This window comes from Hemiscyllium ocellatum, chromosome 45, assembly GCF_020745735.1.
Source record: "Hemiscyllium ocellatum isolate sHemOce1 chromosome 45, sHemOce1.pat.X.cur, whole genome shotgun sequence".
NCBI classification, from domain to species: domain Eukaryota; kingdom Metazoa; phylum Chordata; class Chondrichthyes; order Orectolobiformes; family Hemiscylliidae; genus Hemiscyllium; species Hemiscyllium ocellatum.
Window position 1 is genome coordinate 8,822,702 of NC_083445.1, and position 288,358 is coordinate 9,111,059.

Here is a 288,358-nt window from a genome sequence, read left to right on the forward strand (position 1 = left end):
CTTCCTTAGACAATGGAGCAAAAGATGTTCAAGGTTCCACCAGGGATCGTTTAACCAATGTCTTGTATAATTTTAGCAAGACTTCCCTTATTTTTATCTTCCAACCCATTTGAAATAAAGGCCATCATTCCATTTGCCTCCCTTAGTAGCTGCTGAACTTGAATGCTAGCTTTAGTAATTCATAAATGAGGACTCTTAAATTCCTATAGCTTTCTGCAGTCTTTCTCCATTTAAATAAAGGTTGTGTTATTTTATTCTTTCCCACATTATATTCCATCTGCCAAGTTTATATCTCTTCACTTAATTTGGTTTACATCCCACTGTAGACTCTTTGAGTCATTCTTAGTGATGCCACCCATGTATGGCAACACTGTACCTTTTCACCGTGCTCTTGTACCCCATATGTGAGTACAAGTGACAATAAAATCTAAATCTAAATGTAATCTAAAATTCTCACCATTTGCATTTCTCCCTATTTTTGTGCCATTCCCAAACTTCACAATGATAAATTCATTCTCCTCACGTCTTCATTCACTCCCTCATATGTTGTAAATAATGCTGCCCCAGCACTGATCCCTGAGGCACTCCACCAGTTACAGTCTGGATCAAGGTTAAAAATCACACAACACCAGGTTATAGTCCAACAGGTTTAATTGGAAGCACTAGCTTTCGGAGTGATGCTCCTTCATCAGGTGGGAGTGGCCACCTACCACCTGATGAAGGAGCGACGCTCCGAAAGCTAATGTGCTTCCAATTAAACCTGTTAGACTATAGCCTGGTGTGATTTTTAACTTTCTACACCCCAGGCCAACACCAGCATCTCCAAATCATTCTGAATCAATGTAGCACCCAACAATGAAAGGATGCTACCATTCCAGTTCCTGTAGTACCCTGTTCCGAGATCTTGTTATAATTATTTGAGCCACAGCCAGTCATCCTAGCAATGGTTAAAAAAAACTTCTCTTTTACTCTGATAACTGGTCAGTAACCATGATCTGAGACGCATTATGACAAGTGCAAGTATTTCTGTGACAACTTCATTTGAGATGCCTTCTGACTGATGCTCAGTAAATTTCCATTGGTTTCTGTGATGAAACATCTCGGTTAATTAGAATTGAAGAAGCAACCACAGACAATGATCTCACCGAGTCTCCCCTTTTAGAGACTGGGATCCACAACATAGTCCTGGGCAGCGGCTTCTTCACCAGAATCCAGAGAATTCAGTTCGACCTGTAATTAAAAATGGATAGACACACGCACACACACATACACAAACCCTCACACATGCACACTCTCTTTCTCACACATATGTATACTGACATACAAACAGACACTCACTCACAAAACACACACAGTCTGACATACATACAAACTCACAGGTTTTCTTTCACACATCCATTCACACAAACATGCACACGTACAAACTCTGACACACATATACGCATGCACACACACTCTGACAGACACACACACAAACTCACACATGCACACTCTCTTTCTCTCACACACAAATAACACACACACTCACTCACACACATAAATACACACAGTCTAACATACACACAAACTCACACATTCACACAAACATATGCACACATTCAATCACACACGCACACACGCACACATACATACTCTCACACTCAAATACACATGCACACACACACTCTGACACACACATTGACAGACACACATACTCTGACACACATGCACACACTCATACTTACACACATGCACACACATACGCATACACGTACTCTGACATACACACATAAACATGCACACACACACACTCTGACACACGCACATATACACACATACACTCTAACACACACACACATTGTGACACACACTCTGACACACGCACACAGAAATATTTGCCAAATACAAGGATGCGAGTAGAGGACTGCTTTTGGATTTGATAAACACGCCTTGGTCATGTATTTGGCAACTGAGGTCGTGGATGTACAAGTGAATCTGTCTTTGGAATCTTGGTGCCACATTTGACTCTGAACTGAATTTCCAGACACATAATCCGACCATACTAAGACCGCCTGCTTCCCCCTCCCAGATTATTGACCCAATCTCATCTGCAGCTTAAATCTTCATTCATGCCTTTGTTACCCTCCAGCCCCGTGTAATCCTGCAGCTCTCCTCCCTCGCCATTCTACTCCAGTCAGCTAACACTCATGTGTGAACGTTGATTTTTCTGAACAGTCAATTCTCTGTGGCGAATTTAACAATCACTGACTTGAAGTCCTAATCCAGGTTGGACCATTTCAGTGCAGTTGTGAGGGCAGGCTCAGAGGAGATGTAAAACTGAGTGCAATAATTGTGAATATTAAATATGCTGAGGCACCATTTGAAGCATCTATACTTCAACTGAAATTGTCAGGAAATACAGACAAGTTGGTCACTTATCCCATTGCCGTTTGTGGGATCTTGCTGTGTATAAAATGGCTGCTGCATATATCTCCATAACAACAGCAGCTGTTTTCAAAATAATTTGTACCCATGAGGATGTAAACGGTGCGATATAAATACATTATGACAACACATTATGATATAAATAAACTTTCTCATTGTTGAATTTGTTTACAATTATAAAAGTATGGTTCCTTTAAGGACTCTCAATTTGTTTTGCCTTATGTTTTGCCATTTTATTCTCATCCTTATTATTATTTTGGCCCGACCGTGTATTTTAAAATGTTTTTCAAATCTCATTTCCTTCCTGTTCCCTTAGGATCATTTTGTGTGTTTTCTACATTCCCTGTTTAATTAGTCTCGGTCAGTCTATTATTCCTGACCGCTGTAATGTTGTTTACCTCACGTTTACTATAAACCGACTGACTCCCACAGCTACCTAGACTACACCTCCTCCCACCCTGCCCCCTGTAAAAACACCATCCCATATTCCCAATTCCTTCGTCCCCACCACATCTGCTCCCAGGAGGACCAGTTCCAATACCGAACAACCCAGATGGCCTCCTTCTTCAAAGACCGCAATTTCCCCCCCATACATGATCGACGATGCTCTCCACCACATCTCCTCCACTTCCCCCTCTTCCGCCCTTGAGCCCCGCCCCTCAATCGCCACCAAGACAGAACCCCACTGGTCCTCACCTACCACCCCACCAACCTCCATATACATCATATCATCTGTCGTCATTTCCGCCACCTCCAAACGGACCCCACCACCAGGGATATACTTCCCTCCCCTCCCCAATCAGCGTTCTGAAAAGACCACTCCCTCCGTGACTCCCTTGTCAGGTCCACACCCCCCACTAACCCAACCTCCACTCCCGGCACCTTCCCCTGCAACCGCAAGAAATGCAAAACTTGCGTCCACACCTCCCCCCTTACTTCCCTCCAAGGCCCCAAGGGTTCCTTCCATATCTGCCACAAATTCACCTGCACCTCCACACACATCATCTATTGCATCTGCTGCACCCGATGTGGCTTCCTCTATATTGGGGAGACAGGCCACCTATTTGCGGAACGCTTCAGGGAACACCTTTAGGACACCCGGACCAACCAACCCAACCACCCCGTGGCTCAACACTTTAACTCCCCCTCCCACTCCACCAAGGACATGCAGGTCCTTGGACTCCTCCATCGCCAGACCATAGCAACACGACGGCTGGAGGAAGAGCGCCTCATCTTCCGCCTAGGAGCCCTCCAACCACAAGGGATGAACTCAGATTTCTCCGGTTTCCTCATTTCCCCTCCCCCCACCTTGTCTCAGTCCCAACCTTCGAACTCAGCATCACCTTCCTAACCTGCAATCTTCTTCCTGACCTCTCCGCCCCCACCCCACTCCGGCCTATCACCCTCACCTTAATCTCCTTCCACCTATCGCATTTCCAACGCCCCTCGCCCAAGTCCTTCCTCCCTACCTTTTATCTTAGCCTGCTTGGCACACTCTCCTCATTCCTGAAGAAGGGCTCATACCAGAAACGTCGATTCTCCTGCCCTTTGGATGCTGCCTGACCTGCTGAGTTTTTCCAGCAACACATTTTCAGCTGTTTACCTCACATCCAACCTCTCAACTATATCATTCCAAACATACCATGTTTGTGTGGTATCCTAGCAATTATATTTCTCAAATTGTTCTCACACTCACTGCCAACATTCCCTTAAAGTCCAGCTGTACTGAATTTATGGAGCACCAGTTTCATTTTTGCGTGCCTCCAATGGCTTTACAATCTTTGCTGATCAGAATTGCAAATTACCCTTCATGAAATTAAAGGTGGGATTGTTCAGTGATAATAATATTTGGCGTTTGTCTATTCTGTCCACTTTAGGGATGTGCCTGGGAGCGGGTTATCGGATGGGCTGTTTCAGATGCATACAGACACATGTAGAGCAAGGCAAAGATACCAGGGTGTGTGGCTCTTAACAGATGGTAGTGGTAGCAGCGGGGTGAGGGGATCAGAGGAGAATACAGAGGGGGTGTGTTTATAAAAGTAGCCCAACAACAGAAGCTCCTTTCTGGCTAGAGTGATTGAATCCATTAGGGAGGGGGATGGGAATGATGGGAGTGGTGGCAAATGGGATAGAGGTTTGGGGATAGCATGGGTTGGGAATGGCATGGGAGGGATGAGAATGGGAGACAGTAATAGGGTTGACATGATTTGGGCATGGGTGAGTTGGGAATGGGAGAGAGTAATTGAGTTGGCATGGATTGAGAATGTCGTTGGAGAAATGGGAATGGGAGAGAGTAATGAGGTTGGCATAGATTGGGAATCACATAGGAATGGGAGAGAGAGCATGGATTGGGAATTACATGGAAATGAGGTATAGTGATGGCACAGATTGAGAATTACATGGGTGGGATGGGAATGGGAGAGCAGGAAGGGGAGACATGGATTGGGAATAATGAGAGGGATACATGGGAATGGGAAGAGACGGATGGATAGATCATGAGAGCATTGGTATCCAAGAGATGGGGCTGGCACGGGAGAGGTGGGTGAGATGATGGAATTGCTTAAGTGTGGCAAAATGGTTGGGGCAATCAGACATACAATTTATTACATGCAAGCTAGTCGTTGTGTTAAGTATGAAAATCTTGAGAATTAAATGAGAGAAAGTTTTAGAAAAGCTTATCAGACGATTTATAAGAATAAATCAGACGGTGATTATACTCTCTATCCCCCAGAGCTTCTACAGAGTTTAATTCCAATGCTTGTGCACCACACAATTCTAGATTCAAAAAAGGAGCAGTTATAATATTCCGACATGGACATTAGAATGAGATTGATAGGAATTGATCAATGATCGATGCTGAAATTATAACAGGAGCTCTCAGAGAAACAGAGTGTTTTATTTCTCAATAAAGGAAGCCTATCAGATGTAAACCTGCTTTTTCAATTCAGTAGAAATCAGTTCCTCAAGTTGGCTTTCATGTTCCACCACTTTAAACAAGTCACAAGACTTGATTCTTGATAAAATCTGCACTCCATAGTAAGGATATTCCTAAGCCAGAGAGGGTTGAGAAGAGATTTACCAGGATGTTGCCAAGCGTGGAAGGTTTAAATTATAAAGAAAGGCTGGATAGGCTGGGACTTTTCTCACTGGAGTGTAGGAGATTGAAGAGTGACCTTATAGAAGTTTATCAAATAATCAGGGGTATAGGTAGGGTTCATGGTAAATGTTTTTTTTCCTTAGGATGGGGGATTTCAAGATTAGGGGATATAGTTTTAAGGTGAGAGAAAAGAGATTTACGAAAGACATGGGGACAATATTTTTATACAGAGGGTGGTTTGCATGTGGAATGAACTTCATGAGGAATGGTGGACGTGAACACAGTTACAATGTTTAAAAGACATTTGGATAAGTACATGTCTAGGAAAGGTTTGGAGGGATATGGGACAGGAACAAGCAGGTGGGACCAGTTTAGTTTGGGATTAGGGTCAGCATGGACTGGTTGAACAAAAGGATCTGTTTCCATTCTGGATAACTCTATGACTATGAGAGATGCTTCTCTTTAAAAAGGACGGGGACACTTCACCTGTGAACAGGTGTTCTACAGATGCACACAGCTGGACCTAGTGTATTTTAACTCTATCACAAAAAGTAACGCCCCATGCTATGGGTAACGCACATTTCTGACAGTGAAGATTGAGGTGACATCCTGAAATGAAAGACTCAACCCTGACGAAGCCTAAAAATGAACTTGAGCCCAGGATACTGGTGTAATGTTAAAGAAATTTACCAGTAGGAATTCCAAGAACATATATGGAATAGTCTGGAAAACAATTTTCATTTATATAGCAATTTGCAGGATGACCCCTCCCACCCACACCAAATCATGTTGGGACTCGTTATTACTCAAATTGTAATATTATTACTGCTGTGTACAATTCAATTTGCACTTTCATTAAATTAAATTAGGCACTGTAACATTAGTAACATTAATTCAAACATTACTTAAGATTAAAATCAACTTAAATTGCTTGTTTTTGAATCGCAGTGGTTGATGTAGCAAGATTTCACTAACAGTCATTTAAGCTGAATGACGAGCTAGGCTATTTTATTTGTGGTGTTAGCTGAGGAACACCAGCTTACCTGTATCTAAGTTTCTTAAATGGTATCACGGATATCTGTTGCCCCTCTGGAGAGATGGTACCTCCATCAGAGCAGCATTCCCTCAGCGCTGCACTGAGGTGTCATTCTGGGCTCAGACCCTGACTAAGGAGAATAGGAGGAGGATATGTGATAAGGGTGGCAAAAGTCAATTGGGCATTGTAGAATGGTGCACAGATTTTCGGCATCCCCCTCGCTTTCCCTTGCCACAGTTATGTAGCATCATTTCTGCCCAAGCTGTTGAACTGGGTTCAAGCTCTTCTGCTGCCAATTAGGATGTGCTCACATGAGGGTGTACGGTTAATGGGATAGTTCCTGCTGGCCCCTGTACTGTTTTGCACAACATTCTGACTAGTCAAGTTAGCAATTGTTCTTGGATGCATGAGATGAAAGAGTTCAGGGACTGGAAAGGGGGAGGGTTAAAGAGACAGAGTCCACTTGTTCTTGAATCGACTCCCTGAGACAGTTTGATACTATCTTGTGAGCTGCTCGTGTGTCGAGCAGACTGGCCTGTTTTCAGTGGGGCCCCTAAGACGCTGGTGCAGGTACCAACTACTCCAGGCACTTGTCAATGCATCATGACACCCACCAGGCTGGTGCTTTGATGAGACAGCATCACAGCTTGAGGAAATTAGTTTGCGCAGTTTATTCTTTTTCTTTTATTTTTCCAATGGTCGATTAGCTAGGAGGAGAAACCAGTAAAACTTGCAAATGGCTCGTGCTGATCTGATTTGTTTTGTATACCTCAGAGCTGTGCTGTAGCAACAGCCACTCTGTTCATTTCCAAGCCTTATCCATTGATTTACTGTTTGTTCCTGGATGAACACAGCAAGCCAGGCAGCATCAGGAGTGGAGAAGTCAACATTGTGAGACCTGAAGAAAGATTACACCTGAAACGGTGACATCTCCACCTCCTGATGCTGCCTGGCTTGCTGTGTTCATCCAGCCTCCTGCTTGTCTACCTTGGATTCCAGCCTCTGCAGTATTTCTTTGTCCCCTACTGGTTGTTTCCCACCAGGGTTATTCCTGGTAAGACCCCGGTCAGGAGTCCCTGCCTTGGAACTGCAGTGGAACAAGGACAGAAAGTGCTGGAAAAGCTCATCAGGTCTGGCAGCATCTGTGGAGAGAAATCAGAGTTAACGTTTTAGGTCCAGCGACCCTTCCTCAGAATGTGGACTCTTTTATTAAGGTGTAGGAGCTGGTTGTGAGGAGCTGGCTGACTAGGAAACTTTCCCGCTCTGTCTGCCATCCCGGTATATCAGCAGAGTTTACAGGTCGATAACCAACCTGTCTGGATATTTCCACTCTCATACCATGACTATAAAGTTCTGAGTTAAGACTAGAACCCAGACCTTCTAGCCCAGAGGTGGGGTCAATACCCACTGCACCAGAAGACCTCCTATTCTCAAGCACGTCAAAGTCTTGGAGAGGCTGCAGACTTGAGTGAATAGCAGGTGAGGGGAGGCTTTGTTGGAGAGACAAGGGGACTGACCTCCTGTACAGCACAGAAGATGTAATGGTGTTCAAGGTTATGAAGGGTTTTCACAGAGAAATGGTTTTCATTGGCAGGATGGTAGGTGAGCAGATAATTGGGAGAACAGGTAGGTGATAGAATATCCGACACAACGAGGCAGAGTTGATAAGTTGCGTTACTCTTACCTCTAGTAAAAAGTGAGGTCTGCAGATGCTGGAGATCAGAGCTGAAAACCATCAGGAATGGTGAAGGGCTTTTGCCTGAACCATCGAATTTCCTGTTCCTTGGATGCTGCCTGACCTGCTACGCTTTTCCAGCAACACATTTTCAGCTCTTACTCTTACCTCTAAGTTTCTAAAGGATCTGCACTTCAGTCATTGGGATAAGCAAAACCTATTTAGTTGCTTGAATGCAGACCGGTTAGCAGCTAACTCTCAAGATATTTTCTAATCAATTAAAGGTTAAATTTCCACAGTCCTGTTAGACCACAGGGCTGATCTCTCATTAGACTGCTGGTGAGTCTCAGGTTGAGGGGAGAGGTTGAGAAGGTGAGTCCTGCTATGTAATATTTAAGTGTAATTTGTTTATCTGATTGTAATGTGTATCCTTTTAATTTTAACTCTGATTTTCTGATGTACACTTTGAATCATTGTAAGGTAATGTAACTTTTTTATTCTTGATTTCGTATCTGAGTTTTGTACCTAGGTTGGGACTGTGAGGGGCAACATTGTAAACCTTTCACTGTACTCCTGTATTTGAGTACACATGACAGTAAACCTAATTCTAATTCAAGTTCTTATTTGTGGTAACCTTAGCTGGTGTGGGAATTGAACCCACTCTGTTGGCATCACTCCACATTGCAAACCAGCCATCGGTTAGCACTGCTGCCTCACAGCACCAAGGTCTCAGGTTCATTTCCAGCCTTGGGCAACTGTCGGTGTGGAGTTTACACATTCTCCCCGTGTCTGAGTGGGTTTCCTCTGGCTGCTCTGGTTTCCTCCCACAGTCTAAAGATGTGCAGGTCAGGTGAATTGGCCATGCTAAATTGTCCATAGTGTTAGGTGCATAAGTCAGAGGGGGCTGGGTTACTCTTTGGAGGGTCGGTGTGGACTTGTTGGGCCGAAGGGCCTGTTTCCACACTGTAGGGAAGCTAATCTAATCCCCCTATTTCCTAACCAACCGGTTCAGATATTAATATACAATGAGCTCAGGTCACCTGCATCAGAGGTAGGGAACACTAAGGCTGTGCCACTGGAACCCCGGCAGTTAACTCACCAGGATTCCGGCGGCTTCACTTCCAATGTATCATGCCAATCCACAAGCTTTACATATGAACCTCAACAGTTCACTCTTATGGCAAGCTAATCGACTGCAGTGAGCATCAAAACTGAGCCAATCCAGTTGCTAGCCATGTCTATCCCTAGTAGTGGTGGCTGGGTGATAGCAGTGAGTGGGCTATCCATGAGCAATAGAATGGATGTGGTGTGCAGACCAGCACCAAAAGGGTTAACTTTCGAGGATTTGTCGCCTTGACTGGGTTAGTGTCTTTTCAAGTACAGAAAATTAAAGGGACTGGCTAATTGAAGGTTTCTAATTAAAGGATTTGATCAGGTAGATGGAGGTGACAACTTCTTCTGCTGGGCATAGCCAGAACAAAAGGGGGATTGGGGGTGGGGAGGGGGTATCCTTAACATTAGAGCAGCCCTTTAAGAGAAAGCACTTCCTCATGCAGCAGGTAATGCTAATTTGGACCTCTCTTACCCCTTCCCAAAACTGGATTAGTGCATTGAGTATAGGAGTTGGGACGTCGTGTTGCAGCTATACAGGATATTGGTTAGGCCATTTTTGGAATATTGCATTTAATTCTGGTCTCCCTGCTGTAGGAAAGATGTTGTTAAACTTGAAAGGATGCAGAAAAGACTGACAAGGATGTTACCAGGGTTGGAGGTTGGAGCTGTAGAGTAAGGCTGAAGAGGCTGGGACTGTTTTCCCTGGAACGTCAGAGGCTGAGGGGTGACCTTATAGAGGTTTGTCAAATCATGAGGGGCATGGATAGAGTGAATGGGTTTTTTCCCCAGTGTAGCAGAGTCCAAAACTAGAGGGCATAGGTTTAAGGTGCGAGGGAAAAGTTTTAAAAGGGACCTCAGGAGCAAACTCTTCAGGCAAATGGTGTTGTGCGTATGGAATGAGCTGCCAGAGGAAGTGGTGGAGGCTGGTACAATTACAACATTTAAAAGGTTGGATACTTGAATAGAAAGGGGTTAGAAGAATATGGGTCAAATACTGGCAAATGGGACGAGATTAACTTAGGCTATCTGGTCGGCATGGACGAGTTGGACCCGAAGGGTATGTTTCCATGCTGTACATCTATAAGACTCAAGGCATTTCAAAAATTGGATCAATAGATTTTGGTGAAGTTGCAGCACCAAGGGATTGGGACAATGGTAGGTATGTGGCATTAAGATAACAATCGGACGGGATCGAACTGAATAACACAACAGGCTGGAGGGGTTGCTCCCACTCCTATAGTGTTTCTCACCACTAGAACTTAATTTGGTGTGAGACAAAGACCAAAGAATGCTCTTTGTTTACAGAGTGCCATCACCAATGCCACAACCCCCATCCTCTCAGAAATGCCCCAAGGCCTTTCACACACGCCAACTTGCTGTGAAGTGTAGAGACTGTTGTTATGTAAGCAAAGATAATTGACACTGTGACTTGGAGGCTGGCTTAGATCAGCAAACCCGACTTAGGCCGAGAGGTCGCACCTGGTACTTCCTGGGCCGCTTGGGTTAACAGCCCAGTGTGTGGTGGAAAACAAAACTTAAAAGAGGAAAGCTCAGGGCAGCTCACCACCCTTCCATTACTCCCAAACACATACTCAGCCAACGAGGCAAACCTGTAATTTAGGGGAAGCAATGATCGAAGATTTACAGGCAGCTGGTGTCGTCATAGAAACCATCGTTGCTTTACTCATCTAACAGAAGAAGGTTTTTCCCAGTTTTGGAAATCTTCAAGAGATCTTGTCGAGGTTGGATACGTAGAAGCTTTTATTCTTGGCTAGAAAACAGGGGAACGTTGTCAGGATAAGGGGTTGTCCATTTGGATGAGAGATGAGGAGAAATTTCTTCATTGTGAATCTTTGAAATTCTGTACCCCAGAGGTTGATACATTTTTGAACACTAAGGGAACAAAGGATTATGGGGCGGGAAAGTGAGGCTAAGATACAAGTTCAATGTTAAGTTATTGAATAGCAGAGTAGGCCCTTAGGCCTACTCTTACTCTCATGCAGAGTATCAGAAACAGCCTGACTGACACCAAAACCGTGCTTCAAACTGAAACCATATCTGAGGCAAAACATCCCATCACACACATTCATAGATGTGTTCCTGGAGTCCAACTCCCAACCAACATTATGCAATACAGATGATTTGGCCATTGTCCCATTGATGTTTGTGGGAACTTGCTGATTGTAAATTGGCTGCTGCATTTCCTACTTTGATTACAGTTCACAAGTACCTTTTTGGCTTTGAAACACTTTGAAAAGGACTCAGGTCTTGAAAGGTACTATATAAATGTACATTGAATGAAGTTGAGGGGGAGACTAGCTGTAGAATGTTCTACAAACAGTTGGACAAAGGCCTGGTTAAAATACTTAGTGAGCAGCTCTGGACACCACACCATTAGAAGGATAATTTGGTCTTAGGAATACAACCAAGATTCATCTGGACTCCAAAGATTAAACCATGAGGAGAGCATACACAAACCAGGGATGTGAGAAAGTGAGGACTGGCAGATGCTGGAGATCAGAGTCGAAAAGTGTGGTGCTGGAAAAACACAACAGGTCAGGCAGCAGTTGAGGAGCAAGAGAGTTGACATTTCGATCATAAGCCCATTTACCCAAAATGTTGAATCTCCTGCTCCTTGGATGCTGCTTGACCTGCTGTGTTTTTCCAGCACCACACTTTTTGACACAAACTAGGCCTGTACTCATTGCCCTTCAGACGGTTAAGGGCTGATTTGATGAACATTTTCAAGATTTCAAGTGAACAACTTATAGCCAATGGTTGCGGAGTAGGGGTGGTTATCAGAGGTAGGAACTAAATTAAAACCATGTGTATTAGAAGCGCAATTAGGAAATATCTTTTACACATAAAGAATGGTATAAATTTGCAACTTTCCTCCACAAATTGCAAATGAGGTAAAATCAAAAATCAATTGACTTTTTAAACCAAAATTAAATGGAGCAAAAATGTGTATGTGGAGATCATCCAAGTCCTCATTGTTTGGGAACAGGGCTGGAGGGGCCGAATGGCCACTGCCTTTGTTTATAAAATGCCACATTCCCTCAATATTGTGTGGTGTTTCAGTGTAAACTGCATGCTCAGGAATAAAAGTGAGCCAAGCTGATACTGCCTTGGGTTCCAGGCTCCAAGCAATTTCTGATCTGCAGGTACAACAATTAAACTCTGAATGACCCAAGGTTGCATTCATGTAAAAACTGCATTCAATTTTCACACATGCTGTTATGCAAGGTGGGAAATTCTCTTTAAAAAAACATCATATCATGCAACACATCATGAGCCACACACATCAGTCGATATACGACAATCTGCAAGGCATCTTTTGATAAACCATGTTTACAGAACTTCCACCTGCATTTTCAAGAAACACACAATAACAGAGCTGATCACCACTTCAACATATACATTAGCCCAAAGTAATAGTTTGTGAACCCAGTTATTCCCTATTGAGCCAACACTTCATTAGTAACTTAAGCTGCTGGTTGCTGATGTAAGTGAAATCCACATCAGTGAGTTGGTTTCCAATATTAGTTTGCAGCTGAGGGTAATGGACAGTTTCAATTTCTTGTAAATTGTGCTGAACTGGGCAATAATTATAGTCATTGCTGAGATATTGTCGGGCTACCCTGCCTACTGCGGTACCAGCTCACACAAATAGAAATCTTGGCAGGGAAACAGACCATGCAGCTCATTATGATATCGGCCAATAAAGAGACATTTCAGTCTCTTTGTGCCCAGCCATGTGGGACATTTCTGGAGAAAGGTCTCTGGCCATAAGACTATGAGATCATTGTATGTGGGAAGAGCAAAAGGTGACCATTCTGCCCATCTTCTCTGCTATTCCACTCAATGAAATCATGACTCATCTGATAATCCTTCAACTCCCCTTCCCTCAGCCCAGGATTCCCTTCCTGTTTAAAAATACCTCTCTCTCAGCCTTGAATCTGTCAAAAACACTGCTTTTACTGCTCTCTGTGGTAAAACATTCATTACCCTCTGTGATACTCCCATTTTCAACTCTGGATTATTGAATATTTTCAGAATGCTAGTTGTGTCTTGTATGGTGAAGATTGATGCAAGGTATTTACTCAACTTCTCTTCTGGTTCCCCATTATCATTTCCCCCACCTCATTCGCTCTTCCCTTTGGCATCTCACTTCTTTTCTGTATAGTTAAAGGTTTTTTTTTAAATACTACTTGTTGGTTTCCCCTCCAAGTTTATTTTCTGCCTTTTTATTTCTTGTTTTGATCATTTTTTGTTGGTTCTAACACTTGCTCAGACCCCTTGGCTTACCATTAATCTTTGACACATTGTTTGTTATTTCTTTCAATGTGATGCTATTCTTACATCCCCTGGTTAAACATGGTTGGTTCCTAAAACCCTTCTTCCTCGCTGGGATGGATCTTTCTTATGAGTCACAAACTATTTTCTTAAATGCCCATCACTGGGCTTGGACTGTCTTTTCTGCTAAACTCCTTTCCCTGATCCCTGCCATGATTCCATTACCCTTATTTAAGTTTGGGAAAATTGTTTCCAATCCCCGTTTCTCACTCTCAAACTGAATCGTGGAATGGCCTGCCTGCAAACAGTAGTAGACTCATCAACTTTAAGGGCATTTAAATGGTCATTGGATAGGCATGTGGATGAGAATGGAATGGTGTACGTTAGATGGGCTTTAAACTGGTTTCAAAGGTTGGTGCAACATTGAGGGCTGAAGGGCCTGTACTGTGCTGTAATGTTCTATATTCTATGAATCCTAAGTTCTACCATGTTATGGTTACTGTTTCCTAGGGGCTCTTTTGCTCCAACATCATCTGTTAACCCTGCCTCATTACATATTACCAGATCCAAAATAGTCTGATCTCTTGGTTGGACCCATATTATATCTTTTAGGAAACTGTCCCAAATGCACCAATGAGCTCTTCTTTGTGGCTACCTCTGCCAATGTGATTTTTCCAATCGAAAAGAGACATATGGGGCAACTTTTTCACACAGAGGGTGGTGCGTGTATGGATTGAGCTGCCAGAGGAAGTGGTGGAGGCTGGTACAATTACAACATTTAAGAGGCATTGGGATGGGTATATGAATAGGAAGGGTTTGGAGGGATATGGGCTGGTTGGCATGGACGGGTTGGACCGAAGGGTCTGTTTCCATACTGTACATCTCTATGATTCTATAACATGATGTTAGAGTCACTCATGATAAATGTGCTATCTTTTCACCCGTCCTCATGACCTCCTGATTTATTCTCTATCCTGAAGTTATTGCCACTGTAAGGAGGCCTATAGAAGTCTCCCATTAATGTCTCCTACCCCTTGTTAATTCTTACCTCCACCCATGTGGTTTGTATATCTTCCCATCCAAAATCATTTCTTGCTGTTGTACTTATTCCATCTCTTACTAACAGAGCTATCCCACCACCTTTTCCTTCCTTTCTGTACTTTCCAAAAGATACAGGGGACACTGGATTATAGTCCAACCGGTTTATTCAAAATCACAAGCTCCTGGAGCGCTGCTCCTTCGTCAGGTGAAATTGACTGTTAGACTATAACCTGGTGTTATGTGACTTCTGACTTTGTCCACCCCAGTCAACATTGGCACCTCACAGAGTCATAGAGTCATAGAGATATACAGTACGGAAACAGATCCTTCGGTCCAACTCATCCATGCTGACCAGATATCCCAACCCAATCTAGTCCCACCTGCCAGAACACGGCCCGCATCCCTCTTAACCCTTCCTATTCATATGCCCATCCAAATGCCTCTTAAATGTTGCAATCGTACTAGCCTCCACCACTTCCTCTGGCAGCTCATTCCATACACGCACCACCCTCTGTGTGAAAACGTTGCCCCTTGATTTCTAACCATAATTGGTTGTATAGAGGACAGTGAAGAAGGTTATCTAAGAGTACAACGGTATCTTGATGAGTTGGGCCAATGGGCTGAGAAGTGGCAGGTGGAGTTTAATTTAGATAAATATAAGGTCTCTTTTATACGTTTCCCCTCTCACCCTAAACCTATACCCTCTAGTTCTGGACTCCCCCAACCCAGGGAAGAGACATTGTCTATTTATCCTATCCATGCCTCTCATGATTTTATAAACCTCTATAAGGTCACCCCTCAACCTCCAATGCTCCAGGGAAAACAACTCTCACCTATCAACCTCTCCCTATAGCTCAAATCCTCCAACCTTGGCAGCATCCTTGTAAATCTTTTCTGAACCCTTTCAAGTTTCACAACATCTTTCCGATAGGAAGAAGACCAGAATTGCACGCAATATTCCAACAGTGGCCTAACCAATGTCCTGTACAGCCGCAACATGACCTCCCAACTCCTGTACTCAATACTCTGCTCATGTTCCAGAATATTAAGTCCTCAGCTTTGATTTCCTTGTAAGAATGTTGCTATGATGGCTATAAGATCGTACCTACTGACCTCTTCTAATTCATTTATTTTGTTTCAAACATTACAGTATGTACATTTATGTAAAGAAACATTAATTTTTTACCATTTCCCCCTTGACTATATTGCTGCTGTGAACATTAACTCTGCAGGTGCTCCATTGCGTTAGCATACCCCGCTTTGATAAGTATAAGAAAATGATATATGATCTCTAATGTACAATCATGGTTAATGACAACAGCTCGCTCTTTTGAAGTGTTTTTGCCTTGTGACTCAAAAGTAGCCTATATGTTAAACAATGTTTACTTGATGCTGTTCCACTAGCTCATTTTAAGCCACTTTGGTGTCCCATGGACACTGATACTTAGGAGGAAATGGTTGTATCATGGTAATGTCACTGGACTAATAATTTGGAAACTGCACAGGCTAAAGCTCTGGAAATGTGGCTTCAAATCCCTCCCATGGCATCTAAATTTCAATAATTGGCTCAACAGTAGAAGACAGAGGGTGGTGGTAGAGAATTGTGTTTGGGCTGGAGGCCTGTGCCCAGCAGTATTCTACATGGATCTGTGCTGAGTCCACTGTTGTTTTTCATTCATATAAACAATTTGGATGAGAATATAGGAAGCATGGTTTGTAAGTTTGCAAATGACGGCATAATTGGTAGCAATGACCTCGGGGTGCCAGTGTTGGACTGGGGTGGACAAAGTTAGAAATCACACAACACCAGGTTATATTCCAACAGGTTTATTTAGAAACACTAGCTTTCAGAGCGATGCTCCTTCATCAGGTGGTTGTGGAATATTCTCCACAACTGCCCGATGAAGGAGCCGTGCTTCAAAAGCTAGTGTTTCCAAATAAACCTGTTGGACTATAACCTGGTGTTGTGTGATTTCTAACCAAATTGGTTGGATAGAGGACAGTGAAGAAGATTATCTAAGAGTACAACGGTATCTTGATGAGTTGGGCCAATGGGCTAAGAAGTGGCAGGTGGAGTTTAATTTAGATAAATATAAGGTGTTGCATTTTGGTAAGACAAACCAGGGCAGGACTTACATAGTTAATGGTAGACCACTGGGGTGTGTTGTCAAACAGAGAGATTTAGAGGTTTTTTGAAAGCGGCATTACATAGACAGAGTGGAGAAGAACGCATTTGGCATGTTTGCTTTCATTGGTCAGAGCATCGAGTATAAGGGTTGGTACATCATGTTGTAGCTATGCAGGACACTGGAGAGGCAACATTTGGAGTACTGCATACAGGGCTGGTCACTCTGCTGTAAGTAAAAAGTGAGGTCTGCAGATGCTGGAGATCAGAGCTGAAAATGTGTTGCTAGTTAAAGCACAGCAGGTCAGGCAGCATCCCAGGATGAAGGGCTCTGGCCCGAAACGTCGAATTTCCTGTTCCTTGGATGCTGCCTGACCTGCTGTGCTTTAACCAGCAACACATTTTCAGCTCACTCTGCTGTCAGAAAGGTGTTATTAAATTGGAAAGGCGACGGAAAGCTTTACAAGGATGTTACCAGGACTGGAGAATTTGAGTTATAAGGAGAGACAGGATAGGCTGGGACTTTTTCCCTGGCGTTTAGAAGGTTGAGGGGTGACCTTATGGAGGTTTATAAAATCATGAGGGGCATAGATAAGGTAAACGTCTTTACTGCTGGGTAGGGCAGTTCAAACCTAGAGGACATAGGTTAAGATGAGAAGGGAAAGATTTAAAGGGTGAATGGTAGGTGTCTTTTCCCTAGGAAGGGGGATTTCCAGATGAGGGGACACATTTTTAAGGAGAGAGAGATTTTTAAAAAAATGAGGGGCAATGTTTTTACACAGAGGGTGGTTCATGTTTGTAATGAACTCCTGTGGGAGTCACGGAAGTGGGTACAATTACAATATTTAAAAGCCATCCAGACGAGTACATGAATAGGAAAAGTTTGCAGGGATATGCCCGGAGCAGGCAGCTGGGACTAGTTTAGTTTGGGATTACGGTCAGCATGGACTGGTTGGACCGAAGGCTCTGTTTCTGTGCTGTATGACTCTAAAAGAGACCTGAGGGGCAATGTTTTCACACAGAGGCTGGTGCATATACAGAATGAACTTCCAGAGAAAGTGATAGATGCAGGTACAGTTACAACATTTCATAGATATTTGGACAGGTACATGGACAGGAAAGGTTTATAGAGAAATGGGCCAAATGCCGGCAAGAGGAATTAGTTCAGTTTGGGAACCCTGGTTAGCATGGATATGTTGGACTGACAGATATGTTTCTGTGCTGTATGATTCTATAAATAAAACAAAGTTGTCCATTGAAAGCTAACCTCAGGAATGGGCTTTCCCCATGGTAGAGACAAGGCGATTAACACTGTAGGCTCCATGCATTCTTTTTCTGAAAGGTTTGTCACCTAAGATCAGGATTCATGGCCCTACCTGACACCCAGATCAAACCTGGGGACTTGCTGGTCCCAGGGCCATGCTGCAAAAGTTACACACCACGATGTTTCCAAAAGCACGATAAATGAGCATGAACTGAAAGCCAACTGAGACGGCATGGTGGCTCAATGGTTAGCACTGCTGCCTCCCAGTGTCTGGGACCCGGGTTCGATTCCACCCTCAGGCAATTGTCTGTGTGGAGTTTGCACATTCTCCCCGTGTCTGCGTGGGTTTCTTCTGGGTGCTCTGATTTCGTTCCACAGTCCAAAGATATGCAGGTCAGGGTGAATTGGCCATGCTAAATTGCCCACAGTGTTCAGGGATGTGTAATCGAAATGCATTAGTCAGGGGTAAATGCAGGGGAAGGGGTCTGGGTGGTTTACTCTTAGGAGCATCAGTGTGGACTTGTTTGGCCAAATGGCCTGTTCCACGCTGAAGTAATACCACGGTTCTAATAATACAAAAATTCCCATCTCTCTGCTTCAGGTTGTCAGTTCTGAGTCACCTGCTTTCAGTCAGCGGTATCCCTCATTTTGACAAGCTGCTGTCAACACAGTTCATCTTGTACTGACTGAGCACCGCTCCAGGGCTTGAGAGGAGAAAAAGAAATGTAAGGTTGACACTCCAGTGAGGTACCAAGAATGTGAGCTGTATCGTTCTTGGATATACTGTCAACCTGGAAAATCTTGTGACACAATTCACACGAAGAGTTAGGGTGTTATCCCTGGGGTCCCGGTCTATATTTATCCCTCAATCAATCTCACCAAAAAAAAGACAGATTATCTGGTCATTATTGTCATCATGTTTGAGGGAGCTTATTGTGTATAAATTGAGCGCAATGTTTCCAATGTGACAGTGTATTTCGGTACCTGTAAAGTCTGGAAGATGATTGTGAAAGGTCCCATATTCAGTCAGTGTAAGATTTCCCTCACTTATGTCTGTATGTGTGCAAGTACATGACAGATATTCTAACCATTTCTAACCTTAAAGCCAGTACAATTGTCATTTGTGGATCTTGGATTATGAACTCCAAGACGTACAGGTCTAAATACAGCCTTTTTTGGGGGTCTATTAAATAAATATGTATGAATTATTTTGCAAGTATGTCTTGAAGGGCTTGTCACGTGTGATAAGAGACTCTTTTATTTCCTTTCAAAATCACTTCAAAGGATTAGAGTCGCTTTGCACCTAAGAATTTAGTTACATAACGTCAATTTGCCAAGTGCCAAAGTGTACCTGATTTTTCTAATTTGGTCTGCTGGACTGAATCTGTCACAACGCTGAGCAGATTTTGTGTTTTGAGCTTCCAGAGACTGCAGGAGGCACAGGTTGCTAATGAGAGTTTGTTTTTGCTTTTCTTGTCGATACAGACAATCATTGTTAAACGTCTCCCCTGTCCTCCTCCGGCAAATGAAGTGCTTACAGAGTCACAGAGCTGTACAGCATGGAAACACACCCTTCAATCCTACTCATCCATGCTGATCAGATATTCTCAATTCATCTAGTTCCATTTGACAGTATTTGGCCCATATCCCTCTCGGCGAAAGTGAGGACTGCAGATGGTGGGGATCAGAGTCGAGAGTGTGGTGCTGGAAAAGCACAGCAGGTCAGGCAGCATCCGAGGAGCAGGAGAATCGACGTTTCGGACAAAAGCCCTTCACCATTCCTGATGAAGGGCTTTTGCCCGAAATGTTGATTCTCCTGCTCTTCGGATGTTGCCTGACCTGCTGTGCTTTTCCAGCACCACACTCTTGACCAATATCCCTCTAAACCCTCATATACCCATCCAGATGCCTTTTAGATGTTGTAATTGTATCAACCTCCATCACTTCCTCAGGCAGCTCATTCCATACCTGCACCATCTTCTGTGTGAAAAGTTGCCCCTTAAGTCCCTTTTGAATCTTGTCCGTCTCACCTTAAACCTATGCCCTCTAGGTTTGGACTGCCCTACCCTGGGTAAAAGATCTTGACTATTCACCCTATCTATGATGATTTTATAAACCTCTGTCAGGTCACCCCTCAGCCTCCGACATTCCAGTGAAAACAGCCCCAGCCTATTCAGCCTCTCCCTATAGCTCAAGCCCTCTAACCCTAGCAACATCCTTGTTACTCTGTTCTACACCATTTCAAGTTTAACAATATCGTTCCTGTTGAAGAGAGACCACAACTGTATGCAGTATTCCAAAAGGGTCCTAACCAATGTCCTGTACAGATGCAACATGACCTCCTAACTTCTGCACTGACTTTCTCAAGTGAGGGTTCTGCAATGGGCTCTCTTTCAATGAGAGCTAGACATATTTGCTAACCTAGGCAAAACTGAGGACTGCAGATACTGGAGATTAGAGTCGAGAGCTGGAAAAGCACAGCAGATCAGGCAGCATCGAAGAGCAGGAGAATCAACGTTTTGGGCAAAAGCCCTTCATCAGGAAATCATTTTCGGGTCAAAAGCCCTTCATCAGATATTTGCTAACCCATTAAGCACAATTCTCCCTGGCTGCAATAAAGCTAATCGGGAAATGCCCCTTTGCAAAGTAGCAGTGGAGCGATGTGCTGTGAGGGTTTATTGATGGGGTTTATCCTAAGCAGCCCTGTGACACAGGACTCTGTATTCCATTGGCTGTTCCAAAGGAGTGCACAATAAGACAAACATCAATTGCATCAGGAAGACCACCTGGTGTGAAAGATACTTGTTAGTCTGCACACATTCCTGATGAAGGGCTTATGCCAGAAACATCGACTCTCCTGCCCCTCAGATGCTGCCTGACCTGCTGTGCTTTTCCAGTGTCACAATTTTGACTCTAACTCACCAGCAACTTACTTTCTCCACAATGTATTAGTCTTCTAGTGCAGTTGTCCACAGGTGGGTGTTGCAGACTGACACATACCAAGGTCCAGGACAATGTCAAGAACGACAGACTAAAGTTTGGGTAAGATGGCATAGAGGTGCAATGGGGAAAGGTCACTACCTAAATACACCGAAAGGCTGGAAACATTCTTGAACAATATAGAACTATTTAGGCTCTGTGTCTGTCATGGAACGTACATTGTGAAGATCAAGAGCACAGGATTTGCAGTGAGGAGCCACAGAATGGAAGATGCAGTAAGGGGGTAAGTGAATTCAATCGCATTTCCAGTAACGCTCAATTTGAAATGTTTTGGTATGTACTTTTGCAAATTTTATGAAATATGTATTTTTTGGAACCAAGTAAAATAAACTAAGGCCTTTCAGCTACAGTAAACAAGGGAGACTGGGTGAAACCTCTTGAGTTATGTGTTGGCCATGTACTAAATCTTATAGCTAATTGTAAATGGACAGCATTAGCAGAAATTGATTGGGATTACACTTTACACTTTTGAGTGGTCGTGTGAATTTTATGAAGAAAGTGTGAAGTTTATTGAAAGGAAAAGCTAATAGGAAGAAGAAAAACGGAGGAAGGCCAGACCAGAATGGAGGAAGAAACGAGGGAAGTCAAGAAGAACTGAAGGGAAGAATGGGGGAGATTGGAACAGCTGAAAGAAGGAAAGCAAAAAGAGGAATGACAAAAGGGAAGACCGAAGAAAAATTTGCAGTCACACCACACAGTAGCTCAGTGGTGAGCACAGCTGCCTGTGCCAGGGACCCAGGTTTGATTCCAGCCTTGGGCGACTGTCTGTGTGGAGATTGCATGCTCTCCCTGTGTCTGCATGGGTTTCCTTGGATGCTCCAGTTTCCTCCCACAATCCAAAGATGTGCAGGTTAGGTGAATTGGCCATGCTAAATTGCCCATAGTGCTTAGGGATGTGTAGGTTAGGTGCATTAGTGAGGGGCAAATGTAGAGTAATAGGGTAGGGGTTTGGGTCTGGGTGGGTTATTCATCGGAGGCTCGGAGTGGACTTATTGGGCCAAATGGCCTGTTTCCACACTGTAGGGATTCTATGATTCTGTGAAAGAAGTTTTCACTAGTATTGGGAGACTCAAAACATTTTACAGTCAATGAAGTACTTATCAAAGTGTAGTCACAATAATGTAGGAAAGGCCAGTAAGTGGACAACAAATTCTCCATTGACAGCCATTGGTTAATAATCATAGAATGTGCTTTTGTCATATTGATTGAGGGATAGACATCAGCCTGGACCCTGCCTCATGCTTCTTCATAACAGAACCAATATGATCTATAGAACATAGAACATTACAGCGCAGTACAGGCCCTTCAGCCCTTGATGTTGCGCCGACCTGTCATACCAATCTGAAGCCCATCTAACCTACACTATTCCATGTACGTCCATATGCTTCTCCAATGGCGACTTAAATGTACTTAAAGTACTTACATTCTTTTCAATCAAATTAAGAAATTATAACTGTTGTTCTACATGAGATACAATGAATTTAAGAGACAATTTTTATGATCTTCATGGAAGAAATATTGTTTTCATTTATATAAGTAAGAATAACAGAGCCAGTTAATCCTGGAATACTTCATCTGCTCATTATTTCATCTCATTCTGCCTTTGATGTTCTGATTAATTGGATTTCAGTCATCAATTACAGCTACTAACCTCTTGTACTGAAGTACATAGAGTCTATAGAACACAAAGAAACCATTTAATTCAACTGGTCTGAGTGCTGTTTAAACTCCACACAAACAGCTTCCCTCACAATATAAAATCAAAACATTAGTGTTACAGAATTGATGTTCCAAGTCAAATATGACTCTTCTTCTGAATTATTTCTTGTTAATATAGCTGGTTGTTAAGTACCTGACTGGGGTTAAATTATTAAACAATTGACATTTTAGATATAAGGGCGAACAAGGGTGTTCTTGTGGCACAGTGGTAGTTACCTCTGCATCAGAAAACCCAGATTCAAGTTCCATCTATTCCAGAGGTGTATCTAGACAGACTTGCTTAAAACAAAATGAGGGAGAGCAGTTGCGACTGGTCTGTGGACTAACTGTAAGACTAAGTTGTTAATAAACGATCCTTGGTTTCTGCTCGCTGACTTGTTTGCAGCTGGTTTGATACTCACATTGACGTTATCTCACCCTATTTGCAAATCTTTCTACTCTTTTCTCCCTCATGTTTATCCAGCTTCCCCATACATGAATCTGTACTATTCACCTCAAATATTCCTTGTGGCAGAAAGTTTCCCATTCTCACCACTCTCTGGGTAGAGAGGTCTCTCCTGAATTCCTTGTTGGATGTACTAGGAGTAAGTGTACCTTTGCAGATGGCAGCACGGTGGCTCAGTGGTTAGCACGGCTGCCTTACAGCGCCGGGAGCCTAGGTTCAATTCGGACGACTGCCCGTGTGGAGTTTACATATTCTCCTTGTGTCTGCGTGGATTTCCTCCCGTTGCTCTGGTTTCCTCCCACAGTACAGAGATGTCCAGGTTAGGGAGGATTGGACATGCTAAATTGTTCAAAGATGTGCAGGTGAGGTGGATTAGCCATAGGAAATGCAGGGTGACCGGGTTGGGTCTGGGTAGGATGCTCTTTGGAGAGTCAGTGGGGACTGAATGACCCACTGCAGTGATTCGAGATAGTGCACTTGAATTTTCAAAGGACAAAGTACTCCCTCACAGTTAAGAACATACAGTGTAGGGGGATGACATATCTGCATGAAAAAGGATCAGTTCCCTAACAGGAAGCTGAGAATCAGGATACTTGGGTCCTTTTTGAGTTGACTAGCTTTAATGAGTGGAATCAGGGATGGATGCTGGAACTGTAACTATTTACAATCGATTATCAATGAATAGGATGAAGGAAACAAATGTCTGGTGACAACATTCGTGGACGACACCAAGTTAAGTCAGAAAGTAACTAGTCAAGAGAAGGTATAGAGATGGCAAAGAGATATTGACAGGTTAAAAGATTGAGCAAATATTTGGGCAGGTAGATTATACCATGGGGAAAATGTGAACTTTGGTAGGATGAGCAGAAAATGTAAATTGGGAGAGAGTCCAAAACACAGTGGGATAGATGGATATGGGTATCCTCACCCTCTTAAAGATGAAGGTTATGAGAATTTATCTGTCCAAGGCTTTTCAAAAGTAATGGAGCCTGGGTCATTTAATTTATTCAAAACTGATGTTTGATAGACACGGGAGTTAAAGGTTATGAACAGGCAGGTAGGAAAGTCGAATTGAGAACACAAACAGATCAGTCATGTCCTTATTCAATGTTGGAGCAGGCTTGAAGGAACAAATAGAGTCATAGAGATGTACAGCACGGAAACAGACCCTTTGGTCCAACTCATCCATGCCAACCAGATATCCTAACCCAATCTAGTTCCACCTACCATCATCCAGCCCATATCCCTCCAAACTCTTCCTATTCATATTCATATACCCATCCAGATAATCCATTCTTATTCCTGTGTCCTATGTTCTTATTTATAACCTCTAGTTCTGATCTGCCCCCCTCAAAAATAAGCATCAAACCATTCAAAGCCCAAGCATTTACACATGGACCAACCCTCTCTACCTTTACTCTGTCAAAACTGTTCAGAATCCAAATTATTTCCATCATGTCACCATCCTCATGGGAAGCTAAAAATTCTCAACGGCAGCAAAATTCCAAATCTCATTGCTTCGGAACCGAGCACGTGGTTTTACTTGGATGCAGTAGCTGTTCTAAGGTAAAAGTGTCTGTTTGATCCCAATCAGAAAACAATACAAAGTTGCCTTAATCAAGTTGTCTCATTTGACACAGAGGATGTGAGCCCCTCTGCTTCTCAGTATGAACGCAACACTGAGCTAATGCTCAGAAAAATAGAAAGGAGAAACTCAGCAGGTCTGGCAGCATCGTGGTGAGAGAGAAATAATGTCTTGGATCCAGTGACCCTTCTTCAGAACGGGGTTTTGAAACGTTAACTCTGTTTCTCTCTTCACAGATGCTGCCAGACCTGCTGAATTCCTCTAACAATTACTGTTTTCGTTTCAGATTTCCAGCATCTGCTGTTCTTTGCTTTACTTTGATGAAGGAGAAAGTGAGGTCTGCAGATGCTGGAGTATCAGAGCTGAAAATGTGGTGCTGGAAAAGCTCAGCAGGTCAGGCAGCATCCAAGGAACAGGAAATTCGACGTTTCGGGCATAAGCCCTTCATCAGGAATGCATTCCTGATGAAGGGCTTATGCCCGAAACGTCAAATTCCTTGTTCCTTGGATGCTGCCTGACCTGCTGCGCTTTACTTTAGTGAACTAATACTGTTGTTCTCAGTAAAGGGGTAAAGTGACTTGTGTCTAATGGGTATTTTGACTAAACATCCAGTTTGTTTCCATAATTCTTCGCTCCACGCCTAGCCCAAATCTACACTGATTGCTTGTACACAGGTCTGTTTAGCAATTGTAAGCATGACCGATGTGGGTCTTTTATGTTCTTTCCCCATCTCTCTGTCAAAGCAACAGGGACAGGTTCTTGTGACTCTAGAACTGCAACAGGAGACCATTTGTTCAAAGCACAACTGCAAAACATCCAGCAACGCAAGAACACGGCTGATGAATTTCATTGCATGAACAGTCAAATAATGCAAAGATGTGGAAAGGTAATCAGAGAAAACAAACTGCAGTCAAATAGAGAGGGGAAGAAGATGGCGTTCTTTGGTATAATCTTATAACAAGGACAAGGAGGTCTCAATCATTTTCAGATGCACATGACAACTCAGGGATGGGGGAGGGGGTTAGAAGAAAGTTTTTTTCTGGTGTTTGCCACAGGAAACAACGGAAGGGTGTTGTGTCCCTCGCCGTTAATTCTGAGCAAAAAAAACGCTGCAACGTTTTTAAGTTGTCTTTCTTCATCATCTGAATGTATTAGTAAATCCTGAGTACATGTTGTAATATCGTACAGGCATGGGCTTACTGGGTACAGGTAATAAATCTCATTGGGTACAGTTGAACATAGCTATCGGGCAAGGGGTAGAATTCTCCCGCTGCACTCTGCTTAATAAACAACAGTTGCGGATCAACTCCCTTCTTCACAATGACCACATTATAATAATTTACAAAGGCACCGGTTCTGAGCATGTAAAAAACAAAATGACCAGCACAATATAATACCAATAACTTTTTGAAAGATATCTTGCAATTCAAGATTTGAGTTGTTATATTGATGAGGAAATTCTAAAGAACCTGGAACACTTGTCTCTGGAAAAGACAAGACTGAGGGATAACCTGATCATAGGTTTATAAAATTATGGAAGGGGTTTGACAGGGGATAGGGGGGGATTCCAAAACTCAAGTCACTACCACAAGGTAGTTACTCATAAATCTGATGAGGAATTCAGGGAAAGCTATCTTTTCTCAGAGAGTGGTGAGGATGTGTTGTTGAAATGAATAATGTTGATGCATTTAAGGGAAAGCTAAATAAACTCATGAAGGGAGGAAAGAATAGATGCTGACAGGCTGAGGCAGAGTAAGTGGGGACCCACCTTCTTTGGCCTCAAGATGGTGGTGGTGAGCCGCCATCTTGAACCGTTGCAGTCCATGTGCTATAGGTAGACCCACAATGCCGGTAGGGAGGGAATTCTGGGATTTTGACCCAACAACTGTGAAGGAGTTGTGATATGTTTCCAATTGGGACGGAGGGGAGCTTGCAGGAGGCGGTTCTCCCATGTATCTTCTGCCCCTTGTCCTTCAAGATGGACGTCCTCCTGATTCAAGATGGTGGCTCACCATCACTTTCTCAAGGGAAATAATGTCTGGCCCACGGTGCTCATATTTCATATGAATAAATAATTTAAAAATGCAAATATTTCATTCTATTTAGCAAAGGGTTGGGGTCTAAGTAAGAAGATAGAAAAAGAGTAAAAGGAAGATAATAGAGACCCTATCCAAAATGAAAATGCATGTGTTTGAGTGTTGATATTGATACAGGTCTCTTCATATCTTTCTAAGGCAACAATAACTGATGGGGACAATTGATTTCTCTGCCCAGTGACTGTGAGTCCAATGAGTTTCAGCACAAAGGCAGTATGGAAGAAAAAGTGTTCTTCATCCTATCAAACCTATCCTTGCTTTAAACCAAATAAAAGTACTCCAAAATTTATAATTTCCCATCCTAACTTCACTTTTGACCTTCAGCCTGGTAACCAGAGGCTGGCATAAAGTGGAGATGTGTACAGTAATCAGACTGAGTTGTGTTGAATACAAATAAAAGGCAAAATAGGTTTGACCAAAGGAAAGAATGAGTTGACTTTGTTTATGTGTTTTGTAACCACTTAACAACAGAGTTCCCAAAATACTGAGTGTTGATCTGGGATTGTTACTCAGCAGTTTCAAATCAACATAATACTCCCACACAACACAAAGAATATCTCTGCATTACCTCATTTACAGAGTTTATGGAGAATTGTTGGAATTGAGAACTAGTGACACGGTGAAGAGGATCACAGATGCAAATCTTTAGTGAATTTGATTCGTTCCAGGTTATGACATCAAATGGCTGGATACACCAATGGCTATGTGTCATGATAACATCCCAGCTCTGAATACTCACCTTTGAGAGATCACTGTGCTTCTAGCCAATCTGTTACAAACCACAGCAACACTGCTAGCTACCTGACACTGTGGGAAAATACCTCAAATCCGAACCAGTGCCTATCAATCTACTCGCGATGATTAGCAAAGCATTGAAAGGGTCATCAACAGCGTTGTCAATGATTCAATTACACATAAGGATTATTGAGAATACTTACTTAACATTTATTGGATATCTGAGAAATTGAAAGAATTGGTACAGTTGCTGGATTGAAACTGGTCTTGCCTCACCTTGTGGCTTCTTGGAAAATAAAGTCAAAGTTTAATAGGGATTGTGTTTACCTGCTGTTAATAAAATGTCAAATTACTTTGAAGAAAAATACAAGCAAAGTTTCTTAGGAGATAACAGATGGGGTGTATGGTCATTAATTGTTGAAAACTCTGTCTTTGGAAAAGACTACAGGTGATCCTTTGCTGGCAGTGGCCTAGCAACTTTTTCTGGACCTGATAAAGTTTCCAAATATCAGTACTTTCAACTACCTTACAAACCCTGAGAAGCCAAATTACGAGCACTTTCCAAAGACCAGCTTGATCTCAATCTGAACTAAAGGTCTTCCATCGGTCTACGGCTGTCAACAATTAGAAATTGGAGAAAGTGAGGACTGCAGATGCTGGAGACCAGAGTCGATGAATAGCTTATGCCTGAAACGTCGACTCTCCTGCCTGACCTGCTGTGCTTTACCAGCACCACATTTTTTGAACAATTCAAATTCATCAACAAGAAAGTGGGTGGACCATGAGAAGTTATCACATTCTCTCCATTGCTTTCATTGTTTCTGTGTCTGTTGAAATTAAGAGGATGTAACTCCAATACCTTAAAGCTTAGATGTTAGCCAGTGCTTGCTATTTGTTTTAAGAATAATTTTTGTGTTATAATACATTCCAAGTGAAAATTCTGGATAATGGTTTAAAAAAAGGAATCAGCTGGTAATTTTAGTGATTGAATTGACACATTATACTAATGGTGTGACTGGTGGAGAAATGGGACTTGATGAACAGTAAAATTCTCCTGTCACAACAAGTCCACACCAAACCTCCAAAGTGTAACCCACCCAGACCCATTCCCCTACCCTCTTGCTCTACATTTCCTCTGACTAATGCACCTAGCCTACACATCCCTGAACACTATGGGCAACTTAGCTTGGCTAATTCACCCTAACCTGCACAGCATTTGGACTGTGAGAGGAAATTGGAGCACCCGGAGGAAACACACGCATACAAGGGGAGAATGTGCACACTCCACACAGGCTGTCACCTGAGGTTGGAATTGAACATAGGTCCCTGGCGCTGTGCGGCAGCAGTGCTAACCACTGAACCACCATGCCATTTTTAAAAAATATAGTTAGAGGAGGACAAATGTTTGGGAGGTGTGATTGATAAACAGTTAACCATGTCCAGCAAGCTCAAAGTTTCAATTCTGTTGGGTGCTGGGTTAACAGACCATTTGAAAGAGAAGTGGTGAAATAGTCCAATGGTGGACTAGCAATCCAAGCTAAAACCCTGGGAACACTGGGAGCTCCTCCTCCCCTCCATACTATAGCCCTGCAAATACGATCACATGAATCTGGAGCAGGAGTAATCTATTCAACCGTTCAAGACTTTCTACCCTTCAGTAAGATCATGGGCAATCTGATTATAAGCTTAAATCTGAATCCCTGATGGATGTTCAACTCCTTTCAGCTCCTCGGGAAAGCAACCAACATAATCAAAGAACCCTCCCACACCAGTTATTCTCTCTTTCACCCTCTTCTATTGGGCAGAACATACAAAAGTTTGAAAACACATACCAGAACTGCTTCTTCCCTGCTGTTATTCAGACCTTTCAATGGACCTCTCATATATTAGAGTTGCTCTTTCTCTGCATCTCTCTGTAGTTGTCACACTATGTCCTGCATTTTGTTCTATTACCCTGGTGTACTTATGTGAGATGGGAAAGCACACAATATAATACTTTCCACTGTATCTCGATACATGTGACAGCAATAAATCAAACCAAATCAAATCAATGCTAACCACTGTGCCACCCTAAACCTTCTCTGAACTGTCTCCCACAAATGTTCATTCTTTGTTAAATAAGGTGACTAATACTGTGTTTGTTGCTATGCTGGGGGGATGAAGTGGGCATCATGTTTCATTTCACAGCACTGACATTCCTAAACTGATGGACAGGACAATCTTAAGCAGTTCACAAATCCTACATAGATCTGCGGCTTTGCTCAATACGTGAATCCAGTTGTATCACCTTTCATTGGAAATCAGAACTCTATGTGCCTTATACAATCACACAATACAGGAGGCCCTCAACACTATCATGATTGTGCTAACTTTTTCCAAGAGCTATCCAAATAATTCTCACTTTCCACTTCTTTTTATCTGTAGCCCTAATTTTGTTCCCTCAAGTATTTATCTAATTTCCTGTTTCATTGTATGTATGGAGTCTAATTAATTTTATTCTCCCAACTATTACTTCTAGAGTCTAAGGTGCTTTCCTTAAAATGCTTTACTTGCAATGTAGTAGATACACAGATTGTCTTAGACCCTAGTGGAACAGTGGTCTCTTTCTGGGTGAGATGGTGGCATAGTGGCTACCTCACAATGCTAGGGACCCTCCAACACATAGAATGAACGTGCGTTGGAGGCAGTTCAAAGAAGGTTTAGGGTGGCACAGTGGTTAGCATTGATTTGATTTGGTTTGATGCCAGCCTTATGCGACTGCCTGTGTGGAGTTTGCACATTCCCCCCCGTATCTGTGTGGGTTTCTTCCTCCAGTACAAAGATGTGCAGGTTAGGTGGATTGGCCATGCTAAACCTCCCCATTGTGTCAAGGATGTGTAGAATAGGTGGAATAGCCAAATGCAGGGGTAGGAGGTTGGATCTGAGTGGGATGCTTTTTGCAGGGTTGGTGTGGGCTGAATGGCCTGCTTCCACCATATAGGGATTCTGGGTCATTTTTCCATAAACATGTGACATTTGTGATATTATTACACTTCATCAGCAGTGAACATTCTCATGCATCTACACTTTCCTTTTCACACTTACTGCGGAAGCTGCCTCCAATTTGGTATAGAGACAGATTCAATCATAACTTTGCAGAAGGAAATTGGATGGTTGTCTGAAAAGAAAAATAAAACTTGCAATCTTAAGGGGAAAAATGTGGGACGCGCTGAGTTGCTTGTAGAGAGTTGGCACAGACAATAGGGCTGAATGGCCTCCTTCTGTGTTGTAACCATTCTATCGTTTTGTGACTCATCTCCCTTGCGTGCAACGTGTGTCTCTGGCCACTGCCAGCCTTGTCCACCACACCTACAAAATCACCTGGGGCCGCATACGAACGCTAAGTCAAAACTAAAATCACTGTGAATTTTCTTTTTTAACTCTCCAAAAAGTAATCAGAGTTATAGAGTCATAGAGATGTACAGCACGGAAACAGATCCTTCGGTCCAACTCATCCATACCGACCAGATAGCCCAAGCCAATCTAGTCCCCACCTGCCAGCCCATATCCCTCCAAACCTTTCCTGTTCATATACCCATCCAGACACCTTTTAAATGTTGCAATTGTACCAGCCTCCACCACTTCGTCTGGCAGCTCATTCCATACACACACCACTCTCTAAGTCCTCGGCAACTTGGAGATCGTACTGGCCTTAGCTGCGATGTTTGGTACTCCATTCATCATTCTGACAATTTTTTATCGTTGGAGATAAAAATATGATTTTCCTGTTCCCTATTGGTGTTGTTCAGCTCTTCATAACACATGAATTTCCTTTCTATCAACTGTTTCCCCATTCTCTCTTGAAGATGTTGGGATAAAATTCCAGAGATAATAGTAGGACGAGTGATCGAAGTGTTAATCCTGGATCTTCTCACTTCCCATTACTGCAAGGAGGTGAATGCTTTCAGATCCATTTAACATTTCCACTGTTGCACAAGCAGAGATTTTGAACTGGAGCTGTGCGATTCTTTCATTTATGAGACTGAGATAGGCATGTATATTTAATCAGGGTTAAAATTGTTAATCAAAGCAGGAAAATTCCATTAGATCAATGACATAAATACAGGCATTTTAAATACTGCACACTGCCCCCATTAGGCTTAGACATCATACTGCAGCATGAATGCAGGAACATCATTCTATAATTCTTAATTTTAATGATAAGACTTTGTTTCCATTTTTATCTAGAAATGTTAACTGAAAATTTATTTATAGAATAGTTATAGACTCATGCAGCGTGGAAACAGACCCTTCGGTCAAACCAGCCCATGCCAAACATAACAATTGAAGTTTTTTCTTTCATTTGGTTAATTTCCCAAGACAGCTACTATTACCCTTCAGTTGTTACCTTACACATCCTCTCCCAAGTGCTTCCTGTTGACATCAGAGCTTGTTCTAACAACACCAAGTACCAGAGAACAAGTGCTAAAATAAAACCAAGAACTGTGGATGCTGGAAATGTGAAACAAGAAAGAAATTGCTGGAGAAACTCAGCAGGTGTGGTAGTCTCCGTGGAGAGAAAGCGATGTTTTGAGTCCAAACACCCTTCTTCAGGACTGTTCTAATGAAGGGTCACCGGACCAGAAACATTGACTCTGTTTTCTTTCCACAGATGCTGCCAGACCTGCTGAGTTTCTCCAGCAATTTCTGTTTTTACAACAGGAGAACAAGCATCAGGAGGCAGTGGTGTAGGATAATGTCAATCGGCTAATAATCAAGGACCCCAAACTAATGTCTGGCAACATGGTTTCAGATCTGTCACAGCAGATGCTATAATTTGAATTCAACATGAACCTGGAATAAAAGGAGCTTTAATACCAGGCAATAAATGCTACTGTTGCCAGCAATTTGCAAATTCAAAAACCTATCCATAGCCCAGCATCACTGGCCTCCAGGTAGTACTACTGAGTAATGATTGAAATAAAAAGTAAACTCTATTTATACAGATAAAGAGAATGTTGGAAGTAAATTCATAAGTCTGTCAGCATCCTTGGAGAAGGGAATAGAGTTATCCTTGCATTTATGTTGTGATCCATCACCATTAATTCTTTCTTTCTTCACAGGTGCTGCCAGACTTGCTGAGCTTTTCAATTTTTCTTTTACATTTCAGATTTGCAACACCTGCAGTATTTTGCTTTCGTCCAGGATGATTCAGGACATTCCATTATCCATGCAGCCAATGAAAGCATTTTTGAACTGTAATTGTAATATAGGAAATAAGGCAGCGTTATGAAGGTGTACAATTGTACTGTACCTTTAAGGGAGTGGGGGACTTGGCAAGCACACTGACTGCTGGAGAATTTACAAAGTAACATTTGAAAAAAAACAAATTTGAATTCAGCCAATCAGTTTAAATTATATCCCGAAAAGTACCAAATTCCAATCAAGTTTAAATTGAGTATATTGACAATCTTAAAAGCCCATGACACAACCCAATGCTTTGGGGGTATAAGACCTGGGAAAATTGAACAGTTGGGAGAAGAACTGCCAACCTACCAGCACGTAAAGACTGCCTGAAAAAATAGGCCTCTTAAGGTACTTTTATCAATCAGTAACCTGTGATGCAGAATCCCCAAGAAGGAGAAAAGAAGACAGGAATACAGAGAAGAACCAAAAGCTGTCTGGCTTTGAGATAAGAAGTTTTGTTTTGTAAATCTTAAGCGGGAGTTTTATCGGATTAGTATTATAGAAAGGAAGGTAAAAGAAAGGTTAGAGGTTGGAGTTACAAATAATTGTTAGTTAATCATTCTCTGTTATACTTTAAGAAATAATGTTGTTAATTTTCACTTTAAATAGTTCTTGGCCCCTTGAATTTTCACAGATTACTGCATGGGATAACTCTTTTCTGTGCTGCTGGTTTGAATTAAGCAACAGTGTTTACCCCGTGTAGTAACAGTTTAGGGGCTCGTCCAGGATTTGAACTGGTTTACACAGTTTGAATAGATTTGGGGGTATGAAAAATCCCAACAGATTTAAACACTTGCAGGTTAGTGTTCTAGATCTTTAAATAAAATACAGGTGAGACAATTTGTTTAATTTTGGTGACTTGTGGTTGATTAAATTTAAAGTGAGAGATATGGCTCTTAAAACAGCTAAAGAGGTTCTGGGATTTGAAGATGATTCACAAATTTGCCAAGAAAGTTTAGAAGGAAAGAAAAAGGCCATACTTTTAGAATTAGCAAGTCAGTTGGATGTGGGTTTAACCAAGGACAAAAGTAAAGCTGAAATTGTAAGGGAGTTACTCAAGCACTCAGGTGTGTCAGAGAAACAGATAACTGCTGTAGAGGTAGAAAATTTTAAATTACAATTGGGGAAAATGGAGTTAGAAGATAAACAAAGGGAGAGAGAAAGAGAAACAGAGAGAGGGAGAAAGAGAGAGAAATTTTTTACCTAAGCGAAGAGAGAGAAGGGAGAAAGAAAGAAAAGAAAAAGAGAGAATTTGAACTTGAGAAGTTGCAACTTCGTCAGCAAAGTCAAGTTAACAGGATGCAGATTAAAAGAGAAGGTCTGCCGCATTTTGATGAGAAAGATATTGAGGCCTTCTTTATTTCATTTGAAAAATTGGCTAGGCAGTTGGAGTGGTCTGAGGATTTATGGGTAATGCTAGTTCAGACAAAACTGGTAGGCAGAGCTAGTGATGAATGTGCCGCACTTTCAGATGAGGTATCAAGAGATTATGAAGAGGTTAAACAGGCTTTTTTAAGTGCTTATGAATTGGTGCCAGAAGCATATAGACAGCAGTTCAGAAACACAAAGAAGGAACCAGGTCAGACTTATGTTGAGTTTGAAACAATTAAACATAGTCATTTTGATCAATGAGTATGTGCTTTGAAAATAGATAAGACCTTTGAGGCGCTAAGATTATTCTGTTGGAGGAGTTTTAAAAACTCACTTCTTGAGATGGTAATGAAAATCACATGGAGGAACAGAAAGTTCAGGAACTGGGAAGGGCAGCAGAATTAGCAGATGAATTCATGTTGGTGCATAAGACAAATTCCGGCCAGAATTTCATCCTGTGAAGATTGAAGTTGGGAGAAGGGGGGGATCCTACACTACTAAACTAAGAGTGGAGAGCACTGGTAAGAATTTACCACAGGATAAAAAAGGGTGGAAAGAAAGTGAAAGGCCTCCGGTGTTTCCACTGTGGTAAAGTGGAACATGTAAAGTCACAGTGCTGTTCGTTAAAGAAAGGCATTGTGGGAAAAGATGTGGTAAAAATAGTTAAGCCAGTGACATTAGTGAAGATAGTAAAGGAGACCCCAAGAAGAGCAGAGGAGCTGCAGTAGAGTGCACAGCCTAAGCAGGGGCTGGGTATGGAGTTAGTACCTGATTTCTACAAAGAATTTGCCTCTGGTAAAGTTTACTCAGAACGAACAGAGGAGAAGGACAAGGAGTTTTAATTTTGAGAGCTACAGGATCTAACCAGTCACTGATAGTAAGGATTGAGCAAGTATGCACTCTTTCTGATCTGTTACCCAAGACTGTGGTAATCTGTGGGATAGATGGACAGGAATTTAGCTTTCCTCTATGTAAGATCAGGTTGGAGCGCCAATTCAAGACTGGGGAAGTTACAGTGGGAGTGATTGGCAGAGTGTCTTTTCCAGGAATTCAGTTTGTTCTTGGGAATGATTTGGCAGGATCCAAGGTGGGAGTGACACCCTATGTTGTGGAGAAGCCCAAGAAAGACCAAGAAATGAGAGGTTAAAACAGAAATATCCTGTTTTTTTCCCAGACTGTGTGGTAACCAGATCTCACGGTCATAAGTCACTGCATGAAGTGAAAAGAAGAAAAGGATGAAGGAGTTAGGATTTGGTTAGCGGACTCACTGTTTGACGTGATGGTGCAGGAAAAAAGCTGAACAGGCTGAGGGTCACAGAAGTGTTTAGTCCTGAAAAGCTAAGGTACTTGCAACAGCAAGACAAGACGATAAAAGATATATGCTGGAAAATCTCAGCAGGTCAGGCAGCATCTGTAAGGAGAGAAAAGAGCTGATGTTTCGAGTCTAACTGACCCTTTGACAAAGATATAATCCCAAGATGGAAATGGAGACCACGGCAGGTTAGTGCAGAGGAGAAATGGGCCAAAGTGCACCGGATTGTGTCGCCGGTACTATACAGGCAGGTGGTGTTATGGGTAGCGCATGAACTACCTGTAGGAGGTCACCTAGGGTACCAAAGACTCAGGCTAAGATCCAAAAACATTTTTATTGGCCTGGAATGCACAAGGATATGGTTAACTTTTCCCAAACATGTCATATATGCCAAATGGTAGGTAAGCCACAAGCCACAAGCCAATTCCCACATTTGAAGAACCTTCCACATGGATTACAATTGATTTTGTAGGGTCCCCTCTAGAGAACTAAAAGTGGGCACCAGTACTTGTTAACCAGAATGGATGCATCTACCAGATTTCCGGAGACAAAGGGTAGTAGATGAGTTTGGAGCTTTCTTCACACACTATGGGCTACCCAGAGAGATTCAGTCGGAATTTCAAATGTTACTGCTGGGCTGTTTAAGGAGGTTATGGATAGCTTAGGTATACAGCAATTTAAATCCAGTGCGTATCATCCTGAATTCCAGGGAGCTTTAGAAAAGGTGTCATCAGACTTGAAGACCACGTTGACAGCATATGGTCAGGATTACCTGAATGATTAGGATTAAGGTATCCATTTGTATTGTTTGCCACTAAAGATGCCCCAAACGCATCTACTCAGTTCACTTCTTTCGCGTTAATATTCGGTCATGAAGCGAGAGGCCCTTTGAAATTAATTAAAGAAAAATTGACAAGACCAAAGTCGGAGAGCTCACATTTAGATTATGTATCAGAGGTGAGGGAAGAGACTAAATTGAGTAGGTGAGTTAAAGAGGGACCTAAAGAGGGCACAGTGTAGAATGAAGCAGGTGGCAGATTAAAGCTTGAGACTCAGATGTTTTCCAAGGAGATGGCGTGTTAGTACTGTTACCAGTGATAACAGATCCCTTCAAAGCCAGGTTTAGTGGTCCCTATCAAATTGAGAAAACGGTGAGTCAGGTGAACTATCTAGTAAAGATGTCAGATAGGAAAAGGTATCGAGTATGTCATATGAACATTTTGAAACCGTCTTTTACTCAAGAGAAAGAACTGGAGAAACAGGTGTTAGTTACTGCCCGCAGAGTGAGGATTCAAATCCAAATGATATGGATTTTGGTGGGCCTCAAAATAGATTAAAAAATAAAGTCGCCCTTGAGGAGTGGGATAGGTTAGTAAGCTGTCTGTCTCAGGAGCATAAAACACAATTGAAAGATTTGTTACTGGAAAAGTGCAGCAGGTCAGGCAGCATCCAAGGAGCAGGAGAGTCGATGTTTTGGGCATAAGCCCTTCTTCAGGAATGAGGAAAGTGTGTCCAGCAGGCTAAGATAAAAAGTAGGGAGGAGGGACTTGGGGGAGGGGCGTCAGAAATGCGATAGGTGGAAGGAGGTCAAGGTGAGGGTGATAGGCCCGAGTGGGGGTGGGGTGGAGATGTCAGGAAGAAGATTGCAGGTTAGGAAGGCGGTGCTGAGTTCAAGGGATTTGACTGAGACAAGGTGGGGGGAGGGGAAATGAGGAAACTGGAGAAATCTGAGTTCATCCCTTGGGTTAGAGGGTTGGTTGGTCCGAGTGTCCCAGAGGTGTTCTCTAAAATGTTCCGCAAATAGGCGGCCTGTTTCCCCAATATAGAGGAGGCCACATCGGGTGCAGCAGTTGCAATAGATGATGTGTGTGGAGGTGCAGGTGAATTTGTGGCGGATATGGAAGAATCCCATGGGGCCTTGGAGAGAAATAAGGGAGGAGGTGTGGGCGCAAGTTTTGCATTTCTTGCGGTTGCAGGGGAAGGTGCCGAGAGTGGAGGTTGGGTTGGGGTGTGGACCTGACAAGGGAGTCACAGAGGGAGTGGTCTTTTCGGAATGCTGATAGGGGAGGGGAGGGAAATATATCCCTGGTGGTGGGGTCCGTTTGGAGGTGAATTTGAGGTCGGGGTGGAAAGTGTTGGTAAAGTGGATGAACTGTTCGGTGGGGCAGGAGCAGGAGCAGGCTGAGTTCAGGCAGCACCGAACTCATCTCTGCATACCTCATCACGGTCCTGTCCCCCTTAGTCCAAGAACTCCCCACCTAAGTTCGGGACACCACCCATGCCCTCCACCTCCCCCATGATATTCGCTTCCCCTGTCCCCAACGCCTTATCTTCACCATGGACATCCAGTCCCTGTACACCTCCATCCCCCATCACGAAGGACTCAAGGCCCTCCGCTTCTTCCTTTCCCGCCGCACCAACCAGTACCCTTCCACTGACACCCTCCTTCGACTGACTGAACTGGTCTTCACCCTGAACAACTTCTCTTTCCAATCCTCCCACTTCCTCCAAACCAAAGGAGTTGCCATGGGCACCCGCATGGGCCCCAGCTATGCCTGCCTCTTCGTAGGATATGTGGAACAGTCCATCTTCCGCAACTACACTGGCACCACCCCCTACCTTTTCCTCCGCCACATCGATGACTGTATCGGCGCTGCCTCGTGTTCCCACGAGGAGGTTGAACAGTTCATCAACTTTACCAACACCTTCCACCCCAACCTCAAATTCACCTGGACGTCTCAGACTCCTCCCTCCCCTTCCTAGACCTTTCCATTTCCATCTCAGGCGACCGAATCAACACGGACATTTACTATAAACCGACTGACTCCCACAGCTACCTATACTACACCTCCTCCCACCCTGCCCCTTGTGAAAACGCCATCCCATTTTTCCAATTCCTTCGTCTCTGCCGCATCTGCTCCCAGGAGGACCAGTTCCAACACCGCACAGCCCAGATGGCCTCCTTCAAGGACCGCAGTTTCCCTCCAGACGTGATCGACGATGCCCTCCACCGCATCTCCTCCACTTCCCGCTCCTCCGCCCTTGAGTCCCGCCCCTCCAACCGCCATCAGGACAGAACCCCACTGGTTCTCACCTACCACCCCACCAACCTCCATATACAGCTTATCATCCGCCGTCATTTCCGCCACCTCCAAACAGACCCCACCACCAGGGATATATTTCCCTCCCCTCCCCTATCACAGTTCCAAAAAGACCACTCCCTCTGTGACTCCCTCGTCAGTTCCACACCCCCCCACCAACCCAACCTCCACTCCTGGCACCTTCCCCTGCAACCGCAAGAAATGCAAAACTTGCACCTACACCTCCTCCCTTACTTCTCTCCAAGGCCCCAAGGGATCCTTCCATATCCGCCACAAATTCACCTGCACTTCCACACACATCATCCATTCCATCCGCCGCACCCGATGTGGCCTCCTCTATATTGGGGAGACAGGCCGCCTATTTGCGGAACGTTTCAGAGAACACCTCTGGGACACCCGGACCAACCAACCCAACCACCCCGTGGCTCAACACTTTAACTCCCCCTCCCACTCCACTGAGGACATGCAGGTCCTTGGACTCCTCCATCGCCAGACCATAACAACACGATGGTTGGAGGAAGAGCACCTCATCCTCCGCCTAGGAACCCTCCAACCACAAGGGATGAACTGAGATTTCTCCAGTTTCCTCATTTCCCCTCCCCCCTCCTTGTCTCAGTCAAATCCCTCGAACTCAGCACCACCTTCCTAACCTGCAATCTTCTTACTGACCTCTCCACCCCCACCCCACTCCGGCCTATCACCCTCACCTTGACTCCTTCCACCTATCGCATCTCCAACGCCCCTCCCCCAAGTTCCTCCTCCCTACCTTTTATCTTAGCCTGCTGGACACACTTTCCTCATTCCTGAAGAAGGGCTTATGCCCAAAACATAGAATCTCCTGTTTCTTGGATGCTGACTGACCTGCTGCACTTTTCCAGCGACACATTTTCAGTGCTGATCTTCAGCATATGCAGACCTCACTTTCTCCTCGTAGGTTAGTAAGCTATCTGTCTCAGGAGCATAAAACACAATTGAAAGATTTGTTACTCAGTATAAGGACATATGTAAGAAACAGAGGGGGATGACTAATGTTATTGTACATGAAGTAGACTTAGGGAATACTGCTCCAATAAAAACAACACCCCAATCAGCTTAGCCCTTTCAAAACCAGACAGGTCCAGATGGAGGTAGAGGCCTTGCCCAACAAAGACATTATCGAACCAAGCCAAAGCGAGTGGAGTTTGCCGATCATCTTAGTTCCCAAACTGGATGGGACTCAATGATTCTGCGTGGACTATCGTAAGGTCAACGCCATTACAAAATCGGACTCCTATCCAATTCCTAGACTGGAGGGCTGTATTGAGAAGGTCAGACAAGCCAGTTACATCACCAAGTTGGACTTAATGCGTAGTTACTGGCAGTTACCTTTATCAGAGACAGCAAAAGAAATTTCTGCATTTGTAACCCCAAATGGGCTATGTCAGTTTAAAGTGATGCCCTTTGGAACGAAGAACACACCCGTCACATTCCAAAGACTCTCAAAAAGAGTTGTGGCTGGGTTAACAAACTGTGCAGTCTGTTTGGACGATGTAGTGATCTTTAAGTCCTGGAATGATCACATGGTACAGTTGGCAGAGCTCTTTGAATGACTACAAGAAGCAAAACTGGTGATAAATAAAAGTGAATTCGCAAAAGCAGAGGGGACGTTCTTGGGACATAACACCAGTCGTGGAAGGTTGACCCCTAAAAACGCAAAGACAGAGGCCATCAACGAATTTCCACGAGCAACCTTGAAGAAAGAGGTGTTTTGATTTTTAGGATTCGGCAGATTCTATCAAACGTTTCCTCCAAACCCCAGCAGTGTAGTGGTGCCGTTAACCAATTAGCTGAAGAAGCACACTAAGTTTCGGTGGACAGAGCCAGGCCAGGAGGCATTCGACCATGTGAAATCAATATTAACCACCAAAACTGTTTTAGCTATAGCAGACTTTTCAAGACCTTTTAAAGTCACCATCGATGCTAGTGACATTGGAGTTGGAGCTGTACTCCTACAGGAAAATGAGGATGGGATTCGAACTGCCAGTTGGTTACTTTTCGAAGATCAATATCCACCAGAGGAAATACTTGCTGTTCGAAAAAAATGATCGAGTTTGGTACTGGTCTTACAATATTTTAATGTGTATGTCACAATGTGTCAGAGACAGTTGTGTACATGGACTACAATCCTCTTACATTCTTAGAATGCTTTAAAGGAGAAGAACATAAGACTATTTCGTTCGAGTCTTATCTTATAGATTTTTAATTTAAAAATTATCATGTTGCAGGTCTTAAGAACATAATTGCGGATTTAACTGAAATTTTAGATGAGCTTTGTATTTAATTTTTTATATATATATATATATATACACACACACACACACAGGTATATGGGAAGAAATTAAGTTGAACTTATTAAAGTTATCTGTATCTTAATGTGTTTAAAGAATAGAATGAAAATTGAAGCCATCTTTTCATTATGATGGCTTTTTTTTTCTTAAGGGGTTGGTGTTATGAAGATGTAGAAGTGTACTGCACTTTTAAGAGAGTGAAGGACATGACAAGTGCACACAGTGTTGGAGAATTCACAAAGTAACATTTGGTTCAGAACAGATAGCACTGGCTGAGTTGCTAGGAGACAAAAACAAAACAAATTTGAATTTGGCCAATTAGTTTAAACTATACCAGGAAAATTACCAAATTCCAGTCAAGTTTGAATGAAATATATTGGCAATCTTAAAAGCCCATATGCTTTGGGGGTATAAGACCAGAGAAAATTGAACAGTTGGGAGGAGAGCTGCCAAGCCAGCATCTACAAACTACCCAGAGAATAGCTCTTTTAAAGTTACCTCTATTGATCAGTAACCTATGAAGCAGAACCCCCAAGAAGAAAAGACTACAAAAATACAGAGAAGAACCGAAAGCCAATTGGTTTTGAGATAAGTAGTTTTGTTGTGTAAATCTTATCAGGAGTTTTATTGGACTAGTATTGTCGAGGGTGAAGGTGAAAAGTAGGTTAGAGGAAAGAATTGCAATTGTTGTTAGTTAACCTCTGTTATACTTTACGAAATAAAGTTGTTAATTTTTACTCTAAATAGTTCTTGGCCTCTCAAATTTTCACAGATCACAGCATGGGATAACTCGTGTTGCTGGGTTGAATTAAGCAGGAGAATTTACCCAGTGTCGTAACAGCAGCCAATTTGCCAACAGCAGGCTCTCACAAGCAGCTACGTGGTAAATATTGGCTGACGATTGCACTATGTTCAGTACCATTCACAAAAGATGCCAAAGCAGCCTATCTCCAAATGCAACAAGACCTGGTCAATACCCAGGCTTTGGCTCTCAAGGGACAAGTAACATTTGCACCACACAAATACCTGGCAATGACCATCTTTCTGGACAGAATCTAACCATCTCCCCTTTATATTAAACAGTATTACTGTCACGGATTCTCCCACTATTGCCTGGAAATGGAACGACAAGTCATATAAATATTATATGGCCACAAAAGCAGGACAGAGTTGTGTGTCAGAAATGTTCCTGTAGGGGGATTTTGGTTTTAAACTTGAGGGTGGTGGTTTTTGGTACTCCAGTTACCATTGTTAAAAGGTTTTGAGATTTTTTTTGCTTCCTCGGGTTTGTTGTGAAGCGTGCAATATAACTAAGCTCTGTCAGAAACTCATCACAAACAAGAGAACAAATGAACAAATTTAGTGTTAAAGGCTTTACTGAATACACCTTGCAAGAAGTGTTAATTGCTGTTTCTTTTTAATTCCAACATTCGGACAATTAAAAAGCAAACTTGAAAGCAAAAAAGACATTTTTTGGATAAATTTTGACTGTTATGGGATATTTTGTTTTGAAAGGAAGTGCCTGAGGTAGTGACTGCTCAGCACTCACTGAACGCCCTGCATTCTACTGAAATTTCAACTTCATAATGGCAACTGTGACAAGATTACTTATTATTAAAATGTTAAGACTTCTGTGGATTCTTTTGGGAATAGTCAGTGATCAGAAGCTAGAGTTTATTTTAATCACAGCAGAGAAAGTGTGAATTTGTGTTTGTGAAGAGGAAAGGTTGGACCAATCAAAAGGTTTTGGGTTCAAGCCTCACCCACAGAATTGAGCACATCTAATACTTCCAGCATAGTTCTGAATTATCAAAAATGTGGGTGGGTGGACAGGAGGTCTAAACTGTGGCCCTGTTGTTTTCTAATTTATTCATGGGATGTGGGTGTCACTGGCAGAGTCAGCATTTATTGCTCATCTTTAGTTGCCTTAGTTGAAGTGTATGATGATGGAACGAGGAGGAATAAGGAAGTTAGAATCAGAAACCCTACAGTGTGGAGAGAGGCCATTTGCCCCACAGTGTGCACTGACCCTCTGAAGAGCATCCCATTCAGACAAAAACCCCTACACTATCCCCATAAACCGGCATGGACCATGGCCAATCCACCTAGCCTGCACACCTTTGGTAGGTGGGAGAAAACCAGAGCTCCCCAAGGAAACCTGCACAAACTCCGTACAGTCACCCAAAGTTGGGATTTAACCCAGATCTCGGATGCTGCAAGGCAACGGTGCCACCCACTCCACATCTCCAGCTGTCTTGTGTAATATGTTAGAGAATACCAATTATCACTACTAAAAAGAGATTACCACACCAGGGACAATCAATACTTTTTCAGTAAGTGAGTGATTCAAGTCTGAAATTAACTACCTGAAAATATGATGGAGGCAAGTTCAGTTGAGATATTCAGGTGGGAATTGGGATTACTATCCGAAAAGGAAGAATGCCAAGTTGTATGGGGAGAAAATGGGCATGGCACTGTGTGAGCTATCCTTTCTGAGCCAGCAGAGACACTACTGGCCTCCAATTAGACATTAAAATCGGAATCTGTAACTTATGCAGTACCTATGATGGCTGCAATTATTGGGTGCGATTCATCTCAGTCCATCATTTCTGCAAGAGCTCCTCAGGATAGTGTCCCTCGGTCCAACCATCTTCAGCTGCTTCACGAATAAACTTTCCTCCATGAAAAAGGTTTGAAGTGGGGATGCTCATTATGCAATCATTATTGTTCTGCACCATTCGTGACTCCTCAGATATTAAAGCCATCCGTCAATCTATATAGCAAGACGTGGACAGTATTCAGGTGGTAAGTGGCAAGTAACATGCACACAAACGTCAGGCAATGACCATCTCCATTAACAGAAAAACTAATTATTTTTCCACAACCTTCAATGGCACTATGTCACTAATTACCCCACGATCAACATCCTAGAGATTACTATTGAGCAGAAACTGAAATGGACCAGCCATGTAAACACTGTAGCTACAAATGTAGCTCACAGGCTAAAAGGTTCTGTGGTACTTCTAACTCCCGAGAGATTGTCCACTATTTGCAAGGCACAAGTCAGGAGCATGATAAAATAATTGCCTTGACGTGTGCAACTTCAACAACACATGAGTACAAAACCATCCAGTACAAAGTAGCCTATTTTACTGGCATCCCATCCAACATGATCATTATCCATTCCTATCATCACCAATGCAGAGGGCAGCAGTGTATCTGTAGTAACTCACCAACGCTTCAATGACAGCATCTTCCAAATCCATGACGTCTACCATCTGGAGGGTCAAGGGCATCACCACCTGCAAGTTCCCCTCTAAGTCATACAACATCCCGACTTGGATCTAAATCTTTGTTCCTTCTCTGTTGCTGGGTCAAAGTTGTGGAAATAGACTGCAGCATTTCAAGGAAGCAGCTCACCAATACATTCTCCACAGCAATTAAGGATTGCACAGAAATGCCGATTTACCCAGCATGTAATGCAGGAATTAACAACAGGATCCCAACTATTCAGGGGCAATAATTACTTTGGGGTTTCAGCAATTATATTCACATTAGATCTGAGCATGGTGGGTCCCAATCTATGACCTGCACTAAATTGTTTATTTGTTCATTGGACACAGGTGTCACTGACTAGGTTAACATTTAGTGCAATTCCTTAATTATCCTAGAGAAAGTGGTGGTGAGCCACTGTCTTGAAATGATACCATTCTGGAGATGTAGGTATACACACACAGTGCTGTAAATCCATTTGCAATGGACAGTGGATTAGCATTCAACAGAAACTTAATTGTTGAAGCAGAATTGATTTAAAAGCTTGGTAAAAAATGGAACACCCTACTAAAACTAGGAGGTGGAAGCACAATCTGAGGATTATGAAACAAATAATGTTTTAGATTTAGAAATTTGGAAGGCCACAGTCAGGGATGGAGAAAGAGAGCTAAGATGGAAATCAAATTTGATCATTTTCAAGGGATTAATAATAGGTGTCTTTAACCAAACTGTTGTCTTCCATGCTGTAAAATTCTGTAACGCTGCTTATGTCTAGCATAATATCCAGTCACTACCTTTGATTGAGATTTGTAGCTCAGGTAAGTTAGCTTGCTGAGCTTGAATGGAGAGGCACGATATACCACCAGCACTTCACCAAAGACTCTCACTGAGGTAACCTAGTATGGTGACGAAACATCTGAAAACAAGTTCAGCGAGCTAACTTACATATTTACCTTTGATTGAGTTTGTAAGACTTCCCACAGAGGCAGATGCAAATGGAAAATGTGGTGATCCTTTCTTTCAGGAGACAGGCTTGGTCCAATAATGGAAGATTCTGATTTACAACTGCTATGTTTGGCCTATGTCAGTAAAGGTGAGCAACTTCAAAACATTAGAAACCAAGGAATCATCACTGCTCCCACATTCTTCTGTGAAGTGGAATGGTTGCTCTCAGAAGCGTCTCTGTAACACAATATAACAAGCCAAGTTGCTAGCTCCAAGTGCCCTTCTTGCATTTTTATTTTTAAAAACACAGTAGCCTGAAATAATTATATATTTCAAGAGTTTTAATTCATTTAGTCGCCATCTCCATCCCAGAAATTATTGTAAACAATACAATAAAGTTTGCCCTTGTACAATTTAAACTGAACTCAAACAATATTAATAACAATTAGTGTTACTACTTTAAAAAGATAGCTTTTCTCTATAATTTTCTTTCTTCTGCTGATAGTTAGGGTCTGGTCATACAGTTGGTAACTTCCAGTATCTCGCCCTTATCACTGCTTTTTGCAGGGTCACAAGCTATCAATTCATTGAAGTACATTCTGCTCACTCGTCACCCACAAATGTGTATCTTCCAACCATGCTCAGACACCCTACAAACAGTTCAGGAGTAGGAATCCCAGGTAAATTTCTCTTTACCAGACCTACCTTCAGATACTAAATATTGGACCACCTCCCTTAAATGGGATGGATTCTGTCAAGTCAATATAGATTGGGAACCACTGACATATACTACTCAACCACATGGCATACATTTGGAATCAAATGAGCTATTGGAGGCGACCAAAAGGTCACTCTGCAGAAAAGCACTTTGGGGGATGGGCTTTAAATTAAAATATAGGATTAATTTCAAATCCATGAGTTGTGTTTGTTGTTTGTGAGCAGGTTGTTTTTCTTATCTAAAAAAAGCATTCTGGGTTATGTATTCTTCCCTCCATCTCTCTGCCCATCTTTCTTTAATGAGAGTTGGTTAGTTAAAACTCGAGGAACTGTCTGTTTAGTTAATGGGAAGTGTCTGTTGCAGAGTAGATAATTGTCTAAAGTGAACAGAAAGCAGGTGATGATTGCCCTAGTCCTTTTAAATAAGCTTGTCTTTCCCACCAGAGTTTCCGGAACATTAAAACACAAACTCGATCTATTGTACCATTTTCAGATCACTGACTGGAGCAAAGTGGATCTGTCATTCAACATGCAGTCCTCGATATGGGAGGGAAATAAAACACACAATTTGCAGTCACCGAGTAGTGTATGGCATCTGTAGTATTTAGTCTGCATTTTGACTTCAACGACAGTCTCAGAATTATGCATTCAAGACAACTCATCACAGTCTTCACAAACTATTAAAAAACAATTTCAGTACTTGTGTGTGGTGAAACCACCATGAATAATTAGGTATTTATTGAATTTGTTCCCCCACATTAAAAATGCCCCCATTCAAATAAAAGGTGTTGATTGTCAGGTGGACACCATGCACAGTTTAGACAGCATTCTGTACTAAGTGGTCACTTTCAGGTGTCAGGCCAACAAGCAATTTCCAAATACTCATCAGCCCAGGAGAATACAGACAAGGACAAGCAGCAGGAACCATAGCTAGTCTTGTCCACTCCTGCCCTGGCAAACATCACCACTTTGACCTCTGTACTTTGCCCACCATTTGATCTTCCTGCTCCATAATGGCTCATTATGGTAAACTAGGTGAGCCATTTCACAGATGCAAAGGTTCAGTCAGAAAGTATAAACAGTCCAATCCCACCCCTCACCCCAAATTCAGGGAAGAGGCTCCAGACCAACTCCCATCTGGCCCAGAGTCGAACCATGAACAGTGTTAAAGAAAACAACGGCTACAAGGGAATCTGCAAACAGACCCAATGCAACAAAAGGGACAGGTTTCAAAAATACCAAGTGTGCATAGGCTCTTCATAGCCCATTCTCTTCATTAAGATCCTTTCCAAGTTGGAGAAGATCCCATAAAGCACGGAGAGCATTCAAAGCAGCATATCAACACAGGTAAAATCTTAGGTAAGTGTTAAATCAAATCTGATGCCTGACAACACCAGAACAAGCAATGCCAGATAAGTTTTTAAACCTAATGCACCGTTTTAAGTATTTTGTCAGTGGTCAGGATGCGAGTAGCTTTCTCATATAACCCACGTTCTGAAAAAGACAGAAGATGTATTTGGTGTGCTCACCTCATGGATAGGTGAGTGAAATAAGGAAGACTCTAATGAAATACTTGTAAGATATATGAAATGTTGAATTGGTCTCAAAAATGTGAACTTATTGCCTAATATTGGGCAGCTGGCTCACATTCACATAAATAATGAACAACTTCAATTGCTGCAGAGATGAAACCTGGAGTTATATGAGAGTAGCTTGCTTGTGTCTAAGTGTTTAATGAGCCAGTTTCATAACACTATTTTTAGATAGCAGCATCTGTGGAAAGGAATGAGGCAGGGGTGGGGAGTAGGAAAGGGGTCACTGTTGCTTCCTAATATAATTGTTGCTCCTATAGTAAACCAATCACTTCATTTTGAGGTGTTCAACTGGAGAAGCAGCAACCGCAACTGAACCACTACTGGAAGGAGGATTACAGAAAATGCATTGGGTCCTCAAGACATCGGGTCACTTGAGAGGGGACAGAAAATCATTAACAGGAGGGGAAGAGTTTGAAGCTCAAAAGCCATTTTCTTTTTAAGTGGTTAATCACAGAATAAAGCTGTAGATACATAATGCTCTATTCTACAACTTTGACATAACGTCTTGAGATCACATATAGGCAATGCAAAATCACCTCCTTAAAAGTTACAATAACCAGAAATCAAAAATTGATCAAAAACAATAAATAACATCCAGGCATCCCCTCCCCAACTCCTTCCTACAAACATAGTGTTAATAAATTACAAATCTTGGATCTCTTTGCCTCAGTTTTGAAACGGAATGAGGGAAGTCTGTTCATTTACTAGGTGGCTTGTAAGGCTCAAGCAGGAGTTTAGAGAAAGTATTGACTTTGTCAGTGCCCCTGACTTCATGAGGTAACAATGGGAGCTTCACAATGTGGAAATCTTCATACAAATCTTCCATCTGAAAGAAAAACAGACAGAGACAAACTAAAGTAATCTTATTGACAAAAAGAACATGAGGTGCAAATGATGAACTACCCCTTAGTGGGAAAATTGGATATGCACTCGACACACTAAAGTGCCAGTCGAGCAATAGTTACTGAGAAACTATTAAAAATTCATAACAAGAGGACACAATTACTGTTCCCTCTAAGCTGTGCAGCCGCTCAGAAATCAGAAAGCCTCCATGCAGACCGCAAACATGTCGGTGCCTTTAAGTTACCTTACACATAGAGCCATGCAAAAAGATTTAAAGAGACCACATTCTGACGCAAATCACCCACAATCTTAAAACAAGTTTGAGGAACCACCTTCAAAGGTCTTGGGGCATTTGTTTGCAACAGATGGGTGGGGTAATTTGAAACTCCTCCTGAGTTATTTGAAATTTTCAAAAGGGATTTTGAAAGCAAGGACATCAAGAGAATAGGTCAAAGAGGGGGTTAGAGTTTAACTACAAAACAGCTACAATCTGACTAAATGATCAAACACACTGAAGAAACTGAACAGCCAAGTCCTTTTTCTAGAAAGTATTTGATGTGGGTAGTGTTGGCTAGCCCAGGATTTATTGCTCATCCCTGATGGCCTTTATCTGAATTCAAGGAAGAGCCATCTACATTTCTGCATCTCAAGGCACATGTAGACCAAACCAGATAAGAATACCAGATTTCCTTAAGTGAACAAGGTGCTTTTTTAAAAACTCTGATAACTTTCATGATCACCATTACAGACACCAGCTTTCTATTCCAAATTTATTAATGAATCAATTTGTTAATCTCACCAGCTACAGCGGTGGGATCTGAACCCATGGCATCAAAACATTCAAATAAGAGGGTCACAGAACACAAAACATGAACTTTGCTTTGGTCTCCATACATGCTATCAGACCTGTTGAGCTTCTCCAGCAATTTCTGTTTATGTCCTCAGACATAAGCCTGAACCTGTGAATTACTGCTAACATGACCATGAATGGTTCCTTGAAGCTGTGTGCCTGGACAGCTACTCAGAGTCTGGCACACATCCATCAGTGTGAGGACTCAATGACTTTCAGTTCCAGAAATCACTGGCATACACTGACCTTGGAGGTGCAGACAGCAGCAGTGAAAATTAGAAAGGAACATAGGGAGATGCTGGCATAGCGGTAAGCTAACATTAATGTTCCTATCTCTTAATTGCACCTCATTTCAAATGAATAATCCAAAATGAGCTCAAACCCAGAATGCATTAAACAAATACCTGATCCAATTCAAGCATGAGGCTAATATTGCTGGTCATATGGTGGCTGGTCACATTTGCTGTGCAAAATACAAACAAAATAGAAAGTTCATGCCATTATAACATTACCTGGTCTAGATATTTGGATTGGATTTTGTGTCGAGCCTCACACATCTTACACGGTTTCTCCCCAGGGTCTGGAAATACTAGTTGGTTTACTATTATGTTGTGGCTGTCAATCTTACACTTGGCCAACTCTTGAATTAGTCGTTCAGTCTCATATAAGGACAGAAACTCAGCAATGCAAACACAGATGAAGGTGGTCTGCTCCTGTGAAAAGGCCAGAAAACAGATTAAGTAGATAACGGTCATCTTGGAGTTCATCCAACAGTGGCAATTGCAGTAAAAGCATCAGCTTTGGTTTCACACTTCCTTTCACTTTGTCCTAACTTTCTCCAGTATTCCTCTCATTGTCTCATTCAATAGCAAAAATATCCATGACTCAAGGCAGCTATGACTCCACACCAGGATTTCAGAACAGGTTCTGGGCCTTTGCTTCTGTGCAGTACTAGGAGACTGTTGCAGTATCGGAAGTGATTGCCTCCCAGAATGATAAATTTAAAGCACAAATTAACAATTCATTCAATTTGTCCAGGTAATGCCAATTATTAGAGCATCGCTGCTAAGGAGGTATACAGGGGAACCTCGATTATCTGAACATGATGGCGGGCACTATTTCGCTCAGATAATAAATTATTCAGTTAATTGATTAAATGCCTTTCCTCTGGGGTACGGAGTTTTTAAAAGTCTGCTCCCCGTTCATGAGACTGCAAAAGCACAAAAAGCCCCGCTCCTCCCTCCCCCCCCAAATTGCATGCGCGCGCGCACACACCTTTTTTGACAGGTTCCACTTTTGCCCTGTACAGGACAATGTTGAAGAGATTATCTGGGGAAGGGAGCATGCGAGAGGGGGCACGAGAGGGCAGTCAGTCATTTGGAGACGATGCCTGCGTAATCACTGGAAACAAAAGACGCGATGACTGTTGGAAACGCGTCATTAATGTAATGTTTCCATCAGGACCTCTAGATCTCCTTCGGATAATCCAATTTTTGAATAATTGGTATTCAGATAATCAAAGTTCCTCTGTAGTACTGGACCAGCAAACCAGAGTTCACAAATTCCAGAATCAGTGGACTAGCATGAGATTTATTGAAAAGAAAAAAGGGTTCAGTGACTGCTATGATCTTTCACACTGCAGTTTAATCTCAATACTACCAAGTCAATGACAACTTCAGTTAAACCATTAGTCCTCATGTCAGTACTGGTCTTCAAACAAAGGAGAACAAAAAAAGTGATAATTACCGGGTCTTTAAACTGTTCACTGACTGAACGAATGACAGGTAAGGTTTCTTCTAGCTTTGAAGCAAGTTGATCTGCATTCATGTCACCAAGTCCAAGCATACTGCACATCTGAAATGTTAGCAATGATTAAATAAATAGTTTGACTGCACAACCAGTAGAAAGATGACACAGACCGACCAACAATTCAAGTACTAATTATTTGAAGTTAAATGTTTGCGGAACATCTCAGAGATTTTTTAAAATTTAAAAGGTCAATGCACTTACACAGAAAGTACCTTAGTTCATTCTATTCCAAAACTACATGCTTTAACATTAAAATGCTAATAATCCAAATGCACACTAAGTATGGAAAACCTGTGAACAATATGAAGATTTATCACACCAGTGATTCACCAACATGCATATCAAGACTTTCCATATGTAGCAGCTGCTCAGCTTAACTGGAATAGACTGGCTGTTTGTCAACTGGGAGAAGACCTAGTCCACCTGCTGTATAATGGAGTATTCCCTGTTTAGGTTGTGCAATTTAGAAGAGTAATATACAACTTGATTGAAGCAGATAGTAACCAGAGGGGTATTGACAGGATTGATTTGGAAGAGATGTTTGCTCTTGTGGGGGAATCTAGAGCTTGGGGTCACCATTTAAAAATAAGCGACTCCCAATTTAAAACAGACACAGGAGAAACTCTCAGAGGACCATGAATCTTTGGTTCACTCGCCCTCAAAAGGGGGTGAAAGCAGGGTCTTCGAATATCTTTAAGGCAGATCTAAATAGATTCTTGAAAAGCATGGGACTGACAGGTTAGGCAGGAATGTGGAGCAACCAGATCTAGGTTAGCTTATTGAATTGCAGAGCTGGCTCAAAGGGCCAAAATGTCTATTCCTGCTCCTAATTCCTATGCTCATTTGTCAAATATATGCAGATTTCAAAGCAATGGCCACGCTTTACAACATGAACACATACAACTTAAAAACAAACTTTTGGGCGACCCCATAATCAAACAGTGCCTCAGGGACTGAATTGAAATTATGCTTAAAATACATAAACAATGAATAAATGTTGCTCTATTTCCTTCCTTCTGATCTTATTCCTTTCTTTGTGCTTCACCATTTCCACTTGTGCAGTAACCTCCTATTATTTTGAAGTGGCAGTTCCCGACATGTAAACATGAAGTAATTGTTGGTAGGCTATTTGATCATAGGAAAAATATTCTACACTTGCAAGCATTACAAAGTTGCCAACACTGGATAGCACAAGGAGCAGAAATGCTGTCCAATTTCACTTTCAATCTCTTCTTAGTCCATTGGCATCAAAAATACTACAAAAGGTGCATTTTGCACCAATGACAGAGCAATTAGAATCCCAATCTTAGCACCAATTTACTGTCAATATATTGTCTAAACTTTTCCAGAGCAAATTAAGTAATTGGCTTATGCTACCTGGGAAATGAAAGGGCTGATCTGGTTTTTAATTTGCATCAGTCGCCCAAGTCCCCTCTCAACGATAGTCGGAAAGTTCAGAAGTCGTAACGTATGCCCTGTTGGTGCTGTGTCAAACACTACCACTGAGAAATTCATGCCTTTCACCAACCTGTAAAAACACAAAATTATTTAACAAAAGGATATTAAAAACTACCTACAGCAAATGCATTCTTGGAACCTTGTTCCCCTGCGAACCAGTGCCCACCAATTTTATATGCTTGAACAACTTAATTTGACAGAGGTTTGGGAACCTTACCAATGTTAGAATTCCATAAAAGCATGTTTTTAAAGTGGATCAAAACGTGAAGACTCAATGTTGCAATGCTTAAGTTTGTATCAAGCATTTTACATAAATTACATGTGAACCAGACAAATGGGATTAGTTTAGTTTGGGAAACTTGGTTGGCATGGACGAGTTGGACCGAAGGGTCTGTTACCATGCTGTATGACTATTAGTATAGATCAACAAGCAAGTAAAGCCACAATAATTCACTGTGTCACTGATAGGCAAGAACATTGAGAATGGGATCTTAATTAATCTTATATTACATTATGATTATACATCTTTTAAATTTTTCAGAGGCTGTGACCTGGATCTACTAAAATAAATAGTGGGTCGGGGATTCAGTGCGCAATAGGATTTACTTTCTACTGTTTCACTTTGTAATCAGATCAGCAAGTACCTCAGTATTAAAACCCCTACTCCAAACAATGCATTTTCAAATTAGATTTGGGTTAATTCAGATCCTCTAAATATAAAAATGATTAAAAAGGTAACATTTTCAAATCCAAAGTATAGATTTCACAACTGGTAAGAGTTTGAAATATTACATAAATTTACTGTGCAGAAACAGGTTATTCATCCAAAGTGGTATTTATATTCAACACGAATCCCCTCCCAACATCTAACACTTTCAGCATAACCCTTTTTTCCCCTGTCTCGCAAGCTTCTATTCCTTAAAGCTTTCCCAAAAATCACAACTGCTCCATGAGATAATGAGTCCAGGTTGTAACTACTCTCTAGGTAAGGATATTATCTTAGCTATGTCATAGTTATCTCATACAGTCTCCCAACCACTCCCATGAGCCATCTTAAACAGTTCCAAGGTTTTCTTCTCCATTACTTGATTAGGAAATGCATTTCAATCATTAATCACTCCCGAAGGCCTTCTTGACAACAGCTTCTGCTAATGTGTTCCCAATACACATCAAGGGGCAAAGTGCATGGGAACCTTTTAAATTCCCAAAGATATTACCATATCCAAATGAGATTATTCCATAATTATTGCAGTTCATCAGGCTCAAAAGCATTCACAAGGGACAAAAGATAAATGTAGCAGTTCCACCTCAGTTCTGCTTGAAAGCCAGGATGCAGGTTCTCCATGCTGGGTCCAATCAAAGCTACATGGGGAAGTCGTGTACACTAATCAACTTCAACTTTCAAAAATAAAAACACTAAAACATATCATATGGATTATATGTTACAGATTTAAACAAAACTAGAGAACCTGATTAAATCAGACCACAGAATTAAAGAATAGGTGCAGCAGAGGAGGCAGCAATTCAGCCTATCATGTCTGTACTGGCTTTCTGAAATGATGCACCTATTGCCATTTCCAATCTTTCTCCCCTATACACTCTTTTCAGATAACAAGCAATTGCATCTTAAAGCCTCGACTCAACAAGCTTCCACTCTGCTCTCAGGCTGTGCATTAATCCCAACCACTCAACCCCAATCGCTTTAAATCTATGCCTGCCTGTTCGTGCAACACTGCTCTGAGAAAACCAGACAAAGCAACTTTATGGAAATTGTATAGTTTTATTGCCATTGAACACAGTGATTAATCGTAGGCATATTAGAAATTAGTAAACAAAGTTGTTTGGCTGAAAACCAAGAATCATCCAATCAGACAAAGTGTCCGTTGGCTTTCCCATTGGTGTGGCATTTCACAAAGAATACCTTTTGATTAAAATAATGCTGTACAACTTTACTTTTGGGTGCAAGTAATTCCTTGAATTTTGATTAAGGGGTGATTTGATGAAAGTACTAAATATAAAATAAATCGAATAGCAGAAAGAACTGAACTGCCTGATTTGGAGAGTACAGAATGAGGGGGCACAGTTTTATAACTAGAGCCAGACATTTCAGAAATAAAACCATACATACAAAAATGATAGAACACCCTTCTGGAAATAGTAATCAATGCTAGATTAAGTGCTTGTTTAAAAAACAAGATTGATAGACATTTTGCTGAAGTGAAAGCATTAAGGGATATGAGGCAAAGGTGCATAAATAACGCTAGGTCACCGAATAGTCACCAAATGGCAGGTCAGGCTGGAGGGGCTAAATGATGCTCTTCTGTCGAAAACATCAAGTTCCTAGGAGTTACAATAATCAACAAACTGTCCTGGTCCTCCACAGCAACACCTCTTCTTCCTCAGGAGACTAAGGAGATTCGGAATTTCCACAAGGAACCTCACCAACATTTACAGATGCGCCATAGAAAGCATTCTGTCCAGATGCATCAGAGCTTGTGACAGCAAATAATCTGCTGAGGACCGTAAGAACTACAAAAAGTTGTGAACATACCCCAGACCATCATGAAAGCCAAACTCCCATCCTCGGACTCCATCTACACTTCTCGTTGCTGCAGAAAGGTGGCCAACATCAAAGATGCCTACCACACCAGTTATACTCTCTTCCAACCTCTTCTATCAAAGAGTCTCAAACAGAAGATTAAACACACATCCTAATAGGTTCAACAACAGCTTCTTCCCCACTGTTATTAGACTGCTGAATGGATCTCTCTAATTTCAAATTTAAATGATGATCTTACTTCCACGCACCTCCTGTGCAGTCATAACCTTGTATGCCCCACTCTAAATACCCTTTGATCAATATGTCCTTGCATATTATAATCTGCCTGTACTGCACGCAAAACAGAACTTTACACAGTACTTAGGCATATGCGACAACAATAAATTCTGTTCCCTCCCACATTACCTCATTACTTCAGCATAGCTCATAGCTTCATCGATGCCAGGGAATGCGCTCATTGCTTCCTGCATCATCTTCTTACCCATGCTTAGCATATTATCTTCCTCAAAAAATTCATCAGGTAATTCCGCCACTCCCAGGCTTGGGTCAATTTCCTGCATGAGGAAAGGAAGAAGCCGCAAAGTTTCTGCATGTTTATTCTTAAAATCCATGCTCCTGCAGGATTTGAAACTACTGAATTTGGCCCTTGTTCATACAGCGGGTAAATGAAAATGTTTTATTCCCAGAATTCTAACCTTGTTTTCTCATTCCATTAGCAAGCTACCCCTTTGACAGTTGCAATAACTTCCTTTCATTGTTGCATGAAGCAGGAGTAGTTTGAACATAAGGCAATGATCTGAACTTCTTCACCACTTTTAAACATCAAGAAATACACCAAGGCACTTTATAAACTAAGATAAGAAAGCAGATTTTGACTTGAAAGATAGATTGGGGTAACTGCCATCGTCAATAATCTTGTAACTTGCTCACTAACAAGCATCGTGAATTTACCTACGCCTGAATTTTAACAGTTCAAGGCAGCAGCTCACCACCACTTTCTGCAGGATAATTAGGGATGGGTAATAAGTTATACTTACATCCCCTAATTAACATATAGAAATATAAATTCTGTTCGGTTTCTTGACTGCAGTTTGCAGGCCCTCTCCAAAATAGTATACTTTGTCTAGCCACATATGTCTAACTGGATCTTGAACATAATTTAATAAAATAAAGCACTGCAGACGTTGGAGATCTGACACAAGCAAAACCAGAAACTGTTGGAGAAATTAGCAGGTCTGACAGCATATTTGGAGAGAAAACAGAGTTAACATTTCGAGTTCTGCCAAGATTTGAAATATTAACTAGGTTTTCTTGGCAAAGGCTATAACAACTGGAAATGGCTTATAAGATGAGCAGAACTATTAATGACAAGCAAATACATAGAAATAAGGCCAACACCCCTCAAATGGGAAATTGTAGTCACTGTTTAAAACTTAAAGAGAAAATCAGAAAAAAATGTCTACGTTAAAAGTTCTTATTTTTAAACTCCTCCCAACCCGAAACATCATGCTTATAGGTTTGATGGCTGCAATGTTAAGGATTGCTTCATCAGGCTCATCTCAGCACAGAGCACAAAATGTACCAATCTAAACTTCTGTAACAGATTTAACTGCACTCTCATTAGAAAATCGCTGCAGAACCTTTTACCATTCCTGACTGTTACATATGGGATTCCCAATTCCACCAACATTTGTATTATCAGTTATTGACACACCTCACTGTGAGAAGCAAATTATTAGAGCCACACACACAAACATTTAATTTGCATATTTATGTTCTCCACAGCTTGTATTTCTACTCACCATAGCAAACAGATTATCATAGCCTTTCACTTTGGTTGGAACTTTTGAGAATTTCTGATCAAATGCATCAGAGATGTTATGAGCTGGGTCTGTGGAAATTATCAGCACACTTTCCCGAACATCTGCCAACTGCACAGCCAAACTACAGCTATTTGGAAAAAAAATTTACAAATTAGATGCCACCTTCTGAAACATTACAAGTGGTCAGTAGGGCAAAAATTTGAAAGAGACATTCCCACCTAGACCTTTCTTCTGCCCCCACCCATGGCAGATGTAGTTTGCAGTTTGGGACAACATTCAACACTCAGTGATGTGGAAAACAAAATGGAACATGAGAACAGTACAAGTTGCAACTGTCACAAATGTATTTGAGATGGAGAGATTTTCCTTAACTCCACTGCTGATATTTCTCGAAACTGTACTGTCTTGAACTCTAATTCTCAGCCAATGGGCTGAGAAGTGGCAGATGGAGTTTAATTCAAATAAATGCGAGTTGCTGCATTTTGGGAAAGCAAATCTTAGCAGGACTTATACACTTAATGGAAAGGTCCTAGGGAGTGTTGCCGAACAAAGAGACCTTGGAGTGCAGGTTCATAGCTCCTTGAAAGTGGAGTCGCAAGTAGATAGGATAGTGAAGAAGGCGTTTGGTATGCTTTCCTTAATTGGGCAAAGCATTGAGTATAGGAGTTAGGAGGTCATGTCGTGGCTGTACAGGACATTGGTTAGGCCGCTGTTGGAATACTGCGTGCAATTCTGGTCTCCTTCCTATCGAAAGATGTTGTGAAACTTGTAAATCTTTTTTCTGAACCCTTTCAAGGATGTTGCCAGGTTCAGAGGATCTGAGCTACAGCGAGAGGATGAACAGGCTGGGGCTGTTTTCGCTGGAGTGTCGGAGGCTGAGGGGTGACCGTACAGAGGTTTACAAAATTATGAGGGGCATGGATAAGATAGGATAAATAGACAAAGCCTTTTTCCAGAACTAGAGGGCATAGGTTTAGGGTGAGAGGGGAAAGACATAAAAGAGACCTAAGGGGCAACCTTTTCAAGCAGAGGGTGGTACGTGTATGTAATGAGCTGCCAGAGGATGTGGAGGAGGCTGGTACAATTGCAACATTTAAGAGGCATTTGGATGTACATGAATAGGAAGGGTTTGGAGGGATATGGGCCAAGTGCTGGCAAATGGAACTAGATTGGGTTGGGATATCTGGTCGGCATGGACAGGTTGGACCGAAGGGTCTATTTCCATGCTGTACATTTCTATGACTCTATATGGGCAACCTTGAAAAATGACTATAGTGCCCTTTTATTGTCAAATCACCACACAAAAGATGAAACCGGTATTCCTCAAAGCTGGTCACATCCTTCTGTAGGACGAACACTAAAGTCTACTTTTACACAATCCATAAATTTCCTTCAGAAGTATACTATTAATAAAAGAAAGACAAAAATTTTCCAATCCAGATTTGACAGAAACCCCTCTGATAGCAAAATCTGAAAAAGGATAAAAGTTTTTTTCCCAGTAATATACCCGATTGAATGACATTAAAAAATAACCAATTAAATTTGGTCACAAGTTTCAGCAATTTGGAAGGCACATAGAATATTAAGCGCAAGGCTGTACAAGGAAAAGGAATGCAAAAACAGAAAATACTGAAGAAACACAGATCGGACAGAATCTCTGGTGAGAGAAACTGTTAACATTTGCAACCCAATCTGACTCTTCCGCGGAAGAAGGAATTGATCTCAAAACATTGACACCATTCCTTACACCACAAATGTTACCAGACCTGAACTTCTCCAGCACTTCATTTTTCAGAACGCCAACATCCACTGCATTTTACTTTTACAAAAGTGTTTTACAGAAGTGAAACTAAGGCTCAACAAACTGATTGCTGAAATTTAGGCTGCCCCAACTGAATGATTTGAGTAGAACAAGCCAGTATTGCTTTGGCATTTAGTGATATGATTTCATTAAAATAGAAAAGTTTACTCACAGGACTCAATGCATTGGATACTGAAGTTGTGCCTCATTAATAGTGAGTGACAAGTATTTACAATGTACTGTCTTAATATGGTGACGAGAGGTTCAATTAAGACATACAAAAAGGTAATTGGTTACCTAAAAAAAAAAGAATGCGCAGGGCTAAAGGACAAAAGGTGGGGGTGGAAGAGGGACACTAACTCAACTAGTGCTTCAAAGAACTCATGTAACCATGATGTGGGAACGATGTCCTTCTATGCTGTGAACATTCTACAATCCTTGGTTGGAAAGTCAAAAACTAGGTAGCATAACCTCACAATAAGGAGGCAACCACTTTAAACAGAGAAATCTCTCACTTGTGGGGATCTTGACTTATGGAATTCAACATGCCTTCAACATAAATATAGTCAGCTTGACTATATTCAAAACTGAAATTGACAGATTGTCACACAGTTGAATCAGCATAGAAGATCAGCCACATTCACTTTGAAAGATTGAGAAAGCACAAAAAAAAGTGAATGATCTAAACCTGTTCCCTTTGCTTCATTTTCAATCCATGAGGCTAATGCAAGAAAGTGAGACTGAAGCAGAAGATAAACTGTAACCTGGTTGAATGGTGGAGTAGGTCTGAGGGGGGATAGTCTTCTCTAGTTCCTTTTGCTTATGTGAAATGAAAGTTATGCATAGACAGATGTGATGTAGGCAAGTATATTAGAGTCAGAGAGATGTATAGCATGGAAACAGATCCTTCCATCCAAGCTGACCCAGATATCCCGACTAATCTAGTCCCACCTGCCAGCACCCGACCCATAATCCGCCAAACTCTTCCTATTCATATACCCATCCAAACGCCTCTTAAAATGTTGCAATTGTACCACTTCCTCTGGCAACTTATTCCATACCTGTACCACCCTCTGTGTGAAAAGGTTGCCCCTTAGGTCTCTTAAAAAAAACCTGAAAAACTAAATATTCCAGAGCAGCACATTAAGCCCAAGTGTCCAAAGCTCCAATTTAACTATACACACCACAATGTGCTTGCTGAAGGAGGGTCACTAGCTTCGAACCTTTAACTCTACTTCTCTGCACAACTTAACTCGGACACCGTGCTGAGGAACACCTGCCGATTTTAAACGTAGCCATTGACTGCACTCATCAGCAGAAAAGAAGGAGACCTTCGTAAACACAGTAACAAGTATAATTCATTGGAGTTGGGACACTCATGGCACAGTGGCAGTATCCCTGCTTACTGAGCCAGGACCCGTGTTCATTTCCCACCTTCTCCAGAGGCAGCTCTTTTTAGGTTAATACAGGCAAGATCTAACATGCTGAAGTTAGTGGGTAAAGGTGGTCTCTCCTCGCTTATTACCTGCACGTGGTTTTGCCCACGCCTCCTTTCCCACCCACAAAGATCCACTTGAGGGACTTCTGCTCGATAATATTGGACAGGGTCGGTTCCAGGGGCTCCACGTCTATGGCATCCTCGAACTCCTCGTCCATCGCCGCCGCCGCCGCCATCTCGGGAGGTACCACGTGACCGAGAATTGATAGAGAGAAAGAATCACCCTACTGGGAACGTCTCAATTTATTTGTAGCTAATAATTAAAAACACGATCATCTCACGAGCGGGCTATTTTAACGCCATCGAAAGCAGAGTTAAGGCAGGGGTATTTTTCCTCACATTCGAGATATTCCGCACCTCGAAACTCCACGTATTGCCCCCTTCCCACCGCCTTCCATCTTCGACACTGATTGGTCCAGCGCCGTTTTAGTAAAACGCGTTCCGATTGGTTCGGTTGCACATTTCAATCGATATCCTCTTTTAGAACGGGCACCTGCACGCTCCCTGATCATTAAATTTGAAATGTTACGATTCGTTGTCATTGAAATTTGTTTTTGTTTCGGCTGAGGTGGGGTGAGGAAAGGGAAATATTTGGGGCGGTTTAAAGTTCAGTCATGCGCAGTTGTCGCCTATTCCAAAATATCTGGGGGGGGGGTGTTCCTCGACACCACCTTCTTTGGAGAGGAAAATGAGGCGGCTGGCCCCGTTTTCTTGTTGATGCAGTGATTTGTTTAAGTTTGAGGGTGTAGATTTGTTCAGGCGGTTGTTTTTTAACCTCTCCACTCCTATTTCCACACACATACACACCACTCCCCCCCCCCCCCCCCCGACCCAGGCCCACTCCGCCCCCAGAAGCCTTGGCGGTCTCGCCTCTCCTCCCCCCCTCCTCCCCCCCTCCCAAGATGGCGGAGAGGCGGAGGAACCGCGAAGTTTCTGGAAGCTCCGAGCCGAGCGAAGCGGACGGTGGCTCGGAGAGCAAAGGGGTGAACGCCTTCGCCAACGATGGCAGCTTCATGGCACTTTTCAAGAAGAAGATGGAGGAGGAGAGGCTGAGGAGCGAAGGGGGAGCCGCGCCGAGCGGCGGGGACATAGACAATGGAGGCAAGAGGAGTGTGGCCGCTGGCCAGGAGCAAAGTGCTGAGGCCCAGAGCGACAGGAAGAAAAGCGTGCTGAATATTGTAAGAGCGAGAGATTTTGCTCTCAATTTGCCTCCTGGTTAACGAGCAGGGCTGGGGAATTGGTGAAAGATGCCGTTAGTTCATTGCCCTCCCCTCCCGTCACCACAAAAAAGAAATGTTATCCACTATCTTGACATAAATTAGATTGTTTCCTTCGTTCGACAGTATTAGCAGCAATATGTACAGTCATAACTCTCACAAAGCAATGCCCCCTGTTCTGTTGCCTGGGTTTATACACTTATTCCATCCTTCCTTCAACAATGTCAGGAGAAATGCCTACAGTCTTACAAAATAATGCTACCTGCTCTTTTGCCTAAGTTTACAGATTTGATTATTTCATTCATTCAACAGTGTTAGAGGCAATGCATTATTTTGCACTTTTTAAAAAAATCATACTGCTACCACCCCTCCCACTCTTGCCTGAATTTACAGATTGGTTCCTTGCATCATTATTATGTTATATGTACATCCCTTTAATTTTACAAAACAATACTTGTTCTTTTGCTTGAATTTGCTGATTGACTCCTTCCATCATTCATCAGTGTTAGGGACAATATATATAGTTTTATTTTACATAAAAGTATGCTGCCCCTGTCTTGTCTGAATTTATAGATTGATTCATTCATTTACTGGCTATAAGAGTGATCATAGAGATGTACAGCATGGAAACAGACTCTTCAGTCCAACCTGTCCATGCTGACCAGATATCCCAACCCAATCTAGTCCCACCTGCCAGCACTCGGCCCATATCCCTCCAAACCCTTCCTATTCATATACCAATCCAAATGCCTCTTAAATGTTGCAATTGTACCAGCCTCCACCACTTCCTCTGGCAGCTCACTCCATACGCGTATCACCTTCTGCATGAAAAAGTTGTCCCTTAGGTCTCTTTCATATCTTTCCCCTCTCAAACTAAACCTATGCCTTCTAGTTCTGGACTCCCTGACCCCAGGGAAAAGACTTTGTCTATTTATTCTATCCTATCCATGCCCCTCATAATTTTGTAAAGCTCTATAAGGTCGCCCCTCAGCCTCCAACAGTGATGTAGGACTTTTTTTAAAACAAAAGAAACAAAGTATAATTTTTGTCATTAAATCCTGAGCCCTGAATTTTTGCTTTTAGAGAAAACTCAGCTAAGTATTGTTTATCTGAAAATACAGGGCCCTGTCATCATCTGAAAAGGCAAAGTTTCTTGATTTGCAGATGTGACTCCCTGAGAGCGAGGATTAATGGATTGGCATCTTGTGCCACTGATATTCCAGTGGGTAGTGTTTCCCCTGTTGGGTCGGGCATTCAAGACTTTGAGCCTCATTATAGTAAATTTATGTATTCTAACATAATGTTTCAATTTTGAGATTAAATGTTCAACCTTACTGAATAAGCAGAGACGCTGTAAATTAATGGCCTTTAATTACGGGAGCTTGGGAAAAGTAAAATTTTGGGATTTGCACATTCAAATCTCTGAAAATGGGAGGACAGATTGATGAAATTTAATGTAACCCTGGACTTTCTAATTGGACACTGGAATCATTGGTTCACTACTGACTTTGTATGTTGCCTCCAATTCCTGAATATACACCATCGCAAAGATATCAAAATCAAAGATATTTTGAAACATAATACATACACATTTTTCTTCTGAAATATTGGCTGACCTGTACATTTCCAGAATTGTTTGAATTTAAACATAAAGCATTATTTACATTAAATCTTTGCTTACTCTCATTCAATCATAAGAATTTTAAAGCAATTCTCATATGTTTGCAAATGTTGTGTCTCTGGCAGACTTAATTTAGGGACAATTGGTCATTTTCCGTATGACCTTGTGTTCTTAAGAACCTTTTTTTATTGCTAAGGATGCTAAATCTCTTAAAATGCATCCATTAAATTTAAATTAATGATACTAAATATAAAGTTAATGAGGTTGAAGAACATAAGTAGTGATAGTAAAGGAATAAGTCATATACTCCTTTTAAAAATCCCGAAAATTAACGAAGTTCGAGCAGCCGAAAATTTTTTTAAAAACGTAAATTCACAAATCTCGGGAGATCAATTTTGTCTTACTTCAGAGATCAACGAAGCTCGGGAGATAGAAGTTTTTTTTAAACCCAGACACTAACAAAGCTTGGGAATTCAGATTTCAACCCTCCCCTCAGAATTCAGCAACTTTTCGAAGACTACCGTCTGCACTCTGCCTGTATTCCTGATGAAGGGCTTTTGCCCGAAACCTCAATTTTCCTACTCCTCGGATGCTGCCTGAACTGCTGTGCTTTCCCAGCATCACTCTAATCCAAACTCCTTTAAGTCTGCTTTATAATTCTAAATGATTACAACTGACCTTTTCAGTGTCCTAGTAGTTCTTAATTCCTATTCAAAACTCCATTGATCTGTCATAAATGAACTTGATAACTGAGCAACCACAGCCATATGGCAAAAAGAATTGTGTCCACTTGGCCTGGATGTGTCTAATAGAAACAATTGTTCATATATGTTTATTGAATCTCATGTTAAAACACTTAGATTATAAGTCAGTCTTCAAAATAAAGAAGCCAAGTTTGGTCTACCCTCAGTACCTTCACTTCTGAATTCGGAATAATGTAAAGGCAAACACTATTGTTATTTCCATTTCCTCTTTTGTAATTGTACACCAACCTTGTGGTTCCTGTATATGAACATTTAAATGCCATTTTCCCATTGCTTCTCTCACCATTAAGAAACAGAGTGAAATTCCATACTACAAGTTGTCGTTCCAATGTAAAGACTGCAACACTAGTGCTTTGTCAGATTACCTTAAATATTTACTGCAGAGGGGCCTCTGACAGCATCCTCAATACCTATCATCCACAACCTGGTAAAGCTTCCTAAATTTTTAAATAAAATAATTATAGTTGCTGATCGAGGAGCTCGTAACCACTTTTTTCTCAGAACTGCTTCTATTACCTTTGTTGTCATGATGATATTGAGAACGTTACACCATTCCACATGGATTTTGTTAGTTGCAAATCTGAAAGTTCCCTTTTGTGCTCTTTGAGAGACTTCTCAGTTTATTTTACTTAATGAAAAAAAAATCTTCTGGTTGTAAAAGTGCGTGTTTGATATCCTGGTTTACGTGGTCCAGTGACATTCTGATATTTTATATTAGAAATGTAAGTACTTGGACAAGACATTTATTTCTACTGCAAAAAGAATGTGTTGGGCTTTTTGGGGTCTAGCCCATACTGTTGAGGCAAAAATATCTTTTTCCCACTGGATATGGTCAGAATCATATGAGAAATGCGTCAGGCAGTCTCAACCAGTTCCAAATGATACTAATTCTGTGGATACCTGATGAAGGGCTCTGGCCCGAAACGTCGAATTTCCTGTTCCTTGGATGCTGCCTGACCTGCTGTGCTTTAACCAGCAACACATTTTCAGCTCTGATCTCCAGCATCTGCAGACTTCACTTTTTACTCAAATGATACTAATTGGCAACATGACTAATGTTTGACCTGCGATAGATTAATCCAGGCTGGAAAGAGACCTTTTTGGTCAAACTTCTCCAGCACTGGATCTGGGAGCATTTAATGCTGACAGTAAATTCCTGAAACATAGTTCCATTCTCCAGCACTAATACATCATGTAATAACTCAAAAGCACTTGCAAAAATAATAAAGAATGTATGTTCTGCCACTCCATTCTTGTTAGTGTGATGCTGGGATGGGTGAGGAAGAGAATAGTAACATCAGAATGTTAGTGCTACAATTAAGAGTGCATCTACTCTCTTGTTTTTGAAGTCCAAATTCAGTGCCCAATTGACCCAGCACAGTTTCCTTTCAGCTTGGCAGTCACAACCAATTCATACTGAAGTGTGAGTGCAGCGTTCATTTTTGTTTTCACAGAAGCACATGCTGTATGACTCTAAGAGCAGTGTCAGACTCGGCGACTTTATCAATTTGAGAATAAACAACAGTACCACAGTTGATTGAGGAACAAATGAGAAGAGAAATTAGTTTCTGTAGCAGATGACCTCTCATTAGTTGAAGGTTAAAGACATGTCTCTGAAAATCTTGTACAGGAAGACTGCTTGATCCCAATTCTGATTTCATTGAGGGAACTGATGTATGTGAGGGAATGAGTTTTGTATTCTCAGTTCTTCAGGTCGCCCTTTTCGTAGCTTGTATAATGCGTTTCTCTTAATATTTTATTAAAGTAGATTCCCGCATAGGTTCATTTCCAGAAATTTTGGTTTAAATTACATTCCTGAACAATTATATCTTCAGAGCTTAAACGTCCTTTTCACATTGACAGAGAAATTCTCTTGTGGAGTAAACATTCAATTTCTAGTTAGTGCTTGATAGTAATATTAGCTCAGTGTTAGCATAATTATATCTGACTATCTTATCCCAACAAGTTGTACAACTACAAGAAGACTTTTCAGACCAAAGCTAGTTTGAAAATTACTATTGGTGCTGTCTTAGATAACAATATTCAGATGCTCAGTTTTAAAAACTACATCTTCAAGGATTTCTGTTGTACCCTGATATGAAATTATTTTGGTGTTTGTTAGATAAGCCAAGTCATATTGTATAATATTATACTTTGGTCATTTTATTTCCCAGTTTAGTTGGATTTCAGTTTACAAATGTATCTATAAACAGACCATGGGTCTAATTTTGAACACCTAGAAGTGATTGTTAGAAATGGCACTGGTGCTGTAAGTGATGTTGAATCAGTAACTCAAAGTTGCATTAGATCTGTGTTTATTGATACTTGATTTTCAGCAGACTGCACAATGTGTCATGTCCCTTTTAATGAGTGTGGTTTCACATAGTTTGCCATAAATGTTATTTTCCAAATGTTCCTGTTTCACTTGAGTAAAGTGTAATCATGGAAGAAAGTAACTGAAAATCTGAAATAAATATTAGGGACAGCCAGCAGTTCAATTCGCATTAGAATAAGCTTTTATTATTTTATTCAGGGTGTATCTGTCTTCTGACCAAGTTGGTGCTTTCTAACTTTTTTGCCTCTTTTATTCTCTCTTTGACATGAAAGTTTAGCTGTAATAACTAATGGGTCCATCCTTCTGCTTACTATGAGCTTTGTAATATATTTGATCGTATTTATAAATTAGCAATTTAAATATTATTTCACTATCCTACCATGTTGGCAAATCAAAGGTTTCTCTCTGTTAGTTTTACTTCTGCCTTAATTTCAAAACTAAAAAATGGTGAGTAGCTGGAATATATTGCGACGAACCAGGCCAGACGCCCTCAAAATATTTCAACAAGGTAGTCTAGACCCTAATGTTTTCTTTTAATAGTAGATTGGAAGTGGGTATTCCAGGTGTGATTCAACTGGTCAAACCACTTTGCTTTAAGCAAAACAGATTTTATGTAAACCCTATACTTGAAACATGAACAAAAGAAAGCAGAATTTAGAATAACTTAACTATTGGAAAACGTAACTTACCCAATATAGCAACTGAACTAATGAACTGTTCCAGTTTAGTTACATCCCATAAACACATCCCTTGGCAAAAAGCTAAATTCAAACACAGATTCTTACAGACAGGAAGAAACAACATCCAGAGAGATTTCAGAGAAAGTCAGTTAGGAATCATTGCTGAAGCTTGCAACCCTTCTGGCCTCCTGCATCTTGTGACTGCTGCACCTTCAAAACGATAGAAAACTGGGAGAACTGGCCACTCTCCTTCTATTGTTAAGCTGTTTTAGCTTTCCAGCACCCTAGACTTTTTGGTACTTCTGCCTTTACAATCTTTCTTTTCAAAGAAAAGGACAAAATAATCTTTTTTAAAGTGACAGTATCGTCACAATATATAGCGGCAGAGCAGACCTGTCCTGATACTATATTCTGTCAATTTAAATACAGAACTGCTTGGGCAATGCTTCTCTCATAATTTTTGAGTGTAGATTTGAACTTCTGTAACTTTGAAAGCATTTGGGATTATTTTGTATTGAAGTTTCCAAGATCACACTTAAAGTAGAGTGGGGAAGCAGAAACATCAGTCAGCTAACTGAGATGTTCTTTGATCAGTTTTGTTAAATGTTGCAGTTATCCATATGTTATTTGTTGAGCAGCCAGTTTGATCATTTGACTGTATTTGCAATTTTAGATTTTTAATGTGGGTACTTTAATCAAGAAAGCAAAGCAGAATTAATGCAGTAAAGAAGAGATATTGGTTTGCAAACTAACCCAGTAAGCCAAAGTCCATGAAATAATTAAATGCAAATATTTTGGACCAGCTTGTCAATTAGGAATTGCATTCATAAGCTCCAAAGCAATGGCCACACCGCAGAACAACATAATTTTTTTTTTAAATACTGCACTGGCGAATTCAGTTCCACTTGCACTGTCAGAAGACACATGCAAGGTAATTATATGCTTCTGTGCTAAAACAAACTTATGATTTGTTTTTCTAAAGTTGAAATAACTCATCCAATGGAAAAGGCTTTCAAGGAGGTATAATGTTGTCAAATGGGGGTTTAATCCCAAAATTTTAGGTTTAGATTTTACTTGTCGTTATGAATAAGCAATGCCACATAACTGGCTAACACTTGTATCTGAAAAATATTTTATATTTCAGCAGTGAATTAGATTTACAGTGTGTTGATGTAAGAAACCTGCTAAGGATCTGTTGATGGGTTTGCAAGATCTCATTTTAGATGTCTGGCTAATTCAGGGCTGAAAAGATTTAAGTAACTATTGCTGGTTTATAAATTGGTAACACCCGCACAGTCGCTTTTGCCTTATAGGGAAGTATAAGGAATTGCCTACTTCCGCTGACAGTAGCTTGTGTACTGTATGTTAGAAATGCTTTGAGATGTTGACGTGGGAGATGCATTCTGTTGTGGAATGAGATCTAATTTCAGGATCCCTGTTTTATTACATAGTGGGCAGCATTGACATTGCAGCTCCAAGCGCTCGTGTAATGGTTGCAGTCTTCTGTCCCTTACCCCAGGTGGGAAAGCGGCGAGGTGGGGCAAAGCTAGCCCTCAAGACGGGAATGGTAGCCAAGAAACACAAGACTGAAGAGGAGGTAAGATTCAGTAGCCCTTTGACTATAATCCTCTCTGCAGTCTGTCCTGAATTGTCTAAACTTCTGTGCATATGTACTGCTCATATCCATAAAGCATTTGAATGTATTCACTTCATTTTGAACCAGCCAATCTTCTCATTGGGATTATTACTTAAAAGAACACACATCCTCTGCAACCTTTGCGACTGCCCTTTATGTAAATTTAATGGTCATTAGGCTCTTCACAACCCTGTACTGACCAAATCAAACTCTTATACTCCATAGAATTGTACAGTACAGTGACAGTATTTGTCTATTTTGCCTGTGCTGGCTCTTTGATAATGTTAACCAACTAAACTCAGCACTTTTCTGTTTCCCCATAGCAAACTTTTACCCTTAACTAGTTAACCAATTCCATTTGAATCTGTTTCTACCAGCTTTTCAAGTAATGTATTGTAAATCATAGCAATTCACTTTTTTCAAAAGTTCTGATGTCACCATAATTCTTTTGCTAATGTCAAATATTTTTCCTCTGCTTGCTGATTATTACAGTGGAAACAGTTTCTCCTTATTTACTATATCCAGACTTATAATTTGAGCACGTGTACTGTTCTCTTACCTCCTGTATTCTAAGAACAATGCAAGTTTCTTCCCTCTATGCATATAATTGAAGTCCCACAGCCCTTTTACTTTCTGTCCATTTCCTACTGAGTTTTCCGATCTCAGCCAAGGATTACTGCAGTTAACCTGGGCAACTCTGGATGTGGACAGATCAACAATTGATGTTCCATTATTAAATCCCTTTCAATGTTGCAAGATAAAAGGTAAGAACATAAAAAGTGCCATCTTGGATGTGGTATCTGAAATAACTTCACAGAGACTGATATCCCATTACCAAGTCACCCTTTATTTACATGTGTGTAGTACTTGACACTGGCCTGGCTTCCTCAGAGCCAGCTCTGAGTGAGCAGAACCTCTGTCAGTCCTGTTTATATCTGTCATCCAGGGCTCCCAGATTGGACCAGGTTAACAGCTTCAGTCAGGGAACTCATTCTACGAGGTTCACCTGGCTGACATTGTTACAATCACTACATTCTCCTCCCACTGATTCCGGGGGCGTAGGCTCTCTTGGGGCATTTTCACACCGGGTCCAGTTCCTCTAACTTAGCCTCGGGTACAGGTGCTATGTACCGGAACGTAGCCCACTTCTTGCGTTTGGAACATCTCTGAAGAAATTCACCCTTTTCGGGTGGTATAGCTGTCAAGGTTGTGACACCCACTGTGTCCATCTCCAACTTCGAGGTTTCGTCGATGCTAGACAGAGTGGAGAACCCACGGATTCTAATAGCCTTTCTGGCTGTTCTGGGGGGCTGGGTATGTTTTCCTCCTGCCCCGTTTGTGAGTTTGCCACTTTCTTATGGTCTACATGCTTGTTCAGGACTGGCTCACCCACCCAAACTTAGTATTTTATGGCACCTGACCTCACATAGAACATGCCCCTCACTCGTGGGGCCATTTCCATGGTTTCGGCACCAGTCTTCATCCCCTGAAGTAAACTGTCTTTGTCACTTAGAGGTGTCCTGTGTCTGGCATTGGCGTTCCTGATGCCATGTGTGTCTCCCCCCCCCCCCCCCCCCCCCCCCCATTGTCTAGGAAGACCTGATTTAACCTGGTGCAGAAGCCTTGTATTAGCAACTTTGCTGGAGCTATCCCGTAGTTGCATGATGAGTAGGCCAATAATCAAATAGGAGCCAGGAAAGGTCGGTATCAAGTGAAGCTGTAGGCTGTTTCTTTAAGCCTGGCTTCAAAGCTTGAACTGTTCTTTCCACATGCTCGCAATGTTTGAATTTCCTGCTGGTAAATATTGGTCTGTTGTCTGTGACCAACTCTCTCAACAGCCCGTATTGCAAAAGATGCTCACAGCTTTTCTGTTGTCGTCCCTGTGTTTAACAAATCAACACTAGGCATATCCAACCAGTTTGAGTGGGCATTCACAATGGCTAAGAATGTTGAGCCCATGAAAAGGCCTGGCATAATCAACATGTAACCGAGTTCAGGGTTTACCCAGCCAGTATGGGGGAGCTACTAGTGGTAATTTTTGTCCTTGTTCACATTCTGGGCATTGACCCACCAATGCGGCAATGTCTGCATCCAATTCTCGCCATCAGACATAACTTCTCACCAACATCTTCATTTTTGACAATCCTGCATGTACCTGGTGGAGTTTAGCCAAGTATCTGGATCCAACCTTTGCTTGGGACAATCATTCTTGCTCCCTATAATAAAATGCCAACCTCTATGGTGATCTGACTTTGCCAAGTCCAGGAAAGGTTCAGTTCTGGTTGTGATGGCCCTTTTGTTTCTCCCAACACCACCAGTTGTTTTAGTTTTGGCAAGATGGGATCTTTTTGTGCCCACAGCCTGATGTCAGCAGTGACCAGAAGCATCCAGAAAGTTTAAAACCAGAACACACACTTCCAGTGGCAGCACCACTAGTGATGTATCTGCCAACAGGAGGCAGCTCAAGGCATCTGCCTTTGCTACTTGGCCTCCCAGACAGTGTTCCAACTGGTAATTGTATGCACTTAGAAAGAGATCCCACTACTGAATGCAACCTGAAACTATGGGCGGCACGGTCTTGTCCTCTTTGAGTAGCCCAGGGGTTTGTGGTCCGTTACTATTATGAATTTACATTTGTATTGGTAATGATGGGACTACCTCACACCAAGGATGACCTCCAAACCTTTCTTCTCTATCTGGGTGTATTTGCACTCTGCATCAGCCAAAATCCAGGAAACATATGCTATTAGTCATTCCTGTCTATTGGGCCATCACCTGATACCATACAGGGAGGCATCTCATTTCAGCACCAGATCTGACTTGGGATCATAGTGTACCAACATCTTAGATGGTAGCTGCTTCTTCACTTCACGACAGCAACTTGGTGCATTCAAGAAAGGGAAGACAAAAATAAGTACAATTTGGCTTATTAAGTAGCCAGTGAATCCCTTCTGGCAACTAAACTGATTTTGAATCCAGAGCTTTTGTCAGTAATAGTGAAAGTTCAATCCTGTAGTTGCCACAATGCAATTTGTTGTTTCATGTTATATGAAATGCCCAATTCAACCTCTCATTCTTTTCTCCATTTTATCTTCAGGCTGAAGCACGAGGTGGAGATGCATGGGCCAAATACATGGCAGAAGTGAAGAAATACAAAGCACATCAGTGCAGTGATGATGACAAAACCCGGCCTCTTGTTAAATAGCCAGATTTGCAAGCTTATGCAGCCAAGAACTGTATTATATTTTACAACCGTTAAGATCAAGTCCTCCACCCAATGCCCTCACTGTACAGCCAGTATAAGATTTTTTCTTTTGACTGCCTGGAATATGTATTTATTTGGATTTGTGGTTTGAAGACAACACTTGCAAACAAAACTCCAACGCAATGTTTAATTTTCAACATTGAAATCCTGTCCGCTTTCAAAGTGTGATTGATAGTGTACAGTTTCCATATAGTTATGTCTCACACCCTGTTTCAATATAGAACATAGTTTCCAGACACTTTTAATCTTTATTTTTTATAAAATGCACGATAAAGCTTCAGTTGTCAGTAAAAAAGAGTCCATGCATATTTACTCTTATGTGCCTGCAGTTATTAATTACAAAACTGTAGCAAGTTTTTGAAACTTGTACACAATATTGTACATCTAACTGGCCCTTGTTGCTAAGTTGGCTCGAATTGTAGGGCTGGTTTGATCAATGACTGGTCAGGCACCTCCATACATCTGTGTTGGAAGGAGCCCATTGCCTGATTGGTGCTGGTGAGGTATTCACATTTATGATCAGAATTATGACATTACTAGCATTAAGAGCTGAACTGTAAGAGGCAGTAGTGGGACTTGTTTCTCATAGTCTGTTTGCTACAGCATTTGCATTGCTGAAGACCAATGATTTCCTGTGTTTCTTCATGAGAATGAGCTTATCCAGAAGGACAAAAGTTGCAGTTGTGACCACTGCTGTGCCTCAAATGAGTATTTGGATGGGGCAGCCAATGTGTGGGATTCCCCATAAAGAACTTAAAGTGGGAGCGGGCAATGAGGATTCAATCAGTGAGCCCAGAAACTGGGATGGGATGAGAAAATGTTTCTCAAGTTCACAAAACTACCTCAGATGTATCAGTGAAACATTATTACAAAGCTCTTGTTACAATCTACCCAGTTGAGTTTTCACTTTGTTTGTAATGTTTCTCTTTCGGCAGTGCTAGTGAGATGTCGCTTCTTGTCTGCTGTTTGAATTTCCCTTTCCTATTAGTGAGCAGTGAAGAGATCATTTCTTCCTCCATGAGCAGAATAAGAAGGTCAGATTGGAAAGCAGAAGATTTGATAAAATAGAACCTCTGGGCCACAGTGGTGGCTGCTGTCTGCTGACAACAGCAGGAGCAGAATTAGAAGCTCAACGCAGCCTGCATCTTAAATGTTGCAAAAAAAGGTCTGCTATATGGTCCCTGTCTTTCCTTCAGAGTAATGCAGAGCTCTCACTTCGCCTGAAGCACAAATCTCTGCTGGATTTCCATAGGACTGTTACTGCAAACGTCTGATTTGTATAGGATTTATCTGTCATATCAATTACACTTTCTAGAAATGGAATGAGATGGAAGTTAAATGGGACAAAGGTAGATGAAGTAAAGTAGAACTAGATCATAGAATATTTGATGGCATTGCCTTTAACAAATTAATAATTTTGATATTTAAATTTCCCTTTTGAGTAATGCCTCTTGTTCCTCAGTCTCTCTGGATGTGCCTTTTGTTATTTCCAGATTTCACCACCCTTTATGGCTGGTCGTTATTTAGTGAGAGAGATTCCCAGGCGCATTGTAACCCAACTTGATATTTTCCAAATCTTATAGGCTCACTTATTGAAATAGTTTGTATTATGGATTGTGGGGGCAACAAAGACTGACTGATTTGGAGATTTGAGTTGTCATTCATCTTTTCTGTGCAATGTGCTGCTAGTTTAAATATCTGACACTAAAAGCAGAAGTTCCCTGATGACTTGGATGGGGATTCAGCGACCCAAGCCAGGAAGTTCATCCTGGACTTTGCTGCGTTAGCTTCTTTCAGGTGTATTGGTGAGTATGTGGAGCTGGGAAATTCATCTGCGGGTTCCTGCTCCTGGTCACTGTCTTAGCTGCCTCCACTGAAAGATTTGGATGTTGCCAAGAATGTTAGCAATTCATTTCATCGTCAAGTAGCCAGAACTGCTGTGTACACTTATGAAACATGGATGATATATTGGAGGTCTCACTAGTGTTTATAGAAAGTTGCCACTTACTGGAGGAAGGGCAAATAGACTAACACGAGCACTTTTGTTTGAAGGATTTTGAGATTTTTGTTTTTCAAACTTACTTGAGGTATAGGGACCAAGATGCACTTAAGATCAAATTAAACCGTAGTCATTCACCCTGTAAATAGCGCAGCAATTGAAGAGTTGAGCAATCTTATGGCTTTGCTGGCCATGATAGAGTTGTCTTCAGCTCTTCCTGAGTTACAGAGAATGAAATCTGGTATAGTTCCCACTTCCATTACATGTGCGGAGGTTGAGATTTAACTGATGCTCTGCTAGTTGAATGGCCTGCTGCTATCAGACTGATTTTGTGAAGTTATTTGGGTTCGTTACTAGAGTGTGCCAAACCCAATGGAATCGTAACCAATCTTGAGTGTCAGTCCTAACTCCGTGAGACACTTGCACTACTGAGTTAGGGTCTAGCTCAAAGCCTCACTCCAGAGATTTGAGCGAACAGAACTGTACATACATACTTGACTGTTTAGATTGAGGAATTGCTGCACTGTCAGAGATGCTGTCTTTTGGATGAGATTTAAACCAAGGCCCTGCTGTGTTGGGTGACCACTTTTTGGAAAGAAGAGCAATGAAGCTCTGGTGTTTTGACTAACATTCACCCAAACCAATAGAAGAAACTGACTATTTGGTTGTTTATCTTATTAGAGAACCTTGCAGTTTGCAAATTGGCTGTGAACTGAGTTAGCACATACTGAGCTGTAAGTCCCAATGTAAATGTATAGGAAAAGAAAATAGTTCTTTCAAAGTCAAATTTAGGGTAAGGGGATTGAATCTTAACTTCCTCATTATGTATAAATATCTGTGATTAATTGAATCAATAAGGGGTTCTGGAAGTTCATTGGAGTTAAATAGTCACAGTTACTCCATTAAATGGTATTGGTCATGCCAGACTGGGTGTAAGAGTTGGAGTGGAGAAAGGGTGTATTCTCGACCGCTAGTTTGGTTTGACTAGAAGGAAAAATAAAACCGCAGTAGCCAGCTCATTAGTTTGACCAATGGTTTTTTTTTACTGATGTTTTAAGTATTTGCTTTCTAAAGTCAAATAGCATATGATGATATATAAAGCAAGTTAACGGTGGTTGTGTCTGATAACCATTGGTGTACGTGTCTAATATCTAATGTATTGGTGACACTTCTCAGTGCCATGCTATGTTTTGCATGCAAAGTAGCCTTTCAAAATAAAAGGAAAAGCCAGTCACTTCACACTGGACTCTTCTGCCTGAAAACCTGATATCACAAGCATTTTCCCAATCTGCAATGTCCCCTCACCAATGTACAAACGTTGACCTCTAGATACTTATAACCATGAATTGTCACTTTGTGCCTACACCCTGTGTTATTTGACTCCTGGTACCGTTCTGCATTAGCATTAACTCATTTTGGATCTGATAAACTCATTGCTGACATTTCTCATAATTTTTGTACAGCACCGTTTTTGTGCATTAGGACTGATCAGAAATTGATGGAAGATTGACTTCTTCCCAACTAATTGTGGTGAATTGAACATGGCAGCGAGTCAGCAGGTCATGCAGCATCCGAGCAGCAGGAATGAGAGGCTGATGAAGACTGCCCGAAACGTCGATTCTCCTGCCCCTCGGATGCTGCATGACCCGCTGTGCTTTTCCAGCACCACACACTCTCGACTCTGATCTCCAGCATCTGCAGTCCTCGCTTTCTCCATGGCAGCAAGTCAACCAGGTGTTTAGCTGTTGAGCGTTCTCCACCGACTCTTGTACATTCATCGCAGTTGACAAGCCTTTAGATGTTACATGTATAAGTAACAACTAAGGTGAGCAGATTTTTTTTTATAGTAAGGAGCTTTTCACTTTGGTATCATCTGCTGTCCAAGCAGCTCCACTTTCCAACAAGAATTCGCTGGGATATCATCAGTGGAATTTCCTGTTGAGAAGTTAGATGGTGTAAACCTGGTAACTAGCAGCGGTTGGGAGACATATGTTCAGTTACACTGGTTGGGTTAGTGGCGTCTAGCCTCTATACCAGTGCTTCCGAAACTTGTATTTTCCGCTGTGACCCCATATTGAGGTTTCAGCCTCTGAGAATGAGGGTCTGTAAGAGCGGGAGCATGGCTGTGATAATTCCTTTAGTTGTGCCCAATGTGGGGTCCAGTCTCCTATGTATTTTTTGAGGCGGGGAGGACCTGCCCTTATACTTTTCAATTTTATTTTGACCTTTTGATAATCCAGAATCCACCCAACCCAGTCTCCACTACTGTGTAAGGAAGATAATTCCATAGACCCAACACAGAGAGAAGGAAACAGCAACTGATTATGGCCTCTCTACCATCCCCGAGTGATGGGAACAAGATCCAGCAATGGCACAGCTCATCAATTCAGACTTACTAATCACTTTTGTTGAACTATTGTTTATTCCTACAGCGACAAAATATAACATTAAAATTGTACAGTGGTCAAAAACTGAATGGAAGGCAATAACTCAACCAGATTGAGGTTACCTTGAACTTAAACTGGTCATTTCCACTCGACATCGTTTCATTGTGCAGTCTACAGCCGCAATTTAGTCATTTTTCAGGTACTGAACATAAATCAAGTTTTTTTGCAGTTCACTGAATAAAGTATCATAAAGAGCTTTCGAGTGTTACTATTATCACTTTCCAATGCATCCGGATCCTACACCAGGGCAAGACTCCTCTTGATAGTATTGTAGGCAAGTAACTCCTGGCTCGAATGTAGTTAGGGATGTTGGGTATCAAAATCAGACTGGAATGATCCTTAACCATAAGTTTTTCAGTAGAATCTTCGTTGTTAACTATTGAAATCCCAGTAAGGGTCTGAGAAACTTGCAGCATCTATCAAGGCCCCGAATTAGGCGGTAAAATACGAGTTATCTTTGAGATAAACCAGTTGTCATTCGTTCTGTTCCGTTTGCATGCAGAAATTGTGAACTTTATCAAGAACTAGACTAGTTTCGTGCACTGAAACCAATCACCACTACCACTCCAGTAGAGTGAGAAAAGAGCTGCAGAATTTAACATTGACTTTGAACCTTTTCGGAATAATGTATGAAAAGTAACTGAAACTAATTCACAGTTTAGAGACGTGATGTGAGAGGATAACAGGACAAATTATAGTTTAGTTACATTGAGCTCTACTGGCTTTGGTATCAACTGATTAAGATGGGACACTCAGGCAGGTAATCATATGTTGAAGCGCCCATTCTGAATAATTAAGAATCAAAACAGAAATTGAATTAAATCTCAGCACGTTTGATAGCATCTGTGGAGAGAAAATATAGTTGATATTGCGGGTACAGTGACCCATCTTCAGAACTGATTGAAGCTAGAGAAAGGTAGGCATTCGTGCTGAAGGTGGGTAGGGGAAGGAATAAATGATAGAGATCGAGTAGTTGGAGAGAGAACAGCGATTAGGCAAAGTAATAGGTAATGATCAGCCTGGGAGAATCAATAGCTGTTAATGGGGACCATTAATTGCTGATAACGGGTTATTTGTGATAGCAGGGAGAAAGTGAGCAGTGGTGGTGCTGGAAAAGCACAGCAGGTCAGGCCGCACCCGAGGAGCAGGAGAATCGACATTTCAGGCATAAGCTGATGAAGGGCTTACGCCCGTAACATCGATTCTCCTCCTCGGATGACCTGCTGTGCTTTTCCAACACCACACTCTCAACACGATTTGTGACAGCAAGCTGCGTCATGACAAGGTCTGCTGTGTAGGGGTCGGGGTAAGGATATGGAAGACGGTGGCCAGACCCTAAAATTATTGACCTAGAAATTGAGTCCAGCAATTTCTGCTTTTGTTTCTGATGTCTAGCATCGGCAGTCTTTGGTTTATCTAAATAATTAAGAGCAATGCAAATCTCGCCAGAATTATACTGGGGCCAGCTCATTATAATTACATTGAAGCAAAATGCTGGAGATCACTAAATCTGTCGAGAGAAAAATAGTTAACGTTTCGAGTCTGATATGACTTTTCCTCGCCATGATTATAGTGTGTTCCAGAGTGCAAGACAGAACAAGATGGAAATGGAAAGTTACTCACAAGGAAATTCTAAAGGTGTCTTGCTAGTAAATGGACATTGGCAATGGAGGAGACAGAAGTCCTCATGGTTTGCTTGAAGGATATGTTATTAGCGTGGTTAAGTTACTAGACTGGTACCCAGAGGTTTGGATTAATGAATTGAAATGTATTTCAATCCCAGTTTACAGCAGCCAGTGAATTTACATTCAATTAATTAAATTTGAAATAAAAGGTATTGTCACTGTGACCATAAAACTACTAGATTGCCATTAGAAACTCATCTGATTAGTTATGGAAGAGTTGTCTCCAATTCATTTAAGTAGGTAAAAACAATGACTGCAAATGCTGGAAACCAGATTCTGGATTAGTGGTGCTACTTGACCTCTGGATTGCTCAACCCAGTAACATGACTACTGTATTACTGTTCAATGTGCACAAACTTACTGCAGCAAGTTGCCACTATGTCTGACTTCCATGTTAATGAGACCAGAACAGCTCTAACATAGCTCTAGCTCCAGAAAATGAGGTCTACCCCATCGGCAGTACTAATCCTGATGGTAAAAGGAGATGTCATAAAGGGAAACAAGCCACACCTATGCAATGCTAATAGTTGACTCCTTGAGACATCATTCTGATGAACTCACACTGTTCCAAAGCCTCATTCTTGAGAGATCAAACGTTCAGCACTTAATGCAGTACCCCAGATAGGTTCAATAGGCCATATCCAGAAGGCACTGTTTAAAATAAAGTATTGCTCATTTAAAACCGAGCTAAGGAGACATTTCTCACACAGGTTCCTGAGTGTCTGGAACATTCATCCTAAAACGGTGGTGGAAATAGAGTTCTTAAGTATCTTTAAGGCAGACTAGATGGATTACTGATAAGCAATAGTGTGAAAACGTATCAAGTGTAGACAGGAATGTGAAGTAGTCAAATCAGGCATAGTCTTACTGAATGATACAGCACCCTCAAGGGACTGAGTAGCCTAATCCTAATTTGTATGTCCAACCGGAACATCATTTCCTCACTTATAACCCTAAACAAATTCACTCAGGGTATGTGGGCATAACTGGCTGGCTTACATTTATTGCCCATCTCTATTTGCCCTTGAAGGGGGTGGTGAGTTGCCTTTTTGAACTGCTGCAGTCCGCTTGGTGATGGTATGTCACCAAAGTCGTTGCAGAGGGTGTTCCAGGATTTTGATCCAGCAACAGGAAGGAAGAATGATATATTTCCATATCTGGCTTGTGGATACCTTGGCACTTGAAGGTGGTGTTCCTATATAGCTGTTGTCCTCGTCCTTCCAGGTGGAAGTGTTCCTAAGTTTGAAATGTGCCATTAAAGAAGCTTTGCTGCATCTCTGCAATGCTTTTTGTGGATAGAACACACTAAACAGCAATAGTGAAGGGAGTGTGTGAACCAAGTAGACTGCTATATTCTGGATGGTATCAAGCTTCTTATGCCTTATCAATAATTAACAGACATTGGGAAAGCAAGAGATGAGTTGCTTACTGCAAAACGCTTAGCTTCTATCCTTTTATACCTACAGTATTTGTCTGACTAGTCTAATATTCTGTTAGCCTTTTTGGTTACCTTTTTATCCGTTCACTAACTTCATTGACTGGTTTACTTTGGAACCCTAAACTCCTCCACAGCTCCCTAGACCCTCATCAGTAAACAAATACAATTTCACTTGGTCTTTCCTAGATTTTAGTGGAGATCAGTTACCCATGTCATTTCCATTTCTCATAATTTAATCAATGCCCCTTTCTAATTTATTTATCCTCCCATCTGTCCAATTTTAATGCATCTACATAACCTTTTCTTCATTTTTTAAAAATATTTGTTAGTCTTGCACCTTTTTATTACCTTTCTGCTTCTTACTGATTTCTTAGTCTGAACATCCATTTTTGTTGGCATTTGTGTAACTTCTCCTTTAGATTGAAACTCTCTTACCTTGTTTGTTGAACATGCTTCTGAAACTATTTCCTCAAAACTGCACTGAAGTGCTAACCAAAACATGTTTTGCTTTCTAGAGTTTAGCTATTTTTCTTGGGTGCATCATAAGGGTTCAACAACAGCATGTCATCACAATTTTTGAGTGGTCATCCTCTCTGATCCAACACTGTTCTACTGGATACAGACAGCAAGATGCTAAACATGAGCTGTAAGTGTTTTGTGCTGACAATTGGTACCTGAAATCCAACATGCTCAATCATGGAATACAAGGGAAGCTCTATTTTTGATATTTTAATTAACTTGTTCAGCTATGTTACACAATGAGAAGCAAGTGGGACTTGAACACAGGCCTTTCACCCCATAGTCAAGAGTGTGGTGCTGGAAAAGCACAGCAGTTCAATCAGCATCTGAAGAGCAGGAGAATCGATGTTTTGGGCAAACGCTCTTCATCAGGAATGACGTTTGTGAGCCAAGAGGGTGGAGAGATAAATGGTAGGGTGGTGGGGCTGGGGGGAGAAGGCAGCTGAGAGTGTGAAAGGTGGATGGAGGTGGGATAATGGTGATAAGGTGGAGAGGAGGGTGGAGGGGGTAGGTGGGAAGGAAGATGGTCAGGTAGGACAGGTCATGAGGGCAGTGCTGAGTTGGAACTGGGATAAGATGGGCCGGTGGGGTGAAATCCACATTGATGCCATCTGGTTGGAGGGTCCCAAGGCAAAAAATGAGGTGTTCTTCCTCCAGGTGTTGGATGGTTAGAATGTGGCGATGGAGGTGGCCCAGGACCTGCATGTCCTTGGTGCAGTTGTGGGGGGATGGGGTTGAAGTTGAGTGTTTGACCACAGGTTGGTTGGTGCAGGTGTCCTGGAGATATTCTCTGAAGTGCTCTGCAAACAGGCATCCTATCTCTCCAATGTATACAGATGGCCTCCTCCTTCAAAGACTGCAACGTGGTCGATGGTGCCCTCCAGTGCATCTCAAACACTTCCCGCACCTTCGCCCTTGAACCCCACCCCCTGGTCTTCACCTTCCACCCCACCAACCTCCATACACATGCACCATTTCTGCCACCTACAAACGGTCCCTACCACGAGATATATTTCCCTCCACACCCCTATTCGCTTTCTGCTAAGACCACTCTCCATGACTCTCTTGTCAGGTTCACGCCCCCTACCAACCCACCACCTCCTCCTAGCACCTTCTCCTGCCACTGCAGGAATTGCAAAACCTGTCCCCACGCTTAACCCCTCACCTCCGTCCAAGGCCCCAAAAGGAGCCTTCCACATCCATCAAAGTTTTACCTGCACTTCCATAAGACATAGGAGTGGAAGTAAGGCCATTCAGCTTCCATACATGTCATCTACTGTATCCAGTTTCCTCATTTCCCCTCCCCCAACCTTACAACTCACCACCACCCTCCTGACCTGTCCATCTTCCTTCCCACCTATTCACTCCACCCTATCACCATTACCCCCACCTCCATCTACCTATTGCACTCTCAGCTAACTTCCCTCCACCCCCTCAGCTCACAAGCATCATCCTTGATGAAGGGGTCTTGCCCAAAACATCGATTCTCCTGCTCTTCGGATGCTGCCTGACATGCTGTGCTTTTCCAGCACCATAGTCTTGACTCTGATCTCCAGCATCTGCAATCCTCACTTTCTCCTTTCACCCCAGAGATAGACACACTATGCTTGAATTATAAACATAAAATCAATATTATTCACATTAGAATTTCCTAACTTGGGTCTCATTTCAGCATCGATTTCATCACTTCATTCCGAGGAGTTTGTATGCAAAGATACAAAGAAAAAGCTAGGGGTTTAAAAGAAAAAGTCCTGGGACAATGATGTTGCTCATGAGGCCAGCGCATGTAGTTCATTTCAAATGCCCTTGAAATAGTTGTGGTAGGCTGCCTTCTTGAATCATGTCAACCCAAACAATCTAAATACTTCTTTGATGCTTATAAGGTTTTAGGATTTTGACCCATTAATACCACAGCAATAACTATACATATCTGAGTCAGAGTAATGCGCAACTTAAGAGGGAAAGTTTAGACAATGTTTTGAAATCCACAGTTCTTCTAGGTGGTAGAAATTTCTGTTTGGAACATGCTATTAAAGGAGCAACAGTGAGCTACTGCAAGGCATCTTGTAGATGGTACACACCTCAGTAATGCAGTCAACCATAAGATATATGGGCAGAAATAGTCAACATTTCAGATATAACCCTTCTTCAGGACTACATCTCCTCCAATCCTGAAGGGTTATACCTGAAATGTTGATTTCTCTGCCTCCTGATGCTGCATGCCTTGCTGTGTCCTACCAGCCTTCCTGTTTGTCTACTTTGGATTCCAGCATCTGCAGTTTTTTTTGGTCTCTGACCCATCACTCTGAGGCTGTGTCTTTGATTCCTATTAGTGGCAACATCTTCTCCACATCCACACTCACTATTCAATTAAGTTTCAACAAAATCCTTCTAAATTCCATCAAGTACAGTCTGCTCCAATATATGCGAAAGTTCCAATCTCACGCAGACTCACGTTCTAAGAAAATCTTGTGATAACTACACCATTTACACTAATGTGGCTGGAATTGCATTATAGCCAATATGGGTAATGGAAGTTCATGTTTTACAAATAAAGGTCTAAATTCTTCAATCATGTTAAAGCTAATTTGCACTGAAGAAACGTGCATAATAGCAGAACCAACTGTACAGGTCCAGAGCCCTCAACCACTCTTCATGACAACCCCTTCCTCCCCTGGCATCATCCTAGTAAACCCCCTCCAAGGCCAGCATATCTTTAGATACAGTCTAAAACTGCTCTCAAATATTCCACATCGTCTGACTAGAGCCTTATACAGCCTCATCAGTACATCCCTGCTCTTGCATTTTATCCCTTCATAAATGAACGCTAACCTTGCATTTCCCTATCAATGGAACCTGTATGTTAACCCTAGGAGTCCTATTTAAGTATTCACTTAAGTCCTTTATGCTTTAGATTTCTGAAGCCTTTCCCCATTTACAAAATAGAATATGTCTCTATTCATCTGAGCAAGTACATAACCTTACTTTCCCACATTGTATTCCACCTATCACTTCTTTGCCCAGTCTCCCAACTTGTCCAAGTCCTTCTGCAGCCTCCCAATTTGTTCAACATCTGTCCTTCCATGTTTGCGTCATCTGCAAACTTAACAATGCCCTCAGTTCCTTTGCAGGATGGGGAATGAACATGAAAGGCGATGAATGGAGTAACAAATAAGTGAGCTGCTTTGTCCTGGAATGTGATGAGCTACTTGGGTTTTGTCTGAGCCGAACTTATCAAGATCCGTACTGATCCAGAAGGCAGGGGAAGGAACTTGCTTATTTTGGGGCATACTTCATATCCAATAATACCACTGATGCCATAGAAAACAAATCTGTGGAGTTGATTGTTTATTTTTTCAAAAAATATACATACTTTTACATAATTTGTTATCAGCAGCTAGTATAAACCAACAAAAGATATCATTTGTACTCAAAATCACTGGAGTATTGGGCAGCTCTGGTTTCCAACATTTTTGACTGACGTGTTCAGGTAGATCTGGGTTACAAAAATGAATTAACAATAATATCCATTATTATGGTCTGAGCTGGAAGTCTCTGAAAGCGGCAGTCAGTGGGATTGCTTCTCAGTATTGAGAGATTTTATGTCCATACTTCTCTGCAGTCACTGGCAAAAAACAGATACCTTTACACTCAAATACAGATCCAGGATATCACTGCCCAAGCTGAAGCAGATGATGCTTGTGCAAGATTGAATAGAAGAAAACTTGAAGATTTTAAGGCATCGTTAACATAGAAAGTTGTGTGTGTAAACTAAACTGCCATTGTAACACTAGGAATACACAGTGACTGCAACTGGAAGAATAACCTCTTATAAAGGAAGAGGGATTCTGAGAAAGTGCATCCAACCACAAATGGAAGCTGCGTTTATGCACTTACCCACTTTTATCAATATTTTTTTCTATCATCTCTGTGGCCAGTTACTTGTGGAAACTGCAATTCTTGGGCTAACACTGAAACAATCTTGAACCTCTGACACTCAGGATTAATTCTGTGTCCCATATGAGAATATCAGGAAAATGTTGTTAATTACAATGCCAAAAAGTGCAGCTAACATGTATATGCTCAAACAAGTTAGTTTTCTATTGGTCTGATACTTCCTCCCTCTAACTCAGGTACAGCAACATTTGTCAACCATGATAACCTTTTCTTCAATGGTCAATTCTGTAAAAACAAAGGACGTGCTCTATTAGTAGAAACAAGGAGTATACTGGCTGCTTCAATGTACTTCTCTTAACCTAACAGCACAATCAGCAACCCACTCACCCAGAGTGAGATCACAGTCCCCAAAGGCTTCTGAAATATGTTATTTTTCAGGGGGCACAATATATTATAGAAATATCTTAAAATGTTTACACCTTATTACTGCCAGTTCCCAGGAAAATGTGATAAATGGCTTCCATGACTAGAGACTCTTTGCCTATGATTTGTATAACAAAGCAAACTCCTGTGACATTACCCAATACAGGTAAAGGGACATTATTGGAGAGAGTCACTGGATTGCAGGACAGAACCATCATTCCTTTCCCATTTCAAAATCATGCTTCGCATTCATATTTTTAGATTTCTCTGATAAATTTTACATCTACATTTGTGAGGGTTTAACACATTTCCACATGAAAACATAATTTCTAACACTAACCAGCTATTATAGTTCTCAAGTATCGCATCTGACCCACATAGAGTTCAGTCACAGTCTGAAAGGTTAATTCCATGTCATTCTGCCCCTCTCCAAACAGCAAGCCAGGCATCATTTTTCCTGACCAACAGACAAGTCAATCCAGCATTCCTTCCTCCCAAATTAAGAGGACTAAAATTAGTAAACACTAAAAGCAAAAATGATGCTCAAAAACCAATAAACTGCCAACACTCCACATGTATGTCTAAACCCCAAATCAAACAGCCACAAACCTCTAAAGTTAGTGCAATTTGGGAGACGAGTTAGTCTGCAACAAGACTTGTGGCAGCATATGGATTGAAGAACACTTCTGAGACTCCCCCCAGGTAAAGGCATAATACGTATCATACAGAGCTCAGAACGTCACAGGTTTCATTACTGGTTGGTATTGAATCAGTTCAGAGACGTGCTGGGGTGAAATGATTAACCAAACGGCGACAAGTTCCTGAGACTGCACTTACATTTACACCCCTGTACTTACTTGGGAGGTGCCCTGAGATCACTGACATATCTCAGCAGCTTGTACTTTTCCAAATGTCTTCACAGCTACTGCCTCTCTTGGGCTCCAAAAGCAGCCAATTTTAGGAACTGGCCCCACCGCTGGTACATGATGGTTTCAAGCCTACCTTTCAATCCCATTTGTTGGGTCCTAAAGCCTGCAGTAAAGCTCAGATCCTCTATTTCTCTATCTCACACAATGGAGACGCCCAGTGAAACTGGACATGGCTGTGAGGATTCATCTTGGAGCTTATGCAATACTTCAAAAGTTGCAGTATCAGCACATATCTCTATGAGAAGAGTGTGCAGCCAACATCAGTGCAATTGCAACCCAGTCTGAGTCAGCTTCAGGAGCGAGGAGGAGACTGCCGGCTTTCCAAAACTGAAATCAACTCCAACCAACGTTGATGTGTGACTTCTGAATGCTAACCAATAGCTCTGAGAATTTACAACTTTCAACATTTGAGCTTTTTGGAAGTAAATGGTACCATGTGATAACAGTCTGCAGTTTTAAGTTTTAACTCAACACTTGCCTTAAAAAATAAAAAAAATTAAATAAACATCTTGTATAGTACAATTTGAATCCAGACAGATTTTGCTCAGTCCCACTCTTATCCAGGTAATGCAGGAACAGGAGGTGTCCGTCCAGCCTTATGAGTCTGTTCCAACAACCTACAGGATCACAGGTGAATGATGAGCAAACTCCACCTACCTGTGTAAGGCTTGTACTGCTCAATACCTCTGGCAAATAAACATCCATCAATCTCAGATTTAAAACTAACAAACTGAGTTTGCATCAATCATCATTCATGGGAGAGAGTTCCAAACTCTCACCACCCTGTGTGTGAAGGAGTGTTGCCCAATTTCACTCCTGAATGGTCTGACAATCATGTTCATAAAAGATCCCCAAACTGTCGGGCAACTTGGAGGCATTACCTGAGCTAGTGACTCAGGCTAAAGTTTTGTAAACAAATAAGGCTGCTCCAGAGTACGGAGCCAGGTAGACCAAGCTGATTTTGGTTTTAATCCCTAGTTTATACAGGGTCAATGATAATAAAAGGGTAGAGCAGCAGCAGCAATGGGGAAGCACACTCACAGGTGGCACCAAGTTCAATGGAGTTGCCAGAGGATTGTCTTTAAACTGTTCAAAAGGTGTGTCAAAACAATCCTCCTAATACCTGTATGGGATATAAGGAAGTCCTTGCTCTTTTCCCAAGCTAACTGAAGTGTACAAAGCCAGCACAAACAAGGGACTGAATGGCCTCCATCAGTGCTCTATCATTTGATTATTCTACTCTTTTGCTATTTCTCAGTTTTTTTGGGTCATTAGATTTCACTAAATCTCCTAAATTGATACTTGAGCAAGCTCTGTATAGTAAATATTAAAGTGCTGACAGATTGCTACAAAAATAAAACTCTTGCAGGCTAGTCGCTCTCAAATCCCCATTTCACACATCACTGTTGTTGGCAAAAGGACTTAACCAGGTCTCTGGCATTCAGAAGTCTGCCACCGGGAAATGACATGGTTCTTCTCAAAGGACAGCCTCTCCCCATATCCTCTGCCCCTCTCACACGGGCTCCACATAGTACTTGCAGCTGGCCAGTATCAGGATTCCAATATCGCAGAAGATGGGAGCAACCTTGGATACTGACACTCAATCTCACTGATTCCACACTGAACCCAGCGGATTCTGAACATTCCAAACAGTTTAAGAAAAATATCAAATCAGGGACATTGCCACGCTGCTGTCCTGCTTATTCAATATAGCAAGTTACAATATCAGACTAAATTGTGTCAAAACCTCAGTTGTCCTTGTTCAGCGTTGAGCTAGCTGACCTCAGAAGGGGACTTCAATCATAGTGGGCTGCTTCAAACTCCCTCAGTACCACAGGAAGTTTAGTCAGGATTCCCGTTAGCCCAACAACTGCCAAACAGGGGGGCACTCAGCGGAAGGACAAAGCAAGCAGATGCACAGAAACAATCACCAGTTTGAAGCTTTTTCTCCAAGTGACACACCATCCCAAACTGGAAATCTATTGGCATTTTCTTCAATGGGTCCAATCCTGCAACCCCTTCTTAAACGATGCTGCGGGTACATCTAAAACACAGAAAAGCAGCGGCTTAAATCACAACTCACCACAACCTTCTCAAGGGCAATGAGGGATTGGCTATAAATGCTGGCCTTACCAGTGATGCCGCACTGGCCATGAATGAATTTAACTAAATAAGCTGCAGCTTCATCTCCCCCACGGGTGAATAACTTTCCAGTTTCGGGGTACTGCAGAGTTTCAGGAGAAATTCCATTCCAGCTGTTTATCTCCACAGGCAAATCATTCCACTGTCTTCTGTCTATACAGGTTGCCTCTTCCAAGCACTGCTCTGACCTACTCTGTCTTCAGCTCCAAAGCTGTACTCTGTTACATTAGCACAGCAGGCGAGTAAAAAGCATAACCACTGTGGTGAGGTGTAAGTGAGCTATGATCATCTAGAACTCAGCACGAGGGAGTGTCCTCATGCAGTGAGCAATGCAAAAGTAAAATCCAAAGCTTTTGCTCTGGTCCTCTAGTAAAGAGCACACTGCATATGTCACTATCTGGAAGAAGACTAAGACTGCGCAGATACAGAAAGGCAAACCCAAAACGGCTTTCTTGCTGTTAGAGTGGGACTACTGCCCCCACTTTGGTTTTAATCACTTCCCTTTTAGCCAGTTAGTGTTAAGTAGAAGATTTGGCCAATCGATTGTTTTCCCAGCTGAACAAAAAATGCACCGTCTGGTACCCACCTAAAAGCTATGGTGAGACAATAGGATACTTCTTTGGTCTGCGTGAGTGCATGATTCTTTTCCCCGCTCCCTCCCCACCTTACTTTTCCCTCCCTTTGGCAGCAAGACACTCGAAAGTGCAACTGGACTTGAAGCCCAGTTAAGTCAGTTGGTCTCGTAGGATGAAAGCAGAGCCGCGTCTACAGGTTCCATACATGAAGGGCACGTGAAGGACCTCATGAGCCACTCGTCAATACAATCCACGTGGTATATGTGCATGCATGGCAGAAACCGAATTGGGTCACCATATACAAAGTCCATCATACAGATCACACACCTAGGAGTGGAGACAAAACAAAAAAAAAATTAATTAAAAAGCATAATTTTACAAAGGTGGGAGAGGCAAGAACATTTGTGAAGATGGTAAAAATGGTAAGGATGCCATTTTAAAATTAAAAAGCACAGGGGATACAGAAGCTGAGCTTTATAAATAGAGTCACAGTGGCAAGATATGCTAAAACTTTATAAATTACTGATTAGGCCTCAGCTGGAGTAAAGCATTTTATTCATTTTAGGAAGGATGTCCAACCCTTGCAGAAGTTGCAAAGCAGACTTACTAAAATGGGACCAGTTATGAATGACTTAGGTTGTGCAGGAGACTAGAGATGCTACGATTGTTCACCTTGGAGCACTTAAGATTGAGAGGTTTTCAAAATCATGAGGTGTTTTGAGAGGGCAGATAGGGACAAATTGTTTCTAGTGGGAGGACAGTAGGTAACCAATGGAGACAAATTCAAGATAACAAAGGAAAAATTGGGAGGGAGGGGATCCATGTAGGTATCAATGTCATGGGCAGGACCAGGAAAGAGATTAGTAGAGTCAGTATGAGGAGCTAAGCACCAAATTAAGCAGAACTACTGAGTCTCATTCAAATTGGGCCAGGGTAAATAAAACTAGAGAAATAAGCATAAAGCTCAAAGACTGGTGCAGCAGAACCGAGGCCTGCTTCATGAAGAACCAGCACCAAAACTGGGGAAAATGGGAGGTGCACCATAACGATAAACTCCAGATGAAGTGCACTAACGAGTTGCATAACTAGGGAGGACAAGAAACCAAATGTGGAAAGTTTGGTAAATCAACGCGAAAGAGGTATTAACATGAGAAACGATAAACAGATTATGGTAGAAAGGGATACAGAGTCCAATAAATCAGGATAGGGAAAGGTGAGAGGAACAAGAAAACTACATTGACCAGACACTGAGCACATAGTCAAAGCTGGGAGCTGACAAGTCCCCAGGCCCTGATGTACTCCATCCTAGGGTGTTGGAAGAATTAGCTAGAAAGTTAGTTGACGTTTTGGTTTTAACTTTAGTTCCAAAGATTCAGGGAAGGTTCCATTAGAATTGAAAATAGGGAGACAGGAAACAGTAATATACAGCCAGTTAGTGTAACATCTTTCATAGGGAAGATGTTAGAAGATACTATTAAGCACAGCACTTAGGAAATTTCAAGGTAATTTGGCAGAGTGAATACAGGCTTCTATTAAATAAATGCTGTCAATAAAAGGGAACTGTGGATCTACTGTCTCCTGGAAATCAATGTACTTTGTTAAGGGCTATGTTGATGTTACTGTGTCAGCTCGTGTTGTAAGGAGTAACATATTGACATGGCTAGCTAACAGGAAACAGCAGACAAATGTATTATTTTCTGGTTGGCAAGATGAAATGCATTAGGATGATATTAGGTGGCTACAAAGGAAGGTTAAGTGAATTGGAATTTGGCAACTGTAATATAATGTGGGAAAATGTGTAAATGTCCATGTCATCGGGAAATAGTCAGAAATTGTAAAATAGTCAGATGTTGTAAAGCTCAAAAATAGAGGGTTTTTGGCTTCCCCATGCACAAATCACAAGATGAGAATGTAACTACAGCAAGTAATTAAAAGTATTGTTTATTGGAGGGAGTTAAATTACAACAGCAGAGACCTTATGTTTCAGTTATACAGAGTGTTTTTAAGACTTTATCTAGAGAGCTGTGCAGAGTATCAGTTACCTTGTTCAAGGAAGGATGAAAAAACATTTCAGACCTACACCTGGAAAAAATGGGTCAGCTTATGAGAAAAGGTTGGACAGGCTATATTCCTACTCTCTGGAGTTTACAAGAGTAAGAGGCAACTTGACTGAAACAAAAGATCCTGAGGGGTCTTGATAGGATAGGTGTGGAGAGAATGTTTCCTATTATGGAAAAATCTAGAACTAGGGAGTCAATTTTTCAAAGCAACAATTAGCCTCATGTAAAACACATTACTTTTGTTTTCTTACAAAGGTTTGAGAATCTTCGTAATTGTCTTCTGCAGAAGCAGTAGGAGGAGAGTTTTTAAATAGTTTTAAGGCAGAGGTGGAGACGTTAGTCATAACAAGGGGGTGAAAGTTTATCGGAGTAGTCGGGAACAAGGCATGATCAGATCAGCCATGATCTTAATGAATGCTGGAGGAGGCTTGAATGGTCTACTACTAAGTCACACAGTCAGATTCAATTTAATTTCCAAAAGAGAAGTAGATAAATACTTAAAGGAGAAAGAGATAATTCAGGAAACTATAGAGCAGTGAGTCTGACATCAGTGGTTGGGAAGCTATTGGAGAGAATTCTTAGGGATAGGATTTATGCGCATTCGGAAAAGCATGGCCTAATTAGAACAGCCAGCATGGCTTTATGCAGGGCAGGATGTGTCTTAACTTGATTGCATTTTTTGAGAAGGTGACAAAGGTGATTGATGAGGGTACAGCAATGGATGTTGCCTATATGGATTTTAGTAAGGCTTTCGACAAGGTCCCTCATGGGAGAAGATTAAAATGCATGGAATTCAGGGTGTCTTCGCTGCGTGGATTCAGAATTGGCTTGCCTATAAAAGGCAGAGGGTAGCGACAGAAGGAACACGCTGCCAGGGGGACGCAGATACGATATGGGCATTTAAGAGAATGTTAGATAAGCTCATGAATATGCAAGGATGGAGGGATATGGACCAAGGGCAGGCAGAAGGATTTAAGTTTAATTTGGACAATATCGTGGGCCAGAGGGCCTGTTCCTGTGCTTTATAGTACAATGTTCTAAAAAAAAGTGCAGTGTTACAGAGAAAATTTGACCGAGCATGGTTAATTGTATAACCCTCTGATAAGAATTATAAGCTTCATAGTCTCCTTCTGTACTAGATGACTGTGTTGAATTTATTTTGGAAAGGAGTTTCTTGTAATGATTGCCCACCAGACCAAAGATTTAGCAGCCAAAGGAAATATCTGTGCTGTCTTGTGAAAAGTTAGTTAGATAACATTACGGAAAGCAGCTACTCAGAATGGAGACCAAGACAACACTGCTAGGCTCGATCAAACCTCCTCTGTTTTCATGCAATGCTAGTTACAGTATAGAGCAGAAATGTAGTAAACCTCACTGAGTGGTTAACATACACATGAATAGTTATCAGCGGGGCATAGTACCAAGGAACAGAGCATCCATGGAAAAATCCACCCTCCTCAACAGTTTAAAAAAAAGGGAGTGGAGATTATTAGTAAGTAAATAAAATCTTTATTTACTGCACCAAGCTTCCTGACAGGCTTTTGATTTTATCCATTCTGCACACTTGAGAATATTACTGATGCTACACAACTGCAGTAAGCCTGCCATAAACAGCAGTAACAACTACACAGAGCATAGACTTACGTAACTGATTGTTTCCCATTCTTGACAATAAGCAGAGACCTCACCCAAGTCAATGCTCAATATAAAACATACCCAGACTATGTGGCCATGAAGGATATTGCATCTAAGATCTGATCCTTTCTTCACTCGACACTGTGGATTACCTTGGTAGAATGTTCTCTTCCTGTCATGGGGTCAGACTGAAGAACTCCTCCCCACTCCTGAAAGCTAGCCCTCTTCAAATCAGATACAAAGAGAATATCGAACCTGGGATCCACCGAATCTATGTTGGTTACTGTCACACTGGGAAGAGACCCTCCCACATCCCAAAGAAGCTATTAATACCAGCTGAAGAAGGTCCTAACTTGAACCACGGAATGGGGTAGCACAGAAGGCCATTCTGTCTACTGTGCTCCTACTAGCTCTCTGGAAGTGCTAACTAGTTAATCCCACTCTCCTTCTCCAGCCTTACAAATTTCTCCTTTTTAAATATAAATATGTGGAGCCAGACAGACGATGGTAAGGTTAGGGTTGGATATGCTGATATTCTCGGGCATATTGATATTATGGAGTCGTAAGTGTTGTGTGTCTTGAAAAGGATGATGGCAGATAAGTCCCTTAGGATTGATGGGATTTCTCTCCGGATACTCAGAGGCATGGAGGAAATTACTAGGATCTTAACAGAGATCTTTGTATCCTCTTTAGCCTCAGGTGAGTTCTCAGAAAACTGGAGAATAGCCAACGTTGTTCTGTTGTTTAAGGGCAACATGGATAATGCAGGAAATTACCTCAGTGGTAGGGAAACTATTGGAGAAGATTCTTAGGGACAGGATTTACTTACGACTGGGATAGAATGGACTTCTAGGGTTAATCAAGCATGGCTTTGGGCAGGGAAAGTCTTGTCTCACAAATCTGATGAGGTTTTTGAGGAAGTGAATTGGTGAAGGCAGGGGAGTGGACATAGTCTACATCGGCTTTACTAAAGCACTTGACAAGGTTCCTCTCATAGGCTAGTCCAGAAGATTAAATCACATGGGATCTATGGTGAGTTAATAAATCGGATTCAAAATTGGCTTCAGCATAACTGACAGAGTAGTTGAGGAGGGAAATTTTTCTGACTGAGGTCCATGGCTAGTAGTGTTCTGCTAGGCTCAGTATTGGGACCTTTATATATATATATATATATGATTTGGATGACAACGTGGGTGGTGATGACACAAAAATTGGAATTATGTATAATGAGGAAGGTTGGCAAAGGATACAGCAGGATATAGATCAGTTAGACAGAGAAATGACAGATGGAGTTTAATCTGGGCAAGTGTGCGGTGATGTTTTTTGGAAGGTCAAATGCAAGAGGAAAGTATACAGTAAATGGCAGGACCCAGAGTTAAATTGATGGAGAGGGATCTTGGCCTGCAAGTCTTTATCTCCCTGAAAGGGGCTACACAAGTGGATAAGGTGGTAAAGGCAGCACACATCATGCTTGCCTTCATCGTTTAGGGCACTAAGTACACAAGTTGGCAAGTCAATTTAAGGCTTTATAAAACTTTTAGTTAGGTCACATTTGGAATGTTGTATGCAGTTTTGGTTACCACACTATAGGAAGTTCGTAGCAACTTTGGAGCCGGAGCAAACTTTTTTTTTTTACAAACTTGCCAGGATGTTGCCTGGTTTGGAGTATATCAGCTATAAGCAGAGATTGAACAAACTTGATTGTTTTCACTAGAGTGTCAGTGACTGAAGGGAGACCCGACACAAAAATGATGAGAGGTGCGGATAGGGTAGATAGTCAAGGGCCTTTTTCTCAGGCTGAAAATGTCAAATATTAGGGGGGAATAGGTGAGGTGAGGTGAGAGGAGGAGGTTTAAAGGAGATGAATAGGAAAGGTTTGGAGGGATATGGGCCAGGTGCTGACAGGTGGGACTAGACTGGGTTGGGATATCTGGTTGGCATGGACAGGTTGGACCGAAGGGTCTGATTCCATGCTGTACATCTCTATGACTCTATGTGAAAGGCAGAGAGGGTGGTAGATACCTGGAACATGCTGCCAGCCAGGTGGTAGAGCTGAAAATGTGTTGTTGGAAAAGCGCAGCAGGTCAGGCAGCATCCAAGGAGCAGGAGAATTGGCGTTTCGGCCACGAGCCCTTCTTCAGGAGGGCTCATGCCCGAAACGTCGATTCTCCTGCTCCTTGGATGCTGCCTGACCTGCTGCGCTTTTCCAGCAACACATTTTCAGCTCTGATCTCCAGCATCTGCAGTCCTCACTTTCTCCTAGCCAGGTGGTAGAGGGAATGATTAAAAAGTATGATTCAGCAATGTCTAAGAGGCATTTAGACAAACACATGAAATTGCAAGTAATAGAGGGATATGATCATGTACAGGCAGATGAGATTAGTTTAGAATGGCATCATAGTTGTTGCAGACATGGTGGGTTGAAGGGCCGGTTTCTGGGCTGGGCTGGGCTGTTCTATGTTTGGGAGGTGAATCTGCTTCCACAGCCCTTACAGCCAATGCACGAAAACTTGCTGCATACAGAAAATTCCACAAACCTCTCTGCTGGAAATGTTGTCAATTATTTAAAACTGGGCTTTCTCCTCAATAAGAAGCCTGAGGAGAGGATAACTAGAGTACATCAACTTCCTGCTACCAACAGTCCAATTTCCAATGTACTCATACTCACTCCTTGATTTTCTTGTTGTGGGTTTCCTTGCCAAAGTCAAAGCTGCCTTTGGGAAGGTGCTGGATTAGGCCAAGCCTCTGTGCTATTCGAATCTGTTCTTCCTCTGTCAGCTGAGTTGCCAGGCGGGTCTGACTGGGTGTTGGGTGATAAACTGGAATTTGCACTTGTTCCTGAAATGCATGCAATTCATTTGTTAAGGAACAGTATGCAACAAGATTCCCAACATTTACTTCCTCCATCACTAATGCATAGTACCAGCACGGTGGGTATCATTTACAAGATGGACTGCAGCAACGAACCAAGTTTCTTGACAGTACCTTCCAAACCCTTGACCTTCACCACCTGAAAGGACACGAGTAGAAGACACATAGGAACATCACCACTTGCAAGACCGTTCCAAGCCCCACACCAACCTACTACCCCTTCAGTGTCACTAGGTCAAAGTCCCAGAACTTCTTTCCTAACAGAGGTGTAAATACCCCTCATTGACAGTGTCTGATCAGTAAAGATTAAATATTTTCCATTGGAAACAGGATATGGATGAAATTTACAGATTAGAAGTTGTCAGGAACAAGTGATTTGAGCTGTAGAGAGAATTGGAATTAGGTGAACATTTTAAAAGGGGCTTGGGCAGGTATTGGAGAATAAGGAACTTATAGGATTATGAAAATAAAAGCTTGAAAATAAGCTCCAAACGGTAATACCCCTCCAAAGGGTTAGTACAGGGACAATAGGCAGAATGGCCTCCTTCAGTAATGTGAGTGAGTATCATTCCATTGTTTAGGGCAGCAACCCACTGCCTCTTTCCCAAAGATAATTAGCGATAGACAATATATTATGGCCTTACCATCAGTACTCTCATCCCAAAACTACCTATAGAAAAATATGGGGGTGGGGAAAGAAACTAAGCCTCTCTTAGCCCACCCATCCAGTTTCTGAGGTTATTCACCTCTTTCGGGTCAAGAAGGGTCAATACCCAGAGTACATGGATTTAGGGTACAAGAAAACTTATTTTACTTAAAAAAAACAGTGAATGCACTATCCCAGAAGGTTATGCAAGTAGATTTATTATAACTTTTAATAGGGGAATGATTGCAGGCCTGTAGAGCTGTGGGACTGATTTGATAGCCTGTGTCAAGGCACTGGTACTGGTTCACTGGACTGAATAAACTCCCTTTGCGCTGAACTGTTCCATAATTCTACGGTAAAGTCTTCCAGAAAGCACCTGTCAGACAGAAAATACATCGCTGCTAAGATACCAGTTACACGGACCAAGAAAACCGGGAGGTTCAATTCTTGGTCACATCCGAGAGCTCAAGGGTTAGGAACTGGAGAGAGGGATTGAACAGAGGGGTTGGAAGGGGATGAGAAAAATGACGTCTAGACCTGGCCCTCTTCGCTCTCCAGTGCTTTTTTTTTTGTTTAAGGAGGGCCAATACACTCTTACAGAAGGGGCAATCTCCTGGTGTTCAATGTGCAGTGTATACGAATACTAGACATCTACCAATAACAAAACATTCTCAGACCATCCAAGAAAAAAAGGGTATGAAATATCACAGGAACACCAATCGAGTAAGCCCACCAACGTTTCCCCAAATAACTCAGAATTCTCAGCTCCAAATTAGGTTGTAAATGCAGCAATGTGACTGAAAGTAGTTTCAATAGATTATTGAATTACTCAGGTGTTACCCAAAGCCACTCCTTTAAATAAAGTGCTTGTCAGCAAAGAGGATAGGCATTTAATTAAATGAAAGGAACCTCAAGTAATTGCACAGAAATCATTGCTTTCCTTATACTGCTCCACCCTATATTGTGCGTGTCTCTCAGCTGTTTAATGTTCGGATTACAGCACTTGGAGTGTGTGTTGTTAAGCAACTGGATTGTGACATCTTCATCCTGTGCAATGCTTTAGGCAAGCTGTGTTTTAATGAGCCTATCGTTGCGTAACACTCTGCTTTCATCCGTGCCCAGTTACTGTACTCACATGAACTGCTTGTTTTTTTTTACAAGGCTTTAACATTGGTAGAGTGGAAGCTGTGGTACAGAGGCAGCACTCTCACCTCTGAACCAAAGAGTTCATACAAGCCTCGAGTAGGTGTAGGCACCCTGCCCCTCAAGCCTGCACCGCCGTCTGCCAGAATTGTGGCTAAGCTGATTGCAGCCTTAACTCACTTTTCAATCTAATCTCGATGGCATCTGAATGGGTATATGAATAGGAAGGGTTTGGAGGGATATGGGCCGGGTGCTGGCAGGTGAGACTAGATTGGGTTGAGATATCTGGCCAGCATGGACTAGTTGGACCGAAGGGTCTGTTTCCATGCTGTACATCTCTATGAGTCTATGACTCTATAACCTTGTGTAAAAATAATCCAATGTTCTTGCCCTCACCACTCTAAGAAAAAAAATTCTACAGACCTGCAATCAGACAGAAAAATATTTCTCCTCGCCTTTATCATGAGAACTCCTTAACTTCTTTTAAACTGTCACCTAGTCCTAGTCTCTTCCACAAGTGGGGACATTGTTTCAGCATTCACTCTTCCAAGTCCCCTCAAGATCTTAACTCTTTTAATAAGATGACCTTTCATTCTTCTAAACTCGAATGGTTACCGGCCCATACTTTCCTCAACCTCTTCATAGCAGTTTACGTTAGGCTGAAGAAACCTCAATACGTAATCCTGACTGACATACCAGTCTTGAACTTAGTGTGTGCTGTCATGCCAGATAAGACATTAAACTGATACCTCTATTATTTTCTCCAATGATCGGGAACGATTCTGTAATCATTATTTGAAGAGAACATCTGAATTGGGAGGGAAAAGCAAAGGAGTGGAGGATGCAAATGATTGAATCGCAAAAGCCTGCTCATCAGCTACAGCAATCAGTGCTTATTATGTAATACACTTAGACCCAAGGTCTGCAGTGAAACTATCAGAACGTTACAGCAGAATATGTAACTTGGTTTAAGAACTAATGTTCTTAAACTAAAAGATTGCACCACCTGATTCTGTCAAGCTCATACCCAGTGTATGCCTGTAAAGCAGACCCAGAGTACAGACACGACCAACAAACCAAAAGCTTACTGAAGTCGCTTTCCAGTATTTAATTAATATTCTGCCAACTTAACATACAAGCATTTGGCCTCTTGGGTTTGGTCTGTCATTCACCAGATTATGCTGACCTTCTATCTCAAAGCCGCCTGAGGTTAAATCAGTTCCCCCTGATCTATCCCAGATATCTAGAAATCTACTGATCTCTGTTGTGAACATACCCAATGACGAAGTCTCCACAATCCACTGGTAAGAAAACTCCAAAGATTCACCAGCCTCTGAGTGAAGAAATTCCTCCTCCTCTCAATCTTAAAGTGCCTGCCCTTTATTCAGAGAATGCTTTGCTTGTTTCAAGACCTACGCCGCAACACCCTTGGGATGATTTGGAGATGCCGGTGTTGGACTGGGGTGTACAAAGTTAAAAATCACACAACACCAGGTTATAGTCCAACAGGTTTAATTGGAAGCACACTAGCTTTCAGAGTGACGCTCCTTCATCAGGTGATCACCCTTTGTACACCCTTGGGAAGTATCCTCCTGTATCTACCCAGTTGAGCCTCAAGAATTTTGCACGATTCAAATGGATCACCTTTCATTCTTCTAAACTCAAGAGAATACAGCTCAGTCTCCTCAATGTCACCTTGTAGAGCCGTCCTGCCAAATCAGAAATCAATCTGCAAAATCTCTGTTGCACTCCCTCAATGGCAAGCACATCCTTCCTTCAGTGAGGAGTCCAAAACTGTACAGAGAACTCGTAATAACAACTCCATCAAGCTATTTCATCTACTTAGAATACAAGCAATGTGAAATACTGAATGTGCAAAAACTAACTACAAAACTTCCAGAATAACTCAATCTTTGGCTGCATTGGAACAAATAGCATCAGCACCAAGCACATTTGGAGACAAGTCAGGAGCACTAGGCCTCCAATTAAACTTAGGATCCTTGGGAAAGCCCACCGGTGGTGCACTATCCCACATGTACCTGCTCTTATTGCATCGGAATTATTGGAGAGCACAGAACAGCAGACCATTTGGCCCACTGAACAGCCATCCAGTTAGTCCTCCTCCATTCTTTGTTTCCCTGAAATCTTTCTTCCAATTTATCCAATATTTATCCAAGTCCTTTTGAAGACACTGAACGTGCGCCTGCTTCCCTTTCAGGTAAGTATTCCTAATCCTGATCTCTTGTTGCATAAAATAAATTTTCCTTCAGTAACCTTTCGGTTTTATTTTCTTCCATGTGACACAGTCATCACTAACAGATTGCGCATTTGCTACTCATGCTTCAACTGAGTAGTCCAGACCACAGGAAAGGACAACAGATTTCCTTCCCTAAAAGGACATTAGTGAATCAGAGTAGTCTTTATGATCATTCATGACATTTGGTGTGGTCACCATCACTGAGGCTAGTTTCACGACCATGACTGGCTAACTAAATTTAAGACTTCGCCAGGATTTGGAAACACGCCCCCGGAACATTAGCCTGGCCTTCTGATTAGTCCATGATATTACCACTATGCCACCCCTATTCAGGGCCTCAAACAAAACGCCAGGTAATAGTGCTACTCAGTACACAGCAAGCATTAACACAGTCCTTGGTGAACAATCTATCTTACCAAATTAATATCAAGGTAAAACTTTAGTGCAATGAGTAACAGTTGAGAGGATGAAACTTGTTTAGTGCTTAATAAAAAGCTAGCCTCCTGAACAAGTACTACAACTGTGAAAATGCCACTGTGAAAGCACCTTCAGTAATTTCACCAGCCTGTCAGTCAACCTGTCTGCTTCTCACTTACTGCGCTCTGTTCTCTGTGAGCTCTTTTCCCTTTGTGCTCCTCCCGAATTCTGATCCTCTCTTTTTTACTCTCAGCCATGTTGCACTGTTTCACATTCTCACTACACCCGTGGCTGTCTCCCTCTCTCTTCTCTTTTGTGTGTTGCTCACTCTTTGGTCTCCTCTGGCTTTACTGCCTCGATTTTGTTCTTCTATAAGCCTGCTGTTATCTGTTATTGTAGCAATCCTGTCTGCAAAAGAAAAGCCACATGGTGATCAGTATTGTGAGCCCGTGTGTTTTGTTGTAAAGTGCAGAAACAACATTCTCTGCACAGTAAACTTGGCTTTAATTTTTCTTTAAACACTTTTTGGACAGTGTTACAGCAAGGGTACTTATCACCACAAGCTCCAAGTACAGTGAATTGCTACACGAGATCCAAAGTCTATTCGTATCCATCATCACCTTAGCTTGGCACCCATTTTACAGATCTCATCTCCACATGTGGCTCTTGAAAACACTGAACATTTCACAACAGCAACAGTCAGACCTCTCATGTCCATTAGGCCACACCATTAGAAAACAAAACACAATGCAAGGATGTAAAGGTCATCATTGCTATTAGCATTCAGTCCACATTCCATAGCAGTCATTGCTGCCCTGGTGTTTGCGACATAAAAATCTCATGTGCCTCTGGAAGTTCAGGAATTTCTGTCAAATTACTTCCCAAAATATCAAAAACAGAACCAGAAACTCAGTAACACCCTTTATATGAGGAAGGATTTAGAATTACTTCGGCAAAAAGTGCACACAGTGGTATCTTTGAAACCAGTGTTTGGTATGTGGTGAATCAGGTAGAACCCTTATCACGTTACTCAGTAAAGCATCATTCCCTGGAGTATTCCTCAACCATGGTACCATTCGGGATTGACCACAGCAAGTATGCTAGTTAACAGTGCCACTCAGTATTCAGTAAGTATTAACTCAGCATTTGGGAAAAGTTGGATATTCACCAATGAAAGAGTGATGCATTACTAGACAGTTGAAAGGATGTCGACAGTTTCAATGCCCAAGAAAAAGGTAATAGTTACACCTCAAAAGAATACTGAGTAAATGAAGCTGTTTTCATACAGGATCCTATCATTACTGGCAATTAGAGTTACATAACCAAGGGAAGTGGATGCAGTTAATCACTTGTGATCTATTCAAAATACAGAACAAGCACAAGTAGCTGAATGGGCTACTCCTGTTCTTACACTGTCCTCTTTCAACTTTCTAATCTTTTTATATTGAGAATGTTTCAAACAGTACCAAAATAGCTCAATAAAAAGTTCCAAATATACTCGATTTTTGTTCACTGCTCAAGTGCCTTTCTGCAAAATCCAACATTTGGAAAAAAAATTTAAAATGCCATGTCTCACCACTTCACAAATGCAGACCAAAGGAGTCCCAGATACTGCAGTAGCTGGGTCAGATCCAGCATAATGTTCTTCTACTCAGACCCAACAACACTGCTTACCTCCACTCTCACAAATGCACCTTACAACAATGTCATTGTCTTTACACAAACACATGCATTTAAAGGCACAACTGAGGAAGGAAGGAACAGAAGTTTGATGATGATGGAGTTAGAGGAAGTTGGGCAACAGCATGTTTTGGTGGAGATTAGACGTTTTGATAATCACATGAATGGCCAGATGATCCAATGTACCACACCATCAGAAATAGCTTGTCTACAACTACTTCACTGACTCAGATAAACAGGTTGATTATCATCACCCACAACCGTAGAAACATAGGCAAACGCCATTCAATCTCTCAAGCTAGCTCCAACATTGAAATGGATCATTGCTATCTTCGACCTCGATGCCATTCTTGTGCTATAAGCACATTCATTGACGTCATAGGATCTCTAGAAACCTTTCAATTTCTGTCTTGAACATATTCAATGATGAAGCTTATAAAGCCCTCAGGGTTGGACAGAATTCGAAAGATTCACTACCTTCTGTGTTAAGATATTCTATGGGCGGCGTAGTGACTAGCACTGTTGCCTCACAGCACCAGGGTCCCAGGTTCAATTCCTGCCTTGGGTGACTGTCTATGTGGAGTTTGCACATTCTCCCCGTGTCTGCGTAGGTTTCCTCCCACAGTCCAAAGATGTGCAAGTCAGATGAACTGGCCATGCTAAACTGGCCATAGTGCTAGGTGCATTAGTCAGAGGGAAGTGGGTCTGGGTGGGTTACTCTTTGGAGGGTTGGTGTGCACTGGTTGGACCGAATGGCCTGTTTCCACACTGTAGGGAATCTAATCAAACCCAAAATATTCCACTTTGTCCTAAAATGGCCTTATTCTAAAACTGCTCGCCCGTAGTGAGACCCATCCCTAGGGGTAACATTCCTTCTACATCTGCCGGGTTGAATACTGCAAGGATCTTGTATGCTTCCACGAAAACAATATTCTATTCTTGAGGGACAACATGAAGTGGAAGTGGGTAGGAAAAAAGGAGGGATTATTTAAAACCTCCTTACAAACCACCCGAGGAATGCATAATTATTTTGTGAGCAAGGACATATCAAAATTGGTCTAACATACGAGGAACGGCTGAGGATCCTGGGATTGTATTCATTGGAGTTTAGAAGATTAAGGGGAGACTTAATAGAAACTTACAAGATAATACATGGCTTGGAAAGGGTGGACGCTAGGAAATTGTTTCCGTTAGGCGAGGAGACTAGGACCCGTAGACACAGCCTTAGAATTAGAGGGGGTCAATTCAGAATAGAAATGCGGAGACATTTCTTCAGCCAGAGAGTGGTGGGCCTGTGGAGTTCATTGCCACAGAGTGCAGTGAAGGCCGGGACGCTAAATGTCTTCAAGGCAGAGATTGAGAGATTCTTGATGTCACAAGGAATTAAGGGCTACGGGGAAAATGCGGGTAAGTGGAGTTGAAATACCCATCAGCCATGATTGAATGGCGGAGTGGACTCGATGGGCTGAATGGCCTTACTTCCACTCCTATGTCTTATGGTCTTAAATTAATAAAACTCTTCAGAGTATTTGAATCCTTTATGGGTTTATACACAAATTTAGGCTTGAGAACAATAATGAAGATAATTGGCCTGATCGAGAATAGAATTAGAAAAATATGTGGCTTGTATTGCTCTGAATGGAAATTGGCGAAGTTGATGAAACAAAAACAGTAACTGATATGGAATGAACTCCTTTAGAGCAGAACAATTATTCACAAATATGGGCAGCACAGCAGCTCAATGGCTAGCACTCCTGCCTCATAACGGTGGGGCTGAAAGTTTGCATGCTCTCTGTGGCTGCATAGATTTCCTCCAGGCGCTCCAGTTTCCTCCCACAGTCCAAAGATGTGCAGGTTAGGTAGATAGGTTGGTTCTGCTTGAAATACTCTTCAGAGGGTCAGTGTGGACTGATGGGCTGAATGATTACTTCCACAATATAGGGATTCTATGGTACAAATGAACTGTTAAAATTATCAGACTTGGTAGCCTGCTTTCTTCTCCAAGAGCAGCACGGTGGCACAGTGGTTAGCACTGCTGCCTCACAGCGCCAAAGACCTGGGTTCAATTCCCGCCTCAGGCGACTCACTGTGTAGAGTTTGCACATTCTCCCCGTGGATTTCCTCCAGATGCTCCGGTTTCCTCCCACAGTCCAAAAATGTGCAGGTTAGGTGAACTGGCCATGCTAAATTGCCGGTAGTGTTAGGTGAAGGGGTAAATGTCAGGGGAAAATGTAGGGGAATGAGTCTGGGTGGGTTGCTCTTCAGAGGGTCAGTGTGGACTTGTTGGGCCGAAGGGCCTGTTTTCACATTGTAAGTAAACTAATCTAATATGGTTTCAAGCCTTTGATCACTTACTGGGAAAGTTCTGTTGAATCCACAGGCTCCTGTTGAGACACAGCTCCAAGAGAACTGATGACTCTTTCAAGTCTTGGCAAGCTAATGGACTGTGAAGTGCTTCACACACAAACCCCATTCCATTCCTCTTTGAAACAAGGGTCAGAAGTAATGAACAGAAGCAGGAATCCTGCCTGTTTCTGCACAAATTTCACCCAAGAGAACCACATCCAATACAAAAGCTGTCCAAGTTAGCTAGGAATCAAATATGGATCACCTATCCTCTTGGAATCACACCAACTGTCAAGTAAGCCTAAGGATGGAATGACCCTTGGAATTTGTGATAGCATAAAACCCAATCTGATGCTCCAGTACAGTACTGAGTGTGCTGTATGCCAGCATGCCATCTCAAGAAAAGCTGTCAGATTAAAGCCTTGTGTACCCCCTCTGTGGACTCTAAATATCCTCTGGCATGATTCAAAGAGTAGGAGTGTTTGACCAATGTTGAACCTTAGAAACAAAGATGATCTTATCAAGGTATTTATAGAAGCTTGCTGTGCTCAACCCTGTTCTCCTAAAATATAACAATCCCTACAAAAGCATGTAAACAGCTGTCTAGTACTTTGAAACCTGCATTACAGAAATGCAATCTTTTAATATGCTTTATTATTATTAAAGTTTTAAACAAAACTGTTTAGAACTACTTATACTAAACAAGTAATTCATTTTTGCATTCTAGTTCAGCGTTTCCAAACTTTGAACTTTTTCCCCTACTCCGAACCCATTTTGAGGCTTTAAAATTGTAATGATGGCCTCTGTGAGGACTATGACAACGAGGGCATGTTTGAAGCAGAAACTTTATAACTTTGGAAGAGCTCCAATGCTGGCTCAGAGCTTGCATCCCCAAACTGCAACCCATCTGGCAAAGGCACTGTATTTCAACTGCCACACTGGGAAGCCCAACTCCTGTTACTGTCAGTGAGCCTCCGAAGCACTATCATTGCAATGAGAAATTTATAGCAACCCATTAACTCGTGTTTTCAAATACTGGATTGAGGGGTTACCAGCTAACGACAGCATACCTCCACAGTCAGTTGTGGTTCAGTGGAGTGTACTCTTACTGCTCAGTTAGAAAATTCGAGGTTCAAGTCTCACTGCAGTGAGATCAGCACAATAACTAAGGATGACTCTGCTACCATAGAGACAATAAGACAATGAAGTATCTTGCAGCATTCAAAGGAGGTCGTGAAAGGTGCTATGCAAATGCAACAAAAAAAAACTTTAATAAAATATTTTGGGGGTGCAAGGGGAGAGTGGAAACAAACTATATGAAGTTTTATTTAGTTACAAATCTGGTCGGTATGGACGAGTTGGACCGAAAGGTCTGTTTCCATGCTGTATATCTCTATGACTCCATAAATGTATTTATGAAGAATTCCACGCGGTACTAAAGCATGTTGTGAAAGGAGTTACATAAATACAAACACTTAAGTATTTTAACATTTCGGGGTGCAAAGGTTTCTAATTTAGTTAAAAATGCTTGCACTAAGTGTCATGAGGTGCAAAGGGGGCTGTGAAAGGCGCTAATATTAATGCAAATACTCCTTGTCCACTTGGTAGTTGGGTAGCACAGATGTTGAGTACATGAAAGGTTCTATATAAGGCAATCAAAGGGGGCAAAACAGGCGCTACATGAGTGCACAAAATTACTTTCACTGGGATGCGGTCCCCAATTGTATTTAAATGCTTTTTTCCTTCTTCTGGCGGCTGCTATTGCCCCTTGTCCCTACACACCGACCTGGTAAAGCGGTGAAGGCGGCAGTACGAGCAGCAAGCCCGGGGCCCGGGGCTCTGCATCCTGCGCTCCCTCCGCCGAGGCTTCCCCGCCGGCGGCCGCTCCGGCGTAGCTCGCCGAGTCATTCAGCAGAGAAATGTCATCGCCCGACTGCGACTTGAAGCAATTACCCATTTTTGTTTTTTGACCTTGAGAGCTCGACTCATTCGAAATACAAGAGGTTTTAATTCCCACCCCCCTCCCAAAAAGAAAACATCAACCGAGCACCGATCTCGCGTCACCTTCCACTACATCAGCCGCCATTTTACTTCCAAGCCTTCTCCCTCCCCACCTTTTCTCACACGAACCTGATAGATGCGGATTTGATTGACGTTCGTCTTCACCCAATCGCCGGCAAGGTTCGACAGGAGGGAACCAATCACAATCGAGAACAGGGCGCGGTGCGTCGGCGGGAGGGCAGTCTCTGGTCGCTTCAGCCGAACTTGCTCGCTGGTTTGAATGGACGCCTGGGGCTTTGCAAATTGGGGACGGCTCCACCCCTCCGAGGACGGGAGGAGGCGGGGCGAGATGGGCGGGGCACACGTCAAATTGACAGCGACAACCGCCATTCACGGGCTAGCCCCCTGACCAGCCAATCAGCACCGACAAAAGGCGGGACCTGTCACTGTTGGGGGTGAAATGATGCTTGGACATTGTCTTGAATGGACAACGTCAGAGGTAATGCTTGCCTGATTTTCACCATTACAGGTTCAACACCTAGCAGTGTTCAGACTTCATTCGTACTTGCAATCTCTCATTCCCCCCACCCCTTTCTGAAACTAAATTTTAAACTGTAAACACTTAGATGTGAAATGACAGTACACACAACAAAATTCAATTCACCATACATTGCACTTTTGGGCACTTCAATACATCATAAATGTTTCCAACATATCATAAGGGAGTTGGTTAACTCAGTTGGCTGAACAGCTCATCTGCAATACACAGAAAAGCCTGTTGGACTATTTTATCCCGGTGTTGTGTGATTTTTAACTTTGTTCACCCCAGTCCAACACCGGCATCTCCAAATCAGAAAAGCCAGCAGTGTTGATTCAATTTCTGCAGTGGCCGGGATTACCATGAAGGACCAATTCCAATACTGAACAACCTAGATGGCCCCCTTCTTCAAAGACCGCAATTTCCCCTCAGACATGGTTGACGATGCTCTCCACCGCATCTCCTCCACTTCCCGCTCCTCCGCCCTTGAACCCCGCCCCTCCAATCGGCACCAGGACAGAACCCCACTGGTCCTCACCACCACCCCACCAACCTCCAGCTACATCATATCATCCTTCTTCATTTCCGCCACTCCAAACAGACCCCACCACCAAGGATATATTTCCCTCCCCACCCCTATCAGCGTTCCGGAAAGACCACTCCCTCCACGACTCCCTCGTCAGATCCATACCCCCCACTAACCCAACCTCCATTCCCGGCACCTTCCCCTGCAACCGCAAGAAATGCAAAACTTGCGCCCTCACCTCCCCCTCACTTCCCTCCAAGGCACCAAGGGATCTTTCCATATCCGTCAGAAATTCACCTGCACCTCCACCTCCACACACATCATTTACTGCATCCACTGCACCCGATGTGGCCTCCTATACATTGGGGAGACAGGCCGCCTACTTGCAGAACATTTCAGAGAACACCTCTGGGACACCCGCACTAACCAACCCAATCGGCCTGTGGCTGAACACTTTAACTCCCCCTCCCACTCCATGTCCTTGGCCTCCTCCATCGCCAGACCATGGCAACACGACGCCTGGAGGAAGAGCACCTCATCTTCCGCCTAGAAACCCTCTAACCTCAAGGGATGAATGCAGATTTCTCCAACTTTGTCATTTCCCCTCCCCCCATCTTTTCTCAGTCCTAACCCTCAGACTCAGCACCGCTTTCTTGTCCTGCAATCTTCTTCCCAACATCTCCACCCCCAACCCCTCTCCGGCCTATCACCCTCACCTTAACCTCCTTCCACCTATCATATTCCCAACGCCCCTCCCCCAAGTCCCTCCTCCCTACCTTTTATCTTAGCCTGCTTGGCACACCCTCCTCATTCCTAAAGAAGGGCTTATGCCCGAAACGTCGATTCTCCTGTTCCTTTGATGCTGCCTGACCTGCTGCGCTTTTCCAGCAACACAATTTTAAGCTCTGATCTCCAGCATCTGCAGTCCTCACTTTCTCTTAGTTACCATTAAGTGCTCTACTTAGCTTCTTCTCTCTGCATGCATGTGATGACCCTCAGGTTAAACCATCACCAGTCATCGCTGTCTTTCTAAGAGAGCAACCCTATTGTTTACTAGGACTATTGTAATATTTGCAGTTTATTATAAAGGATCCTCACCAACTTTAACAAATACAGCATAGAAAGCATTCTATTCAGATGCATTTTTGCCCAAGACCATAAGAAACTACAGAGGGTGTGCGCACAACCTAGACTATCATGGAAGCCAAACTTCCATCCATGGACTCTATTTATACTTCTTGCTGCAGTGGAAAGGCTGCCAACATAAAAGAAAACTTCTCCCACTCCTGTATCTTCTGCCTGGCGGGAGAGGTTGTAGGAGAGCATTACTGAAGTTTTAACACACACATCAACAGGTTGAAGAACAGCTTCTTCTCTGTTGTTACTAGACTGATGAATGGAGACTCTAACTTCAAATAATGTTGATTTTGTTAATAATGATCTTGCTTCGCACACCTATTTGCGTAGTGTAACATTTATTCCTCAACCTGTCTAAGCACCCTATGATCCTTGCCTACTCTGATCTGTCTGTACTACTCACAAAGCTTTTCACTGTACTTAGGTACACATGACCACAATAAATCAAATCAAGTATTCAGCAAGAACACACTGTTGGAGAAATTCAACAGGTCGAGCCGCATCTGTGAAGAGAAAAAAAAAGTTATTTCAAGTTCAGTGATCCTTATTCACCGGACTCCAAATGTTAACTTCTTTCTCAGACCTGCAAAGTTTTTTCAGCAATTTGTTTTTGTTTCACTTCTCCAGCAGCTGCAGTTTTATACAGCATGCATAAATAATCAGTAAATTAAAATTCTCATGCCAAAGATTCAAAACATATTATTCTTTTCTCCACAGATGCTGAGTTTCTCCAACATTTTCTACACTTATTTCCTGCAGCCACCACATTTTTCTTTTGAGATTCAAAGGTGTTTGGAGGAAAGCAGACTTATTCACTTCTTCTCTGCTGTTATCAGACTTCTGAATGGACCCCTCATAAATTAGAGTTGATTTTTCACTGCACCTTCTCTCTCGCTGCAACACTATATTCTGCATTCTGCTCTATTACCCTGATGTACTTGTCTACGATATCATTTGTCTGGTTCGCACACAAAACAATACTTTCATTGTATCTCAGTACACATCACATTAACCAAATTTTGATAGAATACTACTTTTTAAACATGGTTTGAAACCTGAAAGGACAGGGAAGCAGATAAAACATTAAAAAGGAAAACATTTACAGTGGTAAATGGAAGGAGCAATGGAATAGGCCAAAGTAAATACTTTGAATGCTGGAAATCTGAAGATAAAAAAAACAGGAAGGGTTGGAGAAACACATTAGGTCTGGTAGCAAGAGAAAAAGAGTTGCTGTTTCAAATCCTATGGAGAGAGAGGTGAAGACATGATAATTTTCATACTCTAGTAAAAGTTGGGAAGGATCAGGTATAATTAAAAGGAAAGGTTAGATGGTAAGGGAGATTATCACAGGTATCACAAAAGGGAGTGATAATGGTTGTAGGTATGTGAGATTGGCAGCTGTTCTGGACTCATCAGTTCCATGCAATTAAGAGGTAAAAACTATAAAAGAGGTGGAACAGGCTGAATGGCCTCCTCCTCCTCCTGTGCTGAATCAATCATTCTATAATTGCCCATGTTGTGAATATACATGCAAGAGATTTTCTATAAAATTTAGTGCATGGAAATTCTGAGAATTGAAAAGGGACTAAAACAGTTATGCAGTTAAAACTACCTGAGCAGCACCTTGGCTTTATCCAGTCGATCAGTTACACCACTCTTAATAATCTTGTCAATTAATAATTAGATTTGAAGACATTTGAAACTGATGACTCAGGGAATAATAAATTATGTAGTTTATATTCTTTCTTCTGAGGATCTCTACATTGTAAGATGGCACAATGAGTCTCAGGTTGCACAGAGTGAGGATACAAGGAGTAGAAAGAACACGGAACTGTGCTTTTTTTTTAAAAAACAACAGTTTCAGTGAATGGAATGAAAGTTCAAAGAAACAGTAACCTTATAATAGCAATGCACAGGAGGACAAGAGAAAGATAGAATTAATTGTGCAACACTTTAACTGCGAAATTATGAAGCATTACATTTCAAAAGTAATTTGTAATACTGCATTGTTTCAAAATGCAGAACAAAATGAGTGACAAGATACCTGAAGATGGTCCCTGCCTGAAATACCATTTAATATACTTCCAGATAATGCCAAGATATGTCCTGCCTAACTACAGCAAAGCTTTCACAACAATCAAATTCAAAGTGGCATTCATTGACTATTCCCTTTAATCAAGACTTCTGTTGGGAGGATGCATTGAATCCAAATCCTGCAATCAAAGCCAAATTTTGGAAGAAGTGCTGACCAAAGCACATGCCTACCAATAAGCTTGACATCCCTTATTCCATTCAACATGAAGTTAGCTTCCTATGCAAGTTCTTTGAGAGAATGAGCAGCTTTCAAAATTTCCATTGTCCTCATAATACAGGACTTTGCTGAGGCTTAGTCCCTGCTTATCAGCCGAATGATCGCGGATTGTTGCATTGAGCTATTTTCTCATACAATTGTGATGTTTTTGGAGTTTAAGTACGCTTTCGTTTAAACAGCTTGATGAAGAACTTATCTCCATTCTGCCTGCAACTGCAAAGAATGGTACCACTGCATGCAACTTCTCAAATCTTATTCAACAATACCATCCAAACACACAGCCTCTGATACCTAGAAAGAGAAGGGCAAATAAAATTTGCAAACTACCACATATGTTCCCTACAAACCACATACCATCCTGGTGGTGAACTATATTGCTTTATTGTCAGTGGGTCAAATACTGGAGCTCTTTTTAACAGCACAAATATTCTATTCCCTTATGGAGAGCAATAGTTCAAGGTGACAGCTCACCGGCATCTTATCAAATGCAATTAAGAGAGGGCAATGGATGTTGGCCTACCCAATAGCACTTAAATCTTATGAATTAATTAAAAGCACCAAGCCAGTACTTTAATCATTTATTTGATATGCCACGTGGGTTCTAGCTATGCTAAAATTGGCTGCTACATTCACTTCATCAACACCGATTGCACATTTAGATCACAGGCAATTATACTTACTGAAACTATTCATCCGAGGACTGGAAAATTGTGTAACTTTGTAGAGGATATTACGCAGTGAGGAAGTTGCATTACCATTGTTCTTGGTCAAAAAGAGCTCTTACACAATGAGGTAATGTTGGAACAGATATTAGCCATTTGGTCTAATTTAGTGCTGCCCTTGGCTAGCAAGGCAGCTCACTTAAGTTCAGCACCAACTGAGTGTAGAAAAATAGGATTTAGGAACAGGAGTCAGCCATTCGAACCTGCTCTGCCATATGATTGTGACTTGATTCAATTGTGGTCTTAGCTCAACTCTCTTGCAGACTCTCATGTGCAACATCTTTGATTTTGATGAGACAAGAACATGCTTAAATTAGCTTAAAGAGTAAAATCAGTCAGGGTTCCTATTCCAGATCCATGCTGGAAATTATATGATGTGCTTGAGATAACTTAATAAAGAACACATGCACTCTCTTCTCACATACAGAACATGTGGCAGCCTTTCACCTCATAGGACATTGGTTCAGAACATGATGGTCAATTAATTGCTGGTGTGGCTCAAGGGCTTCACTCTGGCACTGGCAAGCAGGAAGATTGTGGTGGTTCTGTTCGCCGAGCTGGGAGTTTTTGTTGCAAACGTTTCGTCCCCTTTCTAGGTGACATCCTCAGTGCTTGGGAGCCTCCTGTGAAGCGCTTCTGTACTGATTCTTCCAGCATTTATAGTGGTTTGTCTCTGCTGCTTCCGGTTGTCAGTTGCTGTCTGCTGCAGTGGCCGGTATATTGGGTCTAGGTCGATGTGTTTGTTGGTAGAATCTGTGGATGAGTGCCATGCCTCTAGGAATTCCCTGGCTGTTCTCTGTTTGGCTTGCCCTATAATAGTGGTGTTATCCCAATCAAATTCATGTTGTTTGTCATCTGAGTGTGTGGCTAAGGATAGCTGGTCGTGTTGTTTCGTGGCCAGTTGGTGTTCATGGATGCGGGTTGTTAGCTGTCTTTCTGTTTGTCCTATGTAGTGTTTTGTGCAGTCCTTGCATGGGATTTTGTACATTACGTTGGTTTTGCTCATGCTGGATATCGGGTCCTTTGTCCTGGTGAGTTGTTGTCTGAGCGTGGCTGTTGGTTTGTGTGCTGTTATGGTCGTAGTAGTCTGGCTGTCAGACTATAAATGCCAGAGGAATCAGCACAGAAGCGCTTCACAGGAGGCTCCGAAGCACTGAGGATGTCACCCAGAAAGGGGACGAAACGTTTGCAACAAAAACTCCCAGCTCGGCGAACAGAACCACAACAAGAAGCACCCGAGCTACAAATCTTCTCCCAAACTTTGAAGCAGGAAGATTGTTTGCTGGCCTCAACTTGCAGACATTGACTTCTGTTCCCTTTCACTGGCAGCCAACTATGCTCTCAAGGCCAGCCTTCAATCTCTCAGGAAGCAAAGCTGGTTTGTCAGTGGCTTTGCGACACTGTTCTCCAGCAGCTGGCATGTTCCTTTGAGAGAGGGAGCTTTTTCCTGGATTACAAACCACGAATTGCAGAGTCACCAGATTTCAGCAAGTTACACAAGTGAAGCTTAGCACATTGAAGCTTTTTGAAATAACAGAGATTGTTGATGAAGAGAGAACAATGAATGTTGCTTATATGGATTTTAAGAATGCATTTGACCAAGTTCCACATTATTGACTGGTTAATAAATTTGAGGCTTTTGGAATAGGAGGATAACATTTGGATAAAAACAGTCAACTTTGGGACAGAAACAACTTGTGATAAATGGTTATTTTTCAGACTGGAGGCTGGTAGACAGTGGTTCTAGCACCACTGCATTTTTTAATGTATAGATTAAAATGTCAAAATAAATGAAGAGCTGGTTAAAGAAAACATGTTCCCAATGGTTTTAGTACAAGAACCACAGGGCAACGTGTGTGTGTGTGTGTGTGTGTGTGTGTGTGTGTGTGTGTGTGCGCGCATGCGTGCCCATGCGAAGAGAGATCCATTTTATTGCTTCACAGGGAGTCAGTTTGGACTCAAATGGGCAAAATGGCCTCCTTCTATGTTGTATATGTTTGCATCAATCAAAATGTCCATCATGAAAGTTGGAATTCAGTGGGCCCTGTTTCCTGATTCCTTCCCTGTTACCCAAATACAAAAATAAACGTTTCAATTCTAGGAGATAATTAATAATGCCACATTAATGAACCATCTGTGATAGCAAATATGTTTATTTTTCACAACACCATATAAAATAATCTTACTCAGCAGAAAAATCAATCTCTGGTCGGTTTATTTTTCTCTTTCTTCTTCTTTTCTCTGAATATTTGTTTAAATTTCAGTTTACGTGTGTTTATCCCATAGGCTTGTAGTCTCTGGTCACTGAACAAATGCCCACCGAACTGCACTTGAGAAGTGAGGAGCATGTTTTTCTTTGTAACTTTCTTCCTTTTCTTGACTGCACCCTTGGATTGTTTTTGATGTGCAATGGGAGGACCTGGAGATTTTTCTTCATCCTTTTCTCTGCTGGGATCCACTTCCTCTGGGGTCGCCGCATTCATACTCTCCTTTGACTTGGGAACCAAGATATCTTCATCTTCATCATTATCCAGGCCAAAGACTTGTTCGTTCTCAGCAGACAACCTAATTTTCTTCGCACTTAGTTCGGCAGCTGACTTTTCAACTCCTTCCCCTTCCGGCAACTGCGACTTTCTCAGCTTATCCCTTTTCTTCTTCCCAAGCTTTGTTTTGGCAGTTGCCTCATTCCTCTGTGATTCGTCTTCCCTATAAAACAGCAATATTTATTTCGGTTACTACAGGTAAACAATTAATCTTTACTCAAATACCTACAAAAAAAATCTCAGCAGTACTGGAATTTAAAAATTATCAAAATCTGAACTTAAAACATAAAGTTAAAGTTAATCTCTGTATTGATGACTATGAAACTAACAGCAAGTGTTGCAGAAACTTATCTGTTTCATTCATGCCCTTTCGGGAAAGAAATTGTTATCCTAACCTACGTGAATCCAAAAGATTGACTCTTAACTGCCCTCTCACATGGCATAGCAACCCACTGAGGCTAAGGGCCATTTGGGATAGGGAACACCACTACCCGTCGGAGGGAAGACGAGGATGAGGACGAGGACGAGAAGGGTCTGGGTGAGATTCTCTTTGGAGGGTCAATGTGAACTCGATGAGCCGAATAGCCTGCTTCCACAAAAAGACATAACCCTCTCTCAAGAAATAACATCAACCCAAACACAAATAGAAAGCAGGAATTGTCAGCTTCGCCTGAGGCCCACTGAAGATGTTACCTTGTAGGGTGACGAAACGTCTGGAAGTGAACCTTCCAGCTCAGCGAGCAAACCTACATCCAAAACCTCAACCTGAGCTAGAAATTTTCTCAAAACCCGCTAGGATTTGATGATTCTAATAATGTTGACCATTAGTCTATTATAAGTGGATGTCCATGCCAATAAACAGTTTAATACAGCAAAGGTATTCCATATACCAAATTGCGAGTTATCAAAATGCACTTCTATGGAAGTACAAAATGCAATATTAGGTACATTCCGTTTCTTTGTTCTAAATGATGTGCAGAGTTGTTGTCAAAATACAGTAAACACCACACATACACTTACTCATTACATTACACTTGTTACCACTTCCTTCCTATGATCAAGTTGCTGCAATTATGAAGAATACAGACAATATTTGGTAGAGTCAGCAGATTATACTTACTGCAAAGCAAAAGACTTAAAGATCTGCTGCTTTTTCCACTGATTCTGAGCTTTCTGCTTGTAAATCTTCAGGTCATGAAGTTCTTCCTTTTCAGTCCTGTTAAAGCAATGTTTTGAAAGAAAATAGGTTCCTTGCGCATCTTCACAAATACACATTTATGCAGTTATATTACACACACTGACTCATCCACACTAATTTTATGAGTCTTTGAATACTTTTATAGTCATTATTTGTATAGGTCAGCATATACAGTAAACTGAGCGACATAAAGGGGTCAAAGTTTAGATCATCTTATCCTGCATACAACCCCCTCCCCGCAACTCCAGTAACTTTCAAAATCTTAATTACAACAATTATGGATGTTCCTATAAATGAGTCCATGACTAGAATATAAAGGTCACTTTTGGGAATTTATATCTGTGCAAAGGAATATACTTGGGAGTGATAAAGTTTTAAAGCTCTGCAGACTTGAGACTATGGACTTGGCATTATTTCATTTGAATCCAAGCTTGCCCTTTCGTATATTTCACAATCTGCAAGTTCTGAGTATGTGCGTCACAGGTCCTGGTTTCAGTTTTACTCACTGACCTGAACTGGCAGGTTTTCTTTAGTGAACACCAAGCATTAAGTTCTTTATCGTCTGCTGCCAAAATCTGCAAACAATTGCAAAAATGTTATCAATTCACCTCTGGGATATCAAGCTAAAGGCACAACTGAGCACAAAGTTCGTTGCAGATCTGCTTGTGAAGATACTGAATTGAAACCAAGTTGAAATCATGACAGGTTCTCTTGAGGAAGTCTTCCCAAATATGTCAACAAGCATAGCAACTGCAGACACCTGGTCACTTGTTCTTGCAATGTGGGTGCCACTTACAGGAACCCATTTCTTGGCAGCTGACTGAGGGCTAGTACTTGCCTCATAGCAATGGTTGCACAATTGAGTAGTTAGCATGCCCTTAGAATGTATTAAATATCAATCATAATGCAGGACTGGAATCAAATACAGTCAAACCAGAAAAGGTGACATGTCTCCTTACAGTCCAGCAATTTTCATGATAATTGTTCTTTTCAAACCCTCGTGTTCGTTGGTTTTTAATGATTTCACAATTTTGTGAGTTATATCTCGCTGAAATTCTAGAGCAGTAGCATTGACACTCCAATCTAATCGCATTGGTTCAAGCAAACTTAAAAGTGGACTCTTACACAAAATAAACAGTTCAACCTTAATCCAATCACTGGATCAATCTAACTTAAGGCTTATGCATGTGAATGTGAAGACCATCTCAGTGTTCTGTACTACCCATTGCAGAGAAGAAAACAGACACAGTTCCGAGGTCTTCACTAGTGTTTCCCTATAATCAATTTCTTGCTCACAGACACTACACCAACTTTCAATTACAAGGAGCCTTCAATATCGTACAATGCCCACAGGGACATTCACCGACAAAATATGACACTTGAGCCGTATAAAGATATACTAAGGCAGTTTGGTCAGGGCTGGGTTTTAAGGAGCTTTAAAAGTCAAAGGTGGTGGCGATTGGAGAGGAAACTTCAAACGATTAGGCCTGGATTGCTGGAGGTATGGCTATGAACGAAGGGGCAAAGTTAACCTGTAAAATGCCATCCTACCAATTCACTATCACTTGGACTTATTTTCAGTCAATACACACTTGTTTTTTTTAAATGAAATAATTCTCATCTGCCTCCAAACATGGTGCCACTGTTTAAGAAGGATGGTAAAGACAAGCCAGGGAACTATAGACCGGTGAGCCTGACCTCAGTGGTGGACAAGTTGTTGGAGAGAATCCTGAGGGACCGGATGAATATGTATTCGGAAAGGACAGGACTGATTAGGGATAGGCAACATGGCTTTGTGCGTGGGAAATCATGTCTCATAAATTTGATTGAGTTTTCTGAAGAAGTAACAAAGAAGATTGATGATGGCAGAGCAGTAGATGTGATCTATATGGACTTCAGTAAGGTGTTTGAGTAGGTTCCCATGGGAGACTGATTGGCTAGGTTAGATCTCATGGAATAAAGGAAGAACTAGCCATTTGGATACAGAACTGGCTCAAAGGTAGAAGACAGAGGGTCGTGGAGGAGGGTTGTTTTTCAGTCTGGAGGCCCGTGACCAGTGGAGTGCCATGAGGATCGGTGCTGGGACCTCTACTTTTTGTCATTTACATAAATGATTTGGATGCAAGCATAAAAGGTAGAGTTAGTAAGTTTGCAGATGACACCAAAATTTGAGGTGCAGTGGACAGCGAAGAGGGTTACAACAGGATCTGGACCAGATGGGCCAAGGGGCTGAAGTGGCAGATGGAGTTTAATTCAGATAAATGTGAGATGCTGCATTTTGGGAAAGTAAATCTTAGCAGGACTTATACACTTAATGGTAAGGTCCTAGGGAATGTTGCCGAACAAAGACACCTTGGAGTGCAGGTTCATAGCTCCTTGAAGGTGGAGTCACAGGTAGATAGGATAGTGAAGGCAATGTTTGGTATGCTTTCCTTTATTGTATTGAGTACAGGGGTTGGGAGGTCATGTTGCGGCTGTACAGGACATTGGTTGGGCCAGTGTTGGAATATTGCGTGCAATTCTGGTCTCCTTCCTCTCGGAAAGATGTTGTGAAATTTGAAAGGGCTCAGAAAAGATTTACAAGGATGTTGCCAGAGTTGGAGGATTTGAGCTATAGAGAGAGGCTGAGAACTGGCTGGGGCGGTTTTCCCTGGATCGTCGGAGGCTGAAGGGTGACCTTATAGAGATTTAAAAATTATGAGGGGCATGGATAGGATAAATAGACAAAGTCTTTTCCCTGGAGTCTAGAACTAAAGGGCATAGGTGTAGGGTGAGAGGGGAAAGATATAAAAGAGACCTAAGGGGCAACTTTTTCACAGAGAGGGTGGGACGTGTATGGAAGTAGTGGAGGCTGGTTCAAATGCAACATTTAAGAGGCATTTGGATGGGTATATGAATAGGAAGGGTTTGGAGGGATATGGGCCGGGTGCTGGCAGGTGGGACTAGATTGGGTTGGGATATCTGGTTGGTGTGGACAGGTTGGACCGAAGGGTCTGTTTCCGTGCTGTACATCTCTAATGACTCCCCAAATTTTATTTCATTACCATCCACTTGTGCTTTTGATGTCTTTCAAGATGTGTATATTCTTAACTGCCTAGATCACTAACCCCATATAAACTCCAGACTACATGACTAAAGTCTTACTGCCACCCAGGCTTGTGATGTAAATAGTTTAGAGCATGTGCAGTATCCAGGGGGCTCCAGGTTTATCTGCAATTACAAACATACCTCGTCTGTGCTGAGCCCAAAGTCATTGGGCAACACCTGCCTGTACCTGAACCTACAGGGCAAATCATCAATGATATCTTCGTAATCCAACTTGTAGTACTCATCCAAGTACTGTTCAAAGGTCTTGTCCTCTGTAATATAAAAACGTTACGTTGAAAGCATTCGATTAGATAAAGGCTCAATGTGACTTGTCATCAAAAAAAAACTTTTGAAATGAGCCCTTCAACCAGATTGGTCATGTGAAACACACACAAAAAAAACTTTTAAAGTCCAAATAGTTGATCCCAGAGCTTACATTGTGTGGTCTCTTCCCAGTGGTCACTGTTTCCTATCCTGCCCTATATTGCTCTGCTCCCTTTTTCCTCATATACATGAAATCTGTTGAGTCGGAACACTTCACATCGAATGGAGTTCTATTTAATTAAAAAGGCTGTGGAGAAATATGCTCCAACTTATGAGACACTATGGGCAAAGAAATGTAAGCTTGCAACAGACATGTGCTGAAGAACAGAATTGGCAGGAATGGGTTAACTCTGAAGCTTTGAAATAGTTCCAACCACTAAAGATACCAATGACTGTCTCGTGCAATTGCTTGTCCATTTGTTGTTAGATTTTGGTCAATTCTGCTGTCTACAGATGTAGCATAGACCTAGTTACTTCTCAGATCTCCCTTAGCTTTAGACTGGCTAACTAAAGAAACAGGCTTTCTTACACATATGTAATAAACTACTGGGAGAGGGCACACAACGTAAGTGCTGGGATCAATGTTTAGGCTTTAAATGTTGTTCTTTTATGTGTATTTCATATGAACAAGTGGGATCCTCTTCTGATGACGATTCCATTGGTTACACCTTTATCATTAATACCAGTGAGCCTTGTAGACTTCTTCTGTAAGAAAGCTGGTGGCAGGAAATCTACCCAAAGATTTGCTCACAAAATCTGGTGCCAGCTGCACAAGTTTCTTACAACACATTGACATTAAAAACAATACACATACATGGAGAGGAGTAGGAAAATCAACTGTGGAGCTCAGCTCTCAGCACGGTATGGGATTGGCTTTATTGTTCACCTGTGAGATTCATGTAGCATAAATAAAATCTTGGATAAAAGTATGCTTGGTTGTTGACACCACATCAAGCAAGGGAATGGAAAGCTGAGAAACAGAACTTGATGCATTTCAGACACTCGAGTCAGCATTAAGTACTCCTAGCTGAGGGGTGGCAAAGCCAGAAATTCCCTCCTAAAATTCTATCCCATGCTACACCATCATGAGCAATGCTCACCACCTCTAGGTGAGGAGGGCCTTCTTCCATCAATCCAGAACCCCACACGCAAACCATTTTGTGAATTCCATTAGTGAGTCCAACAATTAGGAGTAAAACGTTTCTGCCTCAAAGTTTACCCAGCGAGTATAGGGTTTAAACTATCTACTCAATTTTATGATGCAGGAGAGATCAGCTACCATAACTAGTGGGTGAGTGGACATACCCAATTCAAAAGCTGACAGGACTGACAGGACACTTACTGGGATCAAATGCTGGCTTTGCCTTGCTAACTGCCTCAGCAAATTTAGACTTCCTCCTTTTCTTCTCCATGAAAGGAGCATTTTGTTTCTTTTTCTTCTTAGAGGAGATTGCTTGTTGGCTGGGATCATAATCTGCATCCATCTGTTCAGAGAAGTATTGATATTTCAGTGTTATTTAGTGGTCAGATTGCAGAGTTCTTGTGCAGGAGAGGAAAAATTAAACTTGACAGCACCCTGTCTCCCAGAGTCTTCCAAGCCTCTCCCTTAAAGAGAAATTCCTACAAAGTAAACTCAATTTTACAACAGCATTGATCAAACATATAGAAATTAAAATAAAGTGCAGCTTACAATAAAATCAGGATCCTCACAGTGTGGCTCAAAACTTTCTTGCTGCGACTGTTCCTCTTCCTCTCCCTCAGCACAGCCATCTTCTGCTCCTGTCCACGTGTCCCAGTTCCATTCATCTGGTATAAACATAAATAGGAATTGCAACTAAATCCAGTTATCCTTTCTAAAAAGGGTACAAATAATGCTTTTGGTGATGAAGTCCCACCTTACATGCCATCTTTTGCCAACAAGATTAATTAAACACTGGCTTTTGGGATTTGGTAACTAATTAGACCATTCTTTTTCTTATTTCATGGCATGTGCTTGTCACGAGCAATACCAGTTTTTGTTGCATAACCACAATCGCCTTTGAACGGATTCACTTGTTCGAGGGCAGGTAAAAGTAAACTACGACACTGTGGATCCCCAATCATTTTCTGGTGAGACCAGGAAAGGTTGGCAGATTTTCTTCCTGTAAGGACTGGATAGTTTCATGGCCACCATTACAGAGACTAGCTTTCACTTCCAAATTTAATGAATTGAAATTAAATTTCAGTAGCTCAAGGTAGGATGTCACCCTGCACTTTCCAAAGCATCAGAGTCGAGAGTGTGATGCTGGAAAAGCACAGCAGGTCAGACAGCATCCGAGCAACAGGAAAATCGATGTTCTGGGCAAAAGCCCTTCATCAGGAATTAGGCTTGTGAGCTGAGGGGATGGGAGGGATAAAAGGTAACTGCAATTGCGATAGGGTAGATGGAAGTGGGGATAATGGCGATAAGTCAGAGAGGAGGGTGGAGTGGATAGGTGGGAAGGAAGATGGACAGGTCAGACAGGTCATGAGGATGGTGCTGAGTTGGAACTGGGATAAGGTGGGGGGAGGGGAAATGAGGAAACTGGTGAAATCCACATTGATGCCATGGGGTTGGAGGGTGCCAACGCAGAAGATGAGCAGTTCTCCTTTCAGGCGTCGGATGCTTACAGAGTGGCAATGGACGATGACCAGGACCTGCATGTTCTTGGCGGAGCGAGAGGGGGAGTTGAAGTGTTTGGCCCAGTGCGATGGGGTTGGTTGGTGCAGGTATCCTGGAGATGTTATCTGAAGCGCTCTGCGAGTATGGGTCCTGTCTCCCCAGTGTAAAGGAGACCGCAACTGGAGCAACGGATACAGTAAATGACATGTGTGGAAGTGCAGGTGAAGCTTTGATGGATGTGGAAGGCTCTTTTGGGTCCTTGGATGGGGGTGAGGGGGAGGTGTGGGTGCAGGTTTTGCAATTCACGCGATGGCAGGTGTGTGTGTGCGCGCGCACAGTGGCAGGTCTAGCAGTCACGGAAGGAATGGTCTTTACAGAAAGCAGATAGGGGTGAGCAGGGAATATATGTCTCTGGTGGTGGGTCTGTTTGTAGGTGGCAGAAATGTCGGAGAATGTTGCAATTTATTCAGGAGATTGGTGGGGTGGCAGGTGAGGACCGGAGGGGGTGGGGGTTCTGTCACTGTTGCAGGTGGAGGTGTGGGAAGTGGGCTCTGATCTCCAATGATCAGGAATGGGAATCTTTGCCACACTGCTGCCCAATTTGAGATCAGCAGAACTCAGAAGAGGGCAGAGGTCAATTCATGGAATCGCTTGCCTGTGTAAAGAGATTTGCCTCGCCATAAGGAATGAGGGAATGTTCTTACTGTGGGGACCTGCCATCTCCATGTCACAATATGTTGGGAGCATTACAGTGGTCACACCAATTGCAGTCTTCAATCAGAAAATACACAAGTGAAAATGTTCATAGCATAATGCAAAGGAGGTCAAGGTTACAGTCACACGCAAGAAGAAAATCTTACTGTAAGGGGCCATTTTCAAAGTTAAACTTTTGACGATTTGACATGACACCCTTTACACGCACGCAAAAATTTAAAATGAAACGCACTCATTCTGGGTAATGCATCAAGTTATCATGGCAGCAAAGAGGAAAAACCTGGCTCCAATGTGTACTGAGAACTTGATCAAGTATCCAGGCAAATCAAGCACATTTCTTCTGAATGCAATTTAACATATTACATGGCATTTGTCCCAGTCATATAACAATGATTAGCATTAGGTCTGGTTAGCATTCCATTTCCAGATCACAGACTCGCCACCTGTCCTACTGAATCCATTAGGCATACACATTGGGTGACATTATGAATATGTGGTTCAGCCCCCAGAAGTTCAAAGAGTGAGAGATTTTACTGCGGCTGTATTTAACTCATTTATCTCAAGTATATTTCCAAAGGTGATGTTACCACCAAGTTCCTCGTTGTCCTCAAACTGTGGTTTGTGCTCATCTCCCACTCCATAATAGTCATCGTTAAAGAATTGCTGCAGGGAGAATAATAAAGAAAAAAAAATTTCCTGGTCAGGAAAGCTTGCTTTCTTTTTGTAAAGCAGTAAAACTGGCTCTGCTTATTTTGCCTCTCGCGTCAAACCTGCATCAACTGGTCATGCTTGACTGGATCAAAGTCCTCCTCCAGATGTTGCTCATCGAAGCCAACAGTTTCATTCCCAGTTATCTCCTTTAACCGGTTCAGCTTGTTGGTAATCTCCATCCTCTTTAGCTTCTTAAGCTGTTTTATCTCTTCCTGCTTCTTTTCCTTTTCCTAAAGGAACCATTCATAAAGATTGAAACAAAAGTAAGAAGGTTGTTGAAGGAGCTTTGCTTGGCTGACCAAAGCTTTGAAATTTTCCTACACCCACAGGAAGTGTTTGAATGGTACTTGGGAGATTTCTGAGGCACAGCGTAACTGGGGAACTCAGTGCACAGACCGTTCAGCTCTCTGTGGTGCAAAGTGCTAGTCTAACCAAGCACTCATCACAAAGCACAGTCCTTTGCTGCGAGTGTGCAGAACTGATCTATTTACATGGGGTGGTGGATGGCTGCTGGCTGCATTTTATGTTGTGTAGAGAGGTCAATACCACTCCTGTGTTCATGTGCACTGTACATAAATTGAGGAAAAACTGGAGGGTGCCTGTCTGATACAATCACAGAGAAATATTCCAAAACTTTACACAGGTGCTGTTCAGCTTTAATAGTAATTTTTAATCAAATGAAAATAACTGAAACTTACTTTTCGCTTCCTTTCCTTAATTTCTTCTCTTTTGCGCTTTCTTCTATCATCTTTTGCTCTGACTGAGGTCGCAATCGTTCTCGGGTATGATTTTATCTTTAAAAGAGAAAACGATACATCAATGTTTTGGAAGGCCCCAAAAGCCAATGATTATAAAACAAACAAAAACATCAAAAAGATCCTTTAGTTACTTCAAAGAATGCAGCTAGATACATGCATACACAACAATATCTTTTCACTACTGCTTTGCCACATGTCTGTGCAAGCAAGGATCAGACTTACTGGTTAGATTTTTACCCTCAACATCACTTCACAGGAAGATGACTGAAAATACCACTAATTAAAAGCAGAGCTCTTACTGTACAGGACAAATAACCAATAAAGTTAAAGGAAATCCACAATTTTGCTTCAAATCTGGGTCTTTGTTGTAAAATGTATAGAACAATTAACATGCCCATGCTTATTACTATTAATTGATGTGTCAAAGAGAAACATCAACATTTTTGTATTAACAGTTGCAAAATATAGGGTAAATTTTCATTCTCTGGATACAGGTATCGGTGGTGAGACTGGCATTTATTCCCACTCCCAATTTCCCTTGAGAATGTGAGTCACATTCTTGAAATACTGCATTCTGTAGAGTGCAGGTACAAGCACAGTGCTTTAAATGGAGTGAGTTCCAAGATTTTGACCCAGCAACAGAGGAGGAGCAAGAATATAATTTCAAGTCAAGAGGGTTTGTGACTTGGAGAGGTACGTGCAAGTGTTTTCATGCATTCAGTGTCCTTCAAGTGGTGGAGGTCATGTGTTTGGAAGGTGCTATCAAAGCACCCTGGATGAGTTGCTACATTCTGTTAAATGCTGCCATGATATCAAGGGCAGTCACTCACACCTCATCTCTGGAGTTCAGCTCTTTTGTCCATGTTTGGACCATAGCTGTAATGACGTCAGGAGTTCACTAGCCCAATGGAATCCAGAGTGAGTGACAGTGAGCAGTTACTGGTGAGCAAGACACATTTATGGAACTTTTCACAATATGTTTCATACTGACTGGTTGGATTATTCCTGCTTTCTGTGGACTCGATGTGTTACTTTTGGGCTGAATCATTCTATGATTTGATCACTGTGGCTTCAGGTTCTTTTCAACAGGAAGTTCTGAGGTGCAAGCTTCAGAAATCTATTTCTATTTTTGAATTATCTACATTCCTGCTCTATTTTCAAATCTAACATTGATATTTATGACTACTCTGCACCCCCCACCCTCCTTGCCACTGCTCCTTGCCCCCTTTCCCCCCCCCAAGTCATGTAATATCACAAGGACAAACATAGCACCCAATCTCCATTGTCTGACAGTGGCACTGACACTTTTTTCTGTGGGTCACATATATAAATTTAAGTATTTTGTCCCACTCCCCACCCCCACCTGCCAGTGATTTCCTGAAGGCATTCAAACATTCCATGTGTGTAACATGTCAGAAGGCATCTGGTCTGTGATCTCTGGATAGCTGAGGGTATTGTATGCTGGCTGATAATTTGACAGCTAAACCTGAACCTGTCCTGACCAAACGTTGCTCTTGGGTGGAGTGACTGGACAGTAAACAGAGACAGGGACACATGTCAATCCTCCCTCCGAGTATATCCCCATCGGCTCCCCTCTACCAGAGGGTGCTAAACCCAACTTTGTAGCCCCTTCCACTACCTGGGAGTGGTTTGGGTTTAAACAGTGAACTCAGCAGAACCAAGTGTGAAGGTGGGGCTTTAATCTATAAATAAAAGAACAGCTGTTCATAACCGAGACTAATGAGTCGAAAGACAAAATGCTATCTTTAGACAAACAGTAATATGCTCACAAATTCTGCATCAGGTTCTTCAAATCTGAAGTTATATTTTCTTTCAAAGTCTTCCTGTTTCCTCAGAAATAGTTCCCCATCATCTTCGGAGTCATCCACTTCATCCTGGACAATCTCATCATAAGTTGGAATTCTTCAGGACCGTGACAAGGAAACAATAAAGCAGCTATGAGCTTGCATCAACGTGTCTAAAATGGCAAGGAATGTCTACAAATGTCTGTAGGATTACGACGACAGAAATCCGATTATTACACGCACGAATGCCATGTGCAATCATATCAGCAAACAAGCAAGGGCATCTTACTCTTCCTCTCCTTCAGGCTGCTAACAACCGTTAAGGCAAAAAAAAATGAGCTGCACTTTTTTTTTAAAAACTCATCCACGGAATGAGGTGCTGCTGGCTGGTCAGCATTTATTACCCACCCTTAATTTCAGAATCAACCCCATTGCTGTGGGTCTGGAGTCACATGTAGGCCAGACCAGGTAAGGGTCTCAGTTTCCTTCTCTAAAAGGACATTAATGAACTAGATGAGTTTTTCTGACAATCAACAATGGATTCATGGTCACCATCAGATATTTAATTCCAGATTCTTTGTTACTGAATTCAAATTCTGCCAACTGCCATGACAGGATTCAAACCCAGAACATTTTCTGGGTTTCTGGATCAACACAGAGAAAGTGACGACTGCAGATGCTGCAGAGTCGGAGACGAAAAGTGTGGAGCTGGAGAAGGAAAGGTCAGGCAGCATCCGAGGAACAGGAGCATCGATGTTTCGGGCATAAGCCCATCATGATTCCTAATGAAGGGCTTATGCCCAAAATGTCAACTCTCCTGCTCCTTGGATGCTGCCTGACCTGCTGTGCTTTTCCAGCACCACACATTTTGTTTCTGGATCAACAATCCAGCGATAATACCCCGAGGCCACTGCATCCCAATTGCATTGCAGTGGACCCTAGCAGTGCACCTAGGAAGGGGAGGAAGAAAGAGCCCATATTTGCAGTGGCAGATTACACAAACACTCTGGGTTGAAACCTATACCAGGAGGATGAGTTGACCCTTTCCCTCTGTTGTCATAAGCACTCTAGAGGAGGTGAGCTTGGACAGCCTCAAAGCAATTCCTATTGAAAATAACATGTCAACGTCGCTCAATCGCTAATGAGTAGTTAGAATTTTCTCCTTGTTTTAATTGCCAATACTAATTCAATGCAGAGTTGTTTGACAATTTCTCCATTCTCAAAGCTGATCCCTCTCTGTTGGGATACAACTGTACATGTGCAAACATCCTCTGTTGTAGACCTACTTTGTTTATTGGCAAGCTGCCCGATTGCTTTGTGAGGCATTTACAGAACTCCATATGAATATGACTTAACAAGGAGACCAAAAAACATCACCACGGCTTTTTGCAATTATCCCATTCCTCTAATCTCACTCAAACCGAAGACAACTTAGGCTTGACTCAGTAGGTAAAATATTACCATACTTTCCTTTTAAATTCAATTTTTCTGCATCCGTCTTGAATACACCTACTTTTAACTGCACTGACAATCAACTGGTAACTCATCCAAATGACTACAGGAGTGTTGAGCAAATAAGTGACCACTGAATCCTGGAGGACACATGTCAAGTCCAGCCTTGTTCTCACTGTCAGTTTGTGAGATGGCAATGAACAGAAATCGTGAAAATTCCATGCAAAATTAAAATTATTTTTTACCTCAAAAAAGTTTCCTTGAGCTGTTCTTGACTTAGGATAAGGTGACATGACCTGAAGATGCCCCATTCAAGTCTCTGCTATCAAAAAATAAATCTATAAATCTTGTTGATGCAAGGGAAGGAAAATAAAAGTGAGGGGAAAAATAAAAACTGGAGACCATCAATAAAGTACAGTCACCAGGAAATCGAACAGGGACTTTGGGAATAATCAGAGCATGGCAAGAATGTGGAATTCACTACCACCCAGAAGTGACTGAGGCAACTAGTACTTACACATTTAAGGGGAGGCTGGATACTCATGAGGGAGTAGGGAATAGAAGGGTATACTGTTAGATAAGCAAAGATCAGGAAAACGCTTGAGTGGAGCATAGAGTAAATCATGGATAGGCTGGACGTAAATAAACTGTTTATATTTGGCATAATCACCCATGTAACATTTAATGAACAGCATGCAGCCAGCACTAACATCTTGAAATTGTCAGTTATCAAAAGCTTCCATTTTGAGATAGTCAAGAACTGGAAACTTAACAGGTCATTTCCTCTGCAAATCAAATTGACACAGATTGTTCTGTCTTGAATACTGCCCAAATAAGATTAGCTAACTCATTGTGGAGTGCAGTGGATAGCATCCCCAGCTCTGGGCCAATGTTCCAGGTTTCAGTCTCCACCAGAACTCACTGGCCACAGAAGGAGCATTTACGAACGAGTTAGGTGAGCCAATAGCCAGCATGTGAATCCTTCCATCACCCTCCCCACTGATCCCCAAAGGGGAAAAAAGTGTGTGAAGATACAATAAGAACAATGTATAATGAATTGAATGAGGCACACTGTTAGTCTATGCAGGGAGTAACACAACAGCTAGTGAACATATCGATCAAACCGAAGACTTATACATTGGCTTGGCGGATTGGTGTTGATAACGTACATTTATATAGCACCTTTAATACAGGCATTTCACAAGGGTATTTATCAGATGAAATCTGACACAGACTCACATTAGGATGGTTAATCAAAAGTTCAAACTGAAGATTATCAAAAGGCGAGTGGGGTTTAGGGAGGGGATGCCAATGCTTAGCAGGTGAAGACATGGCCACCAGTGATGGAGTGGTAAAAACTGGGAAAGCGCATCAGGCTAGAACTGGAGGATTAGAAAAGTGCAAGAACCAATGCCATTCACCTGCAGCAGCAGGGAATGTGGGAGGGACATCAAAAGAAGTTTGCACAGGTTGTTTTAGACCCAATCTAGAGGTAGCCTGGAGGGGTGAAAAAAGTTTTTCACATATATATTTTATATTTTTTAAAAAAATAACAACTTCATAATTCCACTTCATTGCCATTTTATAGGTCACATTCTCATGACATACATGACTGGAATTAGCCAATGGGACTTTTACACCAGCAGCCTTATGTGTCCAGACCCTCCCCTTGCCCTGGGTTAAGGGAATTCTGCTTTTTGAGGGAAATTGTAATATTTTAATTTTTAGAACAACTGTTTCAAAATTCCTGCTGGTCATTAGCTCACATTTCATTGATCAAAGCTTCTAAAGACAAATCTTTGGAAATGGCCAATCAGCTCACAGCAGAATAGTTTTCTAACCCTCCCCCTGACCTGGGGCAACAAGGCGACACTTTGAGGGGGGGGAAAAAAAGCAATTTAGTTAACATTTTCACAAAAAAAAAGACAACTGGTTTCATAATTCCTGCTCATCCTTCAGTTGCACTTAATGGGCTGAGACAACTGACATTCTACCTGAGGGATTAGCCAATCAGGTTTCGATAGCAAAGGCAACTTATTATAACACACGTCAAAGCAGCCAATCAACGCTTGAAAAGAAAGTTGAAAGCTGGGTTCATTAAACGGTCGTTACTCTGTCAGGCAACACTGTATCAGGGGTTAAACACATCACTTATCAGCAGATGGCTGACCCACCAGTGCCCTGACCCTGACATATAACAGTTCACCTAGAGTTACACTCAGAGCTGCTGGAATCCTACTTCTAAGTTACAACCATGGTGACAGGGAGGCAGCCACTCGACCATTTCCCTCCAATTTGAAGTGAACCATGTATCTGAAATCAATCCACCCAACCTTGCTTGCACCACCCTCAATGCCACTGGCCTAACAAATACCTATCTAATTCAATTTTGAAAATGTTCATTTGATCCCCATCCTCCACAGCTTTCTGAGGGAGATGTACAGATTTCTTCCTGACTTGGTGCACCCTGGGCATCATCCCTGAATGGACAAGCTCAAAATTCAAGGCTTTTCCTCTTGATTTTCCATTTTAAATCATGCTTACATTTTAGCTTGTAAAGGTGAGGAGCAAAAGGCAGGTTTTCTTTGTACGGGGGGAATGAAAAAAAGTGAGGAAATTGTGGTAATACAGGAAATGCATTGGGAACTATTCAAATAAAAATAAAAAAGTCTACTTCCTCCTTTTCAACTCCACCCTGTCTCCCTTAACGTCAAATATTACTGGCACAGTTGCACAGGGTAATACTTCAATCAAATGGCCATTCTCATGTACGAGGCCTGTGAATTTCAACATACTATTCAGCTGTTAGAGGCATCAAGTTCACAGACAAGGGGTTTTGTACATAGTGACTGACAGCAGGAACCGTGGCTAGCAGGTTTAGCCTCCCTGAGCCAGAGTTCAATTTTACTGTAACATTTCTTCACAAGATCACTTGAAAGTTATAAAAATATTTCAATCACAGAGAAGCACATATGAATACTTATGTGCTCCCAGGACACCCCACAATCACATGCATGCTGAGACCCCCAAAAGTCACATGCAGACACTCCCAGAGTATCCTACATTCACTCACTTCCTTCCCTGAGAACACCTCCTACAATCGCTGTCTCTCACACACTACAATCATAATTTAATACTGGCCACTTTTATTTCATAAAGCTTTATTATGTCTCATCATGCCTAAAAGCATTCCATATGTTGACAGTCACTAAAGGTCAATGACTCTGTTAGAGACAAACATGCAATCATTTAGCTGTCACCTCACCAGGCTACTCAAAGTAGGATTAGAGTGATGGCCTTTTGTGTACACAACGGCATATTTCAGTTACTTTCTAAAAAAAAAATGAATCTATGCTTGAGTTTACATTATAAAGTGAGAAACCTCCACACTGCAGGAAAGACCAGATCTCTTTTCTCTCTATGTAGTGAAGAAACCAAAGCCTACAAGAAATAAAGATTAGATTAGATTAGATTAGACTTACAGTGTGGAAACAGGCCCTTCGGCCCAACAAGTCCACACCGACCCGCCGAAGCGCAACCCACCCATACCCCTACATTTACCCCTTACCTAACACTACGGGCAATTTTAGCTTGGCCAATTCACCTGACCCGCACATCTTTGGACTGTGGGAGGAAACCGGAGCACCCGGAGGAAACCCACGCAGACACGGGGAGAACGTGCAAACTCCACACAGTCAGTAGCCTGAGTCGGGAATTGAACCCGGGTCTACAGGCGCTGTGAGGCAGCAGTGCTGACCACTGTGCCACCGTGCCGCCCTAAAGAGATATTCTCTTCTACCCAGTTATTGTAAGTTGTTGCTCCTAATCAGTAAATGAAATACTTTAGAATTGGAGTACAAACTGCCTCGAGCCCTCTGGAAAGAAATGAAACAATCTAGAAAGAAAAACGTCTGACAACAGAAAGCCTTGGGGGGACAAATAGAATAGCTCATCAACTCCTGTGGACTGGGGCTACTGAACAGTGTTTCTTCAGTATTTTTTCCTCTATCCATAACACGCTTTCTTTGCTTGTGTAGAAGAGTTTATAATTCATATTTTTCTTTTCCTAGGTTAAGATTGAATTATTAGTAATAAATCCTTCTCAAGTGCAGAAACCCAGTCAGTATTTTTCGTTAAACAGAGTCCATGAGGCAGGTAAACTGGGGACTTTGACTACTTCAATTAAATCTTTATCTTTTGTGACTACCCAGGGAGTACTGAGGCTCAACTATCAGGATACGTTACTAAAGTGGGTCATGACACTTACCTCATCCCCATTGTCAAGACCATTCAGGATCTTATATACTGCAATCAAGTCACCCCTCACTCTTCTAAACTTCAATGGAAGCAAGCCTAGCCTGTCCAAACTTTCATTAAGGTGACACCCTCCTCATTCTAGGCAGAAGTCTAATAAATCCCTTAGAATCGTATCAAACACATTTACACACTTCCTGAAATAAGGAGTCCAAAACTGCATACAGTATTTGAAGTGTGGTCTCAGTAATGTCCTGCTTACCAAACACATAACATCCTTATTTTTATGTTCATATTAAAATAGAGCATTCCATTCACTTCATTAATTACTTGATGTACCTGCACAATAACTTTTTGTGACTCATGAACAAGATCATCTAGATCCCTTTGCATCTCAGAATTCTGCAGACTTTCACCATTTAAGTAAAAATTCTTCTTTTTTAGTCTTGCTGCCAACTTCACATTTTATTACACTGCATTCCGTGTGCCTGAATTTTGCCCGCTCACTCATGAAGGACTTATGCCCAAAACGTTGATTCTCCTGCTCTTTGGATGCTGCCTGACCTGCTGTGCTTTTCCAGCACCATTATCTCGACTCTCACTCAACCTATCTTTATATGCCTTCATTCCCTTTTTGTCCTCTTCATAACAATACATGCATGCCTTAATTTGTGCCGTCTGCAAATTTAGCTCCTGAGTTTTTGCACATTACCCAAGTTATTGATGTGCATTGTAAAAAAAAAATTAGAGACCACTGCAGGACTCAATTCCTCAGCCTCAGCTCCTGCAATTGTGACTTCTTTGGCAATTTTCAATTTTAATTGCACCACCATTGGAGGCCAAGCTTTCAGTTGTCTTGGCTCCAAACTCTAGACGTCCCTTCTCTGCATCTTTTTCCAGTCATTTTCCAACTATAAGACTCTTCTTAAAATCTATCGCTTGGACCAGACTTCGAGTCATCTGACCCAATGTTTAGACGTCTCAAATTTGTTTTATAACATTTCTATGAAATGGCTTAAAACAGTTCATTGTGCTTTGGGGCAGCACGCTGACTCAGTGGTTAGCACTGTTGCCTCACACCAGGGACCCAGGTTCAATTCTAGCCTCAGGCGACTGTTTGTGAGGAGTTTGCACATTTTCCCTGTCTGCGTGGGTTTCCTTCGTGCTCTGGTTTCCTCCCACAGTCCAAAGATGAGCAGATAAGATGAATTGGCCATGCTAAATTGCCCATAGTGTGAGGTGCATTAGTCAGAGGGAAATGGGTCTAGGTGGGTTACTCTTCGGAGGGTCAGTGCGGACTTGTTGGGCCGAAGGGCCTGTTTCCACACTGTCGGGAATTTAATCTAATCTAAAAAAGGTGCTACATAAATACAAGTTATCATTATACAAATGCAAGGTTCATTTTTGAAGCATTACGAGTAATCTTTGCCAAATTTCGAACTGCGCTCATCATCTTTTTGGTGAAAGCAACCCCCAAATAAGCATTCGAGTTTTACTTTGCAAACACTGTACAACATTCAGTAACAAAAACGGCCACTGCTGATATTCAAATTTTAAATGGACTGAAATAGGATAGTGCAATAAAAACAGTTGATTGCGTCCAAAGTTCTTCTTTTAAACTACACTAAGGAAGCCATTAAACCATTCCAATAAACACCTTGGCTGCAACATAAACACAGTCACGCACTATTGCTACATGGCACAATTATACCCCCAAGGGGGACTGGGCGTCAAGAGGAGGAATTTTTTCATTTTTATAGTAATAAAATAAATCCAGTTAAATAATTAAAGCAGATTGATAGGCAATAGATGCTGGTACAGACAGTGAAGTTCACGTCCCATGTTTGAATCACAACAATTATTTGAACACGGCTACTTAAAAATGCATCTTACCTCTCTTCGTCCTCCTCCTCTTCCTCAAGATATCTTTTATTGAGAATATAGTCCCGGAGAAATCTCTCCCCTTCTTCCAACTGAGGATCATTCCAATAATCCCGCAGATATTGCTGCATCACACAAAAAAAACGATAATCTGTGATGGAAATATTGACAAGCAGCACTCAAACAGTTAAAAATATATAATAGGAGTGCCAGAGCTAGGAAACAGATTTAAAATATCATCACTCTGGATTCTGCTATATGGGTTAGGGAAAGGGAAGCAATACAGACAGGACACCTCTCTCAAAAAGGTATGAAAATGTCAGAAAAGTTGTTGCACAATTCCTACTACAGGCCATTAAATCCTCACATCACAGTATTGCATTTCAGCAGCCTTATCATTCAGTGACCAACAGGACTATAGCTGTCTGAACACAACCTGGTGCTGCCTAGAATAAATGCAGAATTCTGTCTCAAGGTACTATTTTTGCTGATAGACTCTTAAAAATCAAATGTGCTTATAGTTGAAAGTGATTGTTTTTAAATTAAGGAAGTAGTTTAAAAGCATAATATCTCCTCAACAGCCATGGTGCACTAGCCATTGACTTAGGTTAAGGTAACTCAAAGGACAGGTTACTAGTTAATGAGAGGGTGATCAGAGAAGACTCCAAACCCACACTGGAGACATAAAACTTCATTCAGAACTTATGCAACAGAGCACATTGGAGTTAAGGAATACATTAAGTGAAACGCAAAGAAATCACTTCACTGAAACCAAGTCTGCGGAATAATACGTGGTGCAACATTTACAATCAATGCTGAATGTCTGCACACTAATTACATTGTGTGCAGTGTGATAGGCTATTCAAGTACTATAGCCTGGAATTAAAAGGTTCACAAATGTGGTTTTCAATTGGACCTAGGTAGCACCTTTCCCTGTGCCCCATGTGCTATTATGTGCTTAATAGAGAAAACTCAAGAGACAGACTGCTTTATATTTCTGATCTAGCCAATTTACAAGGATTTTGTTTTTATAAATTATAAAATAGTTTACATCAAATTAAAATGAGGAAATATATTACAAATATTACTGATAGTAGTCACCATATGCTGATTCATACATTTTATAGTGCTTTTAACACAGAAAAATATCCCAAGCTGCTTGTCAGACGTACGAGCTAAGGAATTATTTTGGACTACCTGATAGGTCAGCGGAGCTCAAGACTACCATCCCAACAGCATCCACATCCAGAGGATCATTAGGCACTATTTCCAGCACATCCAGGGAGATGCCACCATAAGACAATATCCCCCTACCCTTCCCTGTCCGCCTTCCTCAGGGACTGTTCCCTCCAGGCCACCTGGTCCACTCTTCCTTCACTCCCAACAGCCTCACAGCACTTGCCGCTGCAACAAGGTGTAATACCAGCATTTCACCTGCACTTCACACAATCTACTCTATTGCATTTGCTGCTCACAATGTGGTCTCATCTAAATTGGGGAAATGAAGCGTAGACTGGGTGACCACTTGGGTACAGAATGCTTGCATTCTGTCCACAAAACTGACCCTGAACTTCCAGTTGCCTGCTGCTTCACCACCCCACCCTGTTCCCTGGCCAACATCTGTGTCTCAGGCTTGCTACAGTGCTCCGCAGAAGCTCAGCACAAGCTGGAAGAACAGTACCTCATTTTCCACTTGGGGACCCTGCAGCCTTCTGGATTCAATATGGAGTTCAACAACTTTAGGGCTTGAGCTCTCCCATATCCTTACCCTAATCCCCACAAATGTGGCCTTGTTATCACATAGTCTGCTTTTACACACCAACCACTGTTAGCCATTAACAGTTCCCATTAATAGCTATTCACCCTCCTAGCTAGATCATTATCCACTGCTTCGTCTGTCCAACTGTTCTTCTTTCTCTTCGGGCTCTATCCTTATTCCTTATCCTCTCCCCCACCCCATCCCCAACACCCTAACTTTCAAACCCGCTGTGCTTTTCCAGCAATTTCCATTTTTGGAGCTCAATATTAGTTCATGTAAAGTAAGCTGTTCACTCAAAGATTTCATGTGGTCCATGGCCTACACTTAAAAAAGTTAGTTGTTTCATCAAAAACCTTAAAAAAAATTCCTACTCTTCTATATCACCCAGTGAAGAAATATTTAAATGGAAATGGCTTATTTTAAAAATTAGCTAATTCTGAGGATCACTCGTTTTCAGACAGAATTATATCGGAGCCTCATTACAAGCTTAACATTTGGCCTGATCATTGACAAAACCCTCCATCAGCTGGTAATATGCTCAGAGGTGGTAAGCCAATAATACTTGCTGACATCAAGAAATCTCTTGTTTCTGAATAACAGCCAATCTAACCAGTCATTAAAGCATAAGGAAATGCAAACTCTGGCAATGTTAACAAATGCAGAGTCAAGAAATGGAACACTCTCACAAGACTGAAACTTCCATGCAAAGCACCTAAGCCCTGCAAATTGTGGCAAAACTCACTGATATTATTTCAGTTTTATACACAGAGTAATTTCAGAGAGCTTTGGGCTATGACTAGCTACGCACAACTTCATACAAAATGTTGCTATATTGCTACATTAAAAACTGTACTTTTCAATACCAACTTCCTCCATTCCTAGAAACCTCGACTTTGGCCATTGTGACTGCTAGTACTCAATAGTGTCTTTCTTTGCATGAAAATCCATATCAGATACCTACATGTGCTCACTTTATAGCAGGGGTCACTGATATTGAACCAAAGTTGGTATCATAGAATCTGTGCAGTGTGGAAGCAGGCCATTTGGCCATTGAGCCCACATGGACCCCCCACAGAGCAGCCCATCCAGAGCCACCCCACTGCTTTATCCCAATATCCTTGCATTTCCCATGGCTCATCCACCTAGCCTGCAAATTCCTGGACACCATGGGCAATTTAGCATGGCCAAACCAGACAACCTGGTATGCTGGCTGCTTTCTTCCCCAGTTACAGCTGAGATACTATGATTAGTTAAACACTGTCTCAGTCAGCATCACCTAACAAGGCACTAAATTTGAAATATTTGCTTGGTTATGCACTACACCAGTTAATGTGTTTGTTCGTTGACACAGTCATACCACTAAAGCGCCAGGTAATGACTATCCCCCAAGGAAAAAAGAACCTAATCAGCTCTTCTTACATTCAATGGCAAAAATAGTCCTGAAACCATTCCGGAGGAAGGCCTCATGCCCAAAACATCGATTCTCCTGCTCCTTGGATGCTGGCTGACCTGCTGCGCTTTTCCAGCAACACATTTTCAGCTCTGAAACCATCAACCCCACCTTGAACATCTGGTGGTAAATGTTGTCTACAAACTTAACTGAACCAGACACATGAACACTGTGGTTACAAGAATGGATCAGAGGCTGGGTAGTCTGCATCAGATAAATAATCTCTTAACTCTCTCAAAATGTAAAGACATAAGTGAGCACTGAGACAACATGCATTCCGCCAAACCAGTTTAAATATTGTAAAATGTAATGTAAATAAGTCAAATTATGTACATGCAAGTCTACTTACACCAAGTTGATGGTAACTGAATAGAAGGTACCTACTATATCTCGCAATTCCTCCTTTCCGTGTAAATCATTTTGCCCTTTCAGCCAGTTAATGTAGGACTCCTCCTCCTTTTCCTTTGAGAGCAGAAGAGTGATAGATCTTAATCATTGGCTACATTAATAGTCACAGTTCACAAACTTTCCAACTGCATTGCCATGAAAAGGAAATGAAATGTGGAGAGGAGGAAATTAAACAAGGGAGCTGGAGCTTGCGATGTTTCTGAAGCAATAGACCCAACTAATATTGAGCTTTAAGTAACAGAAGGTGTGTTTTCTCTCTTGAAAAGTTTGTCACCCGACCCATCATCAGTTATATCTTATAAATTGAGAAAGCCTGATTTTTAAAAGCATGGTTGGAAACAGTCCATGTTGCTAAGCAACCAATGTTAATAATGAATATTCAAATCGCATGGGTTTTGGAGTCAAAGTTGAGAGTATTATAGAGTCATACAGCACGGAAACATTTACAAATAGAAAAGATTGCTGGGTTTCTTCTCATTTCAGTGTTTCTCCCTTTGTTGCAATGTTACATGGACAACATGTAATGATAATGTACCTCATGTATTTTGACATAATACATGCAAAAATGTGGAATCACTGCAATTTGTAGGGATACTGCAACAATAAAAAATTTAGAAAGAAGAGTGTTAGAAATACTCAGCAGGTCAGGCAGCATTTGTGGAGACAGAAACAGAGTTAATGTTTTGAATCCAACATGAAGGAAAGTCACACTTTTGACATTTCTCCTTCATATTGGACTCAAAACGTTAATGTTGCTTCTCTCCCTATAGATGCCACCAGACTTGCTGAGTACATTTAATGCTTTTTGTTTTTGTCTCAGATTTTGAGCATACACAGTATGGTGCTTTTATAATAAAATGTGGAACTGAGCAATAAAGTCAGTCTCTTGCCACACAATAAGATCTACTCATGCAATGACATGCAACACCCAAGCTTATCATCGTTCCTATACAATGGATCCAGCACAGACACCAGGAAAGGAGAATAAAAACGTTAAGTCACCTTCTCTTCTACAGATTTTACTCGTGGTTTCAACAAACTAAAGCCACCGTCACTTCCACTGTCACCATCTTCATCGCTGTCTTCAACAAACTTACGAAAACTAGAGAAAAGTACAGTACAGTCAAGAAAAAGCTAGGCAAAAGAAAAAACAAGTGTAATTTCAAGGTAAATTAGTGACATGACAAGGGGCCACACAATCTTTTCTCTCTGATCTCTTCCAGAATGCTGCTGGAAGGGTTACGGTCCCTGGCATCTCAAAGAGTCATAACTGGGTCATATCAACTCCCTTTCCACATCACTGCTTAAGGAGTCAATCAGCTTTCTCTGCTGTAGTTCGACAGCCCCTGGAGTACTGTACAGTCAGCAGACTCAGTTTAACATCTCATCTGAAAGTCAACAACTTTGTCAGTATTAATAGTCCCTCAGCACTGCACTGAGTGTCATTCTAGAGTTTTGGGGTCAGGCTTCTATAATGGGGCTTGAATCCACAACTTTCTGACTCATGATGTGAAAATGCTATCAACTGAGCCACAGCTGAAACGGAGGCAGAAACAATGCAGGTTCAGAACATAATTTCTCAAAATTGATGCCAAAGTTCTCGGCAGTGGCAGATATAACTCCTGTCGACAACAAGAGATGATGTGCTAGGGAAGAAGTCTTGGGAAAATCAGTCATACATCAACAGTTAGTTAACTTCAAGTCTACCACATGAAATAGAATTATTTGGTGTTTGGGGAAAACAGGGGATAATCATGGTCAGATTTCTAAAGTGGTCTTGACAAACTTTATATCATAGTTTGAAGAAATATCACAGAGGTCAGATTAAGAAAATGACACCAAATTGTGCTTATATAAGTATCCAATAAAGTATCAAACAGATGACCTCTTTCAGGAAAATGGCATTTGGTACTTGGAATTAAGAGTTATGTAGCCACATGGACAGGACAATGGTCAGACCAACAAGTAGGGATAAAAGTATGTACTTGGACTGGAAAATGCAATTGGGTGGACACGGAGGGGTTGGACCAAGGGATTTGTTTCTGTGTTATATGACTGCTTGAACTAGAAAAATTCAATACTGAATTAAAAAGCAGTGCTTATCCCACGAACCAGATCCCATAAACTTACTTTTCTCTCAGTTGTTTCTGTTCCTCCATATAAGTCGGGGATGTCGCTCTCTGAAACAAGACCAAACAACACCTGTTACTTTCCAAGAAGTCTTATTTGCAGACATCTTTAGAAAAATGGTTCTCAGAGACTCCTTCAGATGCCTGGAACAATGAAGGCTGAGGGAAACATTACTGGCATGCTCACTGGAACATATTCCAGCTTTACAAGATATTAGAACTTGCTTTACCAAACTAATCAGCTTCCATGTTGGCCTGGAGGGTAAAAGTATAACTATGTAAAACGGCAGTGACTAAGTGAACACAGGCTTGAATGCAAGTCAGTCTGTGCTTAATTAATTGACTTCAGTGGGAAAAATGCAAGTGACTTTGACTGTGTAACAGAAAAATAAATCAGACAGTCTCTCATTTCTATCAACCAGCAAATCTTGCTGACAAAGAATACATGTACAGGCAATTTATGAAAATAAGATCTACTTCAGACCGGATCACCCTCTATTTATGAACAGATGAGAAGCAAGTAGTTATATGAGCAAAGAGTATGAGGTGGTATTGTGGTATTGCCAGTGGACTCCTTTCTGCACAGTGTGATATGCAACTGTTTGACAAAGTCATGGAAATATCGGACAGATTTACCGGCTCAACTAGAATTCTCACTCCTGGATAACTATCCCAGATAGCCGGCTAATTTATATACAGAGTTATTAACTCTTTGAAAGTCACTGATAATATCAAACTGGTAGCCAGCATCTCTCATCCTTCCACCATGGTCACATCATATCAGAGGGGTAAACTAACCATAATGGGGAAAGGAATGTACAAAAACAACTCGTAAAAAGAATGCACACTATCTCCTGCCTCTCAAAGCTGACCACTCCTACCAACAGTAATTTGACTCAATTACACATGGCAATATAATAACTTATGATATTCCTACCTCAATATTAACGCTTAACCCCTCTTCATCACTCTCTTCATCTTCATATTTCCTTTGTAATAAAGATAAACCCATTTAGAGAGGAGAAAGGAATGTGCTTGTTATCCATGTCTTACTCAAATATAATGTTGAAACCTGACATCCACTGAAACTTGTGTGAACTGAACTTTCAATCCTCCTTCAATGAAGCAGTTCGTCCCAGGTTTGAATACCATAACCAGAGAGGGGGTGATGTAATGGTAATGACACAGGAATGCTTCACCAGACCTTGTTCCTGAGATAGTGGGACTGTCCTATGAAAATAGATTGGGCAAACTGGATTTGTACTTTCTAGAGTTTCAAAGAGGGACAGACAATCTCATTGAAACTTAGAAAATATTAAAAGGGATAGACGGGGTTGATGCAATCTAATATTCCCCCTGGTTGGGGGAGCCTAGAACCAGGGGTATATTTTAAAAATAAGGGGAATGCCACTTTGGTTCGAGTTGAGGATAAATATTTTAAAAATCTGAAATTAAAAAAAGCTAGCCATCAATGACAGTGAGGTGAAGCCATAATAAACTGTTGTAAAATTCCATCCTGTTCACAAATGATTTTTAGGGAAAGAAATCTACCATCCTTACTTAGTATGGCATATCAGTGACTCCAGACCAACAGTGGTTTAGTTGACATGTTTAACTACCCTCTGAAATGGCCCAGCAAGCCAGTCAAATACAGCGTTTGACTTCGCTATCGATGTCATCATTCCACAAGAGAATGAACAAGGAAGTAAAACAGCAGATGGACAAAAGGTGGATGAAATTCCACAAATAACATAAAAACAAGAGAACCACCTGTTTCTTTCCCTTAAACTGACAGGAATGCAAGTGTTTGCAACATTTTTAAAAACATTTCATAATGTCCATGTAAAAGAAGGACACTCCACCCCCCCCAACAAATGGACTCAAGCATCAGCCATGGCTTGGAATGAAATAGCTGCAATCTTGCAGCTAGAACAAAACAGGCTTTAATACAGAAAATCCTGTTATAGATCCTACATTTCTTGACATGTTCACCAAATATTACATACCCCTCCTTCTCAAGAATGACCTTCCTTTCATAATCCTTCAGGTACATCGGTTTCTCCTTTTTCTTTGCAGCACTCTCATCATCGTTTTGGCTGGATTCTGATAATAGAAGATTTGAGAGGCTTCCTTTAGTGATTGCACATCCTTGCCCAGTTTTCCCTCGTCTTCACCTACTTCTGCCCCAATTGATGCCAAATATTCCTAAAATGAAACCATACCGGAAATCTAAAGTGGAAAAACAATGTCTGACATGCACAACCAGTTTGCCTATGGTTAAAAAGAGAGAAACAGGGTAATAATTTGGGGTGAGATGTTATCAGAACAAAGCATCTCATGTCGCTGGAAGCACACTTACCACTCTGTTTTAGATGTATACAAACCTGTTTAATGCCTGTGGCACTTTCCATTGTTAGATAAATGCAACCAGGTGCACAGCTCAACCAAATTCTTGGCACTTGGTTGCCAACAATACTTCATTATTTTGGGATCCACATGCAGGTGTAGTGAAAACATGTTACTGGTTCTTAAATTGATATTCAGGCGACTGGATAACCAACCATCGGTTTAGTCAGATTTGGTGCAGTGTTAGCACTCTCTCAGAGAGTCATGGGCTCAAGTCCCACTCCAGGATTTGAGCACATAATCAGAGCTGACACTGCTGTATTGTGTTGAAGAAGTGCTCAATGGGCAAGGATGTCATCTTTTGGATGAGAAGTTACTCCAAAGCCCAATCTCAAATGAATAAAAGAACCTATAAATGAAAGGTTTACATCCTCAGCACTATGATGCTGACACAGCTTAAAGGATAGCCAAAAATGGTGGAACAAAGGATGCAGAGAGACTAGGACTCAAGGATCTTTAGGAGGATTGCGAGACAGGAGGAAATAACAAAAATAGGGAAGGAAAAAGCCACAGCATGATTAATATATTAAAATTAATGTTCCAATTTGCCTGGAAACCAATGTACATTAGGATGCACAAGTGCAATAGTACAACAGCAGATAAAGAGCTGTGCCATAAATTGACTTAAACTCAGAGGACAAGGGAGGCAAGGGTCAGAAAACATTGCTACCACCAAACAATCCGATATTCACCATCATTATGGCACTCAAGGCTGTCCAACACAAATAGCCATCCCGGTACTAGTCAAATCACACTAATTCATACCTTCCACCGAGTAAAACTGAGCATCTTTTTGATAGATTTTGGGATCCTTCTTCTTCAATAAAGATAACGTCTTGTAGAATTCCATGTCCAATTTGGGGTCAGTTTCCTTTTAAAGAAACACAAAGAAATCTAAGCATCAATGATGTATGAGGAAAGAAAACCAGTGGTCTGACATATTGATTTGACCTGGCTTCCAAAAATCAGTAATCGCTTCACAGATGTGGAAAGAAATCCTGCTGGTAGAACAACATGGATTAGAAACTGGCAATTTGAGAATTTTGTTTGTAGGTCATTTATTTGGCAAAAACAAAACTCTCCCAATTTTAGTTACTTTCCCAACCTTTTCTCTTTCATGCCTAATTTTAGACATCAAGATGAGCCCTTGCTGGGAAAGGCCCTGTGGAATAAACTGAATTGGAAACTGGCAATTGGCACATAATCTGCTAGTTTTGCAAAGCTAAGGCATAAGGAAGTTTTGAAGTTTCGTGCTATCTCCAGCCAGCATAGTTATTCTGACTAGCCAACTTGTTCAATCGCCAAAAATAAGGTTAGATGTTTAGCCTTTCTTGGATAGTTACCTCAAAGCTACCTGACAGATCCATCACCACTTGAATTTACAAAGATTATTTACAGTTCTGACACCCTTTTGTTTAATGGAGAATGTGATTTAGAGGAGAAAACAAAAACTCACATTTATATTTGATATTTAATATTGTAAAACATCCCAAGATGTTTCATTGGAGCATCGGCAAACAAGAATCTGGAATTAAGGGTCTAATGGTAACCATGAAACCATTGCCAATTGTCAAAAGAAACCCATCTGGTCCTTCCCTAGTCAGGCCTTCATATCACCTCAGACCCATAGCAACATGGTTGACTCATAACTACTCCCTGAGCAATTAAGAATGGGCAATAAATGTCAGCTTAGCCAGAGACACCTACATCTCACGAGTAAATAAAAAATATTTAACATTCAACCATACAAGCACGCGATTTGGTGGATAATCAAACACCTGGTCAAAAAGGTAGGTTTTAAGGAATGTGTTAAAGGAATGAGAGGGGTGGAGAGGCAGAAAGGGTTGGCAGAAAGAAGGGAATAATGAAAAGTATGGCTAAGCAACAGGGAAGAATTGGAGAAAGACAGAGCTCAGAGAGAGTTGTAGGACCAGAGAAAGTTAGAAATTGGGACAGCTAATATCAATGGAAGATTTGAAAAGAAAGGTGAGAATTTTTAAATCAAACTATCATACTGGAGGTCAATGCCCATCTGCGAGCACAGAGGTGATACGTGATCAGGATTCGTTGCCATGTCTTTGTCTGTCCTGACAGATACTAAAGCATTCCATGGTACTAATTGATGATGACCAGGCAATTTCCTTTCCTTCATCTCGTAACAACTCCCGCCAATTCTAAATTGGTGGTCAGCGTAATTTATCACACACACTGGAATATTTAGCAAATGCAGTCTAGCTGCCAAATCATGTCTATTGTTAAACACTGTGTTGGGAGTTTTGCAAATGCAGGCTGGTTGGATACAATCAGTACCTCACTGATTGTAGAAAATAGAAAAAGGAGTATGCTGTTTGATATAATCCGTCAGTCTCTGGGACACACATTTCCATCTCTATCATTACACTGACATGGAGTTTCATATACCACATTACTTATGTGAGAGGTCATTTTTTTTTGGCTTGGCAGCAAATCCTGTTAATTGTTAACACTATTTGTGTTGCTACTGCACAGTGGCAGTGTAAAACAGCTAGTTTCACCTGTTAGAGAGTCAGAGTCACACAGCATCGAAACAGACGCTTTAGTCCAAACCATAATCACAAATTAAACTAGTCCCACCTACCCATGCTTGGCCTATATCTCTCCAACATTTACTATTCATGTACTTACCTTAAACGCTTTTTAAACGTTCTAACTGCAGTCACGTCTATCAGCTCCGCTGGAAGTTCAAACCGCTTTTTAAGAAAATTGTCTTGCATGCCTTTTTAAAATCTCCCTCCTCTCACCTTAAAAATATGCCCCTAGTTTTCAAATCCCCCAATCTAGGGAAAAGACACTTGCCATTCATTCAATCTATTTATACTGCTCATGATTTTATAAAACTCTATAACATCACCTTTCAACCTTCTATGCTCCAGTGAAAAGAGACCCCACTTATTGGTGGGACTAGATTGGGTTGGGATATCTGGTTGGCATGGACGAGTTGGACCGAAGGGTCTGTTTTCATGTTGTACATCTCTATGACTATCAGTGTCTCCTTATAACTCAAACTCTTCAGTCCCAGCAACATCCTGCTAAATCTCTTCTGAAACTTCTCCAGCTTAATAATATCCTCTTATAACAAGGTGACCAGAACTGGACATAGTACTCCAGAAGACGTCTCTCCAGCATCCTGTACAACCTTAACATAACATCTCAACTCCCATAGTCAAAAGGTCTGAACAATGGAGGCAAGCTAAATGTCTTCTTAACCACCTTACCTATGCATGATGCATACTTCAAAGAATTATGTACCTAAACCCTTGGTCTCTCTCTCTCTCTATTCTACAACACTGCCCAAGGCCTCACTTTTAAATGTATAAGTCTTGACTTTGTTTGTTTTACCAAAATGTAATATCTCACATTTATTCGAATTAAATTCCATTTGCCATCTTCAACTCATTAACCCAATTGATCAAGATCTCTTTGCAATCTTGGATAACTTCTTCACTATCCACTATACCACTAATCCTCATGTCATCAGCAAACTTACTAACCATGTTTTCTATATTCACATCTAAATCATTTATATAAATGACAAACAAATGTGGACCCAGCATGATCCCTGTGGAATATCGCAGGCCTCAGGTCTCCAGTCCAAAAAAAAACAACCGTCCATCATTCTTTGTCTCCTGTTGTTCAGCCGATTTTGTATCCAATTGGCAAGCTCACCTTGAATTCCATGTTGCTCAAATTTATTTTTGCAAGGTAATCTGAGATGACAGCTTTAAGCTCATTTTTAGATTTGATATGATAGCAATACACAGCACCAAATGGTCTGATTAGGATAGCCATCATCTTTGATGCAACCCTACCTCAGTGAAAGTGCAGCATACTCACCACTTCATCATCAGATTCAGAGCTGGAACTCTCTTCTTCATCTGCCCTATCCCCATAGCGATCCTTCACTGGAAATCAAAGAAAAGTTCCACGACACTTTGTTTTTGCAATGACCATGACTAAAATTCTGATAGCATAAAGTACCTTCCACTTATCCTACACCTTTACTCTCAGCATTTCCAAGGTATAAATCATATGTACATATAAAAGAGAAAGAAATATGTTCATATGAACTCAAAATATAATTAACATACAAGTAAAAACTATATATAACACAACATATTTTGAATACACATAAATGCATTTTGAATCCGCATCAAAACATCTTAGTAAAATATTATAAATTATTTTCTAAGTATTTGACAGACATATTTCTACTATTACATGATTACTTATCTCTATTATCAAGATTAGTTTTATATAAACCCAATTTTTTGCACGCGTGGGTAAAATAAGTAGGTTAAAAAAAATCTAACATTCTCACTGCTAATTTACCTCGACTTCAGAGATAGGCCACACACTTAGTTTTATAATTTTCATCGATATTTTACGGCTTGATGTTGAATATTTTCAATGATTAATGGGTGAGGCCTAGTCCAACAGGCTTCATGCTGCCACCAGCCTCTAAGTAAAAGGCAAACATGCGCGCACAGATCAGATCAAATCAAACCGCTTCCTCCCTCGCCCTTTGGTGTACTCACGCCGTTGCAGCTCTTCCTTCTGTCGGTACTTCTCGTACTTGCCGGCGAAACGCCGGTTGATTTGCAGCTGCGAGCCGCCCTCCATCACCGTTGCCATGCACAACCGGCCGACCCCTGCCGGGCATAACCGGTCAAAGGTCAGAGGCCATGCTCAGTCTCCCACCAATCACCGGCCCCGGAGAGGTCACGTGACTGAGACCCCCCTTTCCCTCAACGACAAGAATAGAGCCAGTTCTTCACTGTGGACATAGCAAGGGTAAGTTAGTTCAGAACATAAATTCTCGGCTAAGTTCTTAAGTTTTACCTTATCCATGTAAAGCTCGGCTTTGCAAACTGATGCCATATCTTTTTCCCCCCCTCTAAGATGTTCCATCCCAAGGATTCATGTGGTAGTGTCCCTGCCTCTGAGCCAGGAGGTCTGGGGTTCAGGTCCCACCTGCTGCACAAAGTATGTACTGTGGGACCATCTTAGTTTCTGTACCAAACTGCAACAATCAAGATGTTCACTCTTAGGGCTTCTGTGATGCAGTGGCAGTGCCCCTACCTTTGGACCAGGAAGCCTGGATTCAAGTCCCTGCACTGCTCAGAGATGTGTAATGATAGAGATGTGATTTGAAAATATCCTTCAGGGCTCTTGTGGCACGGTGGTATATTGGTAGTGCCCTGCCTCTGACCTTAAAGGCCTGAATTCAAGCCCTACTTGCTTCAGCTGTGTATCTTAACATGTTTTGAATTTTGATTATTTTAAAAATGTTGATTCAGAAGGTTCTTGTGGTGCAGTGGTAGTGTCCTTACCTTTGAGCCTAGAGACCTGGTTCAAGTTCCACCTGTTCCGGAGAGTAATGCCATCTCTGAAAGGGTTGTTTATTCTTTAAAATCATGTTCATCCTTAAAAGTTTCCCTGCCACAAGCAAGCAGTACCTTGCATTTATGGTCCTATTGACTTTTTATTCATTCTTGGGATATGTGTTGCTGACAAACATTGTATTATTAATATTACATATGTTAATGTTATATTGTGAATGGTATATAAAAGTAAAAGGCAAACATTATTGATATTTTTAGATAGCCTTATCAGACATGTTGTGGCTCTTCTCTGAGGCAGGAGGAAGTTGAAGCCAGACCATCTGGCTTAAAGATAGGGTCATACCAATGCACTGCAAGAACCCTCTAAGTACCAGAGGTTTTATCCGAAATGAGCTTAGGTCAAATGCGCTGACCAATTGCACAAAGCCTACTGTTTGCAGGCAGTCTCCCATCCAAGTACTAACTGGTCCTGAATGTGCTCAACTTTCGCAATCAGACAAGATCAGACAATAGACTTGCATTTATATAGTCGCTTGCATAATCATCAGATGCCCCAAACCACTTTATGGCCAATTAATTTTGAAGAGTTGGCCTGTTGTGATGTAGAACATGTGACAGCTAATGATATTTATGCAATACTTGTTGTCGTTTGTAATAACTTATTGGACCACTTCAGAGAGCAGTTAAAATGTGACGAGTAAAAAGTGAGGTCTGCAGATGCTGGAGATCAGAGCTGAAAATGTGTTGCTGGTTAAAGCACAGCAGGTTAGGCAGCATCCAAGGAACAGGAAATTCGACGTTTCGGGCCAGAGCCCTTCATCAGGAATGAGGAGAGGGTGCCAGGCAGGCTAAGATAAAAGGTAGGGAGGAGGGACTTGGGAGAGGGGCGATGGAGATGTGATAGGTGGAAGGAGGTCAAGGTGAGGGTGATAGGCCGGAGTGGGGTGGGGGCGGAGAGGTCAGGAAGAGGATTGCAGGTTAGGAGGGCGGTGCTGAGTTCAAGGGAATTGACTGAGACAAGGTGGGGGGGAGGGGAAATGAGGAAACTGGAGAAATCCGAGTTCATCCCTTGTGGCTGGAGGGTTCCCAGGCGGAAGATGAGGTGCTCTTCCTCCAACCGTCGTGTTGTTATGTTCTGGCGATGGAGGAGTCCAAGGACCTGCATGTCCTCGGTGGAGTGGGAGGGAGAGTTAAAGTGTTGAGCCACGGGGTGGTTGGGTTGGTTGGTTCGGGCGTCCCAGAGGTGTTCCCTGAAGCGTTCTGCAAGTAGGCGGCCTGTCTCCCCAATATAGAGGAGGCCACATCGGGTGCAGCGGATGCAATGGATGATGTGTGTGGAGGTGCAGGTGAATTTGTGGCGGATATGGAAGGATCCCTTGGGGCCTTGGAGAGAAGTAAGGGAGGAGGTGTGGGCGCAAGTTTTGCATTTCCTGCGGTTGCAGGGGAAGGTGCCGGGAGTGGAGGTTGGGTTGATGGGGGGGGTGTGGACCTGACGAGGGAGTCACGAAGGGAGTGGTCTTTGCGGAACGCTGATGGGGGAGGGGAGGGAAATATATCCCTGGTGGTGGGATTGAGGTGTTGTAGTCCCTCTTCAATGATAGCGTGCAATCATTGCATAACATAGAAAAAAAAAGTCTTGCATTTAGGTAATGCTTTTCACGACTACCAAATGTCTCAGTGCTTTTCAGCCATTGAAATACGTAGAAAACAGGAGGAGCAGTGGGACATTCAACCTTTGAGCCTACTTTGCCATTCATTATGGCAGACTTTTGAAGAGTAGATACTGTTAAAATGTAGAAATTATAGCAGCTAATGTGTATACAATAAGCTCCCTATACAATGTGTATGATAATGTGTATACAATGTGTATGCTAATATGTATACAATAAGCTCCCCAAAACAGCAATGCAATAACAGCTGGATAATTTGTTTTTAGTGATATTGGTTGTGGGATAAATATCAACCAGGTTAGTGTGAAGTCTTCTGCTATTCTTTGAAATAGAACCATGGGATGTTTTGCATCCTCCTGTGAGAGCAAGTATCATTTCAGATTAATAGCATTCAAAAGATGGATCTTTTGATTATAAATGAACATAGAACAGTACAGCACAGTACATGCCTTTAGCCCATGATGCTGTGCTGAGCATTTATCTTAATCTAAATCAACCTAACCTACACACCCCTCAATTTACTGCCGTGTACGTGCTTGTCTAGCAGTCGCTTAAATGTCCCTAATGTCTCTGACTCTACCACCACCGCTGGCAGTGCATTTCACACACCCACCACTGTTGGCGTAAAGAACCTACCTCTGACATCTCCCCTATATACCTTCCTCCAATCACCTTAAAATTATGACCTCTCATGACAGCCATTGTTGCCCTGGGGGAAAGTCTCTAAGCTATCTGATATATCTATGCCTCTCATCACCTTGTACACCTCAGTCAAGTCACCTCTCTTCCTCCTGCTCTTCAGTGTGAAAAGCGGGAGCTCACGCAACTTCTATTCATAAGAACATGTAAAGGTGAAAATTTATGATTGAACAAGCTTATTTACGCAATAAGTTGACAACCAGAAATTGAACTGCAAGCAAGGAATGAGTAGATTCAATCTGTGTTTTGTTTTAATTAAAGTTAAACTTAATAGCTCAAAGTGGAGTAAGACTTTTTTCAGTTTTTATTTAAGAACACCATTCTGTTTTAATGTTAGGCTCAACTTTGAAAATAAACATCCCTGCGTGGAGTATATGTCGGTGCTGATGTAATGTAGTTCACTCCATCCGAATTGCTTTGGCAACGTATACATTTACATGCATGTTGTAGTCTGGAGCTATGAATAATGATGGTTGAGACTCCAATGCTCATTCCATCACAAGGCTGACCAGCAGTCTCTCTTACTCTTACTCCTTGCCATTGACGTGTGTTGGACGGATTTAAAAATTGTTATTCAAATGTTTGGCTGTGTCATGAAACCACGTTCCTTCCCCAACAACAAAATATTGGGAACATAATCACTGAATGCTTCCTGTTGTTATAGCCATTCCTTGTTTGAATCCTCAATTGAAGGTTCTATAATAACCCACCAGAAAGCAGAGAAGTAACTTACCTCAGTATTTTCTGTGGAGATGGTGCCCTGTTTCTGCTGAGGGCCTTGAGCCCCATTGACATCAAGGAATCCATTGCATTTTTTTATTCTTCACCCTTGTCTCACTAGATTGAGTTTTTTGAAGAAGTAGTGAAGAGGATTGATGAGGGCACAACAGTGGATATGATCCATATGGACATCAGTGAGGAGTTTGATAAGGTTTCTCATGGTAGACTGGTTAGCAAGGTTAGAGCGTATGGAATAGAGGGAGAACTAGTTTTTGGATACAGAGCTGGCTCAAAGGTAGAGGTTGCTTTTCAGACTAGAGGCCAGTGACCAGCGGTGTGCCAATATGGTTGGTCCTGGATTTACTGTTTTTTGTCATGTAAATAAATGATATGGATGTGAACATAGGCATTATGGTTAATATGTTTGTAGATAACACCAACATTGGAGGTGTAGTGGACGGCCAAGAAGGTTACATCAGAGTACAACAAAGATCTTGACCAAATGGGCAAATGGGCCAGTGGCAGATGGAGTTTAATTTAGATAAATGTGAGATGCTGTATTTTGGGAAAGCAAATCAGGGCAAGACTTGTATACTTAACGATAAGGTCCTGAGGAGTGTTGCTGAACAAAGAGACCTCGGAATGCAGGTTTATTGTTCCTTGAGTGGACTCTTAGGTAGTTAGGATAATGAAGAAGGTGTTTGGTATGCTTGCCTTTATTGGTCAGTGGATTGAGTGTAAGAGTTGGGAGGTCATGTTGCAGCTGAATAGGACATTGGTTAGGCCACTGTTGGAATACAGCTTGCAACTCTGGTCTCCTTGCTTTAGGATGTTGTGAAACTTGAAAGGGTTCAGAAAAGATTTACAAGGATGTTGCCAGGGTTGGAGGGTTTGAACCAAACGGATAAGCTGAATAGATTGGAGCTATTTTCCCTGGAGTATCAGAGGCTGAGGGGGTGACCTTGTAGAGATTTATAAGATCATGACTGGCATGGACAGGGTAAATAGATCAAGTCTTTTCCCCAGGTGGTGAAGTCCAAAACTAGAGGGCATAGGTTTAAGGTGAGAGGGTAAAGATTTAAAAGGAACCTAAGTGGCGGCTTTTTGTTTGTAAAGATTTGTGAGAATTCTTTAATTTTCTTCTTTGTTGTTTGTTGTCTGGCTATCTCCAGCTCTTCTCCGAGAGTGTGGTTCTTATACATGCTGGGTCTGCCTGCATTATCTACTCTGCCTCCCAACAATCCACACCATCTGAGAATTAGCCCTGAATGGCTGCTCATCACGTGTGAGCCAACGTAGTAGATGCTGGCAAGCTACCCAACTGCAGAAGGCATCACAATTAAGTCAGACTCTATTCTCACTGAGGTAGGCCACACTGTTGCAGTAAGATGTGGTAAACATTAAGAACAGTGGCTGATGATAGTTTCTTCTCTAACTTTACCACCTATCCCCATCCTGAACTCAGTGACGAGACCATAATTGTAGCACTCACACAGCCCATCCCAATATGTTCCCTCACCTTCGATCACACAGTAAACCTTGGACATCATCTGTGTACCCCATGTAGAACAAATAAATAAAATCACACAGTCATCCACAGTAAAACTTTCCGAAAAAGTGATATAATTTATTTGCAGATTTTTAAAAAAGTATAACGTCCACCAAACAAATTCAACATTATAAATATAATTATGTGCAACATGAACCAATTTACAATATAGCAACCTATAAAGTCTTCAAACATTCCCCTCCCCCCCCCCTTCCCAAAGTTGTGTTTTGTCCTCAACTCACTTCCACTTTCCCCGAGGCCCTGAATCCAACTGGGAGAGACTTCCAAATTTGTCAGCCAGTACCAAGCCCCAGTGACCATTCTTGATGTAATGGCCTTTTTTTTTCTGCAAACCCCAAACAGTTTAAAACAGCAAACTCTCTCAACAATAACATGCATCTAAGTGGCACTTCAATGTAAAAACAATTCAATGCGCATCACAAAATGGGCACAAATGTAAATGTCTGTTGAGACAGAAAGGGAAAGATTAGGATGGGTAGAGTTAGGCTAGTTTGAAGACAGACGTTGAGGAAAGCTTAAGAGAAAGAGAAGTGTGAAGACACAGAGGTCTGAAGGACAAGGTCAGGGTGATTTCTAGCCTGCCCTGCTGATAGTGGACTGAAAGGAGAAGGTACAATACGCTGAAGATTCAGGTGAGCAAGTGAGAAGGCATTTGAGGTCGAACAATCTGGTTCTCATGGTGAGATAAGTTTGGAAAGGGCAAAGGACAATCAAGAATGGGATCAGCAAAAGAGAAATGGACCAGAATTTGCAGTCTCCTCTTATCTGGTCTCTCTATTATTGCATCACTGTTAGAAAAGGAAAAATCTCAAATTGAAATTAAATATTTGGGACTGAAAGCAAGAATAAATATACATTTTTTTTTGTTATTCCATAACGTGCCTCATTTCTGAGGGACCTATACCGGACCCATTTAACTTCTGTCTCCAACCAAGGGACAGTGAGTCAATTTGTAATGACTGCCTTACCACCGAACTTGGCTGAGATCACATGACGGGTTTGAGTAGTCTGCTGCTGTGCTGTAATGATTCTGAGTGACCTGGACTTAAAAACTAAAAACAAATGGTTCTAGGTCTATATCATTCCTGTAATACCAAAATCCTACTAAAGGCAGCATGTTCAACCAGCAAGAAGTTGCTGGTTGGCAAGTCATCCTGTGTGCAGGAGCTGAAAAGAGAAGTAACTTTTTTTTTAAAGAAAAATCTGTTAAATCAACTTTTGTACTTCCCATGCATCATGTTAGAGTCTGTGCAAAAGACACATTTCTACCATTTAGGTAAAGCTTCATAAGCTACAAAATCCTATATCTGTAGCACTACTTCAAACAAAAGATCATCAACTTAAAATATTAACTCTGTTTTTCTCCTCACAGGCACTGCCTGATCATCTGAGTATTTCCAGCAATTTTTGTTATCACTTAATTTAATCGTTCTTGAAGGAAACTTAATTACAATTTTGCATTGTGTAAAAGGAACATAAATGTCCCAAAGTGCTTCATAGGAGCATTATGAAACAAAATTTGATGTTGAGCCATAAAAAAAACGATATTAGAGAAGATGGCCAAAAGCTTGCTGAAAGAGCAAGGAGTATTTTAAAGGAAGAAAGCGAAATAGAGTGGTTTATGAATTCCAACTGAATGCAGATTACCGTTGGCAGAACAATTAAAATCAGGAATGCTGAAAAAGCTAGAATTGGGACAGTGCAAATGACAGAGCAACTTCGGGCTGTCAGAACTTAGAAAGGGACATGGTCATGAAGGGATTTGAAAGTTCGGATGAGCATTTTAATATCAAAGTGTTGCTTTTCCAGGAACCATTGTGAAAGCATAGTTTGATGACTGGACTGGACCTTGTTTGAGTGAAATGGGCAGCAAAAGCTAATTAGAACTGTACTAGAATAATCAACTGTAGAGGGAATAAGGTATGAGGAAGGATTTCAGTAACGCAAGATCTGGGAGGGACAGAATTGGGTGGTACTGCAAAGGTGGAAATCAGTAGTAGTAGATATGTGACTGCTCGTCAGTTTTCAAAGCAAAAAGAAGTTGAAATGCCAAACTTTCACCAAAGCATTCACTGGCTGAACTATTTTATCCATTTATTTGCATTCAGCAACCACACCTAAGTGACACTAACACAATGTACCGACTCAATGTTTAAAAATCTTGTTCAATCCTCTAATGCACAGAGTAGTCTATAACCAACTCACAGCTGCTGAGAAACAAAAGGCCTCTCATAGGACTGTTGCTCACTCAATAGAACATTTACTATAACAATGTCATTATGGCAGTGTATTGTTGGGTAGGGCATTACCATCAGCACCTGTTTAACACAAACAGGGTTGCCTCTTTATGCTGCCTTTGTGGTAAAATTCAATTTCATTCACTGGGATTCAGGAATTTGTGTTCTGTACACTTTGGTCTACAGTTGTGTTTGCTTATCCCACAAGAACTGCAAACCAGTGGTCTTACAATTGAACATTCAAATTGAGAACTTAAAGTATTTCACATTTTAAAAAAAATTGTGTGTTCCCATTTTGTAAAAAAAAAATCACTTTAAAGTCATGCTTTCAGGATAAAGGATAATTAATTTTCAAATATAAATAAGCTTGATAATGCATTCCTTACATATATACATAATTATTAAAGCACCAATGATTCAAATTCACTGCTACATTAGCTGCTGTCTGTTTCCTTGTAAAAGTAGAGAGAAAATACAAAGCCACTTTGATGTGTACATACAACTCATTTTGCTTTGCTTTTTTTACAGTACTTTAAAATCATTGTAAACACACAGCACTTAAAATAAAAAGACACAGATTTTCAACTCCATAGTTCACAAGATTTTCTCCCATTTGTAGATGCTGTTTTCTATGCTCCTGTGCTTTTGTGTAGATGCTGCTCCTAGGCAGAAGATCAGCCTCCGTTCTGCTTTGGAGACGATCAGTGCAGACCTTCGCATTCAGTTGACAGCTCCTGAGTGTCCTAGCTACAGCTCTTCTGTTAAAAGGATGATCCCTTAGACTTCCTCACAAAATGCAGTAGTTTCTAGAACTGCATTGATGTGCGTGTCTTGGAGCTTTCTTGTACAGCACACTGTACAATGCTTTGGGCTTTTGAGGCAAAGTATGCACAACACGTGACTCAATTGATACTGTCTGATTCCACGCACCTCTTTTTAAAATGTTCAATGGTTGGGAGATGTAAACAGTAAATGAGTGGCATTATCTTGAAGGTATTTTTTGCCAACCTTTTTTGCAAGATGGCCAGCACATGTTTCTGGAGGAGTTGCCACAATGGCTCAAAATCTTATTTGTGGGGGGAGGGGGGAGGAGAAGGGAGGTGATTCAAATTAACAACAATAACCAAGGAACATATACAATGGGTCCACAATTAGCAGTGCAAAGTAGGAGTCCAATATGGTGGAAAGGAAGGATTCACAGCATAGTCAAGACCACACAGTGAGAGAGGTAAGGTATAAGCAACGTCAGCATTTCTTAATAGGCTCTGAATCAGTGTTGAGTTTGTGTCTGCATAGCTTGCAACTGTTGCTCTAACCAGGCAACTACTTCAGTTCTATTGGAGGCCCTTGCTAGATCCAGTGGTGTTTGCCCACTGATGTTCTTCTGCAAAATGCTTGATCTTGGAGTCAGGTATTGGACAAGGTCCAAGTAGCCCTCTTGGGCAGCCATGTGTATTGGCAGGCACCATGCAGCATCCTTGATGTTCACGTTTGCCTTGTATTTTATCAGGACCTTCATGGTATCCAAGAAACCACTCCGGGCCACATCGTGTGCCGGAGTAAAGCCCCATCTATCCTGGACATTTGGCTGTGCCCCGTTCTTCAACAGTTCCTCTGCAACCATTGTACTGCCCAGCATCATCACCTGGAAAGAGAAGCACAAAAACAGAGATTTAGGCTCTGAGTGTAACCAAAGGAGCTAGCCCTTTGTGGTGTGACAATTAAATCAGTCTGTGTATAGGAGGCACTGAAACAATTCACCAAGGCTTCTTCAATATTATCTCCCAAGCTTCTGATCTGCAACTCCCAGAAGGACGAGTAGCAGATGCACACAAACACCATCACCTCCATGACAGATACCATCCCAACTTATAGATGGATCTCTGTACACCTGCACTTTCATTCTTACTGGATCGAAATTCTTTTCCTCATTGGTGAACACTGCCTTCATTGTCTCAATTACAGCTAGAGATGAGCAATGTCCAAATCCCAAAGATCAATACTTCAAAATTAATGTTTGTATTGAATAGCATTTTGGGGATTTATGGCTGAAATTTTTGGGACTGAACTCCACAACGCTCTCTATTTTTCTGTATAAATTATAATTTACCATGGATTGAATCCCTTGCCATTTGAGTGAGCGAAGAATACACACTGAAGAATTGGAATAGGTGATTCAACCTCTCAAGCATGTTTAGAGTCCCTACAGTGTAGAAACAGGCCCTTCAGCCCAACTATTCAGTTACGGTTCAGCTGTACTGCAGCAAGATGGCAAACAATAAAGATTCACCAATTGTACATATTTCCTACTTAATGGCTCTGGGGAATGGAAATTAGGCCGAACTGTATTTTTAGGGGTAACTGTGGGCTTTGGTAATATTGGAGAGATGATTCTTGGGTTTTGGAGAGGAGCGACAACAGCATAGGGTTTATTTTTGATATTGCTGCTTGTAGAGAAGGAACCTACAATTAGACACAATTATGGTTTCGATCATTGGTGGAATCTTGCCCGAGTAATTCAGGCAGCAGTGTGGAAAACAGGCACTAACAGATCATGTTTGGTTCCTATTGAAATTAATGGTGAGAGGGGAAAATAGAGGGGTGCAAGGTTTTAGGAAAATAAAGGGGGTGGGCATGTTAGTGGTGCACTTTAGCAACCTAAGTTTGTTACTTTGTAAGGCATCTTGCACACATCGAATTTGATTTTGTTTGAAATCAGTTTCTGGGCATGTTTGTGTGTGCCCGGCGATCTGTGTCTGTCTCCCTTTCTGTCTCACAGCTGCAGAACAATGTAAACATTCTAATCATGCATCTCTCTGACTCTCCCACAGCTGCAAGAAGATGTAGACATATGTAGACATCGCAATTACTACCTTCCCCTGTGATTGTTATGAATTTGTCTCTGTAACAGCCCCGGGGCGCAGGGCTAGTGTGAAGTCTACCATGGGAACTCAGACATTATGGTGTCAGAAAAACCTCTGCAGAAGATGAAAGCAGTCTCTTTTACGCAGCAGTGATGGATTTTCAGAATCCAACGCCTTGCAACATTCAGTCATCCTTCCACATGACAACGTACTAACCTCAACCAAGGATTTTTGGTCAGAGGAAAGAGGAGGAAATTTGGGCACAGGGCATTACAAATCCAAAGTTTGACCTTTCCAGGAATGAAATTGGGGGATAATGCTATGCCACGAGTGATAGAAGGTTGGCAGTGATAATTGCTCAGTCGATTAATCATTTTTAAGCTGAGGTCAAAGGATTGTTCTATTTTGCAAACTAAAAGTACTAAGGATACTGGACAAAGACAGAAATATGGAGATACCAGACAGTCGTAGATCTACAATTCCACTGAATTTAGGGTGATCGCGTGTGGTCTAATTTTGGTTCACACTGCTACTTTATGCCGTTGGTGAGAGCTGCGGGTGAGACAGAGTCCACTGTTAAATATTACTTAACACGAATGCCTAGCAACATCTTGTGAACAGCTTGGTAGGTAATATACACAACCTGCAATAATTATTCTAACCCCACCCATATTTAAAGTGTTTTTAAATATGAAACGTATCTTTACCGCTTTCGATTTTAATTTGCAGAGGAGGAACAGTGTAAATTTAGAACAGCGATCGACAACGCGGACTGAAACCGCCCTTTTGTACACATTCCCCACTGTAAGACTCCGCCCTTCGTAGTAAAGTAACGTAAGAGTTACTGACATATTTGTCAAAGATTGTTCCTTTTCAGGGCTTTTTCTAAATTAAATCAACAATCGGATTATTTAGCTCCGTTTCCATCTCTCCAAAATTCCATCCCGCCAACTGCAGGCAAAAAATAGTTATCGGATAGAGTTTGGAGTCAGATGTCAAATTATTTCAAATCGGCTTTTCAACGTCAGCCGAAGGGGAAGGGGTCGGGGAGGCGGGGGAGGGAGCCCCTTGGCTTCATTCATAAATTGTGACGACCCCAGTAGCTCACAACCCCAAACTGCGCCTGAACATTTTATTTTGCGTTTCAATACATCTCTGGGCGCAGTCTGGGAACGGGTTAATCTTCCGCAGCAGGTTTAACCGGCTGACATCTCCGTCACAAGCGGCATCGCAACAGTCGTTTACAAATCCCAATGTCACGCACATCCCCAACTCTGAATCTGCTGCGTTCGACAGCAACGCAGATTCCGCTAGGACTTGCAAATTTTTACAGAATTTTTGTTACTGAAGGAGGTGAATGTAATCCTGAAAAGGGTTTCTGCCGGCTCAAACGAGTGTGATTTTAACTGGGAGGGGGGGGGGATTAAAAACAACATGCTGCTGTCTTTATCACTATTTCGAGTCGAGAGCTATTACCAACCTGCAGTGCGGTTTGTCCGAATTTATTCACCGCGTTGGCGTTCACCTTTTCATCGGTCAGCAGACGCTTCACCTCTTGCCAGTCTCCCCGTACGGCAGCCTGCGACAACTTATCCCCGTCCAGTATGGTTTTGCCCATATTTATGTGTGTGATTCCCAACGTTAAATATTTGCTTTGCTTTAAGCCCTCCGCGACTGGAGGCGAAGGCAAAAGCCTACTGTTGTTGCTGCTGTAATCTCTCTCCGCTTGCCGGGCAAGTGAGTTAGCCCCCACTCTAGGGAGGAGTGAAGCAGGATATGATTGACAGACGCAGCCGCCAATCAGAGTGGCGGTGTCTGCTGCCGCACCGGGCAACATTCTAAATCGCGACTCAACGTTCGGAGGCCGGGCCAGCCGACCAATCAGGGACGAGATGGCCCGAAAGGTGCAATAACATACTGACGTTGGGTCTTTGTGACGTTATCTGTTTTGTTACTTTCACGCTGTGGACGCACGCGCGGCTCCAGAGGAGCTGACAGCTCCCCCGGGGCGACAATCGTTGCAAATTTGTGTTGCACTGAGTGGCCGAAGCAGCGGCTAGCCTTACATTACCCCCTTCCCAGCTAAAACGGAACCTCAGGAAGAGTCACTGGACTCGAAACGTTGACTCTGTTTATCTCTCCACAGATGCTGCCAGAGCAGCTGAGTTTCTCAAGCAATTTCTGTTTTTTTTAGATTTCATTTGGGCTCATGTGGCACAGTGGGAATGTCTTTGCCTCTGAGGCAGGAGGCCCCATATTTAAGTCTGTCCTTCAGGGGCATGCCATAAAACATTTCTTTACAGGTTGATTATATCTAATTTCCTCAGGTCAGACAGCACAAGAAGAGTCTGGTCCCACAGTCACTAAGTATTTAGCCAACCTGCTAATAATTCCATCCTTTTTCTTTCTTTAAAAAGTCAAATCTGTTCATACATATCTTGGGCATGTGAGATTTAAATCCAGGCCGAGAGGTAAGGACTCTACTACTGTACTATAAGATGCTTTAGTCCATTTTTAGTCTTGAATTTTCACAGGAAATTCAAGAAAGCCTGGAGGCCCGTGAACAGTGTTGTGTCACAAGGATTGAGTCATAGAGATGTACAGCATGGAAGCAGACCCTTCGGTCCAACCCGTCCATGCCGACCAGATATCCCAACCCAATCTAGTCCCACCTGCCAGCACCTGGCCCATATCCCTCCAAACCCTTCCTGTTCATATACCCATCCAAATGCCTCTTAAATGTTGCATTCTACCAGTCTCCACCCCTTCCTCTGGCAGCTCATTCCATACATGTCCCACCCTCTGAGTGAAAAAGTTGTCCCTTAGGTCTCTTTTATCTTTCCCCTCTCACCCTAACTATGCCCTCTATTTCTGGACTCCCCAACCCCAGGGAAAAGACTTTACCTATTTACGCTATCCATGCCCCTCATAATTTTGTAAACCTCTATAAGGTCACTTCTTAGCCTCCGACGCTCCAGGGAAAACAACCCCAGCCTGTTCAGCCTCTCCCCATAGGTCAAATCCTCCAACTCTGGTAATATCTTTGTAAATCTTTTCTAAACCCTTTCAAGTTTCACAACATCTTTCTGATAGGAAGGAGACCAGAATTGCATGCAATATTCCAACAGTGGCCTTGACCAGCAACACATTTGCAGCTGTGATCTCCAGCATCTGCAGACCTCATTTTTTACTACAACAGTGGCCTAACCAATGTCCTGTACAGCTGCAACATGACCTCCCAACTCCTGTACTCAGTACTCTGACCAATAAAAGAAAGCATAACAAACACCATCTTCACTATCCTATCTACCTGTGACTCCATTTTCAAGGAGCTATGAACCTGCACTCCAAGGTCTCTTTGTTCAGCATGACTCGCTAGGACCTTACCATTAAGTATGTACGTCCTGTTAAGATTTACTTTCCCAAAATGCAGCACCTCACATTTATCTGAATTAAACTCCATCTGCCACTTCTCAGCCCATTGTCCCATCTGGTCCAGATCCTGTTGTAATCTGAGGTAACCCTCTTCGCTGTCCACTACACCTCCAGGCTAAGATAAAAGGTAGGGAGGCTTGGCTACTCTCTCTCATTCCTGATGAAGGGCTTATGCTCGAAACGTCGAATTCCCTATTCCTGAGATGCTGCCTGGCCTGCTGTGCTTTGACCAGCAACACATTTTCAGCTGTGATCTCCAGCATCTGCAGACCTCATTTTTTCCTGCGTACAGGACCTTGAGATTGGTTGAGGAATGGTAGATCAAATTTAATTACATATGAGGTGTTGCATTTTGGAAAGACAAATCAGGGCAGAACTTATACGCTTAATGGTAAGTTCCCAGGAAGTGTTGCCAAACACAGAGACCTGAGAGTGCAGGTTCATAGTTCCTTGAAAGTGGAATCACAGGTGGACCATGTAGTAAAGAAGGCATTTGGTATGTTTACTTGTATTGGGAAGTGCATTGAGTATAGGAGTTGCGTTGTCATATTGCAGCTGTACAGGACATTGATTCAGCCATATTAGAATACTGTGGTCTCCTTGCTACAAGATAGATGTTATGAAACTTGAAAGGATTCAGAAAAGATTTACAAGAATGTTACCAGGATTAGAGGCTTTGAACTTTCAGGAGAGGCTGAATAGTGGCTACTTTCCCTGGAATGTCGGAGGCTGAGGGGTGACCTTATAGAGGTATATAAAATCATAAGGGACATGGATAGCATAAATAGCCTAAGGTCTTTTCCCAGGGAATGGGAGTCCAAAACTAGAGGGTATAGGTATAACATCAGAGGGGAAAGATTTAAAAGGGATCTAAGAGGCAATTTTTTTACACAGAGGGTGTTGGAATGAGCTGCCAGAGGACGTGGTAGGGGCTGGTACAATTTACAACATTTTAAAAGGCATTTGGATGGTTATATGAAGAGGAAGGGTTTAGAGGGATTTGGGTCAACTGGTTGCAAATGGGACTAGGGGTAAAAAATGAGGTCTGCAGATGCTGGAGATCACAGTTGAAAATGTGTTGCTGCAAATGGGACTAGATTAATTTAGGATAGCTGGTTGGCATGAAGGAGATGGACCTAAGGGTCTGTTTCTGTGCTGTACATCTCTGTGACTCTGGCTGGCCCAGGCTTATCCACGCCCATAGCAATGTGATTGGTTTTCACCTGCCTTCTCAAATGACCAGCAAGCCACTCAGTTGTATCAATCGTTAGGAAATTACAAAATAAGAAACGAACAGGACATGGACTGCAGCTGTTCAATAAGGCAGCTGACCACCACTTTCTCAAGGACAACTGACAGCAGGCAATAAATGCTGCCCCCACGAGTAAATAAAAAAAATCCAGTGGTCTCGCCTATTGTTATTCACACTCGTCCCCTTGTGTTGAATTCGCCAGTTTTAACAATGGTTATAGTGACTGGCACTGCCTCTTCGACCGACCAGCATCTTGTCGCGTTCGGGTGTTAATGTAATTACCTGAGTTTTAAAATTTTATTTTTATATCCCTGAGCCTCAATCGTTGAAATAGCTGCAAGGTTTTCCAGACGCAGTGTGTTAATTGGAATAACAACCCGTAATGGTTTGGAGGACAAACAGGAATTGCTGAAGAAACTCGGCAAGTCTGGCAGCGTTTGTGGGGAGAGCGAGAAAAAACAGTGTGTTTATGGTCCCGTATCACTTCTGTCGAAGCAGCTGCCAGCCCTGCTGAGTTTCTCCAGGGCTTCTTGTCTGTATTTCAGACCTCGAGCATCCCCGGGCTTTTGGTTACATAAACATGGAGTCTATACCCTTGCCGACTTCGGGAAAGTTGTGTCAAAAGGAGCGCCTTTCATTTCTCTCTCACGCACACTCGGTATAATTTATATGGTGTAACTCGGGTGTACAGACTCCCAGATAACTCTGAAATGATGTCCTGTGTTCTGGGGTGTCTCCGGTACGCTCTGTTACCAAGAAGACCAAACTGCAGAATTCATCTGAACTTAGCCAAAACCGTAGGATGACTAAACGAACTTTAGTCTGCAGTTTGTGATGTACCTACATAATTGCAAACGGACATCATTCGGTCACAATATAAAGAAATATCTCCTCACTTTAAGCTCTGTATTGCGACTGGGTTACAGGTTCAATTCTTTCGAAATGTGGAGTTTCAGTCATCAAACTTTCAGCTTTTCATGAAGATGTGTACTCAAACTCCACCCAGCCAAGGCTTGAGCCCAAAACAAAGACACTGAGTGGCTCGCCAGCATTGATTGTTAACTGTGTCATTGCGCCCACAATGGCAAAATCGTCTCAAGGTAATAAGGGAGGGATTTCCAAAGAAGCCGAGGGAGGAAGTTGGAGATTGATCATTGGCGCGCATCCTTGTTCTCAAGAAGTGTGACATTATTTGGAAGTTCTAGTTTTTTTTTGTGATTTTGATTTTTTTTTAAAATCCCAGTCCCATCTGATGACTCTTCGCCTAAAATTCGACAAAGAAGAGTTTGTTGTCTTGACTACACCCCGCTTCAACCCACAGGACTGGAAATGCACGAATTGCTGATTCATTTCATGACTGTTTACAAGCTAAGGAGCCCAGGGTGACCGCAGCGCAGCCGCTAATGTTTACCATACGGACTGAGGCCATTCAGCCCGCCTTGTCCGTGTGCCGGCCGATCGCTGCAGCAATCTAAATAGAAACAAATGCATCTTCCCCGGGCACCAAATATCCCACCTCCTCACCACGACTCCCTTCAAAAACGACAGTTGCTCCCTTGCAGTAAGTTGCAGGTTCAACAGCCCGCGCCGTGCAAAACGAGTATTCTCCTGCTTAACTCACAGATCACCCATTACTTCACCTCTCCCTCTCTCTCTCTCTCTGCCGCCATCCCTTCCCCCAGCCAGTCCGGGGGAACTAGATCTCCCTTCATTATTATTCCAAACATTTCAATTTGAGAAGATGGCAGTAATAGATTAGATAAGGGAATCGAGAGAGCTGGGGTTAATGCTTTGGGAATGCGGGTTCGGACTTTGAAATTAGTGAATTGGCAACCGGAATTTGAAAATTAGCCTTCGTCAGGCGATCATGAAATTGCCATGTATTAAAAACCTACCTGGTTTAATTAAGGGAGGAAATCTGCTAACTATCCTTGGTGTGGCCGCCATGTGACTCCAGTCTCATTCTTAACCTCCCTCTGCAATGGGCAGTGAAGGATTGTCAACACAGGATGGCCTTTTCACATCCAATGAACCAACACATATTTTTAAAAACGCTCTATCATATCTATTCTCTATTTTCACGAGTGGGTACGCTCCCGATTCCCTCTTCAAATCAGACCCGGCACAAATCCTTGGCCCTTTTCTCGTAAACTGCGAAGTTGTACTTTCAGTCAATAAAAGCCGAAAGAACCGCGGATGCTGTAATTCGAAAACAAAAACAGAAATTGCTGAAAAAAAGATCACCTGCGGAGAAAAGTCAGAGTTAACGTTAAGGGTCGAGTGGCCCTTCCTCAGAACACTGATTTCTCTCCTCAGATGCTGAGCTTTTCCAGCAATTTCTGTTTTCATTTGTGCTCTCAGTCAACAATGTCCCAATGTCTGGAACACCCTCCAACTTCACCGCCCTTCCCCCATTCCCATCAACTTATTCTGTCCTCCCCGCTCATGCGCTTAGAATTGTCCAACTGCTTATGTCGGTCCTTGCAAAATCCATGGTTCCGGCGTTTCCAGACATTGTTTGTTGTGGAAACCTAAAGATGCAAAGTTCCCTTTCGACAAAACTCGGCGCTTCGCAATATTCAACATCATCACTGTTTCTTTCCACCTGTGACATGACCTCTCTGTGGTCAGCGCCCTATTTACCAAACCCACAATGATTATTTACCTCAGATATTTTCAAAAGTAATTGTGTGTGTGAAGGTGAGATGTGAGAAAAAAAAACGCACTTTACAAATGCAATTGTAATTATGGAGGCTTTTAAAAATAAACAAACTGGAAACGTGTAACAAAAAAAATTACTCTGAAACCTATGAGGTAAACCTTGTTGGACTTATTCCATACTGTTTGGAGCCACTTTGCTCTGTTGAATCCACGTTTAAGCACACTGATTTATGAGTGTAAACTATATAAGCAAAGCTTGCTTATACCAGGAGGTGTCAGCTCCTTTATGAATGGCGTTGTCTGGTTTGCCATTCAGTTTTTAAGGCTTTTTCTGCACCTCCTCCTCTTCCTGTTATTGTTGCTACGGACGCTTCTCAACCCGGTGAACCATCTTGGCGGTCGTTTATATATATTTTTAAAAAATCATACTTCTCATTGCATTTAATCATAGGCGAGTCGGCCTTCCGAGTAAGTACAATGTGCAGTGTAATCCACGTAGTGACAATGAAATTCTGTTTAAACAGCACAATCTCATTTCTTCCCAGATTAGTTTCCAATCAGTTCCCGGAAAACCCCATGCAAAAGGCAACTATTCAGAATTCCAGGTTAAAACGGATATCAGCACACAGTCTTTTTACAGTTACTCCAAATCCCACAGAGGTAAGATTAGATTCGATTACCTACAATGGAAACAGACTCTTGGCCCAACAAGTCCACACCAAGCCTCCAAAGGAGTAACCCACCCAAACCTATTTCTCTCTGACTAATGCACCTAACACTATGGGCAATTTAGCGTGGTTAAATCACCTGCCTGCACATCTTTGGACTGTGGGAGGAAACCGGAGCACCCACGCAGACATGGGGAGAATGTGCAAACTCCATACAGATACTTGCCTGAGGCTGGAATCGAACCTGGGTCCCTGGCCCTGTGAGGCAGCAGTACTAACCACTTGAGCCACCATGTAGCCAAATAAGTTCAAATTCGTCCAAATGGGTTGGTCCCATTCAGAGCACTATAAATCAGAGCCTCATTTCTGTCCGTAAACTTACAGTATAAACAGTGTCAGGGGTGCTGAGATTTATTCATTTTTTTTCACAGGATGACCCATCAGTAATTGCCCTTGAGAAGGTGTTGAGGGCCATTAAATAGGCTGCTGGGCTATTTCAGAGTCAACCACTTTGTGATGGGTCTGGAGTCATCTATGGGCAAGGGGGGGGGGAGCAGATTTCCTTAAAGAAAATCAATGACCCAGATCAGAAGTCTCATGATTGCTGCAGTTTGCAAGGTATTCCCAGTTAACATCCAATGACCCCTGTATGTGTGACCCCATCTTGTAAGGATAGGGCTGGATCAAAGAGCAGTATTGGGCATGCCATAGAATTATTAAGCTGCTTTTGCATTCCAACTATAGCATGCACCTGTTAAACTGACAGAACATTAGCACAACAGCATTGACTAGCTTCTGCTGACCTAATAATATTAATATTCAGCCCAAAAAAAACACCTCCACAAACCACTGAAACTCTCCCTTTGCATGTTCACACTGAAAAGTAATTCTCACTGCGTTGGCGGGACCTGTTTCTGCAAACTCCAGTGTGGTCGATGACTGATTTATCTGATATTTCATGATGTTTTTCTGCTCAAAGTGTCAAATGTGGTCTGGAGTGTAAGACAGGAAAATGGTGAAGAAGTTTCATCACTAATTGTGGGAGCTTGCTGTACACATTGTTTCTTCAGTTACAGCCATGATTACACTGGACAAAAACTCTGATGGCTGAATGAGACTCATTGAGACATTCTGGAATTGTGCAAGGTGCATATTGGATATATAATATTGCAAGAAGAGTCATAGATCAGGGCACTTTAGTTTATTGTGGCTGTGACAGTCAGCAGCTAATTATTCTCTTGTATGCAATGGCAATTCAAGTTCTCATCTAAACAGTTCTCAAATGTTTTGAGGGTTGCTACTTCTACCAGGCTTTTATGCACTGAGTTCCAAATACCCACCACCCATTGGGTATAAATGAAATCCTAAAATTGCCTTTAAACCTCATGGTCCTTACCTACAAGCTGTGCCCCTAGTTATTTACCCATCTTCGAAGCGGAATTGTTTATCTCCATCTATGCCTCTCATACTTTTGTGCACTTTTCCAGTTGTGAACACAGTCTGTCTTACCTTTGACAGTGAAACTCACTATGACTGAGATCTTAAAAGCTACAGGTAACCAATCCAACACAGACTTGGAAAGTGGTTCTAGGCTTATGTACAGCCCAATGGGAGAGGCTGCGTACCGATAAGGAGAGACTTTGGCATTGGGCTATCTTTTAGGAATAAAAAGTGAGGTCTGCAGATGCTGGAGATCAGAGCTGAAAATGTGTTGCTGGTTAAAGCACAGCAGGTTAGGCAGCATCCTAGGAACTGGAAATTCGACGTTTCGGGCCAGAGCCCTTCATCAGGTAGCAGGGTATTGTACAAAAATAGATAGTATATTAAACCCCCTTCACCCACACACTAGAATCATCACAGCAATTTGTTGGATACACAGCTGTGTGTCAGAGATCTATGGACAGCACTGGACACTTCCTCTACCAGGATACCCGCAAGAGAGATATAAAGATTGTGGGTGACAGCTGGAGGGCAGTCACTGAGAGCAGCGATCTCTGGAGGTTGACTGTTTGGAAGGTAGTGAGCAGAAACAGAAATCGCAGCTGGCTGAGAAGAGAGTCCAATGAAAACAGAGTCCAGAGAATCATGCACCTTCTCAGCCCATTATCTTCCTCTGCTGATTGGGGCTCCTGAGTCACACCAGCCAATGCCTAACATGGGGGTGACTAACTGTATTATGAGATTGAAGACAACAGGAATGTACAGCCCAGTATTTTTCTGCAGGAATGGAAAATTGTGCTTTCAAAACAAAACTGACCCACTTCTCAGATAGTTGATTTGTTGCAACAGTAATAGAAATCTGGGTACAAAATTGGCTAAATAGGAAGCAGACAGTAATGCTCAATGGATATTTTTAAGGCTAGAGGAAAGTTTGCACTGGAGTTCCCCACAGGTCCGTTGCTCTACCCGATATGTATTAATGATTAAGATCCTGGTGTGCAGGGGATGGTTTCAAAGTTTGCAGATGTCTCTAAATTTGGACAATTGTCAGCTGTGAGGAAGACAGTATGGAACTTAAAAAGACATTTGACAGTTTGGTAGAGTGGGAAGGTGGGTGGCTGATGAGGTTCCATGCAGAGAAATATGAGGTGATGCACTTCGGTTGGAAGAAGATTGAAAAACAACTTAAAATGGATGGTTAAAAAACTAAAGTGGTGTGGAAGCAGAAGAAGCTGGGTGTATATATGCACAGATCATTAAAGGTGGCAGGACAGGTGAAGAGACCAGTTAAGAAGATATACACTGTTCTCAAATTTTTAAATAGGGTATAGAGTACAGGAGCAAGGAGATGATATTGAACTTGTAAAAAGGCACTTATTAGACTTCAGTTGGTGTACTGTGTCCACTTATGGGCACCACATTATAGGAAAGCTATGAATGCATTGAAGACAGTGCAGAAGTGATTTACAAGAATGGTTCCAGGAATGAGAGACTTCAGTTGTGAAGATAAATTGAAGAAGTTGGGACTGTTCTCCTTGGAGAGAAGCAGGCTGCGAGGAGGTCTGACAGAGGTTTTCAAAATCATGAGCAGGATGGATAGAGTAGATAGGAAGAACCTGTTCCTGTTTGTAAGATAGAAGAGAGAGGGCATAGATTTAAAGTGATGTGCAAATGAAGCAAGGGTGATGTCAGGAAAAACATTTTATGAATGAATGTTAGGGTATGAAATGCACTGCCTGGCAATGTAGTGGAGGAAGGTTCAATTGTGGCATTCACAAGGGTATTGGATGACTATTTGGAGAGTAACTGTGTGCAGAGATTGGCACTGAGTAAGAGAACCAGTGTAGGTACGATGGGTCAAATGGCCTCTTTCTGTCCCATAATAATTCTATGATTACTTCTAAGTCAAACTACGACTTGTAGAGCAGAATATTCCTATGTTTGTGGATTCATTTGACGTTCCAATCTCAATTTCACAATAAAATTCCTTAACATTGCAGTGCTATAATTATGAAGACACTGGGAACATTTGTGACACAGCACCACCTAGAGTCTCTGTTCTTAACTTCACCTGCATTCATTTATTTTGCAGTCTAAATACAGTGCAGATTTATTAAGTTCTGAGGCAGAGTCACCGGACCCGAGACTTTAACTTTGATTCCTCTGCAGAGGTGCTGCCAGACCTGCTGAGCTTTTCCAGCATCTTCGGTTTTTGTTACCGATTTATTAGTGCTGAGTGCGTGATGAATGCAGGAAATGCTGAACAGGTCAGGCCGGTATCTGTATATAGAGAGAAACAGAATTAATTGTTGCAGGTCTGTGACTTTTCGCCTGAGCTATTGGTTACTACTTTGAAACTGACAGTTACTTCCGGACTCATGCAGAAAAGTTTCAAAATCAGAAGTGACTATCAATGTGTCTAGGCTTTTCATAGGTTACAAAGTAGAGGTTTAAATGGTTGCTATCTCCCCTGCAATCAATGAAAGAAAGTATCCCTCTCCATAATGAGGTCTTGCTGTGAAATAAACCTTTTAAAACTTGAAAATCACACAACACCAGGTTAGAGTCCAATATGTTTAATTGGAAGCACTAGCTTTGGGAGCACCGCTCCTTCATCAACTCCACAACCACCTGATGAAGGAGCGGCGCTCCCAAAGCTAGTGCTTCCAATTAAATTTATTGGATTATAACCTGGTGTTGTGTGATTTTTAACTTTGTACAGCCCAGTCCAACACCGGCATCTCCAAATCATCTTTGAAAAGTTGGTTCTGTTTCTTGCTTGCAGATGCCGTCTGACTTGCTGAGAATTTCAAGCATTTTCTGATTTAACCTGAAAAAAAATGGCTACACTTTGTTGAACAAGGTGTAACTGGGTTTATGACAGTGCTCAAAGTTCCAGAATTACTGCCGAACCTCCTCACTGGTCTGAAAAGCTACTCCTATATTTGTCGATTGTTAAGCGTCTTTGTAACAATAAAGGCAAATGTGCACTTTTTAAAACGTACAGGTCTGCCACTCACAATTGTCTATATGATTTCCTGAAAATTTAAATTACAAGCAAAGCAAAATTTAAACTTAAAGTGAAGGATACTAAGTGCCATTAAGTCATAGTTTGCTGTAAATGTTTGGCCCTTTACCCACTTGCTGTTATTGCTGTCGCAGCAAGCCGCACCCTTGACTTTGTACCAGGTTTAAATTGTCATCGGGAAGAGAAGTTCAGAGATCATCAGGTCATTGTGGGTGGCTTTCTTTGAGATACTTGCAAGCACCTTTGACAAGACTGCCATATCCAGGACATTATAGTGGGAACACAATGTAGGTTAAAGGGGCTTATTATTGCTATTCAAAGATCCTCAATCTATTTTCTACAATCCACGGGGAATGCCTTTTCAGCCTGAGAAAGTGTATTTTAACACACTGAAAGACTTAATGGAGCTTGTCTGCATTAATTTTGACTGCATTTTTGTCTCCTCCTCCCCTGAAGGTGATGGAAGAAATCAAGATGATAAGCAGAGGGTAGGGGAGTCCTGCACGAAGGGGTACAATCTCAAGATCAGAGCCACATCAATGACATGCATTACAATTTTGTTAAGGCACCTGTAATACATCACCCCAGTCTTGTAGTAATGTTGGACTCTCCCACAAGTGGAAACATCAATAAATTAGTTACCCAAGATTTTTGGACTTACTGAATGGAATGACTGGCAATGGGGGAGTGAAGTTTATGGGTTGAAAGGAGTGGTGAGGAGGAGTGGAGAACAGAAATGAGTTTAAAACAATGTAAATAGGTGTTTAGGAAACTTGTTATCAGCAAATAAATAATCAAATCTCCAACCCATTGGAGAAGTGCACTTCAGTGATGAAATGCAATACCAAATTCCTGAGAGCTAAATGCCGTTGAAACAGGGAGTAGCATGGCATGAGGGCCACAGACTAGACAGAGAGCTCCAATGAGAACCTTTGAACATATCTAGTTCACAAACGAATACCAGACTTTTGTTCTATTGAAGACAGAGAAGCCGAGAGAGTGAATCAACACCAGACAGGTCCAAGTCCTGGGTTGCCAGAGTTAAGAGTTATTGGGAGGACACCAAAACAGCTGTTTGAAATGATGAACACTTCAAAATAAGCTGACAATAAATGTGCTTGACCATCTTCCCCGACTGGTGAAATGAACGATTTTTGGTGTAAGGTATATTAGACAGCACTTGGTGCATCTCCGACAGATCCTGGCAAAGTATATTTTCACGAGATTCTTTTGTTCATTTAAAGAAGCCTTTCTGTTTTTAACCAGTCCTCTGTATAATTCTGCAATTGTAAATTGAAAGATGGCCTGTACTTGTAATATGGAGACTCTATAATGATTGTAGGATGGTATCCCAGCAAAAATATGTTTTTATTTTATGCGGGCAAGCATAATTGATAAAAGAGGTGCTCAAAATATTTTCTTTTTTAAATGTTTCATCATAGGAAATGTCAGAACAAATGCTCATGAGGCCCAAAGCCCCTCAGTCCAGTGACTTGAATTTAGCTCGAAGACTAAACAAGCTTTGGAAATACATTGATGCAACGGGCCTTCAGAAAAGCATGGAGGACCTGTGTGCCCAGCTGCTGAACAGGACAGAGCTGCCATGCAACCCATACCTGGGGTTTGTCCATCGACTGCACCAGCAGGCAGAACGGTAAGTGGCAACAACAATTTGCATTTATACATCAGCTGTGATGCAGGGCATTCACAGGGGCAGTTTAGGAAACAAAATTTGACACCAAACCACAAAAGGAGGCATTCAGATTGACCGCCAAATGCTTGATAAAAGAGACCAGTTTTAAATGGTGATGGAAAGGAGAAGAGAGAGGAAGGAGGAAGGGCTTAGAGGCAGACTTCCAAGGCTGGGGTCTGGTCAGCTAAAGACACAGCCACCAATTTTGAAGTGATAAAATTGAGCATGTGTCAAAAACCCAAACTGGAGGAGTTCAGAGATTTCTGAGGTTTAACGGGCGAGAGCAATAGAGAGAGGTATAGCCATGAAGTGATTTCAAAATAAGGAGGAAGATCTTCAAATTGAGGTATAGCTGGATTTTCATTGCAGTGAACAGGCTTATTGACTATAAAGTAAAGTCACCACAGTCCCAGAGGGCTGCTCTTTCATTGGAGAGAGACAACTAGCAGTGAGTTTAACCTGCGATCGGGTCACCGCGCTTCAGGTGAAGGATGAGGTTGAGAAGGATGGACCTTCATGGTAATGTCAGCTGATGTGGACATTGAATCTGTGCTGTTGGCATCACTCTTCATGGCAAACCACACATCCAGCCAACTAAGCTAATGACTCCCATTGACTATAAATGGGGCACCTCGGTACAGTTTTCATGGGTCAATAAAGTCTGGTGATGGAAAAGGCACAGTAGGTCAGGCAGCATCTGAGGAGCAAGACAGTCGACATTTCAGGCTTAACCCTTCATCAGGAGCAGGGAGGGAGAAGGGGCCTAAGAAATAAGACCTCTTCCCCTCTCCCATCCTGATGGAAGTTCCTGCCCTTGCTCCTCAGCTGCTGCCTGACCTGCTGTGCCTTTTCCAGTGCCAAACTTTTTCAACTCTGTACAAGCAATGACTACCACAGCATATCATGGAGTTGAATTTGACCTTTTGTTGATGGGTACTTTAAAGTCTGCTGTATACCAGAATCTTGTAAAAACTCAATTGTTTTACTCATGTCCATGGCTTCCAGGTTATTAGACTGATATAGTAACAAGGCAAAACTGAGGACTGCAGATGCTGCAAATCAGAGTCTAGGTTAGAGTGGTGCTGGAAAAGCACAGAATGTCGGGGAGCATCCGAGGAGCAGGAAAATCCACGTTTTGGGCAAAAGCCCTTCATCAGGAATTTCTGATGAAGGGCTTTTGCCCGAAACGTCGATTTTCCTGCTCCTCGGATGCTCCCTGACCTGCTGTGCTTTTCCAGCACCACTCTAATCTAGACTCTTATATAATAACAACTTTGCTACCATAAACGAGTGTTACGTGGTGGTCCCCTCTGCACTTCACATCAGCTCTGATGCAGAGTCATCTAGATTCAAAATGTTAGCTTGGCTTTTTCTCCATGGGTGCTGCCTGACCCGTTGTGATTTCCAGCATTTTTTTTGGTTTTCAGTACAAATTCCAACATCTGCAGTAATTTGCTCCTATCTATGCTATTACATGGTGTACTTGTGTTCCTTAGATTTCGCTTAAACAACACCTTGTCGATTGAAAGAATCCTTTCTGATTTGAACTTCCCAACATTTTCCACAGCCGTTGGATACATATCAGGTACAGTGACCAGAAATTGCTAACCCTGATGGGATTGTGTTCACTGTGACATGTATGAACAGCTGACATAAACTGGTGGGTGGCACGGTGGGACAGTGCTTAGCACTGCTGCCTCACAGCGCCTGAGACCCGGGTTCAATTCTGTGTGGAGTTTGCACGTTCTCCCCGTGTCTGCGTGGGTTTCCTCCGGGTGCTCTGGTTTCCTCCCATAGTCCAAAGATGTGCGGGTCAGGCGAATTGGCCAAGCTAAATTGCCCATAGTGTTAGGTAAGGGGTAAATGTAGGGGTATGGGTGGGTTGCGCTTCGGCGGGTCGGTGTGGACTTGTTGGGCCGAAGGGACTGTTTCCACACTGTAAGTAATCTAATCTAATCCACTGGCTAACCTCACACAGATAGACTGCAGTGGACACTCAAGCAAGATAGCAGAGCTTTCTGTTAACCATGAAGTAATGGCATTGTCAGTGGATGAGTGATCTGAGGCTCATTCTGGGGCCAAGAGTTTAAATCTGACTCGTTGGTTTTCTAAAGCAATGAATAATCCCAAAATATGAAACTACTCTCAGCCATGGCAACCCTGGGCCACGTTGGCTGTTGTAAAAGTCCACCTGGTTCACTAATGTCCTCCATGGATGGAAATCCACCATGCTTTCATTCTGCAACCAGGTAGATACACAGCAGTGTGGTTGGCTCTTAAAGGATAAGCAAGGGCTATAAGGGACAGTCAATGAAGGTTGGCCTTGCCAATAATGCCCACATCCCATGAAAGAATTAAAAACACTCACTAGATTTCCTCCTCTATTGATGTCCATATAATGGAATACAGTGGATGGTTTGTAGATTACCTACAGTGTGGAAACAGGCCCTTCAGCCCAACAAGTCCACATCGACCCGCCGAAGCGCACCCACCCAGACCCATTCCCCTACACCTAACACTACGGGCAATTTAGCATGGCCAATTCACCTAACCTGCACATTTTTGGACTGTGGGAGGAAACCAGAGCACCTGTTGGAAACCCACGCAGACACAGGGAGAATGTGCAAACTCCACACAGAGAGTCACCTGAGGCGGGAAGTGGTGTAGTGGTGTATAAGAACCAGGAGCAGAAGTAGGCTGTCTGGCTCTTTGAGCCTGCTTCGCCATTCAATAAGATCATGGCTGATCTTTTCATGGACTCAGCTCCACTTACCCACCCTCTCACCATAACCCTTAGTTCCATTATTGTTAAAAAAAACTACCTTAACTTTAAAATGTTTATTGAAGTAGCACCAACTACATCACTGGGCAAGGAATTCCATAGATTTACAACCCTCTGGGTGAATAACCAATTCAGTCCTAAATCGGTTAATTCAATATTGCCTGTTTTGGATCATCAGACCTTAGCTAAGTTGAATTCTAGGTCTCTGTTGGTGGGGGAACTATGATATAGTTCCATGTCAGGATGGTTCTTCCAGCTTCCTACGTTAATATTGTACCTCTGGTCACAATAGACAGGCCAAGTTACTAAAAATATATATTTTTTCTTCTCATTTTATGTTGGAGGTTCCAGGAATTCTACCCATGTATGGGGCCTGCCCAGCTTGTTACGCTGTGTCTCTCCAGCTCATATTAAACAATACAGCTGGTTAGTGGATGATGTTACACCTCCCCTGGCTACCCTGCATCATACAAGTACTTGCACCGTGAGTCTTTTATTTCTTAAATAGTTATACGGCTTAATTCCAACAAAATTCACAACTTTGAACGTAGAATTTTAACAGATGGTAACATACCATGTGTTAGATGGTAGATGCAGAAATGCTGCATAAGAACCGTTCACTTTGTGATATGTCAGCTGCTGAGCATAACTTGAAACAAATCAAATTAAAAATCAAAAATCAACTAACTCTGGAAATCCAAATCAAACGGATAAAGAAAACAGTGATTTGGTTTGAACAATAGTGAACCAAAAGTGTTTTGCCCAACATTCATTTCATGGTCATCGTTAGTCTCTCTTATTTCTAAATTTGTATTGAATTAAAATTCCACCATCTGTTGTGGTGGGATTCAGAGCTAGGTTCCTGGAGATTACCTGGGTCTCTCGAGTAATAGTCTAGTGATAATGCCACTAGGCTGTCACATCCTTCATATTTAGAGTCATAGAGATGTACAGTACAGAAACAGATTCTTCAGTCCAACACATCTATGCTGACCAGATATCCTAAATTAATATAGTCCCATTTGCAAGCATTTGGCTATATTCTCTCTCAATCACCTATCCAGATGCCTATTAAACGTTGTTTTATTTAATGTAGTAAGATATCCCAAGGACATTGGCAGAAATGCGGTGACAGAAACTGACAATGAGTCAAAGATGGCCACATTTGGACAGGTCATTGTTTCTTACTCACTCATGGGGTGAGGCCAGTATTTCCTGACCATTCCTAATCGCTCTGGAGAAGGTGAGTAAAAAGCTTGGTCAATAAGCAGGACTATGAGCTGGGGGAAGAGAGAGGCACAGTGGTAGAAATCAAGGAGGAGGGATTTCCAGAGCTTATACCCACCTGCCAATGGTGGGGTGATGGAAGTCAGAGACATGCAAGAGGATAGAATGAGAAGTGATCTGGGAGATGTGCAAGGCTGGAGAAGGTTACGCAGAAGTCGATGCAGAAGGGAGGAGGGACTGGCACACAAGGTCATGGAGGGGTTCAAACACCAGGAAGAGAACTCTGATGGATCTTCATTTCAATCAACTATTCACTGGAGCAAGGTGAGACTTGCACCTGGGCCTTCTGGCTCTGAGGTTGGAACAGTACCACTGTGCCGCAAGAGCCACGGAACCTTGGGGAAAGATTGACAAGTCAACTTGGAGAGACTTTTGTTAAACATTTATATTCTTTCTCCTGGGAACATCACAAAGGGTCTGCCAAAAACGATCAGATGCGAAGATCAATAACTTTAAAAGGCAATAAGTTTTATTTTGAAACATCTGTTCATGGAATGCAGCTGTTATTGGTTAAGCCACCATTTATTGCTGAGTTCTTATTGGTCGTTTAGTGAGACGCTTGTTAGGCCATTTCAGAGGGCAGTTCAGAGCCAACCAACATCTCATGCTATACGTTCAGGGAGTGTAGGCCACAGTGTAGTCCCATCTCTGGCTATCATTACCTTAATGTTAAGCTTAGAATCATACCATATAGAATGTCATCTGGGTTTTAGGCCCATTTTGCAGACTATTAAGATTGCTAAATATTTTTAAATGTAAACAAAGCTGTCTTTGATACTTTTGCTGTGCTGTTCTTAGGTCCAGGTGCTGTGTGCACTCACAGGATCGAGCATATTTACAGGAACTTTCTATGACCTCCCCACTTCTGTCGATATCCTCATAATTTTTGTTGTCATTGGTCCAAGCTACCAGAAGGCCATATCCCTCTATGCAGAGTGCCTCCGGAATGATATCATCAGAATGGTCCAAGAGCAGAAGCACATTGTCTTCAGGTAACGTCCCAGAAAAGGTAATAGGAGGGGTTTGGAGTTTGTGAGGGACTGAAGGAGTTGATTATAAAGTCAAAAGTACATTTCCATGAGCTGTATCATTCTGTCTTTCTTCTATCAAGTGGAGTCTATAGGGATACAGGAATTATAGAAAGTAGATGCTTTGAATAGACTTCTCCTTACAATGTATGCCCTAAACATAAGGCCTGGAATTCTTCTTTTTCAGGTTAATTGTTCCAATTGACAAAAATGGACAAAGTAAAGACTTCTCCAAAGTAAGTAACATCTATGTCAGCTATATAACAATTTGCCTGTAGAATCAGTGTCACTGGATGGGTTAGATTCGACTCTCAAATTGATTTGCAAGCTGTGCCTTTGCAAGAGCTGGCTGGTGCTGACCAGAGAGCAGTCAAGTTCCCTATCCAGAATGGGAGAACTGAATTGCCACCTCATCGCCTTGCAGTCAGTAACTTTGACGTTACCGTCTCAAGATGACAACAGTGGTTCTGGTGAGGGACACTCCCATCTCTGCTTTGAAAGTTGCGTCTCACTACAGACAACTGAGCATAAAATCCTGATTGATTCTGACAGTGCTGCTCTGAAGGAGTATTAGAGATGTAACCTGCAAGATGTTAAAGCAGGGTCCCATCTGCCATCTGAGGTAGGCATAAGAGATGAAAATGTGTTGCTGGAAAAGCGCAGCAGGTCAGGCAGCATCCAAAGAGCAGGAGAATCGACATTTCGGGCATAAGCCCTTCTTCAGGAATCCTGAAGAAGGGCTTATGCCTGAAACATCGATTCCCCTACTCTTTGGATGCTGCCTGACCTGCTGTGCTTTTCCAGCAACACATTTTCAGCTCTGATCTCCAGCATCTGCGGTCCTCACTTCTGTTCCTAGGCATAAGAGATGCCAAGATCATTTCCCAGTGTCCTGGCCTGTATTTATTCTTGTTAATTAACATCACTGAAAAAGAAGGAACATTATCACATTGCTGTTCTGGGTGTTTGCTCTGCACAGATTTCACTTTCTACACGGTTAAAGCAGCTTGATTGGCTGTGAAGTGCTTTGGGGTGTCCGGATGAGTGGTGCTATATTGTTACAAGTCTTTCCTTTTTTTCCTCTCGATGATGGACTGGCAATAAATATTAGAGCTCTTGTGATGCAGCTGGTTGTGTCTTTGCCTCCATTCTGGAAGCACAAGGACTTATGAAGGGCATGGATAGGGTGAATAGCCAAGGTCTTTTTCCCGGGGTATGGGAGTCCAAAATCTAGAAGGCTTGGGTTTAAGGTGAGAGGGGAAATATTTAAAAGGGACTTAAGGGGCAACTTTTTCACGCAGAGTGTGGTTGCTTGTATGGAATGAGCTTCCAGAAGAAATTATACAATTGCAGTATTTAAAAGGCATCTGGATGGGTAAATGAATAGGAAGGGTTTAGAGAAATAAGGGCCAAGTGCTGACAAATGGGACTAGATTGACTTCGAATATCTGGTCGACATGGACAAGTTGGACCAAAGACTATGTTTGTATGCTGTATGACTCAATGACTGAGTCCCACTCCAGTACTGGTCAATGGAGGTGTATCCATAATAAATAAGACTCCACACAGACGGAGCATCAACCTGCAAATCTTTCCAGCACACTATGGCAGCTGGTAAGAGCTGGAGAGTCTCCTGACCAGCGGTGTTTGATGTGAAATGGCACCCCTTCAAGTTATAGCATCTGGCTTCAAGCTTGTGACTTGTTCCAGGAAAAGTAAACTAAGGAAAGCAGAAGTAAGCACATGCTTTGTCTGCCTCTGTCTCCAGGTACAAGAAATCTGCCAAGCCCAAGAAATGCTACCTTGCACTGCAACACCAATAGGGTAGCTTTGGCTCAGTTTGTTTCAGGGTTTACTCATTCCTTTGAACCATTTCTCTTTCCAGGATGAGTTATTGAACCACAATGAGACTTTCTACACCAACGTCCTGGCTGCTGTCTCAGAAAAGCAGCTCATCCGACTCGAGTGTCTCTGGCAACTGAATGCCACTGGCGATGACTTTCACAGGGGCTTGAAACTCTACGGCCTGAGTGTGGTTCAGTCCTCTGAGGTGCTTGGAAATGAGAGGTACTGGGCAAGGCATGGGCTGCAGCACAGGATTTAGGAGCAAACCATAGAGCTGTGACCAAGGAGATGGAAAGGTCAACTTGAAGAAATGGATGTGCTTTTGATTGGTCAATTAGTGGACCCTTAAAACTAAAGGAGAAAGTGAGGTCTGCAAATGCTGGAGATCAGAGCTGAAAATGTGTTGCTGGAAAAGCGCAGCAGGTCAGGCAGCATCCAAGGAACAGGAGATTCGACGTTTCGGGCATAAGCCTGATTTCTGAAGAAGGGCTTATGCCCGAAACGTCGAATCTCCTGCTCCTTGGATGCTGCCTGACCTGCTGCGCTTTTCCAGCAACACATTTTCAGCCTTAAAACTAAAGCTCAACCACCCCTTTCCACTGCAATTACCCTCATCTCCACATTACTCCCCTTTGAAAGCCACAATAATGTTTACCTACATGATATGTTATACATGCTACAATATGGTTTAATTTGCCCCTGGACAGGGACCATTTTCTCTACAGCATTACACCTGCAATAAAAATCAATATGTAGGTTAGCAGGCCATTCGGTAATGACCCTATCTGATCACATTTGATCACAAGGAAAATCCTTGGTCAAATCTTCCACAACCCCAGGGTCACTGAGTCTCACTGTACTAGCCCTACTGATGAGGTATTGACAATGCAGTTCACCACTATCCCCTCAAAGTCAGTTAGGATGGACAATAAATACTGACTTAACCAGCTTCCTCTGAATGAACCTACAGTACAAACTAAACCTCAGATTCACACAGCCCCCCGGTAAATGAGCTATAGGATTTTTTCACATCCGTCTGAGACAGGAAAAGGTGCCTCTGTTTGACATCTTATTCAAAAAACAGCATCTCTATCAATTAAGCAGTCCCCCAGTCTCTGTTTTGGGACTGTCAACCTGGACTTTTAGCTTAATGTCCCTGGAGGTGGACACATGTTGACTTGGAAGGGAGGGTAACACCCACTGGGCTATGAATACCATGGGATGCATGAGACTCCTGCCTCTTTGCAGGAAAGACCTGGTCACCAGTAGGAAAATGGCAAATAGTGTCAACCCCAGGAAGATTAAATCTGCAAATCCCTCAACACAGTCGAGACAGCTTCATGCAAACCGAGCTGTGAAGTAAAATAAGTGAAAACCTTTTGAATCAAAAGCAAATGGAAATTTATGCAATTGTATACAGTAATATCCTCCCCACCTAACAAAATATCACATTCTCATTCCTTTTCCACCTTCTACAGGAGTTTTGATTTCTCGGAGCAACCTCTCATCCACATGTACACCAGTGTCTTCCTCCAACGGACCCATGCTGAAGCCTATCATGGGTTATTTGTCCTGAGAGAACAGGCGACAGATAAAGACTTGCAACAACCACAGACTAAAGCTTCATATAAGAGTGAGTATTATGCAGGATGAAAACAGCTTTCTATCGTATAAATCTCCCCACGCTCAGTGCTAAACCTAGCTCTCTGCCAATGCTATTTAATCTAATCCCTACTTCCCATACCATTGAATACTTTCAGTTCTTGATATCTGGAAGCTACTGTTGGCAGTATTGGGATACAACAATCTTAATGTATCCAGATGACATTGAAATTGCATATTGGGTGGTACAACAGCTCAGGGGTTAGCACTGCTGCCGCAGAGTGCCAAGGACCCTGGTTCAATTCCAGCCTCAAGTGACTGTCTGTGTGGAGTTTGCACATTCTTGCTGTCTGAGTGCTCCAGTTTCCTCCCACAATCCAACGATGTGCAGGTTAGGTGAATTGGCCATGCTAAATTACTCAGTTGGGTGCATTAGTCAGAGGTAAATGTAGGGGAATGGGTCTGGGTGGATTACTCTTGGGTTGGTGTGGACTTCTTTTGAATAAAGGTAGGATTTACACAATTGAAAGTAAGGCCTTGGATAGTGTTGTAGAACAGAGAGACCTAGGGGTTCAGATATGTAATTCTTTGTAGCTTGCATCAAATATAGACAGGGTAGTTAAGAAGGCATTTAGCATGCATGCCTTCATTGCTCAGACCTTTGAGTATAGAAGTTGGGAAGTCATGTTGAGGTTGTACGTGACCATAGTGAGGTCTCTTCTGGAATACTGCGTCCAGTTCTGGTCTCCCTGTTATGGGAAAGATATTATGAAATTGGAGAGGGTTCAGAAAACATTTACTGGGATGTTTCCAGGAATGGAGGGTTTGAGTTATAGGGAGAGGCTGGATAGGCTAGCACCTTTTTTACTGGAACTTAGGAGGTTAAGGGGTGACCTTATAGAGGTTTAAACAAGGTAAAAACAATGACTGCAGATGCTGGAAACCAGATTCTGGATCAGTGGTGCTGGAAGAACACAGCAGTTCAGGCAGCATCCAACGGTTATAGAGGTTTATACAATCATAAGGGGTATAAATAAGGTGGATGACAGGTGTCTTTTCCCAACAGTAAGGTATTTCAAATCAAGGGACATATTTTTAAGGCGAGAGGAGAAAGATTTTAAAAAAGACACAAAGGGCTTTTTTTTTTAAACAGAGAGAGTGGTTTGTGTGTGGAATGAACTTCCAGGGGAAGTGGATGTGGGTACAGTTACAATGTTTAAAATATATTTGGATCAGTACATGAATAGGAAAGATTTGGAGGAATATGGGCCAAGCACAGGCAGGTGGGACTAGTTTAGTTTGGGATTATGATCAGCATGGACTGGTTGGACTGAAGGGTTTCTGTGCTGGATGGCTCCATGACCTTAATAGAAGTCATGTGCATGAGCAATAGAAGCCATCCTTCAAGCCTGCTCCACCATTTATTAAGATCTACCTCAACTCTGCTTGCTTGCACTCTTCACAGTTTCCTAAATCTCAGCGACTGAACAGCTACAGTTACCTGTGGGAGAGAATTCCAAGTCTGTGACAAAAGAAATTTCTATTCATTGTGGAGAGTTCTGAATCTTTTGAATTCTTAACCTCAGAGGGTTTCATCAACATTTGTGAACAGGGAGATTTGGACACCCTTGTACAGGAAACGCAGAAAATTCACAGGAAAAGTATAAGAAGAAATTAGGAAAACAAATAGTACATTTGCTTTTATTCAGTTAGAATTCGACAGGAAGGAAATCTTGCTGCAATTGTACAGCAAGACTACACCTGGAACATTGTACTAAGGAAGGACTTGCTTTGGGGACAAGGCAACAACATTTCACAGGATTGATTCCTGGGATGCAAGGGTGTTCTATCATTGAGTAGAGTGGTTATATATTTTCTCCTTGCCTTATAAGAAGGAGTGATCTAATTGAAATGGGTGCAATCCTTATTGGCTGAAAGGGTCGTTTCCCTTCCAGGAGAACCTAGAATTGGGGTCATAGTTTCAAAATAAGCATTTTATTTCGGAGGATTATGAATCTTTGGAATTCTCTATCCCAGAAAGATGTGGATGCACGAGATAATGTTAAAATGAATCAAGACTGAGATCAATAGATTTTTTTTAGACAATTTAGGGCGGCACGGTGGCACAGTGGTTAGCACTGTTGCCTCACAGCGCCAGAGACCCGGGTTCAATTCCCGCCTCAGACAACTGACTGTGTGGTGTTTGCACACTCCCCGTGTCTGCGTGGGTTTCCTCCGGGTGCTCCGGTTTCCTCCCACAGTCCAAAGATGTGCGGGTCAGGTGAATTGGCCATGCTAAATTGCCCGTAGTGTTAGGTAAGGAGTATATGTAGGGGTATGGGTGGGTTGCGCTTCGGCGGGTCGGTGTGGACTTGTTGGGCCGAAGGGCCTGTTTCCACACTGTAAGTAATCTAATCTAATCTAATCTAATAACAGATATTCTAGGGATATATGGAAAGGAGAGAGGGTTAAGGAGGTGATCCACTGTGAATGGTGTGGCAGATTCCTATTATTTCTTACGCTGGGGATCATTCCCATTCTTTGCTTTTGTACTTTGTCAATTATTTCATGTTATAGTTAAAAATCCGACTAGGGCTGTATGGTCACTTCCCCTTCAATCCAACCCTGGGGAATCCAAGCACATTGGCTGAAACAGCAGTGTCAGTATCCACTTTGTTTGTCGTGTTTTGTGCACTAACAGCTCCAGGTGATGAACAGGCAAAGCCTGCCCTGAATCGCATTTCAACCCCTTCCAAGGTGCCACTTCATGGGTTTCAGTACACACACGAATCAGACTCCAGCAGCATCCTGGAACCTATCAGAAAGAGTATGATGCGGAGAATTGCCTCCACTCCTATGATCACAGGAGCCTTCGACATCGCTCACCTCTCCATACTGATCATTCTCATGGAATTGGGGAATGTTGGAAATCAGGAACATGGACCTCAGATGACAGACGAGGATCAAGGTCTGCAGGAGGTAAGATGTAGACTGTGGCTCTTCCATGTACTTATATATAATTTTTAAAAACTTTATATAATACCCTTCCTGGTCTCAGAACATACCAAAGATATTTCATTTAAAAAATTAAGTATTTTTTGAATTGTAGGAATTGTTTTTAACGAAGAATGTGGACAGCCAATTTTGCACATACAAAGGCAGCAGCTCATTTTTTTAGGTGATGTTTGGCCACATAGTTATGAGAGGAATAGATAGAGTCAATAGCCAGAGACTTTTCCCCAGGGCAGGATTGACTGGCACGAGGGGTCATAGTTGTAAGATATTAGAAGAAAGGTATAGAGCAGATGTCAGAGGTAGGTTCTTTACGCAGAGAGTTGTGAATGCATGGAATGCATTACCAGCTGTGTTGGTGGAAGCAAAGGTTTTAGGAACGCTTAAGCGACTGTTGGACATGCACGTGGATGGCAGTGAGTTGAGGGGTGCATAGGTTAAGTTATTATATTTTACATTAGGATTAAACTTCGGCACAACATCGTGGGCCAAAGGGCCTGTTCTGTGCTGCACTTTTCTATGTTCTATGTTCTATCACAGGTGACAATGCCCTTTACTTACTTGCAGTACCATGAGATCTTTCGCAAATTAAGAATGATTTCTAAAATGGTCACATTCGCTTGACAATGAACTGGAGAGGTGTGAGGTTGGCTGCTGCAAAAGATGCAAACCTTTGTGTTCTTGTAGCCAGGGTCACTTTGGAAGGGAAGAGGCAGATTCTTTCTACATTACCTCTGATATGAGTCATAGAGTCATACAGCACAGAAACAGACTCTTCGGTCCAACTCATCTCTGCCAAGCAAGTTTCCCAAACTAAACTAGTCCCACTTGTCTGTACTCAGCCCAAGTTCCTCTTAAACCTTTCCTTTTCATGTACCTGTCCAAATATCTTCTAAATGTTGTAACTGTACCGGTGGCACAGTGGTTAGCACTGCTGCCTCACAGCGCCAGAGACCTGGGTTCAATTCCCAACTCAGGCAATTGACTGTGTGGAGTTTGCACGTTCTCCCCGTGTCTGCGTGAGTTTCCTCCGGGTGCTCCGGTTTCCTCCCACAATCCAAAGATGTGCAGGTCAGGTGGATTGGCCATGCTAAATTGCCCATAGTGTTAGGTAAGAGGTAAATGTAGGGGTATGGGTGGGTTGCGCTTCGGCGGGTCGGTGTAGACTTGTTGGGCTGAAGGGCCTGTTTCCACACTGTAAGTAATCTAATCCACCACTTCCCCTGGCAGTTCATTCTGCATATGAAGTCTCAACCAGAATGGATAGACTTTTGGATTTCCAAAAGTCATTCAACAAGGTACCTCACAGAAGGTTAATTCATGAGATAAGAGCCCATGATGTTGGAGATAGTGTATTGGCATGGATAGAGAATTGGCGCATAGGCAGGAAATAGCAAGAGGGGCTAAGTGGTTCTGTTTCAGCTTGGTGACCTATGACTGGTGGGATTCCACATGGATCAGTGTTGGGGGTCACAACTGTATACAATATGCATATAAGGAAGGAAGTGAATGTCCTATAGCCAGTTTTGCAGATGACACAAAAATATGTGGAAAGCTGAATTATGAGACAGATACAAACAGTTTATAGAGAGATATTGATAGGTTAAATGAGTGGGCAAGAAGTTGGAAAATGGAATATAAAGTGGGAAAATATTTAGTTGCTTATTTTGGAAGGGAGGACATAAAAAAATGTTATTTAAAAGGAGAAAAACTGCAGAAAGCTGCAATGTAGGGGACTCGAGGATGTTTGTATATGAAACACAGAAAGGTAGCACATAGGTGCAGTTGGTCATCAGGAAGGTAAATGGAATATTGGCCCTTATTTCAAGGGGGTTGCATGATAAGAGGAGGGAATTCTTACTGCAACAGTACAAGATGCTGGAGAGACCACATCTGGAGCACTGCGAGCAGTTTTGTTCCCCTTATTTGAGAAAAGATATAATTTCATTCAAGGCAGTTCAGGGAAAGTTCAATGGGCTGACCCCTAATATAGAAAGATTGTCTTATGAGCAAAGGCTAAATGGTTTGGGACTCTACTCACTGGAGTTTAGAAGAATGAGAGGTAATCTCATTGAAACATATCAGATTCTTAAGGAGCTTAACAGGGTCAGTGCTGAGACAATATTTCCCTCATGGGAGAGTCTAGCACCAGACAGAATTGTCTCAGGATAAAAAGGTGCCAATTTAAGATTGAGATAGGAAGTGATTTCTTCTCAGAGGGTTGAGTGTCTTTGGAACTCCTTGCCACAGAGAGCGGTGGGAGCAGAGTCTCTGTGTATATTTGAGGCTGAGATAGACTCTCGAACAGTAGGGGAACCAAGGACTGTGGAGAAAATGCAGAGAATGAATGTGAGGAACTTTGGGTCGGTTGAATTGCGGACAATCATGTCCAACTGTAGAGTCAAGATTAGAGTGGTGCTGGAAAAGCACACCAGGTCAGGCAGCATCTGAGGAGCAGGAAAATCAATATTTCAGGCAAAAGCCCTTCATCCTGCTCCTCGTATACTGCCTGCTCTGCTGTGATTTTCCAGCACCACTCTAATCTTGACTCTAATCTTCAGCATCTGCAGTACCCACTTCTGCCATGTCCAACTGTAGCCTAATCAATATTTTACATAGTTGTAACAAGTCTTTCTTGCTCTAATGTTTTATGCCCTGACTAACAAAAGCATCCTGTAAGCCTTCTTTACCACTGTGTCAACTTGTACTGACACCTCGGGGATCTATAGACTTATACACCTTTGTTCCTCTGTACTCCCTAGGGGCTTACCATTCATTGCACTTGTCCTTCCATTATTAGACCTCCCAAAATGCATCACCTCACACTTATCAGGATTAAATTCCATCTGCCACTGCTCTGCCCAATTTATCAGCTGGTCAATATCAGACTGTAGCTGAAAATGTGTTGCTGGTTAAAACACATCAGGTCAGGCAGCATCCAAGGAACAGGAAATTCGACGTTTCGGGCCAGAGTCCTTCATCAGGAATGAGGAGAGTGTGCCAGGCAGGCTAAGATAAAAGGTAGGGAGGAGGGACTTGGGGGAGGGGCGATGGAGATGTGATAGGTGGAAGGAGGTCAAGGTGAGGGTGATAGGCTGGAGTGGGGTGGGGACAGAGAGGTCAGGAAGAAGATTGCAGGTTAGGAGGGCGGTGCTGAGTTCAAGGGAATCGACTGAGACAAGGTGGGGGGAGGGGAAATGAGGAAACTGGAGAAATCTGAGTTCATCCCTTGTGGTTGGAGGGTTCCCAGGCGGAAGATGAGGGGCTCTTCCTCCAACCGTCGTGTTGTTACGTTCTGGTGATGGAGGAGTCCAAGGACCTGCATGTCCTCGGTGGAGTGGGAGGGAGAGTTAAAGTGTTGAGCCACGGGGTGGTTGGGTTGGTTGGTCCGGGCGTCCCAGAGGTGTTCCCTGAAGCATTCCGCAAGTAGGCAGCACGTCTCCCCAATATAGAGGAGGCCACATCGGGTGCAGCGGATGCAGTAAATGATGTGTGTGGAGGTGCAGGTGAATTTGTAGCGGATATGGAAGGATCCCTTGGGGCCTTGGAGAGAAGTAAGGGAGGAGGTGTGGGCGCAAGTTTTGCATTTCCTGCGGTTGCAGGGGAAGGTGCCGGGAGTGGAGGTTGGGTTGGTGGGGGTTGTGGACCTGACGAGGGAGTCACGAAGGGTGTGGTCTTTGCGGAACACTGATAGGGGAGGGGAGGGAAATATATCCCTGGTGGTGGGGTCCGTTTGGAGGTGGCGGAAATGACGGTGGATGATACGCTGTATACGGAGGTTGGTGGGGTGGTAGGTGAGAACCAGTGGGGTTCTGTCTTGGTGGCGGTTAGAGGGGCGGGGCTCAAGGGCGGAGGAGCGGGAAGTGGAGGAGATGCGGTGGAGGGCATCGTCGATCACGTCTGGGGGGAATCTGCGGTCCTTGAAGAAGGAGGCCATCTGGGCTGTACGGTATTGGAACTGGTCCTCCTGGGAGCAGATGCGGCGGAGACGAAGGAATTGGGAATATGGGACTGTATCAGACTGTAGCCTGAGACCATCCTCTTCACTATTAACAACATCACTAATTTTTGTGTCATTCTCAAACTTACTAATTATACCTCCTACAGGCACATCAAAGTCATTAATATGCATGAACAGCAAGGGTCCCAGCGTCGATCTCTGTGATACACTGCTGGTCACAGACTTTCAATCACAAAAACAACACTCCACCATCACCCTTTGCCTCCTATTTGTAAGGCAGTTTTGGATCCAATTTACCAACCTTCCTTGGATCCCATGTGTTCATTACCTTTTGGACCAGGCTTCCATGTCGAACCTTGTCAAAAGATTTACTGAAGTGCATATAAACCACATCAACTGCACTATCATCCTCAACATACTTTGTCACCTTCTAAAAAAAAACTCAGCGGAATTACTCAGTCAGAATCTCCCCCCCAAAAATCCGTGCTGACTATCCCTGATCAATTCCTATCTTTCCAAGTATTAATTACCTGTCTTGGGAATGTTCGATAGGGACAGTGTAGAGAAAGCAATACTCTATGAGAAAGTAAGGACTGCAGATGCTGGAGATCAGGGTCGATCCAGCGCCACACTTTTTGGAAGCATTACTTTATATCTAACACAGTGTTGCACATGTCCTGGGAGTTTTTGATGGGTACAGTGTCGAAGGAGCTTTACTTTTAGTTTAAACGAGTGAGGGGACTTTTACTCTGTATCTCACCCCCTGGTGACCCTATCCTGGAAGTATTTGATAAGCACAGTATCAAGGAGACTTTACTCTCAGTTCAGGAGCCTAGAGAGAGCTTGATTCTGCATCTAACCAGTGTTGTTCCTATCTTGGTAGTATCTGATGGAGAGCTTATGCTCAAAATGTCGACCCTCCTGCTCTTTGGATGCTGCCCGACTGACGGTGCTTTTCCAGCACCACACTTTTTTGACTCTGATAGTGACAGTGTTGAGGGCATATACTTCCTGTTTAAAAGAATAGAAAAACTTTACTTTCTTTTCAAAGAAGTAAAGGAAGTGTTACTTTCAGTTCAAAGGAGAGGAAGCTTTGTTTTGTATCTGTCAGCAAATTGTACCTGCCCTGTGAGTGTATGATAGCAACAGTGCAGTGAGAGTTTTACTTTCAATTTAAACAAGTAGAGGGAGTTTTATTTTCTGGTTAAAAGAGTAGAGAGAGTTTTACATTCAGTTTAGAAGAGTAGAAGGAGATTTAGAGTCAGAGAGATGTACAGCATTGAAACAGACCCTTCGGTCCAACCCGTCCATGCCAACCAGATGTCCCAACCCAGTCTAGTCCCACCTGCCAGCACCCAACCCATATCCCTCCAAACCCTTCCTATTCATATACCTATCCAAATGCCTCTTAAATGTTGCAATTGTACCAGCCTCCACCACTTCCTCTGGCAGCTCATTCCATACACGTACCACCCTCTGTGTGAAAAAGTTGCCCCGTAGGTCTCTTTTATATCTTTCCCCTCTCACCCTAAACCTATGCCCTCTAGTTCTGGACTCCCTGACCCCAGGGAAAAGACTTTGCCTATTTACCCTATCCATGGCCCTCATAGTTTTGTAAACCTCGATAAGGTCACACCTCAGCCCCCGACGTTCCAGGGAAAACAGCCCTAGCCTGTTCAGTCTCTCCCTGTAGCTCAAATCCTCCAACCCTGGCAACATCCTTGTGAATCTTTTCTGATCCAACTCTGTGCTATTCCTGGGAGTCCTCTTTGGCATACTGTGGAAGGACCGTTAATTCTAGTTCAAAAGAGAAGATGGAGCTCTTCTTTCAGTTTCAAAGAGTAGAGGGAGCTTTGATTTCAGTTTAAGGGAATAGAGGGAGCTTTACTCTGTATGTAAACCTGTGCTTTATTTGCTCTGGGAGTATGATAGGGACATATACTGTCTGGGCTAATTAACTTTTTAAGCTTCCTCCAACATCCACCCCCTCCAAAAGAAATAGCAAAAAAAAAGCCTTGCATTTTTACTGGAAAGAGTTATACACCAGATTGAACCAGTTAATGTGGATATCACCTTTCCTATATTCTCCAGGCATTGATACAGCTTGACAGGTTCTTACATGGTTCAGCCTCTCAGATGTGGACCATCCTGAATCTAATCCAGACCATCTGCATCCTACTAGAATCGGACAATGTGGAGGTAAAGGCACTTTAAATATTCCTTTAACAGAACTTCAGGAAACATATCAAAAATTGTACATTTGCACTGATGGAATTGGTATAATGCAATTGGTTTTGGCTCCTCCTCAGACTTATCCCCTCTTTAAAGCATTGGTTGTTGCTGTGTTGCAGTTGCTGAATGCCTTACAACTCCCTGCCTGTGCTTCAGAAAATGTAAACATATGAATTAGGAACAGAAACATCCCAACTCACCCTTCGGTCCTACTTCAGCATTCAAGAAGACTATAGCTGTTCTGATTGCAGCCTCAACTCCATTTTCTCACCTGTCCTTGATACCCATTGACTAAAGTATTAGTCAAGACTTTATCTTTTATAACGACTATGATGGGGAGGGGGGGGCGCGGATGTTATAGTAATCAAGCCCCACTATTGCACTATTGGTGTCAATGGTTTGATTCCATCTCTAAAATGGCCAATTGTTTCCAGCTTGCACTGCTATCCAGAATAAAAGAGACTTTCACCAGGCTTCTTTTCCTAATTCAAAAATAGTCTGTTTATTTTGAAACAAAATTAATTTCCATGCTATCTCCACCTCTTTTCCGCTCACTCCTTCCTTAAGAAGCTTTTTAAAAACTTACCTCTTTGACTAAACATTTGGTCATCTGTCCTAATATCTCTTCAAGGGGTTCAGTGTTGATGTTTCTCTGGCATTGCTCCTGAGAATCACCTTGGTATGTTTTATTGTGTTAAGGACATTATATATGTGCATGTGGTCGGTGTTCAGAGAACAGAAAACAGAATTAATTTCATGCCAGGCCAAGCTACTTTCTCATTATGCTAAGACTGGATAACATCTAAACCATAATCAGTAAATAGAACCTTATTCTCTTTTAATCCCAAAATAGACACACTGTCATGACTCAAAAGACAACATAAACTCTACAGAGATGGTATTTTACAAAGGACAAAAGATAAGCACTCATGTCGGTCTGAAAACAAAGGATAGAATTTGAGACGCTATCACAGTGCACCGGGTTTCTTGCAGACAAAGTCGAATTGCTGACAGCTGTAGACCAATGGGAGATCTTTAAAACAAGGTTTCAGTATAAATGCAAAGCAAGCTAGATCAAAGTCTTTTGGATTGTAGTCACATTTCAGCTTTTCAGAGTTTATTAAATAGTCAAGCTACTGAGGTTTGGAAACTTTATCAGGTTCCCAAATACTTGAACCAAGAAAGGGAGAGAGATAGTTTTGCAGCAGTACTGCTGCTTTAGAAGTTTATTTTCCCTCTTCTGCTAAAACCATCCAGGTTCATAAACCAAAAGCCAAGTTCAGAAAGGTTACTAGGCAACCATTAGCACAACATCCTCCCTCCCCCTTCCAAAGCCAGGTTTTCCAGCAATTAATGCTTATTACCCCAATATCTTATCTCCCCAAAAGCTTTATTTGGCTTTTTCTGCAAAGTCACTTGACTCCCTGTAGTCAGCAGCTCATTCCTGATGAAGGGCTTTTGCCCGAAACATCAATTTTCCTGCTCCTCAGATGCTGCCTGACCTGATGTGCTTGTTGTGGATCTGTTCGCCGAGCTGGGAATTTGCTGAGAAGCGCTTCACAGAAGGCTCCCAAGCACTGAGGATGTCACCTAGACAGGGGACGAACCATCTGCAACACAAATTCCCAACTCGGCGAACAGAACCACAACAACGAGCACCCGAGCGACAAATCTTCTCACAAACTTTGAACACCTATTGATATGCTTTTCTAGCACCACGCTCTTCAGCATCTGCAGTCCTCACTTTCACCTAGGTGAATCACAGCCCACATTTCCAACAGATTAATTGGTTTCCATTAAAACCTTGGTTTACGCATCTTTTTAATCAATAAAGTATCCAAATAGCTCAATATCTTAAAGTTTTCACCATTATCCATAAAATAGCTAAGTCTTCCTAACATTACAGCCTTAAAAATATTCAGTGATCCATCCTCCACCACTCTCTAAGGAAAAGGGTTCTGCAAACTCAGGACCCTCCAAGAGAAAAATATTCCCATCATTTCCATCTTGAATAGGAGACCCTATATTTTAAAATTCTGTACCTTAGTTCTGGTCTCCCCCACAAGGAGAAACATCCTTTCAGTATCCATAAGAGTGTGATTACTATTTCACTCATATTTCCATTTGGAACTTTGACATTGGGTGTTGCCAAGTACAAGGGAACATCAAGCGTCAATTATGGCTAATTTTTACCAGAAATCCACCCACAGTTCTGCAGAACTGTCCTGCAGCCAATGCCTCAGAAGTCAGGGAGAAAATTAGAACAAGGAAAGAATGAATAAACTCATTAAATCCTTAAGTATCAGTTGAAAAGCTGACTTAGGCTGAATATTCTAAAAATAGAGTGTAGAATTCTCCTGGCTGGCTTCCCACCATGAATTTCAATAGAGTTGGTCTCATCTGAATTCTGCAAACTGTATCCTAACTCACACCAAATCTCTTTCACACGTTATTTCTGCAATCACTGAACAAGCATTTTGATTTAAAATTCTTGCCCTTGTTTTCAAACGCCTCCATTACACAGTCCCTCCCTACCTCCTCTAGCTCTCCATGATGTCTGTATTCCTCCAGTTCTCAGGCATTCCCAATTTTCATCATTTTAACATTTGCAGCCATGCCTTCAGAAACTTGGTCCTTAAGCTCTGGAATTCTTTCCTTAAATCCCTCCCTCTCTTTCCCACTCACTCCTTCTTTAAGAGGTTTTCATAAGCCTCTCTCATTGATCAAACACAGAGTCACCTGTTCTAATATCTTTTTATGTGGGTCAGTGTTGATGTTTCTCTCGCATTGCTCCTGTGAATCACCTTGGGATGTTTTATTGTGTTAAGGACATTATACATGCGCAATGATCTGTGTTGAGTGACAGAAAACACAATTAATTTCATGGCAGACAAAACTGCCTTATTGTAGCTTGATACTGCTTTAAGCATTTTTTCCAAACACAGTGTGTAATCCACCCTTTACACTGTTCCAGGTCAAACGTGGGAAGATCTACTCAAGCTTGGCAGGGAAAATTAGAAAACTGCTCTTGGACTTCCTGAGATTTGATTACCGAAGTGTCTCGTCCAATTTCAAAATTCTCAGTAAAGCTTTGAAGAAGGGATTGGAGTCAGCTTTGGACAGTTTATCTGAAACACCCCACAGCAAACTGCTGGACAGCTTCAAAATGGTAGGCAGTGCTAAACAATCCTTGTCTATGATGGCAGTTCAACTCAGGCCACAGGACATCAACCGCTTGTCATCACCATAGGCCCCATTTAAATAATATTAAGCACGGAGGCTTCTAAATGCAATTTCATCACTCTCTGATTTAAATTATTCACTGACTTCAGGTATAGGCATGTCTTCAAGCATCTTTAATCAGATGTTCATATGTAAGCAATGATAAGAGTTTTTATTTGCTGTTAGGATATTACTGTTCACCATGAGAAGCAAAAAACAGACATCTCTGTTATATGTTTAGTGGGGAGAATATAGGGACTTCCTGAAAGTTACAGCCGGCAAGGAGAGGCAGTGGTGTATTGATAATATCACTGGGCTGGTAATTAAGTTCATGTTCACAATCCCACCATGGCAGATGGTGACATTTGAATTTAACAATTAAAAAAAAGCCAACACAATGGTTATAATATATACACTATCAATTGTCATTTAAGAAAATATCTGGTTCACGAATGTCCTTTAGGGAGAGCAATCTGCAGTGTTTATCTGGTCTGGCCTACAGCAATGTGGCTGACTCTTAAATGCCCTCTGGACAATTAGGGATAGATAATAAATACTGGCCCAGCCTCACAGCCTGTAATGGAAACTAAATAAAATCTTATATTCTTGTAATTTGGTTCACATCAATCCAGTCTTCCTTTCTCTAATCAATCTTGTAAAGTGGGGCACTTCAGGTCCACTTCAAAAAAAGAGTCCATAAACCAAGATTGACATTATTCTTTAATGGGGCATGGGCACCATTGGTAAGGCTGGCATTTGTTTACCATCCCTAATTGCCCTTAAACTGACAGCTTCCCAAGCCAAGTCAACCATGTTACAGTGGATATGGAGTCATGTCTAGGCCAGACTGGGTGAGGATGCCTGGTCTCCTTCCACGAAGGAACAAGATGAGTTTTTACAAGGATCCATGATAGGTTCATGGTCACCATTAGTAAGACTAGTTTTCAATTGCATATTTTATTACTGTAATTGATTTGAAGTCCATTAGCTACAGTAGTTGGGTTTTAACCTTATGTCTCCAAAACATTCAGCAGAGCCTCTGGGTGACTAGTCCAAAGCATGATGACCACCATCTCCCCCCAAACTGCTCACAAAATAACTCTGGCTGCGGGTTGGCATTTCACTAAAGTACTGAGGGAGTGCCACATTGTCAAAGCTGTTGTCTCTTTGATATGCTATTAAAATGGCAATACTCTGGCTTCCTGTATCTAGCTTGAGAGTGAATATTGAGACACTTTGGTCAGTATGTGTGGTCAGCATAAAATGGGAGCAATCCCAAACTGGATTTGTGGATTGTTTCCCCCGGTGGAAAAGAATTGTCTGAATAGAGAGACTTTGCATAATGGTAAATAGTGAGGGTAAGTGGTGAGAAGCAGTTTCCACTGGTTAAAGAATTAGTAATAGTGTCAAGTTATTCAGTGGAACAAATGGGGAAGTTAAGATAAATGTTTGTGCGCAATGAGTTATTTGGACAGGAAACCCTTCACCACAACCGACTATTGAGTGAGACACTTTCACTTAAAGGAGAATTGGATAAGTGCTTGAGAAGTGAGCATATATCAAAGACATGAGAAAATGGAATTAACACAGTCAGATCTGGTTGAAGAGCTACCTGCAGCATTTATGCAGTGAACTGAATGGTCGCTTGCCATGCTGAACTTCTGCAATTCAGAATCTACCCTGCTTACTTGTCGGCAACATTTTGTAGTAGTAAATGTGTGCAGTAGGGAGCAATTGGCAACCTCTCAGGATTTCTCCTTCTATATGATTGTTTCTCAGCCCAGGTAACCTGGCAGTCTAAAGCGCTGGATTGGGGCTCAAGTCTATATGGAGGTGTGGTTTTGAATCCCATCGCTACTACTTGTGCTGGTACTTTGTCAAGCTGAGCCTTAGTGAGGGTGAATTCTGTTCAAGGTGCATGCATGAAAATGTGTCCTGTTTTAAAAAAAAGTCTTCTCACATGTCTCCCTTTCAGGTGTTGTGGTATGGAATGGTGTCACTCATTCAATCAGTGGAGGACTCACTACCCTGGGTTCCAGTGCTAACTGATATGAAGAGACAAGCAGATACTACCTTCCCCACAACAAGCCCAGAGAACAATCAGGTAAGGAAGCTAACTTCTGATAGGTGACAAGTAACATTCATACCACAAGCGTCAGGCAATGACATCTCCAACAAGAGAGTATCTAACCATCACTCCATGATATTGAATGGCACTACCATGACTGAAACCCTCTTTATCAACATCCTGGGGGGTTACCATTGACCAGGAACCTACCTGGACTAGCCATATAAACCCTGTGGCTAATTTACTAGGCCAGAAGCAACGTATTCTGCGGAAATTGACTCACTTCTTGACTCCTCAAAGCTGTTCAGTATCTACATGGCACAAGTCAGAAAAATGAAGCAATGCTCCCCACTTGCCTGGAAGAGGTTTCATATCATCCAGGACAAAGTAGCCCAGTTGGTTTGGAAGCCCATGTGAGCTCTTCATCATCAATACACAGTGGCACAGTGTGTGTACCATGTACAAAATGCATTGTAACAACTCACCAAGTGTCCTTCAATAGCAGCTTAAAAACTACAATCTCCACTACCTAGAGGGACATGGACAGAATGACAACAGACCACTTGCACATTTCCCTCCAAGCTACACACCATCCTGGTTTAGAAATGTAGAATCATATAACATGGAAACAGATCTTTCAGTCCAACCAGTCCACGTTAACCATGTCCCCGGATCCAAGATGGCGGCGACTCAGCAAGTCTGAGTTTACAGTGCTCTTCCCAAAACCTGGGTAAAGTGAGTTACTCACCCCCACCACACTTACCAAACCACCCAAAAAAATTTTCTAACCTTAATTAGCTGTTTACTATTATATTTAAGCAGTTTAATATTAAGTGGATAATGAGTAAACCAAAGGGATCCCGCAGCTCTCAGAAAACAAAGACCCCTCCCCCACCCTCCTCTCCTCCTCCTGCTGCAGCTGATGTAAAAACAGGCCTTGAAGAGATGATTGCCAGGCTGGAAACGACACTCGTCAATTTCATCGCAGAATCCAGACAGAGATGGAACTCATTCCAAGAAAAGCTACAAAAGTACAGCCAGGCTATTGAGGAATTACAGGGCCGAGTGAAGGGGGCGGAGCTAAAGGCCACGACCTCCGAGGCTGCAGCACAAACAGCTGCAGAACAGGTGCCAGCTCTGGAGCAGAGAGTCCGGGCCTTTGAAATCTACATGGATGACCTGGATAATAGAAATCGGAGAAAGAATATCCGTCTTCTGGGCCTCCCTGAACAAGAAGAGAAGGGACAGTTAGCAGTATTTCTGGAGCGATGGCTGCCCCAGCTTTTAAACCTGGGGGCTGAATCGGACCAGGTAAGGGTGGAGTGGGCCTACCGGGTCGCAGCACGCGGATCTGGCCCAAACCAGCGCCCACGCCCGGTCCTGTTCCGGCTGCAGAGTTATAGGGAGAGGCAGATACTCCTGGACACCTCCAGAAAGCTTGGAAAGGATCCTAAAGCTATGATTCATGAAGGATCCAAGATTATGTTATTTCAGGACTTCTCCCCGGCTTTGGCACGAAGGAGGAAGGCGTTTGATGAGGTGAAGAAATGTCTAAGGAACTTAAATATTCAATACACCTTACGCTACCCAGCGACGTTATGCTTTAACCACAAAGGATCCGAGTATAATTTTAGATCACCAGAAGAGGCTAAGGAACTTTTAGACTCGTTTAAATAAATCGTAAGAGACAATTTATGTTGGCTTGCCTCTTCCACACTCCGTGGGGAGAAATGGATACTTTACTCTACTTTACTTTTGCTTCTGGGAGCAGGGTTGTCTTCCCTTGCTATTTTATGTTATTATACTTAACTGTAATTTGTTGGAGTTGTAATTTTATAGTTATGTGTGTTTGTACGTGGCATTGATGCTATCAGATATACTCAGGTATGGGTGGGGAGGGGTGGGGGTGGGGCGCTCACTGTTAACTCTAGCTCGGTATTATATCTAAATCCTATTAAGGAGCGCCCGGGTCAAGGGTGGGACACTGTTTGGGAGAGGATATGGTGGACCTTTAGAAAGGAAGTAAGGCCCCCTGAGAATAAGGGGGAGGATCTCCATTCAAACATGTTTTTTTTTGTTCTTATTGTTTGGAAATAGTTTCCTTTTTATTATACTGTTATGAGTGTATTAGAGAACATTTTTTCTTGTTTGAAGGATGTAAGTGACTCAACTATACACTCTGGATAATTGTGGATTAGATTAGTAGTTAACTGAGTTTCATTGTTTTTCTTTCTTCTTTAGTATCATTCCTTTGAATTTTGATGATTATATATTTAAGATCTATTTTTATATTAATGTTTGTGCTTGAAAGTTCTGTTTATTTTTGTAAATCTGTCAAAATATTAAATTTCTAATAAAAATATCTTTAAAAAAAAACCATGTCCCCAATCTGAACTAGTCCCACCTGCCTCCACTTAGCCCACACCCCCCCCCCAAACTACTACTATTCATGAAGCTATCCAAATGTCTTTTAAATATTGTAACTGTACTTGCATTCACCACTTTCTTTGGAAGTTCATTCCACACAAGAATTAGTCTCTATGTGAAAAAGTTGCTCCTCATGTCCTTTTAAAATCTTACCCCTCTGAGCTTAAAAAATACGCCACCTAGTTTTGAACTCCCCCAGTCTTGGGAAAAGACCCTTGTCATTCACCTTATCTATGCCCCTCATGATTTTGTAAACCTCAAGATCACCCCTCAACCTCCTATTCTCCAGTGAAGAGTCCCAGTCCTTCCAGGCTAGTTTTATATCTAAAACCGTACATTCCTGGCAACATGCTGGTAAATCTTTTCTGAACTCTCTCCAGTTTAATAATGTCCTTCCTATGACTGGCTGACCAGAGCTGTGCACAGTACTCCAGAAGAAACCTCACCAACATCCTGTACAACCTCAACATGATGTCCCAACTCCTCTACTCAAACATCTGAGTATTGAAGGCAAGCATGCCAAACACCTTCTTAACCACCCCTGTCTACCTGTGATGCAAATTTCAAAGAACTATGCAACTGGACTGCTAGGTCTCTCTGTTCGACAAACCACCCCCCTACCATTGACTGTATAAGTCCTGTCCTTGTTTGTTTTACCAAAATACAATACCTCATATTTATCCAAATTAAATGCCATCTGCCACTCTTCACCTCATTGACCCAATTGATTAAGATCTTTTTGTAATGTTAGATAGCCTTTTTCACTGTCCTCTACATCACCAGTTTTAGTGGCATCTACAAATTACTAACCATGCCTCATTCAAATCATTTATATAAATGACAAATGAAAGTGGACCCAGTACCGATCCCTATGGAACACTGCTGGACTAGGCCTCCAGTCCGAAAAACAACCCTCCACCATCACTCTCCTGCCATAAAGTCAATAAGCTCACCCATGTGATCTAACTTTACTAATTAGTCTAGCCTGCAGAACTTTTTTTTTAGATTAGATTAGACTTACAGTGTGGAAACAGGCCCTTCGGCCCAACAAATCCACACCGACCCGCCGAAGCGCAACCCACCCATACCCCTACATTTACCCCTACCTGACACGACGGGCAATTTAGCTTGGCCAATTCACCTGACCTGCACATCTTTGTGACTGTGGGAGGAAACTGGAGCACCCGGAGGAAACCCAAGCAGACACGGGGAGAACGTGCAAACTCCACACAGTCAGTCACCTTAGTCGGGAATTGAACCCGGGTCTCAGGCACTGTGAGGCAGCAGTGCTAACCACTGTGCCACCGTGCCATCCACAACTTGTCAAAGGCTTTACAAAAGTCCAATCAAACAATGTCTACTGTTCTGCCCTTATCAATCTTTTTGATTGCTTCATTAAAAAACTTCAATCAAGTTTGTGAGACATGACTTTCCTCACACAAAACCATGCTGACCATCCCCAATCCAATATATTGCCATTCCCTCATTGTTGCTGGGTTAAAATCCTAGACCTCCTTTTCCAACACCAAAGTGGGAGTGCCTACTCGCATGGGCTGCGGTGGTTCAAGAAGGCAGCACACTATCACCTTCTCAAGGGAAATTAGGGATGGGAGTAAACGTTGGCCCAGTCACCAACACTGCATCCTGAGAATATTAAAAAAAATTGTACAAGGGACTCATGTGAAAGTGGACAATTTCCCAGATGATTTACTGCCCATTTTGTTGAGAGTGGTGCCAAAAGAGATAGTGGGTAATCATTTTTCAAAAGTCTGTAGATTCTGGAACATTGTCTACAGATTGAAGCATTGTAAATGTAACGCCTTTGTTTCAGAGAACAATATGGGTGCTCGAGATCTGTGAGCCTGCCAACCGTAGTAGAGAAAATACCACAGTTTATTAGAAAGGATGTGAAACTGGACAGCAGGAAATAAAGGTCTGATTAGGCAAAGTCAACATGATTCATGAAGGGGAAATCACATTTTACTAAAATGTAGGAGTTTTGTTTTGAAGATGTTGCTTCATGTTATTCTAACAGAGTAGATAAAGTGAAAATAATGTTTGTGGTGTATTTGGACTTTCAAGTGGCTTTCCAATAGGTCACTTAGAGGAGGTCTGTAAACAAAGTTACAATACAAGGGAGAGGGGGTAATGACTGGCTGGGATTAGAGAATAGTTAACAGAAAGGAAACAGTGCAGGAATAAATAGTCAATCCCAGATTGACAGGCTGTAACCAGCAGGGGTCTGTAAAAGGGCCATATATCAATGTTTTGGATATGAGGACCAAATGTAATATTTCCAAGTTTGCCAAGAATATGAGACTAGGTAGTGATGTGAGTTGTGAGGAGTCTACAAACTGGCTTCAAAGGGATTGAGATAAGCTGACTGAGTGGGCAAGAACATGGCAAACGGAATATAATGTGGACAAGTGTGAGATTATCCACCTTGATCAGAAGAATGGAGGTAGACAGTATTTCTTAATTGTGAGAGATTGGGAAGTATTTAAGTGCAGACAGACAGGTGCGTCCTTGTATGTAAGTCACTGATAGCTAACACAGGAACAGGAAGCAATCAGGACAATTATTGAATTGAATTAGTTTTATTGTCACATACACTGAATGAAAAGTTTATACATCCAAACTTATAACACCAACTAAAGCACAGCTTCTTTAGTTACAAGATCTTAAAAAAACAGAGAAATAAAATGTCCAGCGTTACAGACATAAAAGTCCAGAACAGCAGGTCTTCCAACCCAGAACACACTGGCACCCAGCCTCCAGTTGCCCTGGCTCCAATTAGGAAGGCAAATAGTACATCACCATTATCACCAGAGAATTTGAGTTCAGGAGTAAAGATGTGATGCTTCAATCTTGCTCCTGAAGAATCCCATGCAGCTTTTGTTCTTTTACCTGAGAAAGGATATCTGCGCATGGTGCAGGTATGAAGGAGCTTCACCAGACTAATCCTGGGGTTAGATAGACTGACTTTTGCGGATACATTGAAGAAACTTCGATGCAGAAAGGATATTTCTCGAGAGCTAGGAGACAAAGTCTCAGACTAGTTACAGCAGAATTGAGGAGGAATTTCTTCTCTTAGAGGGTGGTAAAATTTGAAATTCTTTACCACAGAGGGCCTTGGAAACCTATTCATTCAGTATTTCCAAGACAGAGATTTGTAGATACTAATAACATTAAGGAATATGGCTTTGATGTAGATGGTCAGCCATGATCTGAGTAGCAGAGCTAATTCAAGGGGCTGAATGGCCTAATCCTATGCTTGTATACATTCTACTTCATTTGTTAAATGTTCACATAAAGTTAACCATAACACCTCCTGTTTTTCCAGTGTTGATAGCTATTTAATAGCACTATTATGGCCACTACAGCAAGACTGGTCCTTTCTGTTTTAAACTGCAGGTGACTGGCAACAGTAAATGTTCTCCCCATGACACAGCAGGGCTTCTATACAATAAGGACTGCTACATTAATGTGTCTGAAAGTGCTTCGAATGTAAAAGCTCCTGGACTCAGTCATCTGGATGCTGTCCTCACAAAGGTAGGTGACCCCTCCAGCACTGTATACAAGATGTTTCAATGATGCATCTGTCAGAGTCATATAGCACAGAAACAGACCCTTCAGCCCAACCAGTCCATGCCAAATAGAATCCCAAACGAAACTAGCCCCACCTGCCTGCTCCTAGCCCATGTCCCTCTAACCTTTTCCTATTCATGTACATATCCAAAAGTCTTTTAAACCTTGTAAGTATGCCCCATTCACCACTTCCTCAGGAAGTTCACGCCACACACAAACCACCCTCTATGGTTTCCCCTCATGTCTTTTTTAAATCACTCTCCTCTCACTTTAAAAGTATACCCCCTAGAAATGAAACCTCCCACCCTATGGAAAAGACAGCCCCACTAACCCCAGTCTTGCGGCACTGCAGCAACAGTTGCTGAAAACACTGGGTGACCCTAACAACAAATTCTCATTGGGGGTAGAAATCAGAGGCAAGTCAAATCCTAAATTATCACCTGTGGCTGTGGATACACTAAGTTAAATTAGGCTTTTAAGACTAAGATTTTCTTTTGGTCAGGAAAGCATAGCACAGGATATGGAACAAACACTGAGAAATACAGTTGAGATACACACTAGACATGATCTACTAGAAAAGCCAATGGGTTCAAATGGGGATTCCTTCAATTTTGAAAGCTCCCACAAATTTAAGAACCTGCACAAATTGATTCGATAATATACAACACGCACATACATGCACAGACATCATACATGCACACACCCACAAACACACACACACAACACACCCACAAACACACACAACACACACGCGCACACACACAAACACATACACACATCACACCCACACAAAGACACCCTCACACACATCACACACACACAAACACACTCACATCACACCCACACAAACACACCCTCACACACACACACACACAAACACACCCATAAACACACACACACATCACACACACACCCACACCCACAAACACATCACACCCACACAAACACACCCTCACCCACAAACACACCCACATCACACCCACAAATACCCACCCACACACACCCAAACCCACAAACACACACACACATCACACCCACACACACAAACAAACACACCCTCACACACACACAAACAAACACACACATCACACCACACCCACACCCACACCCACAAACACACACACATCACATCCACACAAACACACCCTCACACACGCAGACACACAAACACACACTCTCAAACTCGTACACATTACACCCATACACACACACACACACACACACACACACACACACACACACACACACACCTTCTGAGGTTATCTTGAAGGTCTCTCCTTCTAAACGACTCACTTCTGAGGAATTGTGACCCTCCTGATGAAGGGTTTATGCCCGAAATGTCGAATTTCCTGTTCCTTGGATGCTGCCTGACCTGCTGCGCTTTAACCAGCAACACATTTTCAGCTCAGGGTAAGTTACTATAGTCATCTCTCTCTAATGAGAGAGCAGCCCTATGGTCCCTGGGGACTGTGGCAACGTTTAAAAAACATAAGAAATTCTGAATTTTGCATTGGTTTGGGAACGTTAGTAGTTACATCCTTTCCTACGTCAGATAGGTAGAAATGTTTATGGTTTTTCTAACTCACCATGGGAAAGCCAAAATCAGTCACGCAGTGGGGAGAAAAGAATCATGCACTTATAAAGTACCTTTCACAACTGCAAACTTATAGAGTTAAAATCTCAAATCACTTTACAGCAAATGAAGCAGGGCAGATCTTTTCCACAGAGGGTGGTTCATGTGTAGAATCAACTTCCTGAGGAAGTGGTGGGTGTAGGCACAATTATGATGTTTAAAAGACATTTGGATAAGTGCACAAATTGGAAAGGATTAGAGGGATTGTGCCAGGAGCAGGCAGGTGGGACTGGTTTAGTTTGGGATTGTGTTCAGCGTGGACTGTTGGGACCAAAGGTCTGTTTCCATGCTGTATGACTGTATGTAGTTGGAGTCATTGGCCTCTTGGTATTATTGCTAGACTGTTCAAGCAGAGACCCAGACGATATCTGGGGACCTGGATTCAAATCATGCTACAGCAGATGGTGGAATTTGAATTCAATAACAATCAGGGGACTATAGTCTAATGATGACCCATGAAACCTATCTGGTTTAGGGAAAGAAATCTGCCATCCTTACCTGGTCTGGCCTTCATGTGACTCCAGACCCACAGCAATGTGGTTGACTCTTAACTGCCCTATAGGCAATAAATACTGGCCTAGCTAGTGACATCCACATTCTATGAATGAATAAAAAAAGATACCGTAGTACTCTAGCAAACTCTGCAGTTATTTTCTGCACAGCGAGCTCCCACACACACAGAGAGCAAACAGGTATTCCTTTATGATGATTTTGGTTGAAAGATGAATGCTGGCCAGGACACAAGAGAATGCTGCAGCTTTTCTTTGATATACTGCCACGTGATCTTTAACACGTGAAGGAATGTGGGGATCCCCTGACATTGCAGCACTCCACCAGCACTGCACTGGTTTCTTAACTTAGATTTCATGTTTCCCAAGTGGATTTCGAACTCAGTACAACATTCTGGGTTAGATCACTGAGCTGCAATGGAAGGCAGAGGAGAAGAGCCAACTTCTCAATTTGTAGCCTGCGTACTGTTTCGTTATTTAGTGTGTGTGTAAGATACAGAGAAACATATTACACCATGAGCTATCTTTCCCTGTCCTTTGCAGTACTGTGTTGATTGCCGGCTGGACTGGCACTGGGAGCAGTGTTTACAAGGAATCTTGTCAGAATCAACTCTCCCCCCAAATCCTTATCCAGTAGTAGCTTCCGAATTCATAAAGGCTTCCCTAAGGTAAGACATGAACTGGAAACAAAAACTGGGACTTCTCTTTTTGAGGGTGTATCCAAGTAGAATGATGAGGGCAGAACCAAAGATGATGTTTATATGGACTTCAGTAAAACTTTTGACAAAGTTCCGCATGACAGACTAATTAGCAAATTTAGGTCACGGGGGTGCAGGGAGAGCTTGCCTATTGTATACAAAATTAGCTTGAAGGGAGGAGACAGAGGGTTGTGGAGGGTTGTTTTTTTGGTCTGGAAACCTGTGATCAGTTGTGTCCCACAGGGATCAGTACTAGGTCCACTTTTGTTTGTGATTCTCATTTTGGATGAGAATTTAGGAGGCGGGGTTAGTAAGTTTGCAGACGACACCGGAAGTGGTGGTATAGTTGACAGTGAAGAAGGTTATCTAAGATTACAAAGGGATCCTGGGACAATGGGCTGAGAAGTGGCAGATGGAATTTAATTTAGATAAATGCAAGATGTTGCATTTCGGTAAAACAAGCATGTTTAGGACTTACACAGCTAATGATAGGACCTGGGGAGTGTTGTCGAATAGAGAGACCTGTGGTTTCAGATACAGAGTAAAAGAAATGTGCTGGAAAAGCACAGCCAGTTAGGCAGTATCTGAGGAGCAGGCGAGTCGACATTTTGAGGATAAGCTATTCATCAAAAATGCTTATCCTCGAAACGTCGACTCTCTTGCTCCTTGGATGGTGCTGATCAGCTGAGCTTTTCCAGCACCGCACTTTTGGACTCTGATCACCAGCATATGCAATTCTCACTTTCTCTTCATTTCAGATACATAGTTCTTTGAAAGGTGCCTCACAGATAGACAGGATGGTTAAGAAGGCATTTAGCACGTTTGTCTTCATTCTCAGACCATTGAGTATAGGATTGGAATCCAAGGAGCAGAAGAATCTACGTTTCAGGCACAAGGCCTTTATCAGGAATGAGGCTTGTGGGCCGGGGCTGAGAGATATATGGGAGGGGGTGTGGGACTGGGGGGGGGAGGTAGCTGGGATTGTGATAGGTAGATGAAGGGTGGGGTTGAAAGGGTCCCGAGACGGAAGGTGAGGCGTTCATCCTCCAGGCGTTGGGTGGTTAGAGTTTGGCGATAGAGGAGGCCAAGGACCTGCATGTCCTTGGTGGAGTGGGAGGAGGAGTTCAAGTGTTCCCCTACCCCCACCTTATCCCAGTCCCAAGCCTCCAACTCAGCGCTGCCCTCATGACCTGTCCTACCTGTCCATCTTCCTTCCCCCCTATCTGCTCCACCCTCCTTTCCAACCTATCACTTCCACCCCCACCTTCATCAACCTATCACATTCCCAGCTAACTTTCCCCCAGCCCCGCCCCCTCCCATATATCTCTCAGCCCCCCCGGCCCACAAGCCCCATTCCTAATGAAGGGCTAATGCCCGAAACATCAATTGTCCTGCTCCTCAGATGCTGCCTGACCTGTTGTGCTTCTCCAACACCACACTCTCGACTCTGATCTCCAGCATCTGCAGGCCTCACTTTCTCCTATAAGATTTGGGATGTCATGTTGAAGTTATACAGATGTTAGTGAGGTCACTTTTGGAGTACCGTGTACAGTTCTGGTCGCCCTTCTATAGGAAGGATATTGTTAAATTGGAGAGAGTTCAGAATCATTTACCAGAATGTGACCAGGACTGGAGAGTTTGACTTATAAGGAGAGGCTGGATAGGCTGGGCCTTTTATCACATGTGCATAAGAGGTTGATAACCTTGGAGAGGTTTATAAAATCATGAGGGGCATAGATAAGATGAATAGCAAAGGTCTTTTCCCTAGGGTGGGGGAGTTCAAAACTAAGGGGCATATGTTTTAAGGTGAGAGGGGAAAGATTTAAAAGGAACCTGAGAGGCAACTTTTACACACACACGTTTAATTCTGTGTATTTAATTTGCGGCTGGCAAAATTCTTGAAGAAACCCATTTGGATGCCCTGCAGAAATTAAACATGAGCATGTGAAAATTAAGGAGGTACATCAGGCATTATAAAGAGCAGGAAAAACAGTAGAATTTCCTTTTCTAATTTTAGGTCACTGATGGCATGTGTGAAAAGGTTGGTGTTTGGAATAACTCTGTCATGGCTCAGTACCTTTTAAGCTGTTACCTAGTGTTGAGTCGGGTCTCCCCTGTTCCATTTCTAAGGGTCACTGATAATGTGAGTGTCAACCACTTCAGTCCAGTTCCGAGACTCCCTAGGACTTAACAGCTCTGAAATCATTCAATTGTTAAGATGCCGAAGGAGGCGTTTCGATTCATCGCGCCAAGCATTTTAACTTTAGATTAGATTACTTACAGTGTGGAAACAGGCCCTTCGGCCCAACAAGTCCACACCGACCCGCCACCCTCCCATACCCCTACATTTACATCTTACCTAACACTACAGGCAATTTAGCGTGGCCAATTCACCTGACCCGCACATCTTTGGACTGTGGGAGGAAACCGGAGCACCCGGAGGAAACCCACGCAGACGCGGGGAGAACGTGCAGTCAGTCGTCTGAGGCGGGAATTGAACCCGGGTCTCTGGCGCTGTGAGGCAGCAGTGCTAACCACTGTGCCACCGTGCCGTCCACGAGCTTTGTGCCAAGCTCCTGCCTTTCTCTATAACCCTGCATGATGGTCCCATCTAAATGAACATCCAGTTCCAACTTCAATGCGTCGACTCAACTGACATCCATCATATTTCCAGGCAAGTCCATTTCAATGCCAGAACACCTTCTGTGTGGAAAAGCTTTCTCTCACCTCACACTTCCTTGTATTGCAAAACACCTTAAAAAGATGCTGTCTGGTTCTCAGCCTCTTTAGGATGGGAACAGTCTACTTTGCCTCAAGCTCTCATGATCTTAAAATCTGTGATCAAGTCTCCCTTGAGCCTTCTCCTCTCTATTGAAAACATAGAACATAGAAAAGTACAGCACAGAACAGGCCCTTTGGGCCCATGATGTTGTGCCGAGATTTAATCCCCATGTAAAATATAGTAACCTCACCTACACACCCCTCAACTCACTGCCATCCATGTGCATGTCCAGCAGTCGCTTAAATGTCCCCAGTGACTCTGCTTCCACCACCACAGCTGGCAACGCATTCATGCATTCACGACTCTCTGTGTAAAGAACCTACCCCTGACGTTTCCTTTATACCTTTCTCCTTCAAACTATGACTTCTCGTACCAGTCAGTCCTGCCCTGGGGAAAAGTCTCTGGCTATTGACTCTATCTATTCCTCTCATTATTTTGTACACCTCGATCAGGTCTCCTCTCTTCCTCCTTCTCTCCAGAGAGAAAAGTCCAAACTTATTCAACCTTTCTTCATAAGGCAAGCCCTCCAGTCCAGGCAGCATCCTGGAAAAACCTTCTTTGCACCCTCTCCAAAGCCTCCTATAGTAGGGCGACCAGAACTGGACACAATATTCCAAGTGTGGTCTCACCAGGGCTGAGTAGAGCTGCAGCAAAACCTCGAGGCTCTTAAACCCGATCCCCCGTTAGTAAAAGCCAAACAGTTACAACTTCTCCAATCTCTCTGTATAACTGAAACTTCTCATTTCAGGAACCATTCTCATAAATTTCTTCTGCACTCTCTCCAATGCAGTCATGTTTAAGCAGGCAGAGGGGACTGAGTAGGGACTGACCATATTGAATGGAGGAGCAGGCTCAGAGGGCCGAATGGCCTACCCCTGCTGATTTGTTTGGTCTCTATCTACGTTTCTAAGAGTTACTGACTTCTTCCTTAGATGCGGTGCCCAGAACTGCACACAATATTCCAGCAGTGTATGTTCTGTCCTCTTGTACTCCAGGCCTCAATTAAAGGGTAAAGTCATCATAGTCTCACACTTTCATTAGAGAGAGAGATGATTTGGTGGTGAGTTTCACCGGACCTGAGGGGAGGAATGAGATTTAAAAGACAAGACCTACATGGTGACCTCAGCTGGTGCAGGAATCGAACCCACGCCGTCAGCATCTGTCTGCATTGCAAACCAGCTGTCTGGTTCTCCCCACTGATGCTGCCAGACCTGCTGAGTTTCACCAGCAATTTCTGTTTTTGGTTCAGCAAACTGAACTCCTGTCAAAAGCGATTGCCAGTGCCTCTGCAGTTTCCAATCTCATGCATCTCATCCAGCCCCAGTGCCTTGTCACCTTTAAGTATCGGAGCTTTATCTCCTTCTTAAGTCTTTTAGTGCAGAGTTTTCTTCCTTTGTCACCGAGGACTTGGCAGCATCTGCCTTATTCATTTCACAAGAGTGAGGCAAGTGGAAGAAATAACAGACCTTGTATTTGTGTAGCATCCTTTCTCAATGCCATGATGTTCGAAATCATCTTGCAGGAATCACTTTGTAGTCTGGTGTTGGTTAAGTGATAAACACTGACTGACACTGGATAGAACTCATCTGCCCTTCTTTGAATTATGCCACAGGACCCTTACATAGACTTAAGAGGCAACAGGTCTTCATTCTGAAGACAGTACAGTGCACCCTCAGAAACATGACTGATCTAAAATTTCTAAACAAATTTATAGAAGATATCCCAAGCATAACTGAAGATTTTCCAAGCATTTTTGAGAGGAGACATTTATATAGTGGTAATGTGAGTTGTAATCTAGAGAACCAGGTTAATGTTCTGGGGGGTAGGGATTTAAATCCCCTGGTGAAATTTGATGGTGCAATTTGAATTCAGTAAAAATTGGGAACTATGAAAGTGAGCTTAATGACAACTGTACCAACTGCTACTAAAAGTAAATTTTATCTGGTTCACTCATGACTTGTAGAGAAGAAAATTTGTCATCCTTACCTGGGCTGGCTTACGTGTAACTTCAGACCACATTAATGTGGTTAGCTTTCAACTGTCCTCTGCAATGGCCCAAGTCACTCAATTCCAGGGCAATTAGGAATCCTACAATCCCTACAGTGTGGAAGCAGTCCATTAAGCCCATTCAGACCCTCCAAAGACCATCCCACCCAGACATAACCCCCTACCCTATCCCTGTAACCCTAGTCCACTTAGTCTGCACATCCCTGGACACTATGGACTGTTTAGCATGGCCAATCCATTTAACCTGCACATCTTTGGGAGTTGGGAGGAAACCGGAGCACCCAGGGGAAACCCCTGCAAACACAGGGAGAACATGCAAACTCCAATAGTAACCCAAGGGTGGAATCAAACCCAAGTCCTTGGTGCTGTGAGGCAGCAGTGTTAACCACTGTGCCACCAAATGATTGATAAATGCTGAACCAACCAATGATGCACAGATCCTGTGAATAAAAGAGAAGCCACAGTATTGTTTATTTTTCTAACACTTTATTATCAACTCTTCTCCTAACAGGATGGACCTCTGGCAAAAGAAAGATGAGGAAATTATCCATCAGACGCTTCAGTCAACGTCTAAATTTATTGATTGTGGAAACTACATCTTTCAGGTCCCAGGTTTAGAAGTGTTTGGTTTGAAAAGTGCTCTATGCCCATTAAATCCAAACAAATTTGAGACTGTGCTCGGGCTGATTACTTTGATGGGAAATAAGGACATCCCGCATCAGTATCAAAGCTTCAAGGTACAAGTTATTCCATCAGAAGGAGAAACCTCTCCTTATCGTACTCCTAAATGATTGGCTTCTTTTCCTGACACTGTGAATCCATGTTTCAGATTCCTTAACCAACAGAAACATCCTGTTAGCTATAAAACCTCTTCAGAATCATATATGTTTCCTTTTCCCAAACTCCAGAGAATATACACTCAAATTGATGAGTTAAATATTAGTGCATTGGGCCTTGAACCCAAAGGTCTATGTGCTTTCAAATCGACTAAGCTGACTTCCTTAAACCTTCAAATGAAGTAATCCCAGAGAATCTCACACTTCACTTCCAATTATCTGAAGAATCAGAACAATACATCTTTTCTTGCGCCGTGGCTAGGTGGCTTCTGCAATCACAGTTACATGAGCTGCAGTAGTTTTTTTTTCCCCAGATTTGTGTCTCCTTTAATCAACTTGGGTTTTATTCAGTTTATTCACCTCATCTGGTTGACCACATGGTTTTGGGGTTGGATCTGACATCTATATATTGCTGTTCACTTGGCATTGCAATTTTGTGGACTCATTGGATTGTCAAATCGTAGAATCCCTACAACAAGGACATTCAGCCCATTGATACACACCACCCCTCTGAAGATCTTCCCACCCAGACCCACCCACCCCCCACCCTGTTGCTGCAACCCTGCACTACCCATGGCTAATCCACCGAGCCTGTACATTCCTGGACACTATGGGCAATTTACCATGGCCAGTCCACCTAACTTGTATGGACCTGAGTATTTTTCTTCTGTTCTACCACTGAACGTATAAACTAACCCATCTTGCTGACCTCGTTTAAGATGCTCCCTAAATATATCAACCATACTTTTGGTCGTCTATCTTAATATCTTATCTTCATATCTCCTTATGTGTCTCCATGTGAAATATAGTTTGATAACAGTCCCATGAAGTGCCTTTGGCCATTTTCTCATGTTGAAGGTACTACATAAATGCAAGCTTTGTTGATGTTGATAGCGCATTGACAGAGTTTGCTGATGAACTAAAGCAAACCTCCTCTGGGCAACTTGATGTGGTATCGTTGCTCTTAACTTTAGCTGTGAATAACTTGAATTTTTCAATGGCATCTGATCATCCAAAACGTCCTTCTGCGCTTTACTGATACAAATACAGGAAATACTGAGGAAACTCAGTAGGTCTGGCAGCACCTGCGGCAAGAGAAACAGAGTTAACATTTCAAATTCAAAATGTTTCTTCTTCTGAACTGAAGAAGGTTAGAAAATGGTGGTTTTCAGAGGAGGCGTGAGGAGAACAGGTGGTGTGGAGGTCCAGTGCAAAAGACAAAGTTTAAAATAAAACAAATAACTGCGGATGCTGGAAGACTGAAACAAAAACAGAAATTGCTGGAGGAACTCAGCAGGTCTGGAAGCAACTGACAAAGTTCTGAAGAAGAGTGAGGGGTACAAATGGTGTGGAGGCCCAGTGCAAAAGGCAAAATCTAACATAAAATTAATAACTGCTAGATGCTAGAATTCTGAAGCAAAAAAAAAATTGCAATCTGGAGGCAACTGAAGAAGTCTGATGAAGGGTCACTGGACTCGAAGTGTTTTTCTCTCTCCACAGATGTTGCCAGACCTGCCGAGTTTCTCCAGCAATTTCTGCTTTTTGTTTCAAAAGTCAAAGCCATTGTTAGTTGCAGTGAAACAGAAATAGAGATGTAAAATGGATGCCAATTACAATATGAAAGGGAGAAAATGGATTCCCTCTGCAGAGAGCGAAAACAAAAGACCTAGAAAAGAGAGAAGGCCATTATGGAGTGTGGAATGTAAGAAAAATGGGGGACTTACATCATGAGGTTAGGCTCTCATGTTATGGAATTCAAACTTTTGTTTCATATTTCCCGCGTTGTCGTATTTTGCTATAATTTGTCCTTTACTGGAGCTTCCTTATGTCCAATCTCCCAGGTAGCAGCCAGCCTAGGGGTGAACTCTTCAGCGACCTGGTTTGGGTCATTAAGTCCATTCCTTGACATTTTGGAACTGACTGAATTCTACTACTTGAAAGGTCCTACAGGCTGTGACAGAGAAGCACTTCAGGCGTATGCTAAAATAGGTAAGGAACTTACACTGACAGATGAAAACTTGATGGCCATCTGATGATTTAGCAGATGAATGGCCATTTATGTGTTAGACCATGATGGTCATACATCATCTGTGCTGTAGCATTGATAATAGTGTCCTTAAGTATCCATGGGCATGGACCAACTGAGGTTACCATGAAGGTCCTACTTTCTGGATCTCACCTCTCACCTGAGATATGGTGGCTTTCACTAACAGTCATCTCTCTGTAATGAGAGGACAGTTCCATGGTCCTTTGGGACTATAGTGACTTGAATTATATAACAGGCACCTCGTTAAAGGGCAGGTTACAACTCAAAGTCCTTTAAGGATTGGATACTGTGATGGGAGACACAATTCAAGAAGAGTTGAATGGCCTTCCTTATCCATGTAAATCTCATGATGCAGGATCAGTTCACTCAGTTAGCCTGGCTGCCAGTTTGCATTGCAGAGTGACACCAATGGTGTGGGTTCAATTCCCGCATCAGCCAAGGTTACCATGAAAAAGTTTCTTTCTCAACCTCTCCCTTCACCACAGGTCTGGTGATCCTTATGTTAAACCACCACCAATCACTTCTCTCTAATAAAAGAGCACACTATGGTCTGGTAGGACAATGGTGATTTTACCTTACACCCCTCGATGCTGAAATAAAGAGAAATGATTATAGACAATGTAACTGTACCAGGATTTCAATTAAATTTCTCTCAACCATTTTATCAAAGTTAATTCTGTGTAACAGCCCCCGCTTCCTCACTTAAAATAGAAGGGAGTAAAATTTTGTAAGCTTGCCTTACAATGAGATCATTAACAGCAGCTGTTATCCTCTAATCACACTTTACAAAGACTGTATACCCAGGATGCATTTCCCATTCATCACTTTATTTCTGTCTTATCACATTTCAACTGACACTCTTAAGGCTTCTGAAAGAATGAAGAAGTAAATAGAAATCACTAGTCACCCGTAAACGTTACCAGAGTCAGAACTGACCAATGCCCTAGGGTGGTGTGTTACAATACACGAAGAGTCCAAAAAATGTGGCAACATGCATTTTTAACTGCATTTGTAGTCTGGAGCTTTGGAAAGTATTGGTAGAGGTTCCAACATTAGTGCCATCTCAAGACTGAGATGAGGATGAATTTCTTCTCTCAGAGGGTTGTGAGTCTTTGGAACTCCTTGTCTCAGAGAGCTGTAGGGGTCGGAGGCCTTGTGCATGTTTGAGGCTGACATAGATAGATTCTTAAAAACAAAAAAACTGCAGATGCTGAAATCTGAGGTAGACAAGCAGGAAGCTGGAAGAACAAGCAGGCCAGGCAGCATCAGGAGGTGGAGAAGTCGATGTTTCTTCAGGTCCTGAAGAAGGATTACACCCGAACTATAGATAGATTCTTAGTCAATCACTGGCTATGGGGAAAGGTCAGGAAAGTGGATGTAAGGAATGTAGGATTAGCCGTGATCCTATTGAACAGCGAAGGAGGCTCGAGGGGCTCAAAGGCCCACTCCTGTTCCTATTCCTTATGGTCTGAAGGCTGGCCTAAAATCTCTCTTGCTCTCAATATCTGTCACTGGTGTGTGCTGGGCGGATTTACAAGTTAACACTTCAGCCTGGTTACCAAGTTATGAACACCTTACTTAGAGTCATGGAGACGTACAGCATGGAAACAGACCCTTCAGTCCAACCCATCCATGCCGACCAGATATCCCAACCCAATCTAGTCCCACCTGCCAGCACCTGGCCCATATCCCTCCAAACCCTTCCTACTCATATACCCATCCAAATGCTTCTTAAATGTTGCAATTGTACCAGCCTCCATCACTTCCTCTGGCAGCTCATTCCATACACGTCCCACCCTCTGTGTGAAAAAGTTGCCCCTTAGGTCTCTTTTATACCTTTCCCCTCTCACCCTAAACCTATGCCCTCTATTTCTGGACTCCCCCACCACAGGGAGAAGACTTTATCTATTTATCCTATCCAGGCTCCTTATAATTTTGTAAACCAAATTGTGGAGTGGACCTTGAACCTGAACATATTGGCCTAGAAACAGGAAGGGTACCCACATGACCTTAATAAACAATATCTACTTCAATACAATTAGGATTGATGGCATTCACCTTCATTTTATTAGCTGCCCAATTATGCAGAGCTTTCTCCTTATAAAACAGTATTTTATGACATATTTCCAACAATGCCATGGAAAATTGGTTTAGAAATACTAGTCATATGATACAATGACAATCACCAGCTCTGACGATCATTAGTGAATCCCTCTATGAATTTCAATAATAGAAAGCGTAAACTGAAAATGGGTTCCACAACATGTTCATTTTTCAATTTCATAAAAGTCACACACTGGCAGCAAAGTTAAAAATCACACAACACCAGGTGATAGTCCAACAGGTTTAATTGGAAACACTAGCTTTCGGAGCGTCGCTATTGCAAGACAGAATTTATAGCAAAAATTTACAATGTCATGTAACTGAAATTATGTATTGAAAGATACCTTGATAGTTTGTTAAGTCTCTCATCTGTTCGAATGACCGTGGTGGATTCAGTTCTTTCATATGTAAATCATAACCTGGTGTTGTGTGATTTTTAGGTAAGGAAGGGCTTATGCTCGAAACGTTGAATTCTCTATTCCTGAGATGCTGCCTGGCCTGCTGTGCTTTGACCAGCAACACATTTGCAGTTGTGTGATTTTTAACTTTGTATACCCCAGTCATCTCCAAATCATGACTGGCAGCAAAGAAAGATGTTCAGCCAAGCCCTGATTTAAATTTTTAATGGGTTTTATTTCTCACTGGGTATCCCAGATCTCGCTGCAGCTGAAACTTTTCCCAATGAATTCTCTGTGAATTTCTATTAATCTTCCACGGAAGCTATGGAGGATATCCCCCACTGTGGGAAGTCCAGGATGTGGTGATCACCATCACTAGTGTTCGGAGATTCCTCGGATTTGGCTTGACGTCACCATTTGTTCCCAGTGCAGAGTCACCTGGAGGAATTGCAGCAGCAGTTGAAGGGAGCACTGACGTTTACAATGTGGCTTTCAGAGAGTCAGAGCTGGAGTGCTTCGGACATCCTGACCTACCCATCAGCATTCATAGAAGCTTTTGTGGGAAGTGCCGAGAATGGGCGCCCAACATACTTGAAGGTAAACGGGTAAAAACGGGCCGAGTAACACAGGTTTCTTCCAGAAGACAAGAGGAAGGAGTTAAATTGGCGGTTGCTTTTACAACAAGTGCTACATTTCAAATATGTGTAGTTCTGGTTCCCACGCAATAGGAAGAATGTGATTGCTAGGGAGGGTGTGCAGAGGAGATTCACCAGCCGTTTGTCTGGGTTGGAGCAGTTTAGCGATGAAGAGAGGCTAGATAGGCTCCCCCTGTATTCTTTAAAGCAGTGAAGGCTGAAAGGGGACCTGCTTAAAGTGTATAAAATGATGAGGAGCATGGACAGGGTGCATAGGAACCAACTGTCCCCCTTACTCAGTAACAAGGAGGCATAATTTTAGGATGAAAAGCAGGAGGTTACAAGGGGATTTGAGGAAATTTCCTTTGAGGAAGCTGCCTGGGAGGGTCATTGAGGCAGGAAACCTCACAACCTTTTGAAAAATATTTGGATGAGCGCTTAAAATGCCCTAACATTCAAGGCTGTGGGGCAAGTGCTGGAAAGGGGAACAAGTGTAGACTTAGCATTGAGCCTGCATGGCCAAATTCTATGGGCCGAAGGGCCTCATTAATACTATATGATTCAATGAGATATATTTAATTGCCTGCAAAATGTTCTGAGATCACCTAAAGTCGTGAATGGTGCTATAGGAATGAAAATATTTTACATTTAAGTACCTTTGTGTGTTCCACCTCATCTTTGGTGCAGAGATCAGAACGGCCTGCCCATTTCTCCGTCTGTTAGTTTTAACGAGAATTTGTGGGGGTGACTGATTTTTGCTCCTGAACTCTTGAGATGCATCTCCTCATGTCTGTGCTGGGAATGCTCATCGGTGAGGTGGGTCAAAAGGAAAAAATGAGGTGAGTCTCACTCGAGGCAAGTGAGGCGTTGCCTTGTATGGTATTGTCATTCCTTTTTGTTTCCTTTTGAAGGTGCTTCTGTCCACTGCTGGCTTATCGTGGTGTTACCTCCCCATCGTGAAATATTTTGTGCTGTACTATTTTGAGGATCGAGAGGAAAGCTGGAGGTCTTATCCCCAGCACGAGCCTGTGGCCATTTACCAAAACGTTTTCCTTTCCAGGGATGCTGCAGCATTTCACTGCCAGAGAGTCGGTGAGTCACTGGGAAAAGCCACTAACCTGTCTCTCACTAAGGCTGAGAAAAGCAGAGAATTAAGTAAGTGTGAACTCTAGGTTGGGTTGACAGCGCACTTTGCTTTGCGTCACAAGATCCTGAGTTCAAGCCCCGTTCCGGGGCTTAGAGTCATAGAGATGTACAGCATGGAAACAGACCCTTCAGTCCAACCCATCCATGCCGACCAGATATCCCAACCCAATCTAGTCCCACCTGCCAGCACCCAGCCCATATCCCTCCAAACCCTTCCTATTCATATACCCATCCAAATGCCTTTTAAATGTTGCAATTGTACCAGCCTCCACCACTTCCTCTGGCAGCTCATTCCATACACGCACCACCCTCTGTGTGAAAAAGTTGCCCCTTAGGTTTCTTTTATATCTTTCCCCTCTCACCCTAAATCTATGCCCTCTAGTTCTGGACTCCCTGACCCCAGTGAAAAGACTTTGCCTATTTACCCTATCCATGCCCCTCATAATTTTGTAAACCTCTATAAGGTCACCCCTCAGCCTCCGATGCTCCAGGGAAAACAGCCCCAGCCTGTTCAGCCTCTCCCTATAGCTCAAATTCTGCAACATTTATTGAACAAAGAAATCCAATCTGATACTTCCCGGCAGTGCTGGTGTGCTGCACTTGTGGAGGTGCTGTCCTGGGATGAAATGTTAAACTGAGGTCTCACGCAGGAGGTCTTGAGGCAAAGGGAATGACGTCCATACCTCAGAGTTCGGAAGGTCTGATTTTGGGGTGTTGCTCTTATTGGACACAGAAAGAATATTCATAACATGACCAAACGTATTGACATTCAACTTGCAAATCTTTCCAACACACACCAGCAGCAGGTGGTAAGAGTGAGAGAATCTCATAGGAGAAAGTTAGGACTGCAAATGCTGGAGATCAGAGTCGAGAGTGTGGTGCTGGAAAAGCACAGCAGGTCAGGCAGCATCCGAGGAGCAGGAGAATCGACGTTTCGGGCGTAAGCCTTTCATCATTATTCCTGATGAGGGACTTAGGCCCGAAACATCGATTCTTCTGCCCCTTGGATGCTGCCTGACCTGCTGTGCATTTTCAGCACCACATTCTGTGAGAATCCCATGGTCACCCACACTTTTGGCGTGGAGTTGAAGCTTCAGACTGTGTTCCAGGAGAAACCAACCATGGAAACAGAATTAAGCATTAGCTTTGTCTGTCTCAAGTGTGTCTCCACATGGGAAAAATCTTCTAAACCTAAGTCATCTCCTTGTTAAAGATCTCAAGGCTCACTCATGTCCTTTAGGGATGGAAATCTGCCATCCCTACCCAAATCTGGCCTACAGGTGACTCCACAGCTACAGCAAATGTGGTGGCTCTAAACTACCCTTTGTAAGGAAGTGATGGCTTAGTGGTATTATTGTTAGGTTATTCATCCAGAAACGCAGCTAATGTTCTCGGGACCTGGGTTCAAATCCCACCATAGCAGATGGTGGAATTTGAATTCAAAAGAAGAAAATCTGAAATTAAGAATCTGCAGATGACCATGAAACCATTGCCAGTTGTCAGTAAGACCCATGTGGTTCACTTAAAACCGCCATCCTTACCTGGTCTAGCCCACATGTGTCTCCAGACTCACAGCAACGTGGTTGAGTCTCAGCTGCCCTCTGAAATGGCCGGTAAGCCACTTGGTTCAAGGGCAGGTGGGGATGGGCAATGGTAGAGGGATTGAGTTTCGGAACCATGAGATCATGCTGCAGCTGTACAAATCTCTGGTGTAGCCGCATTTGGAGTATTGCGTACAGTTCTGGTCACTGCATTGTAGGAAGCTTTGGAAATAGGTCAGAGGATATTTACTAGGATGTTGCCTGGTATGGAGAGAAGATCTTATAAGGAAAGGTTGAGGGACTTTCTGCTGTTTTTGTTAGAGAGAAGAAGGTTGAGAGATGACTTAATTGAGATGTATAAGATAATCAGAGAGTTACATAGATTGGACAGTGAGAGTCTATTTCCTTGAATGGCATTGGCTACCACGAGGGGACATAGCTTTAAATTGAGGGGTGATAGATATAGGAGAGATATCAGAGGTAGTTTCTTTACTCAAAGAGTAGTAGGGATGTGAAACGCACTGCCTGCAACAGTAATAGACTCGCCAATTTTAAGGTCATTGGATAGGCACATGGATGAGAATGGAATAGTGTCGGTTAGACGGGCTTCAGATTGGTTCCACAGGTCGGTGCAACATCGAGGGCCGAAGGGCCTGTACTGCGCTGTAATGTTCTATGTTCTGACTGGCCAGAGATGTCCATGTCCTGTGAGTGACTAAAAACAAAATGGTTGAGCCAGCCACTCAGTTCAAGGGCAATTAGGGATGGGCAACATTTTGGTGGCCTTGCCAGTGACACCTAGATCCCATAAAAGGTGAAACAAAGGAAAACATCTATTCTGTCTGCAGCATTAAAGTTCTAGTTTCAAACAAATTAAAGGTAAATTTGTCCAGAACTGGAAGATAAAAGTGAAGGAGCTTTGTGGTATCTCCAGAGTCACTGACATGCCACCTTGGTACAGACACAACTTTGCTCATCGATGGATTTACATATAGGTACTATTATTATATATAGATATAAGTTCTGCAATTTCAGATATACACATGATATGTGCAGCACAGAAACAAGCTATATGGCTCAACTATTCTCTATCTGTGTGACTGTCCCACACAAGCCTCCTCCCTTCCATTCCTCACCCTACCTGAAGGACACTTTATTATTTTCCCTATATTCTCCTTACTTGTGTCTATGCTGTTCACTTCATCCCGTGCCTGCAGCAGGGAGTTCTACATTCTAACCAGTCCCTGGATAAAGAACCTTTTGATTGGAGGTGGGAGGCCGCAGGAAAGGTTCATGAGAGCTGTTCCAGGGACGGGGAACTTCAGTTGAGAAGGTGTATCGGAGGAGTTAGGTCGGCTTTTCCTGGGAGAGGTGAAGGCTGAGAGAAGTTTTTTTAGAGCTATTCAAAAAGGGGTCTGGGCAGACTAGATAGGAAAACAACTGCTCCCAGCTGCAGGAGGATTGAGAATAAGCAGACACCAATTTCAGGTCATTATCAAAAGAAGCAATGGCGATATCTTAGATGGCTTAATGACCATCTTAGATTTAGATCATAAAATCCCTGCAGTGTGGAAACATTTGGCCCAACAAATCCACACTGACCCTCTGAAGAGGGTCTCCATTCCCCTACCCTATTACTCTACATTTTCCCTAACTAATGTACCTGCCTACACATCCCGAAACAATTTAGCCTAGCCAATTCACCTAGCCTGCACATCTTTGGACTGTGGGGGGAAAACTGGAGCACCTGGAGGAAACCCACGCAGACCCAGGGAGAATGTGCAAACTCCACACAGTCAGTTGCCCAAGGCTGCATTCGAACCTGGGTCCCTGGCGCTCTGAGGCAGCAGTGCTAACCACTGAGCCATCATGCTGCCATTTAAGGCAGCCATTTAAACTGTTTGGTGGGAGACCTTTTTTCTGTACCATTCCGTCTGCCTAATCTCTGTCTCATCCCCATCCTGTCGCAGATAAAGCAAATAGCCCAGTGAAGATAAGGTGGACAGTGAGGGTTGTGGAGATATTGCTGTATTTCCATTAAAGTTGCTTCAGATGGAAAGCAACTCTCCTGTCACCCCGTGACCTAGCTCGTGACATCACAAAGCTGTGTTTGCACAGCCCTCCCTTTCAATAACCTCAAACTTAAACAAGATGCAATTCAACTGAACTGCAATGTACACTAAAGCTAGGTATAAAAACTTTCCTACTCCACTAAACGTATAGAATAATGTAGCTTGCCTTTTTGCACAGAGGTGATTTTTCATTTTGGGGAAAAAAAAGAGACATCTGAGTATTTAGTGATAGTGTTTGGGTCAATAACGGTGATAATCAAGTCAATTGATGGAGAATGCTTCAAAAAGCAGTGATCCTTTTCCACTGGCCCTGGTTGTTCTGGATCTTGCCCCATGGGTAAAGAAGGAGACTGTCGAATGGATGATGTCTCGTATCGAGGGGCTAAAATCGACAGGTGGGGCCGAGCTGAAGGTCAAAATGGTCGATCAGTCGGATAGCAAAGGTGTGGTCTTGCTGATTGGAGCCACCTTGGACAGGCTGCTGCGCGGAGCGGAGGAGGCAGGGTTGATGAAGGTCTATGGTGACGGGAACTTCAAGCCGTTCAAGTACAGCGACAGGCAGAACTTCCGGGAACCAGAGGCCCAGCTGCTCACCACGGCGGAGATGCTGTACATCATCAAGTTCATGCTGGACAACCTGCGGGCAACCAACGAGCAGTACGTACCTGGCCAGCCCAACACCAAACTCTCCCCCGGTAAACCCATCATCCCGGAGCTGTGGGGTGCCAAAATTCTCACCAAAATGTACCCAATGCACAATCGAGAAGAACTGGAGAACCTGAAAGAACAGTGGAAGAAGCACTCTTACCTCATCAGTCAGCCGGTTCAAGCTCTGAGAAACTACTTTGGTGAATCGGTCGCCTTGTACTTTGGTTTCCTTGGCTACTTCACGTGGGGCCTCGCGTTTCGGACTCTTTTGGAGCTCTTCTTCTACGTGACCAACCTGAAGGATTCTGGCGGGTGTGTTATCTGCGCCCTCTACAACATCATTTGGTCCACCGTGTTCCTCGAGGGATGGAAACGTCGCAGTGCAGAGCTGACGTTTAAGTGGGGGACCCTCCGGCAGATGGAAGGCTTCGAGCAGGTCAGGGCTGGCTTCGAGGAGAAGCTAGGCCTGCACAAGGCCACTGTCGTCAAGGATACTTCGGTACTCAGTCAGCAACGCAACATGAACATATTGATCAAGTCGATGCCATTCTTAATTGGCTGCTTGACCATCACTTCCTTACTCATAACGACATACCTAGACATGGACCGAAAGGCTCAAGAACATGACCTGAAGGAGCAATCAGTCCAGAGCTTGCTGTTGAGCTATGTCCCTATACTTGCATACAGTGCCATTGTGGAGGCGTTAAACAAGGTGTACCTTATTTTAGCCAAAGCCTTGACAGAAAGGGAGAACCATCGCTTAGCTTCCACCCATGAAAGCTACTTGTTGGCCAAGGTCCTTATCTTCTACCTAATCAACAACTTTGCCATTCACTATTACTTCGCCTTCTACCTGAGAGATATGAAGCGATTAGCAGACACCCTTTCTGCTCAGCTACTGGTTCACCAGTTCATGGGGCAGTTTTTCGACACCATCATCCCATACTGGTTGACCCAGCTCAAGTTAATAAAAGTGGACAAAATGCTTTCATCTGCGGCCAACGTTGGACTCCAGTTGATTGAAAAGGAAGCCAACCTCAGGGATTCATCGGATGGCCTGCTGGAGGAATACCTGGAGCTCTTCATAAAGTTTGGCTACGTCACCCTCTTTTCCAGTGCCTATCCGCTGGCTGGCTCCTTCAGTTTCCTGAACAATGTCTTGGGAATCAAGTTGGAAAGCATGAAGTTTAGCAAGGTTTTACAGAGGCAGTTCCCAGTCCCGTCTGCTAATATAGGGGCCTGGCAGATGGCATTTGAGTATCTCACCACACTGGCGATCATAACCAACTGCGGGCTCATAAGCCTGTCACCAGAATTCAGGCAATTATTTTCTGACCTCCCCGACCTCCACTATTTCTTACTCGCTGTGGCAATAGAGCACGGCTTCTTGGGTATGCAGAAGTTTGTTCGCCTAGCCATCCCTGAGGTACCGAGTGATATCGCCATCAAGTTGGAGAGAATTGAGCAAGAATGCAGGAGGGCCATCTTCTATAACGAATCCTGTCGATAAGGTTTTTGAAGATGCACAAACAAAGACACTCTACCAATGTTAATACTGCCACCTCAAGCTAGTTTTCCTAACTCCTTTTGAATGATGAACGATTTTCACAGCTTTAAAATGTGCAATTCCTTTACCTGAATGTCCAACTGCTGTTCAACAGATTACTAAGCGATCCAACTTATCTAGTAAAGTGAGAGAAAAGGGCTGTGCGTCTCGTCTCTATTTTCTCTCTCCCTCCTGCAAGTGCCAAATTAACTCTCTCAAAAACAAAAACAGAAGTTGCTGGAAAAGCTCAGCAGATCTGGCAGCATCTGTGAAGAGAAGTCAGAGTTAATGTTTCAGGTCCGGTGACCCTTCCTCAGGACAGCCTACGCAGGGCTCTTTCAGTTTTTAACTTTCTCAAAGATTTAGCGATGCTGGATCTTCCTCCAGTTTTACACTCCAGGTTTCCACTGGTCAGTTGAGCATGGAAAACACTTGGCTCTATTGCCAAGTCTAATCCTGTCACTTGCATAGCTAGTCTTTTCCACCAAGTTTTATCCAGTAGCAATCAAGGGAACTCTAATGGAGTTATCCTTCCCCTTAGGTGCCCTGAAATGCCAATCCTAGTTGCATTTCCTCCTTGTTAATACAGGAGATACAGATCAAGACATAAGTTTTTCCTTTGTGGAGAGCAGTTATTGATTTCCACAGTGCCAAGTGTGCTCAAAGACAAGTAACCTCAATCATGTCTCTTAACCATAACGGCAACACTGTTAAAAGTTTGTTAGTGTGATTAACCTGACATTAACACTCCAACTGACACGCAACTCAGACTAACAATCAAAGCTTCTAAGACTTTTGATGCTGACTCTGTTCCAACTTTTCCAACTTCCTTGTGCACGGATGTCATGTGAAGAAAGTCTGGAGTACAGAACGATATGCAAACCCTAACTATCAGGATTAAAACAATTAACAAATGGCAACATTGCATAGGTGAGGCACATCTTCCCTTCCATAGGTAAATCTAGAGCAATAGAGTAGGGGAATGGGTCTGGGTTTCATAGAGTCATAGAGATGTACAACACAGAAACAGACCCTTCGGTCCAACCCGTACATGCTGACCAGATATCCCAACCCAATCTAGTCCCACCTGCTGGCACTCGGCCCATATCCCTCCAAACCCTTCCTATTCATATACCCATCCAAATGCCTTTTAAATGTTGTAGTTGTATCAGCCTCCAAAACACCCTCTGGCAGCTTATTCCATACACGTACCACCCTCTGCATGAAATAGTTGCCCCTTTGGTCTCTTTTATATCTTTCCCCCTCTCACCCTAAACCTATGCCCTCTAGTTCTGGACTCCCCAACCCCTCTATAAGGTCACCCCTCAGCCTCTGATGATCCAGGGAAAACAGCCTGCTCAACCTCTCCCTGTAGCTCAGATCCTCCAACCCTGGCAACATCCTTGTAAATCTTTTCTGAACCCTTTCAAGTTTCACAACATCTTTCCGATAGGAAGGAGACCAGAATTTCATGCAATATTCCAACAGTGGCCTAATCAATGTCCAGTACAGCCGCAACATGACCTCCCAACTCCTGTACTCAATACTCTGACCAATAAAGGGAAGCATACCAAACGCCTTCTTTGCTATCCTACCTACCTGCGACTCCACTTTCAAGGAGACATGAACTTGCATTCCAATGTCTCTTTGTTCAGAAACACTCCCTAGGATCTTACCTTTAAGTGTATAAGTCCTGCTAAGATTTACTTTCCCAAAATGCAGCACCTCGCATTTATCTGAATTAAACTCCATCTGCCACTTCTCAGCCCATTGGCCCATCTGGTCCAGATCCTGTTGTAATCTGAGGTAACCCTCTTCGCTGTCCACTACACCTCCAATTTTGGTGTCATCTGCAAACTTACTAACTGTACCTCTTATGCTCGCATCCAAATCATTTATGCAAATGACAAAAATCCTTGTGGCACTACACTGGTCACAGGCCTCCAGTCTGAAAAACAACACTCCACCACCACCCTCTGTCTTCTATCTTTGAGCCAGTTCTGTATCCAAATGGCTAGTTCTCCCTGTATTCCATGAGATCTAACCTTGCTAATCAGTCTCCCATGTTGAACGCCTTACTGGCGTCCATATAGATCACATCTACTGCTCTGTCCTCATCAATCTTCTTTGGTTACTCTTCGGAGACTCAGTGTGGATTTGTTGGGCCAAATGTTCTGTTTCCACACTGTAGAGTTTCTACGATTTCTATGATATTGGAGGAAGTGGCAAACCTAACTTTACCCGTGATTATCCAACCACTTTTGTGTGACATGTCATGCTGAGTGAGAATAATATTTGGAAAATTATGAACTCACCCAAATGCTAGACTGAGTAGGAGTGTAATATAAAGAGGATATTTGAGGTCAGGCCACTGTGACCTATTTTATGAAGCAACTAGATCTTTGAATGGGAAGACAGTAGAGCTGCAGATAAATGGACTACAGTATTATCTTAGATTAGATTAGATTACTTACAGTGTGGAAACAGGCCCTTCGGCCCGACAAGTCCACACCGATCTGTCGAAGCGCAACCCACCCATACCCCTACCTTTACCCCTTCACCTAACACTACGGGCAATTTAGCCTGGCCAATTCACCTAACCTGCACATTTTTGGACTATGGGAGGAAGCCAGAGCACCCGGAGGAAACCCACGCTGACACGGGGAGAATGTGCAAACTCCACACAGTCAGTCGCATGAGTCGGGAATAGAACCCGGGTCTCTGGCGCTGTGAGGCAGCAGTGCTAACCACTGAGCCACTGTGCCACCCAAAAAACCTACTGCTCCTGGTATTCCCAGGTGGTCTCCCATCCACGTACTAACCAGGCCTGAGTCTGCTTAGCTTCCGAGATCAGACGTTGTCAGACTAGTATGGCCGTAGGCACTGGCCCATCTTCAGTTGAAATAAGGAGTGATTTTCCAAGCTGAAGGATACCAACACGTTAAAAGGCCCAGCTAGAAACAGAGAAGAATTGAAATATTTGACAAAGCAGTACCTTGAGGTCCATGGGTCAAGAGCCTTAGAATGAAATGAAGAGATCTTCCCATGAATCAGCATAGATACAATGGGCTGAATGACCTTAAAATATCTTTGGTAGATTTCATTTGCAGATAATTGAGTTCTTAAGGTCTTGATACAGTCCCAGGCCAGATTTTTTAATAACTGTTAAACTGTTGTTTGATGTTCATTGGACAGGATGGTAAGGCTAGAGACACTCTGAACTGGACAGGGTCTATTGTCTTAGTGGAATACTAACACATGACTATGGAGGTCACAGTGACCTCAGGCTCAGCTACGTATTCATGAAACCCCATCGAGACAAAATATTTTCTTCAATGAATTTACTAGCTCAGAATTTGCTATATCCTAGGCCCAGTTGGAGATCCTTTCAACACTACTAACCAGCAAGAAGTGATGGCAGGATTGGATCCTCAAATTCACATGAGTTTCGTGAAGGAAGATCTTCTAATGACCTATAGGTCTGTATCATCTCCCTTGTGCCTTTCCTGGTAAGAGGTAGGCAGCGGACAGTTGGTTCATTGGTTCAACCGGGCAGCTAAGTGTCGCCCTGTAGGAGCAAATTGCTGGAAACTGTACAGAAAACAAAACTGCTGGAAATGCCAGCAAGTCAGTCAGCATCCATGGAGCAAGCTAACGTTTGGAGTCTGGATGACTCTTCATCAGAGCTTTGGTTGCCTTTAGATTCTGGGAGGATGTGAGACAGTTGAATTCTGTCCAAGAGTGCGACGACCGAATTGACACCGACATTTTTTACAAACCCACCAATTCCCACAGCTCCCCGGATTTCACCTCTTCCCACCCTGCAAAAATGCCATCCCGTATTCACAATTCCTCTGCCTCCGTCATATCTGCTCCCAGAAGGACCAGTTCCACCACAGAACACACCAGATGGCCTCCTTCTTTAAAGACTGCAATTTCCCCTCTCACGTGGTTGAAGATGCCCTCCAACACATCTCGTCCACATCCCGCACCTCCGCCCTCAAACGCCACCCCTCCAACCATAACAAGGACAGAACCCTCCCCCTCCCCCCAGTCCTCACCTTTTACCCTACCAACCTTCGCATAAACCACATTTTCCACCACTTCCAAACGACCCTACCACCAGGGATATATTTCTCTCCCATCCCCTCCCCGCCCCTTTCTGCTTTCTGCAAAGACTGTTCCCTCCGTGACTACCTGGTCAGGTCCATGTTCCCCAGCAACCCACCCTCCCCTCCTGGCACCTTCCCCTGCCACGGCAGGAATTGCAAAACCTGCGCCCACACCTCTTCCCTCACCTCCATCCAAGGCCCCAAAGGAGCCTTCCACATCCGTCAAAGTTTTACCTGCACATCCACTAATATCATTTATTGCATCCGTTGCTCCCGATGCGGTCTCCTCTACATTGGGGAGACTGGACACCTCCTAGCAGAGCGCTTTAGGGAACATCTCCGGGACACCCGCACCAATCAACCCCACCGCCCTGTGGCCCAACATTTCAACTCCCCCTCCCACTCAGCTGAGGACACGCAGGTCCTTGGCCTCCTCCACTGCCGCTCCCTCACCCGACGCCTGGAGGAAGAACGCCTCATCTTCCTCCTCGGAACACTTCAACCCCAGGGCATCAATGTGGACTTCACCAGTTTCCTCATTTCCCCTCTCCCCACCTCACCCCAGCTCCATCCTTCCAGCTCAGTACCATCCTCATGACCTGTCCTACCTGCCAATCTTCCTCCTCACTTATCCGCTCCACCCATCCTCTCTGACCTATCACCTTCATCCCCTCCTCTATCCACCTATTGCACTCTTTGCCACCTTCTCCCCAGCTCCACCCCCCTCCCATTCATCTCTCCACCCTGGAGGCTTCCCACCTTCAGTCCTGCTGAAGGGCTTTTGTCCAAAATATTGATTTTCCTACTCCTCAGATGCTGTCTGACCTGCTGTGCATTTCCAGCACCACTCTAATCTAGACTCTTCTTCAGAACCACGCTCAGCCATGATGGAGTCAATTTAAGTAGAAACCCTCAGAGTTTAGAGTCCCTCCTAAAATTACAAGCCCCAATTATAAAGCATGTTGGTGAGCTCCCTGTGCAACTTGTATATTTCAATAACTTTGCGCACATGATATAAGAACAGAACTGTAGATGGAATATGAAATAATTAATTTGCTTTTTAACGTTAAGTGTTTATAATGTTGCCGCCATGTTAATGCTTCTAAAATAACACATTCAAAATGGGAGAATATTTACAAATGAGTTGGAAAATCGGATTGGACATTGTATTACCAAAGATGTCACAGTCAGGTTGAAAGCTAGTAATTTAAATTATGTTCTTTTAATACTTTAAGCAAACGAATGACATTTCTATTTGCTTCAGTCATGCGTATATCAGTCATTAATCAAGTTTACATCTGCACAAGGTTCTGTACAAACACCTTATATTTGTCTTGTAGGAAGTGAGCAAAGATTTCTTTACATGAAACGGTGACAGCATGGAAAGTGGCCATTCAGCCAGCCATGTGTGTACTGGCATTCTATCACAGCTGCTTAGCTGGTCCATTCCCAGACTTCACTGCAGCTCTGGACTTTTTTTGGCTCCTCCGATACCAATCCAGTTCCCTCTTTGAAAAGCCAAAACTGAATTGTCTCCACCATAATCCCTGGCAGTGCATTCCAGATCCTGGCCATTTGTTACACAAAACTATTTTTCCCCATGTCACCTCTGCTTCTTATGCCAGTTGTCTTAAATTAGTGTCATCAAATCCCGACAGTGCAGATAGAGGCCATTGGGCCCATTAAGACTGCACCGGCCCTCAGAAGACCATGCCATCCCCATAATCCCACCTAGCCTGCTCACTACAGGGTAATTTACAGGCCAGTCCCCCTAACCTGCACGACATTGGACTGTGGAAGCAAACCAGAGCATCCAGCGGGAACCCACATACACACGGGGAGAATGTGCAAACTCCACACGGACAGACACGCAAGGCTGGAATTGAACCTAGGTCCCTGATGCTGTGAGGCAGCAATGCTAATCAGTCAGCATCTCTTCTGCAGTGTCCTCCAATTCCCAACCTTTCTGGCAAGTGGATTAGTTTCCCGGAATTACTCTAAGCAGGAGGTCCTGTGGATCAACAGTAGTGCCCCTGACTCTGAGCCAGAAGCTCTGGGTTCGAGTCCCATTCTAGAACTTGATGGCCAAGGAAGGTACATTTGTAACAGGGTGAAACAGGTTATGTGTCAACCTGTAAATTTTTCCAAAACATGCAAATGGGCAGCTGGTGAGAGCAGGAGAGATTCCTAGTTAACCGTGTGATGGGGAGAACATGGGAGTCTCTACCATCGATGGGCAGGGACAAAAATCATGGGCCCTGGTCTGGTCACCCAGCCTGAACATAGTGGTCTCACCCTTGATCCAGGTACACGATGGTGTTTTGACCCCTGACGTACCATTTCCGTTTTGCTACCCTGCCATCATTATCAGTAACGACAGCCTGACTTTAAAGTGTGAGTTTGTCTCTGAGTGAACTGTTTCATCAAAAACACCGTGTCCCTCCTTTTACTTGCAAAGCACACAACGTCTTGTATTTCCCACATAATTTGGGTAAACAGCATTGCTAATCACATTTTAGAATTCATGCTCAGGACATAGCAATGCCAGCATTTCATAGAGTCACTGAATCTTACAGTGCGGGAGGCTATTCAGCCTTCCACAGCTCTGCTAGCCCTTTGGTAGAGCAATCCAATCAGTCCACTTACACTGCTCTTTCTCCATAGACTGGAGATTTTACCAGGGTCTCTCTCCATTTCAGTCCATGTTGGCCAATGTGTTGAAATGTTGTTACTCAATACTATCAGTCCATTTCTGAAACTTCCACACACATTTTTATAGGATTTAATTCTCCGTTACTGTACCCGTGCAGGTCAATAATAGACTTTTTTGTTTGCTTAGGTTAGCAGCGGTGAAGGGTCTGATTGCTCAGCACTTGGACACTATCCCAGCATGCTGGCGTATGATGCACAGTGTAGCAGCTCAACTTCAGCATCTCAATAGACTCAACGAAACCATCCAGGTCAGCCCTTGCTCCCTTTTTGAGAAGCATTCTTTCTTTTTGTGCAAGGGAGATCCAAAGGCATTGACAAGCGGATAATCTTACATTCGGCAAATGAGTTAATTCCTTTCGATTGGTTTGCCCAGTTTCCTGAAGGTGACTGTGGTTGTGATACTGGAGTGTGTTGTGCCAAAACCAAGTAGTCATTCTGTATAATTGATAGAGGTGTATAAGATGTTGAGAGGCGTAGTTGGAGTGGATAGCCAGACACCATTTCCCAGGGCGGAAATGTCTATCCTGAGGGGGCATAATTTTAAGGTAATTGGAGGAAGGTTTAGGGAAAGTGTCAGGTAGGTTCATTACACAGAGAGTGGTGGGTGTGTGGAATGCACTGCCAGCCGTGGTTGGAGATTTAGGTACGTTAGGGACATTTAAGCAATTCTTGGGTAGGCACATGGAAGATAATACAATGAAGGGGATGTAGGTTATTGCGATCTTAAAGGACGGCATAAAATCGGGGGCCGAAGGGCCTGTACTGTGCTGTACTGTTCTATGTTCTAGTATCAACAAGCCTCCTCCACCAGGGCAGCATCCCACTATTAACCAGACCCCCCAGACTGAGCTGAAGACAAAGGTACTGCCTTGGATCACAGGATGTATCTGGTTCCTAGTGGATTCAGTTAAATGCAGTGACAAGAAGACTCAACAACAGCAATTTGCTTAAATATGAACATGTATTGAATATAATAAAGGAAGGAAAAATGAAACACAGAACTGTGAACATTTATTAAGTAATAAATGACGGTGAGAAAGGAAGGAAAAGAAAGCAATGAGCCTCAGACCCTCCTGCATGTCAGGGACCCCTCGATTGACGGTTGGTCTGGAGGCTGAGGATTGTTCCACACACCGTTTGCGATCCCGGGACGAGGTGAACTCCAACGATTTGGGATGAAACCCTTGGCCTTACACAGTGTAACAAACAGCAAGTACAGAAAACACAAGTGCAGATTCTACCGCACATACAGGAATGTTCACCAGACTCATCCTGCTATCGAATATCATCAACAATTTTAGCTCTTCAGCCCCTGCTTATGAGGTACCCTAGCAAGTGGAAGTGTGAACGGTGTGCTCTGGACAGTTGGCTCATGTAAAACTGACCAGCCCCGTGGTTATTCACACACTTCCTGCAAAATTAACTGGACTCTGCCTGGCAACGGGAATCCTGGATCAACCTTCCAACTCCTCAGCCCACAGGCAGAAGGCCGACTGGAGTATCCAGAGATCAGCACGTACTGGGTGAGCCAGTACACATCAGGGTTGAGTCTCAGATCTTTCAAATCTACAGGGGGTCTTTGATCAATGTGTCTCGGTTTCCTGTTCTTTAGGGCTCAGCAGGGCACCAATCAATCAGTGCAAATTGCTGTTGGGTAATTAACCTTCAGATCACAGCCCAAGTTTGTGCTTAGTTCCGAAAGATACTCTCAGATATACCAGACTGAGCCTGGATCCTAGAAAGGTTAGATAGGCTGCGACATTTTTCACTGGAATGAAGGAGATTGAGAGGTGACCTGATAGAGGTTTATAAAATAATCAGGGGCCCAGATAAGGTAAGTACCTTTTCCCTAGGATGGGGGATTTCAAGACTAGGGGGCATGTTTTTAAGGTGAGAGGAGAGAGATTTTAAAAAGGCATAAGGGGCAAATTATTTACACTGTGTGGAATGGCCTTCCTGAGTAAGTGGTGGATGTGGGCAGAGTTACAACATTTTAAAGGCACTGAGATAAGTTCATGAATAGGAAGTATGTGGGCCAGGAGCAGGCAGGTGAGACTAGTTTAGTTGGAGATTATGTTCAACATGGACTGGATGGACCGAAGGGTCTGTTTCCATGCTGAGTCACTCTACGACTCTCGAAAGTCTAGACATGATCATTATAAAATCGCTGCGGGCAGGGAACTATTTGTTCCTCATGTAAAACTGAGTGTCCTCCTGGTTAAAAATGGTGACCAAAGAGGGTCGGATGAAAGTTCAGAATCTTTGAATCAAGTTTGGAACAATAATATTTTTAATAAAGCAAAGTAATAAATTGTGATAAAGTATCACACAAAATAAACTCGGCTTAAAGGTAATGTTTTGTCAACAGTAAAGTCGTAGGAGAGTTCATCATCAAAGCTCACCATGGGATACTTTGCAGGACAAATTTATAAAATCATGAGGGGGATTAATAGGATAAATAGATAAAGTCTTTTCCCTGGGATAGGGACCCCAGAACTAGAGGGCATAGGGTTAGGGTGAGAGGGGAAAGATATAAAAGAGACCTACGGGGCAACTTTTTCACACAGAGGGTGGTACATGTATGGAATGAGCTGCCAGGGCAAGTGGTGGAGGCTGGTACAATTGCAGCATTTAAAAGGCATTTGGATGGGTATATGAATAGGAAGGGTTTGGAGGGATATGGGCCGGGTGCTGGCAGGTGGGACTAGATTGGGTTGGGATATCTGGTCGACAGAGACGGGTTGGACCGAAGGGTCTGTTTCCGTGCTGTATATCTCTATGACTCTATTTATTTGTGTTAATCATGGTACTTACTGACAAATGTTGAAGCAAATATTTAGTGAAGGTGGGAATGCCATATGAGTCAGCATTTCTATTTTAAGTTCCATTGAGAGATGAGTTGTCTGATTAACAGGATTTTTATTTTACGTTCAGGAACTCCTATTACTTGAAGCAAGGAATGGCATTAAATCAAGGAAGGTGTCTGCTGACACGCTCAATTCCTCACAGCCCAACCTTTCAGGTAGGTATTTTCCTCATTCTGTTAATGTGTTGTCTGCACCCTGCTTTTACTCCAAGATGGCAATGTTGGCACTTTAAGCAGTGTTCGGCCTCCTGAGCCCGTCCACTCCAGACAAGCCGCATCCTTCTCTTCTCTTGCCTTTTGCTTTCTCTTTTTACTTTTCTTCGTCTTCTGACATTATGAGGAAGCTGAAGGGTGGACTCGGCGGATCGTCGGTTGTGGGGGAGACTGTGCCCAGAATGAGACACCTGCCTGTGGTAGGCCTGAAGCACAGGCACTCCTTCAGGCCCAGGGTACCTTGCAGAAGCCCTGGAGCTGCGTTTGAAGACTTCTCGTACAGAAGATGAACTTTATTCATTTTCTACTCTGAAACTCAAAATGGCGCCGGATTGTGGCACTCTTCTCTGTATCCTTCAAGATATATGTAGCAATAAATAATTCCCAATTGTAACCCTGACCAGGAGGGCTGAGAGTTGACCTGCTTTGCAAACCCACTCTCTCAGTCCTGATATCCTGATCAGCAAGGTAAGCATGAGAGCAACCCCATTTACTTATCATTGACTTTAATGGGAAGGTTTGCATTTATATAGTACCTTTTCCCAGTGCGTTTCTTTGCGAATGTACTAATGGCTGCAAAGAAGAAATCACAGCAGCTTCTCAGCACAGATGGAGGTCCCACAAGCAGGAAGTCTATTTAAATAATGTTGATGGTTAAGCCCATGAGGAAATCACTAATTAATCTCCTTATGAGGCTCATTGAGAATGTGTCCCCTTGGTAACAGGCAATGGCCTTCCACCTGGAACTCACCACCTACGCCCTTTGTAAAGCAGACTCATGATTTGCCGTACTCATAATGTGCTTTGCATTTAAATATGGAGGCAGCTACACAAGTGTTTTAACTGGCGGTGGTTAGTTGTTTAAAGAAAACACAAAAAATAGGTCACAGGGATTTCGGTGATGGGAAAATCACTCAGTTGTGTGTGACAACACTTTTGAGTTTAATAAAAAGAAAAAAAATGGAAGCAGACCAATGCTGTTCTTTGGGCAGCTGGTGCGGAGAGGGGTGGGCAGCTATGAGGACCTCCTCATGGGTCTGCTCCTAAACCTGGCCAGGTTCATCTCTGCCATCTCCGCCTGCCTCTCTTCCAGAGTCATGTTTGTGCCCACGTGTCATTGGGAAGAGAGCATGCAGGAACCATCAATACTCTCCATGCTGTTAGAGAGAGGTGGGAATGACAGGAGATACAGTGCCTTATTTCCCCCTCTGACTATATTTTGATTTAGTTCCTTCCATCTCTCCCTACCCTGCTCTCCCCCTCATCTTTGGCCTGAATGAGCTTTGCATGTAAATTATTGGGTTGGAAACATGAGTGATTCACTGGTGATGATTACTAGATTGAAGAAAATATCAGGGTGATTTGATGCCTGGGAGAAATAAACATTCAATTGTGTATGATGACATTTCTGGATAAAATAAAAGGAAAGAAAATAACAATACAGTAGAGCTGTGGGCTGTTGTGGTGCACTTGTAGTGTCCCTTCCTCTGAGCTAAGAGGCTTGGATTCAAGTCCCATCTGCTTCAAAGGTGTGGACTAACATCTCTGAACAGGTTGATTCAACAATATAATGCAAGAGAACTCTACCCAGGCTAAGGTTAGCCCATGTCCATCACTAGTAGTGGCTCTATGCTAGTGTTCAGCAGTAATTGTCGTGAATGTTTGGTGTTCCTTTGCAGTCAGCTTTGCTGAGTTATTGCACACTGCAATACACCATGTGGCACAGCCAGTTTCTCATGTCTGCTTTCTTTTGGAAAGGAAATACTTTGTATTATTAACAATCCTTACATTCACAAATTTTAAAACAGATATTTGTCACACTCGTACAAAATGCTACTTCTTTTCCTCTTGAAATTGAGGAAAGGAAATGTAAAACTCAAGTCTTCTCTACTATTTGTAAGCTTATTTTTAAATCAACTTCACATTTCCACCCTGTTTCCATATCCCTTAATGTCAAAACCTCCATCTTGTAAATATGCAATGATTAATTGCCTACATTTGAAGTACAGAGAATCATAGAGATAAACAGCACGGAAACAGACTGTTCAGTCCAACTCATCCAGGTCAACCAGCCAACCAGATATCCTAAATTAATCTAGTCCCATTTGCCAGTACTTGGCCCATATCCCTCTAAACCATTCCTATTCATATGTCCATCCAGATGCCTTTTAAATGTTATAATCAACTAGGCAAAAGTGAGGACTGCAGATGCTGGAGATCAGAGTCAAGATTAGAGTGGTGCTGGAAAAGCACAGCAGGCCTTGCAGCATCCGAGGAGCAGGAAAATTGAGGCTGGGAGGGGCCTAACCAATTTCCTAAACAGCTGCAATATGACCTCCTAACCTCTCTACTCAATGCACTAGAATTCCAAAAATTCATAGATCTCTGATTGAAAAATTTCTTCTTATCCTGACTGGTGATCCCCTTCCCTTGGGGTATGCGCCCTATTCTGTCCAACCAGGGAAACATCTTTTTTTAGATTAGATTCGACTTACAGTGTGGAAACAGGCCCTTCGGCCCAACAAGTCCACACCGACCCGCCGAAGCGAAACCCACCCATACCCCTACATTTACCCCTTACCTAACACTACGGGCAATTTAGCATGGCCAATTCACCTGACCCGCACATCTTTGGACTGTGGGAGGAAACCGGAGCACCCGGAGGAAACCCACGCAGACACGGGGAGAATGTGCAAACTCCACACAGTCAGTCACCTGAGTCAGGAATTGAACCCGGGTCTCAGGTGCTGTGAGGCAGCAATGCTAACCACTGTGCCACCGTGCCACCCATAAGTGATCTCTTATCACTTACCCTGTCAAGCCCTTCAGAAATATTACACACTTCAATCAGGTTACATCTTAATGAAGAGTCATTGAAATATTAGCTTGCTCTCTCTCTCTCTCTCTCCCTCTCCATGGACGCTGCCTGAGCCACTGTGATCTCCAGTGTTTTTTTGTTTTCAGTACAGATTCCAGCATCCGCGGTAATTTGATCCTAAGATCACATCTTGGCCTTATAATCTCCAGGAGATATAGGCCCATCCTACTGAATCTTCGACAGGATTTGACTATCACCCCATAACCTAACTTTCATAGAATCCCTACAGTGTGGAAACAGGCCCTTCCGCCCAACAAGTCCACACCGACCCTCCAAAGAGTAACCCACCCAAACCCATCCACACCCACTACTCCCCTACCCTATTACATTACATTTACCCCTGACTAATGCCCCTAACCTACACATTTCTGTGCACTACAGGCAATTTAGCATGACCAATTCACCTAACCTGCACATCTTTGGACTGTGGGAGGAAGCAAACACATGGAGAATGTGTAAACTCCCCACAGACAGTTGCCCGAGGCTAGAATTGACCCAGGTCCCTGGCACTGTGAGGCAGCAGTGCTAACCACTGAGCCACCATGCCGCCCAATTTTGATCAAAGAATATTAGTGTGAAGAGTATTTTTTTTTCTTGACTTTCAACTGTTGTTGATCCATATTCAGCTGCTAAAATTTAAGCCCAAGTACAATTGCAGGTTAGCTGTCGGGCTCTGCAAAGACTGAGGAAAACCAAAAGCAACTTCTGTCCTTTGCTGAAGCCTTGGTTCTTTTTCATTCCAGAGGAGGCACTGCTGAGGTATCAGACACTGCTACAAGTTACACTCGAAAGCCAAAGCTGCCCGGCACCCCATAACCTGTCGGAGATCGCTCTTACCAGGATCCGGATGGTCAATGTCAGGAACAGCGTCAGTGGCTGCAACCTGCTGAAAGAGGTTGCCGTGATGTGTCAGGCTGTGTCTGACGTTGTCATGTGGGAGCTCCACACTTTGTGCCCGGAAATGGAGCAGCTGCTCCGGTCACTGGACAAGCAGGCCTGGACGTTGCCAGTGCCCGTCACTTCACCAGCTCCACTGAGGTCAGGGGTAGCACACGGTTCAGCAACACCAGAAACCTGGGCCAGCAATGAATCTGCATCAGCTGCCATTACTAACAAGGAAGCTCTAGAAGGCTGGTGACAACTGAAAATGCACATGGTGTAACATTTCTTAAAGGAGCATCGATACCAGGAATTTCTGTCTTGAATTCCTCCGTAGCACCACTGAACTGAGTCCAATAGAGGGGTAGAAAATTGGGCCTTCCTTTTCCTATTTTTCCTGAGCCAAGTTTGAACACTTTAGTGAACTTAGCTCGCTCAACTTTGAGCCTCTATATATCTGGCACAGTGGTTAGCACTGCTGCCTCACAGCGCCAGAGACCCAGGTTCAATTCCCAGGTTCAATTCCCGCCTCAGGCAATTATCTGTGTGCAGTTTGCATATTCTCCCAGTGTCTGCGTGGGTTTCCTCTGGGTGCTCTGGTTTCCTCCCACAATCACAAAGATGTGCAGGTTAGGTGAATTGGCCATGCTAAATTGTCCGTAGTGTTAGGTGAAGGGGTATATGTAGAGGAATGGGTTGCTCTTCGGAGGGTTGGTGTGGACTTGTTGGGTTGAAGGGCCTGTTTCCACACTGTAAGTAATTTAATCTAACCTAATCACAAACAAGGAGAAAAGGTAAATTAAAGATTAATGTTACTAAGACTATCGAGCTACTAGTGCCTGGTGCTGCAAGGAGAGGCAATGACCCGGTGATATTATTGCTGGACTGTTTATCCAGAGACCCAGGTAATGTTCTGGGGACCTGGGTATGAAACCCAGCTCGACAAATGGTGGAATTTGAATTCAACTTTTTAAAAATCTGATCTCAAAGAAAATTAATGACCGTGAATTGATTGTCAGAAATACCCATCTGGTTCACTAATGCCGTCGAGGGAAGGGAATTGCCTTCCTTACCTGGTCTGGCCTACATGTGATTCCAGACCCACAGCAACGTGGCTGACTCTTAAATGTCTTCTGGGATGGGCAGTAAATGCAGGCCTAGCCAGCAATGCCCTTATCCTTGGGGGGAGTAGGGTGGGGGGGGGAGGTTTACTAAGCCTGATCTTCAGGTGGATGACGGACCAAAAGAGGAGGCAAGTTCCAGGTATGGGGTTCCCTAACACTGGCTGGAGGGTGATTTCTTCACAACTTTATGAAAACAACGCATTCCATGCCAACTGACTGGACCCTTATCTGTTACCAGTGAAGCAACTTCACTTGTCATGGCTCCTATACTTATTTGTGTCGAATTAACTAATGGATTATGTCTGAACTGCTGCTTCTTAATAAAGTATCTGGAACTTCTTTATGAACGGAATTCCAAAATCTTGCAAAGGATGATCTTTGTAATACCCTGTTCACCTTTGTCCAAAGAATTGCATCTTAGTCAATAGCCTGAAGCCTACAAACTGCAGGCTCTAGAAAAAATATATTTCAATAATGATTGGGTTTTTTTTGACAATGTCCTTTGCAGCAGACAAAAGAACAGAGGGGAACGCAGAAGCTGGATACAGAGCAGGCTTGGGTGTTCGGAGAAAACAGTAATGGTCGGTGGGTGTTTTTGCCACTGGGAGGCTGTTTCCAGTGGGGTTCCACAGTGTTCAGTACCAACCCCCATTTTTTTGTGTGGTGGATTTGGAAGTAAATATAACACAGCATGATCTAGAAGTTTGCAGATGACACACAAAACATGAGGTTGATAGTGAGGAAGATAGCTGTGGACTGTAGGAAGTAGAGCAGATACATGGGAACACCACCAGCTGCAAATTCCCCTCCAAACTACTCACCATCCTGACTTGGAAACATATTGCCATTTCCTTACTGTCACGAGCTCAAAACCCTGGAATTCCCTCCCTAGCAGCATTGTGGGTCAACCTACAGCTAACAGACTGGCAGTTCAAGAAGGCAGCTCACCGCCACTTTCTCAAGAGTAACTAGAGACGGGCAATAATTACTGGTGCAGCCAGTGACACCCACATCCCACGACCTAATAAAAGGTTTAAAAAGATTTCATTGGATTGGTCAGGTCAGTAGAGGGGTGACAAATGGAATCTAACTTGGAGAACTGTATGGTGCTGCATTTGGGGAAGTTAAACAAGGCAAAGGCATACACAATTAGTTAGAGAATACAGATAGTTGTGGAGAAGTTAGGAATCTTGAGGTGAATCACCACAGATCCCTGAAAGTAGCATGCCGGGTTGATATGGTGGTTAGAAAGGCATATAGTTTTAACCAAAATATAGAATACAAGAACAGGGACGTTATGTTGACACTCCATAAATCATTAATTAGGCCTCAGTCTGAGCACTTTTCACTGCTCTGGTCACCTCATTAGAAAAGGATGTAATCATAACATAGGAAATTCTACAAGCAGCAAGCTCCCACAAACAGCAATGCAGTAACAATCACATTGTCAGTTTTTGTAGTTATATAAATTGAAGGGGAACTATTCAACCAGGGTCCTGAGAGCACTCCCCAGCAGTTCTTCAAAAACAGGCATCCTTTAAATCGAGCTGAGAGACCATTTGGGGGCCCTTGTTTTAAGATTTCTTCTCAAAGGTGGCACCTTGGACAGTGCAGCACTTCCTTCAGTCCCAAGTGTGGGAGCTGAACACAACCAACTGAACTACAGCTCACACCCAAGCCTATAGTGAGAGGAATGTTGTACTAGTTAACAATACAATGCAACACTCTAAAGCTTAAAGGGGGCCTTAAGTGCAATTTGGAGGGAACCTTCTTTTCGCCACAGTATCAGACTGCTAGAAATAGGCATTTTGGAAGATGATTAGGGCTTTAGGATACATTTCCAGGATAAAAGGAGACTGAGTGGATTGACTGCCACCACAAGAATTTCTCTGAACCCAGCAGGAAATAACCAGCAGGAAATGACTTGGCACGTTTTGCTTTTTCTTAACATTTTGTACTTAAAGAGAGATGCACATAATTTGATGTTTCCGCTAACCTGTTTGCTGGGATACGGCTCATTAAGCATCAGTTTCTCCTCAGTACTGGACCTAAGTGACCACATGTAAATGATTCATATGGATAGAAGTACAATATTGTCACGCATACACACTCTCACATAGGCACACACACACACACACACACATCTGTTCCTTTGGAGCATGGCAGGGGGCAATAGAGGGGTATGCAGCAATTTTCCCTCCCCCTGTCAGAGTTTGGTACAGGGCCTGCAGGACTGAGAGACATTGTTCCAGTCTGTTACACGCACTTGAGTAATAAAGACTTTCCAAAGCCCATTGCACACATTCAGGGGGAGGAAAGAGCTATAAGTTTTTGTCTCTCCTCAATGTCAAGGAAATGGCCTATTGCAGTACCACCTGTTATTTTCTAAAATGGTCTGAAGGGATGCCTGAGACTCAATGGAACAGATGAACACGTGATGGACATGTTAATTTGTATAGAATTACTCATATAAATCATAGGGGACAATTTTTATGGATTGAGGACGACGTTTATAGTGACTGCCACTGTCAATCTCCGAACAAGATGAGCAAAAAGTATCTATAACACTCAACATTTTGGTACAGATTAAGTTACAGTGAATTCCAAATTCCAAAATGTTATTTCCCCAACTCAGAGATACTCCCAGATTCATTCTCAGCCCAAGTGGGTGGCATAGTGGCACAGTGGTTAGCACTGCTGCCTCACAGCGCCAGAGACCCGGGTTCAATTCCTGCCTCAGGTGACTGTGTGGAATTTGCATGTTCTCCCCCTGTCAGCGTGGGTTTCCTCTGGGTACTCTGGTTTCCTCCCACAGTCCAAAGATGTGCAGGCCAGGTGAATTGGCCATGCTAAATTGCCCGTAGTGTTCGGTAAGGGGCAAATGTAGGGGAATGGGTGGGTTGCGCTTCGGTGTGGACTTGTTGGGCCGAAGGGCCTGTATACACACTGTCAGTAACTTAAAAATCTAAAGTGCAGTAAGACAAATCCATGAACCAGTTTGTGCATCAGAACTTTGATGAGACACACCCATCCACCTTCACTGACAGACGAGTAAGTCTCAAGAGATATTAAACGTGCTCCCACTCTCCACCTGTAAAACTAAAGTGAGCATTTCTTGGCTATCACCGTCTAACGAATTCGTGTAACTGCATTTTTGAAATAAAATTGTGCTTTGCAAATTTTTAATGAAACAACTCAATGTTGAGACCAATCAGCTCCTTTTGCCTGCTTGTTAGTCGAGACGTATAATGCTAGCAGTGAATTAGTAGGTTCAACTCCTTACTGCTCTAGAGGAGCGCCCTAACATCCCTGAACAGGTTATTTTAAGAGGAGTGATGAGTAGCGGCAGTACATGAATTGTTCCTTAAACAGCACAAAGGGTCCAGCGGCTACTTTCTGCACTGTAACGATTCTATTCCCTCAGACCATAAACCCCAGAAGAGAAGTAGGCAATTCATAAGTGAATAAAGGCAAAATACAGAGAATGCTGAAGAAACTCAGCAGGTCTGGCAGCATCTGTGGAGAGAAGAACAGTTAACGTTTCGAGTCCGGCGTGATTCTTCCTCAGAGCTCTGCTGTGAAAATAAAACAAAGTTGCTGGAGATCTGGAACAGCTGAAAATGTGTTGCTGGTTAAAGCACAGCAGGTCAGGCAGCATCCAAGGAATAGGAAATTCGACGTTTCGGGCATAAGCCCTTCATCAGGAAATTGTCCTGATGAAGGGCTTATGCCCGAAACGTCGAATTTCCTATTCCTTGGATGCTGCCTAACCTGCTGTGCTTTAACCAGCAACACATTTTCAGCTGTGATCTCCAGCATCTGCAGACCTAATTTTTTTACCCGGAGATCTGGAACACACAAGGATAGAAACTGTTGGAGAAACTCGTCAGGTGTGGCAGCATCTGTGAAGAGAGAAAACAGAGCGAAAATTTCGAGTTCCAGAAATGCTGCGGGACCGGACGAATTCTTCCAGGGATTTCTGTCTCGTGGCTTGGTGTCAAATTTCGTTTGACAATCCGCCTCCCTGCGGTGAACCTTGGGACTTCCAAACAACAGTTAAGGGAACGAGGCATGCCATCCTTCGAAGAGCCGGTGTCCTGTCCGAAAGAAAAGGTTCAAATTCCCTTCCCCGATCAGCAAGAAAATAATTTTCGGGGATTGATCTCACGCCTTCGTAGCTGACCCTATCCGGGCCTCGCTTTCGCCGTCCTTCTTTGTGTCAGGCGGGGCTGTTTGGAACGTTCGTACAACGATTGGTTACAGGGGTTGCCAGTCAACCCATTGTGACGTCCGCCTCGGTGGAACGCAGTGTAGCGAGTGTTGTGTCAGTTTCAAGTTGTTACACAACCTCCAGGTGATTCCCTTTTCCCTGTCGAGGGGAAGTCTATTCACGGTTTTTTAAACAAAAAACATTCTTTATAACTGTTTTGTACAGTTATTTCTCGGAGGGCTGTGACCTGTGGAGGTGCTTAGAGAGTGGGGGAAATAATCTTGACGATAGCGCTACACTTGACCTGTTCCGGCCGCCTCCTGACAGATCTGAGTATGGCCTTGAGACAAGCGGCTCGGAGCTTCTTGGGCACCGCCAGGCGCACGGCCGTCGTCAGCTCCTTGAGGACACAGGGGACGGCGAAAGCCTTCAAAGGTAGTCGGGCCTTTAATATCACCCATTACCTACACAAAGCGCTGCCTCGCTTAAAGAGACGAGGTCGTTTATTCTTAGTCACTGTTGTGTAACTTTGCTCGTGGTCGGGGACGTTAGAAGGTACTAAGACCTCGACAAGCGTGGAATCATATTTCTCTTTTTATAATCACCCAGATGGTTGCGAGTTGGTGATATGCGGTCATGCCAATGGTCATCCAGAGGCCAGAGGTCACGCACTAGGAATGCAATTCCGATACTTACAGCCCCCGCCATAAAAAGTTAAATACTTAGTTAAATAGTAACAGGAATGTAAAAGCTACGGTGAGAATCGACTGTCATTTAAAAAAAACCCACCTGATTCACTTGAATATGCCATCCTTGCCCAGTTTAGCCTACATGTGGCTCCACAGCAAATGTGGTTGACTCCTAACTGCCTTCTGAAATGGCCGAGCAAGCCAGTCAGTAAATGTTGACCTTGCCAGTGACACCCAGATTAAATAAAACGCTCAGATGTGGCACCAAAGACACACATGTTTTGAAAAGAGGTCATAGAGATGTACAACATGGAAACAGACCCTTCGGTCCATGCCGACCAGATATCCCAACCCAATCTAGTCCCACCTGCCAGCACCCGGCCCATATCCCTCCAAACCCTTCCTATTCATATACCCATCCAAATGCCTCTTAAATGTTGCAATTGTACCAGCCTCCATCACACCCTCTGGCAGCTCATTCCATACACGTACCACCCTCTGCATGAAAAAGTTGCCCCTTAGGTCTCTTTTATATCTTTCCCCTCTCACCCTAAACCTATGCCCTCTAGTTCTGGACTCCCCAACCCCAGGGAAAAGACTTTGCCTATTTATCCTATCCATGCCACTCATAATTTTGTAAACCTCTATAAGGTCACCCCTCAGCCTCCGATGCTCCAGGGAAAACAGCCCCAGCCTGTTCAGCCTCTCCCTGTAGCTCAGATCCTTCAACCCTGGCAACATCCTTGTAAATCTTTTCTGAACCCTTTCAAGTTTTACAACATCTTTTCGATAGGAAGAAGACCAGAATTGCACGCAATATTCCAGCCTAACCAATGTCCTGTACAGCTGTAACATGACCTCCCAATTCCTGTACTCAGTATTCTGACCAATAAAGGAAAGCATACCAAACGCCTTCTTTACTATCCTACCTACCTGCGACTCCACTTTCCACCTGCACTCCAGGGTCTCTGTTCAGCAATACTCCCTAGGACCTTACCATTAAGTGTATAAGTCCTGCTAAGATTTGCTTTCCCAAAATGCAGCACCTCACATTTATCTGAATTAAACTCCATCTGCCACTTCTCAGCCCATTGGCCCATCTGGTCCAGGTCCTGTTGTAATCTGAGCTAACCCTCTTCACTGTCCACCACACCTCCAATTTAGGTGTCATCTGCAAACTTACTAACTGGACCTCTTATGCTCACATCCAAGTGTTGGAAGAGAGAAGCGGGGCTGGTATTTCTGTTCTTGTGCAAACTTCCAATCCCTCTATTGTATCTTTAGGTAAAAGTTTAAAGAGAAGTTGGGGGGGTGTGAAAGTAAGAGCCATTCCCCAGCACTGAATTAAAATCACCCCCTAGATGCTCATTTCAATCTGGGGCTGCTTTAAAATGGCAAAGTAGTTAGGTAGAGATATCGAGAACACTTTAATGGACAAATGACTTCCTTTCCTGTGATAATGATCACTCCATAATGTTTGGCTTGAGAATGTAGGAGCCCCAGTATCTTTCTGGTCGAAGCGGACTTGTAAATATTCAATGAGCAATGATTCCTGATGAAGGGCTTTTGCCCGAAACGTCGATTTTGCTGCACTTTGGATGTTGCCTGAACTGCTGTGCTCTTCTAGCTCCGCTGATCCAGAATGTAAATATTCAATGGCCCACCTCTTCCATTCTGGGGAAGAGATTCTCACACTCCACATCCTCTGAAAGAAAAATATATGCCTATCTCTGCCTTTGAATGGGAGAGGCCTTATTTGTAAATAGTGTCCCTCGTTCTGTTAAAGTACAGATATGCGATGGCCCAGGCAATCCCTTGTGGACTCAACCTATAAACCTCTCTTGGTTCATCATGGAGATGGTACTCTTGGTAGTCTGGAATAAAAAAAAATTCTTACAGACAGTTTAGTTTAATTTTATTGTGGTTCTGTTCGCCGAACTGGAAGTTTTTGCTGCAAACGTTTCGTTCCCTGGCTAGGGAACATCATCAGTGCTATTGGAGCCTTCTGTGAAGCGCTGCTTTGATGTTTCTTCTGGTATTTATAGTGGTTTGTTCTTGCCGCTTCCGGGTGTCAGTTTCAGCTGTAGTAGTTTGTATGTGGGGTCCAGGTCGATGTGTCTGTTTAATTTTAGTCATCCCCTTTATTGACCCATAGCATCACTGTTACAACATAACACTGATACCTGTAAGCTAAACTAACGAGGTCCTAATAACCCAGGAGAATAAGATATGGCTCTTCCTTTGAGTCCTGGCAGGCAACTCTGCTGTACTGTCACAAACAGGCTTCCTTAACACACAAAGTTTACAAAAGCACTGTATAATCTTAACTAGACGGATAGCAGTGAAGGACAATAATTTGGGAGAGAAGTTAACTGATATCGAGTTTCGTTTCGAGGTCAGAATCAAACACAGTTATTAATTTCACAAAGGAACAGCCATGAATGTTATCACTTGGCATCCTGTTTACACAGACTCACTGATGTTCTGGCAAATGTTCTTAATTGCCTTACCCTTCCTGCTTGCCTATTTTCTAGTGTGCAGCAAATGTGTTCTATAATTCAACATTACATTTTAGTCTGAACTTTTAAGGACAAGTTTTAAGGCTATAGACTTGCTCATTCCCTCTTTTTGTCATTTCATGACAACTACATAGCTTATACAAGTATAATTAGTCCATTTAGTCGATTGGTATTCTCAATAAGTCAAGTAGCCCCTCTGGCCAGTCATCTTCCAGAGGAGCAGAGTCTAAAAGACATTAGATTTCAGCATGGAATTACAGGCATGAAGGTACAGGGGTAGACAAGGGTGGATTAACCAGATTTCTCGCTGGCTTAGGTGAAAAGCAATGTACGGTCCATTTCATGCACTAGTGGATGACAATATATATTCCTAGGATGAGACCAAGGATTATCAGTATGTCCCACACCATCCGTTCGCACAGCGACCATAGCCAGCAAGTAACACCCCATCCACATGAATCGGACGATGCTGGGGCAGGTTTCTTCCCTGCATCTTGACCCGTTTTGTTGATAACATCTGTGTCGTCCAAAATGATGATTTCCCAAAAGACAATGTAGGCGTAACATTGCGGGCCAATGACTGAACAAGCGCCTCCTTCTTTAGCAAGGAGGATATCTAGCACTAGCCGGTTCTGAAGCATCATCATCCGGGTCTCCTGTAACCCTTTGTTCACCAGTTTCAAAGCATGGCTGTTGAGTTGGCAAGTTTTTTGACATTATAAACAAGGTCACTTGTCTGATCTAGGGCCATTTCAACACCGCAGCCAGGAATAAGGCTTCCCAGCAACCGGTTTGTTGATGGAAGAAGTTGGGTCAGTCCTGTTTTGTCTTTCCTTTACTTTGTGTTCCGTACTGATTCACAGGTTGGTGGGCGTTCCATTCATCATCTACTTCATGGTGGAGGGTAAAAAGTGGTAGGGTGTATGCTAGGGCATAACGTCCGTTGCAGTCATTGGGTAAATATGGGTGGGCATTGTTTTCGCATCGTCAATGAAGGCTAAAAGGAGTTCCATAGGTGCACTTCTGTGAGTGAATGACGAGTCCACTCAGAGCGAGAGCTGCTTTACTTGCCCCATGTCATGGGGACCAAAAGTTTTTTCAATGCATCATTCTAACAGCAGAACAAAGTTAACGATGAGTCCTTCAGGTTTGTTAGTGCACTTCACACAATGACGTGCTTCTGCTATTGAATGGGTTCTCCATCACAAATAAGGGATTGCATAAGTGAGTGAGTCCTATTTATACACTGTACATCAGAATGATACAGTGAGCAGATAACACATGATTCAGGGATTTAGTTTGAATAAAGAAACCATTAGTAACAGGAGGATGGGGAGTGCATAGTATTTTTGGTCTTTCTTCATCTTTTCAGCTTGTCTTGTTAATTACAGTAGCTACTGAATACAGGAAACATGTTAAAGGTATTTCTGTCAGTGGCGGGAGGTTGGCTAGGAGAGGATTCCGTCGAGAAGGTGTGGGTGATAAGTCTCATGGCAATAGGTGCCTTAGGGTTTGGTGATTTCAGTACTATGTGCTCAATACTGCGATCTGTACGGTTCATTTTGAGAGAGGAACAAACAAACGTTTCAAAGTAACAGTCTTTCGTTGAAGGAGTGGATGAGGTTATGGAATTGTGCCATCTCATGATGACTAGCATGGAAATGTTGCGAGGATGACAATAAGGTCACGAATGATGTTTGGATACACAATGTGAGTAGTTTGAGTTTCAGCTGGGCAGCTGCATTCATGACTTCCAATGGTATTAGTACAGGTTTCAGTTATACAGTTACATTGGAGTTTTAGCCGGTCTGAGATATCACAGAAGAGTTGGTTACATCTGGGCGCATGTATTTGGGTTAGGTTTTCATTGGGTGCCTGTATCAGTACTGACACTAAGATTGTGAGGGGTATACAAACTTACAATGTCTTTTGTAGACCGATGTTGAACGTCCTTCTACTTTTACTGCTGTTTCAGTTGTCAGAAGAACTTGATAACGACCTGTCCAGCAGGGGCCAAATTTTTCACGATTGAAGTCTTTCAATAGTACAGAGTCACCAGAACAACGGGATTTTGTCTCAGGATAAAGGGTCCACCATTTACGATGGAAATGAGAAATTTCTTCACGTCATAGAGATGTACAGCATGGAAACAGACCCTTCAGTCTTTAAACATTGGAGCTCTTCCTTCTTCCTTCCCTGGTTCTCAGTAGGCTTCTTTGACCTGTTGATGATAAGACTGCAATGCTTTGGTCAGCTTAATCAGTACCTGTGCATCTCTTCTGCCATGACGTGCACATCAACAGGGTGCAGACCAGGGAGTCCTCAGGGGCTGTCCCTATCTCGGTTCAGCCGTCGAGAAACCCGTCTTTCTGTGTCATGGTTCTCATATTAAAAAAGGCAATGGGAGTACTTGCAGCCAATTAAGGCCCGTTTCTTCGACCAACTTGCTTAGCTGACCTTTTAGGGTACCGTTGGCTCTTTCTACAATTCCCGTTGCTCGGAGATGGTTGGCACAATGGAATTTTTTATTCATATTCAAACTCTCACAGAGTGACTTGTTTAGCTCTGCACAGAAATGGGGGCCATTATCAGAAGAGACCGTTACTGGTATTCCAAATCTGGGTGCGATTTCACGTAGTAGAATTTTACAAGTAGTTGTTGCTGTGCAGTCAGTACAGGGATAAGCTTCAATCCATTTACTAAATACATCGATTATCACTCAACAATACTTATAATAATGACATCTAGATAACTTGATAAAATCTAACTGGATAGTATTAAGAGGAGCACTTGGAATGGAGTTGCATCTGTAGGACATTATACTCCTTTATCTGTGATTATGCTTTTCACATATTAAGCAATTTGCAGCTGCTTGTTTTGCCTTTTCTTGCAGGTGGGGATTCCACCAAGTTTGGAGAATTCCGTCCACTCTTCCTTCCTTACCTACACTTGTGTGTATGAACATAATTAACTAGAATAGGCAGAAGTTAGACAGGCAGACATGTCTGTCCTACTGGCGTAACCCAAAGCTTGTAACTATTTACATACATCCTCTGAAAGAAAAATATATGTCTATCTCTGCCTCTGAATGGGAGTGCTCTTATTTGTAAATAGTGCCCCCGTTCTGTTTCTTCTCTCAAGAAGAAACCTCCATTGTGGTGACAATGGCAAGTCACTTAATTTGGAACTCAGAAACTAGAAATGTGTGTTTTTAAACTGTAAATGTGAGTATCACTTAAAAAAAAAAGATACCTTTGTCACCACTTTTCGCCTTGCATGAGACCCTCTGTCAGTCAGTAAGATTATGGCTGATCATTGTCCCCAAGGCTATGTTTCCAGCTGATCTTTTCACTCCTTTAAAGTCCAAAAATGTAACAATCCCGATCTTGAACTTAACAACTGAGATCTCGGGTAGAGAACTTCAAAGCTCAGGATATCTGGTCGGCATGGACAAATTGGACTGAAGGGTCTGTTTCCATCTGTACATCTCTATGATGCTAAGAAATTTCTCATTTCCATCGTAAATGGTGGACCCTTTATTCTGAGACAAAGTCCTGTTGTTCTGAACTCTCCAGACATAATCAACGTTTTAGTTACAATCCCTCTTTATTGTGTGTTATTAAATGTAGGATGAATCAATGAGTTGATGAGTCAATTTTTTTTAAAAAAATGAATCAATCTTTTGCGTTGCATGCTGGAGTACAGAATAAAAAAAGAAGAGGTGACACTGAACCAGTGGCAGAGTCTGCCTCCTGGGGGCAATTTTGAAAACACCATTGTTGATATGAAAACAATACAAGAGGCACAGTGTTGGTTCAGTCGGATGATTCAGGAAGTGAGGTACAAAGGAGTTAGGCACAAAAACTGAAATTGTTGGAGAAACTCAACAGGTCAGGCAGCATCTGTGGTGAGGATGCAGAGTGAACGGTTCGAGTCCAGTGACCCTTCAGACTTTTCCCTTTTTTCATAGAAACTCAAAAGTTGCAAAGTGACCTGATAGAAGTCTTCCAGTTTACAGTTGATGGGCCCAATGGCCGACTTCTGCTCCAACATCTTATGACACTGTAAATGAAAAGAAATTGTTGTCTCGACCCTTCTGAGAAAGCAAATTAGGAAAGGGGAAGTGAAAAATGGTTTTCTCGAATGAGGAACTTGCAGCCGCAAACCATTATTGGAACAGCAATCCATATGCTATTCCAGGGAAACTACCTAGTTTCCGTTAGGGGAATATGCAGTTTTTATTTGAGCAAACTGGATTAGACGAGGTGGGTCATTTGAAAACAGATACAAGTAGAAGTATGATGGACTGCGTTGTAACACCGCTGTTCAACATTGGTGATATTTTTCCAAATGCCACACAGCCTGTGTCATGGCCTCTTTTAGCTCAGACCGCTTTGTGCCGTTATTAAATTCAGGTTGCCCAGATTTACCCTCGTACATGGTGCGAACAGATCAAGGAGTCTTGGGTTTGGGTTTGAATTCAGGCCCCAGTAATGGAAGTCTGATATCTAATCTATGAGCACCAGCTAATTTTACCCAATAGGGAAGAATTTCTAATTCTCAGTCTGACTTAAATGCCAGTTTAATAGCTAATGTGTGTGTGAGTCAACCACTTAAAAGTGACTCTTTGCTGGGATACTGCAGTATCATCTCCTGGAATGGAAGCAGCAATTTAAAAAAAAGAAGTCAGCAATTCTACTTTGACATTTATTTTTGCTGTAGAGTCACTGGGTCAGTCTACAGTAAAATCCGTGTTGTGAATGAGTAATCCAACTGCCTAAACATTTATTGAAACTTACCTTGGCCTGTAGATTTGTTCTCGTATGACATGGAGATTTTAACATTTCACCCCCTTGACAGGAACAGCTTAACAGCACAGAACAAAACCTGTCACATCCACGTTGGTCAAAAGTGACCACCTGTTCTAGTCCCGTTTTTCAGCATTTGGTCCATAGCGTTGGCATCGCAAATACATCGCAATGTTATGAGGATTTCTGCATCTACCACCCTGACAGGCAGCGGGTTCCAGTTTCCCACAACTCTCTGGGTGGGACAAAAAAAAAAGTTTCTTCCTGCCCCTTACCTTAACGCTATGTCCTCTGGTCATTCTTCCCTCCATCAAGGGAAAACAGTTTCTTCCTGTCCACCCAATCTATGCCTCTTTTAATTTTATACACCCCACCATTTGATTGGGTAGTGGTTGGATTGATTTGATTTATCATTGTTAGCATTGCTGTCTCAGGTCCCAGGTTCTATTCCAGCCTTGGGCGACTGTCTGTGTGGAGTTTGTACATTCTCCCCATGTCTGCATGGGTTTCCTCCCGCAGTCCAAAGATGTGCAGGGCAGGTGAATTGGCCGTGCTAAATTGCCCACCGTGTTAGGTGCATTAGTCAAGGGGAAATGGGTCTAGGGGATGGATAACTCTTCGGAAGGTCGGTGTGGATTTGTTGGGCCGAAGGGCCTGTTTCCACACTGTAGGGAATCTGATCTCTTTGTCACATGTCCTGAGATACTACATGTACTGTAGTGAAAAGTATTACAATTAAAAACCAAAAGAACTGCAGGATGCTGTAAATCAGAAACAAAAACAGAAGTTGCTGGAAAAGCTCAGCAAGTCTGGCAGCATCTATGAAGGGAAATCAGAGTTTAACGTTTCGGGTCCACTGACCCTTCCTCAACAGTTTCTGAGGAAGGGTCACCGGGCCCAAAACATTAACTCAGGTTTCTCTTCACAGATGCTGCCAGACCTGCTGAGCTTTCCCAGTGAAAAGTATTGTTTTGCATGCTATCCAGACAAATACCTTACAGAAGTACATCAGGGTAATAGGACAGAATGCAGAATATAGTGTTCCAGCTACAGAGAAGGTATAGAGAAAGATCGAGAGGTGATCTAGTTGTGATCTTTACAATGAAATTTGATTTAAATATTGTTTGTTCACTCAGTGCCATCACCAGTAACCTCTCAGAACCACAGAAATCTGGTGCATTCATCAGGTTTGATAATTCTTTTGAAATCTCTTAAATGGCTCTTAACACTTGATGCCTCGAAAGGATATGGGGATCAGGTTATTAATTCTTCACTATTAGCCAGAACCTACAATTCTGATTGCCAGCTCAAAGAGAGTCCAATTCGTTAGATGCGCACGTTAATTACAATTATCCATTTTCACTCTCCCCTTCCCAGACTTTCCCTGAGAATGGCTCCCTGTGTCCACTGAGTTTTACAAACTCCATCCAACATATTGAGGACATTTGATTTTGCATACAGAGGAAGCACGATTATTGGAAGGACGCGGGTGGAGAGTATTTCCCTCGGATAATCGAGGTTCCTCTGTATTAAGATGTTGAGGCTGGTGCAGTTCTGATTTTGAAGTTCATCTTTTGGCCTTTAAAACTGAAGGAAGTAGTCTGCCTCTCAAAAGGTGCAGACATTGCCAGTGTAAACTGCAATTTAAGCTGTAGTCACGTAGCAAGAACATTGTGCTGCTGGTACTGAGGTCAGTGGAATTGTCAGTTGTGAACTGTAACAACTCAGGAACAGATTGAGATTTCTTTTTAACTTTTTTTTGCCCGATGGTTTCAACAGCAGCAGAACGTAAAGCTCTTCCTTACTAAGAAGACCCAGTTCAGTTGTATCCAATAACTAAATAACAACACGGTGGCACACTGGTTAGCACTGCTGCCTCACAGCACCAGGGACCCGGGTTCAATTCCCGACTCAGGCGACTGACTGTGTGGAGTTTGCACATTCTCCCCGTGTCTGCGTGGGTTTCCTCCGGGTGCTCCGGTTTCCTCCCACAGTCCAAAGATGTGCAGGTTAGGTGAATTGGCCATGGGAAATTGCCCATAGTGTTAGGTAAAGGGGTAAATGTAGGGGAATGGGTGGGTTGTGCTTCGGCGGGTCAGTGTGGACTTGTTGGGCCGAAGGGCCTGTTTCCACACTGTAAGTAATCTAATCTAATCTAAAACTGTGCGTGTTTTTTTTTGGAGCAAAGTTACAGTGAGTAAGATTACACCTATTCTTTGTACCTACTTGAGGGACCAAGCTGGGGGTTTTCTATCCAAAGAAATGGCATGAGAACCTGCAATTAGATTCATCTGGATTCTCCGACGTTAGTCAGTGAAAATTCTGGAATGCATACCCTAAGGGCACCGTGGGTCTATCTACACCCAGTGGTTCAAGAAGGAAGCCCATCACCACCTTCCAGAAGGGGATTAGGGAGAGGAAATAAACATCGCCCTCGCCACTGCACCCAATGAAAAATAGATGCCATTTCTGGGTTATGATCATGTTTGATCACCCGGTCGGTTCTACAAAATGTCTAACTTCTCAAAGGACATAGATTGGCCTTTGGCTACACCTCCATTGCTTAAACATGGAGTTTATTTTTTTACCAGGAAGCGACGTCAATGATACGGCTTATATAAAGGTTAAGAATTCATAATGGTACAGGAGTCCACAACCGTTCAGAACTCGCTACTGAAATTACCTCTTTGTCCCACTTTACAGAGAAAGATGAAAAGGTGGAAGAGCAGAAAATGACCAAATGTAAGTTGAGATTTGCAGTTCATTGCACTGATGTTACTTTGTGCACGTTACACTTTAGTACTTCTTCTGCATTGTATTCAGAGCAATGGTGTGCTCCCAATTAACTTTGAGCAGTGCATTTCGTGGTTAAGAAACCGCAGATAGTAGGAGTTAACCAGAAATTGACACAGCCTGCGTTAATGTCAAACTCGGTCACAAGGTTTGTTTGGGTATTTCTTTTTTAAAATTTGTCTTTTTTTCTCCCCCACAGTGCCTAAGGTCCAGTTTGACTGGCGTGATCCTCTGAACCTGGAAAGTCAGCTGACTGAAGAAGAAATTCTCATTCGAGACACTTTCCGCCAGTATTGCCAATCAAAGCTGATGCCAAGGATTCTTCTGGCAAACCGAAACGAAGGTATGGAGTTTGACCTGAGGCTGCTGATTGGTTTGCACTCGATTCTTCCGTTTGGTGTCATGAGTCCCCAAGGCATTCCCCCTCGTTGTGGGATTTCAATGTTTAACAATCCCACTCCCAGAGCCTCAGCAGTTTGGTCTATCATTCTTTCCTGTTTAAAGACCAGTCCCAACCCACCACCTTCACCACAGGCAGAGGAAGGAAACGTAGACACCTAGAAAGGAGGAGCAGCGGTAGGAGACTGTAACGACTGCAAATGCTGGGAGTCAGAGTCAATAGATGTGGAGCTGGAAAAACACAGCCGCTCAGACAGCATCCGAGGAGTCGGACAGTCAACGTTTCGACTGAGGAGGGCATTTTGACCCAAAACATAAGATTTTCCTGCTCTCCGGATGCTGTCTGGCCTGCTGCGCCACAGAAACAGGAGTAGACCTTAGAGGTTTGTGTAAAGATTTTTAGATCGGGTGCTGGTTGCCGTGGGTGTGGGTATGTTCTCTGAGCTGGGAAGTTGATTTACAGACATTTTGTCTCCTGTCTCGGTGACATCCTCAGTGCTTTGGAGCTTCCTGTGAAGCGCTGCTGTGCTGTGTCTTCTGGAAGTAATTTGGTTCCATTCCTGCTGCTTTTGGTAGCCCATTCCAGATATTGTTTGTAGAGGCCAGTATATTGGGACCAGGTCAATGTGTTTGTTAATGGAATCTGTGGATGAGTGCCACGCCTCTAGAAAGTCCCTGGCTGTCCTTTGTTTAGCATGTCCGATGATTGTTGGGTTGTCTGAGTCGAATTTGTGGTCCTAGTCATATGTGTGTACGGCTACCAGGGACAGCTGGTCATGGCGTTTAGTGGCTAGTTGGTGTTTGTGGATGCAGATTACGAGTTGTCTGCCTGTTTGTCCGATATAGGGTTTCATACAGTCTTTGCATGGAATCCTGTAACTTGCACATGATGGGTCTTTTGTTCTGGTGCGGAGTTGCTGAGCGTGACTGTCATGAATCCCAGTGGTCAGAGAAGTCTGGCTGTTAGTTCCGAGATGTTTTCCGAAGAGTAGGCCATTCGACCCTTCGAGCCTGCTGCACCAGTCAATGTGGTCGTGGCTGATCATCCAACTCTGTCCCCTGTTCCCGCTTTCTCCCCCAAACCCTTTTGGTCCCTTTAGCCCTAAGAACTACAGCTTGAAACGTTCCGTGTTTTGGCCTCGAGGGCAGGTACCTCAGCCCAACCAGGGATTGAACCCTGTGCTGTTGGCACTAATCTGTCCAACAAGACTACCTGACTGAGAAAATCTCACTCAGCAAGGAGTCTGAGGAATCCTGTGGTTGTAATGTGTGCGTTGTAGGCTGGAGTTATGGATTTTCAATGGGGGAGGTTCCAATTTCCTTCCACCTCAAGACTGACCAGGATACTCTCCCACTTTTACTGCCTGCCAATGAGGTACTTTGGAAGGATTTACAGATCGGACTGATTTGGCCGTGTTATGAATGCATCTTCTTTGGCCTAACAAGTCCTGGAATGGGATTCAAACCCATTCATACAGGAATGATACAGTCATGTGACCAACATTGTTTAAATGCAAGTAGTTAATTAAACAAAGCTTTTTTTTTACTGAAATAAAACATAACCAAAGCTCACTGTAGGAACTTAGTCAGGCAAAAATTGCATTAAGAAGGAAATATCAATACCATTGGCTAAACCAGAGGTTTGTTTTACCTATTTAAGCTGGAGAACGCAAAGTGGAGAAATGATATTTAAAGATGGAATTCCATAGGGTAGAGCCGAGCTTGGGCAACTGAAGGGATGGCCTCTGTTGGCAGAGCACTGTAATTGGGCATGGGGAAGCCAGGCTCTGTGTTTGTAGGGAGGTCGCACAAAGGGAGTTGAGAGACAATATTTGGATTTGGATACAAAGGCAGTACCTATAGCCAAAACTCTGATTCCCAACCCAACAAACACAAGAGGTGGTGGGTGTAGGGAATTTAACTGAAAGGGTGTTTTTAATATTCTCGCTGCCTGAAATTTCTGGGCTTGGAAGTTTGGAGGTGGGGGAGCAATTCTCCTTTCAATTCAAATCCATAAATAAGTTCTCATTGTGAGACGTATCGATTCAGAAAATTCTCCCGAACACATTCAGGAATTCATGACCCACTCTGCCCTTTATGTCGATTCTACCCATGCCTACGTTAGAATAATAAAGTTCTCCCACTATAATTATTCTGTAGCTCATGGTCCTCGGTAAATTCTCTGTGAACTTCCTCCCCTATTTCTTGGGTAGCCTATAGAATGAAGCCAGTTCTAAAATACTACAAACCGTTTACACTACAACTCCTTCCCATGTTGGCATTATTTTATTTACTCATGGGAAGTGGGCATTCCTGGCTGGCTAACATTTACCCGGCCATCCCTAGTTGCCCCTTAAGAAGGTGTCGGTGAGCTGCCTTCTTGAACTGCTGTTGTCCACCACCCTGTAGGAAAGCCCATGTTAGGGACGCTGGGGCTAATTTGTCAAACCCATTGAAATTAGCCAACTCAGCACAGACTGGGGTTCAGTCGGGTATTGTCCTTGTTTGTTTGGGTTGGCCTATTGGATGAAAGATACTTGTCGTTAGTCTTGTGTTCTGTTTTAGCCTATATCCAAATGAGATTGTCTTCTAATCTGTCTTCTGCACCATTCTTAATTCTATCTAGTGTTTCATCGTGAAATCCTATCGGAAATGGGAGAACTGGGCGTATTGGGCTCGACGATTAAAGGTAACGGACCCTTCGGTTAAACCCTGAACTGCAGTTTGAAAAGATTATATAGAGCTGTTTGTTTCTCTGTATTTATTTGAAAGCTGTTTGATGACTAGGATTAGATCCTCAGTAAAAGAATTCAAGTTTAATTATTAGAGATTCTCTGATTCCAGGCTATGGGTGTGCTGGCACCTCATACGTAGCCTACGGGTTGATTGCACGAGAAGTGGAGCGGGTGGACAGCAGTTATCGGTCAGTAATGAGTGTCCAGTCCTCACTGGTAATGCACCCAATCGCAGCCTACGGCACAGAAGCACAGAAGCTAAAATACCTCCCGAAACTAGGTGGGTGACCCAGTCTGCCGCCTCTGACCAGTAGCTTTGCTGTAAGTTGCTGCAAGATGATTGAATCACTGTCTTGTGTTTCCCCGCCCTCCTATTCTTGCAGCCAAAGGGGAGTTGTTGGGCTGCTTCGGTCTAACGGAGCCAAACCATGGAAGTGACCCTTCGAGCATGGAGACCAAGGCAAGGTACAACAAGAGCAGCAACACTTACACACTAAATGGATCAAAGACCTGGTACGTACACGGGGAAACCTTTAGGGAGAGTCACTATAGTCCCGGGGGCTGCTCTCTCCTTAGACAGAGAGAGCCACGACTAGTGGTGAGGTTGACCTGAGGGTCACTGTAGCTTGGGCAAGGCTGAAAAAGCAGGACTTTCATGGTAACCTGATCCCAGCAACTGTGCTAATCAATCCCCCAATCTTTCGGGGAACTATTCAGCCAGTATGTTATGGTAAACCTTTAAGACTGCGTTGGTCCCAAGTGCACCACTCTGTTCAGTTCAAAGTGCCACACTTTAGCAAGGCTGGACAGGCCTTGGAGAGGGAGCAGATGGGATTGACTGATTGACTAGAACAGGACCGGGGATTGAGGGACTGCAGGTCAACGGACACAATGGAGTGACTCTGTTTGCTCTGCTTGGAGCAGAGAAAGCTAAGATGAAATTTTGATATGCGTTCAAAAGGTGAAGATGGTCAACAGAGTAGATGGCAAGGCTGGTAACACAGACACAAACTGGCAAAAATGACAGAGATGGTGTTGAGTTGTGATGTGCCCAAGAGGGAGCTGGAAGCAAGTTCAGGAGTAACTTTCCAAAGGGATTGCACAAATATTTGCAATAGGAAAGGAGTATTGGGAAATGGAATTATTTGGAAAACTCTACCAAAGAGCTAACATGGGCACAGTGGAGCGAATGGCCTTTACCTGTGCTGCACAATTCTGTCATGCAATGGATTGGCTAAAACTGAAACTCCGATTGTATAATAGATCTTTATCCTACAGCCTAAACGGAACAATGGATGCTGAAACCAATTGGACCAAAGTTCATGCTTGTAATTTTGAAAGACAAAGCTAGTAGATACATTTCAATGTTATCTGCTCCTATAATGTGGAGTAAGGTGACCCAGTGGCCTCTTGTATATCAAATCCTTTCCCTTGATGTGATTGAAGCTTTCTCATATACTCTGGGTTACAGAAGCAATAGGCTTCATCCTGTGTCCTGACCATCCTTTGTTATCCATGAAGATCTGCTAAATTCCAGGCCACAAACACACAATAAACCCAGTGTTTATGTGACCTTAGATGTTGGCTTTATTAGGAAGTAGAACGTTAATTAAAATTCAGCAAACTCTGCTAGAAACTGTGTCTCTAAACGCTGTTTCATTTTCTTTATTTGTAGCTTCTCTCTCTCACACACACACACACACACACACACACACACACACACACACACACACACACACACTCACTCTCACTCTCTCACCCTCAATGCGGAGTAGTTGGGGCAGTGTTACATCGTGAATACCCCTTCCATGACCAACAATATGGACAGGATGGTGAACAAGGCATTTAGCCTTCATTACTCAATCCTTTGAGTATAGGAGTTGGGACATTATGTTAAGGTTGTACAGACATTGGTGAGGCCTGTTCTGGAGTACTGTGTCCAGTTCTGATCGCCCAGTTATAGGAAGGTCATTATTAAGCTCGAGAGGGTTCAGAAGAGATTTACCAGCATGTTGCCAGGTTTGAGTTATAAAGAAAGGCTGGGACTTTTTTCACAGGAGCATTGAAGATTGAGAGGTGACCTTATTAGAGGTTTATAAAATCATGAGGGGTACAGATAGGGTTAATGGTAGTTGTCTTTTCCCAACAATAGGGATTTCATGATCGGGGGCGGGGGGGGGCACATTTTTAAAGTGAGAAGAGAAGGATTTTTTAAAAAGACATGAGGGACACATTTCTTACACACAGGTTTGGTTTGTGTGTGGAATGAGGAAGTGGTGGTGGATGTGGGTACAGTTACAACATTTAAAAGACATTTGGATAAGCAAATAAATAAGGAAGACTTGGAGAGATATAGGCCAGCAGCAGGCAGGTGGGACTGGTTTAGTTTGGGATTATGTTTGACATGTTCTGGTTGAAGTGAAGGGTCTGTTTCTGTGCTGTATGGCTCTAAGTCCTGGAGAGATGAAGCTGGAGTTTCTGGCTCAGATTTAGGGGATACTATCTTCCTGAGCCACAAGGTGGCCTCGATGTTCGATGAGGACACAGTGATGTCTTTGCTCTCAGCCAGTGACGCAGTTAATCCACGGTCACTTGGAGTAGACACTGGACAGTAGCGCTTTTAAAACCGGTTAGGAAAGGGGGAAAAAAAACTATCTTTATGCATTGTTGTCCCACATTCCTGTCTCACCGTGTTAGCCTTGCACAATTCTGATTGTAACTTGGAAAGGTGTGTATAACTGATCTGGCAAACTATGGAATCCTCCTTTCATTTCAAGCCATTAAAAAAGTACTGGGAATTTTCTGGCAGCCTCTGTACAGAGAAGAACAGAGGTTGCATTTTCAGTGGAATATGACTTCTTATTTTACCCGAAAAGTTCTGTTCCACTCAAAAAGTTGAATCTGTTTCTCTCTCCACAGATCTGCCTTTCCCAGCAATTTTTTATATATAATTTCAGATTTCCAGTATTTGTGGTGTCTATTTTATGTCTTAACTTTTTTTCAATATTGCAAAGTTTACCAAATTGGAAGCTCCTGGGGGGGTGGGAGTGGGGTTGAGGGTGTGTGGTGAGTTCACTTGTAGTTTGGGGAGGGGTCTTGCTTTATTGGTCACTACCTCTGTCGATGACTCAGTTTGTTAGTGATCTCGATTGACACCTTCAGTACAGGACTGAGGGAGTGCAGTACTGTCAGAGATGCCACCTATCCAAATGAGACCTTAATTGACACATCCTATTTTTAAAAATTCATTCACATTCATGGGATGTGGGCAGCATTGGCCAGGCCAGCATTTATTATCCATCCCTAACTGCCCAGAGGGCAGCTATGAGTCAGCCATGTTGCTGTGGGTCTGGAGTCACATGTAGGCCAGACCAGGTAAGTTTCCTTCCCTAAATGACAATAGCGAACCACGTAGGGTTTTCCTGCCAGTCAACAATGGCTTCAAAGTCATCTTAATGCTCTATTCCAGATTTTTATTGAATTCAAGTTCCACCATCTGCCATGGTGGGATTTAAATCAGAGTCTGACGAAGAGTCGTTTAGACTCGGAACATTAGCTTGCGCGCTCTCCATGGATGCTGCCTGACCCGCTGTGATCCCCAGCATTTGTTAATTCCCTCACAGAACATGACCTTGGTCTCTGCATTAACATTCCAGCAATAAGAACACTAGGCCAACAACTCTCTCCAAGGCCACTAGCTGCTGCCTTGGCTCATCAATGAAGATTTCACTGCACTGTTTTGAAAACAGCAGGTGAATTCTTCTGGCCTGCGTTTGTCCTCCGCTGAAAATTTGTTGCTGGAAAAGCGCAGCAGGTCAGGCAGCATCCAAGGAGCAGGAGAGTCGATGTTTCGGGCATGAGCTCTTCTTTGTCCTCTACCAACATCGCTTAAAATACCAATGACCTGGTCATGTTATTACATTGTTGTTGATAATAGCTTGCTGCGTTCAAGTTGACCATAGCATTTCTGATGTCATAACTGTCCCTGCGCTTGACAAATCCTTAATTTAAAAAGAAGTGCTTTGGGATGTTCTGCGATGGTGACAAGACACTATATAAATGAGACTTCTCATCAAGTGTTGCTCACTGAGTCTAAGCCATTAAGACAAATGCGTACCCAGCAACAACAGTGATTAGGATCTGAAATGTAGACCTTTCCGATACTGTTGCTTGCTGTTGATCGCTGAAGCAAATTGTAGCTCCAAAGTCTGTCCCGGCTGAGATATAGTAATGTCATTGACTGGCAATTGAAGCCCCAGGATTGTGACATGTGACTAACTTGCCCTCTGAGGCGTCCGAAGCAGAGCGATCTCCCCTTGAAGTGTTGCTATATGAATTCTGTCTGATTTGAGTAACTTGAACCTGGTTTCCCGACTAGGATTACCAACTCACCGATGGCCGACATCTTTGTGGTCTGGGCTAAGTGCGACGATGGGAAGGTGCGGGGATTTATTCTTGAGAAGGGGATGAAGGGCTTGGCCACCCCAAAGATTGAAGGGAAGTTCTCTCTAAGAGCCTCTCTGACTGGGATGATTCTGATGGAGGATGTGGAGGTGCCAGTGGAAAATCTGCTGCCCGGTGCAGTGGGTCTCTCGGTAAGTTCGTACCATCAGCACAGCCACTTTAAAAAATCTGAATCCTGTACCTGCGTGAATTTCTAGTACACTTTACAGAAGATCACTGGACAGAGCGAGGAGTGAGGAGATGGGATGATCAACTGATAATAGTATATGTTGTTTTTCTGTTGTTTTCTCTTAAAACTGGGCGTATTTGCATTCTCGACATCCTGATTTGATTTGATTTATTGTCACTAAGTACAGTGAAAAGTTTTGTTTTGCGAGCAGTACAGGCAGATCATAGCAAACGAGGACATACAGATCATAGAGTGCTTAGGCAGAGTGAGGCATACAGGGTTATGGCTGCAAAGGAGGTGTACAAATCACGGTCAACATTAAGTTAAAAATCTCACAACACCAGGTTACAGGTTTATTTGGAATCACTAGTTTTCGAGGCGCTGCTTCTTCATCTTCATCACCTGATGATGGAGTGGTGCTCCGACAGCTAGTTCTTCCAAACAAACCTGTTGGACTATAACCTTGTGTTGAGTGATTTTTAACTTTGTCCACACCAGTCCAACACCGGCACCTCCCAAATCAAGGTCAACATTAGATTTGAAATTAGAGAAGTCCGTTCACCAGCCTGATAAGGACAGGGCAGGGAAGAAGCTGTTCTTGAAGTTGTTGGAGCGTGTGTTCAAGTTTCTGTATCTTCTGCCTAATGGAAGAGGTTGGAAGAGAGTATTACCTGGGTGGGAGGGGTCTTTGATGATGTTATGAGAAAGTAGACAGAGTCCATTGATGGGAGGATGGCTTGCGCAATGGTCTGGGCTGTCTCTTATGGTCCTGGGCAGAGCATGTTTTCTGCAGACTTTTCACAGTCTAAGGATGTGGGCTAGGCTGTTTAGGACAAAGATGAGGAGAAATGTCTTCACCCAAAGGTGAAGCCTGTGAAATTCTCTTCCACAGAAAGTGGCTGGACCCAAAACATTGAATATTTTCAGGAAGGAGTTAGATGTAGTTCTTTGAGTTAAAGAGATGAAAGGGTATGGGTGAGAAAGCAGCAACGGGATACTGAGGTGGCTGGTTGGCCATGATCGTACTGAATGATGCAGCAGGTCAGAAGGGCTGAATGGCCTACTTGTGCTCCTGATTTCTCTTTGTAAAAAAAACTAGCTTTATTTCTCTCAGAATTAACACAGCAGTAAGAGCTCATTAACAGTATATTGTGTTATAATCAGCCAGTATTGTAAAGTGCTTGAACTGCCTGAGACTTTCTTGAAAGCTGTCATTGTTGCATTCAGTGGCTTCATCTGAAGCAACTCAGGATTTATTTAAGAAGTTAAATTTTATTAGGAATTTTATTAAAAAGGCACTTTATCTACTGCCATATACATTGGACAGCATTTTATCTGCACAGAACAGAGATGGAGAGGTTGGGTATCCCCAAATTAGCGATCCAGATACCGATCACAATTATGAGGAGACATGAGATGCTTAAGCACTCATTGGATAACGTTGTTTTAATGATCAAGTTGCCCTAGATAAACTTGTTGAATTGGGTCGGTTAAATAATTTATGTGAGATCTGCAATTGGCAATAAGTGACGTTTCATTGAGTGACTAGATAGATAAAAAAGAAAGAGTGGAAATACTAAATAAAAGTTTTTTTTTGCTGAAAACAGACTCTATTCAAATGGGGAAGTCTCATGACCTCACGAGCCAAATCTCAAGTCTGGATGTTGGCATTAGTCAGTCAGGGAATGTCACTGTTGCTGAGATGATGGGTATGGTGCCAATATCCCAAAACCTAACAGTAAAGGTCCCTGTAGATTTGTAGGAAATTAAACAGGTGGGTTTTCACTTGTAACTACGGACTCTGCAATGGGAACACATTCAAGTCCAACATCAATAAACCTGTTGTGGTTCTGTTCGCCGAGCTGGAAGTTTTTGCTGCAAACGTTTCGTTCCCTGGCTAGGGAACATCATCAGTGCTATTGGAGCCTCCTGTGAAGTGCTGCTTTGATGTTTCTTCCGGTATTTATATATACACTATAAATACCGGAAGAAACATCAAAGCAGCGCTTCACAGGAGGCTCCAATAGCACTGATGATGTTCCCTAGCCAGGGAACGAAACGTCTGCAGCAAAAACTTCCAGCTCGGCGAACAGAACCACAACAACGGACACCCGAGCTACAAATCTTCAACCAGACTTTAATCAATAAACCTTCCAGGATCTCTGTGGTTGTGCATTCTGTTAAATAAGCCAAAGTCCCTGTCTGCTCCCTCCAAAAGGATGTTAGAAATAAATACATGGTGCAATTTTGAAGTAGTACTGGGAATTTCTTCCCACCCCCAGTGTTCTGACCAATCTTTACCCTTCACTTGTCGTCAAAATAAAGTAGTCAGTGATCAAAAAGCTGTGATTGTAAATTGCCCATGCATATCCTAGCTTATCGTGTTTCAGAAGGTCCTTGGCTTTGAATGATCCTGAGATCATTCCTCTCTAGGAATGCACGTTCTGTTGTACCTTATCTTTTCAAGTGGAAGTAACCATCTAGAATGTGGTTTGAGGATGGGGAAGCGAGTTATGGGTCATATCATTTCTCCCTGTATTAAATGACTATAAACTCCAAATGCTGCACGCTCTACTTTTGTTGGGTATCCCGAGAGTGACTTTCGAATGTGGTTTGAAAGTGTTTTAATCGTTTGCTCTTTCTGCTGACCTAGGGTCCTTTCGGGTGTCTGAACAATGCTCGGTATGGAATCGCATGGGGAGCCCTGGGCGCTGCGGAGTTCTGTTTGGAAACAGCCAGGCAGTACGCGTTGGACAGGTAACAGCAGGAACGTGGTGACTGCAAAAGGTTGCAGTAGCTTGGGTTTCTGTTAAATTCCATCGCCCCACTTGATGCAGGTGCTCAAGGAGAAGTCACTGGGGGTAGCTCCCAGATGTTTGTTCAGGGTTGGCTATGCCTAGAGTCTGTTAGTCACACAGCATGGAAACAGATCCTTCCATCCAACCAGTCCGTACTGACCATTATCCCAAACTAAACTACTCCCATCTGCCTGCACTTGGCCCATATCCCTCCAAACATTTCTTATTCATGTGCTGAGCTAAATGTCTTTTCAACATTGTGACTGTATCCACATGCACCACATCCTGTGGAGGTTCATTGCACACACGAACCACTCTCTGTTTAAAAAAAACTCTCATGTCTTTTTTAAATCTTTCTCCTCTCACCTTAAAAATGTGCCCCCCTCTAATCTTGAAATCCCCCACCCTAGGGAAAAGACACCTGCCATTCACCTTATCGAGACTCCTCATGATTTTATAAACCTCTAAGATCTCCTATGCTCCAGGTAAAAAGGTGCCAGCCTCTCCTTATAAATCAAACCATCCATTAATATCCATTGATAGCAGGACAAACCTTTTGGTTTGGCTTTTTCCCAGATGCACTAGTTTCCATCGGCATTGGTAACCAAATGGCTATTACATGTGAACCATGATAAGATGGTCCGGCCCAGTGGTCATCAGCTTATTCCAGTCCTGTCCTAAACCAGTATCTCTAGCACAGTAGTGACTGGGAATGCCAATCCACTTATAAATAGACAGGCAGGGGGCTGGGAGAACATAGCAAGCCAGGCAGCATCAGGAGGTGGAGATGTTGACATTTGGGGTGTAACCCTTCTTCAGGACATCAGAAACATCGGCTTCTCCACCCCCGATTCCGCCTGGCTTGCTGAGTTCTTCCAGCCTCCTGCTTTGGATTCCAGCATTTGCGGGTTTTTTTTGTCTCGAATCATCTCATAAAGGTATTCTGGAGCCTCTGTACCTCCTGACCTCTACTACTAAGAAGGACAAAGACAGCAGAAACATGGGATCACCACCGCCTGCAAGTTCCCCTCCAAACCACACTCCACCCTGACGTGGAATTATATCGGTCATTTCTTCACTGTCCTTGGATCAAATTTCTGGGAACTCCCTAACAGCACTGTGGGTGTCCCTATACCCAAAGAACTTGCAGCTATTGGAAGAGGCAGCTCATCCACCACCACCTCCTGGAAAATAACACTCACGTCCTGTGAATGAATAACATGTTTTTTTTGAAAAGTGACCTGGGCTAGGATTGGCGAACTGTGCATCTGAACGAACATGGACCTTTCCCAGTCTAAATGCCTCACCTATTTGCCTTTTCTGTAACAAAACCAAAGGCAGGGACCTATCAGTGTGGTGTCTGCTTCCATGGCCATGCCAAGGTTACTAAGTGTAATGAGTCACTGGTTGAGCCTGGAATATTTAACTAACCACTGAATGTTCCAGTCATTCCGCTCTACTTTGAGCTCTCCACCTGTTCTTGCAGACATCTAATTCGACACGTTGTAGAGTCCATCTTGCTGGAGAACATGCCATCTCCCTATCTCCTTATCTGGGTGTGTGCTTTCTCTTGGTGAGGTCTGACAGCCTCTAAATCAGAGAAGGCTTCCGCTTACTTAATAAAGAGTGATTCACTCGTCCTGTTTGGGAACTTTCACATTTACCTAGGTCCAGAGAAAGTGGATGCCAGAGAAAGTGTTTGAACAATCCTGTAGAATACATATCTAAATCTCCATTGATGCAAGAATTCCAGAGATTAACAGGAGAGTAGAAATGTTTTGAGGCTGGAAGTAATTGGGGAAATAAATGTTTTAAGTTAGTGAAGGAATGATTAAGAGCGGATTATTCCCACTTGCATCCTCCGGTCAGGAGGCTGTGGGGGATTTCCCTCTTCTGTTATTCTCTATCTTCACCAAACGCTGACCTCCAGTCTCATTGCAGGATTCAGTTTGGGGCTCCCATCGCGAGAAACCAACTCATCCAGAAGAAGATGGCAGACATGTTGACGGAGATCACACTGGGTCTTCATGCCTGCATCCAACTGGGTCGATTGAAGGAGGAAGACAAGTGGGTATTAATTACAACCCCCGACTCTCTAATTCTGAGTTAACCAAGAGCAGAATCCACTCCACCGAGGAGTTGGAGGTCATGTTTATTCGCTCCTTTATTTTAAACGTGTATTTGTACCGTAGGGCTGCTCCTGAAATGATCTCCATGCTGAAGCGAAATTCCTGCGGGAAGGCTCTGGATATTGCAAGGCAAGCACGTGACATACTGGGCGGAAATGGAATTTGTGATGAATATCACGTAATTCGCCATGTCATGAATCTGGAATCTGTAAACACATACGAAGGTAAGGAATTCTTTTCATGATCCAGACAAATTCCCTTCCGGAACTTCCCAAGATTTCTGCCCCTGCCACCCTTTGGTGAAAGGATTTGTTGAGTTTGGACCAATAGAAACTGATTCCTTTGGCGGGAGACGAATATTAATTTGGTAAATACCTGGCAAAGAGAAATAGGACACGCCTTCTATCTTTAACATTGGATGATTCACAATATACTATGCAGCTTAAGTGCAGACCATTTTTCCTTATTCATTCTCCCAGGGAGAAGGTCAATCTTTTTAATCGCACCTTTGGGCCATATGGGACTTGAACTCAACCTTCTGGCCCAGAGTAAAGACAGTACCATGATATGCCACAAGAACCTTTTTAATCTTTTTAATCTATGCTTCCTAGTCTTTCTCCACTGAGTGTCAGCTCCTGTCAATCAAAATTCGGGCCTGCTTTATATACACACTCAACTGACACAGCATTTGCAACATTGGCAAACGAGGGGGCTAGCTTTTTTTTAAAAAAAACTTAGACCGAGACCATTCGGGGGAAATGTCAGGAAGTACTTTCTCAGATGAAGGGTGGTGACAAGCTCTGCACAAAATGCTTGGAGTCAGAAAATGAGTCGAAAGGAGTGTCCTGATGAAGGGCTAATGCCCGAAACACCGACTCTCCAGCATCCTTGGATGCTGTGCTTTTCCAGCACCACATTTTTCGACTCTGACTCTCCAACATCTGCAATCCTCACTTTCTCCTAGTCAACAGACAATGTCAAAACCGCAGTCATAAATGTTTGAGTTAATTAGGGGTTACAGGACCAATGTAGGGTAGATGGAGTGGGGAGCTGAAAATGTGTTGCTGGAAAAGCACAGCAGGTCAGGCAGCATCCAAGGAACAGGAAATTCGACGTTTCGGGCATAAGCCCTTCATCAGGAAACGTTGAATTTCCTGTTCCTTGGATGCTGCCTGACCTGCTGCGCATTTTCAGCTCTGATCTCCAGCATCTGCAGAACTCACTTTCTCCTCGAAGATGGAGTGGGGATACTAGGCAAGATCTGAGTGAATAGTGGAGAGGCTCGAGAGGCTGAAAAGTTGAAAAGCCTTCTCCTTTTATCTCCTCTCTCTACACTGTCCCCAACCAGTTTGTTGGGCACAGTGTTGCTCTCCTCCTGAAAGATTTAGCTTGGCAAGCTGTGACATCTTGAGGAATTGGAGAAATTTGTGCACTTGCTAACACTTGTCAGTAGAAAGTCACCGAGGGCAGTGAAAATTTAAGACCCCTGGGAGAGGCAAAAAAAGAAGCTCTCGATCTATTCACCACTAAATGGGAGCATGCCGTGTGAGGTTGAGCTGGAGTTGAATTATTCTGTTTGTCCTTACTCAGTCAGCTTGGCTTTTCTTTGAAGTCCCAAGAAAGAAGAAAACACAGCTAGACCTCTGCAGCACATGAGTTTTTAATTCTGCACCTACCTCATTGCAGTATATGGGCCTGAGCAATTTTGAGACAGATTTAGCCTTGCAGAGCAGGTGGATTTTGTAGCACAATAAACTCCATTTAGTATATGATCCAATGTACAGTTGTATACAGGCTCACAGAAATGATGGACCACAATATCAAGAGAACTTACAGTAGCTGGCTCAGACACCAAAACTTGCCAATTCCTTTTTTCTGCTTATGATGGATATCTTGTGGTGTTGTCTGGACCCAGGGTGAATTTGCGTGGGTGACTTCGGTCATGTTGTCCATATGGAATTCTTTTCATGTATCTGATGCTGTAGGTCGATAAGATGCAGGTGTGACTGCATGTCATGTGTGGTGTGACAGATACTTGTCATGTTTTTATCCCCAATAGCCAATTGCTGTGCAGCTCCCCAGTTTCACTCGGCTCTTGTATTCACCATAGTGGGTTAGGACTTCCTGATGTCATATGAGCATTACAAAGCAGGAAGGTCATTCAGCCACTCAATCCACTCAGAAATGCTTCTGCACACAGCAAGTCTTTTTTTTAATCACTTCCAAATTTAAGCTTGAACCCGCACCCTTCCTCTCACCATTGAAGTTAATAGTTCGAGATTCACCAATTCCCATTCCTGGTCTGTCTGATTCATGGGCCTTTCTACCAGAACTGAAGCTCCTAAAAGTGAAAAAGAAGCCTTTTAGGATAACGAGAAATCCCTGAGTGTTTGACAGTGAGTGAGGTAGACCAAAAAATGGTGAATTATAGAGGGGTTGGCTTTACTTCTGTAGTAGGGAAAATGCTTGAATCTAGGAAGAAATCAGGGAAGAAATAGCAAGGCATATAGATAGAAATAGTCCCACTAGGCAGAGACAGCATGTGTTCACGAAGGGCAGGTCATGCTTAACTCATCTACTGGAATTCTGTGAAGATATTATGAGCGTGGTGGATAGCGGGGACCCAGTAGATGTGGTGCATTGAGATTTCCAAAAGGCATTCAACAAGGTGCAGCACAAAAGGCTGCCTCATAAGGTGAAGATGCACCGCGAACGTATTAGCATGGATGGATGATTGGTTAACTAACAGGAAGCAAAGAGTGGGGATAAATGAGTGCTTTTCTGATTGGTGATCAGCGACTTGTGGTGTGCCTCAGGGTTCAGTGTTGGGACTGCAATTATTCACAATTTACATACATAATTTGGAGCTGGTGTAGTGTGTCAAAGCTTGCAGATGACACAGAGATGAGTGGTAGAGCAAAGTATGCAGAGTACTGTGAGACTTTGCAAAGCGACATTTAAGTCAGTGGGAAAAGGTCTGGCAGATGGAGTACAATGTTAATAAATGTGAAGCCATCCATTTTGGTAGGAATAACAGTAAAAAGGACTATTACTTGAATGGTAAAAAATTGCAACATGCTGCTTGTGCAGAGGGACCTGGGTGTCCTTGTGCACGAGGCACAGAAGGTTGGTCTGCAGGTACAACAGGTAATTAAGAAGGCAAATGGAATTTTGTCGTTCATTGCTAAAGGAATTGAGTTTAAAAGCAGGGAGGTTATTCTGCAGCCGTATAGGGTACTGGTGAGGCCAAACCTTGAGTACAGTGTGCAATTGAGAAAGGACGTACTGGCACTGGAGGAGGTTTACTCGGTTGATTCTGGAGTTCAGGAGGTTGTTTTATGTGGAGAGACTGAGTAGACTGGAATTAAAGTCATTAAAATTTAGAAGAATTGGTGGGGGAGGGCCTTATGAGGGTCACGTTTAGAGGATGGGCAAGTGGAAGTGAGACCACAAAAAAGATCAACCATGATCTTATTGAATGGCTGAGTGAGATCAAAGGGCCAAATGGCCTACTTCTGCTCCTAGTTCTTATGTTTTGTCTGCAATATAGGCCATTTCGGTAATGTTAGGAAGACAACACTCTTGTCATTACTTTGGATCAGTGTGCAGGTTAGGTGAATTGGCCATGGGAAATTGCCCCATAGCGTTCAGAGATGTGAAGGTTAGGTGCATTAGTCATGGGTAAATGTAGGGGAATGGCTCTGGTGGGTTACTTTTCGGAGGGTCAGTGTGGACTTGTTGGGCCAAATGGAGTGGAGTTGAAATGCCCATCAGCCATGATTGAATAGCGGAGTGGACTCGATGGGCTGAATGGCCTTACTTCCCTCCTATGTCTTATGGTCTCCGCACTGTAGGCATTCTATGGTCAGGATTAATTTTGTGGCTTTGTTCTATCTCTGACATTACCAAGTCTCCATTAATGGCCACAATGACCATGAATGGTGAATGGAGAAATTGAATAATGATCAGTGAAGTTTGTGTGGGAGTGATGCCACAGGCTAACGTGATACATATTGCTGGCCACAAATGTCACACATCCACTTACCTCTGAACTGTCTAGCACTGCTCCCTCCAGCAGACTCTGATTTAATGTGCCCGCTGATGGTAAGTTCAATCATCATTGAGGACGATATCTTTTTAATAAAGGCTAGGAGGGACTGTTGATTATTTCTGAGACATCTCCATTCTAATTAAACCTAATATTTTCTTTATTAATTTGTTCCTCAGGTACTCACGATATCCATGCCCTAATCCTTGGCAAAGCCATCACAGGTCTGCAATCTTTCACCGGACAGAAATAGTCCCAGCTCTTTGGCTGTATGACTTCTGAAAATCAGCACTTTGTCGATTTTGGTTAGTTTGTTTTCAACCAAATTCTGTGTCAGCCCATGATACGTCTGCTGTTTTGAACAACGTGGCCTCTTCAGGTACAGAAGTAGCTCAGCTTTCACAACTCCTTGTTATTCTAATTGTATAATCCGAGCACAGAGGGCAGACATTTGCCTGCCTGATTTTCAATAGAGCTATTTGATTAATACTGCACTGTGCTCTTTTCTCAAGACTCTCCCTTTTGAATATTGTCCAAGTACGTTTTGGAAGGTATTACGGATTCTGTTTTCAGTATCATTGACTGCATTCCAGATTATATTTCATTGTGTTTAAGAAGAACAATAATCCTATTTCCCCAGTTCTTTTCCAATTAGTTTCCCAAAACTGCTTAATTTGAAACATGATTTGGAGATGCCAGTATTGGACTGGGGTGTACAAAGTTAAAAATCTCACAACACCAGGTTATAGTCCAACAGGTTTAATTGGAAGCACACTAGCTTTCAGAGCGACAATCACCTGATGAAGGAGCGTTGCTCCGAAAGCTAGTGTGCTTCCAATTAAACCTGTTGGACTATAACCTGGTGTTGTGTGATTTTTTTAATTTGAAACAATTGTTCTTTTTATTTTATTGGAGCACTTCTTCCAATAAAAGACCTAATCTGGTCTTCAGGGCTCAAGGACAGTATTTTGAACCAGACTGGTTCAGAGTACACATGTGTAGGTATGTGACTAGAAGTTCATTGACACTGGATTGGATTGTTTAAATTCGACGGAGTCTCTTGAGAGTTCATTGAACCTTAACTGTGTGGACTATAAGTTGGGTGTGTCTCGATGGCAAGAGTGAGAGGGACATTACACATTCCAAGCAGGAACTGCCTGTGAGGACTTCAGTGGCTTCCCTTGGAGACTCTTAAACATGACAATGTGTTTCGGTTGTGTTGGTCTCCTGGTTGATGAAAAGGAAAGAAAGCATTTTTCCGACCCGTCTCTTCATAAAAGACTGCGTGATTTATTGCTGAGCTGACAAGATCTGTATCTTTTGAGGCTTGACACTTTGGTGAGATCAGTCTTTGAATTTTACTTTCTAAAACCAAATAAGCCCTTCCCATTGTGCCTCTCTGACCACCTTGTGCTAAGTCTCCTCTGCATTCAACTGCCAGACACAGTGGAAATCTGAAATTGTCAGGTGTATCAATGGAGTTTCTTTTGTCCTTCTGGAATTGAGATGCTTCCCCTATTTTATACTTTTTCTTTGCCATCTCCCACTAAGAATGAAAGCTGACTGTATTGTTGTACATGTGGGGTGGGGCTGAACAACATGTGATGATAAATGGTGCTGTGTCACCATGTCCTTTGCCAACACTGACATTTCAAAAAATAATTGCTTGTGAAGTTTGTGTTATGTTTATAAGCAATAAGATAAGAACTTAATAAATAATTTGCAGTTTGTAGGTGTTTCTAAAGCAAATGTCTCTTCTGTAAACATCAGAATGCATGGACACTTTAGAATGTATTCCATAAGCCATCTTCTATTGCTGAGACCTAGATATTAATATGGATTTGGTTATCTCAATTTGATTTCAGTTTTCTTTTGTTTCTCCCCATACCAATAAAAGGAAGCTGCAAATCTTGACAATTTGCAAGTTCTTCAGAAATGAATAATAATGATTCTCTTTGTAGACATGTGCTCATTTTGTTGTTAGAATTATGCTTGAGTTCTTTCTTCCCCAATGCCCAGTCAATTCTGCTCCAACAATAACCTCCCGACAGTACTTTTTCTTGAGTTCACAAGCAATGGGTGTAATTTGAAATTGGGTATCTTGCCCTCTAAAACGCAGCAGAGATTGGACACTCATGGGGACATTTGAACTGTGTGGCTAGGGACGGTGCTGCTAGGGGAATGGGAGGAAAACAAACAAATGGATGAACATTGACGTGAAAGGTCCCTGAAGTACAAACCTGGAGATTCCTGATCTAATTCTGACTGGTGATATGTGAACTCTGTGAAGATCGGCCTCCCATTTACGACATCATGGACACTGTGCAGATACACAAAAGTCTACTACTCAAACGTCTTGCTGGATATTAAGCAGTGTGTGCAAGAGGATATTCTAACTCACTGCAGGTTAATTTTCTAAATTTATTACACACTAAGCCTTGTATCTCATTGCTGTCGCAAATAAATGGATTTGTTTTAACCTGTACATCTGAGTTTGTGGTATTTTCCCTTTAGGGGAGAAAAGGTAGGTTCTCCACAAGTCACAGGCACCACTTTAGTGTGACGGCACAGTTTTCACTCTGAGTCTGTCTGAAGTGAGAGAAACTAAACTGCAACAGCCTGTTCTGTTTTGTAAAACCAATAGAAAACACTGATTACTTTGTTAACTGAAGGACCCACTCTGATGAAGTTTCTGATTTAAATAATGATTCTGATTTATTTTGGGGGGAGGGGGGGAAAGGGAAAATATTTACCAGCAACATAAGCATGCATCTGTATAAAGAGGATGGTTATCCATCTGGTAAGTTTATTTGAAAGCCTTGTTTTTTTTTTCAGTGAAATATTTTGTATAATTTCAGTAACCCATGAAGTAACATAGAAAATAGGAACAGGAGTAGCCATTCAGCCCTTCAGGCCTGCTCCACCATTCAATATGATTGCAGCTGATCATCCTACTCAATATTTTGTTCTGGCTTTCACTCCCTACCCCTTGATGTCTTTAGCGTAAAAATATATCTAACGCCTTGAAAACATCCAATGTTTTGGCTTCCTGAGACAGAGAATTACACTCTTGAGTGCAAACAATTTCCCCTCATCTCTGTTCTAAATGACCAACCCCATATCTTTACACTAAGACCCCTGGTTTAGGACTCTCCAGTCAATGGTAATATCCCATGTCTATCCTCTTTAGTCCGGTCAGAGTTTTATAGATTTCTGAGATATCCCTCTTTCTTAAAAACTCCAGTGACCTGATCTAGTCTTCTCTTTCTATTGAAACAGTGCCTGAGTGCTGTGGCTAATGAGGAAATTTTGACTTGACATAGGTACTGCTCTTAATAATCTCTTCTGTTTAACTGAATGTAGTTTAATAAAAGGTGAGGTGAAATAGGCTGGGGGGGGGGGGGGGGGAGATTGCACAGAGAATAAATACTGACAAAGACTATCTGGGTTGAAGCAAGCAAGTTCTGTGTAACATTCTGTCCAATATCAGTTTGCTTCTGTTATACCGAAACATGCCACAGGATGACATTAGCAGATTCATCAACTGCACAATTAATGCAGACTCACCATGACACTGCCTCAGCAAATCTGTTACCCAGTCAGAAACTGTTTTCTTGTGAGCGAACATAACAATACTAAATGGCAATGAGAGGAAAGGCCAATGGAAAGAAAAGTCTTCCGGGATTATGGTTTGTTCATGCTTTCCTATTTTAGACATCCCCAAGATGTCTTACATGATTTGATTTGTATCAAATATCTCAGTTACAATGAGATCCACTCATCATTATAATAAAACAAAGAGCTGTGGATGCCAAAAATCTGAAACAAAAACTGCTGGAGAAACTCTGCAAATCCAGCAGTATCTATGGAGAGAAAGCAGAGTTAATGTTCTGAACCCAGTGACCTTCCTTGACAACAGTTATGAAGATGGATAGCTTGACTCAAAACGTTAACTCTGGCACCATCTCTGGAGTAAAACAGACTTGCTAAGCTTCTCTGTTAATTTCTGCTTTTGAGAGTTTGAGGGCTAACCATTTCTGGATAACTCTGGTAATGTTGGTAAGAGTTGTTCCCCAGGGAAATAACTGATTGAGAGCCACCTGATCCCCAGAAGTCATGCTACTCACTGGTGGTGCACAAACATCATGGATATTTCTTTTATCATGTGCGTTCCAAATTACATTAATCATTACAGCACACTGATTTCTCAGCAATAAAAGGGTTAGAGCAGCAGCACTTGTGTGTGAATGTCCATTAACTAGTCCTTTATAGTCATGCTGAACTATACAACACTGCAAAACACAGATGTTTATTTCTAATACAACCACCTTTAATTTAAACCAAGCTACACACCAGAATTTACAATCATTAGCATATATTTTAAAACGAGTAACCTCCCTTCCAATCTTCAACTTACCACAGTGCCTGCAGCCTGAGGTGGGTACGGCTGTGTGTGTATTTGTGGTAGCTGTCACCCATTTATGTCCAACTCCTTGACAACATGGTTCAGATTGCAACCAGGCTGAGAGAGAATTGTGGCTTTGAATGTATGTCAACTATTCCACTGCGCACAGTGTTATATCAACAGCGCAACTACCTCCATTTTGTTTTTAAATGTAACAACCTGCAAAGCAGTTCTTAAACAATTTATTTTACGATTGTTAATATAAGAAAGTCCGCCAAGCAGAAACTACAGTACAATTTCACACAGTGCTAATTAAATAAAGGTAGTAGATTCAGGCAATGGGAGACCCGAGTTTAACTCAAGCGAGTGAATGGGTTAAAAATTGGGTGGGCCCTGGAGTTTTGCAGAGGTTGTGTTCTAAAGCATAACTTTACTGGATTGCAAAAAAAAACCATTACTTAATAGAAAGCCAACTGGCCACCAAGAAATCTATAAGCAATTGCATTTTCTACCTACGACACTAAACATTTCTAAAGAAAAGGTAAAGAAAAAATGTGAATAGTTATTTTCTAGAGCCCGTTATGTAGTAAAGTACCACTTATACTTCCGGTTGAGTACACATGTCCTTGTAGACTGTTGCCATGGCAGTGCAGGTCTGTTTAAGTTCGGACTCTAAACATCTGACCCTATCGAGGATGTTTAACAGCTCTTGCAGTGTGTCCTCAATCAATTTGTTCTCACTACTGTAGATTTCAAACAATCCTTCTTCGATCTTCTTCGAGAATTCTGAAACCTTAAGAAATTATAGGGTATTATATCCTTTCCCTGATTTTCTCCCAGTCAACCTTTAAAGCTAAAGCTCTGGTTTTGCTGCAGCCCAAATGTATCCCTAACTCAAACAGGAACATAACAAATAGATGGAGGAGTAGGCCATTCGGCCCTTCGAGTTTGCATCACCATTCGATGCAATCATTGCTAATCGTGCACGTGCAATCTCAGTATCCCATTTCTGCTCTCTTTCCCCCCATTCCTTGATCCTTTTAGCTGCAAGGGCCACTTCCAGCTCCCTCTTGAATATTTCCCATGAACTGGTCCAAACAGCTTCCTGTGGGAGAGAATTCATAGGTTCCCAGCTCTCTGGGTGAAGACGTTCTTCCTCATCTCAGTCTTGATGGCCTACCCTTATTCGTAGACTGTGACCCCCCCCCCCCCCGTTCTGGACATCTCCCACATCGGGAACATTTTTCCTGTATCTAGCCTATCCAGTCCCATCAGGCTTTTACATGTTTCTATGTGATTCTCCCTTATTCTTCTAATTTCCAGCAAGTACAAGCCCAGTCGATCCAGTCTTTCCTTGTGTCAGTCCTGCCATCCCAGGAATCGGTCTGGTGAACTTTTGCTGGACTCTCTCAGTAACAAGAATGTCCTTTCTCAGACCAGGAGACCAAAACTGCACACAACATTCAAGGTGTGGCCCCACCGAGGCCCTGCCTAACTGCAGCAAGACATCCCTACTCTGATACTCAAATCCTCACACTATGAAGGCCAGCATACCACTCCCTTTCCACAATAACCTGTTGCACCTGATGCCAACCTTCAGTGACTGTTCCACCATGACACCCAGGTCTCGTTGCACCTCACCTTTTCCTAAACTGTCACCATTCAGATAATAATCTGCCTTTCTGTTTTTGCCACCAAAGTGGAGAACCTTGCATTTATCCACATTATGCTGCGTTTGTCAAGTATCTGCCCACTCAGCCAGTCTGTCCAAGTCACCCTGCACCCTCTTACCATCCTCCTCACAGGCACACACTGCCACCCAGCTTAGTGTCATCTGCAAACGTGGAGCTACTGCATTCAATTCCTTTGTCCAAATTGTTAATGTATATTGTGAACAGCTGTGGTCCCAGCACCGAACCTGACGGTGCCCCACTTGTCACTGCCTGCCACTCTGAAAAGCATCTGTTTATTCCAACTCTCTGCTTCCTGTCTGTCAACCAGTTCTCTATCCATATTAATACATGACCTCCGATACCATGAGCTTTAATTTTCCTTACTAATCTCTTGTGCTGAACCTTGTTAGAAGGCTTTTTAAAGTCCAGATACACCGCATCCACTGATTCACCCATGTGCACTCTACTGGCCACATCCTCAAAACATTCCAGAAGATTTGTCAAGTATGATTTCCCTATAGTGAATCCATATTGACTAGGATCAATTCTGTCACCGTGTTCCAAATGCTCAGTTATTACATCCTTAAAGATTGACTCCAGCATTTTTCCCCACCACCAATGTCAGACTAACTGGCCTTTAGTTCCCCATTTCCTCTATCCCTGCTTTTTTAAAAAGTGGGGTTACGTTAGCTACCCTTCAGTCTTTTGGAACTCTCCCACAGCCTATAGAATGACCACCAATGCATTCACTATTTCTAGGACCATTTCCTTAAGTATAATGGGATGCAGAGCATCAGGCCCTGGGGTTTTAATCCCATCAATTTCTCCAATACCATTTACTGACTAATAAGGATTTCCTTCAGTTCTTCCTTCATGCATTGCACTCTGTCCCCTAGCATTTCCAGAAGGTCATTTGTGACCTCCTTAGTGAACACCAATCCAAAATTTTGTTCAACTGTTCTGCCATCTTTTTGTTGTCCATTATGAATTTACCTGATTCTAACTGCAAGAGACCACTATTTGTCTTCACCAGTCTTTTTCTCTTCACATATCTATAAAAGCTTTTGCAGTCAGCTTTTATGTTTCGCAAGCTTAATTTCATATTCTATTTTCCCTTTCTGAATTAAACCCTTTGTCCCCTTCAGCTGAATTTTAAATTTCTCCCAGTCCTCGGGTTTGTCACGTTCTCTGACCAATGTATGTGCCTCCTCTTTGACTTTAAAACTATTCCTGATTTCCCTTGTTAGCCATGGAAGACCCACCTTCCCTGTTTCATTCCTACACCAGACAGGGACGTACAATTGTTGAAGTTCATCCATGTGTTCTTTAAATGTCTGCCATTGCCTATCCACCGTCAAACCGTTAAGTATCCTTGGCCGTCTTATCCTCGCCAATGCATGCCAATACGGCAATCTTCATGTGCAAGTCTGGACAGTGAGTGAGTGGATGTCATGATGACTAATGCCAGTCCAGTTTTCATCAACAATTGTTTATGAGCCCCCTAAGAAGGGAAACAGCCCCAGCCTGTTCAGCCTCTCCCTGTATCTCTAACCCTGGCAACATCGTTTCAGAAGCCTTTCAATTTCATATCTTTCTGATAGCAGGGAGACTAGAATTCAATGCAGTGTTGATGCAATCTTTGAAGCCCAAAGCCAGTTCTCCTTTATTTGGTGCGCACAGTTTAATTTGCTGCCTTTGTAATTCCGAAACCTTTCTCCCTGATTCTTATGAAGAGCTTGCAGGTGATCTGGGGTAGACATGGCTGATTATTCCCCTGCCTCAGCTAGGAACATCGAGGCCAATTGCAGCGACTAAGATTAGCAACTTAGCATCAACCTGGAATTCAACAACTCCTAACCACAGTCCCATAGCTAGGTAAATGATCTTGCATGGAACTTCCTTCATTCACACTACAACCTTTGCTGTACACAATACACACAAGAAACAGTTGATGAGTCATCTAGGCTGTTCTTCACAGGAGCTACAGAATTTCATAAAGAGCAAAGGGCTGTGAAATTGCCTCATTTCAAACACATAGCACTCTTCACATAAAATTCCTTGCATAAATTACAGCTCTTGGCTTCAGAAAAGTACAAATACCTTCAAAATAAGAGTGTCTTTAAAGCTGCTCATCAACTTGTGGTCCTTTATCCTACTTTTGTTTATTTCGTTGACCAGCTGTTTTGTTCGTTCACACAGGGCATCGATGCTTGAATCTGATGCCACCAAACAGTTTGGGGGCTTGTTACTGAAATCAATCGTGGAATCCTCAAAATCTGAGTTTGCTGTTCTTTCATCAACTAAACTACAGGATTCTGCTCTGTTACAGGAGAAAAAGTACAACAACAATAAAATAAAATCATAAGCTGGTGAGTATGATATCTATAGATAAAGAGTTATTAAAATAAATGTAAGTATTGCATAACTATGTTATGGCTGGACCATCTATCCCTTTTAGAGAAAGGAATGAGCTATCAGAATTGTATAAGGGTATATCTGGTGAGTAATTTTTAGATATTGTTCCCAAAGATGTTTTCAAGTAAGCCTGCAAGCTCTTCATAAGAATCAGGGAGAAAGGTTTCGGAATTACAAAGGCAGTAAATTAAACTGTGCGCACCAAATAATGGAGAACTGGCTTTGGACTTCAAAGATTGAATCAACTCTGCATTGAATTGTAGTCTCCCTGTTATTGGAAAGATGCTGTGAATTGAAAGGACGTTGCTGGGGTTAGAAATACAGGGAGAGGCTGAACAGGCCAGGACTGTTTTCCCTGCAGCATCAAAGGCTGAGGGATTACATTATAGAGGTTTATAAAATCATAAGGGGCATGGATAGGGTAAATAGTCAAGGGGAGTCCAAAACTAGATGGAATAAGGTGAGAGGGGAATGACTTAAAAGGGACCTAAGGGGCAATGTTTTCATGCAGAGGATGGTGTGTGTATGGAATGAGCTGCCAGAGGAAGGCGAGGAGGCGGATACAATTATAACATTTAAAAGACATCTGGATGGGTATACGAACAGGAAGGATTTAAAGGAATATGGGCCAAATACTGGCAAATGGGACAAAATTAATTTAGGATATCTGGTCGACATAGATAAGTTGGACTGAAGGGTCTGTTTCCATGCTGTATATCTCCAAGACTCTTTCAGGCAAACACAAAGTCCAACCTATTTAACTAGCTTGATATGGTAACCAAGAATATTCAATCAATGTGTTACTATCAGAGGATGCAAACATCAGCGGTCAAGAACCACGGACAGAGAGGAAGATTATGGAAATTCAACCCAATGTTACTGTTCCATTATTAAGCATCTTCTATTCATGTCAATTCTCCTCGTAAACCCAGTGTAAAAGACGTGTTTCATAAATGATTGTGCTGCCAAGCTCCGGCTAATACACTGCATGCACAATCTGGCATGCGGAACTGCAAAAGATCATCATTGCTAACAATCTTAAATAGATTCTCAGAGTCACTCTGTTTTCCAAGCTAGAATATGTTTCCTGGTAAGAAGACCTTTCTGAGATGATTGAAACTTGATTGTTCCCAGCTAAATGCGAGTCTGAATCATACATCAAGATTGCAGGTTATTATAGTGTGTGATTTAGCACAAGCCACTTACTGACAGCAAGCCAGCAACTTTAAGCCTTCAGGATTAGAGAGGAAGAAGTTTCCCCTGCTGGAATTATGGCTTGGGTTGTGGAAATGCAGCTCACATTGAATTTGCTTTTAGGCCATTCAGCCCAATGGGTGCATGCTAGTTTTTATGCTCCATATTAGCCTTTTCCAACTCTTTTTCTATCTACATTTCTAATTTCCCTTCTCCTTCATGAACTTGACTAACTTCATCTCAAATACAAGGTTATCACCTCCATTCATCAGGATATATTCTTGTCAGCCATTGTGGACCTGATGGGCAGAATGGCTTCCTTCCATGTCAGATATTTCTAATTCTCTTTAATGGTGAGCTATGAAATTTTGAACGAACTGGAGGATTGGAGCAAGGACAGCAGTTCGACTAGTGTTAAAAAGTGCTATCGAGATGTGATGGAGACATGGATCAGGGTTTCAACACAGAAAGAGGGAACATACAGACAGAATGGAGCAAAGGTTGAAGAGGTGGGAGAAAGCCAAATTTGGGATTGAGTAGGACAGGCATCCTCTGGGAAGGAGGCAGTCATTTTTTCATTAATAAAAAGAATTGTTCACGACGAGTTTAAAGTTATGTAGTTGTATGATGGTGAGGCATACATTAACTGAAAGCATTTCACAAGTACCTTGATTAGGGATAGTCAGCACGGTTTTGTGAAGGGTAGGTCGTGCCTCACAAAACTTACTGAGTTCTTTGAGAAGGTGACCAAACAGGTAGATGAGAGTAAACCGGTTGATGTGGTGTATATGGATTTCAGCAAGGTGTTCGATAAGGTTCTCCACAGTAGGCTATTGTACAAAATGCGGAAGAATAGGATTGTGGGAGATATCGCAGTTTGGATCAGTATTGGCTTGGTGAAAGAAGACAGAGGGTGATGGATGATGGGAAATGTTCATCCTGGAGTCCAGTTACCAGTGGTGTACTGCAAGGGTTGGTGTTGGGTCCACTGCTGTTCGTCATTTTTATAAACGACCTGGGTGAGGGCGTAAAAGGGTGGATTAGTAAATTTGCAGACGACAGAGAGAGAGCCTTTTTCCAAGTATGGTGACAGTGAGCACAAGGGGGCATAGCTTGAGGGGTGATAGATATAGGACAGATGTCAGAGGTAGTTTCTTTACTCAGAGAGTAGTAAGGGTATGGAATGCTTTGCCTGCAACGGTAGTTGATTCGCCTGCAACGGTAGTTGATTCGCCAACTTTAAGTACATTTAAGTTGTCATTGGACAAGCATATGTACATGAAATAGTACACTATTTAGGTTAGATGGGCTTCAGATTGGTTCCACAGGTCGGCGCAACATCGAGGGCCGAAGGGCCTGTACTGTGCTGTAATGTTCTATGTTCTATATTAATGTATTGAGTCAATTAACTAAGGATTTACACATATTCCCTGGAACACTGTGTTCTCTATTATCAGCCAACAGAAAAATCAGCAGTTTCTACTCTAAAAGTACAATTTCAAAAATAATTAATTTGTGCATTTAACATTGAGGAACAGCTGTAAGACGTTACATATACATTTTAATTTAACTTATGGCTTTTTAGCATTGCATCAGACTTATGTTTAGATTATTTTGAATTAATACGAGTGAACCTCCTGTGGCTTCATGCAAAGCAAGTCACGCAAAAGAAATCACTGTGTGCTTGTGAGACAGTAGATAGACATGCAAAAATTGCAGGAGGGGATGCTGAAATGTCAGTTCTGTCCTAAACAATCACTGCCAACATTTTCAGTTTCTGTTTCAAATTTTACTTCTGTCCTGCTCTCAGCTGAAGTCCACGAGTCAAAGTCCAGCAGATAAAGCATTCTGGGTCTAACAGCTCAAATCAGAATTAGCTAGCTAGTCCCAATATGCACTAGAGAATGGTGAAGCCCAAATAAGGAGAATGTGTGACATATGTAAAAAAAAATGCTAAGAGTTTACAGATTTAAGCATGAGCTGTACTCAAAGTTTGAACTTTGCCAATGTATCACCAGTGTACAATATGACAGCAGGACTTGTATCTGGCATGTATCATTTTCTCACACCTTTCTCATTTCACCTTTTAATAAAGCCTGATCAGTTCTTACAAGTACACCTACTGTAAGATTTCATACCAATGCATAACTGCTTTTTTATGTTAAATATCAGATAATTACCAGGTATTTTGCGCTCAGCAAATACTCCAATCTTTACTAAATTTTCATTCCCAATCCTCATCTTAAAAAGCTCCACAAAAACTGGAATTAAGAAATAATTTACCTCTGCAAATTCACTGCCTCTGTGCTGCCATCTAAAGCATATATTTTTTATAGCTGTAAATGTTTTAACTTGGAGCTCAATAAGCAATTTGTCAATCTCAGATTGATTGTCTGAGTTAAATGTTAAAAGGCCCCTCTGTCACTCATAGCTACACTGAACAGTGTGCGTTCCTAAACATGGGCAGGCCTTTGTGTGAACAATAGGAAGTCCATCAGATTCTCCCAGTTGTAACTCAAGCAGAAAATGTAGGCAATGTGGCCCACAAAGCATCAAGACAACTACAAAAAGCAAATGTTCCAGCACCTTTGGAACAACAACGTTGTAGATCAGTTTGTTTGTTCTCCCGCTTAACACAGAATAGCAAAACCTCACCTTAAATCCACCTCTGTGTAGAGATTCTTCCTGATGCCACTAGTTAGCGGTGTGCTTTCACTGACGTTCCCTACCTTTTGCTCGGCGCTATCATAATCCTTGTCAGCCATCCTGATCTACAACAATAAGCAGAGTTTTTAGAGCTTGCATCATATTTAAAACTGTAGTCTGTATTGATTGCATATGTTTTTCATTGAATTTTCTGCTCTCTTGCAAGCTGCAGATCCTTGGGGGTTCATAATCACCATTTGATGCTTTGCCCAACTCATATATTTCCAAACTTCAGTCCTGATGAAATGTCAATTCATCTAAAATGATAACTTAATTCCTCCGTCCTAAACAACACTTTCCAGCATTTTCTGTTTCTGTCGCAAATTTTCAGCATCCATAGAATTTTACTTTTGGCCTTCAGCTGGACTGATTAGGGATAGTCAACATGCCTTTGTGTGTGGGAAATCATGTCTCACAAACTTGATTGAGTTTTTTGAAGAAGTAACAAAGAAGATTGATGAGGGCAGAGCAGTAGATTGATCTATATGGACTTCAGTAAGGTGCTCGACAAGGTTCCCCGTGGGAAGCTGATTAGCAAGGTTAGATCTCATGGAATACAGGGAGAACTAGCCATTTAGATACAAAGCTGGCTCAAAGGTAGAAGATAGATGGTGGTGGGGGAGGGTTGTTTTTCAGACTGGAAGTCTGTGACCGGTGGAGTGCGACAAGGATCAGTGCTGGGTCCTCTACGTTTTGTCATTTACATAAATTATTTGGACGTGAGCATAAGAGGTACAGTTAGTAAGTTTGCAGATGACAGCAAAATTCGAGATGTAGTGGACAGCGAAGAGGGATACTTCAGATTATAACAGGATCTTGACCAGATGGGCCAATGGGCTGAGAAGTGGCAGATGGAGTTTAATTCAGATAAATGCGAGGTGCTGCATTTTGGGAAAGTAAATCTTAGCAGGACTTATACACTTAATGGTAAGGTCTTAGGGAGTATTGCTGAATAAAGAGACCTTGGAGTGCAAGTTCATGTCTCCTTGAAAGTGGAGTCGCAGATAGATAGGATAGTGAAGAAGATGTTTGATATGCTTCCTTTTATAGGTCAGAGTATTGTGTACAGGAGTTGGGAGGTCATGTTGCAGCTGTACAGGACATTGGTTAGGCCACAGTTGGAATATTGCGTGCAATTCTGGTCTATTTGTCTGGACCTTGTCTATTTCACCTATCCATGCCCCTCATGATTTTATAAACCTCTATAATGCCACCTCTCAGCCTCTGACGCTCCAGGGAAAATAGCACCAGCCTATTCAACCTCTCCCTAAAGCTCAAACCCTCCAACCTTGGCAACATCCTTGTAAATCTTGTCTGAACCCTCTCAAGTTTCATAACATCTTTTCTGTAGGAAGGAGACAAGAATTGCACACTAATTCCAAAAGTGGCCTAATCAACGTTGTGTACAGCCACAACGTGACATCCCAACTCCTGTACTCAATGGTCTGACCAATAAAGAAAAGCATACCAAATGCCTTCTTCACCATTCTATCTACCTATAACTCCACTTTCAAGGAACAATGAACCTGAACTCCAAGATCTCTGGTCAGCAACACTCCCCAGGACCTTACCATTTTGTGTTGTATAATTCTTTGGAGCAGCAAGAAAAAACACTCAATTTTCAATTGTTTGCTTTGTAGCTTGGTTGGGGGCAGTGCAAATGTTAAACTAAACAATACCTCTGCAATAAATTCAATATGCTCTGTGTTCCTAATTCAGGAATGAAATTAAACATCTCTACACACAAAGATTTGTAGCAATTTGGAAACTCTCTTTCATAAGAAGCAGTTGATACTAGCTGTGAGTTTGCTAAGATGTTGTTTAACAAAACATGTTAAGGAATAGGGGACATCAAAGGCCCACATATGGAACTATGTCACAGATCAGCTATTTTATCACTGGATGGGCTATATCATCATTTCCTGTTTTCTTGGGTTTCAGGAATACTATTGTTTGATCGGCCAGCCTGGCTCTCAGTGAGACAAAAGTGAGGACTGCAGATGCTGGAGATCAGAGTCAGTGTGGTGCTGGAAAAGCACAGCAGGTCAGGCAGCATCCAAGGAGCAGGAAAATCGACGTTTCAGGCAAATGCCCATCAGGAATGAATCCTTTTGGCTCTCAGTGAGACCTGCAGTGGTGAAAATATCAAAACGAGCTGGATTTTCTTGCTTGTCAGCTCCAGGTTACTTTGTCAGCTAGCTCCTTAGCTTGTAGAGGTGACGTGAAGCAAATCACCTTCACTCTTCAGTCTAGAGGTGTTAACACTGAGTTTACCCTTGAAAGTGCCTCTCACCACTGGAGGAGACAATGTGAGGGATATGCATGTTCCTGCCTGAAATAGTCTAGTGATGTGCACTGGCTGGTATGGGCCATGCACAACAGAGCAATACATTCTGCATTCACCCACTCTACACCATGTGCCTTAATATTTAAGAAAAACTTGAGTTGGGCACAATTTTGAGAAAATAAAATCATTAAATGCATTTAACTCCTGTTAATTGTCATTGCACGACAGTAAACTACATATACCACGGCCTTACCTTTTATTTAAAATGATATAATGTGAGTACATATAAATATGAAGGTTTATTGAGGCTACCTGCCTCTTCCCTCTGGCTTCCCAGGCCCGTTCCTAAGGGCCGCAGCCCCCTAGCGACACGCCCCGCCCCTCACGTGACCCACGCCCTGCTCCGCCCTTCTGTGGCGTCAGATGATTACATCACCGTGACCCCCATTCACAAACTGGAGCCGTTCCCGCGCTCTCTCGATGCCCACCACGTGGTCAGAGCCCGCGTGTGTATGATGCTAAGTGCTCTGTGGTACTAAGTGGAAATAGGGAACCAGGACTAATTAATATGTTTTCACTCTTCCCAGCTTGCAAACAAAATAGGGATGTGCTCTTGACATTATTTTTAGATATTTTCTCATCAGCCTGTTCAGAAATTTTATGACTCACCTCTGGACTAGGTGGGACTTGAACCCAGGCCTGCTAACTCACAGGTAACAGTGCTTCTGTTGTGTATTTTGGGACCACAAAAACTCCCAAAGTGCTTTGCAGACGCTGAATAATACTTTTGTTCATAAATAAAATGTCAACACCTCTAGAAACCCAGTCTGTGTTACCCTACTGGCTAGTGGGCTTGCTGGAGTAGCAAAACAATCCCGCACACCTTGATACTTTCACTGCTGCAGGTCGGTCTCGCTAAGAGAGCCAATCTGGCTGGTCATCAACAATAATAATGCATCCAGTGATATCATGGCAGATCTGTGACCTAACTCCACAAATTGTATACAAAACAAAGAATTCTGAATGCTGGAGGTCTGAAACAAACAAAACAGAAATTGCAGGTGAAGCTCAGTGGGTCTGGCAGCATCTGTGGAGAGAGGAGTAAAGTTAACGTCTTGAGTCCAGTGACCTTTGTTCATTACTGTTCCAATGCAGTAGTGAGTTTGCACGGATCAAGCTGCCTTTAATGGAAATGTGATCGTGAGCAGATAGATTTTCCTGATGTTGGTCGAGGGATGAATACTGATCAGAATAATTGTCCATCTTCTTCTAAATTTTGCAGGAATCTTACATGTACTAAAAAGACAGAAATCTCCTTAGCTTAATACCTCACACTGATTTAAAAACATTAATAATATTTCATTTTCGGGGAGCTATATATTTACTTGTCTGTGTATTCATCTATGGTTTCATGATCCCCCACCTGGAGTATCATGTGCAGTTTTGGTCTCTTTATCTCAGGAAAGATATGATTGCCATAGAGAGAGCTCAATGAAGGTTTACCAGTCTTGGTTCCCAAGATGGTGAGACTATCCTACAAAAAAAGATATTGGGCACACTGGGTCGATATTCTCCAGAGATTTGAAGAATGAAAAGTGATTGCGTTTGAGAGTTACAAAATACTTAAAGTGACAGACAGGGTAAGAGGGTTCCCCTGGCTGGGAAGACTAGAACCAGGGCGTACAATTTAATAATAAGATGGATGCCATTTAAATCCACAATGAGGAGTCAGTTTTTATCTCAGAGGTTTCAGAATCTTTCAAATTCTCAATCCTGAGGGCTGTTTAAACTCAGTCTTTAAGTATGTTTAAGGTACCAATTGATAGATTTCTGATGCTCAATGGCATACATAGTTAAAGGGATGGGCTGGGTGAAAGCATAGCTGTGTTTAATTAGCCACGGTCGTATTGAACTGTGGACAGACTCCAGATGGGCCAATGGGCTGAGAAGTGGGCAGATGGAGTTTAATTCAGATAAATACGAGGTGCTGCACTTTGGGAAAGCAAATCTTAGCAGGACTTATACTCATAATAGTAAGGTCCTCAGGAGTGTTGCTGAACAAAGAGACCTTGGAGTGCAGGTTCATAGCTCCCTGAAAGTGGAGTCGCAGGTGGATAGGATAGTGAAGGCGGTGTTTGGTATGCTTTCCTTTATTGGTCAGAGTATTGAGTACAGGAGTTGGGAGGTCATGTTGCGGCTGTACAGGACATTGGTTAGGTCACTGTTGGAATATTGCATGCAATTCTGGTTTCCTTCCTATCGGAAAGATGTTGTGAAACTTAAAAGGGTTCAGAAAAGATTTACAAGGATGTGCCAGGGTTGGAGGATCTGAGCTACAGAGAGAGGCTGAACAGGCTGGGGCTGTTTTCCCTGGAGCGTCGGAGGCTGAGGGGTGACCTTATAGAGGTTTACAAAATTATGAGGGGCATGGATAGGATAAACAGACAAATCTTTTCCCTGGAGTCGGGGAGTTTAGGGTGAGAGGGGAAAGATATAAAAGATACCTACGGGGCAACTTTTTCATGCAGAGGGTGGTTTATGTATGGAATGAGCTGCCAGAGGATGTGGTGGAGGCTGGTACAATTGCAACATTTAAGAGGCATTTGGATGGGTATATGAATGGGAAGGGTTTGGAGGGAAATGGGCTGGGTGCTGGCAGGTGGGACTAGATTGGGTTGGGATATCTGGTCGGTATGGATGGGTTGGACCGAAGGGTCTGTTTCCATGCCGTACATCTCTATGACTCTATGACTCAATGGGCTGTATGGCTTTACTCCTGTTCCTACTCTCTGAAATAGCCTAGCAAATGTAAAATATATACTAGCCCTGTAGGACTACCATCACCTGAACTACAGCTCAGCACCACCTTCTAATCTTATCCCCTGACTGAATGATTAAGTCATAAACTGCAATGATTGCACTGTGTTTTGACTAATAAGTCTGCCTGTGACCATTTATGTTAGGAAACATTTCAACAGTAAAGGCAGCTAATATCAACACTGACGGAAATAGACTCACCTGTTGAAAAAAATGGCATTACTGCAGATTAACCATCTCCACAATACATCCGCATGTGGCTCTGTCAATAGATATTAAATTTCATTTGAATGTTTACACTTCATATTTCAAAGAGCTATTAATGAGCTTCACTTCAGTGTAACAGTTTCCCTCCCTTCATTACAATAAGGTCATATTTTCATCCTTCCAGCATGAGATGAGTCCCAGAAATATAAGGTGAATGATTCTCTTTTTATTTTCCCTCTCTCCCAATCAATAATCTGTGAAGATTTTCTGTCACACTGCTAGATGGAAGTTTCTAGAACGATTCTGCTTGTGTGGATATGCTGGATTCTGCAAGTCACTGCAACTACAGCATTGAGCCACTTCGGGGGGACAACAATGGCAGTGAGCTGAGATACATATTGAGCTGAGCAATCTTGTATCCTTGACAGAATTTAAATGTTAAATATCACTGGCGCGGTGATTCAGTGGTTAGCACTGCTGCCTCAGGGTGCCAGGTTCGATTCCAGCCTCGGGTGACTCTCTGTCAGGAGTTTGCACATTCTCCCTGAGTCTGCGTGGGTTTCCTCTGGGTGCTCTGGTTTTCTCCCACAGTCCAAAGATGTGTTAGACAGGTAAATTGGCCATGCTAATTTGCCCATAGTGTTAGGTTCATAAGTCAGAGGGAAATGGGTCTGGGTGGGTTACTCTTCGGAGGATAGTTGGGCCAAAGGGCCTGTTTCCACACTGTAGGGAATCTACTCTAATAATAAAAAATATACAAAGTGTGGTTTCCCTCAATCCTGAAGATGATGAAAAATATGCATTTATGATTGGATCATACAATGCAGAAAGGCCGTTCAGTCCATCAAGTCTACACTGACAAAAACTATTCTAAATCTACACGAGTCCGACTTTCCAACACTAAGCCCATAATGTTGAATGTTATGACTTTCTAGTGCTCATCCATGTGATGTACTGTAGCATCTCTAATATCCTTTGCACTATCCAGAGGCTTTCACAGCCAATAAGGTATATATTTATAGTCCTTGTTATATGAATCACGGCAATCAATTTTAGCAAAGAAAACTCCCACAAACAGAAACATGATAAAGGTCAGAGAAAGGAATAGATTTTGACCAGGACACTGGAGATATGAACAAAATGCACTGAGGAGAGTTAGTACTTTACAGATTAAACAATCATGGAATCTTACAGTATCAAAGGAGCCCATTCAGCCCATGTCCTATCTCTATGAAAGCACCTATGCAAGTTTAAAAGATTGCAAGCATTAGTTAATTTGGAAGTCTGAGAAGGTATGGGTTTTAGTTCTTTAGAGGCTACTGAAAGCTTACTTTATTAAATACAAAGTTTTGGAGATCATCTGTCTTGACCCATTGGACATGTTTACTGGAAGTCACATGTCTGAGTTTATGGCTGTCAGGAGTTGTTGTTTAGATAATGTTTAGAGTTCAATGAGCGTGTAGCCTGGTGAGAGATCTTACCCAACCCATCCTCTTCTGCCTGTTCTGAAACATTCCTGAGAATGCAGTGCGAGAGTTGAGAGAACTAATAAGGCTACAGTGAGTTAATGTGTATGAATTCTACGGGCAGTTAATGCGGCAGTCATTGAGTTATAAGCACATAATACAATGCAGCTTTATTTTGCCTGTCATTCATACCCAAGCCCTTCCCCCAGCTTTAAAAGTGCTGACTCGTGACTATGTTTGGTTCATGTGACCATCGGCCATCTTCCCTGGCTGTTCACAAAGGCATGAATGAGATAATATTTACTTTAGCGAATGACAGTGCTTTGGGAGAGCCACCTCCAAAAATCCGAAACAAAAGCAGAAAATGGTGTACGTGCTCACAGGAAGTCACGTAACCCGTTGTAACCTGTAATCTTTGTGAGTTAGTATCTGTGTGAACTCTCCAAAGGATTAAGACCAACTGAAAGGAATCAGTGTTGTTGCCTCTTAGCTTCAACCCAGAAGCGTTAGGGTGCAGAAAGAGGCCATTTGGCCCATCATGCCTGTACCAGCCATTATATGAGGATCATTACCTGGTACCAAACTCCTGTTTCTTCCCCTATAGCCTTGCACAGTACCTTCATCCAAATAATCTTCCAGTGCCCATCTTGAATGTTTCAGTTGAACCTGCCTCCACACTTCCAGACAGTGCATTGCAGATCCTAACTACCCACTGTGTGACCCAAACCATTTATTGCTGTGCATCATGTTGTTCGGGACTCTGACTAGATGGACCAGAATGGACATGAGTTTACATAGACACCTTGGGAGGGTGGGCAAGAGCAACTGGCTTTTGCCAGAGCTTCACAAATCAGAGATTTACAGCTTTGTAGCAAGTAAGGTGGAGAGGGAGAACAAAGAATCCGATGCAAGATAAAGGGCAAGTTACTGAAAAGTAACGATGGTGCCCTGGAATGAGTGAATTGCCTTAAGAGGAAAAGCTAGGCCTGTATCCTCTGATGTTTAGAACAGTCAGAGGTGACTTGATTTAACCATAAAAGATCCTGAGGGTCCTTGACTTAGGTGGATGTGGAAAAGATGTTTCCTCTTGTGGGAGAGTCTAGAATTAAGGGGTCATCATTTAAAAAATAAGAGAGCAAACTTACATCCAGAAAATAAGAGAGTGCCCATTTAAGTCAGAGATGGGGGAACATTTTTATCTGAAAATGTGTTGCTGGAAAAGCGCAGCAGGTCAGGCAGCATCCAAGGAGCAGGAGATTTGACATTTCGGGCATAAGCCCTTCTTCAGGCATTCCTGAAGAAGGGCTTATGCCCGAAATGTCGACTCTCCTGCTCTTTGGATGCTGCCTGACCTGCTGCGCTTTTCCAGCATCACATTTTCAGCTCTGATCTTCAGCATCTGCAGACCTCACTTTCTCCTCGAACATTTTTATCTCTCCAGGGCTGTGTGTCTTTGGAATTTCCTTCCTCAAAAGACAGTGGATACAGAGTCTTTAAATATTTTTAAGGTACAGGCAAGGAGATTCTTGAGTACCAAGGGAACGAAGGATTTTCAGGGGTATACAGGAACGTAGGGTTGAGGTTAAAATCGGATCAGCCATGATCCTATCGAATGGAGAAGCAGGCTTGAAGGGCTGAGTGGCTGCCTCATCTTCCTTGTTTGTATGTTTGTAAAAGAAAGTGGTGATGGAATGATTAAAGGAACAACAGATGGAACCAGGGAAGGTGTAAATGGTAAGTACAAAACTGTCACTGCTGTCTGGGAGTGGTGAATGTGATATACAGTTGCTGGAATTAATGCTCAGGTTCACAAAGATTGTGCAGTGTCTCGCCTACAGATGAATTTCACAGTGAGCAATGTTTAGAAAGCGAAATAAGTGTGTTACAAATGTGCAGCGCATCAGGCAGCATCTGTGGAGAGACAAAAAGAGTTAATGACCTTTCATGACTTTGTCTATCACCACTTGTCTGTCTGGAAGACCAATGGAATGTTGGCCCTTATTTCAAAGAGAATGGAACATAAACTTTGGGAGGTCTTGCCAAAACTATACAAGATGTGGAGGAGCCGGTGTTGGACTGGGGTGAACAAAGTTAAAAATCATACAACACCAGGTTATAATCCAACAGGTTTATTTGGAAGCACGAGCTTTCAGAGTGCTGCTCCTTCATCAGTAGCTGTGGAGCAGGACCATAAGACACAGATCAGTGCTTCCAAATAAACCTATAAAACTATACAAGGCAGACCAAGGAAAGGTATACTGATACTGAAGGCTCAAGGTTCACTGGATTGCTCCTGGATATGGAGGGACTGTCTTATGAGGAAAGGTTAAGTATGTTGGACCCATACTCATTGGAGTTTACAAGAGTGAGAGGCAATTTTATTGAAGATACAAGACTTTTAGAGAATTTGACAAGGTAGATGTGGAAAGGTTGCTTCTCCTTGTGGGAGAGTCTAGGCAGAAGGCACAGTCTCAGTATAAGCCTATTTACGATGAAGATGAAGAGGCATTCTTTACCACAAAGGCTATAGAGGTTAGCTCACTGAGAATATTCAAGACTGAAATAGATAGATTTTTAATCTGTAAGGCAATCAAGAGTTATGGGGAAAGGACAGGAAAGTGGAATAGCGGATTATCAGGTAAAATCGCATTGGATAGGAGAGTAGAATCGATGGACTGAATGGCCATCTTCTGCTCCTTTGTCTTATGGTCTGTTGGATCTCAATCTGAAATTGATCTTCAGCCTCAGCAGTTATTTGGGGAAGTATTTTTTCGAAAGAAAAGTGATGTCCATTCGGCCCACACAGTGGTAGTGTCTTTACCCCTGCACCAGGTGGCCTGGGTTGAAGCCACACCTACTTTGCAGGAATGTATTGACGCCTGTGAACAGGTTGATTAGAAAAATGGATTAAATTTTAAAAAATTATGGGGCCCTCTTGTGCCACAGTGTAGTGTCCCTATCCTTGGACTGCGAGGCCCAGGTTCAAGTCCCACCTGCTCCAGAGGTGTATCATTACATTTCTGAACGGGTTGATTAGAAAAATAGGTTAAATTTTTTAAAATCTTGAAGTGCTTTCCATATTGGACATTATGGAAAATACAAATAAAATACGTTTCTTCCAGTAGGTGTGTTGCAATCTGAGCTGTCACAGTCTTAATTGCAAAATTTAGGATGTTTCATATATACATTGTCTCATTCGGAGGGTTTCAGTGTGTTACCAGTTCCTCAATGCACTCTGTCTGAATCTTCCTTCTCTTCAGCAGGGGTCTTGAGTTCTACCTTTCCATTGTTCTTTGGGTGATGAAAGACTTCTCAATATGTCTGAAAACAAAAACTGCTGGAGGTCACAATGGGTCAGGCAGGATCAATGGAGAGAGAGCAAGTTCACATTTCGCATCTAGATGCCTGTTTGTCAGAGCTGAAGTGAAGTGTGGAGGGAGCAACATTTATGCAACAGTGAGGGTGGGGGTGGCTTTGGAGTGATGGGGGAGAAAGGATGTTGATAAATCAAATTAAATGATCAGAATGTGGGAATAGCAGTACAATGGTGTGTCTAACTGCCAGACTGGAAAGAACTCCAACATCCCACCACCACCCCTCCCCAGCTCACTCTTCTATAAATACTGCCCCCTCCACACTTCACTTCAGCTCTGATGAAGAGCCATCCAGATTCGAAACGCTAGCTTGCTTTGTCTTCATGGATGCAGCCTGACCAGTTGTGATCTCCGGCAGTTTTTGTGTTCAGTTCAGGTTTGCTCCTACTTCCTGACATATCACCCCACTCCACCCCACCCCACCCCATCCCACCTGTGTGACTCGCTGTAACTTTCGGGTTATACTTTCCTTGCTCTGGACTCACCCGCCAGCAAAAGTAGACTGCCCTATCATCGGCCTTCACTCACTTTAAACAGTTGGTCTTTGCGTTGATTCACAAATCTGTGTGTGTATGAATGAAACAGGAGACAGTTTTGTGTGTGTGTGTGTGTGTGTGTGTGTGTATGTGTGTGTCTGTGTGTGTTCGTATGGGGTGTCTGTATGTGTATGCTGTCTGTGTGTGTGTGTGTGTGTGTGTGTATATGGGGTGTGTGTGTCTGTGTCTGTCGGTGTGTGTGTGTATGGGGTATGTGT

General features: G+C 42.6%; 8 protein-coding genes and 1 pseudogene across 9 annotated transcripts; 3 read left to right on the forward strand and 6 right to left on the reverse strand.

Moving 5' to 3' along the window:
* Positions 1–45,529: 45,529 nt before the first annotated feature.
* Positions 45,530–60,701, reverse strand: get3 (guided entry of tail-anchored proteins factor 3, ATPase). The gene is made up of 7 exons (XM_060855101.1): positions 60,188–60,701; positions 56,841–56,988; positions 55,444–55,592; positions 52,398–52,548; positions 50,958–51,065; positions 49,724–49,924; positions 45,530–48,344 (listed from the first exon to the last, which is right to left on the reverse strand). Exons 1-7 carry the CDS (start codon positions 60,334–60,336, stop codon positions 48,216–48,218), a joined length of 1,035 nt encoding a protein of 344 aa, XP_060711084.1. The 5' UTR covers positions 60,337–60,701; the 3' UTR covers positions 45,530–48,215.
* A 327-nt stretch (positions 60,702–61,028) lies between these two features.
* Positions 61,029–74,939, forward strand: trir (telomerase RNA component interacting RNase). The gene is made up of 3 exons (XM_060855148.1): positions 61,029–61,338; positions 68,297–68,374; positions 71,511–74,939. The coding sequence occupies exons 1-3, from the start codon at positions 61,063–61,065 to the stop codon at positions 71,616–71,618; spliced, it is 462 nt and encodes a 153-aa protein (XP_060711131.1). The 5' UTR covers positions 61,029–61,062; the 3' UTR covers positions 71,619–74,939.
* An 8,158-nt stretch (positions 74,940–83,097) lies between these two features.
* On the reverse strand, positions 83,098–104,884 carry rnf11a (ring finger protein 11a). Its single transcript, XM_060855152.1, has 3 exons — positions 104,574–104,884; positions 94,096–94,265; positions 83,098–88,059 (listed from the first exon to the last, which is right to left on the reverse strand). Exons 1-3 carry the CDS (start codon positions 104,742–104,744, stop codon positions 87,888–87,890), a joined length of 513 nt encoding a protein of 170 aa, XP_060711135.1. The 5' UTR covers positions 104,745–104,884; the 3' UTR covers positions 83,098–87,887.
* Positions 104,885–112,178: 7,294 nt separating this feature from the next.
* kri1 (KRI1 homolog) lies at positions 112,179–144,233 on the reverse strand. The gene is made up of 19 exons (XM_060854887.1): positions 144,117–144,233; positions 143,416–143,483; positions 140,308–140,413; positions 139,143–139,239; positions 138,074–138,125; positions 137,138–137,187; positions 136,010–136,109; positions 134,984–135,061; positions 131,403–131,515; positions 123,789–123,921; positions 121,939–122,034; positions 121,300–121,470; positions 121,117–121,192; positions 118,865–118,980; positions 118,517–118,658; positions 116,992–117,122; positions 114,274–114,338; positions 113,686–113,781; positions 112,179–112,728 (listed from the first exon to the last, which is right to left on the reverse strand). Exons 1-19 carry the CDS (start codon positions 144,211–144,213, stop codon positions 112,221–112,223), a joined length of 2,295 nt encoding a protein of 764 aa, XP_060710870.1. The 5' UTR covers positions 144,214–144,233; the 3' UTR covers positions 112,179–112,220.
* An 85-nt stretch (positions 144,234–144,318) lies between these two features.
* On the forward strand, positions 144,319–233,328 carry LOC132835806 (uncharacterized). 2 transcript variants are annotated; one of them, XM_060854888.1, is made up of 24 exons: positions 144,319–144,372; positions 154,651–155,308; positions 162,577–162,691; positions 168,610–168,821; positions 170,357–170,445; positions 171,987–172,126; positions 173,728–173,921; positions 174,145–174,193; positions 175,843–176,024; positions 177,281–177,435; positions 180,106–180,383; positions 186,469–186,576; positions 189,584–189,778; positions 191,807–191,935; positions 197,741–197,878; positions 200,600–200,724; positions 206,055–206,280; positions 208,221–208,368; positions 211,355–211,524; positions 212,474–212,654; positions 221,886–221,994; positions 225,467–225,587; positions 228,274–228,361; positions 232,040–233,328. In XM_060854888.1, the coding sequence occupies exons 3-24, from the start codon at positions 162,608–162,610 to the stop codon at positions 232,432–232,434; spliced, it is 3,516 nt and encodes a 1,171-aa protein (XP_060710871.1). In that variant the 5' UTR covers positions 144,319–144,372; positions 154,651–155,308; positions 162,577–162,607; the 3' UTR covers positions 232,435–233,328. The 2 variants fall into 2 exon arrangements, with proteins under 2 accessions (XP_060710871.1, XP_060710872.1); XM_060854889.1 differs by lacking the exons at positions 221,886–221,994; positions 228,274–228,361; positions 232,040–233,328 and having other exon boundaries at positions 225,467–225,527.
* On the reverse strand, positions 149,674–156,428 carry LOC132835808 (cyclin-dependent kinase 4 inhibitor D-like). The gene is made up of 2 exons (XM_060854890.1): positions 156,164–156,428; positions 149,674–153,464 (listed from the first exon to the last, which is right to left on the reverse strand). Exons 1-2 carry the CDS (start codon positions 156,299–156,301, stop codon positions 153,090–153,092), a joined length of 513 nt encoding a protein of 170 aa, XP_060710873.1. The 5' UTR covers positions 156,302–156,428; the 3' UTR covers positions 149,674–153,089.
* LOC132836077 (5S ribosomal RNA) lies at positions 221,289–221,397 on the reverse strand (annotated as a pseudogene).
* Positions 233,329–237,573: 4,245 nt separating the features above from the next.
* On the forward strand, positions 237,574–267,545 carry LOC132835983 (glutaryl-CoA dehydrogenase, mitochondrial-like). Its single transcript, XM_060855160.1, has 11 exons — positions 237,574–237,944; positions 248,229–248,267; positions 248,518–248,661; positions 251,344–251,406; positions 251,562–251,732; positions 251,836–251,965; positions 255,831–256,047; positions 258,739–258,842; positions 260,825–260,950; positions 261,076–261,236; positions 265,240–267,545. The coding sequence occupies exons 1-11, from the start codon at positions 237,845–237,847 to the stop codon at positions 265,311–265,313; spliced, it is 1,329 nt and encodes a 442-aa protein (XP_060711143.1). The 5' UTR covers positions 237,574–237,844; the 3' UTR covers positions 265,314–267,545.
* A 2,180-nt stretch (positions 267,546–269,725) lies between these two features.
* LOC132836035 (synaptonemal complex central element protein 2-like) lies at positions 269,726–280,082 on the reverse strand. Its single transcript, XM_060855241.1, has 4 exons — positions 279,994–280,082; positions 277,403–277,518; positions 273,239–273,458; positions 269,726–270,258 (listed from the first exon to the last, which is right to left on the reverse strand). The coding sequence occupies exons 2-4, from the start codon at positions 277,510–277,512 to the stop codon at positions 270,064–270,066; spliced, it is 525 nt and encodes a 174-aa protein (XP_060711224.1). The 5' UTR covers positions 277,513–277,518; positions 279,994–280,082; the 3' UTR covers positions 269,726–270,063.
* Between the last annotated feature and the right edge of the window lie 8,276 nt (positions 280,083–288,358).

What these genes read in the sequence shown, in the direction of transcription:
- LOC132835806 (XM_060854888.1), top strand. Translation starts at nt 162,608, where the DNA reads ATGCAAAAGGCAACTATTCAGAATTCCAGGTTAAAACGGATATCAGCA. An exon ending in TTACTCCAAATCCCACAGAG is followed by an intron (nt 162,692 to 168,609) that starts GTAAGATTAGAT and finishes GTTTCATCATAG; the next exon opens with GAAATGTCAGAACAAATGCT. An exon ending in TCAGGCGTATGCTAAAATAG is followed by an intron (nt 208,369 to 211,354) that starts GTAAGGAACTTA and finishes ATTTGTTCCCAG; the next exon opens with TGCAGAGTCACCTGGAGGAA.
- get3 (XM_060855101.1), bottom strand. Translation starts at nt 60,336, where the DNA reads ATGGCGGCGGCGGCGGCGATGGACGAGGAGTTCGAGGATGCCATAGAC. An exon ending in AGCTATGCTGAAGTAATGAG is followed by an intron (nt 52,549 to 55,443) that starts GTAATGTGGGAG and finishes GTGTTTTTACAG; the next exon opens with GTTGGTGAAAGGCATGAATT. An exon ending in AATCCAAATATCTAGACCAG is followed by an intron (nt 48,345 to 49,723) that starts GTAATGTTATAA and finishes TTTTTCTTTCAG; the next exon opens with ATGGAAGATTTGTATGAAGA.
- trir (XM_060855148.1), top strand. Translation starts at nt 61,063, where the DNA reads ATGGCGGAGAGGCGGAGGAACCGCGAAGTTTCTGGAAGCTCCGAGCCG. An exon ending in AGAAAAGCGTGCTGAATATT is followed by an intron (nt 61,339 to 68,296) that starts GTAAGAGCGAGA and finishes CCCTTACCCCAG; the next exon opens with GTGGGAAAGCGGCGAGGTGG. An exon ending in AACACAAGACTGAAGAGGAG is followed by an intron (nt 68,375 to 71,510) that starts GTAAGATTCAGT and finishes TTTTATCTTCAG; the next exon opens with GCTGAAGCACGAGGTGGAGA.
- rnf11a (XM_060855152.1), bottom strand. Translation starts at nt 104,744, where the DNA reads ATGGGTAATTGCTTCAAGTCGCAGTCGGGCGATGACATTTCTCTGCTG. An exon ending in CGCCTTCACCGCTTTACCAG is followed by an intron (nt 94,266 to 104,573) that starts GTCGGTGTGTAG and finishes CATGCATTTCAG; the next exon opens with GAACAAGTGCAAATTCCAGT. An exon ending in CACAACAAGAAAATCAAGGA is followed by an intron (nt 88,060 to 94,095) that starts GTGAGTATGAGT and finishes CTCCACTCCTAG; the next exon opens with GTGTGTGATCTGTATGATGG.
- kri1 (XM_060854887.1), bottom strand. Translation starts at nt 144,213, where the DNA reads ATGGCAACGGTGATGGAGGGCGGCTCGCAGCTGCAAATCAACCGGCGT. An exon ending in GGTTAAGCGTTAATATTGAG is followed by an intron (nt 137,188 to 138,073) that starts GTAGGAATATCA and finishes GTCTTGTTTCAG; the next exon opens with AGAGCGACATCCCCGACTTA. An exon ending in TTTAAGTCTTTTGCTTTGCA is followed by an intron (nt 112,729 to 113,685) that starts GTAAGTATAATC and finishes GCTGTTTTATAG; the next exon opens with GGAAGACGAATCACAGAGGA.
- LOC132835808 (XM_060854890.1), bottom strand. Translation starts at nt 156,301, where the DNA reads ATGGGCAAAACCATACTGGACGGGGATAAGTTGTCGCAGGCTGCCGTA. An exon ending in TCGGACAAACCGCACTGCAG is followed by an intron (nt 153,465 to 156,163) that starts GTTGGTAATAGC and finishes TTCTCTTTCCAG; the next exon opens with GTGATGATGCTGGGCAGTAC.
- LOC132836035 (XM_060855241.1), bottom strand. Translation starts at nt 277,512, where the DNA reads ATGGCTGACAAGGATTATGATAGCGCCGAGCAAAAGGTAGGGAACGTC. An exon ending in TACACAGAGGTGGATTTAAG is followed by an intron (nt 273,459 to 277,402) that starts GTGAGGTTTTGC and finishes CTCCTGTAACAG; the next exon opens with AGCAGAATCCTGTAGTTTAG. An exon ending in AAGACACTCTTATTTTGAAG is followed by an intron (nt 270,259 to 273,238) that starts GTATTTGTACTT and finishes TAATTTCTTAAG; the next exon opens with GTTTCAGAATTCTCGAAGAA.
- LOC132835983 (XM_060855160.1), top strand. Translation starts at nt 237,845, where the DNA reads ATGGCCTTGAGACAAGCGGCTCGGAGCTTCTTGGGCACCGCCAGGCGC. An exon ending in TCTGGCAAACCGAAACGAAG is followed by an intron (nt 248,662 to 251,343) that starts GTATGGAGTTTG and finishes AATTCTATCTAG; the next exon opens with TGTTTCATCGTGAAATCCTA. An exon ending in ATTGGGCTCGACGATTAAAG is followed by an intron (nt 251,407 to 251,561) that starts GTAACGGACCCT and finishes CTCTGATTCCAG; the next exon opens with GCTATGGGTGTGCTGGCACC.